Below are 284345 nucleotides of genomic sequence, written 5' to 3' on the forward strand. Positions count from 1 at the left end.
AAGCCCCATCTATCATAAGTAACTACATGATTATCTCTTCCAGACACTGATCAAATCCCAGTTTATGAGCAGTTTGCTTTTTACTGCTATTACACAAAATGAAAAGCTCTTCCAGAACCCTGCTGCTCTGACAACGATGAGTCTTCCTCCTCTCCAACCAAAACCTTTCCAGGACCAGTTTATACGTGTTTGTTCCTGCACTCAGTGTTGTCCTTAACTTGAATTGTTTTTCCTCTCCCTGGTATTTAGTCCCCTGATATATTTATAGAAAGATCATATCCTCTTTCAAACTTCATTTTGCTTGGAATAGTAATGTTAGAAATAGACTGACGAATTTACTGCAGTGGATAGGGACAGACAGACACACACACACAGAGGCTAGAGCACTCATTTTAAAAGAAATGCAGAAAATACAGATGAGTCAATCTTTAGTTAACAGTGCATTATTTCAATCATATCAGCAACACGTGTCAACTACAATAGAAAAGACAGATCAAGTTCAAAACTGATTTTCAGGGGGTTTTAGATCTAACGTCTATCCATCTATAGAAATACCAGAAAGCCTACCCAGAATTCCATAAAACTCTAGCCTAGGGACAGTACCAAAAGCCCACAATGAATATAATTTCTAAAAAAGAGAGCTGTGCAGACTCAAAAGTACATTTAAACAAAGACTAGTTTGGGTGGTAAATAATATTCAGAAAAAGAAAAAATAATCAAGTCTCTATTAAAAAAAAACCTAGAGGGAAAAGAGATTGAACATACTATTGTCTGTTTGGAGAAAATTTCTTTCACAAAAATATTTTCTAGCTTTGCTGCTCTGGCACATCAATCCTGAGCACTCTAACTTTTGACTTATAATGATATTCCTTGAGATACAGCTTCACCGAGGGAGGAATGGGAAGTGCATCGATACCATCATAAGTTGTACAGTTGCAAATGACCGTTCTACATATATGCTGGAGAGAGAAGGGAAAGGTCCTGTTCAGGGGAGTGGATAAAAGTGGTTCAAAGAACATACAGGAGCTTGGATCTTTGTAGTGTTCTAGGAGTCCCGTGATGTCAGGAGAATGGAAGACACAGGGATCATGAGCATCAAAGCTGAAGTTGTGATTCCACTGCTCTATCCGGGCGTGGAGGGAGCGACTGTAGCGGCGGAAGCTCACGGAGAACAAATAGTCCTCCTGGGCAGAGTCTCGCAACAGGAATGTTCCCTCTGGCTTCCCTTCCAGCAGCGCCTCAGCTGCATATTTATCCATGACTCCCCAGTAGCAGGGGTTGTTATTGATCTGGAGGAGGTCTGGCACTAGGCAGTGGACATAATCAATCTGGGTGTGGTATTTTGGGGGCGTTTCCATCCGTAGCAGCTCGTCATCCGTTTCCCACTTGGGCTTGTTTCGTTTCCGAGAGCTTGTGCACAGGGTTATGACCTCATCGTCGGAGTCCATGTCACTCTCATCTCTACTGCTCCTCGCCACCTTACCTGTCACCAGCTCGGGCCTCGGGTCACCCCGAGAGGAGCTGCTGTCAGTGAAGTCACAGGACTGGGAGGGAGAGTCCATCCCCCCATTGGCAATCTCCTCGTCTCGCAGCTGATCCTCCCTTTCCTCGTGCTGGGATAAATCAGCAATTATCCATTCTTCTGCCTTTGGACTTATAGGGGCCGTGTGCCTTTTGATCAGGTGCCAGCGGAAAGCCAGCTCTGAGCGTGGAGGGAAAGGACACTTATCCAGCATCAGCTCGCTGATATGGATCTTCCTTTTGGATGGCAGTCCGGAGGCGTGCCGGCTGCTGCAGTTCTTTATGGGAAAGCACTGACCCACAGCATCCTGCAGCTTCTGCTTCAGAGACCGCCCCAAAAACCTGTGGCCACAGGACCTGTCTAGATCCAGCTCGATGGACGAGCAGCTGTATTTCCTCTCTTGGCTCCTTAAATTAGTCCCCGACCTTCCTGCAGCATTTGCTGGTTCGGCATCAGGACAATGCTCACTTTTCTTGGACCAGGAGAGCTTCTTCCCACTCCAGACATATCCATCCTTTCTGTCTGCACTCCTGCTCCGGCTGCTTTTGGGCCTCACGTCTGCGTTTTTCGCGCTGCTGTCCTTGTTCTCTGCCATTGTGACAGCTTTGCTTCACGAGTTGCCAGGAAGCACGCACTGTGTTTCTTGTGGGGTTTTTCTACATAAGGAAGCTTCCTCGAGGCACTTTCTGGAAATATCTAAGGAAAAAGAAAACACAGCTCAGTTAACTGCTATGCACACTCACAATGCAACAGCAGGGCTGGTGGATACAGGACAACAGTGACAATTAATTGCTGACCACGTAAAAATCACGTGGTTGAGGTGAATTCAGTAGCACACCCCACAAATACCAGCCTGATCCCAGAAAAAACTCTCTTAACCCTTCCTTGGGAAAAGCATCCTCCAGAAAAAACTACCTTAACATATTTGTTGAGTTTTCATTCAGATTATGCAGCAGAGCAGAACGTTTTAGGCGTTGGCAACCTCATTGTGCCAGGGCCCATTTCAGAAGGAAACCCTTCCTGGGGCAGGTGATACTGCTTTAGCTGTTTATGGAGCAAATCCTGCATCTCTTCCAAATAACCTTTCAAGAAGGAACAAACCAGAACAGAAACAAGTAGGTCAGAGTACAAAGAGCTACTGTACCTAGATGATATGCCTGTTTGCTACTAATCCACAGGATGGGATGCCAGAGATCTTTTTCTTAACTGACACTTTTGGGTCACTTTCGGGATAAAAAAAAAAAAAAACACACCTAAATTTTATCAGTCACAGATTCTGTCAGTTTTCTGAAAGCTGTTTTCCTCTGCCTTTTCAAAGGAAGGGAGCTAGGAAATACTGAGGCCCTAAGGGATTGAAATATCTGGGGCTTTACATACTGAAAAGGATTAAAACAATCCAGCCCCTTACTAAAAGCAATTTTAAAAGGCTGTGAAAGATGGAACTGCTTATTACTCATTAGAGAAGGAAGTTTACATTATTAAAATCAGTGTTGCTTTGAGACCTACGGTTGCTGATTTCATTTTCTTTTGTTTCCAAAGTTATATTGAATTCTCAAATAGATAAGAGGTTTCCTTTTGACTGCTGCACTTTGAAAAAAAGATGAAAAAAATCCTCTTTTGATTACTCAGTTGAAAGTGGAGCAGGATTTTTTCAAGATACATAGATAGCAATATGATATGGATGCTGTACCCCCTGAGGCATGGCAGGATGTAGAAATATTTCCCATCACTTATCATAATCAGGATATTCTATAATTCTGTGATGCTTCTGCACCAAAATCATGCACAGCTCCTCTGTTGCACCGGGGCTTTTTTTTCAGCTGTGGGTTTTTCTGTGTTGTTTTGGGGTTTTGGACTTTTTTTACAACTAATTGACATGGTAAATACTAAGCAGGAAAAGAAAAGGGCATCCACTTCCTCTCTCCATTCAATCCATTCTCATCATCAGGATTAGCCAGCATGACACAACCTCTCTGCAGTCCCCCGGGGCTGCTCTGCGCAGGCTGAGTTCGAGCCTCTGCTTTCAGTAAAAGAACAAGACAGCCTTGCCAAAAGGCTCACATGCAATCTGTGGGCCAAATGCATCCCAGATGGAACTTTCACCCAGGAATTTTTCACATTGCATTCCTTATTTAAAACCCGCAGACCTGAGAGCTGTGGGGGAAAGGAAAAGGCAGGGGAAGGGAGGAGATGAAGAAATGTAGAAGGAAGGTAAGAGAGGTTCAATATTGGGAATATGCTGGAAAGAAAAATGGCATCAGAGCAATGCAGATGAATATCAAACCTCGCTGGTACCAAGAGGAATCACAGGAAAGGATCCATATTTCAGCAATTACAAATCAAAGAATAAACTAAAGATTAATTTTTCTTCTCTCAGGGTTTGGCAAATTGCTTTTCAGTGAAAGCATGGCGAGACACAATGAAGACAGGAGAAAGGAAACATGTGCATATGAGACTCAAAACATCTTTATTTAGACCAGGATTGGTTCATTGATTGCTTTTGGGACCTTGATATTTTTCATCCAGCAATACCTAGAGTGAAGCAGAGAATTTTCTCCACAATTCAAAAAAAAGAGAGAAAAAAAGCAATCTCATTTACCCTGGTGATAGCTTGAAGTCACTGAAGACAAAAAGTTTTTAGATTCATCCTGTAGTAAAACACATTAATTGTCTATATATGGGATTTTTAATTGGACAGAGAGATATCACTGAGGTTGCAAAGTCAAGTACTTAAAAATTAGGATGTGACAGTTTGTAATTGCTTTTGAAACCTTCAATTATCTCATTCTGCTCATCCAGCCCATATAAGGAATAAGAACATGCAGATTTTGGGCTTTTAATTAAAAACTGCAAAACATACAAAGCCCAGAAGTGCCTGTTATCTCCTAACTTCAGCCTTCCAACTGAAAGAAGCTTGGGTTTTATGGAATTTCTGTGCTGCTGTTGTATTGAGCTGTAAAGCCACCTTCCCCTTTGTACCTTTCTCCTGTCATGAATCATTAGTGGTACCTGAACCCTGAAAGAGAAGCTGGGGAAGCAGCATGTGATGCTGCAAAGCCACGCACCATTAGCCAGAGCTGCTTCCCTGGGGTTTGAAGGGCTGCTGGAGCCCAGGCGCCGCTTCTGCCACGTCAGAGCAGGAATTGCTAATCAGACAGAGCACTAGAGCTGTGAAAAGAGCAGGGAACAAATGAAGAAAAAAGGGATGTCATCCTACTAAAGCCAGGTTTGAACCTGAGCATGTGCTCTCCCCATGTGCTGTGGGAGAGCCGCCTCCCAAATCCCACTGTTTGGCATTACAGCCAGGGATCACACCTTCATACCCTTCTGGATCAGCGATTCACAGCCCCACCAATAAAATGGGGAGCAAAAATAATTAAAGTGTCAGGAAGAGAAAGGCATAAAGGGCAGGGAAGGCATTCAGTGCTCTATTATCACTTGGGGCCATCCATTTAAAGCAGCTCTTCCTTTCACGGCAGCATCCAAGGGAAATGCCACGTACCTCCATTAATGGCCAGAGAGCTGCTGGAAGAGCAGGACAGGAGGGCAAGGATAAAAGAGAAGGAACACAGAGTGTACTTTTCCCTAGAGGGGAAGGTTAAATGGAGGAGTCTAGCACTGTGCAGCTCACACACATCAGGTCTGAGCTCTTTTTTGGGAGAAATAATGAGGCCTGCAAAAGCCTCATCCTGCACGGGGGCACCTCAGGCATCTCCGATGATGGCAGATTTGAGAAAACCCTTCTGCTGGAAACCCTTTCCCCTAAGGAAACAGCAAAGATAAAAACACACATGGGGGGATGAGCAGAGTTCACTTTGGGCCACAGGACCCAGCTGGTAGTCCAAGGTTACCCAGCACTGTCACAGCTACAGTCCCTGAGGACAGGCAGAGAGCTGGGTGGCTTTTGCTGCTGGTTTTGTGCTCCCTCCTTCAGAAGTTCCTCTCTCTTGTCTGCAGACAAAGTGCTTTTTCTTTCAGCAGCTGATGCCTCTACCCTGAGACTTCAAGCCCAGACTAAAACCAATATCCAGTTGCTGTTTGGAGGGATAACAATACTCCCTCCTAGGCAGGGGTAGGCTGCAAGCCACAGCTGTGATAAGACAGCGACAGCCTCGCCATATGTCTAATCAATAATGCCAATACCATACATGTAGACAGCTCTTTTTTTTTCATTTATTCAATAAATACTTGAACACTGAACTGCTTTAACCAGATACTTCTGTCCTGAGCTGCTGGATCCTTGCCTCTAGCCCAACAGTCCTCTTCACCAGGCTGCTTCCCTTTCTGTATAAAGAAGGAGCAGATGGTGGGGGGTCTCCAGCCCAGCCTCCCCCTTGGAGTGGGATTGCTGCCAGTGTGGGCTCAGGGGAGCCTGGCCATGTCCTGAAAAGCTCCCAGGATGAAGGTGCCACCACCTCTCTGGTGCTCCCTCACTGCACAACCCTCCCAGTGCAGGAAGTACTTGGAAAGTTTTCTGTCCAAGCACACGAAGCGTTGCTGTATTGTTCCTCTAATTAAACAACAAAAGAAGGCTCACAAAGAACAATGAATCAATTTTGGAATTGTTATGGAAGTTGATTGTGTAGAGCCGATAAAATCTTGAGAGAGAAGAGCAAGCTGCAATAAACTGGAGTGCTTTTTCTTTCATAGCTTACATGAAAGTTATTTTAAAACAAAATCTCACTGGTCACAAGCTGCTTTCATTAATTTCTCCCAATTAGATTTTGGCCACAAGACCACATTTTAAAACCTGACCTTCCCAACCTACTAAGGATAACAATAAATCTCAATTCCTTTGTCTTAAATTATTTTTCTTCAGTTCTGGCTTTAATTTGATTTATGATACCATCTAAAAATACCTAAGCTTGACTCCAGAGGCCTTTACAGCAAATTAAAGCAATTATCACACATAGACACAAAAAAGAAAAAGACTTTCTAAAGGTACATTTGCAACCTAAATATTTCTTCCTTGGAAACACCTTTGATTTATCCCCAGAACTGTAGGAGGAGGGGGGGCCATGCCCAGCTAACCCCAGCACGGGGGATATTTTATTCACTCCCAGGAGGTGGAACTGAGCTGGCAGCAGGTGCCAGAGGTGAGGGCTGCTCCTATCTCCTGCCTTAATGAAGCTCTGCTCATTAAGTGTGGCAGGAGAAATGCAGGCAAAGCTCAGCGGCCTCTCCGGCACTAAATCAGTGAAAGCTTTATGGTCCATGACCAACACTCCGTGCTCCACCCAGAAACCGAGGGGAGAGCAGCAATTCCCGGCTCGCAGCCACTCACACCTAATAATCAAGGCAGCAGCAGCCCGAGTTCCCAACCGGATTTAAACTCGTATTAACTTTGCATTTGGTGCCTCGTCACCTCAGACAAAGCCACAGCGCCTGCAGTCCCTTGGACAAGTGACCACCCCTGAAAAAGCTCCCCCTGAAAAACCTCCCCCCATTTTTCCTCTGCTGTTCAAAGAGTGATCCCAGCAGGCAGCACCTCCAGACAACGAAATTCGTTGTTACATAGAAGCGAACGTAAAATGGCTTTCGTACTGCAAAACACTTTAAGTGCAGTTTCTATCGGAGACTCTGAAAATTAAAGTGATTAAGAAAAATAAACACATTTGACAGGCATTTGTCTCCATCCCAGGCAGCGGCTTGCAGCAGGAATAGCTTGGTCTTCCCACTCATCTGATAAGCAGTTCAGCTGCGAATCATTTCTCTAGAACACATTATCCTCGCCAGAAATCACGATTTACTGAAATATGTAGGATACACCCATGGAAAACATGTCTCTACACAGCTTCCACGAGGTTTAATAATGAAATCTGGCCATATTTCTATATTTTTTTTAAAGAAGTGTGCCTGCTTTGTAATCCTGTCACTTATTCATTCATGAAACTACCAGCAATGTGAGTGTTAGAGAGAAACACATTTCCAATATAAATAAATTACTCTGCTCACCCCAACAACCAACAACCCCGCTGCAGAGCAAAACTGAAGATAAAAGGGCTTTTCCTGGAAGCAATTTTTTCTTAGAAACAGGAATAAACTGGGCCAGATCATTAAAGCTACATAAAGGGAAAACAGATAACGCTGTTTTTCCCTCTTTATTTCAGGTATGTTCAATTCTAGCGTTTTTTTAATCCTTCAAGAGATTAGCCAGGACGCTTTCTTCCTATTTTTCAGCTAAAAAAAAAATATAGCTGAATGATTTTTGCAGTGCAATCACTACCTGCCTGACTACCACTGCTGTCAACTCCACCTCGCACAGGCATCAGGATGGCTGGAATTCCAGAGTAATTCCATAATGACCATAAGGATCTCCAAAGGGACAGGTCCTGCTGCGGCTGGGTGAGCACAGCCCCCGCTGTTATGGGGGTGCTGCCCAAGCGGGGCGGAGGGCAGAGGCTTTTCCCCTGTGCCTCTGGAGGAGCTGCCATTAGATCCATACAGATTTAAGGATAAGCCGGGAATGAATGTGCCCTGTTTGTGTTCGGGTACATACGTCGGGCACGGGGTTTTTCAGAGGGGAAGCACACAGACCGAACCCCCCGGTGACAGAGCGAAGACCTCGGACCGGATCCCCCCGCGGTGAGCGGAGACCCCGGGCTGAGCGCCCCCGGTGCCAGGAGACCCCCGAGCCCCCCCGGGCACTGACAGCGGCTCAGACCCCAGGGACAGCAGAGCCCGGGCCGAGCCTCCCCCGGTGACAAGGCTCAGCTCCTTGTCGAGTTACCCCGGTGACAGCAGAGCCTGGACCGAGTCCCCCCGGGGGACAGCGCTGACCCCGCTCCGAGCACCGCGGTGACAGAGGGCGGACCCCCGGCCACCCCCACCGGTGACCGAAGACCCGGTCCGAGCCTCCCGGGGACTGGCAGGGCGCAGCCCCGAGCCCCGCCGGTGACAGGAGACCCCGATTTCCCCAGCTCACCCCCGCCTGCCGCCCCTCAGCCCCGGCCCCAACTCACGGTGGTGCGGCGGGCGCTGCCCGCGGGGCCGGCGCTCTCTCTCTGTCCCCAGCCGGCTGCCGGCGCTCGGCGGGCTCGGCGCTGCCAGCCGCGGCCCCTCACCCGGCCGCCGCCGCCGCCATCCCCGCTGCCGGGGCCGCCCCGCGCCCGCCCCGGCCCCGCCCCGGCGCTGACGGCTCGGGCCCGGCCCAGCGAGGGCGGAGCGGCGGCGGCGGGCGCGGGAAGGCTCGAACGGGCGGCGGGGCCCGCGGTGAGCGGCGGGAGAGACGGGGACAGGGAGGGATGGCGGGGACAGCCCCACCGGGACTTTTCCGGAGCGGCGGCAGCCGCGGGGAACGGGGGTCCCTGCCGGGGTCCGCCGGGCGGCTCGTCCGGCCTGCCCTGGGACGGCCGAGGGAGAGGCCCCGGCGTGCCAGGCCCCTCCGGGCCTCGGTAACCCGGGCCCGCGTCCCCACGGTGTCCCCATCCTCACACCCCCTATCCCTGTGTCCCCATCCCCGCGGTGTCCCCATCCTCACACCCCCTATCCCTGTGTCCCCATCCCCGCGGTGTCCCCATCCCCACGGTGTCCCCATCTTCACGCTCCCTATCCCTGTGTCCCCATCCCTGCGGTGTCCCCATCCTCACACCCCCTATCCCTCTGTCCCCATCCCCACGTTGTCCCCATCTTCACGCTCCCTATCCCCATGTCCCCATCTCCCATCCCCGCGATATCCCCGTCCCTGAAATGTCACCCTCCCTACAGTGTCCCCATCTCCTACCCCGTGACCTCATCAGCGTGTCCCTCATCCCCGCAATATTCAATGTTCCCATCTCCTATCCCCAGGTCTTTTTCCCGATTCCCCCATCCCTGTGGCAACCCCTAACTCTGTGTTCCCATCACCTTGATCTCAGTGTCCCTACATCCCTATCATCCCTACAGTGTCCCCGTGACCTCATCAGTGTGTCCTCATCTCCCATCCCCGTGCCCTCATCCCTGTGATGTCACCATCCCTGCAGTGTCCCCTGCTCCCCTCCCAGCAATGTCCTCATCCCCACAGTGTCCTCATCTCCCATCCTGTGTCCCCATCCCCGCAGGTGGTTGAACGGGTGGGTGTCCCAGCAGCTCTCACCTTGTCCCCCCATCTGATGCTCTTCCCAAGTGTTTCCCTTTAACTGATGTTATTTCTCCTCTTTTTTCCTCTCCGTGAGCAGACAGGTGGGAGCAGAGATGCCATCAAAGCAGAAGCCAATGCGGTACGGGCACACCGAGGGACACACCGATGTCTGCTTCGATGACACCGGCAGGTAACAGCCCCGTTCCAGAGCCCAGAGAGGGCTGGGCTTGTTCCTGTCTGATGCTTTCCCAGCAGTTTGGTGTTAGGAAAAATTTCCTCTCTAAAAGAGTGGTCAGGCATTGGCACAGCTGCCAGGGCAGTGGTGGAGTCCCCATCCCTGGGGGGATTTAAAAGCTGTGTGGATGTGGCACTTGGGGACATGGATTGGTGGTGACCTCGGCAGTACTGGGGGAGTGATTGGACTCGATCTTAGAGGGCTTTTTCAATCTGAATGATTCTGTAAGTTTCTATATCAGCCACTGCTGTGTGAGATACTGGGATGGATTTATGGCCTGGCATGGTTCAAGAAATCCTTTGGGTTTTGCCTGTGCTGACAACTGGCTGTGTGCCATATTTAGGTGCTCTGATTTTAGAAGTGATTGATTTATAACTTAAATGTAAAGCATATATATATATATCCCCATGTGTACATATATATAGTAAGTATTATATATTTAAAAACTCTAGATGCACATTTTATGAGAGTGACTTCATATATTTTAGCAGAAATCAGTGTAGTGTGGGAGTAAATACGTTTATGTATGCACTAAGAAATTAAAAATATAGTTGAAGGAATGCAATATTGGGATTGCTATATTTTCATCTCTTCCTTGTGCTAGTTCTTGAATGTATAAATACAAACTATATATTTAGTATTACCTTTTTATAGACTAAAAAGTAAACTAAAAAAAAAACCCAAGCCCTCTCAAAACAATCCTAGAGGATCCATTTTATATATACTGGTTATGGTTAAAGTTCATATTATTTTATTCCTTTCTTAAGTTCATTACCATTGCAAAGACAGTTCATTAGAGATGGTCTGGTAACAATCCCTTGAAACCACAAAAAGCCTCATTAGGCCTTCCAACCAAATGCTTCAGAAAGGATGCAGATTCCTGGATGTTAACAAATCCTGTGTGTTTCCACAGCTGCATTGTGACTTGTGGCAGTGATGGAGATGTTAGGATTTGGGAAAACCTGGATGATGATGATCCAAAGTCCATTAATGTGGGAGAAAAGGCCTACTCATGTGCTCTAAAGGTAGGGTTGTTAACACAGCTCCTCACAGTCGTGGATCTTCCTCCAGATTCTGGATCTTCCTCCAGACTGTGGATCTGCCAGCTCAGGGATGCTGCCTCTGTGGGTAACAATAAACAGGAATTACCTCTGACAATTCATTCTACCCCATACACAGCTGTAAAGGAATGATAACTTACACTAACTTGTGTAATGCTTTGTTCACTCCTCTTCCTTCACATTCAGTCATATTAATTTCTGACTTTGATCTCCTTTCTTAGAAACAAACCCAGCAGATTAAGCTAATTATACAGTGAACTTTTTAGGCTGTTTCAGTGTTTTCTCACCATGTGAGTTGCAAGAATTTTCCCAGCATAGGATGTGATCATCAAGTATTAGGAAGAAAGCCAAGAGGTTGTTTTATGTGGGCCTGTGTTAAAGTCCAAGGAATTATAATCTGTATTAATCAAAACTTGCTTTCACAAAGTGAATAATGGTTTGGTAACACTTTTTTTAACAATTGGTTGATGTTTCACTCTCAAAATTGTTGTTTGGCCTAAAGATGCCTCTGACCTGGTGTCCCTGAAGTGAGGATTTATATAACAGAAAATAATTATTTTTACTAAGCACATTCATGAGAATGTGAGAATTGTGACATTGTTTCCTTCATGTCCAATTTTTTTTATATTACATTAATCATAGTGGGTCTAAAATATTGTCTTTGTGGCAATTTTAGAAGAGAAGACTTCCAGAAGTCTACATCACTTCTACAAGTGTTGTGTATTTAACCTGGCAGTGATAAAGAGAAATTTTAAGATAGTTTTTTAACTACTTGTGATTTAATAGAGAAGTATGAAAGAGGAAATAAATGAGTATTAACATATTTGTATTGCATTGTAAGAATCATCATTTGAAGTCTTATTCAGAATTACTGCCTTAATTGAATCCTCTTTCTTATGTCCTTTTTAATATACCTCATGTATCCCTCAATACCTGTAAAATCTATTTTCATCATTGATATTTAGGGTATTTTTCTGTAGATTTCCCTCACATTAATTATTGTTTCACAAACCAACCACATTTCTTGAATGGGTTCTCTTAGCAAATCAGTGGCAGAGCCAGAAATTGCTAAATCTGTTAAAGAAGAGATGAGGAAAAATCTTGGAAAAAATTGACAAAGGTGCTCCTAGTTTTGAGGGATGTTTTATTTTTAAGCAGTGGGAGACTTAAATGTCAGGAAATCCTTCTTCAAAAATTACCCATCATTAATGAAATGCCATGAGGGGCTGTTCTGAGATGTTGATGTAATCTAGATAATAAATCTAGTCTCTTATTTTTTTAGGTCATTCAGTACTGACTGCTGCTTCCTTTACCTTCAGGATTTTTACTATAATTTTATACACCTCAACAAAAAACCCCAACTGCAATACTGCCTCCTCCCAAAAAAATACACACAATAAAAAAGAAAAGAAGGCATTTCTTTATATTAATTCTAAAGTTTTATTGCTGTGTACAACTGAGGAATAGGGTTGTCACTCAGAGAGGTATTATTTTCCAAGAATGGGATAATTATTTTGTTTAGCACTTTATAAAATCTGGATTAATTTTTAGTAAGCATCTGCCTTCTGTTTTCTGCAAAGAACTGAGCTATAGTTCATGAACTTCTCATCTTCCCCTGGTGGAATTTAACTGAGAATTCCAGTCCAAGGGTGCCCTCTCCTGATGCTGCAGCAGATCTAAATATCATGCAAGTTAGTTTGGTTAAAGTGATTATTTATTAAAGTTACTATGGTTGTCTATTTTTTTGGGTGGAAAAAATATAAGTTAAAGAGTATTTCTTGTAGTACTCTTACTGTCAGACATTTTTGAAATGAATGAAGAATGAATAAATGAATGAAATTAATAAATAAATGAATAATTTGACAAAATATTTGGGACATCAGAGTAGGATTTTTGTCTCTGTGGCATAAATGTGTTTTCAGTGACAGATTTTGTGGCTGATTTTGTTGTCAGAATGGAAGGCTGATCACAGCAGTCTCCAACAACACTGTCCAGATCCACACATTTCCTGAGGGAGCTCCAGATGGGATCCTCACTCGTTTCACCATGCCTGTCAACCACGTCACCTTTAGTCCTGATGGCACCAAAGTTGCTGCTGGCTCCAGGTAATGTGTGAGGAAAAGCACTGAATCTGGAAATTTCCTCACAGGCTGGTTGTTACCCACGAGGTCATGAATCCACAAACCTCTGAGGGCTGGAAAATTCCTTCAGGGGGGTGGAGGGGAAGAAAGGAATGAAGAGGAGTTTAGGAAACAATGCTCTGGGAGATACTTGATCCACCACATAGTTTTATATGGGAGTCTGGTGTTGTGAAATAGTTTCTTTTCTTTAGGAGCCTTGAGTGTTTTCAGCTCTCAGTCTGAAGGACAAGTGTTCACCCTTGTGGGTGTCTCCTCTCAGAGAGGGTTTTGTCACTGGGAGCTGAGGATGATGTCCCAGCTGCTCAGGATCATGGAGCTGCAGATGAATGTGCACATCTAAAAGTTAGATTGGTTCTGATTTGTGTGAGAGCTTTGAGTCATTCTCTGGCATAAGCATCACTGATCTGCCAAATGATAACAGATGACACTTTCAAGACTTGCCTGAGGGGAATTTAATATGTAGTTTAGTTCTTTTCTTAGGGCAGCATGTGTGCTTTTACAGAACATACTCTAGTCTTTTAACAGAGGAAGCAAATAGCCAACAGGCAATGGGTTTTTTGTTTGGTTGGGTTTTTGGTTTTTTTTTTTTTTCATGTATTTAAGGCTCAGGTGATTCTTAATTGGATTTGGTGAACTCTTTGGGCAGTCACAGCTAATTCAAACTGCCTGCTTGCCTCTCTTCTGGAATTTTGCTCCACAGGGGAGATGGCAGAGATCAGCTTCCTGACTCCTCTAAGTGTGAATTGAACCAGAAAAGCATTTTAGATGAACGTGCTGGACTGTGAACTCTGGCAGCAGCTCCAGCAAAACTGGGAGGGAAGCTGGGCAGTAACCACTGTAATCTCCAAATCTGACAGGGATCATGGCTTTGGGCCCTCTGCCAGTGCTTGTTTCTGAGAGAACAGCTCTGCCCCAGGATCCAGCTTTGATTAGAGAGATTAGGCAGGCAGCAAACTCTTTGCTGTTTCTAAAACTTTTATAACCCCCCAGAACTCCTGCAGCCTGGCTGGGGCTCCCACATTTTTAGGAAAAAGAGCTCACAAGACTGTCAGGCCACCCCTCAGTGAGGTCTTTGTGTCATACTAAAGGAGAATGGTGAAAGCCATGAAATGTGGGAGTGCAGCTGAGAAGAATTGCTTTTATTTGTCCCAGATTTCTCCATTTTTACATGAAATCTTCAAACTTCAGTTGTATATAAATTTAACATCCAACTGGCTGCCAAAGTTCTCATGAAGTACATGAAAAAGGTTAAAAGTAATGGTTAACCCTATAGAATTAGGTCTTAAAATGAAATTTCTGAGGGTATTGCAATGAGGTTTCAGAGGGAGTGATACTGGAAGTTTATCACAGGAGCTCTTTGTCTTAGGAGTTAGGATTGATATTTTGATTAACCAGCAGCATTGGCTGCAATTTTGGAAGAAGGAATGAAACTGTTAAAATTCTCCTATTGTATCTGATACACTAAATAGTCTTAGAAATCCTGTTAAAAAATCACACAAAATAAACTACTTGCACCATTTTATTTTTAAAAGCCACTTGGCCAAATAATTCTATTAATGAATATTGGTCCCACTCAGTAGATAGTTCTTGTTAAATCATCAGCTCTCTGATATCTGAGCAGATATTTTTATTAGGTCATGTAGAATATTATATTGAAGAGATACATGGTCTGTGTGTGTGTAATATATTTTTCAAAAAACAACCATATTTTATGAATTTTGATATGAACAAAAATAATTTTCTGCTAAAACCAGTCTGGCCTGACTCCTATTGTAACAATCCTCAAGATTCTCATTTTCCATTACATCATATATTGTTGAGAGCTGTAGTTTCCCCAAAAGATATTTAATGCCCTATTTTTATTGCCATAAAACCATAGTTTGTCATTGTTAATAGCAATGTTAACAATTTTATGTCATTGTGATCTGCAGTGACTTCATGATCAAAGTTGTGGAGGTGACTGATAGCAGCAAGCAGAAAACATTCCGAGGACACGATGCTCCTGTTTTAAGCCTTTCTTTTGACCCCAAGGATGTTTACCTGGTAAAAATAAACTTTTCTTATTTGCTTTCTGCTTTGAATCTCATTTTCCTTGGGGGGGGAAAATTAGATTTTTTTTTTACCAAGAAAAACCAACCAATGGCTGGGCAGATGAGACAATTTCATTTCATCTGACCTTGCTGGTGATGGAGTCTGTCACAACTTGTTGCCTCCCAGGAGAACTCAGTCTTTGCTTTACTAATCAGTTACTGTCTGTGTTCTTCTGGAATCTAATTTAGAGGAGAAAAGGTGCCTCACTAAAGATATGTAATATTAATTTTGAGCCTCTTTTGCAAATAAATTGCTCACTTGAAGTGTGAGAGTTTGTAATTACAGCAGCTTGGAACTAAGTACAGCTCCAAGATGACAGCATTGGAAATTTTTAAATCTTAAAGTGGTTTAAATAGAGAGGTTTTCTTCTTAAAGCTGTCTGTGTATCCTGTGTGTGTGGCATTGGTTATAGGGATTTTTCAATTCTGTAGCATTAATTTCTCCATGTCTTTAATTATTAATTTGTTTACTCCATTCTCTCACCAAGGCCTCGGCGAGCTGTGATGGTTCTGTCAGAGTCTGGAGCATTGCAGATCAGGTAAAGGCTGCCCTTTCCACATGAAATCTTTCCTAAGCAATCCAGGATTTCACAGACAGCAAGAAGAGCTGGACTGAAATAACCCTCCTGGAGTAGGATTTTCCTTTTGGGGATGAAATCTAGCTACACTTCACAGAATACTTCTATCTGCTTCTGGGAGAAATTCCAAAACCTGATTATGAAATGTTGCCTGGGTAGCTGTGTTTTGTTCTTCCTGCCTGTGAAATCCCTGATTCCTTCTGTTCATCTCTCCTAATTGGCCAACACTGTAAGTGCCAAGGACAAAATGAGGATAGCAACTGACATCAGAATCCTCATTTCAGAATTTCAGCACTGAGGAATTTTGATTATAATAAACAATTTATTAACTGTAGTAAACACATTTAGCCTCTGCTCTTAGAACTCTAAGGAACTTAGGTGAAGGCTTTAATAAGGCAGTTCTGCATATGGATATGGAATTAGTTTTGCTAAATGCCACTGACTGGAATAAGAATCCTGTGGAATTATTCCTGTAAGTGCAGTTGAAAATATCCCCCCCACACTTGTGGCTTGCTACTTTTTTATGACACGAGCACAGTTGTGTGAAATCTCATGTTCCAGACTGACAGTGGCTGCCTTCTGGGGAAATTACATTGAGAATGTTCCAGGGTTGGGGCAGTTTGATGCATGAATCTAGGCTGGGATTTGAGATTACAGCCATTTATTCTTTCTACAGCTGGGACCATATTCAGGCTGTGCTGTGTCACCTTGCTGCAGTTTATCTGGGTTTGACAAATGCTTTTTGGCCACATTTCTCTATAATCTAAGAATAGATGGGCTCATTTGTTCTGTACTTGGTTAAAAATACATGTTCTGTGATCTTATTTCTGTTACAAGTAGTTTTATTGTCATTAAAATAGTTTCAGGGCTACATTGACAAATTATTTTTAAGGCAGTATGTACTACTGTATTTTTATGAAAGAGATTATTTCAGTTCAGATCTATTTATTCCTTTTGGTTTTTTTTTTTCCCTCACCAGTTTCCTTTAAGAATTTGTCCTAACCAGCAGATTTTTTCTTTGCTAAAAAGCTTATTTTTTTAAATTTTGTTTTCAGACATGCACAACAAGCTGGCTGCTGCTGCAGAAATGCAATGATGTGATAAATGCTAAATCAATCTGCAGGCTTGCCTGGCAACCTGGCACTGGCAAGGTAAGTGACATTCTTTTATCACATCTTAATCCTTCTTTTGCCTCTGGTAGAATTCAATCTGGGCAAGCCCAAATTGTACCTCCTAGGAGTAAAGAAAATATTTGGGGTGAAGTTCACTTTTAGGAAACATAAAAAGCTGGAAATGGCTCCTTGTTTAAGCTCCAGACTGAGTTTGGCAGGAGTTCAGCTGTCATCCCTAACCAGCATTAAACAGTCTTGGTGTGCTTGAATAGGAAGGAACATTGTACACGAGGGAAGTAATCAAATTGTTCACAACAGAGCATCACAGGAGTCCTGTCCTTCTCTGCTTTGAGTCAATTTTCCTCTAGTCAGTAAATATTTCCTCAGTAAGTTGCTCCCTTTCTTTTCACCTGAAGATCAGAGTTGCAGCCAGGTGGGGTCGGTGTCTTCTCCCAGGTCACAAACATCAGGACAAGAGGAAAGGGCCTCAGTTTGCATCAGGGGAGGTTTAGGTTGGATATTAGGGAAAATTTCCTCACCAAAAGGGTTGTCAGACATGGCACAGCTGCCCAGGGCAGTGGTGGAGTGCCCATCCCTGGAGGGATTGAAAAGCTGTGTGGATGTGGCACCTGGGGACAGGGGTTAGTGGTGAAGATGACACTGTCAGGTTAATGGTTGGACTTGATCACCTTAGAGGGTTTTTCCAACCTAAGTGGAAAAGATTCCATGATTCTTCAAAATCATGGTAAAGATTCCATGATTCTTCAAAATCCCTGGCTGCTATGACAGTGTTATGTATCAATTTTCCATGGAAGAGTGAATGTCACCCTCAGTACAAATTGTTTCAATATCCATATTGCAGAAAACCAAATACTTTCCATTTTTTAATTCTTCACACACACATGTATTCAAAATGTAAGCAGTTGTCTTGCTTCTCTTACAAAGCAAATTGTTGGAATCCTAACAAAAACAGATCCTAAAGAAATAACCAGCCAGTAAAATCAATGTAGTTTGATGGAAAATGAAATGAGCTAGTTTAGGAATCAGCTATTCAAATCAGATTAATTGAGAAATTGTAACCTGATCAAAAGGAGTTTGGGGAGGGAGGGTAAAGAATCACCTAAACCTTGTGCTCAGGGCATTGAAAACTTATGTGTGTGTGCATGTCATGTTTTGATAAATAAGAACCTATAACCTTATGGTGCAGTTTTCTGCCAGAAGGAAATTAAGATTACAGTAAAAACAGGCATGTTTTGCTCTGTTGCCTGTGGAAAGCATTAAAGAACCTTGTAATTTAAATTACTTCAGCTTGCTCTCTCAGTTGGCATGGCTGGGATGTTAGAAAGCTGTTAAATCCTGAGGCAGTCACATCTGTGAGGCTCCTGAATGAGGGAAATGTGCTGCTTGAGTGTTCTGTTTGACAGGTAACTTGTTCTAAATGGTGTAATATTTTTCCTTTGAGCAGCTGCTGGCAGTTCCTGTAGATAAAGTTGTTGAACTGTTCAGAAGAGAGACCTGGGATAGTCAATTTGATCTGTCAGATGCCTCCATCACACAGGTAGGTGCAGAAACCAGGGGCTTGTTAAATACTCTGTAATTTAAATGTTATTCTGCAAGAAGTTGCTTTCTGCACAGTACCTCTCCCTGGCCACCTTCTCTTGGTAATTATTTTTCACGTTTTCTGTTTAATTTCTGATCCTGTTGCTTTCTGTTGCAAAACAGGGCAGAGATGCTGAATGGTGTCAAACACCTCCATGTGATTCCTCTCCTTCATTTATAGTAACCCACCAGGTCTCTAAAGTCTCCTGGTGACTCACCCACTGCAGCTGAAGAGCATCTGTTTCCACAAATTGCTCTAAATACAGAGCTTTTTAGAGAAAATGTCAGGAGTATTATTTCTGTATGGAGCAGAGATGTCAGTTGTTCATTTTCTATTTTATTGAGCTAAAATTTAGTAGACCTGACTGTGCCACCTTCTTTCTTTTGGCCTCACTGTGTACTTGGGAATTTTTGGGTTGAAGAGCACCACCTTCTAGTGTTATTAAGATGCAGAACACACAGCCTTGGATTTTAATTTATGGGACTGTATGAAGTTCAAAATAAAGCAATGTTTAGTGCTGAGTTTGCAAAATACACTCTGCTTGTTTCTGCATGTCTAGAATTGGGTTTTGTTTGGCCTCATGGCACTGTTTAATGACAGAAGATGCATATTCTGAAACAAAAATAGGTGTGCTATCTTAAAGAGTGGTTTTTTTAAGCAACTCTTTTTATAATAGTTTTTAAAGAAAAAGAGTTACTTAACCCCATCCCATATACAGGAGGCTGAATATAGTCTGCTAAAGATGATTATTCATCTTTTTATTCCAGAATATCTGTTTGTTTTAAGCTCCAGAATAGGAATGCTGTGCATGCATTGGTTACTTTTTATTATAATTTGTTTTATATTTTTTCCTTAGCCCTTGAATGTTGTGGTCTGGTCTCCTTGTGGGCAGTTCCTGGCAGCTGGAAGTGTGGATGGGAATTTAGTGGTGTGGAATGTGGAAACCCAGCAGTGCATAGAGAGGTATTCAGTGTTGTTCCATAAATCCCCAAATTCATCTCTTTTTCTCAAAATAGAATTTTTTTGTCTTTTCTGTAAAACTTTTTTTGTGCAAATGTAGAACTCTGCCTCTTGAAAAACTCTGAGATTTTCAGGGTTTTCTGCTTTAACCTGTCAGGCACCTTAGGGAGGGACTTGAATGAGAATTTTGTTCAAATCCCAGAATCTTTCTTTTTGTGTATATCTGTTACTATTTTTGAAACTGATGATTGATTAAACAATAGCTTTGATAGAAACAAATTTTCCTCTCATCCCAGACCCCAGTAACAAGTTTTCTAGAGGGAAAGGGAAACATAGCTCAGTCAGTCAGCCATCCTCACCTGTAGGCCAAAAAGGACAGACTGGCAAACGCAATTTGGTTAATTAAAGCTCTTAAAAAACCCTAAATATCCCCTCAATTAAAATCAAAGGTATTATTCAATTAGGTAGAGAAGAAGAGAATTATCTGGATATTCTGTGTAAGAAACATGATTGTAACTCTCTATGTTAAGAATTATTGACAGATTATGTAAATAATTAATGGGATGATTTTTGTAAGCGTTAAGTGTGGAAAAGATAGAGGATTAATTTATCAGTTTATTCAAGAGAAACAAATAATGTTTTTTCTGTAACTGAATGGTTCTGGAATAAATAAGTGCTGAGGAGTTCCTTTGTCTTCTAAATGTGTATCAGGAAGCTGTTGTTTTAAGGATATGATTCTGATTGATTTTTAAACCTTAAATTATTTTCTTCATAGAAAAGGAAGACTTGCTCTATTTTTATAGCAGCTGTTTACTCTGAAGTTGGCCTATTAATTATCTTATTATGTGTAATATCACTTTCTTGTACTAAATAAAAATTACCTCTTTTTGCAATAACTCTTGGAGGGGAAGGCTCTGCCCTGAGGAGCTTACTAAAATCCATTATTTTCATGTTCTTTGTAGGATGAAGCATGAGAAAAAATACTCAATTTGTGGACTGGCATGGCACCCTAAATATAAGCAAATTGCTTACACAGACAATGAAGGAAATCTGGGGCTGTTGGAAAACATTGGTGATGTAGAGAAGCCAAATGACAAGGTGCTCAGTGCCAATGACTTCTTGAATTAATGTCATTATTTGGGTTATGTGGACCACTTTGTTTTGTGCTTTACAAGTTCCCTCTTGTGTGTTAATTTATTTCTTGAGCTGCATGTCCAAAGGAAGTTCTGTGCTGATGGCTAATCTGGTTGTAGGTTGCCAGTGCAGTGGCCAAAGACTACAACGATCTGTTTGATGGAGATGATGATGATTATTTAAATGGGGATGTGATTGAACCACCTTCTTCCCCAAAAACTGGAGATCATGAGGATGATGCTGATGACCTTATGCAGCCCCCAGGCCATGTGAGACGGGCAGTAATTGATGATGATGATGATAATTCACTAGGTACACAATGAACTGATTTTCCAGAGCTCTTTTACTGGGATGATCTTTTAGCATCCTCTACTCAGATATATTTTGCTTTGTTTTTCCAGAGAAATCTTGACTGTTTTAAAATTTTTAACCTGTATTCTATCATAATACTGTGTGTGAGATTTTTTTTTTTTTCTTCTAGATATTGGGTTGATAAAAGCTAGTTCTGGTCTTCTTGAGAAGGAGGATGATGGTGATGATCAGACTGGTGGCTTTTCAGCTTTGCCACCATCATCTACACAACAGCCTTTCTATGATGGGCCAATGCCAACCCCCAAGCAAAAGCCCTTCCAGTCTGGCTCCACTCCTGTGCATCTGATGCATCGATTCATGGTAAATTTGTGTGGTTGTTTAGATTTAGATGCTGGTTATTTAGATTTAAAGTATTAATTTTGTGTTTAATATTGTCCATTTCATGTCATGTTTTAATCTAGTCCAATAATTTTTAATACTTTACTGTGTGAAGCTAAATAATGGAAAGTAGCTTTGTTTTCATGCAAGGACTGCATAATGTTTTGGTTTACATTTCAGTTGCTTTAGAAATAAATACTTTGCTTTGAGATAAAATCAAGCTATGCAGTTTGTACCTGTGCTATTCAATTTCAAAATTCCTTTTAAGTCAGAACTATGGATATTTTTGTGCTGTTAAGACCTGTATGTTAATCATTCACTATTTCTTTCTATCTGCAAGTTCTTTACACTTAATTTGGTGGGGAGAAAGATGGCTGAGCAGTGAGGGTGAAACTACTTTCTGCCTAATTCAGCTGTTTTAGGAACCACAAGTCCTGATTTCACAGGTCTCCAATCTTTCTCCAACCTGCCACCCACTCTGGTTCCAGATAAAATAATTACAACAGGCTGGTTTAGGGCAGTGTATCTGGTGGATTTAGGACATTTGATTTGATGGGTTCCTTTGGCTTTGTGTGGTTCCTTCTGCCAGGTGTGGAATTCGGTTGGAATCATTCGCTGCTACAATGACGAGCAGGACAATGCCATAGACATCGAGTTCCACGACACCTCTGTGCACCATGCCACTCACCTCCCCAACTCCCTGGGCCACACCATGGCTGACCTGTCCACTGAAGCCATCCTGCTGGCCTGTGAGAGCACAGAGGAGCTTGCAAGGTAAGTCATGGTCTTGCTCTGCAAAACCCATAATAGGGAGCTGCTTTTATCTTGTTTCAGGTATTTCGGCTTTTGTTTTTGGCTTCTGTCGATTCTGAGCTTTTTGGGTTTTGATCATGCTTTTTATTTATGGGTGTCTTGGTTTGAAAAGACAGGTGTCTGCTAAGGAAGGCAGGAGCCTTCCTTGAAATGGAAAATGCAAACTCCCTCCCTCTGAATTATTATAATTTTGAAATCACAAAGGCTCTCACGTAAAGATATGGGAGCAGGAATAACAGTTCTTTACTAGGAAAACTAAAAATACAAATGCAATAGTACAAACAAACAAACAAACAAAAACAAACAAAAAAAACAAGCCAAAAATAAAAAATACACTGAGAGAGTCAGAAGAGGACCTGACCCCCCTGTGTGTCAGGGGGGTGGCACAGCCCCATCCCATGGGGGCTCAGCCCTCCTGCAGTGCCAGCTGTGGCTCTGCTGGAGCAGGGATCCTGCACAAGGGGGGAGTTTTCCTCTGCAGCTCCAGGGGCTGCTGGAGATGGGCCTGGGCTCCCTCTGGCCATGCAGGGCAGCAGAAGCTGCTCCTCTGGCAATGCACTGGGCAAAGGCTGCTGTGCTGTCCCAAAGCTCAGATTGGATCCAGGTAGGAATGCTTGGCTCCTCCCCTGGGCGGAGCATCTCCCCATGGGATGATGGGTTGGATCAGCCCTGCAGGGACACTCAGTGGCCATGGACAGCAGAGATCTCCTGCAGGGAGGATTGGCTGTGGAGAGATAAAGGAAAAACTGCCCCAAGAACAGCAGAGAACTGCCCCAGCTCTGACACATGGACATGGAATACACAACCAGCTAAACCTGAGACAATGGAACCACTCTAGAGGAAGATTTTTGCTTCCACCTACTTGGAGACTTCAAGAGTATTGAAAAATGTAATTTGTTTCTTAAGAATTTCTTCTTAATTCCTTTTTCAAGTGTATGTATACTGGAAACTTCACACAGTGCAGACTCAAAGGAAATTGTAAACATGAACAATAATTTTTCAGTCTGCTCAGACCAAAGATCAGTCATAAGGGTTCAGCTATTTCTTTTCACTCTGTTGCTAAGGAGATTTTTGGAGATACCCATAAGAATTTCAAGTGTGAAGAAGACAAGTTTATGAAACCACAGAAAACTACAGAAAGATTTAAGCAGCTGGGCCAGCTAAACTCTCTTCTTGCATTTAAGAACAATTTCAACAGTATTTTATTGTTGGTTTCTCTGGAAATATCTTGAAGAAAGAGCTTTTTTCTTATTTTCACATATACAGCCTTGTGATAAGTTGAAAAGCATCCTTTAAAAGTATTATCTGTTATCTGTTGTCTCATTTTGAAAGTGTCAGTGTTTTCCTCAGTGGAAATGGGTAACCTCTCAAAAGGCATGGTGTCTGTGGATTGGTCGTAGGCAGTTTTCAATTATTAAGAACTGAAGTTTCTAATATTTTTTCCCTTTGAAAGACAGCATAACATGACTGACTTCTAATGAGGGCTGACATTCAGGGTGCCAAGGAGGACATTTACCTACTTCCATCTAAAAAATCTCTTCTCAGACCTTTCAGCTCTCTCTGCTTCACACTTTAGAGACTTTAAAGCTACAGTGCTGGAGGTCAAGCTGGCTCCTCAGTAAGAGCAACACCTTTGCAAATGACCACCTGAAATTTGTAGTGCCACCTGTAGTTCCATCAAAGATCTCTGACAAAAATTAATTATACTGGTGTATTTTCAGATATTGTATGTACTTCATGTTGAGATGTTTGTTGGTTCTTTGTCTCTGCCTTAGCAAGCTCCACTGCATCCATTTTGGCTCCTGGGATGCCAACAAGGAGTGGACAGTGGATATGCCAAAGGATGAAGACATTGAGGCCATCTGTCTAGGTCAGGGCTGGGCTGCCTGTGCCACCAGTGCCCTGCTGGTCCGTGTGTTCACAGCTGGAGGAGTCCAGAAGGAGATCTTCAGTCTCCCAGGCCCAGTGGTGTCCATGGCAGGACATGGAGAGCAGCTGATGCTTGTTTATCACAGAGGTAGTTTTCTCTCTTTTGTCTTTTTTTGAACTGGGATTGTTTTCAATCTTCACCTCTCACTGGCTTCACACACTGGTTAATTTGTTTGTAATCACCAGAGAGTGTTTTCTTCTTCTTTTCTTCGTGGTGTTTGTCCTTTTCCTCTTCTGGTTGATGCTTTTACAAGCACATCCATCACAACCCACAGACCTGTGACTTCTGACAGCAGAGCCTGTGTTTGATATTGGGATGCTGAGATTAAACTCTGGGGAACGGGAGAATTTTGCAACAGTGAAATTAATAAATTAAATTTGGGTTTCAGATGTGCCAGAAGGAATTACTGCAGGAAATTAAGGAAGTTGTTGTTATGCACATCTTGTGTGTCCAAAATATCAAATAACTTGTGTGTCTGACAGTGCTATTCATGCATTAGAATTAATTTTTGATTCAAAACTAATTTAGCCAATTCTTCTGTTTTCTAACACAATCATTGAACAACTTCTTCCTAGGTACTGGGTTTGATGGGGACCAGTGCCTTGGGGTACAGCTGATGGAGCTAGGAATGAAGAAAAGACAAATTTTGCATGGAGACCCTGTTTCTCTGACAAGGAAATCCTATTTGGTGTGGGTTGGATTCTCTGCAGAAGGTATGAAACACCTGCATGAGAGAAATACTGACACTGCTGGGGGGATTACAGGAAAGCTGGAGAGAGACTTTGGACAAGACAGGGAGAAATGGCTTCAAACTTCCAGGGGTTTTGGGAAGGAATTCTTCCCTGTGAGAGTGGGCAGCCCTGGAACAGGGTGCCCAGAGCAGCTGGGGCTGCCCCTGGATCCCTGGAAGTGCCCAAGGCCAGGCTGGGTGGGGCTGGGAGCAGCCTGGAATGGTGGAAGGTGTCCCTGCCATGGCAGGGGGTGGAACAAGATGTTTTTTAACATCCCTTCCAACCCAAACCATCCTGTTATTTTATGGACAAGTTTGGCTAATTAATGCCCTTTCAGTAATGTAGATCTTAGGAATTGGACTTTTTCTTCCAATCTCCTCAACAACAAAATTCTGCTTTTCTATTCTTTCAATATATTTGTCAGAAATCTTTAATATTTTCCCATTCAAATGTTATCAGAACTTGTTCTCCTGATTGCTTTTCCTGCTCAAGAAGGAAAAGAATTTTTCTTTTTGAGTCTATTTTAACAGAGTCTATTTTCTTTTTCAAAAGAAATAGTCTGTTAATACACCATAAGAGCACCCCAACCCCCTAAAGTTGGTAGCTTGGGAGGACGTCTTATAATAAACATAAAAAGTAATTGTATAAGAGCTGATTTCCTTTGGGAATCTGCCCAAGCAGTACAAATAAATTCGATTTCTCCATAAAATGTTTTCATTTTGAACCTGTCAGTTGACCAGCAGTGGTGCTGGCTGACAGAAGGTGGCGCATCTCTCCGAGGAAACTGCCTTTGCCAAACTGATGGCTGCTGTGCTGGGGAGAGAGCATGTCTATCTGAAATATGTAAACCATCATTTCCCAGCTGTAGCCACCACTCCCACCTGGCTGGGCTGTAATTTGCTGCCTGTCAGAGGAAATTCTCTCCTTTGTCCCAAACAGGCACCCCCTGTTACGTGGATTCCGAGGGAATCGTGCGGATGCTGAACCGAGGGCTTGGCAACACCTGGATTCCAGTGTGCAACACCAGAGAGCATTGCAAAGGGAAATATGATCACTATTGGGTCGTTGGTATCCATGAAAATCCCCAGCAGCTCAGGTTAGATAATTCATGCTTTGTTTGTCTTGGTTTTCAATCCTAGAGAATCCTTTTCAATCCCTCTTTACAAAACTGCAAACTTCAGCTGGTGCTGAAACAGGTGCCTGGGAAATATTCACAGCAAATGGTAACTCCCCAAGTGGAATTCTGCATGGAGGATTCTTTATTAAACTGGCTTTGAGTAACTCAGTAGAGTTTTCTAATTTGTGACTGATGATTTGGCTCAGAGGTGTGTGTGCACTTTATTGACACATTCATAAAACTGCATTTTGCTAGAGAAACTTTCTGAAGTTAGGGTGGCTGTTAGAAATCTACTTCTGCTTTTGATGGCTTTGGTTGTTTTTTCTTTTTTTTTCCCAAGTTTTTGGGGTTCTTGGTATCTTTTCCCCCCCAAAATGTTTTCCCCTTTTTTGACTTTGAAAATAATCCAATCCTATAACTCATCTACATCATCAGACACAGATAAATCAGAGCTGTCTGTTATTACATTAATATTTAAACTGTGGCCTTGAAGAACAATTTTGGATGTGAAATTGCTCAAATATTTAGCTGAAAGCTAACCATTTCTTTATGAAATGTTATACTGGTGTGTCTACATAACTGTTTCTCTTTAGTGTGACATGTATGCTGGACATTTTGTTGTTAAGCTTTATTTGTAGCAGTTTTTATTCAGTGGTCTGTGTCCTTTTCCTACCAGGGCAGAACCCATCAGCTCACATATTTTACTGAAATTTAGACTCTTACTTTACTAATTACAGGCAATTGTAGAGTTTGGTGGGAGACTGAGTTTTATTTAAATTTATGTGGCATTCTTCATAATACTCTGCTTTTTTGGAATAAGGGAAATAATTTGATACCTCTGGTAAAATGTCACTTCCCTGCCTGTTTCTCCCTCCAAATCATTATGTTGGCCTCCAGAAAATTCACCTAAAATGTGCAGGTCACATCACATTGATAAGATGGTCAACTGTGAGTCTCTCATGCTGAGTTTTTCCTTCTACTCCAGGGAAGAGGGTGCTGCTCTCTGAATTGTTAAGAACATTTTACCCAAAGCCAGCAGCATAATGAAGATAAGGAGGGGGAGGGTTGTTGTAGAAACACCACATGCCTTAATTAAGAGATAGCCAGAACACTGATGCTTCCTGTTCTTTTTTTTTCAAGTCTCTGGAACAGCAGCTTAGAAACCCAGATGTTTTGGTCAATGCTGCATTGGTGCTGCAGGAAACACAGCTCTTCCCCAGTCAATGGTTTGCTTAAGTGATTGTTACCAGAAATTACTCCTTTAAATATAATGAAGCAATAAGTCTGTCCCTTCAGTTGTTCAGTGGTTTCTGATTTTAATGTATTGCATTTACTCTTTGTAGCAGCTGTTAGATCAAACATTCTGTGAGATCAAGATCAGAGTGTGTTATGTGCCACATTTGGAGTTTAAAGTGTGAACAAGAGCAGCGTGTGCCTTGCTGCTTTTTAACACTTTTCTTGCTTGCCATGTAAAGATAACCCTTTTTCATGCAATCTTACACATTGCTGTATTTAAGCCAGTCATTTAATTGCTACTTTCCAAAGGACAAATGCTCTTGAAGTATCTTGCTGCTTAGGAGCTGCTTTGGATGTGGAACATGTGCTGAGCGTGGCTGTGTTTTGGTTTTGTGCACAGGTGCATCCCCTGTAAAGGAGCCCGCTTCCCTCCCACCCTGCCACGACCTGCTGTAGCAATCCTGCCTTTTAAACTTCCCTATTGTCAAGTGGAAACAGAGAAGGGACAGATGGAGGTAAGGAATGGTGTGGAGTCCACAGCTGGGAGGCTCAGGTGTCCCTGGAGTGGGAATTAAACAAGAGGAACAGTGCAAACCCTGAGGAAAACACGTGGCCAAGGGGGTGATTTGGGTTCAGTGTTTTGTGGAGCTTCTCTGGTTTGGTTCACAGCTGCTCCTAGAAGAGCACAAAACAAAACTGGCAGAGTTGGTGCAATGTTGTATTTACACATGATTTGTTTCTGACCACTGAAGTCTTTCTCACTTTTGTTTTTTTAGTGGGTTGGGATACCAGATTTGGGGATTCCAATCAAGATGCCCTTGATTATGTCTGGGTTTTACTATGTTAGGCACAACAAAATTTCTGAAAGATGTACTAAGAATCCAAATTCATAATCACTGAAAACACAGGTCTTCTGGCTTGGCTTATTTAGAGGCTGGTTGGAGCAAGATGTGCCTGTGGACAGCTTCTAGAAAAAGAACTGGTTTTATTCTTCATCTTTTATTGGTTTAAGTATTTTTAATTTGTGATGCACAAAAGAGAAATGAACATAAAATTCTAGCCTCAGCCTTTGAACAGTTGAATGCTATTTGAAATGTACTCTCTTTGATAGAAGTGTAGATAAAAAGTTTCAATAGTAAACACACTGTCATTTTTAATGAATTCTCTTTCATTTGTTTAAGTGTTTTGTTTTTTATCTGATAGTTTGCCCTTCCTCCCTCTACCCAAAATAATGGGATGAGAATGCCAGGAACTGTTGATTTGGCTTGAGGGAATATGTGTAGGTAAATAAAAGTTATTCTAATACATCTGATGAAAACATACTGGTTTTGAATAAGTTTATAATCATTTTGAACAAGGCTAGCCTGGTCTAATAGCCATATTTGCATTATAGTTTTTATTTGTGTCTCTCAGGTAAACTCATAAGTTTACTGAGTTATTCTGGAACACTTCCAGCTTGCTGTGGGACAGCAGATAAAATAACTTGTTCTAGAATTGTCTATCCTGATAGTATGTTGGTGAACATGTAGGTTTCATCCTGCTGCAAGCCTGTAATAGAAATGGAATTCAAAATATATGGCAACTGTTTGGATCAGTTTGTGTAGGTGTGGTTGTTCTCCATCTTTTCCTTGGTAGCAATGACTTGAAGGAGAATTGTCTGCCCCTCACCCTCATTATCAGAGGAAAGGAATGTTTGAGAATAAGTGGATAAAATCCATTGTAAATTATTAGGCATTATGTTATGGACTGTTTTTTCCCCTCTGAATTCCAACACTCATCCTTCTCCCTTTTTTCAGGAGCAGTACTGGCGTTCTGTTTTATTTCACAGCCACATGGATTACTTGTCAAAAAACGGATATGAATTTGATGAAAATGCTAAAAATCAGGCAGTGAAAGAACAGCAGGAACTTCTAATGAAGCTGTTTGCTGTAAGTACAAATACATAACAGAAAGAATCCCTAAGATTTATCCCTGAGACTGGAGGTGCTAAGGGCCAGGTTGGACAGGGCTTGGAGCAACCTGGGATAGTGGAAGGTGTCCCTGCTCATGGCAGGGGGTGGAATGAGATGAGCTTTAAGGTTCCTTTAAACCCAAACCATTTTATAATTCTGTAATTTATTTGTAGATGGCATCTGATGTAAATGCTGATGTGATTCCTGTTATTAGGAGTCTGGCTGGTGATTGGCAATCCAGCTGGTTCAGACTCAGGTAGAAATTGGGCTGCAGTGTGAAGGGTGGGGGGAAGAAGGAAATAACAGAACTTTTCTTTGATCTGTAGCTCATGATCATTGGTGTCTTATCTTTATTCATTCACTCCCCCAAGCCCATGATATGCTGCTCCTGGAGTGTTGAGGGCTTGTGGAGTTGAGGTGTGTGACTCCCCACGCTCCTTCTCTTGCAGCTCTCCTGTAAGCTGGAGCGCGAGTCCCGCTGCGTGGAGCTGGCTGGGCTCATGACCCACAGCGTGCTGAATCTGGCCATCAAATACGCCTCCCGCTCCCGCAGGCTCAACCTGGCCCAGCTCCTCAGTGAGGTGGCTGTGGAAAAAGCCTCAGAGCTGGCAGCAGCACGGGAGGATGAGGAGGAGGAGGAGGAGGAGGATTTCCGAAAGCGCCCAAGCGCTGGGTAAGATGAATTTCCATAGCTAAAAACTGGGATGGGTTTTGCTGCTCTGTTAAGGCTTTGATGCATTTCTGTGGCCCACAGTTTGCAGGGTATTTGTGGGTGAAGGGACAGCTCGAGTTGCTCTGCTTGGAAATGATACTTGTGGAATGGCACATCCTTGTTGGTGTCCTGTGAGGGTTCATTGGTCCCAGGACACCAGCACAGAGGGAAATATCTCCCCTCCTCACCTCCCATGTGCTGTGTCCAGCAGCCTCAGAGCCAAAGCAGGCTCAATGCTAAGTTGCTCTGACTGGAATTTTCTCTTCCCACATTTCCCTACCTATGGTTGACTCCCACCTATTTTTTTTTCCCCTCTTTGTCTCTGTTTCTCAATCTCGATTCATTCCACACCTGTCTTAAAATCCTATCTTTCTCCACCCATCCCTTTTTTTCAATATCCCATCTCAGTTTATTTTATGTAGTCCTATTCCCTCCTAACTAATCCCAGCTCTTCAAAGCTATGGAACATGTTACAGGTTGGCTTTGCATTCTTTTTCTCTCTGTGCTATCAATCTTTCCTACCTACATCTGCTTTGTATAACATGATGAGGCAAAAGGTGTGTATTTGTGTTTTGGTAGTTTTTTTTTTAATTGTTATGGGGTTGCTTTTTAACACATTTAAATGTACAATAATAATAATATATATTTATATTAATTTATGTAATATTGTTGAAAGCAATGTCTCCCTATAGCAATTTTGTGTATGAAGTTTGAGACTTATTTAAGCAAAAGGAAGTGATAAGTGCCTGAACTTATCTGTAGCCTTTCCCTTATTCTTCTGTGTTAAACTGCACAGTCAAAACTAATTTCTAAATATTCTGGCTTGTTCTTCTGGATCCCGTGTGGAAGCTTTAATCCCATGTCTGCAACTTCAACCACTCTGAGGGCTAAAATCCATCACAAACACTATGTTGTTCCTAGTGCCAGAGTAATCTAATACTGATTGTTTTGGTTGAAAGAAATGGGCCTTTTGTTTATGTATATTATACAGATTTTGGTAATTGGCAGATTTTAGGAGGAAAATGCAAGAATTGTACATCCTACTATATTGGGAATTTAGAGAATAATCAGATTAAATGTTCAAACTTGATGCCTTCAGTATGAAATTATATATCCATGTTATATATACACACACATATATATTATAAATATCCATCCATACATATATATGCACACACATATATATGTATATATATAAAAATACATATATACAGTATATATGAGTATACTGTGTGTATATTCATGGGTGCAGAAAAAGTAACCTGATGATACTGGAGGTATATGTGTTTGTATGGAGATTAGAGAAAATCTTTAATATTTGCATTTATATTTGTTGCAAAGTGTTCTGGCAGTAAAGTTATGGAGTGGTTAATGAATCTTTAATCATCACAGTTTAATCAAGGTATAATGCACATAAATGCCAAATGTTATTGTCCTTATAGCCTAAATTAGGTAAATGAGCTTGCTATCTGTTGTTTCAGTTTTCCTTCTGACTTGGTGACCATTTCCTTTCTGCTGAATTCCTTCCTTTAGTTCCAGCAGCTCTGCCACCAAGTGGGGGCAGCTGCCAGGCAGGAATGTTCAGGAGGACCAAGAAGTGGAAGAAGAAGAAGAAACTGATGCCTGTGAGGAAGCAGAAGAAACCCCAGAAGTGCATAAAGAGAGTAAGAAAAATATATTCTCTGAATAGACTGGGAGTTGTCCAGAGAGCTTTTGCAGACTTAATAAGGAATTAAGTGGCTCCATATTCCAGCCTATTCCAGTGCCTGCAGTCACTGCAGAGAAACAAGTTCACTGTGTGTCATCTGCTGTGTCACAGCTGTGTGTGCTTTGTGCTCAGTATCCATTAGAGGGGCCCTGGGGGATTTTTTTCTGTTGCTTGATTTTATTCCTAAAGGACTGGCTCACCTTCTAATCAGTTACTTTGATTTCAGCTCCAGTCTTGCAGGAGGTAGATTGATAGATGAGTAGTTTGAGCACACTTTAAGAAATAAGCTTAAGGTTTAAGAAATAAATTTACAACTCTAAATCAAGGCAGAGGTGACAGATGGTTTTGTAAAAGTGTTTGTACTCTCTGATAATTTTACTGTAATCATGGAATCACAGAATGGTTTGGGTTGGAAGGGACGTTAAAGATCATCCAGTTGCAGCCCTGCTGCCAAGGGCAGGGACACCTCCCACTAGACCAGGTTGCTGAAGCCCCATCCTTCCTTACTTGTCTGTTTGGTTTGATTTTTAAAAAGAATTTATGCTACAGTATTTTATTGTATTTAAATATGTTCTCCTTTCCTTTTTCAGAAGAGCCAAATGGTTTCTCCAAAGGTGTCACTTCAGCAGAGGTGACTACTCCAAAGCCTGGTGAGTAAATAATTTATTCCAGGATAAAAGGATGACATCTTTGTCATTCTTCACAAATCTGCTCCTGTTTTTTATCCTTTATTCTCCCATTACTACTTAAATTTAGTGCATAACAGTGTTGTCAAATGGTAAATTCACAGAATCATGGGATGGCTTAGATGGAAGGGACCTTAAAGCTCACCTCATTCCACCCCCCTGCCCTGGACAGGGACACCTTCCACTATCCCAGGCTGCTCCAAGCCCTGTCCAACCTGGTCTGCTCACACAGATTGTGTTTAAGAGGTTCCCTATTCCTGTCCTCACCACCTAATGGTGTTCACAACACTGTTCTGATTGCCTCAGCTGTGCCAAATGCTGAATCAGGGCCTGCCTGGCTGTGCCATGAAGGCTTTCTTTGGGACAAGTGACAAATGAGAACAGTGATCAATGGGTTTGCTTCACTATCCACAGGCACATTTATTACTTGCAAGGCAGAGTGAGAAATCCTGAGCTAGAGCTGTGAGTGTGGGCAGGCAGGGGCAGAATGTGACCTCCAGCAACCTGCCAACCCTTGAGCAAGAATAATAGGAGTGGAAACGGATTTGGGAGTGGAGGAAGTACTGGGTCTTCCTCTGGGTTTGTATTTTAAGCTGTTGGTCCTGTGTGGCATTTCTGATAACTAAGAATAGTTGAGCATGTACAGCATAACCTTCACAGGGTTATTAAAGTGTCTTTCTACTCATCTAAAATGTGCACATTGCCTCAAAGATTTGGATATATGTGTGAGTGCACACATTTTTACATTCTTTTTCCTCTCCTCTGAAACAGCTCTGGTTGCATCCAGCAGCAGAGGACGAGTGAATCCATTTAAGGTAAGAATTTTGCAGCTTCGATTGTGATGCTCTGAAAACCACAACAGATTCTGTCTGGAGTTTCCAATATAATAGATACCTTGGAGGGGAACATGACAGAAAATAAATAAAACACTTATTTCTTTGTTTTGCTAGGTGTCATCCAGCAAAAAGGAGCCAGTGGTCCCCTCAGGAAATGTTTTAGACAATATGACCAAGTACTCAAAGAAAACGTCTTCATCTGGCAGTCGAGCTGCAGACAAGCAGAACCCTCCAGTTATAAAGCCTCTGACTCCCAAACCCAAGACCAAGCAGGTAATGTTTGTAGTCTTTCTTGCATCATTTCAGTGAGGAAAGAACAAAAAAATTGAATTTTACCAGCTTTTATCAAGTATGAAACCCTGTGAGTAAAGCAGCTTAGATGGCAGAATTCATTTAAGCATAGTGCAAAGATTATGACAGTACATAAAACAGCAGGAAAAAAATCAATTTTAGTAATTAGTTTCTGTACTGAGCCTTGTGCTTTTGTTTTAAATAATGTAAACATCTGCTGGGCTGAAATTGGATGGACTAGATACTCTATTAATGCAAGTGATTATTATGTCTTTAGGAAAGGCTTGGGGTTTCTTAGGCTACATGGTACATGTTGTCTAAGAGTGAGACGATTTTACTTTTTTCTTTCTTATTCTCCATTTCTGTAGGCTTCAGCAGCTTCCTTCTTCCAGCCTCGCACACCTGCAACTAATCCTGGTGAAAAAACAGTGGAAGAAAGAGAAGAAAAAGCAGGAAATGAGTCCCAAGCAGCCAAAGTCACTGCACAGGAAAACACTGAAAACAGAAGGTGAGAGACACTTGCATCTCAGTGCCATATTCCAATTTTGATAGAAATGCAAGTTCCAAAATCTGTTTTATTTCCTGGAGGTGTTGGACTTGCCAAAGAAATACAACATGAAGATCAAAGTTTAGCTCACAAGTTGTCACATTCATGAACCCACTTGAAAACTGTGGGAGGGAATAATAAATGAGCAGTTCAAAATATAATTTTGGGGCTGTAAGAAACAATTTTTGCCTTGATACTGCTTGTAATGACCTTTGATAAATGAAACTGTGCTGCTGTGACAGTCCCAAGCATAGGAAATAGTGGAAATTTCAACAGCTCTAGAAAATCACAAAGTCTCAAAGCTAAGGGTCTTATGTGAAAGATTAAAAGCTTTATTTTGGTGAGTTTTTTTTAAAGAGAAGGTCCACAAAATCTTCAGTCACCTGAGGAGCTCATATCTGCCTAGCTGAGGCTCTCATCTGTCCTGTTCCTGGGAAGCAGATGCATTTCCTAACAACCCCAATCCCCATGAAACCTGCATTATTACAATCATGTTTCATTTAGTCTTCATTTAGCTGAGGAAGATGAAGGTAATTATTACTCATTTGGACTGGCATTCTTTCAGTTAACCTTTACAGATGATGTTCTACAACAAGTGGCAAGGAGAGCTGTGAGAAATGAATGTGCCCTGTTTTTAGCTTGATGGGACCCTGTCAGAAAGGAAGAGAACCATTATGCTTTGTCTTTCTAAAAATGTTAATCTCCATATATATATATATATCACAGCTTTAATAAAAATGCTTGACTTAATCTTGCCTTGTCAGCATGTTCTCAGAGCATCCTGCAGTGGGAAAGAGGAAGCTGCTGCCCTGAGAGGTCTTCTGAGAGCAAAAATACCCACTTAGGTGCTGCTCAGAAACGTTGTTTTGAGAGGATGTGGTTTTCCTCTAATCTTCTTAACCAGACAATTTTTGTGTGCTTGCTTTAGACCAAAGACAGGTTTCCAGATGTGGCTAGAAGAGAACAGAGCAAACATTTTGACAGATAATCCTGATCTGAATGAAGCAGAAGTAATAAAAGAAGGAATGAGTCGATTTAGAATGCTGACATCAGAGGAAAGGATGGTAAGAAAACATTCTCTAATTCTGTGGGTTTGATAATTTTTTTTCTCTCCAGTGAAGCCCTGGGTTATTTTCTGTTAGGAATTTTTTCTGGAATCCATCTTTATGGATTTCAATTTTGAATTGTGCCATGATCTATGACATACAATTTATGAAAATATAAACTGAATTTTAAGCAATATCAAAAAGCAGCTTTTCCATAGTGAGGCTTGTGAGAGCAATGTAATCAATGAACAAATAACAAAAGGAATGAGTTCAAAGTCACATAGCCAGGCTTAATTCACTGGGGATTAAATTTGTTCTCATTTAACTTGTTGGGTCTTTTGGGTTTCTCATTTCTCCAGAAAGGCAATTAAGAGCTTCAATTTCATATACAGTCTCAAAGGAAGTCCAGTTTTGAAGGAGAATGTTGTTAGAAGAAAGGAAAGTGAGGAAATAGTTCCTTACTTAATCCCTATTAGTTCTTCACAGGAATTATTTCAGTAGCTGAAAATCAGAGTGATAATGTGTATAAAACAAAGTGGTGAGTTTTGTGACTAATTTGTAGTTTTCTGTTCTCCTTCAAAGGTGTGGACTGAGAAAGCAAGAGGAGGAAGGGTCAATGACTCAGCAGAAGACAAAAAGAGGAAGCGTCCCCCAGCTGAGGAAGATGAAGTGAAGAAGAGCCAGGAGCAGAAATCTGAGGACACAAATGTATCCAAAAAATCCAAGCCTTTAGATCCATCCACAAACAACAGATTGTCAGCTTTTGCCTTCAAGCAGAGCTAGATGAAGTGGTGCCTTCTCAGTGTCTGTGTTCTGAAAGAATTCATGGAAGAAATTCCTCTGTGTTGAGGGGTTGGCTGCCATGCTTGAAGAGCACTGGCAAAAAGAGTGCCTGGCTCCAAATAGTCTGTTAGAAAGTGGTTTATTATCAATTTTTGAGAGGAGTGTTGAATCCCCTCCCACAGTCTTTGACAAGTTCCTGCTCATGGGCCTGCTCCCTGGCAGCACACCCTGAGCAGAGCTGTGTGGCTGTGGCACCCTCTGTGCCTTCATACCAGTGATATTGGGTGCTAAATCAGATTAATCCTTCTGGAGAGGGTGAACTACATCCAAAATCTGCCCTGTGGTTTTAGAGAGGCAAAATAATGGCTTCCCTACCACCTCTGCTGCCTTGAGAGTAAAACACTCCAGGAAATGGGTGTGAGGGGGAGAAAGCTGAACACCAGCAACGTGTTCAGCTGCATCTTCAACACCTCTAGCATTGGCAGAGCCTGATATGGGCAGGGATAGAAAACCAGAGCAGAAACTGAGTTAGGAAGGTCAGGTGTGCAAAGCCAAACCATTCCAGACTGTGCAAAGGTGCTTTCCTAATTGCTGCCTCAGCAGGATCCAGAAACTGCTCAGAACCTGGGATGTTTCTAACATTTATGTCTGTAATGTTTGTCTCTTTAAATAAAATGGCTGTTTCTTTGTTTAAGGTGGTAGAGTCTTCTTTGCAGTTGTAATTAAATTAAACAGATTTCTACCAACCAGCCCTAAGGCAGTCAGTTGGTTTTACCCTGCTCTGGAGACAGAGCACTATGTCTAATAAATGTATTTGCAGCAAACTCAAAATTTGAAATGTTTTCTAAGATCAGTTAAAATAATGTAACTTTTTAGCACAACAGCTGAGACTCAAGACTTCTCAAAATCATTTTTTTGCACAGCCTTTCATTGTTTTCTTTTTTCCTTGCTCTTCATACTGGCACAGGGTGCCCAGGGCAGCTGGGGCTGCCCCTGAATCCCTGGCAGTGTCCAAGGCCAGGCTGGACAGGGCTTGGAGCAGCCTGGGACAGTGGAAGGTGTCCCTGCCCATGGAAGGGGATGGGAAATGGATGAGTTTAAGGTTTCTTCCCACCCAAACTACTGTGATTATTACTGAAAATACATCAGTGTTACTGAAAATACATCAGTTGGACTTGATGATCTTGAAGACCTTTTACAACCTTAACAATTCTTTGGTTCTATTAAAGGCAGGAGACTTTCAATTCAAAATACACTTTAAACCTTGAAATCTATGGATTGAAGATTGAATGAGATTTCACTACAAACCATTAATTTTTACCATAAGAAGTGTTTTATTAGACTATTTTAGCAATGGATGTAGGTAATTTTGGAGAAAACAAAAAGAAGAGGGTTGTGTTGTCAACCAGAGATGAGAAATGCAAACAGAAAATCCTGAAGACCTGACAACTTCAATACTTCTGTCATTCACAGTTCTTATCTATCAATTCACAATTTATTTGTTTAAGTTGATGGTAGACAGCAAGTAATATTTAACATAAATAATAATTTTTGCACTGACATAACGCAGGAAGCATTCTAATTTTTCTGCATTCTTTGGGAAGAAATTATTGTATCAGAGACTGGGATTTCTTTTTAGCTAGTAAAGCCTATTTGGGTGTAATGTGGAAAAAAATGGGATTGCAGTGGTAAGGAAAACATCCTGATGAAAAATCACTGGGCTTGGTGAACTGAAATGTTTTCTTTCTCCTAGACTTGGTTGTTCTGAGGATGACTTGAGCACCTTGAGTGTGGTGCAGGGAGATTTTCCAGGTAATTCTTGCCATCCATGTTTGGGCTGCCTGTCCAGAGCCCTCTGATGCTGGAAGTGGGCAGGGAAAACTTCCAAGGGATCTGGGGAGGCATCCACTGCTGCAAACAACATCCTACAGAGCATCCAAAGTCCTCTTGGCTCCCAGTGGAGGGGGGGAAACAGCCAAAATAAACTTCCAGGGGAGTTTTCTGGGAGCTGGATGTTTGCAATCCCACAGTTCTTCTGAACAAACACACCAAAGGTCAGTTTGAAAGGAGGCTCCTGGATTTAGGGGTGGTTTCATGGAAATCACTGGGAATATTGGGCACCATCCTGCAGGGCCCTGATTTCCAGGTGATTTTTTCTCCCTGCATGACAATTTTTGCAGTGCAACATTTGTGGGTTTCATCAGACCCAATGTCCCCAGCCCTGGGGTCACAGTCTGGATCTCAGGGCAGGGTAGAGCTGGCAGAGCTGCTTCCAACACCAGATTTGAAAACTTGCATCAGAGTTCTGTGACTGTGGGTAGAATAATGGAATTTTTAAGGTTGGAAAAGACTTCCAAGACCAACCATTGAGTCCAGCCATTCCCTCAGCACTGCCAAGGCCACCACTCACCCATGTCTCCAACATCCACATGGTTTTTAAATCTCTCCAGGCATGGGGACTCCACCCCTGCCCTGAGCAGCTGTTCCAGTGCCTGAGAACCCTTCCCATGAATATTTTTTTCCTAATTTCCAATCTAAACCCTCTGGTACAACTTGTGGCTGTTTCCTCCTGTCCCTGTTCCCTGGAGCAGAGCCTGATTCCCCCCCTGGCTGTGCCCTCCTGGCAGGAGCTGTGCAGAGCCACAAGGGCCCCCTGAGCCTCCTTTGCTCCAGGCTCAGCCCCTGCCCAGCTCCCTCAGCTGCTCCTCCCAGGACTTGTTCCTGGGTGATTTTAGGTCCATGGCCCTAAAACAAACCCCAAATGGGTTCTTGGGACCATGGCAGTGAATATTCCAGCTGCTTTACTGCTGGGAGGATCATCTCCCATGGGGCTGCTGTTCATTTTCCATCATCAGAGATGGGTTTTGCTCTATTACACAGCTCCAGGCAGGGCTACAAATACATCCTCCATCACCTGGAGCCTTCCAGGGAGCTGTGCTGAGCTGGCCAGGAACGGGGTGCACTCATCCAGCAACAGCAGGACAGGCAGAAGTATAAATCCTAATTCGAGTGGAAATGAAATGCCAGACCAAGAAACAGAAGATGTGGAATGGATTTTCAAGTGAAAACAGGTAAATCTCTACTACCTGGTTTTGATTTTTTTTGTTTGTGTTTTTTTGTTTGCTTGTTTTCAATTTTTTTTAACAACATTGCTAATTAAATTCAATAGAATTTCACTGAAGTCTTCAGAAATGTTTGTTTGTCCTGATTTTGCCACCTTTCTGCTGGAAAACCAGGAACTGTGCCAAGGAATCTGCCTGATAGGTTTTTTTCTTTGGCTGTGCTGAGAATCCCAGTGATTGGGTTTGATGTTTGCACTTGGTGATCTTAGAGGTCTTTTCCAAGCCAAATTATTCTGTGGCACAGGAGAGTCAGGATGGATCCATCACTGTTGGATTCTCAGGGTGGAGCTGGGCAAAGGAGAACCTGTATTTGGACAAGATTTCCCCTCTCAGAGGTCCTCTGGCTATGAGCTTCCTTCCAAAAAATGTAATTGTGCTGCTCATGGAGTGACCTGGTGGTCCTGGCTGGATAATCCAGGCAGGATGTGAGAGCTGCCTGTGAGGAAATTGGGTGCCTCAAGGAGCTCTTTGACAGAGAACAGCAGATCTGGCTTCTCCCTCTGCCTGGTTGTTGCACTGAACGTGCTCAGCTGAATGCTGCCAAACAAATTTAATAGTAAATAATTTACTTAAAGGCAGGCAAAACACAAATACCAACCCAGGCTGTGAAAAGAGCCACTTGATCCTGACTCAATTGGACACAAATGGCAGGGAAAATTTGCAGGAATAGTTTCAAGGCACGTGTTGCCAGGGAACAGTCTGGTCTCCAAATCACATTATCGATATCTTGGGGTAATAACAGTGAGGAGCAATTGAGGGGAGCCATGCAGGGACACGGCTGCTGCTCCCATTTGCTGGGCTGTGAGTCCACAGCCACCCTTGGTGATGGAATGGAAAGACCTAAAGACCATCCTGGCTGATGTCAGGTGCCTTCTGCTGGGAATAGATCCATGAGAGTCAGGAGACTTTTGTCATATGTCTGGTTTTACATTCACAAATATGAATTCACCTGCTACAGCCTCCCCAGCCCAGTCCTTCTGAAGTTTTCTAAGTTTTGGGGAGGACAGACCCATTGGCAAGAGACCCTGTGTCCTTGCTGTGTGAGGGCAAGGAAAGGAAACCTGGGGCAAAACTGCTGCCTCCACCTCCAGCCTCATCCCTAAAATGTGAGACCCCCACCAAGGAAGTTAAAGTGCAGATCCCATCTGCAGAAAACCCCTCAGACCCTGGGGATCCTCTGTCCTCAGGAGCAACAAATCCTCCTGTAACAAATTAGGATTTTAGGAGCCTGTAATCAATTCTGCTCGTTATTCTGGGTAATAGAATTAAACTGCTCGTGATTCACTCTTTCAACTGAATCACTGTGATTCCAGGGGCTGATAAATCTCAGGCTGTTTCCAGAGCAGAGGAAGGATGGCTGTAGGCTGGGATGTTGCCATCCATGGCCCCTGTGGGCTCAGCTATTATTCCAGGATCTCGCTGGGGCCACGTCCTGTTAACAGCAGGATTGATCTGCTCTGCTCCTTTGCTGCTTGAGCTGTTGCTGAGGTGCTGGGTGGGCACAGATGGATTCAGAGAGTGGAATTCATCATCTCTAACTTTAAGCTCTGAGCCCAGTCCTGAATGATCCCATTTTGTAGCCAAGAGAGGAAAAGCAGGTGTCTTCTGTGCATGATTCCTATTTATCCTGGCAGCTTTTTAGCAGCTGCTGGTGCACAGATTCCCCTTGAAACACCTTTTTGATGGATTCACCTGCCCCAGTGAGGACTGCCCAGGGTATTTCATCCTTAGCCTTGGCATGGAGAGGTTTCTTTTGGGAACTCCACTCTTCCAAACCTGAGGAGCACATTTCACACACAGGGAATGATGCTCCAGCCCTTCCCAGCTGGGTCCCACCAAAGCCATGAGGAAGCTCAACAGACTAAAGCAGGCCAAGGAGCAGGAGCCTGAACACAGACCTGCTCCATCCTCTCCCTTTTTGATATTTTCCCCGCATTCAAAGACAAGAGAGGCCTCTGAAGGGCTTTCCCATGGACCTTGGCCCCCAGCAGCATCCCCTGGCTCTCTCAGGGACCCCCAGTACCCTTCAGTGGCTTCACAGGGCCTTCACCACCTCTAAACCTTATTCTACATAATTCAAGTTACAGTATCAGGCTTTTTTGCAGTCCTTGTTCTGTTGATCTTTAAGAATTTCTTCTCTTTAAACTGTGAAAATGCTCTCCAAGCTCTAAGCAAGCAGAGGAGAGAAAACCAGGGCACATTCCCTCTAGGGGAGGGTCTGGAGCACAAGTCCTGTGAGGAGCAGCTGAGGGAGCTGGGCAGGGGCTGGAGAATCCCTGAGGGAGCTGGGCAGGGGCTGCAGAATCCCTGAGGGAGCTGGGCAGGGGCTGCAGAATCCCTGAGGGAGCCGGGCAGGGGCTGCAGAATCCCTGAGGAGCTGGGCAGGGGCTGCAGAATCCCTGAGGGAGCTGGGCAGGGGCTGCAGAATCCCTGAGGGAGCTGGGCAGGGGCTGCAGAATCCCTGAGGGAGCTGGGCAGGGGCTGCAGAATCCCTGAGGGAGCTGGGCAGGGGCTGCAGAATCCCTGAGGGAGCTGGGCAGGGGCTGCAGAATCCCTGAGGGAGCCGGGCAGGGGCTGCAGAATCCCTGAGGGAGCTGGGCAGGGGCTCAGCCTGGAGCAAAGGAGGCTCAGGGGCCCTTGTGGCTCTGCACAGCTCCTGCCAGGAGGGCACAGCCGGGGGGGTCGGGCTCTGCTCAGGGAACAGGGACAGGACAAGGGGAAACGGCCTCAGGCTGGGCCAGGGCAGGTTTGGATTGGATATTGGGGAAAATTTCTTCACTGAAAGAGTGGTCAGGTACTGGAATAGGCTTCCAATGGGAGTAGTGGAGTCACCATCCCTTGAAGTGGTCAAAAAGTGGATGTGGTACTTGGGGACGTGGCTTAGTGGTGGCCTTGCCTGTGCTGAGTTAATGGTTGGACTTGATGGTCTTAGAGATAATTTCCAACCTTAAATATTCATTGATTCTTCTGGTTTATAGTCTGTATTTCACTTTTTTTGGTATGTATTCAGAAATAGCAAAGAAAAACTTATTTGAGAAGGCTTAATGAGAATGTGGGGTGTAAGTAACAGGGAACTATCAATAAAATCTCATCATAACATACTTCAAAAACCCAGAAGTTTTAATGCTTCATCTTACCCAGCTGATGTGGGGTTGTGTTCCAAAGGGAGAGGACTCCATTGTGGCTGGAAACTGGGCTGTGTCCTTCCACATCCTGGTACAAATCCCAATTACCTGAACCTACCAATTCCATGTTGGCAAAGGTCATTAACAGAACTGCTGGCATCAGCTCCCGTGTGTGCAACCCCTGCTCAAACACCCTCAGAAAAAGTGATTTTCTGCACAGCCAGGCAGTGATCACACTGGTAAATAAGCTGGAAACTGCCCTTCTTGCCCCATGAATAGGAGAAAAATTACAACCAGCTCCCACAGCAGCTCAGCTCAGTCTGTTACAGAGTCGGGGTTGACTCCAGAGGGAGCTTATCTTCTTTCCCAAGGAAACAAAGAGAGCAGAGACTAGGGAGGGCCAAGATGCTTAGATGGCCTTTGCTAACCCCTTTTCTGTATGGCTGATTAGGTCTCAGTGGTTTGAAGCTCCTCAGGAGCATTTCCCAGCCCTCTGAACTGAGCCTGCTTGGCCGGGATCCAAAGGGAAGCGCGATCCTTCTGCCGAGGCCCACGGATGTTTTTAGTGAGGGAACTGGTCTGGTTCAAAGGGAGGATTTTGAACACCCTCAGAGGACTGGGAAATGAGCTGGGTGTCTGGGGAGGAGCAGGGATGCAGTTCAGGGCTGCAAACCCTTCTGGTGCAGCAGCTCCTGTTCCTGAGCAGAGCCCGGGGCAATAAAACCGAGTAAAGCCAGGCTGGCTGCAGGGCCCTGGATTTCACCTGAGTCATCCTGACTCTTCTGCTGAAACCTGTGATCAGAAACCAAATGATAAATGTGGAAATGTGGAGTGTGTTACAGCTGCTGGGATTTTTTTTCTTTTTTTTTTTCTTTTTCTCTTGCTTGTCTTAGTTAAATGCAGCGCTTGTGTCAGGAGGAGGAGGAGGAGGAAAGCCAGTGAGTCACACCCCACCCTCTGACAGCTCCTTCCCCTCCTTATCTCCCCAGCAATTTACCATTTCCTAGGCACAAGAGGGGGACAATTTGTCCCTGCTGCCTTAAGGACCAGTGGTGTGAAGAGAAGGGTTTGTGGCTCCTTTAGATCCTGGCCATTTATTTGACTGCAATCCAGAAAATATGAGTCCCCCTGCTCGTGCTTGGGTGATGGAGCATTCACCCTATGCTCAGCTGAGCCTTTAGACTCAGTTTCCAGCTCATAAAATCTCAGAATAGCTCCAGCTGGAGGGGACCTGTGTTCCAAAAATCTGCCCCAGCATTTATTTGTTCACCAACTCTTGAGCCCAAGCTGTGCTCTGTCTGCTGGGTTTGCCCCAGAAGTGGCCAGGAGGATGCAGGGTGCTCAAACCACCTTTTGGGGTGACACACCAATAAGTTCCCCACAGAAACTTCAAAATATTTGGTCTTGGTCATGAGAGTTAGAACATTTCCAGAATCCTGGGTGAGAATATGGGAACATTGGGACACGCCAGCCCTGCAGCAGGAAGGTGTCTGCAGAGACCAGGGGTTTGGAGGGGTGGAAGCCCAGCTGGGATCAGGGGGTGGGAATGGTCACTAAGGAGGCTCAGTCCGTGCCTGGGATCATTCTGGTGACTGCATCCCAACCCAGCTGCATCCCAACCAGGGGCCTCAGAATGGTGGTGGTGCCAGTCCAGCAGTGCCAGGGAGTGACTGGGCAGGATGTGCCAACACCACCCTGGTGGGAAAGGGACCAGCTCTAGGAGTTTGAGGGGACGGGGAGAACAGGAGAACATGGAGAATGATGCTGGGAGCTGCTGTGGAGGGCACAAACCTGCATCCCAGCAGGACCTGCCCCATCCATCCCCATTCCCTTACTGCTCACCCTGGGCTCCCCACAGCCCTCCCCCATGGTGGGGGATGGAAGGAGGCACCCTACAGCAGCTTGGGGCTGAATCCCCAGCTCCTCCTCAGCCCAGGGAATCCCCCATAACCCCAGCCCACACCTCAGCCTGGAGAACCCCAGTACCCCCAGCCTGGGGGATCTCCCTGTACCCTCCTCCCATGCCTTAGGGATTCCCACTGTACCCCCAGCCTGGGGGGTCCCCCTGTACCCCCATCACACATCTCAGCCTCGGGGCTGCCCCACATCCTCAGCCCCAGTGATGCCTCCATTCCCCCAGCACACCTCAGTCCTTGGGATTCCCTCCTGGAACCTCTGGACCTCCAGCCCAGCTCTCAGCCTGGGGATCCCTCTGGATCCTCCCATAGCCCCAGCCCAGGGTATTCCCCTGATGCTTGCACAGCTCATTCCGGAGGATGAGATCTTGGAGATCTCTATGGATACCTCCATATCTTGGAGATCTCTTGGGATGTGCCCACAGCCCAGACATCCCCATGTACCCTCAGCTCAGGGACCCCCTGCCCTCCCATCCTGGCCCTCAGCTCAGGGGGATCCCCTGTGACCCAGGAGCACCCCTGTATCCCCAGCACACCCCTCAGCCCAGGCATCCCCTGTGACCCAGGAGCACCCCTGTACCCCCAGCACACCCCTCAGCCCAGGCATCCCCTGTGACCCAGGAGCACCCCTGTACCCCCAGCACATCCCCCAGCCCAGAGATCCCCCCGGATCTCCCTGCACTCCCAGCCCCGGGGATCCCCTCGAATCCCCCGTACCCCCGGCCCACGCCTCAGCCCAGGGACCCCCCTGCACCCCCAGCCAGGCTCCCAGCACGGGGGGATCCCCTTGGATCCCTTGGGATTCCCCCAGCCCGGGGTACCCCCGCCACCCCAGCGCTCACCCCAGCCCGGGGGTCCCCTCGGATCTCCAGTCTCCCCACCCAGTTCTCAGCCCGGGGGTCCCCTCTGGATGCTCCCATAGCCCCAGCCCAGGGCATTCCCACCCTGTCCGCACAGCTCATCCCGGAGGATCCCGTATCTTGGAGATCTCTTGGGACACTCCCACAGCCCAGAGATCCCCCCCGTGCCCTCAGCCCGGGGACCCCCTCTGATCCAGGAGCCCCCCGTACCCCCAGCACACCCCTCAGCCCAGGGATCCCCCCGCACCCTCAGCCCCGAGACCCGCCCGGATCCCCCTGCACTCCCAGCCCCGGGGATCTCCTCGGATCCCCCGTAACCCCGGCCCACGCCTCAGCCCAGGGACCCCCCGCACCCCCAGACCGGCTCTCAGCTCGGGGGGATCCCCTCTGATCCAGGAGCACCCCCGTACCCCCAGCACACCCCTTAGCCCAGGGATCCCTCCGGATCCCCCCGCACTCCCAGCCCAGGGATCCCCCCGTGCCCTCAGCCCCGAGATCCGCCCGGATCCCCCTGCACCCCCAGCCCGGGGATCCCCTCCGGATCCCCCGCACTCCCGGGTATCCTCAGCCCCGGGGATCCCCTCGAAACCCCGGTACCCCCGGCCCGCGCCTCAGCCCAGGGACCCCTCCGCACCCCCAGCCAGGCTCCCAACCCCCTGGGATCCCCTCGGATCCTCCCAGCCCCGGGGTACCCCCTCCACCCCCGGCGCTTACCCCAGCCCGGGGGTCCCCTCGGATCTCCGCTATCCCCACCCAGTCCCCATCCCGGGGGATCCCCCCCTGTACCGCACCCCGGGCACCCCCTCCCCTCCGGCCAGCACGGCGGGCTCACGGCAGCGGCGGCGGCGACACCGACGGCGGCCAATGGGGGCGGCGCGGGCGGGATAAAAGACGCGGCGGCGGGGCCGGGACGGGCAGGGACGGCCCGGGGGCTGCACGGCTCGGGCACGGCTCGGGCACGGCTCGGGCCCGCTGCAGCGCTGCCCATGGAGGCGGCGCGGGGCTGGAACGGGTACGCGCGGCAGGAGCCGCCGCCCTCCCCGCCCGCGGCCGCGGAGAACCCGCGCGGGGCCCCGGGCACCGGGAGCGGCAGCGGGGAAGGGTGGCGGGGAGAGCGGCCCCGCAGCGAGGAGGACAACGAGCTGAGCCTGCCCGGCCTGGCCGCCGCCTACACCTCCATCCTGCGGGCGCTGGGCGAGGACCCGCAGCGGCAGGGGCTGCTCAAGACGCCCTGGAGGGCGGCCACGGCCATGCAGTTCTTCACCAAGGGCTACCAGGAGACCATCGCGGGTAGGGAGCGCTCCCGGGGCTGCGGGGATGGAGTTTGGAATTGATGAATTGATGGATTTCGTAAAACGTCGCTGTCCTGTCACCGCGTCACCCAGCTCGTTATCACCTGTATGTCTCGCTGTCCCCTCCCTCCTCAAATATCTCGGGGTTTTTTAAAATTAAACTCTGTGCAGGTAAAGTTTCCATTCTGTCGTAAGCCTCTCGTTTGGGTGAGCAGAGCAAGTGCTTTTGCTTTCTCTCTTGTGATGGAAACTTTTTCAGCCCCGGCGGAGGAACTTGTGGGTTGCCTCCCTCCTTCCTCCCTCCCCGGCCGAGCGAGGCTGTGCTCGGACAGGGTGGGAATCCGAACCAACCCAACCCAATCCAGGTTTGTCTCCATTAGCAGACAGAAGGGGGTTGAATTTGCTCAGGCAAAGTCCCGTTCTGCCGGTGCTTTAATCGAGTGATGTTTTTCAAAGGTGGGAATGAAACTTAAGGAAGCGAGGTGAGCAGAAAGGAAGAGGAAGGGAGATCCCTTCCCCATCTCAGGGTCCCAGCAGCAAGTGCAGGTGTGGAGAGGAACCCCAGGCTCACATCCCTGCCCCAGCTGAGTGTCTCTGCTTGCTGGGTGAGGGTGTGAGGAAAGGAACTGGCTGGGATATGTTCTCATCAATAAGCTCCAGTGCAGGGTAAATACTTGAAAATTTGCTTTTTTACATCACTTTTCTCAGCGTCTTGACTAAGGACTATACCCAGTACAAACAGTAAAAAGGAGCCTAGAGAGCTTGGGAATTCCCCTTTCTGCTCCTTCTTGCAGTAAAAGGCAAGTTCCTGTCAGTTCCTTTGCACCCTGTCAGGGATGCAGAGAGAGCCAGCAAGGATCTCTGAGTGTGGCTGAGGAAGGGCTGCTCCTGCCCTGCTCTCTGGAATCAGCCCTGGGGTGCTGAGCCTGCCCCAGGCTCCATCAGGATGCTGTAGCTGAAAGCAGAGGCTGAACTGTGCTATTGATGGCATCAGGGAGCTCCTGCTGGCACATCAGAGCCCTTTTCTAAGGGCACCGTGCTTCAGCTTAAAGGCTGGGGTTTGCGTTTAGTTTCTTTTTTATTTCTTTGCTGTTGGCTCTTTCAAAATCAGATTTCTACAACTTCCAGCATTCACTTACTCGTGGCCAGCTTAAACTCTTGTGCCACTGTTGTGTTCCATTTCTGCCCTGGAAGCTGTTCTGCCTTTCAGGTCAAGCCAGGTTTTTGGTTCACAGCTGGGAGCAGCTCTGGGCTGCAGTGGCCATCCTTGTTCCTCTCTTAGTCCTGTTGCACGGTGTGTTTGTGGTGAGGTTTCATCAGGTATCATCTTTTGTTTACTGGGATTAACTTTCCTCATTTTCCTGCTGTAAAGCACAGGAGGGTCTCTCAGCCATCCTGCCAGGCTCTAGCACAGGGAATATTTTCAGTGATAATTTGAGCATGAATTTCTGTGCTGAACCTGGATGAGGTTGCTGCCCTTCTTAAGTCCTCTCTTACCTTGCTGCCAGTTTTGTGTGCTCATGTTACCTGAAGTAATTTTAAGAACTTTTTTCTGCTCCGAGGTGGGTTCTCTGGGGTCTTCTAATCTCTCACATTCATTTAATTAAGCAGAGTAGTTCTGGATACTCCCCTCCTCTGATTATCATGGGAGAGAGCTGGGTTATGTCCAAGGATAGAAAATGTCATTGCTTGTGCTCTGCTCCTGGACTGCTTTTTTCTTTTAAGGAAATCATGTGAAGCTGTGACACCAACATTCCTTCCTCTGTCAGGTGGGGAATCCTTTTACTCTCCAGCTGCTCACCCCTTCTTGCAGGATGCTCAGCTTCCACTTTTCCCAGCCAAACAGGAGGAAGAGCTGCAGCTGAAGCACAAGCCCACAGCAGATAGCAAAGCAAGTGGTGGATGAAGAGTTTGTTAGGAGAATCAATATGAGTAAACTCTTTTTAGAGAGTTTTAAATACCTGATGAACCCTGGAGTCAACAACGACAGAATATTTGGGCACAAGAGTAGCTGTGGGACTGCTGCTGTTCCTGCTGCAGCATCCTGTGCTGTTCCTTGGTTATACTAATCCAGCTCTCTGCCTGGACCAGCAAATGAAAAAGAAAATGAACCAAAACCAGCCCAAACCCTTCCCAAAAACCTGACAAGAAGCAGCCCTGACCTCTTGTTTTCCCAGGCTTTTTTTGCAGCTTATTCAGCTCCTCCTGTGGAGCTGTCTGGGTGGGCAGAGGTTAAAGCAGGCATTTGCAGGGTGTGTTTTGAGGAGTGTTTCCATTTTATTCCTGCAACAGGCAGAAGATGAGGGGCTCTTACAATAGCTGCAAGTTCCATCCTCCCAAGAAATGTTCCTCAGGTAAAAGCTCTGTGGTGGTGGTTGTACAACCACATGGCCAGAGGCAGAGTGTGTGTGTTGCAACAGGTCCCTGCTGAGCTCACAGGGAGTGGAGGTGCTGCCAGAGTGTGCAGCCAGGAGGGAGTGACACAGCTGACCCAGGGCAGTGAATGTCAGAGCAGGGACAGGCTTTAAAATCAGCCCTGTGACCTCGTCTGCTGCAGCATCTGCCCTGGGGAGGGGGGAAGCAATTAATGTCTGATGGAGTTTTCATTTTCCATAAAGGAGCACAAAGGAAGATGTGATAGATACACACCCAAATTATAGAATTATGTTGGAGAAGCCCTCTAAGATCGAGTCCAACCATTTCCCCAGCACTGCCAAAGCCACCACTGACCCCTGTCCCTGAGTGCCACATCCACGTGGCTTTTACATCCCTCCAGGGAAGAGGACTCCACCTTTGCCCTGAGCAGCTGTGCCAATATCACACTTTCAGTGAAGAAATTTTCCCCAATATTCAATCTAAACCTCCCCTGGCACAACCTGTGGCCATTTCTCCTTGTCCTGTCCCTGTTCCCTGGAGCAGAGCCCAATTCCCCCTGGCTGTGCCCTCCTGGCAGGAGCTGTGCAGAGCCACAAGGGCCCCCTGAGCCTCCTTTGCTCCAGGCTGAGCCCCTGCCCAGCTCCCTCAGCCTCTCCTGGGGCTCCAGCCCCTTCCCCAGCTCTGTTCTCTCCTGAGAGTGTAAAGTTGCTGTGCCCTGCTGCCAGGTCTGTGTTTGGTGTGCTTGACTTTCACCTCCCTCTCTGCTATTGCAGGGGGTTGGACTGGATGGCCTTTGGGGATCCCTTCCAGCCCAAACCATTCCATGAGCTTTTTGGTTTCTGTGTGTCTGAAAACATAATAATAACTTGGAGCATGGTTCAATGTGCTGTCATTTGATCTCCTGTGCTGGGTGTTGTCACTTTGCTTCCATGACACCTGCTTGTATTGGTATGTTTGTATTTCCCAGAGCTTAACTTTGTAGTACTGTAGGGAAGATAACACCTGAATTCTGTCTCTCCATTCAGATTTGTGAGCAGCAGAGAAGCTGATTCTGCTTTCCAGCTTCTACTCTGTGTATTCCCTGCCTTGTTTTCAGCAGTGCAGACTGTTCCTGCCTTACCCTCCATTCATCTCTGCTATCTGTGTTCTGCAGCTGCTCAGGGTTGTGTGTCAGAGCCATTAGTAGAGTTTACTTGTTAAATATCTGTATCTGGCTCTTTCTGTTAATTCCAGATTGTCATTTATTAATCCTGGCTTTACCAAAGGCCTCAACCTCTTTCGTTGGCAGGATGTATTCAAATGTGCTGTTCCCACTTCTGTAGTACCAGTCATCACACTTGGCAAGAATGCCTCTAGTGATTTCAAACAAAATCCACCTGGGGACCAGATTAAAAATCCTGACAGCTCAGTGCAGACACTTGAGCACTGGTGTAGACTGGCAGCTGTTGCAACAGAAACCTCTCAATGTGTTGGTAAGGAAGGCAGAGCAGGAAAGTCCCCAAAAAAGTAACTCCCAATTTCATACAGTGTTTCTGTGCCATCATCCAAAAACATCTGTTTTTTTTCCAGGGTCAGATCTATCAGCTTCCTATTTCTGGGTGTAAATTGTATTTCAGAATAGCCCCCTTGGCTGGTGAGGGCTAACAGCAGGGCTGTGAGAGCCAGGTGCCTTCAGCTTTGTGAGAGCTGGTTCAGGCAGCTACCTGCCACACAAAGGTCAAACCTTGTCCCTCCTTTTACTAAAGGCTTCATGGCATGCTCAGAGGTGCTGTCTGAGGTCTAACAATAAATACTGCAAAGCACAAGTGTGTGCAAAGGCAGTAAATGAGTGTAAAATGAGAATGAGAATAAATGGAAATACAAGGTTGCAGACAGCACAAACTCAACTGAAGCTGAAGCTTTCAGACCCAAGCAACTGGTAAGTTACAGAAACAGTGTCAGTGATCCTGCCTTTGAAAGGTGGGTCACAAATGAGTGGGTTTGGATTGTGTAATCCTGCAGGAAACGTTAGGCCCAGGGCTGGGCCAGCTGCCTGCATCTGCAGGAGGAAGTTAAGTTAAGTTGTTCTCATCGGCCACAAAAACTCAAAGCAAAACTTGGTCACCAATCTGGGCTTGGTGATGGTGGGAGCTGCTGCCAGGGGGGTGTCCCAGCCTTTATTCATGTGAGCAGCTCTCAGGCATGTTGGCAGGTTCACCCATCCTTTCAGTGTGTTTAACAGGGAAGTGAAATTCAGAAATACTGGGAGGGGATGACTTTGCTTCCTGGACCTCTGTGGTTTGAAAGGCTGCGTGTTAGCTGCCTGCAAACCAAGTGACTCTGCTGGGCAGCTTTTATTTCAAAGCAATAAACTAGTTGGGTCATTTCCTCACTCAGCAGTTTATATGCTTTTCCTACACTGTGGGGTGAAAAAATTCAGCCTTAATAATCTTTTCTACTAGTCAGTGTGGATTTGGTTTTTTTTATAGAGGACAGCAACGGTGTAAGCTCCTAAATTTTTCCAGCCTGCTTGGTTTGCTGTGCTGAGGTGCTAAGCACTGCTGTGTCAAAACACACAGTGCCTTGAGCAAACAAGGCTGTTTGATCAGCAGCACTGCCCTTTGCTGGAGCTGGGGAGCTGCTGTGTTTTCCTGGAATCGAGGTGCTGCTGGCTCATCCATGAGGACATGGATGCAGCACTGGGATCTGGCAACAGCTGAAACCTCAGCACTGCTCTGCTCCAGCCAGGGCTTGCTTCTGGTAAACCAGGGGGTGGGAAATTCAGGGTTGTTCAGAGAGAGGATTTTTGGGGTTTCTTCAAACTCTGCCCCCACAGAAGGGAAACCTACCATGCTGGAACACACATTAAATGCAGTGAAACTTCTGGGAACTGGGACTTTCCTGGATCATCTCCCCTTCCTGTTAATGCTCAAGTAACACTAAGCTTGGTTGGGTTTTGTCAGGAATTTATTAAATATTGTGACCTCTTGGATCTGAGCTGTTGCCGGCTTCTGATCTTTCATGTTGCCCTTCTAAAGTGTTTTGTCTTTCATTTTTCCTTTGTTTCAGTTTCAGAAAGAAGTGTGGATGAGCACCTTCTGTCACATGGGACATTGAAATGGTTATTGAAAAATCCTGATACATTTTAATGAGCATCTCCATAATGCTGCTTTCCCTCTTATTAATAAACCTCCTGGCAGAGGACAACTTCTAGAACCTAATCTTGGCTTCATCTGTCTGCAGTAGCTGGTGTGTTATGAATAGACTCCAGTCTCACTACAACATGGAGGGTATCTCACAGGAAAATAAACAAATCTGTACAAATCACAGCCAGAATTGGCTGAACAGCAATAATGCTGCTCCTTTATCTTTGCTTCCATGAAATGTCCCTTGAATCACACGTCTGCTTCACCTCCCTTCTGGTAACTGAGGGATTGAGCTTTGCTTCTGAAGCAAATGTTCCTGTCTGAAGCTGAGAGTCTGTTTCCAGACTTTTGGTGATGAAATCTGAAATAGTAGCCAGAAACTTGTAAATTCTTTTGTGTCTAAGGTTTCTCCTGGCTCCTGCTAGGAAGGTGTGTTGTCACAAGTGTTCATTTCTCAGCATCATTTGAACCCTATTGCCTATTTAAACAGTCATGTGGCATCCCAGGCTGTGCCTCTTTCTAGAGCTCTTCAAGACTTCTTGAAGCAAATGACATACCCAGAGCCTCCTTTTCTTAGCAACCTGAAGTCATTCACTTTCTGCAGCAGTACAAGCCCTTTACATTAATGTTTTTATAGCCTGGGTCTCTTAATGCATAATAAATTCCTGGTGCCTTTTTAATACTCAAAGGCTGCAATAATTTTCTTGTTGCTTGTCTGGAGTCTTGTCCCTAACTACAGTTACCTGTAATGTCATCACATGAATAATGAAAAACGAAGTCAGGTTTAACTTTACATTTTACTGCTTTACCCAGCAGTAGCTGGGAGGTTTTTCCAGCAGTTCCCTTCCAGATTTCATCCTGACCCTGCAGTCTGCTGGTTTCCCTGCCACACATGCAGCTGCTAACTGGTGTCTCCTGCTGAAGGTCACATCTGTCCTCAGCTGGGCAGGAACTCTGAGAAAGACAACCAGAAATATCTGCCAGCATTCCCCAGCTGCTTCTGCCTTAAAGACCAGTGAGCCTGGGCCGGCTCCTGGCACTGCTGTTCTGGAGCACCCTCCAAACCATGACCTGCTCCTGGCTCATGTGAGCTCCCTGCCACTGCTTTGGGTGTAACTCTGTGTTCTGGAGGTGTCTGAGCTCAGACACTGCTTTAGTTGTCACAGACATCTTTTATGGAAAATCCTTTCCTTAGGATTTTTCCTCCTGAGAAGCTGAGAGGCCTCAGGAACAAAATGCAAACAATGGTTATCTGCTGCTGTGGAATGCAACAGGTGCATCTGGGATTGGGCTCATGTGGTTGTTTCTAATTAATGGCCAATCACAGTCCAGCTGGCTCAGACTCTCTGAGACACAAGCCTTTGTTATTCATTCCTTCTTTTTCTATTCTTAGCTGGCCTTCTGATGAAATCCTTTCTTCTATTCTTTTAGTATAGTTTTAGTATAATATATATCATGAAATAATAAATCAAGCCTTCTGAAACATGGAGTCAGATCCTCATCTCTTCCCTCATCCTTGGACCCCTGTGAACAGTCACATTAGTTTGTTTGAGGGGTGTGAATTGTCCCATAGGATGTGATCCTGCCTTGGCCTGAGCCCATTCCTGTGGCATTGCCACTGTGGAGAGCAAGGGACAGTGGGGACAGCCAGGACCTGTGAAATGGGGGCCAGGAGAACCTTGTGCCTCCTGTCCCTGCCAGGATGGGTGAGCTCCAGCAGCAGTGTCAGGGAGCTCCTGAGGCTGCCTTGATCCTGCTGGCACTGAGCAGCCTGCGCTTAAATCGGAGCTGTGAGGCAACTGAACACCACAGGGAAGTGCTTAAACCCCTGGTGAGAGCAGCCTGCATCACTTCATCCCAGCACAGTGAAAAAAGCAGCTCTGGAGTGCTGTGAGGCTGCTGCAGTGCTGCCATCCTTCCTCCCCTTCGCCCCCCGAGCCCATTCTGGGTGGGCTCTGCCTTCTCTGCTTGCCAGAGGTGCTTTTGCTTTCCCGTGTCACATTAAAGCCATGCAAATAGTTTCTATAGCAACAGGTATCTTTGCTGAGCTCTGACGCAGAATCCTGAAAGGTCTTTCTCATTCTGTCTTCATCCAGTTCTGATTTTTCATTTTATCAACTCTTTTTTGAAGATAAAGGGCAAATTAATTCTGCTCTGTTTCAGGAGTTAACTTGCAGCACAGGTGACTGCTTAGTTTCAACAGCCCACTGAAGTTTTTGCACCAGGAACTGAACTTTTGGCTGAAGGAAAATTCAGCTGGAATAATTTAGAGAGCACCCTGACTGTACAAACCATGAAGTCAAACTAGTGAAGCAGGCAGCATGGTCTGGTAGGTAGAGTGAAAGAAAAGGGAAAAGGGGCAAAAATTTGTGCCCAGCTTTTCTTCTGGCCTGGTTAGTCTGAGGTTATTTCCCCTTCTGTCCTTTCAGCTCTGTTAAATTTTCCAGAACATGTGCTGCAGCACACAGGCTGAGCTTTTATGAACCCTGTTTGATGCTATTGCAAATGGAAAAAAATAGAAAAAAATTCAAAAAACCTCTAAAAAACCTTAAAAAAACCAAATTTAGATGGTGTTGCCTCCCTGCACAAGGTGTTTGAGTCTGTGCCAGAGAAGTGTCTCCTGTGTGATCACTGCAAACAGCTGCTGCAGTGGGACACAGGGAGAAGCAGCTGTGAAAAGATGCTCTGCTCACTCTGCTTTTGTCAACTCAGGGCTTGGGCTCCAAAGGGGGAGCTCTAGGGATGGGCAGGCTTCAAGCTGTGCTGACTTTCAGGAAGAGAGCCTTGTGAAGTAGAGACTGGAGCAGAGTAGGGGTGGATGGCCACTCTAGACCGTGGTCATTGATGCAGGTGGTGGCCTTCAGCCTCACGCTTGCTTTTACCTTTGTGTCCTTGCATCACCTGGCACTTGTGGAGGAGTTTTTGGAGGGCCTAACACTGAGCTGGTTTCTTCCTTTGTGGGCCCTTCTTCTCAGGGAGTAGCTGGTGCTGACAAAATCAGCACATCTCACTGCAGGCACAGCTGCAGGTGTTGTCTGTGACCTGGCTGCTACTTGCTGCTAATATTAAATAAATAAATAAAAGAAAATAAATTTTAAAAAATGGCAAGACCACTATAAACAAGAAGCTTTAAGGTCCTCACAGCCCTGTGGCTGCAATTCTTGATGTGCAGATCTGTCTTCTTACCTCTAAAACTCCCCTGGTTGTGCTGGGGCAGTGCTCGCACTGCTGAGGCTGGGCTGTGGCATTGGAGGGGATGTGCAAGAAGGGTGGGTGCCCTTTGTGCTCCTGTTTGATTGCTCTGGCCCTGAGAAGGATGCAGGGTGCCTTTTGTTCCTGGAGTTGCCTGTGTGGTACTTCTGAGGTCACTAAAACTTCTCTTTGGCTGAGCTGTGTCCATGATACAACACAGCTGTGAGAGAAAGTTTGTGAGGGTCTACTAATATATATTTTATATGTTAATTAGTGTAAATCCATCCATATACACATGAGGGTATGAGGCTTCATGAGTGAAGTTCATTCTGTTGTAGCTCTGCTCTGTGTCACACACCAGGACTCTTAATGAGAATTGGGCCATTTCTGGCTGTTCTGAACAATCTGCTTTGCTCGTGCACTGACGTAAATCCATATCTGACATCAGGCTCTGATATGCTCCTGGTGAGGCTGGTGTGACCTGAGCTGGGGGTCCAATAACAGCAGCAGTCACTCTGGAGATGCTTCGTGGATCTGTTTGGATTTTGTTTTAATAACTCTGGCCACGGCAGCAGGTTTTGTGCAACCACTGTTTGCCTTTCTGCTGTGGAAATGGCACGGCTGCAGAGTGCTGCAGGAGGGAGCTCAGAACCCAGACTGCTGCTCTGCCTCCCCTTCCCTCTCCTGTGAGCCTGTTCAGATCCTGTTTTGGGTTCTCCCTTTGCCTGGCTGAATTCACAGTTACACAACTGCCTGATGCTGCCCGTGCAATCAAAACCCTCTCCAGCAGTGCTTGGTTTAAACCAGACCCAGAAATTCAAAGATCACAATCATGTACCTTCACAGAGCTGTTCCCTGGCCTTTTTCATGCCCCTATTCCTGCCCTCTGACCTGATCCAAACCCTTCTGGGATTCATCCTGGCTGCCTTGGAGCTTGCCAGCCCTTCTCAGGATGGATCCTGTGTCGCAGGCGGAGCGCCTGGCGCGCAGTTTCCAGGGTTACCTGTGCAGGGCTGATAGCAGGCAGGAAATTAAAATGCTCCATGATGATGATCCCTTATCGACAGCAGATGGTGGCCATTAGCTGGATGTGTGTGTCAGGGAAAGGCACCAAGGCAAGCAGAGCAGACATCACTGCTGGATTTGTGTCACCACCGCCGTTGGGTTTGTGTCACCATCACTAGGTTTGTGTCACCACTCCTGCTGGATTTGTGTCACCACCCCTGCAGGTGCCCCCTGGTGCATGCAGGGCAGTCCCTGAGTGCCCTGTTCTGGCTGTGGTGTGTGGGACTCTGCTTTCCTGGAAGTAGCTCCAAGGAGCCACTGTGGCTTCCAGCTGAACTTGTTTGCAGAGTTCCTTGTCCTTATTATCAGCCCTCCTGTACAGCTGGTTCTCTCCTGCAAGTTTCTCCTTCATACACAATTTTTCTCTCTTGTTCTTCAAAAGACCTGGTTTCTTGACTTGGGACTATTCTACTTTTAAGATCTCTGAGCATGGTCCAGGTGCCTACAATCTCTGTGGAGACTGATGTGCCAGGATTGTTTGGGGATTTGTCAAGGGACTGATGAAAGTGGGAAATCAACTGAGGATCCATTCTGCTGAGCTCTGAGATTAGCCAGGTGTCATTAATGTGTTCCTTTTCTTACTGAGCTGTCTCTTCTCCCTTCTGTCTCTGTGGGAGTTTCTGCACCTCACTCTTCTGCCAACTCTGAGCTGCAGAATTAGGCTGGAGTGTGGACGTGCCTGCCCATTTCAGATCAGGACAGCAAATCTCTCCCCAGATGTGTCTCTGACTTCTGTGTGTACCTGAACAGCTGCTGCCTGGTGTGCTGCAGGATGAAATTTGCATGCAAAGCCTTCTTGGAGACAATAATGATGCTGTTAAAGTGTTTGCAGGAGCCACTGTGGTGGTTTTTTAGGTTTTCCCTGACCTCGGGCCGGCTTTGCTTGGTGGAAGCACGGATGGAAGCCCACAGTGTCAGCTGTTAATTGCTCTTAAGATGTCAGTAATTCTGCAGAGACCAGACCTGTTCTAACCCATGCTCAAGCTATTAATTAAATAGAACACTCCAGGCTGACTTCTGGTGCAGCACGTAGGCAAGGTGACACCGGGGCAAATGTGGGATTGTACCCAAACCAAAACGTGCTTGTGATGTTACTCCTCACTTCCCTCCCACACCTTAACCCTAAAATCTATAACCCTGAGAGAGTTCTGCCTTTGCTACAAGCTTTCTCAGGCCCTGGCTGGAAGAGCCTGCCACGATTTTTGAGTTTATTTTTAATGCAAATGTTTGATTTCAGATGTCCTGAACGACGCCATCTTCGACGAAGACCATGATGAGATGGTAATTGTGAAGGACATAGACATGTTCTCATTGTGTGAGCATCACCTCGTTCCATTTGTTGGAAAGGTAACTCTCCCTCACAGAACAAATGTGGGAATGCACAATAAAAGACCTTAAGTACATGTAAAAGACCTTGCAGCTGTAGCTACAAAGCTTTTTAAGGCTGTAAGTACTTGCTGCTTACGGCTACAGTTCTAGAAGTTTAATCTTCAGAATACAAATAAGGAAGGCCTCCTTAATGTGAGGTTTTATTTGAATTTAAGCTCCTGAAATATAATGCTCAACCTTTCCTAGTCTAAGTAATCTAATGGTTTCTGACATTTCATATCAAAGCTCTTCTCCATGAAGCAGCAGCAAGCCTTGAGGGCAGACATCTCGATATTAAACCAGCTCACCCTGCACACTGGCTCTGTCATGGATTTAGCTCCTGGCTCAGAGCTATCCAGAGCACATCCATCTCTCTGAAACCCTCTGTGAGTGGAACAAACTCATTAGCAGCCCTGCCTTAATTATGTGAGCCAGGTCAGGGAGAGGGTGGCCAAAACTGGCTGTGCTTGACTGGGGACTCCTGTGAAAGGGGCTGGTGCTTCAGAGGGTGCTGGAATTGTATTCCCAACAACTTTAGAAAATAAAATTTCTCCAGTTAACCACTGCAGAGGTGATGAAGAGTTCTGAGTGGGAGCTGCACATCTCAGCCTCTTCAGTCCCCTATCAGCACAGAAGGATGGAGCTCAGCCTGAGCCATCTGTTACCATGAAGTGCTCACAGGTCCAAGAGCAGCACGTGCTTGTGTTGTCTATAAAATTCAATCAGTGCCACATATGTTCCAAGCAAATTGTCTCCCCATAATAAAATACATGAACAGAAACCAGCTGTTTATTTAGTTGAATCAGTTCAGGTTTGTCTGCTTTCTTTTCTTGCTGTTGGTGTTTTATACTGGAGAACAGGATAACCTCTTTTTCTGTGCAAGCTTTCTGTTGTGCCTGTTACTCTTGGTTGTGTGCACTGTGTATATTCTCCCCATTATTCCTGTGGCAATGTGTGCATTTTTTTTACATCCAGCTGTTAAGCCTATGTGGTTTGGAGAAATCTCCTCACAAACAACAACTGATCCAATAAAATGACTTGGTATGGCTCTGAATATTCAGAGTAACCATTGCCCTGCTGGGTGCCCCAAACAGGCTGCAAACCCTGACCTGTAGGTCTTGCACTTGCAGTTCTACCTCACAGGAAATTAAGAAATCTGCAAAAATATGGGGAACAGGATTCAAAGCTAATTTCTAAGTGGTGTCTCTCACTTTGTCTGAAATGTTTCATGTCTTTTCAGGTGTCAGTGGGTTGATTGCCTAACAGGAGGGGTAGGAATGAGCAAGTTAGCCAGGTAATCAGGTGCACTGTGGTACCTCCACTGCAGGTACAGCAGCACAGGATTCTGAGATGGGGCCTCCAGGCAAAGCCAGAATCCCCCACTGACACTCCCCTGCTCTAGCTTGGCTCATTTTCCAAGTCTCTGGTACAGTGGCACAAGGCCTGGTTTATAATCTGTTATAACTGTAAACCCACTGGAATTCAGTGGATTTCTAAAAACAAGGAGCTAAATGTCCTTCCCTCCATATCTGAGCACTTTTCTGCAAAACTTCTTCCAATTTGGTTCAAGTACATGTTCAGCAAATCCATATTTGAGCAGGATGGAAGCTGAGTTAATCACCAGTGATCTCTGATACTAAAACAAGAAAAACAATCAAATCAGGAAGTGCAGCCTGATTTTTGGTGGCAAAGTACTTCTTGCCACCAGAACTTCCACTGGAAGTAAAGCACAGTCCCTCTTCCTTCCTCTCCCTAAATCCATTTAAGGTCTTGGAAGAAAAGCATGTTTATTTTAGACAAATAGTGCTGTGCTGAGTACTAGAGACTGCCTTTGTACCCAAATGCAGCAGTGTTCTGTAGCATTCCTGAGACTTGGAACATCAGCCTTGACTCTTGAAGAGCTGTGACTTCTCTCCCCCTCAGAAAAACTCCCCTGTTCTTCACCAGGACCTCATGAGATGTTCCCAGCCTCAGCTCCACAATTCCCCAGGCTTGCATGGTGCCATGTTCCTCCCACATGCTGAGAGTTAATTCTGGGGCAAATGCACATCCCATTGTCTGTGCATGAGTTTCACCTGCCCTTGGGAGGGTGCTTTTGCTGCTGTTAATGGTTCTTCTCCCCTGTCCAGGTACACATTGGTTATCTCCCCAACAAACAAGTGCTTGGCCTCAGCAAGCTCGCTAGGTAAGTGTTCTAATGAAAATGATGCTAATTTGGAAAAAGTGTTCCAGGCTTGTGCTAGCTGTGCTAATCTTTTTAATCTCCTCTCCCTCTAAAGCTCAGCCCACTTTGTGTCCTGGATTTGGATTTAGATCAATCCTCAGCATTGTTTTATTTGTGTGGAGAGGACAGATAAGTCTTGGAGCTGTGTGTTAATTCTCACCAGCGGCTGCAGCAGAGCCCTGATGCTTTTGTAGGTTCCCCCAGAGCCCTGGGGTCTGCAGGGAGCTCTGAGGCAAAGAACAAGAGAATTTGGTTATGTTCTAAGGCAGGCCACAAAAATCAGTGGGAATTTCCAGCTCTCTTTACCACTTGGGTGTAAATTGACTAATAAGCACAAAAATCTGTAAATGAACACATTTTATGGATATAAATTAAATCTAAAGCTTTCATCTCTTGGCTGACTCTTCAGAAAAATTTGACATTTCTTTCTTTCACTGAACACTTGCTAAGAATGCTGTGGGGTAGATTTTATAGATAAAGTTCAGCCTAAGAAACAAAGCAATTGTGATATACTTGAGAAATCCATTTATTATGTAAAATAGCTTTTTTTCCTCAGCAAGTGCCCTTGGATCAGTTGTTGCACTGATTCTTGTTATTAAGTGACACTTTCTCATGCTGGTGAGGAAGAGGATGGTAGATCCCTTCAATAAGCAGATTATTTGAGATCAGAGTGGAAGGGCCATTTTTGGAGAAACAAATCTAAAGATTTGGCTGCAGCTCAGAAAGACCACATAGATTTTGCTTTCCCTGGTGGGTCTGTTAATCCTGCTGTGGTTGCAGTAACACTAATGAGAAATTAGCCCTGCAAATCTGCCTGCCTGCTGGGTTTTCTTAGCAGGTAAGAAATGTGTAGGATATGACAGCAAAATGTCCTAAAGTGAGCCAGATCTGCTCTGGGCTCTGCTTGCACAGCAGGGAGTTGGGTTTGGAAGGGGAAGGATCCTTGCAGGTCACATCTCACATCTCTGCAGTGTAAATTCACATTGCAGGGAGGCACCTCCCTGCCCCCAGCAGTGCTTTCAGGAGTGGGCTTTGCTCTGGTTGAAGGGCTGGACAGGTGTTTTACAATGTGTAGATTTTCTCCTGCATGTTGTTTTTTTGTGGCTGTAGGAGCTGCTGGAATTGCAGGCTGGGGTTCTGAGCTGTCAGACCTGCAGCTGCTGGGCAAAGTCCTCATCTCCTGTTGGCTCACCATGCTTGGGATGTGTGCGGCATCCCATGGCTGGTGTTGAGTTTTGGGTGGGTCTTTAGGTGCTGCAGGGCTGGGGGGTTTGTTTGGTGTTGTTGGATTTCTGAAGAGAATCCATTCCTCCTGAAGAGACTGTCCTGAGCACGGGGTTTCATTTCTGCAGGGCTCCCTCCAAGGCAGGGTCAAGGATCACATTTGAAATGTGCATCCACTGGTTTGTGCTTGCTCTGGTCTCTGTTTCTCTATTGACTGCAGCTGGAAAAAGGAGCTCAAAATGCTTTTCATGGATTTTTTTTTTTCATGCAAGTGGGACCATGATGCTGGAAAGATACAAATTTCCTCCTGTTTATCCTCAGAATGGAAACCTACAGCAATATGTGCAAGGCTTCCTGCACTGTGCTCAAAGCTCAAATCTTGCCTCTTTCTAAAGTGAGGGTGAAACTCCCATATACTGCAATAATGAAAAGATTAGATTCTTGTATAACAAAATGTTCTCCCTTTTGAGTGCTCCCCATGAAGAGGTTTGGGGGCCAAATTGTGCCTGTCTTTGGTGCCCTGTATAATGCAGCCAGTGTTCAAGCAAAGATTTGAGAGGCTGCTGGTGCTCTAGGCCTAATCTTTCATAATAGGATTAGTTTTATGTGGTGAGTTTCTGTAGTTGTGGATGACCTGTATTCAGTAAACAAACATCTTTCCCTGGGTTTTAAGCTCAGGCATGAAAATGCTCTTTCAAATAACTGTTTTTACATAAACACCTTGTTAGGACTTCTGTGCAATATGTGTTTCCTATCCATATGGTTATTCTAAATATTGTGTTGCTTTGTTTGATGCTGTAACACAACCATTTCATTGCTGGAGGGGAGTTTGTGCATTTAATTCTCTCTCAAAACCAGCAGGAGAGTCTCTCATTGTCAGGGATGATTCTTGTAAGTGATGCTTGAGGCTGCCAGCCAGTGTCTGGCTTGTGTCTGGTGTGACCAGACAGGTATCAAAGCTTGCTACAGCAACTCCTTTTTGTGGCCACTTGAAGTGCAATTAAGCATTTGAGGTTGGCATGAACAACCCCTGCAGTTACAGAGCAATTTTATGGATTTTTTAAAATGTGTGGATTCTAGAGCTCTCATTGAGTGTCACTTCCACTGCCACCAATGGCTTAAATTTGGAATTGTATTGGAGGGGACCATTAAGGTGATCCCTGCACTGAAATGTGAAGGATGGGGTGAGATATGAGTGGGTGGAGAGATTCTGTTTTAAATAAGACCAACTCTGTCTCATTGTTCTCAGCTAAATTTGTGGTCAAATGCAAAAATCCAAAACATTTCTTGCTCAATTCCAGCATTCTGGGCATCCGTTATCTGAAGTGACCTTAAGGCAGCATTTGGTCTAGTCTGAAGCATGGGAAATGTTCAGGAATTAGGGTGCAGGGAGACTTTGGATGTGAATTCCCTCACAGCTGTGTGATGCAGGTGGGTGGGGGATACAAGGAATTCCAAACCAGCAGAAAGAGACCAGAGGAGTGACTGGTTTGCCCTAAAATAGTCCCTGGAGCTGCAGGTGGGGGGAACCTATCACTCCACACAGTGATGTGCCAAGGGCAGTCTGAGATGCTCCTCACAGCCAAGGACTTACACAGGTCAGCACAGGGGTCTCTTTTGACAGCACCAAATTAATTGTGAAGATCAGTCAGTGGCCAGCTGGAAATAACTGTAATATTGTCTTTTTCTTTCTCCTTTAGGATCGTGGAAATATACAGTAGAAGATTACAAGGTAAACACAAAATCTGGTGTTTGTTTTGTGCTCTCCTCTCCTAGTCAGTGCAGGGAGCTGGTAACTGTAGATGTGGAGTTTAAGAGGGGAGAAAAACTCTTCTGGAAGAGGTTATGTTATTGTTCTTAGCCCCTGCATTCCCAGTGAAGGTAACTTCTGCCTAGGGAGCTAAATGGAGGCTGGAACTGATTCCAGGGATGAATGTGCTCCAGGTAGAGCTGCCAGGAATAGCTAAACCAGTTGGATGCTGCTGGGGATGAGCTCTCCTGCAGAGATTTGGAGAGATGCCTTCAGGAATCCTTGTCTGAGGCAATGGAGCAAGAGCTGCCTCCTGCTCCTGAGAAGGAGAGGAAGCTGCAGGGTCCAAACCTTGAGTTGGGCTGATCCTGCTGCCTTTGTCCTGTGGTTAAATTTGGCCTGGTCTTGGCAAGAGAAGTCTCAGTGACCACCAGGCTGGTGAATAGAGGGTGCTAGAGCTGCAGGAAGTAAAGCTTTGCAGGACAAAGCTCATTTTTGATCTCAGTTTCCTTTCCCTAAGAAGAGAAATTGGGCATGTGGAATAAATGGTGCAGCAGGAACGTTGGGAACAAACACATTAAAAACTGAAACAGAACAGAGAGGCAAGAAAATCCTCTTGCAAAATAGGAAATGGAGGAGCTGGTAGAACAAATTGTGGTTGGAGAGATGGAATGCAAAATGGCTCCAAAGACAAACAAGAAAATAAGAGGTCTGTTCCAGGATACAAATGGAAAAGAGGATGGATGGGGCTTGGAGCAACCTGGTCTGGTGGAAGGTGTCCTTGCCCACGGTGGGGGGTTTGGAATGAGATGAGCCTTAATGTCCCCTCCAACCCAAACCCTTCTGGGATTCTGGGAGCCTGATTTCCCTGTTGTTCCCTCAGTGCAGGAACGCCTTACCAAACAAATCGCAATTGCCATCACAGAGGCCTTACAGCCCGCCGGGGTCGGCGTCGTCGTGGAAGCCACGTGAGTGATCCCAGAGCTCCAGGGGGGGATCCAGGGTGGGATCCCAGGAGGTCCAGGGGTGGGATCCCAGATCTGTGTGATCCCAGGAGTTCCAGGGGTGGGATCCCAGGAGTTCCAGGGGTGGGATCCTGGCTCTGTGTGATCTCAGGTGTTCCATGGGTAGGATCCCAGGAGTTCCAGGGGTGGGATCCCAGCTCTGTGTGATCCCAGGTGTTCCATGGGTGGGATCCCAGGAGTTCCAGGGGTGGGATCCCAGGAGTTCCAGGGGTGGGATCCTGGCTCTGTGTGATCCCAGGAGTTCCAGGGGTAGGATCCCAGATCTGTGTGATCCCAGGTGTTCCATGGGTGGGATCCCAGGAGTTCCAGGGGTGGGATCCCAGGAGTTCCAGGGGTGGGATCCTGGCTCTGTGTGATCTCAGGTGTTCCATGGGTGGGATCTCAGGAGTTCCATGGGTGGGATCCCAGCTCTGTGTGATCCCAGGTGTCCCGTGAGTGGGATCCCAGGTGTTCCATGGGTGGGATCATGGCTTTGTGGGATCCCTGTGCTGCAGGGCTGGTGCGTGGTATCTCTGTGCTATGCTTGGTTATCAGTCAGAGGGATTAGTAATAACAATAACAATAACAATAACCCTATTAATATTAACATATTACTAGTAGTAATAAAAAAACCAATGATCCTGATGTGCTGGAGCCCACATTTAAAGTGGGCCCTGCCTGATCCTCTGTGGAGGTGTGGCAGGGAGGAGCTGTCCCCGCTGCACCAGGTCCATGCCCTGTGCTCCTCCTGCCTCCTGGAGCAGTGCAGAGCCTGGGACCAGCAGCAGGCGTGTCCTGTGATCAGAGTGCACCTTGGGAAGGTGGGATTTTCCTGGGATCAGAGGAGAGAAGGCAGAGCTCAGTGGCTGAGGATGTGACCCTTCCACAGCTGAGGTGCCGCAGATGCCAATTCTGCTTGTGGAGGTTTTGTGGCCTTCCCAGAACTGAATGTCACCGTGTAAGAGCCATCTCCCCCACTGGGATTCCCTTCCCCAGGAGTGTTCCTGGTGCCCTGACTCCTCTCTGCTCTCTCCTAGGCACATGTGCATGGTGATGCGTGGGGTGCAGAAAATGAACAGTAAAACTGTGACCAGCACCATGCTGGGCGTGTTCCGGGAGGATCCAAAGACCCGGGAGGAATTCCTGACCCTCATCAGGAGCTGAAACTGTGTCACCCTCTGGATGCACTCTGGATTGTCCTGTCCTGTGTCACTGTCTGTCCTTGTTCCCACGTCCCAGCTCTAAACTAAATCGTTGTGAATTGTTGTCATTGTCCTGGTGCAGTGAAAGGCTCCTGGTGGCACCTGGGGAAGGTGGGATGAGGGAGGCTCCTCCTGCATTTCCACTGATGCTGATGCCACAGAGTTACAAGCCACAAATAGGAGTTTGGAAATGTTTTTCCATCCATAATGCAGAATATCCAGCAGTTAGGAGAGAAGTGGGGTTCAGGAGTGAAGTGAATATGTTGTGTTTATTAGAATAAATGTGGAGCAGCACAGGAAACACCTGAAAGGATGTGGACTTTGTAGGGTTGGGATTGTCCTGAATTATTGGATCATGTTTTATTGCAAGTCCTGCAGTGGCTGTTTCAGTACCTGGATATGTGTGTTATACCTCTGAATTGTTACCTCTGGTGTGTTTTATATTCTTGCTAGTATTAATCTTCCTTTTCTGTGTATTTTGTTCTGTTTGTTTGAGAAATGTGTAAACTCCATTTTTCCTATCCTCTTAACAGGCAGGGAATTAACTTCTGAATTATTTGGGGCACAGCCCTGTCTCAGTACAAAGGGGTTTATGCACCTTTTTCTCTGTGCCTCAGAAGGTCTGACCACTTGAACTGTCAGTTTCTTACTGTTTTTAAGGAAACTTTAACAGAGGAGAGGAAAAAAAACCCTGCAGAGTCTGTCTGCAGAGTACTGAGGTATCCAAAGAGGTTTTTAATATTTATATCTTGAGCTTTCCATCTTGGATTTTCACGGGTTAGACTGAGTAGCTAAAATTAGTCTGACAATGTGAAAATTATGATTTGCAAGCATTCCAAGGTTTCCATTTCCAATGCTGGACCAAAGGTGAGCATGAAATCCTGAGCAAAGCACATGGTACCTCCCCTCCCTGCCCACAGGTTGGGTTACTTCAGGGCAGAGCAACCTGGGATGACAACAGCTCTCATTTCATAAGAGCAGCTGACAAAAGCATTTCCAGGACCACCAGGATGAATCAAACCACATTTCCCCCCCCCTTGCTGTGTATGTGGCAACCTCTGTAAGTGGCAGAATTGGTACAAAAAGTTTCAGTCCAGCTGGACTTGGCTGAACTTCTGCTTTGTTACCATTTTAATGGGTGTTTTGTAACTCTTAATTGGGAAAAGATGAGGAGCAAATGAAAACCACCCTCCTCACACTGAGCTTGCAAAACAGATGTCAGCCAGGGGGGTGGATGCCCACAGCTTCCCAGGGCTCTCTCTGCTTTGCTGGACATCAATCCAAGTGTCCCTGAAGCTCAGGGGCAGTTCCTGCTCTGCCCAGCTCCATCTCACCAAAATTCCTCCCTCCTGCTCCAGTTCCAAACAAAAGTAAAAATCATGTCTGGTCAGATTGGGCCTAAAGAGCTTTTTCAAGAACAAGCTCATGTGTTTAATTTCACTAATTTCACTTTGAGGACCTTCACAGCATCATAGGGAGAATCTTCTAGAGCGTCCTCTGCCCTGGGTTTGTAGGATTAGTGCTGTGACAGTGTTTGTCTCTGGTGTGAACAAGCTGTGCTGCACATTGCTAAGCCACACCAACTCCATGGCATTTGTTTTCCTGAAATTGCCAGTTTTCAGTTCAGTATGTTACAAATATCCAGCTGAAAAGCCTTAAATCTTTCTTGCCTGAGCTTGGCAGTGAACCTCTCCTTTTAGCTCGACTGGAAGGAGATTTTGGGGACCAAAGGGGCACACACCAATACACTTATTTCTCTTTCCTTGCTTCAGTTTGGGAATTAAGTCTCTGTAAAACACTCTCTTGGTCCTGAGGCACCAAAAAAGTTGTGTTTTAACCACTTATCTCTATTCAGGATAAAGTTCACGTTGCACCACCACTGTTCTTTATTTCCATGTGACCTGTAGTCCTTAAAACACAACTCTCTCTACTCGTGGCCTTGGATTTCGTTCCCATTTTTTGCTGTTGTCAATCTCAGTGGGTTTTTTGGGATGTCAGCATTGTTCAAACACAGGAGCTTTAACTACACCCCGTGTGTAAATATGTAAAGGATGTACAGCCCCTGTTGTACTGCTCACCAGTGCATTGTCTCTGAATCATTAAAGCAAAATGTTATCCTTTGGAGTGGGAGCATCCTTGGGGACCTGGAGGGGATGGTCCTGCACAGGGGAAGGGACAGAGCTCCCTCCCCTCATGTGGAGATGGTTTTCACCCATGGATGAGGTGCTGGGTTGCTCCTCTGGGTGCTGGGTGCTGTTATCCACAGGGGAGTCCCCAGCTGGTGACTGGGAAGCAAAAAAAACCTCCAGGATTTGTTGTCACCTTCTTCTCACTGCTGCTTGGAGCCAGGGGAATCCAGAGCAGATACACTGGAGCAGGGGTGGTGAGGGGCAGTGGCTGCTCCTGCCATTGAGCCTGGGGGGTCTCACAGTCTCCTTGCACCCTTTGTACCCTTCTTCAGCTGTCCTGGACCTCACACTGGCCTGAGGAAATTCCTGGCTCCTGACGTGAACAAATAAATCCCATCAGCATCTGTGACAAGGGACTGATGTTGGGTTGGGTTGTGTTGCCCATGGGTTGGGTTGGGTTGGGTTGCCCATGGGTGCAGGGTGGGCAGATTGGCTTAAAGCCATTCCTCCTGTCCTCCAGCCTCCCAGGAAGCAGATACTGCTGGGATTCAGGGCAAATAAAATAAAATAAAATAAAATAAAATAAAATAAAATAAAATAAAATAAAATAAAATAAAATAAAATAAAATAAAATAAAATAAAATAAAATAAAATAAAATAAAATGCATGGATCCCAGACTTGTGAGGAGCAGAGCAGCCCCAGTGCAAGGGAAGGGGTCCCAGGGTCTGTGTCCACTCTGGGGACCAGCAAAGGAGAAGGGAGGATGAATGAAGCCTCCTCCAGCCCTTTCTGTCCTTTTGATCCAAGCTGGTCTGAACTGTGTGGAAATAAATCTCCTGGGAAGCCCCAGGGGCATTGGCAAGGCCCATCCTTGTGGTGAGGCTGAGTTCTGCCTTTCCCACAGCTGTGCATGAAAGCTGCTGCTTGTGGTGGGAAATGCTCTGTTTGGGAAAACAGGCACTTCTGCAAGGAATTAGCTATTTTTATGGGTTTTTTAAGGTGTGGGATTGGGAAGGAACTTCACTGGTTTTGCCATCATGGGAAAGTCTGTTTTCATTGGGGTGAAAAAATATTTTACTTCTGATACTTTGCTTTATAGCTTAAAAAAACCCCAAAAACAAAACCACCAAAAAAAAAAAAAAAACCCAAACCTGAAACAAAAAGCTAAAACAGAAGGACCAAAAGCTGTTAAATAAGGGGACATCCTCCCAGCCCTGACCTGCCCCATTTCCCAGGACTTCACCTGATTTATCATGAGCTCCATTCCTTTCCTGATGCTCTCCAGTGCTATGTGTTGCTTATCAATTTTATTTTGTCAAGGGAAAATATCTGAGCAGGTTCTTTGAGGTCTTTTCCTCTCACTTTGTTTATTTTGGGTGTCTCCCATCACCTCCTGCCCCTGTGCTGTGGAGTGACCATTCCATAAATCCCTGTGCCACGTCCAGCCATGCCCTGGGCCCTTTGGCCCTCACCACCTGTGTTCCAGCTCCAGGTGCAGGTTTTTATCATGGAATCATGAAATTTGGGAGAGCCCCCTCTGGCCACTGAGCCCCACAGTTATCCCAGCACTGCCAAGCCCACCAGGATGCTTCAGTTCAGGCAATTCCTCCAGCTCTGGGCTCCAAATTAGGCTCTTTTTAGACAAAAATCTGCCTTCCAGCAACTGAGTGGCTGCAGGCAAGGGCTGGGATCATCCCAGAGGCTTCGTGCAGCCTCCACAACCTTCCACACCTTGGAGGTTCCTTAAAGAGCTCCAGCAGCTCCTCAGCTCCTGTTTCTGGAGTTGGGGAAGAGCCTGTAATGAACTGTACCCTTTGAGCCTTGGCTGAGCCCTCCTGGAATCATAACTTCTAGGAAAAGCTTTGCCTTCCAGTTGTTTTGGAAGTTACACTCATGATTTAGGAGTTGAAGGGGCATAAGACATTAAAGCTCTTGTTAATGAGTCTTGGCCTGGGAGGCACAGAAAATAAATCCCAGTATTCAAAGGAATATTGCTAAAATACACAAAGAATATAATCACAAGGCATTTATTTGTCATTTTTAACAAGTTTATGTTGTGCTTTTGGTGTTGGGGTGTTGCAGGGGTGGTTTTGGGAGGTGAATGTACCACCTTCCCTCTGTTTGCTCTTCTTCTCCACACCAGGATTGTGCCAGTGAAGCAAAGGTGAAAAACCCACACCAAGAGGGATCAACTCCACTGCAAAGGCCTGAAAATGATTTTAAAAGTGCCAAGGCAGAGCACAGGGGTGCTGCTTTGGCCTTGGATGTGTGGATGCCATGGAGGGAGCAGTTCCTGGGACCCTGGCCAGGTGTCTGTGCCTCAGCTCCCTCCTGCCCTGGCTGTGGGTGCCTCTGAGCCCTCTGAGCATCCCCAGGTGCCAGCACAGCTCCTCCCACAGCTGGCACCTCTACAGCTCCCTCGTCCTGGAGCAAGGCATGGAGCTGCTGGAGGGCTGCAGGAATGCCTGGAGGAGGTGGCAGTCACTAAGGTGCATCAATGTGGAGGGAAAAGGCAAAATTTCAGGATGCAGCCACTGGAGCAGGCTCCCCAAGGAAGTGGTCCCTGCAGCAATCCTGCCAGAGCTGAGGAAGGCTTCGGGCAATGTTCTCAGGCACAGGCTGGGGATGTTGGGGTGTCTGTGCAGGGCCAGGAGCTGGACTGGAGGGACCTTTATGGGTCCCTTCCAGCTCAGGACACTCTCTGCTGCTTTTTGGTGCTGTGTAGGGGCCAGCCCTTGGCTGTGGGCACAGCCCCAGTGCCAGCCCTGAGCTCGGGGGCTGCACCCCAGCTCTCCTGCACTGCCCTTCACCACAGGAGATCAGCTGGGGGGAAACGGGCCTGGTGATGGAGAAAGAAAGGATGGCAAAGGTTTTGTAGGGAAGCAGCAGTGGGAGGGAGGGAGGGGTCTGCAAAGGTGCTGGGTGATGCCCGAGGTCAGGGATGTCCCGGGGGCTGAGCTGGTCCCTGTGGTGTTTGAGGGGGTCCCCAGAACGAGGTGAGAGATGAGAATCTGACTCATGTTCTCAGAAGGCTGAATATAATATAATATAATATAATATAATATAATATAATATAATATAATATAATATAATATAATATAATACATTATAATAATATGTTTTATATATTAGACATAGAATTATATTATATATAATAGATAAAATATATATTTTATATAAATACATATAAATATATTTTATATATTTAGAATTATTTAATAATATATTAATATTATATAATATATTATTATAATAAATTATATATATTAGATATAAAAATATATATTATTATACTAGATAAAATATATATTAGATATAAAATACGTACAAATATATTTTATATATTTAAAATTATATAATCATATATTAATATAATTATAAATATATTATTATAATATATATTGATATAGAAACATACTATGTATATAATAGATAAAATATATATTATATATAAAATATATACAAATACATTTTATATAATATAATATAATATAATATAATATAATATATTATAATATATTATAATATAATATAATATAATATAATATAATATTATATTATATTATATTATATTATATTATATTATATTATATTATATTAAACTATACTAAAGAAACAGAAGGGATACATCCGAAGGCTTCGCAAGAACGATCATGAAAGCTCGTGACTGACTCCTCAGAGTCCAACACAGCTGATGGTGATTGGTCATTAATTAAAAACAATTCACATGGAACCAGTCAAAGAAGCACCTGTTGGTAAACGATCTCCAGACCACATTCCCACATTCCCAGGCAGTCAGATAATTCTTGTTTTCCTTCTTTTCTGAGGCCTCTCAGCTCCCAAGCACAAGCACTCCTGGCGAAGGGATTTTCCAGAGGGTGGCACTGACGGGTCCCGGCTCGCACAGTCTGTGGCTCCCCCTGCTGAGCCGGCCCCGAGCTCTGCTCTCTGCAGGAGCCGCAGGAGCTTCCCTGGGGCTGGAAAGGCGTTTTTGGGAAGCCCAGGGATCCCCCGAGTGCCAGAGTGGGGGCGTGGGGGTGCAAGAGGGGCAGCATCATCACCCTGCACTGCATCCCACTGCTGGGTGATGCTGCAAACAGCCCCCGTGCTGCCCCTGGACAGGGCTGGGGATGGAGCTGGTTTGTCCAAAAGCAGAGGCTACATGCCAGCATGAGAGATTTAAAAAAGGTATTATTATTATTACTTAAAATTAGCCCAAAAATATATTTTCTTTCGATAAGGGGGGATTTTGGCTGAGCTGGATCACATGTCCTCTAAGCAGGCTCTGTCAGTGGGGTGTTTCCATAAAGAGAAGAGGGAAAATCATAGAAATACCGAATGGTTTTGGTGCAAAAAAAAAAAGAGATAATCTTCTGCTGTGGACAGGGACACCATCCACTATCCCAGGTTATTCCAAGCTTTGAACACTTTTAACCTGGCTTTGAACACTTCCAGGGACAGAGCAACCTCAGGTTCTGGGGACAGCCTGTGTTATGGCCGCAGCACCTTCTGAGTAACAAATTCCTTCCTAACACCTCATTCAAATCTCTCCTCTTTTACTTTAAAACTGTTCTTTTAGTTTAAAGCTGTTCTGCTCCTGCAGGCACCTGCTCTGCCTGTGCTGGGCTCTGGGAGAAGCCCTGGGGAGCTCTGTGGGTGCCCAGGCTGATCCCATGCCAGGGCACCCATCCCTGCCCCAGGTGCCCATCCCAGGTGTGCATTCCTGCTCCCTTTGCTGACCCCAGCTAAAGCAGCTCCCTGCTGGTGGCAGAGGCCAGGCTGGCTGAGGTGGCCACTCTGCTGCCCTGGGCTGCCGGGAGCAGCTGGGAATTTGTGTATCCTGGGAGCATTCCTGGCTGGCAGCCAGGCCAGCAGCATCACCCTGCCTCTGGCACAGCCCACAGACGTGGGGAATTCATTATTCCCTGATCCCGAGGAGCTCTGCTGGAAAAGCCCTCTCCATCTTGCATAAAACCTTCCCTGGAGTGGGAAATCCCTTCCTGCTGGGTAGGTTGTTCCCTGGGATATTCCAGTCAGTGTTAAAAATGAGGAATTTGTACCCACAGCGGGAACCGGGTCAGGAGAAGGGACAGGAGCATCCCCTTGGAAGGAGCACTTGCCTGGCTCCAGGGCTGGGGCTGCTTCTCCACCACCTTTTGGAATAGGCAGACATGGAATAGGAGATCATGTTCACACATGTGGGGTTATCCAGCTCCTGCTGGGATTGTGAGAGCCCAGCAGCTGCTGGAACAGCTCCTGGCTCTGCCCCAGCTGGGCAGGGGCTGCAGGACCTGCCAGGCAGGAGAAGGGGATCAGATTTCCCTGGGCTGGACAGGGCTCGGGTGTGCTGGAATCCAGGTGCACGGGCAGGTAAAGCCTTTAGTGTCTGCAATAGATTCACCCAACAGATTCACCAAGCTTCTGCCAGCATGGAAATGTTTTTTGTTCTCCTCCTGCTTTTCCTTTTTTAGGACTTTTTCCTTTTGCCAGGCAGCAGGACCCACAGACTCTCCCTAACCTGTGACTGCCATGGACTTTCCTTGGAGCCTTTTTGGCCCCTCCAACTCCCCTTTTCCAACCCAGGTGTTTCTGCCTTTTCCTTTTTGTTTCCATTCTCTGTTAGTGCGACAGCCCTGTGCTGTGAGACCCAGACAGCAGCACAGGAGCCTGGAAAGGCAAATTGTTTGGAAGGAGATGGGTTTTTTTTTGGAATTTAAGTTTGTCTGAGCTGTGTAGGGAGGCCAATTCCCCACGAGTGCAGGGAGCCGTGGCCAGTGGGCTGTGGATGTGGATGGACAGGGAAATTCAGGTGGTACTGAGCACCATGGCAAATATTTCCCTTCTGGGGTGGCCTGGCCCAAGATGCTTGGGAGCATCCCAGATAGAAGGAGCTTGAGGACAAGGTTTTGGGGTCTTGGCACCATCAGCATTTGGAGAGCTCACTGGGAGCCTCATCCTAGGAGAAGCAGCAGATGAAGTGTTCAAACCACCTGAATGAACCCTGAATGTGTTTGCATATTCTGCTCCTCGTGGGGACCTGAGCCACCCAGGCTGTGGAGGGACATGAGCAGGGTTGAGACATCCAGGAGGTCTCTGGAGGGCATCCCTGGACCTGGATGCAGGAATGGCCAGGCTGATGAGGCAGAGAAGAGCCTGCAGGGCTGGCCTTAATCAGCCTGGAGATGTGGAGGCTCAGTTTGAGAAAACATGGAAAAACCAGGGGTAGAAGGTGCTGCCCTTGGCACTTCTCACAGCAGAGTATCCACGGGAAGTGGCAGCACCAGCTCTGAGCGTCCTTCCCTGCTTGATCCAGCCCCAGGAGGGTCTGAAATGTGCAGGTTTTAATCTCAGAAAGATCCCAGCCCTAAATTCCCACCCCAAAAGTCTCCACACACACACTGAGGCTCTGGGCCAAGCCTCCGTGTGCCTCTGCAGCCTCTGGGCTGTGCCAGCCCCAGTTCCTGCTGATTTCCAAGGAAAATCCTTCATCTAAACAGCTCCTGGGGCATGGGCATGGATGTCCCCAAAGGGACAGTGAGGCAGCTGTGTGGGGAATGCCAGGGATTTGGAAGCTCTGCCCCAGGCTTTAAATAAAGATCCCCAATCCCCTGTGGAACTGTGGAGGGCTCCTCCCCTCTTGCCCACGGGACGAACATCTATTGAATTCTGATTTTTTTTTTTTTTTGCCTGAAGGAGTCCGAAGCCGGCTGCCAAAAAGGGGATAAATAAGGAGGCGCCACACCCCAGTGTTACAAAACCTTGTATTAATCATCTCCCTTCACTTTCAATATAGAGCAGATATGAAATATAGCCATGGTTCCTAGTTACACGGGAGGAAATGAGTAATAAATACATGGGAGCAAGTGGAAATCACGAGGGTGTTTCACTGGGAACAACATTGGAAAACTGTACACTTGCAAAGACTGGCATCTCCAAACATTAGTATTTCTTTATATCGGGAAGCTTTTACATGTAACAAACATGCTATTGCCGTATATGACCAAAAAAAAAAAAAACCCAAAAAAAAGAAATTAAAATTTAAAAAATAGGCATTGCTCGGCAACATTAACTAGGCAAAAATAGTTCTTTTGTGCACTAACTTTGTACAGAAAAACCAGGACAAAAGGCATGCATGGACAAGGAGAGGCTGCCCGGGAACGGCATGCAACAGAAGAGAGGTCAAAGCTCTTTAAAGTCAGCTTACAATAGGCATAAATACATCAGGGTTATATATATTAATAAGGGAGGAAGTATTCTGTTTAACATTATTAACATTCCTGTTTTTTTAATGTATTTTTCTTTTTTTTTTTTCTTCCTATTCCTCCCAGAGGAATACACATTCACCTTTAAGTAAAGATAAAGGAATACAAAAAATAAAACTCACTTTGCAAACTCTGATGACTCGTATAAAATCAACTTTAGTGTTATCGTCGCTGTGTGCAAATTATAGACGTCTGCGGGACCCACCCACTTTCCACCAGGCACATTCCCAAAGCCAAACCCATGAGACATGGAGAAAGGTGACAACAGAAATCGCTCCCCTAAGTGCTGACCCAGCTTCCATCACAGTTTGGGATTTTCCTGCTGGATGCCGCCACCCTAAACCCCTTGGGGGGCTTTGCTGAGCTGAGCTCAACTCCAGCGCAGCCGAGCTCGGGGTGTCCCCGGGGATGGGGACACTGAGGGGACAGGGTTGTGTCCCCGGGGATGGGGACAGAGAAGGGACAGAGTTGTGCCCCCTGATATGGGGACACTGAAGGGACAGGGTTGTGTCCCCAGGGATGGGGACACTGAAGAAGGGACAGGGTTGTGTCCCCTGATATGGGGACACAGAAGGGACAGGGTTGTGTCCCCTGATATGGGGACACAGAAGGGACAGGGTTGTGTCTCCAGATCTGGGGGCACTGAAGGGACAGGGTTGTGTCCCCAGATATGGGGACACAGAAGGGACAGGGTTGTGTCCCCCGGGGATGGAGACACTGAAGAAGGGACAGGGTTGTGTCCCCCGGGGATGGGGACACTGAAGGGACAGGGTTGTGTCCCCGGGGATGGGGACACAGAAGGGACAGAGTTGTGTCCCCGGGGATGGGGACACTGAAGAAGGGACAGGGTTGTGTCCCCGGGGATGGGGACACTGAAGAAGGGACAGGGTTGTGTCCCCGCAGGTGTCGCATCCGCCGGGCCCAAGGGCACTTGTGTGTGCTGGGCTGGCCGGGGGAACAGCACCAGGAGAGGGTCCCGGCGGCGCTGGGGGGCAGCAGGAGGGGGGGATTTGCCCACCTGACCCCAGGACCCCGCAGTGGTGACATCTCCGACAGGACAGGGAGGGGACAGCAGCGGGGATACAAAAAGAAAGGCACTGCCGCTTTATTACTGAATATTTGACTTCACTCATGCAACTGTCGGAGGAGTTTTTGTTTTCTTTTTTTTTTCTTTCTATAAATAACTTTTATTTCTTTTAGGATTCAAGCTTTTTTTTTTTCCCCCTCCCTTTTAAGCTTCTTTCCCTGGAGCTCTGCCACCCGCACTTAGCACCGGCAGGCAGAGCCAGGCAGCACTTCCCGAACACAACTGAAGCCACTTTTTTGTTGTTTTTACTCAAAAAAAACAAAACAAGAAACAGCAAACACAACTAAGTCGTTATTAACCTCTAGACTGTCAATGGAAAATAAGCTTTTTTTCTTTTTTTTTTTAACATCAAAAGGATAAAACAATTGAATTATTTGGTGGTTGTTAATAACAGACATTATCATGGTTCCCAGCCACAGCAAGTTAATAGGTAAAATATCCAAAATAATCTCTCTGAACAATCAGAAAACCTCCGTGTCCATAGTCAGCGAAGGAATAAATAGAATTTCAGCTCTGTAAGTACACTGGAGTCTCCCTGAGGGAGGCCCTTGCCACGGTGGCTCTGCTCACACCTCACAAGCTGGGGCTGCTCGGGGGTGACCCAGGTCCCCAGCGCCGACCCCGCTTCGCCTTCACCTCCTCACACCTCTTCCCAACCTCCCTGGCCTTCAGGTTTTCCCTTCTCCACCCTCCCCATCACCCCCCTCCACCTCCTGTCTGCCGGGAAGCAGGACACCAAGGAACAGCAAACATAAAACATTGCATTTGGCACTTGGGTTTTTGTATACATATATATAGATATAGATATATTTCTCTTTTTTTAGAAAAACAACTTAAAAACGCTGCATGACAAAAGGATTCACACGTCTCCCAGCCCTGCCCATGCTCTGGTTCCCCCTGAGCCCTGCTCCCTCTGATCCTAGCACACAACGCTGCCCATGTCCTCCTCACAGCCATATTTTGGAAATATTGCTGCCACCCATCAGCTCAATTAATTGATTTTATATTTATTATTATTCCATTGGAGGACTTGGAGCAGCATTGGGACCGGGAGAAGCATCACTGCAGGTCAGAGCAGTGCTGGGTCAGATTTACCAATTTAACACCAAATTTAGCTCCTGTTATAAAAAGCAGCAGTGGGAGAGGGGCAGCCCAGCCCCTGCCAGCCCCACAGTTAATGCCAAGAAAACAAGGCTGTGAAGCTGCATTTTGGTGCCCTTTGTGACTTGGGTTTTATTTGGAGGCTCCTTCATCCATCATTGGCCATACTAGAAAAGCCCCTTACAGCTGGATTTGGGCAGGCTGGGCCAGATGTGTGGAGCCAGGATGCAGGAACTTCTCCCAGTGTCCCCAAATTCACAGACTCCCCCCAGGACCCTCCTCTGGGTGAGATGCCCCCGCTCCATCCTGCATCCCAATCCAACTGGGGCTCAGGGACAGGCACCCCCTGACCCTCCACTGCCCTGAGCTCAATGCTGCCTCCACACTGCAGATCTCTTGGCTAGACTGAAAGGAAATTTTGGGGTTATTTTACTGTTTCTGTTTCAATCTGGGCTCACTGGGTCAGCCCGCACCCGAAAGCGGCGAAACTCGAGAGATGGGACTGCCAGCTCTGAAGCCCCTGGCAGGGCAGGTGGATCCTCCCCAAAGGGTTTTTGGTCACACACACCCACGTGGTGCTCCGTGCTCCTTGGGATCCTCCTCCAGGAGCAGGGCTTGCCCACGGTGAACCCTCCATTGTCAGCACTCTCCTCCTCCTCCTCCTCCTCCATGTCCGCCCCAACCTCCCCATGCTGCTTCATCGTCGTCGCTGAGATTTTTTTTTTTTTTGCCATCTTTTCCCCCCCTTAGCATGGATGTAATAAATGACAACACAAATTCCAAGTCTAATGATATGTTCACAAGGACAATCTACACATTCACAAAATTAAAACAGGAGAGAGAGAGAGAGAGGAGAGGAGAGGAGAGAGGAGAAAGGATGCAAGCTATCGCTGAGGCTCCCTCAAGCCCCGACCTCGCCGCTGGACCCGCAGCAGTTGTTGTCCCGCCCAGCGTCCCCGTGGCGACGCCTTCTAGATCGTGGAGGTTCTGTCGACACCATCTGCAAGTGGGAAGGGAGAATTAGGAGCAGCCCCAGTGAGCACTGGTACCCCCCAAGCTGGGGATTTAGGGGATGGACCCCCCAGAGCACCCCCAACCCACAGCCCCTACAGTGAGGTAGTGCTGGGGCCACCCCCACCACCTCCCATCTCCCCAAGGGGTGCAGAAGGGTTTTGGGGTGTCAGTGCTCTGCTGGTCCCTCTGTGCCACCAACTGTCCCCACCCCACAGCAGCTTCCCCAGGTTGCTGTCCCAACATCAGTCCAGGCCTTCTGCCACAACTCCACAACCACTTTCCCAGGAGCAGAGGGGGTTTCTGGGCAGCCTGGACTCGTCACAAGGCAGGTGACAGTCTGGGACTCTCCTACAGCATGACAAGTTCATGTGTCCCTGACCAGGAGTCAGGGGACAGGGACAGAGCTGGTCGCAGGGGCTGCCTTGCCCACACTTCACCCAACCCTGCAACAGCTGCACCGCAGAGGATGCAAAGTTTTCCTCCATCTGAGGGTCGTGAGGACAAAAGCCCCCAGGCATCCTTCCTGTCTCCCCACAGCTCCTGTTCCCAGCACCCTGTGACAGCAGGGATGCATCCAGCCACAGCCCAACCCCAGGAGCGAGGGGTCCATGACCCACCCCAAAGCCTCACAACTGACCCCAGTACCAGCAGCCCCCTGTCCCCACCCCCAGGGGCAGAAATCAGCACCCAACAGCATTTCCAACCCTCCAGCCCTGATCCCACCCCCCATCCCCCATCCCAAACACCATCCCCAGGATGGAGAGTGGCAGGAGGCAGCTCCCAGAGTGGCTGTGGAACAGAGGATTCCCTGTTACCACTTGGGGCACCACAGCCGCCTCCCTCCTCGACACTAAAAACAAACAGGTTTGTTACGCCTTTTTTTTTTTGTTTTTTCTCCCCCGAAAGGTTTATTTTTTTAAGAGCTATTTATAGCACGACCGGTTTGGAGAGGCTCGGGGAATGCGACCTGGAAAAAATAACTTGGAGGAACAGTACCCTGCAGAGGAACAAGACAGCTAAGCCTCGGCTGGGCACGCGCCGGAGGAACGCTTCGGGTGACAGAAGTGTCCTTGTTTTCCCAGCCAGGGATGCTGCCAGGGCCCTGCTGCTTCCCACAGTCCTTGTTCTCCCGTTCCTCTCCCCAGGAAGGGCTGCTGCATCTGCAGGGAGCCTGGTGGCACTCGTCCTCTCCGAGGGCTCCTGTCCTCAGCCACGGGTCACAGTCCAGGGTTTCCACAGCAGACCCGAGCCGGTCACTGGGGACTCCGGGCGGCCGCGCTCGTCCCATCGCCGGGGCCATCCCTTGTGCCTGGGCCTCCATTGGACACCGGGAGCTTCTGGTGCCAGCTGGGGCTCTGTGCTGCACGGGCTCTCCACTGCTCTGCTGCTGCTGCCTTCCATCTTCCCCGCTTGGTTTTGCCCCGCTCCTCCTCCCTCCCCGTGCCCGTTATCTGCTGGCACCCCCGGCTGTGTGAGGACTGCCAGCACCAGGGCACGGTGCCCGGCACAGCCCCTGGCACAGCCCCTGGCACAGCCTGGCAGGGATTCACCCCTGGCCAGAGGAGGGATCCGGTGGCAGGAGGGCACAACGCTCCAAAGCCGTGACCCATCCGAGCGCGCTGGCGGCAGGGGCTTTGTCGAGAGCTAACGAGAGTAGCGAGCTAACACTAATTATCATTAGCAAGCTGAAGAGTGGCTAATTAGCACAGACTCCACTGGTGCTGGTGCGATCCCTGCATTCGGCTTTGCCCCCTGCCCCGGCCGCCTCGCCGAGAGAAGCCAAGGTTCCCATGGGAACACCCCCCGAGCATCCCTGCATCCAGCCCCGTGCTGCTCTCACAGCCACAGCCTGTCCCAGCTTTTGGGGGGCACGGGGCAGGGGCAGGTGCTGGGGGGCTCAGCGGAGGAGGCGTGGACGTGCTGGAAGAGCCCCAGGAGGAGGGAATGCTCACCGCTGAGTGCGTGCTCCGTCATGCTCAGGCACAGGGACTCCAGCCTGTTGTTGATGTCAGGTTCAGTCACCGGCACCTGGAACTCTGCAGGGACAAAGGGAATAAGGGATCCTGGTCAGGGATCTGGCAGGGACCCTGCCTGCCTGCTCTGTGTGGGAAAAACCATCTGAAAAATGCCCCAGGAGGGTCTGACAGGTCTCCCAGAAAAATCATCTTCAGCAAGAGGCACTCACAGAAGCAGTCATCACCCCCTGTTATCCGTAAAGGATGAATCTGAGGGGGTTCAGGAGCTGATGAGGGATGTAAGGGGCAGCTGGAGCAAGAGCATAACCCCACCCAGGGAGGGGGCAGCCCTGGTTATCTCCTGGGGATGGATGCTGTCCATGCTTGGACATGGGATGGCAGCACAGACCAGCACAGCCACTGTCTGGCTTCTCTGGGACCAGCTTGGCTCCCACTCAGCCTCCCACGTCATCACTGCCACATCCCTGGGAGGGTGAGCACAAAAAAGGGGACACACACATGAAGTTTGGAGCGTTCCAACACCCCTGTCCTAATCTAAACAGAAGCAAACTTTCCCCACCCTGCAGCAAAACCTGCAAATACAGCTTGTGCTACTGTGCTGGATGGCATCTCCCGCTTTCCACTGGCTCACAGGAACATGGGACGAGATCCAGGAGGGTTGAGGTCCCCCCACAGCCTGGCAAACAGTGGTTTGTGAGCCCAGCATCACATCATTGCTTATTTTCCTTGTGATTTAATCCACGTCTTTGGCTCCCAGATCCTCCTACGCCCTCATCCACCGCAGGCCGACATGAAGAGAAACCCATTTATTCTCCTCCAGCGCCTGAGAAATGTGCCCTTGTCCTGGTATTTAATCAATACCTGGGAACAGCTGCTGCTCCTGCTGAAGGGAACATTTGCTGCCCAAATGCTGCAGTTTAACACCACTGGCTGCCAGCCCAAAGCAGCAGGAGTGTAGGGATGAGGGAAAGCTCACTGGGGGATGGATTCCCTGTCCCGAGGTGTAAATGGTTGTGGGGTGTTGGTAGGAAAAGGCTCAAAGCTAAGGAAGGGATACACAAAGAGGCTTCCTCAGGGCCAGGATGCTCCAGGTCCAGGGTCCAAGGTCAGAGGGATCCTCCCTGAATCAGAGGATGCTCCTATACACAGGAGCACTTTGGCAGTGCTGGGGAAGGAAGCACTGACACAGCAGCATTTCCCTTCACACGCACTGTGGAAACCATTTCCCCTGAGTGCATGAAGGCAGTCCTTCCGCAGCGGGGCTGTGGCCATCCAGCAGGAAAAGGTGATGGATCAGCCACCACCTTCCCTCCTGACAGCAGCCCCTCAGAAATGAGCTAGGCAAGACACCAGCACTGTAACACAGAGTCAAGGTGGCACATCCAGGGTCAGAAATCCCTCAGTGATGTGTATGGTTATCCCAGGAATTCAGAGATACCCCAGTGGGAACACACTGTGTGCCATGTGCCTGTGGGGAGGCTCACCAGCACAGCTCCTCTCTCACCTCCCCTCACCTCACCTGGCTGTGGGTGAGTGGAAAAACCCCTGTGCTGCCTACCTGGCTGCTGAAACATCAGCATGGTCTGCGGGGACGTGTGGACCGGCAGCGAGCGCGTCCTCTGCACCGAGCTGTGGCTCCGGCTGGGCATGCTGTTACTGCCCCCAGGGTTGGCAAACCACAGGTTCTGTGGGGAGCAAACACAGGGGTGGGATGCAAAGCAAAGCCCTCTGTGCTGTGGGTTTATAGCCACTTTGGGCTTGTAGAATCACAGAATGGTTTGGGTTGGAAGAGATCTTACAGATAATCTTGTTCCAACCCCTTACCATGGGCAGGGACACCTTCCACTGTCCCAGGCTGCTCCAAGTCCTGTCCAGCCTGGCCTGGAACACTGCCAGGGATCCAGGGGCAGCCACAGCTTCTCTGGGCATCCTGTGCCAGGGCCTCACCACCCTCACAGGGAAGAATTCCTTCCCAGCATCTCATCAAAATCTCCCCTCTGCCAATTTAGAACGCTCCCCTTTCTCCTACCACAATCTGCTCTTGCCAAAATCCCCTCTCCCTGTTTTATAAGCCACTTTAAGGACTCAGCTTTTCCCCTTCTGTTGCTCCCACCTCCACATCCCACCGCACAGAGGGGAGCCCAACCCAAATGCCTGCAAACTGCTGGAAGAGTGGGAAAAAAACTGGGGATGATCTAGACAAGTCAGAGAAGGAAAAACGAAGGAAGCTCCCTCTTGGGACAGGGCTGGAAGAGCCAGGAATGTCAGGAAGGCCGACCAACCTGTCTGCCTTGCTTGAGGATGGCAGGGCTGGCAGCAGGGCTGCGCTGGGGGGTGCCCAGCAGCCCCGTGGGGCCCAGCAGCCCCAGCCGGGCCGTGGGGAGGTTGCGGGAGGGGATCTGGAACTGCCGGGGGTTCCTCCGGGCCAGCCCCGCCCCCGCGGAGCCGGCGGTCGGGAGCGAGTTGGACTGGCCAAAGCCTCGGCTGTGGAGAGAGACAGAGAGACAGAGAGCTGGGGGTGAGACACTGAGCCCTGACCCTGCCAAACCACTGAGGGTGAGACACTGAGCCCTGACCCTCCCAAACCACCGGGGGTGAGACACTGAGCCCTGACCCTGCCATCCCACTGAGGGTGAGACACTGAGCCCTGACCCTCCCAAACCACCGGGGGTGAGACACTGAGCCCTGACCCTCCCAAACCACCGGGGGTGAGACACTGAGCCCTGACCCTGCCATCCCACTGAGGGTGAGACACCGAGCCCTGACCCTCCCATCCTACCAGGGGTGAGACACTGACCCCTCCGAGGGGGTTCTGACCCTCCCACCCCACCTCAAGGTTGAGACACTGAGCCCTGGGAGGGGGTCCTGATCCTCCCACCCTACCAAGGTGAGACACTGAGCCTCTCTGGGAGGGGGTTCTGACCCTCCCATCCCATCAGGTGTGGGACACTGACCCCTGGAAGGGGGTCCTGACCCTCCCACCCCACTGAGGGTGAGACACTGAGCCCTGGCAGGGAGTCCTAATCCTCCCATCCCATCAGGTGTGGGACACTGATCCCTGGAAGGGGGTCCTGACCCTCCCACCCCACTGAGGGTGAGACACTGACCCCCTCTAAGGGGTCCTGACCCTCCCACCCCACCGAGGTGGTCCCTCCACCCTGCACAGGCAGTGGGAAGGAGGCAGTCTGGGTGTGCAGCATCCTCTCTTCTTCCCTTCTGCCGCTCGCCTTCCCACCCTCCTGCAGTTCTCAGATCCACACTGGTTTTCTTTAAAGCTTATTTTACTCCTGCAAAATGGGTCTGTTCTTAAATACAATCTAAAATAATCCAGGTAATGCCCCTGGAACTTGATTTCTTTGAGAATTCTCATGAGTGGATTCTCCAGTGTCTAATTTAAGTTCAGCTTTTGCTGTTGCATTTTCTTTCTCCCCTTCTAGGAGGTTTGTTTTTACAAATATGGTCACCTCTGAGACTTCTCAAGTTCTGTAAAATTTGGTTAGAATGACCTAATAAATCCAAGTTTTATTAAGAAGGGCTGAGCTAAAGGAGCTGAAATCTCATCCTGGAAGTTCCTATACTCCCAGTTATCTCCAAAACACCGTCTGTTTTGGGAATAAAAAACTTGCAACAAATCTGGCTTTGCAAAATGAAACAAAGGGGTGATGTTGTTAAAAGTGATTTAAAAATCTTTCTTTTGGCACAAACCCTATGCTTTCTAGGATCACCTGAAATGCAGCATCACCTTGGAAGCGAGCAAACATGGTGTTCCCAACACAGCCCTGCCTGGCTCTCTGACTGCAGCTCTGGCTCTGCAGAGCTTCCAGCCTTTTCTTCTGCCCTTTGACAGCTTTTGGAGGAAACTCCAGTGCTGATGCCATCACAAAGGGCAGCAGGGAAAGGGCCCAGTACTGGGGACACCCTGCACAGCTGGGAAGTGCTGGGTTTGGAGCCACGGAGGCAGGGTGGGATGGGAGGGAAAGGCAGCGACCACACACACCTGGGCACTGCCTGCTGTGCTCCCTTCCCAGCCAGCACCTGGGATTCCACTGCTGAAGCTTTTCCAACCCTTCCTCTTCCCTAAACACAGCTCTGAACCCAGCAGGACCCATCCCTCCCTCTGAGGGGATGTTCCCACCTGGAGTGCTCTTGCTCTGGCCACTGCATCCATCCCCCCCTGCCAAAATCACAGAAAAATGAGGTTGGAAGAGACATCTAAGATCATTGAGCCCAACCTGTGCCCTAACACCTCAACTGTAGCACCAAGTGCCATGTCCAGTCTTTTTTAAACACATCCAGAGATGGTGATTCCACCACCTCCCTGGGAAGAGCATTCCAGTACTTTATTATTCTTTCGGTGAAAAATTTCGTCCTAATATCCAACCTCTACCTTCCCTGACACAGCTTGAGGCTGTGTCCTCTGGTTCTGTCAGAGACCAACCCCACCTGTCTGCAGCCTCCCTTCAGGAAGGTGTAGAGAGCAATAAGGGCACCCCTGAGCCTCCTCTTCTCCAGCTCCTTCAAACATTCCTCACAGGGTTTGTGCTCCCAGCCCCTCTCCAGCCTCGTTGCCCCCTCTGGATGTGCTCCAGCCTCTCAACATCCTTCCCAAACTGAGGGGCCAGAGCTGGGCACAGCACTCAGGGTTTGGCCTCACCAGCACCAAGTACAGGGGCAGAATGACCTCCCTGTCCTGCTGGCCACACCATTCCTGATCCAGGCCAGGAGCCATTGGCCTTCTTGGCCACCAAGGCACACTGCTGGCTCATGTTCCCACTGCTGGCCCATGTTCCCACGTACCTCCTCTGCTGCCGATAGCCCGACAGCTCCAGGAGGGATTTCCGAGGGAAAGACCGGAAGAGTTTCTGCACCTGCTGTTTCCATGACAGCAGCCTCTTCTTCTGGATCTCTGTAAACGCCTGCCCAAAAAAAAAAACAGAGAGGAAAATAGGAAATGGATGAATATTCTTGTGGACAAAGCCAGCAGGGATGTGCATGTGGCAGTGTGGGTAAAGAAAAGCAGCTGGAGCAGGTGATGGGGTGAGTTGAGCCCCATCAGAAAGTCCCGGGGGAAACACTGGTCTTTCCTCAGGATTTACTCATCTCAGGTGGAGAAAATGCTGGCAGCATTCCCTGTGTCCCAGAGTGACAGCCCAGCTCTGCCTCAAGGCTGCCAACTCCTTTTGGCAGAGCGAGGCTTTGACGGTGGGTCCTGACGGGTGGTGACACTTGTCACCTGGATGTGGCTCTAGAAATGCTGCCAGGGTGAGCAAAGCTGGGGTTTGGAAAGCTGAGCTGCCCTGTGGCATCCTGCATTCTATCCTCCTTCTCAGGGCTGGGCAGAGCTTGGCTGTGATCCTGGCACTGACAGGCTCTGGGGAGGTCACCCAGGGTGAGTCTGTCACCCACCCAGGCTCCCTGCAAAGGTCACCCTGGCAGTGACAGACCTGGCAGTGACAGACCTGCTCCCGGAGCTCCAGGCAGGAGGCGTGGGTGACAGGGACACCCACGTGCCACCACTGCTAACTTTAGACACCCCAGGTCTCTGTTGGAGAGCAGCAGAAGTCTCCAGAGGACAATCTGGAGGCTAATTAGTGCCTGACTTGATTGCTCTGAACCACTCAGGAGGAGATGCTCTCTCCTGGCGCTGATTACGCCGGAGCCAGCGCAGAGGGTGGTCCTGGGACCTGGGTGGTTCTGCTGGGAAAAGTGCAGGCACTTTGGGAAAAGTTCCATGTCCTCCTGGCTTCGCTCTCTGGTCCTCAGCTTCCACAACTTCTGCTCCCATACAGGCAGGTGATGGAAGCGGCTTCTTCCAGGTGCTGCCAGAGCAGGTAGGAGACACTGCAGGACACCAGGGACACCGGCCATACCTCCCTGCCAGCAGGCAGGAGCGTGCCAGAGCCCTGTGGCACAGCCTGGGCCATCCCAAGCCATCACCCAGCCAAGGCAGATCCTCTGGAGCAGGAACAGATGGAAAATCCCTGTTGCAAAATCCCAAGAGCACGTGGTGCAAAACAGGAGGAGGCAACGCCGAGGGATCGCCGGGTCTGTCTGATGGGAACCACCTGCACGTTCATCCCAGGGCTCTTGCTTTCATCCAGCTGCTGATGGGACTGATTCTTGCTTTCATCCAGCTGCTGCTGGGACTGTCACGAGACAGATGAATTTCCCAGCTCCAGGCCTTGGCAATTAAAGCAGCGTGGGGGGAAGCAACATTTCCATGCACCACGTTGGAGCTACCGGCTGCTCCAAGCCTGCTCTGTCAGAATTACTATTAATACCCCCCAAAAATATTTGTGTTAGAAACCCAAAGGTTTACATAAACAGACACTTTGGAAACAGTTTCCAAGTGATGAGAACAACAGTTTTAGATGATCTGACACAACTCACCTCGTGGATTAGACATTTGTCTATGAGCTGTAAATAGGAACTTATATTCTCTTCATCGGGTCGGGAAACTAAAAGTTGTGTGCAGACTGGAAAAAAAAAGAACAAGAGAAGGGAAATGGGGATGGGGACACCAGGATGGGGCCCAGGAGGGGTCCCACAACCACCTTGGACATCCTGTTTCCCTTGTAACCACGAGTAGATTTTTCATCAGTGAGAAAAAACGCCCTTCCCCAATTCCTGCCATACCTTCCTATATTTAGGGCCAGATTTTGTTCTCTGTTATGATGGTGTAAATCCAGAGTAGCACCATTGGAGTCCCCAAATTAGACCTAAGCAACTCAGGGGCACAGGATTAATCCCTATTCATAGGCAGGAGAGCTCCTTCTCCCATGGCCAAATCTGCCCCCACTGCAGAGTGGTAAATTCCCACCTTCCCTGATGAATCTTAATCTCTTTTGGAATGAATGTCATTGAAGGAATTGGGAATGAGCTCACAGAGGAGTGAGCTTCTCCTGTTGTAAACCCCTGGCAGGGATGCCTGGGGGTCCAGGAGGACACCACATCTTGGCAGGGATTGTGCCACACTCTGCCATTTGTCACAGGAATAAAATGGGGCTGGAGCCCCACATGTGGCTGTTTCTGCAGGGAAGCAGCTGGGGACAAATTCTGCACCAGGTTCCTGTGTAGAGAAAATCTCAGCTATTTTAGAAAAAATCTCAGCTATTTTTTTGCAAAAAAGGTTGGAAATAGAGACGAGGCTGATATTTCTTTGTGGCACCCCAATGAGGTTCTTCCTGTTCCCAGTCTCCTGCAGATGAGAACCCCTTTCCTCTTCCCCAGGGAGATCTCCCTCCATGCAGCCAGCACTGACACCTCAGGAGCCACCAGCAAGGTTAGGGCACATCCAGGCTCACACAGATTTGCTCCAAGAACACTGAATATTGCACAGGAGGTCAGTCCCCACCTCAGCTTGCTCCTGTTACCTCCCAATGTGTCATCCCTGGTGCAAAGCTGCACACCCTGCACTCGACAGGGAATGGCACCGGAGTATTCTGGATGTCCTGCATCCAAACTGGGACATAAAAAGGAGCTTGGAGCCACTGATTTGCACTCCAAATGGCTCATGTCCAGCCCATGCACCACTGCTATCCTACTCCAAGCAGAATAAGTCCAAGGGATGCTGCTCAAAACACCTCTGGATCAGTGGGATGACCCCAGGGGTCTGGATGGGATGAGAGAGGACATCTTCCACTCCTGACCTTGGGAAAAGTTGTGATTTCTGCATCTGACCTGGAGCAGGGAGAGGATGCTTTCCACCTTGGACCTGGAGTTTGGAATGCATGCTGTCCACCTTGGACCTCAGGCAGGCAGCTTGAGCCATTGCTGCCCCTCCCCAAAATCCCAGCCCACCTGCCCTATCTTCTTACCTCTAACCCCAGCATGACAAAAGGACCTCAAAAAAACATCACCCCTCAGGCTGGGACCTGCAGGAGCTCAGGGAAAGGCAGGAAGGGAAAAACTCAGGGAAACTCCTTCTTAGTGATGAGACTGGGACCTGCAGGAGCTCAGGGAAAGGCGGGGAGGGAAAAGCTCAGGGAAACTCATCCCTGGTGAGGAGTCCGAGGAGAAATGGCAGCTGCTCACCTTTGCCCATCACTCGGGTGAACTGCCCGGGCAGGTCGCCCTCGGGCAAAGGGGCCCCTCCCGACTCGCCCTCGCATCCCGGCAGGTGGTGCTGCTGCATCCCGGCGGCCGCGGAGTCCTTGCAGTCCGAGCCTTGGCTGTCCCTGTCCGAGCCCAGCAGGGAGGAGGGGTGGCCGTGGTGCGAGTCCACCTCCCTGCTGTGCTCCTCCGTGCTCGAGTTCTGGGAGGAGTAGGCTTTGATGGGGGTGAGGATCATTTGGTGCAGCTCCTGCAGCGGGACACGCAAGTTGCCACCTTCCAGGATGTCCTGTGGATGGAAGAGAGAGAGAGGAGGTTTGTCTTTGCTGGGACAACAGCACCCCTCCTGAGACCCCCCGAGAATTCCCAGCTTTGCTCCTGCTTCAGGATCCTGCTGCATTCCACAGCCAACAGCCAGGTGTCATTCTCCAAGTCTTTTCTTTTTATCAGGGGAGTGCTGCAGGGACTGTGTCTGATTATCCATGGATGTGTTCAGAACTGAATCCCCAGAGATAAAAGTGCCCCCATCAACCACTGGGACCCAAACCCAACAACAATCCAGCTTCAATGTCTCCACATTTCCACCAGGGTAATGGCAAGTCCATGGAAGTGACTGAGCCTGGGAGATTTCGATGCCCAGAGCAGCAATAATATATTTTAAAATATCAAGTATTTTGTGTATTTTAAAAATTTATCACATCATTGAGTGCTGATAGCAAAAGGAGGCTTTGGCTTTTCCTAAGGAAAAGGAGCCCTTGGAGATCTGTCCCATTGTGCCAGTGAGCCTTGGAAGGAGTCAGACGTGGTTCTGACAAAGCAGATGGCAAAAATATATTTGTTGGTTCCCCAGCAATCCTACAATCCCAACATTTCAGCTCCATTTCACTGGAATTACATTAACATGGGCTCGTTTCCCATTTCCAGCACCACCTTCAAGCCTGGCTCCCATTAACTGCTCTGCCCCTAAACTGCTTGCCATGGCATCCTCATGCTCTGGGATCACCTCAGAGCCCAGGACCATGCTGGGATGCAGGAGGCTGTCCTGTGGCAGCTGTGGGGACATCCCTGTCCACCCTGGGATGGGCTGGGGGAGTGGATGCAGAGGGCACTGGGAGGGTTTCAAGGGCAGCAGGTGATTTGTGGTCAGACACAGAAAAGAACTGAAACTCCCACAGCAAAACCATTCAGAGATCCTGGGGCAGATCCACCCAGGAGGGAGAGAATTTGGGTGCACCCCAGCTTTGCTCCTGGTGTGGATCAAGAACTCCATTTCTATGGTCAGATCCTCGTCCCACTGATGGGAAATAAGTGCATTTTGTTTTTAATGTGGGAAATAAATGCATTTTGTTTTTAATGTGGCCTGGACCAGAACAGCTCACTGCAGGCTCCTGCACAGTCTGGCTCATGGGACACTGCTTGGAAAGAGGCAACTTTTGGAGTGAATCCTGATGTGCTGAAGGAAGGGACACTAAGTGGGCACATGGGATGTCTGCAAGCCCTGGAACAGTTGTTGATTCTAATTCCTGCTGCATTCCCAGCTCACTCTTGGACGTCTCAGCTCCATTTCTCACAAAGATCTGGTGTCAGTCTGCTGGGCACTATTTTTCTGGGAGAAAATACTGCCCTGCTAACTAACAGAGAGGGGTGGAGCAGCTCTTTCCAAGAAAGCAGCAGTATTTAGCAGCGAGACACTGCCCAAAAGCATCAAGTCCCACACATGCTCTTGTTTAGCAAGAACTGGATGGGAAGCCTGGAAAAGCAGAGATGTCTCCTCCCAGGGAAAGCAGCTCACAGGCAGCTCTGAGCCCCAGCAGAGCAGGACAGGGTCACAGTGCCACAGCCCAAACCCACCCCAGAGGGCTCCAAACCAGTCCCTGCCACTTCCCTCCTGTATTTTACAGCGTGCCTGGCTGGCTGTGCCAGCTGAGCTGGGCTCCAGCTCCTGCACAGCACCACTCAATCAATACCAGATTCCCAAATCCCAGTGGAGGAGTGGAGGAAGAGGCTGTGCAATAGCCTGGAAAACACAGGGCTGCAGCCAGCTCCATCCAGCTCTTGGATTTAATAGTTGTTATTATTAATAACGGAGGTAAATATGGCTTTATTAGCTCCTGCCATACTCTGAGCACAAGCCCATATTATAAATAAATAGTGAAGCAGCAAGTTAAGGAAAACACCAATAAATAGCAACACACCACAGAAGTATTTAAAAGCCCCTAGTGGGAGGCTCTGCAAGTTGCTGTTTGAAGATGGTGCAATTAAGTATAATATAATACAGCCATAATAAATAGGGAGAGCTTGGGTGAGCTGCTCCCAGCCAGGCTGTGGTGCTGCTACATCCCCAAAAGCCCTTCCTGCAGGGTTTAAGCTTTTGTTGCAGTGATAAAGAAGGTTCTGTTTATTCTCCTTGGAAATTCAAGTTGTTGTTCAGCACTGATGTGGGTGTTTGGTGTTTTATCCAAGGACAGGGTGCCCATATGATGTTTCAGGAATGACCAAGCCTTTCTGAGCACCCTGGGGCTGGCCAGGGCTACAGGGTACATCCATGCCAGCTGTGTGAGAGGCATTAGGACCCACTGTGCAAATACAGCTTTGAGCAATGTGGTCTAGTGGAAGGTGTCTCCCTACCATGGCAGAGGGCTGGGACTTTAAGGTCCCTGCCAGCCCAAACCTGTCACAGACATCTTTTATGAAAAATCCTTTCCTTAGGATTTTTCCTCCTGAGAAGCTGAGAGGCCTCAGGAACAAAATGTAACAATGGTTATCTGCTGCTGTGGAATGCAACAGGGGCATCTGGGATTGGTCTCATGTGGTTGTTTCCAATTAATGGCCAATCACAGTCAGCTGGCTCGGACTCTGTCTGAGACACAAGCCTTTGTTATCATCCCTTCTTTTCTATTCCTTGCTAGCCTTCTGATGAAATTCTTTCTTCTATTCTTTTAGTATAGTTAATAAAATATACATAATAAAATAATAAATCAGCCTTCTGAAACATGGAGTCAGATCCTCATCTCTTCCCTCATCCTTGGACCCCTGTGATCACTGTCACACAAACCATTCTGGAATTCTGTGAAATAAAATCTGCATCAGATCCCCACAATATGTTTAAGCAAAGAGTGCTTCACCCCAGAATTAATTCCTGGCTTCTTAAAAACACAAGAAATACAAAGATGGTTGTGATTACTTACCCCTTCTAGAGATTTGAGCAGGTTTTGTCTCTCTTTTAGCTTTTGGATACTGATGACTATTTTGTGTCTCGCGCCTTTGGTAACGTTCTGCAAAAACAGGACAAAACGTGATGGTAACACTTCCACAGGGCAGCTGGCCCAACCCAAACCCTTCCTCTCCCAAACAGAAAGGGCTGCTAGAAATTAATTACATTTTTGAGTGCAGGGATTTGTGGGGGACATGGAAAATCAACCACAGACTTGCTGAGGATAGAGATTTCCAGCTAGCCTGTCCCTCCCTGGTGCACCTCACACATGGAGAGCAATGGTGTTCCCATTCCTCTTTATCCCAAGGATAATGCAGAGGTGAACCTGAGAGCAGTGGGGGTTGCAACCAGATAATCTTTAAGGTCACTTCCAACCCCAATCAGCAATATTCTATGATTCTATAACATTTGCAAAGGCAGTCAGCCATCAAAGCCCCACTGCCTTTAAGGGAGTTGGCTACCACAAGCTGCACCCCTGAAACTCCTGAACTTAATCCCAGCTAGGCAAAAAAACCCCAAGCACAGCTCCCAGTGATTGGACTTCCATGCTGGGACTCCAGCAACAACAACACAGGGACAAGGTTTTTTTCAGGTACTATGCGAGATTTTTTCACTCCCCAAGACCCAATTTCCCTTTTTCTGCTTCCCAACCATGGGAAGACCCACAAAGGGGCTTTGGAAGCTGTCACCCCCAGGTGAGGTGGGACATACTTGTGCCTCGAGCTGGCATTCGGTGAGGGCCATCATCTCCTCGTAGGTCATCTGGGAGAAGAGGGCGGCGTACTTGTGCAGCCTGAGGCTCTTCAGCCAGGCTGGGACATCTGCAGCACAAAGGAAGGACAGGAGAGCTCCACTGAGTTCATGGAACGGCACAACCATGAGCAACAGCATCAGCACCAACACGAGGGGCATCCCAAGGGACACCTCACTGAGCTTCATGGACCTCTGGGAGGACACAGGGCTGTGGGTGTGGATGGGACAAGGAACCAGGACCTGGAGGAGGACACAGGGCTGGGGATGTGAGGAGGAACCAGCCCTGGATGAGGACACAGGGCTGTAGATGGGACAAGGAGCCAGCCCCTGGATGAGGAGGGGAACAACAACCCAACGTCCTCAGAAGCTGGGTTTCTGTAGGAAAGCCACTGGGATTTAGCCCATGGGGAGTGGCATTGTGCCACTGCACACCAAGCTCCTCACTGCTGTTTTCCCAGGAACATGGGAAGTGCTGCAGCTCACGGAGTGATTGAGCTCAGCACAAGCAAAGGGCTGTTTTGTGGATGGCAGACACTGATTTATGGCCTGAGGGATGGTGGCATTGCTGAAAATGGAACTGGATGCTTAAACAGAGCTAGAGAGATGGGTTTGGGATGGAAAAATGATGTGCCATCAAAGATGGCCCCACACCCTGCTTCAGAGGGTGACTTGGGACCTAAAATGCACTGACTGAAATGACTTCTTCTTTCCCAGTTGTTTCCTGCTGGGTAGCACCTCTATGCCCAGCTGGAGGGGTACCCAAAATTACATTTATCCTCCTGACTTCAACATGGTCTCACAGTCAGGAACCTGGGAGGGGAATCCTTTCTCTGTGACATTCAAAACCCCATGGACTCCACGATGAGGTGCTCTCCATGGACAAGGCAATGTGACAACAAGCAGCTATGCAGGGTTTTGCAGCTTTGGGGCTCTGTGGTGACACCCCACAAGGGAGGGGGGCCCTGCAGGTGTCTGTGCTGCAGCACAGCACTGGGCCTGAGACAAGGTTTTTAGTTTGTAAAGGCTTGAAATGCTTTGCCAAATTGAGACCTGCTTTATTCAGCACCTACAACCCCACAGGAGCTCTGCCACAGCTTTCCCAGCTGATGTGCTCTGCTCCCAGCAGTGCCTTGTCCACAGTCCTTGGCCCCTTCCCTACCAGTGGGACACTGGGGAGCTCATTCCCACTGCTGGGACATCCACCTCATGCGTCCACAAAGTCCCACACTGGTGAGCACCACCTGCAAGCCAAGGATTGTCCATGACCTCTTCCTGAACCAAGGTGGTCTCATCACTGGAAGGGACAGGGCAGGAGAGGCCTTAGTTTGGTTCCCAAGGCAATCCATCCATCTGCCAGAAGTCTCCTGCTGCCCAGGCTGATCCCAAACCCACCCTGCATCCAAGCAGAGGATGCAAACAATCCCAGCATGCTGCACCTTGCTCACACTCCCCAGATCCCAGACACACAGAAAGATTCACGTGTCAGTGAAATTCCTCAGGTGCTGCACAGGAGATCAACCCCACACCAAACATGGGGAAAAGCAATGACTGAGCACAGAAGGGCTGAAATTCAGAGTTTTCCAAAAGTTCTGACATGCAACAGTCCCAAAGTCTGCTACCAGCACCCTCTTAAACTGATTTCTGTTTAAAATAAATGAAAACCTCTCAGCAAAAAGCCCCATTTCCAGCACAGGCTCAAATTTCAACATCATTTTAACACAAAACCACACCATTCTAGTGACAGCACATCAAAAGTCTCCCTGATCCCACATCCCCACGGGACACCTGCCTTTGGCACACATCCATGCCAATGACCAAGCCCACAGGGATGCTTCCAGAAGAGAGACTCAACCTCACACAGACATTGAACCCTGCAGGAAACCCTTCTCCAACCTTTGCAGAAGCAGCTCCTTGCCTTTGCATCAGCCTGACTGGATCTTGCCTCAGTTTTGGGGAGAGTGATGGTCCCAGAGCCCCCCTGCCAGCAGAGATGGCAATCCTGGAAGCAGGTTGGGGAGAAGGAGCCACCCCAGGACAGACAGAGTGTGTTGTGTGTGGTGGAGTTTTCCCCCTTCCCACAAGGAAGAGGCAACCAGGAGGTGCAAGGACATCCAAGGTGATTTCCTGGTCCCTGGAAAGTCAAACTTCCCAGTGCTCTGCACGGATGGGTGAACCACCTGCCTGCAGAGCTACTCTTTAATCAGCAATTACCAGCAGCTAATTGCACAGTCATGGCACGGCTGTCAGGAAATTTAGAAGGAAAACAACTCACTCTGCAATATTTACACACAGGACACCTTGGATATACTTCCAACAGAAACTCCTGGCTCTACCCAGACCTGCCTTCTGGTGCTCCCCAAGCTCTGCCCCAGGAATCACAGAATCCTGGAATGGTTTGGGTTGGAAGGGACCTTAAAGATTATTTAATTCCAACCCCTGTCCATGAGCAGGCACATGGCAAGGGACAGACAGACAGACAGGCAGACTGGGATCTATGGAGAAACAAGTGTCCATATCTTCCCCTGGAGAAACCAAGAGCTAGGATAAAGCCAAAGGGCATTTTCCCTTCAGCATGAAGATAGATGGAAAGAAATGGGAGCATAAAGATAAACAGAAAGGAAAGAAATAGGTGACACTGGGGGAGATAAACTGGTGAGGCAGATGGGGACCTGTCATGACATTCCAGATCCCGTGGGTCTGGATCCTCCTGGATGCCCTGGAGGGTGTTAAAGAAGGAACCAGCTGAGCAGGAGCAGGGGGGACACGCAGCCACAAGAGTCTGCAGGCACTCAGGGAGACGTGGCTGCAGTTCAGGACTTGGCAGCAGGAGCAGCCAGCCTGGATGGAGAAGGAGGCAGCCCCATAAAAATGCAGCGAGCTGCGCGTTTGTTTCTGCAGGAACCAGAAACGGCACGATTGGAGTGCAGGGAACGGGCAGTCCTCTCCTCTCCTCTCCCTCTCCTCTCCTCTCCCTCTCCCTCTCCCTCTCCCTCTCCCCTCTCCTTTTTTTGATTTTTTTTTTCAGGAAAGCTGTGGGGATACAGTGGGTCATATGCAGCTCACAGAGCTTTGTTATTTGAGGACGATGAGCTACGCAGCCACAGGAATGCTGTCTGGAGGCAAACAAGCCTCTGCTCTGCTTCCAAGTCCAGTTTTGGGCAGCACACCTTCAATAAAACGAGGACTTTTTGGAAAAAATCCTGGCAGAGAGAAGCAGGAACAACCCCAAATTCAGAAAACATCATCTGGGCAGGCAGTGGAATGGTTCAGCTGAAGAAAACCCAGCTGAGGGGGGAGGACAGGGCAGGCAGATTCACCAGAGGTTGTGAACATCTGTTCTGCACGTCCCTGGACAGGGGGACAGAAGCCATTTGGCTGAGTCAGCAATGGGAGAATCGTTTGGGAATCTGGAAAGGGACAGCCCGAGGAAGGGTGGACAGACCCCAGCTGCACAGAGCAGCAAGGGGATGTGTTAATATGTGGGGGTTATTTAATTGATCATCATCAATCACAGGCTCTGGGTTTTGTGGATCTGGCCACACAGGTTGATTGCACAGCACTGGGAAGTTTCTCTCCACGCAGATCCCGGAGCTGCAGCTGTGGATCACAGGGAGCAAAGCTCCCCATGGTCTCTTCTCCAGCTCCTTCTGCAGAAACCTGGAGAAATGTAGTGTTGAACAGCTCCCCCCTAGAAACACTTGCTCCCAAAAAGTTCTCCCTGGCCAGACGGACTACACGACCTGACCTGCCTCTATTACATTCCCTAGAACCATGAGGGGTTTTTCATGCATTTATTTCATGCACATCAAAGCCATCCAGAGCCAAGCCAAATGCAGTCCCACATCACACAGATTTATCCACATCTCAATTTGTCTGTAATTAGACTAAAATCAGACCTTGTGACCGTTAAAAAATACAATTATTTCCCTATTCTGATACACCACTGGTTTGCACACAATCGAGCTGCTTTGCATTAATACAAATTGGAGTTGTTTAAATCAGTCTGAGAGCTGCAGGGTCATTTTCATTCTGTTCCCAGGAACACACAGTTTGTGTGTTTGCCCAGTTTTTAGCTGTTTATTCCTCCTCAGCCTGAAGTTTGCTCTGCATCTTTGACTGCAGCAAGTGGGGTTCATTTTCTGCCTTGTTTACCACCAGAACCACATATATTTATTGCCAAAATTCTCTGTGAAATGTAGGTATAACGGGAAAATCAACCGAAACACACAGGTTAAATTCACTGCAAACAAGTACCCCAAGCCAAAACTTCCCCCAGATACTTGGAGGGTATCAAACACTGCAATGGCAGATCACACGTGGCTTGCTAAGCTTGCTCTAAGCTATTTTTCACTGTCATAAAAATAAAAATAAAAAAAAAAAAAAAAAAAGAAAGAGAAAAAAGAGCACCACTCGCAGCCAAAAGCCACAGGCAATGGAAAAAATCCAGCTTTTTGCAAAGCTGGCAGCTCACAGGGTTTTGGGGCAAAACCAGCCCACTGGCACCCAAGTGCAAGACGTCAGATCAGGACCAGCTGCTACTTAAAAGAAAACCCAAGGCATTCCCCTAACCCTAAATCCCTAAGGTGGGGAGAAAAGGCTGGGAGGCCCTGTTTGGCTACGAGGATCCTCTCCCCAAAGCGAGCAGGGAGCAGGGGCAGCTCTTCCCCTCCTGCCTCTGGGTGCTGGGGGTGGGTGGGGGGGTCTGGTTTGTCACTCACCTTTCATCCCACTCCCTTCCTCCTGGAATGTGTTACGAGCAGAAGGCTGATCTTCTAAATGTTCACTCCCACCACTTCCCGAAGAGGCTACACTGCTTTGTGGAGACAGGGGGGCATGATCGGAAGGGATGCACTGGGGTCCTCTAGCTCGTAAGTCCTCATGAGACATCCATCCATGTCCTAGAGGTTGGTTTGGCACATTCATGGGTGGGGTAAGGGACACAGAGCGTTTCAAAGGGCTGTGGTGTGTCTGGCCTGAGAGAACTGAAAAAAAAAAAATAAAATCAAAGAGGTTATTCCCCCCTCGCGGCCCGGGATGCAGCAGAGTCCCCCGAAAAAAAAAAAAAAAGAAAAAAAAAATCAAATGAAATTATAAAATGTGTGGTGGTGGTTGGCCATGGTGCCTGGCTGATGATGGCTTTGCAGCACCCCTGAGCCCTACCCTGAGCTCTCAGCTTTGCCTCCTGGGAAGCAAAAAGGATGGGAGTACCTGTAAGGAGATGGGGTCACACCAGCTACGCTGGGCTGCTCAAGGGAAGGGGTTGTGTGGATTCCAGCTCTAGGGAAAAAACATCAGTTGAGCAGCTCTGGAGTGTAAAAATCCCCAGGATGGGGATGTCCCCACAGAGATCCAGGGGAAGCATCTCTGTCTCTCTCTTTGGGTTAGGACCTGGCTTGTGCCCTGAAGCAGGAGCACTTACACATCTCCCAAAATCGCTGCAAGGGTACTTCTCATCCACAGCAATGTCTCAGCCTTGTTGAGTCCTAAGGACCATAGGATGGTTTGCGTTGGAAGGGACCTTACAGACCTCATTCTAACTCCCTGCCATGAGCAGGGACACATTCCACCAGACCAGGCTGCTCCAAGCCCTGTCCAACCTGCCCTTAAACACTTCCAAGGGCTATCTCTGTTTCAAGTACTGAAAAAAGTATTAAAAGACTGTTCTGTTTGGTGAACAAAATTCAAATTCCATCACTGAGAGACACTAACCTACTGGTCTAAGCATAAACAAAGTGTATGTAATTTAATGTACAGATTTTGGATGCAAACCAGGGAAAATTTCCCTGCTCCAGGAATACCTGAGGGCAGAGGGATTAGAATGACCTTCCAGCCTACAAGAAACAGAAGCAAAAACTTTTCAATTTTTCTTTCCAAACCAAATTTTTAAACTGTACAAAACCTGGGGAAATTCATTGTTCTCATGGCTTTTCCATCTAAAGCACCAAAGCCCTAAAGCTCCTTAATCCCCTTTTTGCATTTACAAGCAGTTCACCAAAACCACTCAGACTCCTCTCCACGTTATTATTTAATATAAATGAGTCTTGGTGGAAAACCCCCAGCCAGGTGCACCATGCTGCAAAGGTTAAGCCAGGCTTAATTCCCAGCTCAGGCCTGGGGGAAAAACCACCATCAAAGCCATTTTGCTGACCAGGAGATGCATGAAAATGAGGCACTAGTGGGGTTACAAAAGGAGGGGAGAGAGAAACACCAGAGCACATTTGCATTTATTAACCACCTGCAATAAGCAGCTGGTACCACAGGCAGCTGCTGGATGAGGCCAAAAAACCTGTGGATTTCTGTAATGTTTAAATAATTCCTACTTCTGAAAGGGTTTTCTTGTGCCAACACGTAACAGTGACACCACGCTCTGCAGGGAAGTATTGGGGTGGCTTGTGGGGAAGAATTTATTCCCTTCCCTTTTAAAAACTATACAAACATCTTCCAGAAGTCTCTTGGCAGAAAAGGATGTCAATGAGATCCTGAGATTGCTTCCAGAGCAGCGTTATGCTTCCTAAAGCTCTGCTGTGATGCACCCCAATGGGGAAATAGATGGATTTCAGAAGGTCTTGGGCAAGTTTTTTCAGCTCTTGGCTTTGCAATTGTACCCCCAAAACAGCATCTGTAGATGTCACATCACCCTCTCAGGAGAAAAATATAGTTAGGATTTAAACCCCCCAAACAGAGGGGAAAAAATGGATACATTGGTTAAAATGCATCAGCAGGGCTGAGCATTGGCTCCACATCACCCAGAGCCCTTGTGTGCCTGCTGCCCCCAGCCATGGTCACTCTGCCATGGGGAGAGAATTCACCCTGAGTCTGTTGTAGGAAAAACTCTGGTTTGGGAAATATTTGTGCCCCTCAGATGAAGGAGAGATGCAGAGAAGGGGCAAGGAGGACTGAGGTTCATTGTCCCCTTTCAGGAGGCCAAGGGCTGCTCTGCTAATCCAGCTCCTACAGGGTGTGTGCAGACACTGGTACCCAGCAGTGCTTACACCACCCTGCACACAAGAGGGTATTTTAGGCATAAATCCAGCCCAGATTCCTTCACGAGCAGCAATACCCTGCAAACTGCTGCTCTTCCATCTTAATTTCATGTCCCCTAATTAGAAGCTGGTGTCGGCTGAAGGAGAAATAATGAACTCCAAAGGATGGTCAGGGACAATTAGAAACCATCCAGTGCACCAGACAAAAATCAGTTCCTCTTCTTGCCCTGACATAATGCAATGCTGGATCCAAGAGAACACCTTCTACCAAGCCAAATTTTTACTGAAGTGTGAGTCAGTTCCCACATCACCTGAGATGCAGCAGGGAAAATCCCTCTGCAAAGGATGCTGCCAGTCCCCAGCTCTCTGAAACCACCTGGGGACCAAACTGAGGTGATTTAAGGGCTCTTAACACTGGCCTAACTTTAGGGTCCGCTTTTTATTGGTGATAATGTGGTTTCTTGCAACCCCCCTCAGCCATTTCCATCAGCCCTAAAAATGCTGAGAATCCTGGGATGGCACCCCTCTTTTACTCTGTAATCCCCAGGGGATTAACAAATGCCCATATTTATTATATCTATTAATAATTTATTAATAATATTTATTAATAATTTTATTAATAATATTTATTAAGGTTGCTGCTTGTGGTCACGCCCTCAATTTCTTGAAATAAGAGGATGTAGCTAACTATTTCCAAAGCATCAGTTTATTGTAGGTCCTGACCTGCATTTGACCACTCTGTGTGCTGTTCTGGATGGTCCAAGGTGAATCCAGGGCTGCTCCTGGCTAAAATAAATGGTCCACGTGGGCTTTAATTTCAGCAGAAGAAAAGCAAGTGTGAGTTTATCACCTTACACTCATGCCTCCTCTTCTTTTACTACAAAAATATCAAGCTTAAATTTAAAAAGGAAATCTAAAATGTTATTCTGGGCCAAGATAAGCTCCCAGGAGGTGGGTGGGCACGGCTGCCTCTCTGAGTGCTGTGAGCTGGGCAAACAAAGAGGGGAAATCACCACTCCAAAGGGCATCCCACGCTGGCACAAGGATCCCCTACAGCCTTTAAGCATGCCCCACTTCTGGCTCAGAAGTGTTTTCCTGCCCTTTGGGTGCTGCAAGACTCTACACAGGCACTGCCTGGTCCAGCTCCCTCCAAGCTGGTGTGCAGTGGGACAGGGGCTGGAGCAGATCATGGTTTTCCCTGGAATCAGTGGGCTGGTGCTGCCTCTTTGCTCTGAGCAGCCAGGGTTGTGCTCAGCCCACACCAGACCAGGTTTCCTTGCAAGAAACCTCTCCATGATTTCCAGACTGGGATCAAGCTCAGGGTAATATTCCCAGGTTAAAAAAAAAAAAAAAAAGAAAAGCAGAGGATGGAGAAGGAGTGATGGCAACAAAGCTCCCCATGACTGCAGGCAGCTGCTGACCACGCTGGGAGCATCCCTGTGGCACCACCCCCTCCCCAGGCAAATCTGGATTTATCTCAGACCAAACCCTGGCTGGGCTGGCAGGCACCACAACACTCTTATAGAAACTCTGAGGCTGCAAGTGCTCTCACCCCATGAAGCCTTGGCTTTGGGATTTTTTCCCTCCCCCCTCTTTTCCCTTTTGAAGTGGTGCTGCCTATTTTGGGAGGCAAGGGCTGATTTCAAGAGGGTTTTTGTTCACTGAGGACCATGTGGAACAGCGTCAGACATTTGTGTTGTGGTTTCTCAGGGTTTTGGGCCAATTTTTTTTCAGCCTGAGAAGGGAAAAGCCACCCATTCCTGTGATTAGAGCTGAGAAATTGGGCTCTGCAGGCAGACCTTCCTCCACACAGTGTGGGACAGCTGACAAGGTGCTCACTCTCCCTCTCCCTTGGTGAAACCTGGCTTAGACTGCTGCAAAAGTCCTTGATAGGACACACATGTGAGAGCCTCCAGTGAGAACCAAACCCACCACTGGGAGGATTCAGAATGTCTCCAGCCCTCATCAAGCCCTTGATACCCAAAGGACCAGCAGTGGGTCCATAAATCAGGTTACAATTCCAAATAACATCTTCCCCACGCTTGCAGAAAGGAAAAAGCACTGCAAGGGGGAAAAAAAAAGAGGAAAAAGCACTGCAAGGTGCATACTGAACCCTTTGGGACCCTCTTCTGTTTGGTTTTTTTTTTTTAGTTTAAAAATGGCACTTCTTGGCTGCAAAGCTGTTTATGGTGAGTCCCCAGGCAGCATCTGATCACACACAGCTCCTTTCCTGGTCTGTTGGTACCTGGAACAGCAGCCTGACCCCAAAAAGTGGGGATGTTTTTAATCCACACAAGGTTTTGTGCAGCCTGGAAGCTCCCCCGTGGAGAGGGAACACTGAGCACCCCCCTCACAAAGCAAACCCCAAGTTCAACCCAGTCCTCCCCTCTGCCTCCTCCTTGCCATCCCAGTCACGACACATCCTCTCCTCCAGGAAGGCTTCCCCGTGCTGGCAGAGCAATGCCCAGGGCTTTTCCAGCTTTTCTTTGCCCAGAACCCTTGGAAAGAGCTGCCAGTGGGTCACACTGCCCAGCTGGCACCCAGCCTCCTTCCTGGGCACCTCATTCACCCTCTCCCCAGGCTGCCCCAGGCAGCTCCAGCACAGCCAGAGCAGAACCTGATGGAACATTTTTCAGCTCAACATCCCCTAACCCTTGGAGCCTCTTTTTGTGCCTTTTTTCCTTTAATCTCCCTGTGTTCTGTGGCTGTGACTTCTACACAAACTGTGTTTATAGGAGCTGGATAATCCATGTGCTGGCCTCTGAACCATGAGCTGATCTAACCCATGAAGGGGTGAAATTCAGGGTCCTAAATCCAAGAAGCCACTGGGGAAAAGGGAAATTGTGGAATTAGGAAATTAGTGGTGTTAACCCCTGCATGAGGATAAAACCCCATCCAAGCAGAGTGCTGCCTCAAGCAGGGAAGAAGCACAGCCTGCAGAAAAGATTGTCAAGCAAACCTTTTTAAAGAAATGGTGTTTTTAAACACAGTTTCCTGTTGAAGAAAGTGGACAGAGAAACAATAACCCGTTTGTTGCTGCTCCCTGCGAGCAGCGCATGCGAGGCTCAGCGGGGAAGGAACCCTCACAGGGGCTTTTGAAATTCCCTGCATGGCACAAACACACGTGGAGCTACTGTTTGGCTCCAGCAGGAACTGCTGTGGCTGTTATTTACTCATTTGTGTGGCAGCAGGAGTGGGGCTGCATCTAAAGATGTGTGAATTCAGCCCCTGGTGGCTCCGGCAATCCGACGGGATGCGCTTCTGGAAGGAAGCCCAGCTTGTCTCAGCAAGCAGCAGGAGCTCAGGAGATGCTTTCAGGCTCCTTCACAGAATTCTGGGATGGTTTGGGTTGGGAGAGACCTTAAAGAACATCCAGTTCCACCCCTGCCATGGACAGGGACACCTTCCACTATTCCAGGCTGCTCCAAGCCCCGTCCAACCTGGCCTGGAACATTTCCAGGGATGAGGCAGCCACAGCTTCTCTGGGCAACCTGTGCCAGGGCCTCACCACCCTCACAGCCAAGAATTTCTTCTTTAAATGAAACTAAATCTCCCCTCTCTTAATTTCAAATTAAAATTTATAACTTATTTAAAATAAGTTTTAAAACTTACTATAAATTTAAAACTTTCCCCCTTGTCCTATCACTATCAGCCCATCTAAGAAATCCCTTTCCTCTCTTCTTTATGAGCCCCTTCTAAGTTCTGACAGGTCCTTGCTTCCCACTAGAGCATCCAGAATGTGAATATAACCAGGATTTAACTGACAGACAAAAGAATGCATGGAATGGTGGCTCAGGGAGGTGGGAATGGGTGGGGATGGAGGATTAGGGATATGTTGCAAGGAGGTTCTGCCCTAAACCACGAGTCTCTTGGGGTAAACACAATGCCCCAATGTCCAGGCCAATAAATCCATTTTTTTCTTCTAAACCTATACACAAAGCACAGAAAATCACTGTTTGTCCCTGGGGAATCCTGGTCCATTAATATCAAATGCTGCTGTGCTGAACCAAGCCTCCCTAATTATCCCAGAAAATAGCTTTTGCTGTGGGCTCCTGGAAGGAATTCCTCCCCTGCTCACGAATGAAGCCAGATAAACAGCACTGGGATGCAGAAACTCTCCTTCCCAATGTCCTTTTCTACCCAAAAGGGATGTCCAAGAACATTTTCATTGCTCAAGCAGCAGCCACTGCCTCCATCCCTGGTCTGAGGAGCATCTCCCTGTTGAGATTTCCAACAGCATCAGCTTCCACCACACTCCAGATGGAGAGACCCCTCCACCACCTACAACCATTTCAGGAGGCCAGCCTGGAGGATGTGCATCCTTTACACAGCAATGTGCAACCTGGGGAAAACTGGGAGTGAGACACGATGGGCCCTAAACCAGTCAAGTGAAAGGGGTGAATGCCAAACCTCTGGAATTGCCCCAAGAAATTGGGATCCAACAATCCCCAGAGTCATTAAAAAGCTGTGGGGTGAGAGCAGGGAGTGTCTTTAGCAGTGACAAAACCCATGAGGACAATGAGTGTCTCGCGTGATGTGCATCCCACAGTCATCACCCAGACTGAAACACACCTGCAGCCTTTTCCATCCTTGCCAACTCATTCTGGATTTTCTCCTCCCTTATTTCTTTTTAGCCACTTTCACTCATTCAAAAAAAAAAAAAAAAAAGCCACCTACTCCCCCTCTCTTTTAGGCACCATGGCACAAATTTTGCAAGACAAATTCCTCAGTGTTTCAACCTTCCTGTGGCCTCCACCTCTTGGGAATTCACACACCCCATCCTGAGCACCTTCCCCTTCCATCTGGGCTGGCCATGCCTTATTCCTTCTCCTATTTCTCTTTCAAAAGCATCAAATCTTACCAGCTCCAGGAGAAAAGAGAAGCCTGCTGGGTCTCTGAGGCCACCAAGGGGCAAACACAGTATCCAGCTGCCACCATGAGAAGATGCAAAAGATGGTCAGGGTCAAATTGGATTTTGGGAAGAAATTCTTCCCTGTGAGGGTGGGCAGGCCCTGGCACAGGGTGCCCAGAGAAGCTGGGGTTGCCCTTGGATCCCTGGAAGTGTCCAAGGCCAGGCTGGACAGGGCTTGGAGCAGCCTGGGACAGTGGAAGGTGTCCCTGCCCATGGCAGAGAGTGGAACTGGATGTTCTTTAAGGTCCCTTCCAACACAAATCAGTCTGGGATTCTAAAATTCTCTGACTCCCAAATCCTGAGCCCTGCAATGCTCCCCAACAATCCCCAGCAGCAAGAGGACAACCAGGGCTGGTATCACAAACCAAGTATTAATTCTTTCCCATTACTGCTCCAAATTAGCTCAGCTCAGCTTTCCACCTCCTCTACATACCCACAGCAGATGCATCCTAAAAATCTGCCTTCATCATCCTCCAAAACATTCCTGATTGCTCAGATATTGCCTCTCACTGGAGTTATGGCACAGATCCCTGCGCCAGCTAACACGAGACCGCATTGCTCAGCAAACAGGGGGGACCATGGTTACAAGAAAACATCAAATCAGAACAACCAGCCTGAAATAAAATTGCATAACGGATGGGAACAGCAAAACTTGAGGGGAAAATAAAACAAAATTAAAAAAAAAACCCAAAAAAACAGCTTCAAGGCTGCCAAAACTGAGCCATTGATTACAGAGCATTTGATCCATTTGCATGCAGAGAGCTTTGCTTTGGAGCTGAGATGGAAACAGTCTTAATATAGCTGGAGAGAAAATATCCTCCTTGCACTCTCCTAACTGCACTTTGATAGGAAGCAGCCACAGAGCAGATGGTGCCTATATATAATCACCAGACCTATTATCCCAGCCTCTTTTAGTAATTTGAAGGATGTGATAACCACAAGGAGAGCAGCAAATATTCCCCCACTCCTCCCTCTCTCCCTTCCCCTGCTAATTAAAATATCAAAAAAAAAAAAAAAAGAAAAAAGAAAAAAAAAAAGAAAAAAAAAGGGGAGGAAGCTATAATTATGGTAACGAATAAAAGAATTTCCAAATGAAGTAAATAACTATTTTGTGCACTGCTCCTTTAAACCAGAAGTCAAAAGTTAATTAAATAGCAGCGTGTTACTGAGTCAGGAGAACACAGCAAGTCCCAGTGCAGTGGGGAAGGAGACTGGAGACACTCCAGATGATCCAAACCACAGCACTTCCATCCCTCCTCTGTGCCCTCCTGCCACTTGTCTGCAGATGCTGTGTGATGGTGGGGGGAAGGAGAGCTCATCTCTTTCCATCCTTCTGCTTGCCAAAGCCTGGGCCTGCACAGATTCAAAGGATGAGCAGCAGGAAGGGGAATCTCTCCAGGGGTTTCTTGCTGCATGAAGATGCTCAGGAAAACATCAGAAATGTGATTTTAGTGATGCTTTGAGAGAAAGCTGGGGAATGGTGGTGTTGGGATGAGGTCACGGAGAAGCAAGAAAGGTTTGGGGAGGGAATTACTCACAAGGCCCTTAACAGATGTGAGTTAACAGTGGAGGTGCTGAGGAACATCCCTGGCTCCCAGACAGGGCCCTCAGTCCCCTGCTGATGGCTCCAGGGGTGACACAAAGTGCAGAGAGGAACCCACAGGTGCTCATGGGGTGATGGCAAAAGCAAAGCTTCCCTTGGGAGAGCACCAAGCTCCCATGCACTGAGAGCTTGCTGTGCTCTGTGCCTGCATCCAACAGGCACCAGGACAGCTGGAAAAATCCACCCAGCTCTAGGAGGGTCCATCCATCACCCAAACCTGAGAGAGGACACTGCCCAGGGGTCTGAGAGAATTACTGGGGCTGTCTGACTGCTCCACAGCCCAGAGAGCATCAATCTGCTGCCCTGGCAGCTTCTGCACCACTTCCAGGTCAGAAGCAGCATTGATTTGTGACAGGAATCCCAGGGACTGTAGGACACACACAAAACCATTGCTGCTATTTCCTAACATCCACCCTGAGACATCCAGACTGCTGTAAGGAAAGGGGAGGTGGCATCAGAGCCACAAGATTCAATCTCCCCCCATCCCAATTTGCACATCCTACCCCTCCTGTCAAGGGACAAGCAACACAACAGCAAACCATGGCAGGCATTCCCTGCCCTGAGCAGTGATTGCTCTGGGATTTCACAAGCTGAGAGGGTGGGAACATCCCTGGGTGCTGCTGGAATAGAGATTCCCAAATGAGGTGGCCCCATTCCAGCCAGGAAGCTGCAGAGCTGCTCTGTGTGTGAATTTGGGAGCAGAGCTCTGAGAGCACAGAGGATGCACAGTTGGAAGGGACCCAAAAGGATCATTGAATCCAGGTCTTGGCCTTGCACAGGACATTCCAAGAATCCCATTCTGTGCCTGAGAGTGTTCAAATACTCCTTGAACTCTGTCAGTCCCATTTTCCTGGGAAGCCTATTCCAGTGCCCAGCCACCCTCTGAGGGAACAACCTTTTCCTCCAACCTAAACCTCCCCTGACACAGCTTCATGCTGTTTCCATGTGTGAGCATAAAGAAGGTCTGGAGGAAGGAACTGTGTGATCTCAGGGGATGCATGTGTGACATGCCCACTTTGGGGGCAGCCACGTGTCTGTGCCTGGCACCCAGTGCTCCCTCTCCTCCTCTCCATCCATGCAGACCAGCCCCGACCTCCTCCATGGCTTACCCAACCCAGGGCTTACCCAAACCCAGGGTTTGCAAGGGTTAAGGCAGCCCAGAGCACAGGGATTGCTGAAGTGCCTGGAAGCACCATTGGGTGTCACAAGGGCTGGTTTAGGAGCACTCACAGGTGTCTGTATCGACCACACATGGTTATGAGCCACCCTTGGCATCATCACCTGGTGCAAGTCACCACTGAGCCCAGCCTCAGGGTCTGCTCTCCTCTTTTGGAGACCCTTCTGCCTTTTGGTGACATCTCTGCCTCCAAGCACCGTGGCTGGTGAGGGGTCAAGCAGAGGCACAGCCACAAGATCTATCCTGCTGCCCATGTGAAACTCCACTTGCCAGAGCACACCAATGGGCAACGTGCTCCCTTCACTGCCTGCTCACCCTGCCTGGCAAGCAGGGATCCCTCACTTCTCCACACCCTGCTACAGCAGGACCAGCACACCCCAAAAGCTGTAGGCTGCACATATGCCCTGTGCTGTCACTTGTCCCCACACGAGAGCAGAGCAGGCACAGCACTGAGGGCCCTGCTCTGTCTCTGTGCTGTTACCTCAGGTAACATCAGCTCTGCCTTGCTAACCCCACCCCCACAGAGCCACCTGCATCCCCCCAGAGCTATCCACACCCTCCCTGAGCCACCCACATTCCCCCAGAGCCATCCACATCCTGCCAGAGGCACTGGAATCCCCCTTGAGCCACCCACATTCCCCAGGGCCACCTGCATGCCCTGAGAGCCAGCAGTTGATGGTAACAGACTTCTGCCCCATGGCTGCAAGGATGGGCATCCCTATGGGCAAAGCTGCCTGTGATCTGCAAGTTCCAGATGAACAAAACAGGAGAATCCCTCTTCCAGATATCCTGAGCTCAGTTCTTCGGTGGTTGATGGGTTACTCGAAGTCACCCTCCTGTGAAAATTTGTTTTTTGTTCCCTCCCAGTGCAGGTTATGATGTTTGGAAGACAAGAAATGGGCTGATGAGCTTGGGTGTGAGGCTGGGAACCCTGTGGGGATGACTGAAGGTGGGACCTCAGCATCACAAGGAGCTTTGTCACTCAGCCAAAGGCACAGTGAGAAAAGAGATCCTTTGGGAGCAAAGAAGTGAAGGGAATGTGCCACACAGGCTCAAAGGAGGATCCAAATGGGCAGGGGCAGCTAGCCTGAAGTTCAAAAGCTACAACAGGAAGGGACACTGGCTGTAAAACACACTCAGGAGCAGGGGCAGATCCTTCCCAGCACTGCTGACACCTCAAAAGGACACTGCTCTGGTTCCCCACCACCACTCCCATCTCCAGGGCTTGGTGGCCTCCAGGGTAAGGTGGGTGACCACCCATGTCACTGACTGAGTGATGCTCTGCAGAGCTGTGGGCTGTGTCTGCCAGGGACAAAGAGCTTTGAATTTATAGAGGGGACAGAAAATCTGTATCTGCTGTTCAGTGCTGTCCATCTTCTACAGATGGACTCAAGGATCTTAAAGGTCTTTCCCAATCTAAGTGATTCTATGCTGTTCTCACTCACAGTCCTGTCTGCTGCTGTATTGATGTACATGGATTTCAGCAAATAACTCTGCTCACACCTGCTCTCCTCATACAACAATTCTGATTTCAAGCTACAGGATTAGCAAGATTTTGTAGCACTGGGAACCTGACAAAGTGTGAGACTTGTGGAAGTGCTCTCTGCCCGTTGTGTGTGGCACTAGAGGGCATGAGCAAGACAACAAATGCCCTTGTCTGCCACCACTGAGAAGCTCAAGTGTAGTAAAGGCCAACGAGCTTTTCTCAGCCTATCAGCAAAAGAGAAGACAAGCAGACATGAGAGGTGTCCCCAGCTGGCAGGATGAGTGCCAGGGTGCCAAGTCTCAGCAAGGCCAACTGAGCAACAATTTTCTGAAGGCAATTCCAAAAGCTAATCCACCCCCAGCAAGAACAGGACATTTGTTTGCTTCACTGCTGTAACCTCACTAAGACATTTTCATTTTCTCATGACATGTTTTGCTAAGTCTGCATGGGAGGAAATGTGTTCCTCTGTGTGAGGCAAACACAAGGCTGAGGACACACAATTCCCTCCCTTCAGCTGTTGCTGAAATCTACACAGAGGACAACAACTTTGAAGGTGCCTAACAACCCAACACAGATCAGGGTGGTCCTGTGGGTTATAACATGCAGATATCCCATTACCAGCCCAGTTTGGGTACCAGCTATGGCAACAGGGCTGTCTGCAGTGGAAGGCAGAGAGCTGCTGCACAGCAGGTAGGGGAGCAAGAGTCAGGAAACCCACACTCTGTTCATGGCAAGAGCTTTCTTGGTGTGGTTTGTTCCCCCTCAATTCCCTGATGGCTCGGGGAGAGCTCCAGCACGTTCATCTGCCCTCTCACTGGGGATTCCACAACTGCAGCAAATGTTGGCAAAATCCTGCAGGCCATGTCACACACACACACATGTTCTGACACACAGCAGCTGCAGATCTGCCTCCAGGGCAGGACCACAGAAACATTGAATTGTTTGGGTTGGAAGGGACCTTAGAGATCATCCAGTACCATCCCTTGCCATGGGCAGGGGACACCTTCCACTATCCCAGGCTGCTTCAAGTCCTGCCCAATCTGGCCTTGGACACTTCCAGGGGCAGCTACAGCTTCTCTGGCCAACCAGTGCCTTGCCATCCTCACAGGGAAGAATTTCTTCCCAATATCCAGTTTAACCCTGCCCTCTGTCAGTCTGAACCTGGCCTGGGGTGCATGGAAGGAAGAGCTCTGATTTACTTCTCTTCAGCTCTAGGACAATCTGGAGATTTTTCTCTTTCAGGACAAGAAATCTGCACAGGTGAGTATTTCTCCTCCCTTGCTCTGCTTGCTCTCCTTCTCCTTGTGTACAAACACCACCAGTTTTCTGGCAGAGCCTCCCATGGGAAGGGTGCAGCAGGCCTGAGCACCAGCATCTTTCCCATTTCTGCAGGAGAGGAAGGGTGGCTCCAGACTGGCAAGAGCTTTGCTGCTCCCTCTCAGGGGAAGCCAGGCAGTGCAGTGACACTGGAACACCAAAGAGTGCACCATCCCTCCGGTGTGAACACAGTGCCAAGGATTCCTGCTCTCTGGGATATTCCCTGGCAAGGTCTCTGACTGTATCTGTGCCTCATTGACCTGTGACTTTATGGTCCAGATGAGACCAGTGTATCTGCAATCCTCCTCCTCAGCACAGCTAATGACAGACCCTCCTTTGCACAGATTTCCATCCAAGAGGGTGGAAAACACAGGGCTGAGCTGTGCTTCCATCTGACAGCAAATCCAGCTGTGCCATCAGTGCTGGGGTGGAGCCACTTCCAGGGGCAGGGAAGGGGCTGGAGCCCCACACAAGAAGCTCTTGGCAGCTTTGCAAACCAGCTGCCTTCCTCTGTCCTTTCAGAGTTTCCAGGCCGTGTCTCCATCACAAAGACGTTGTGCAAGCCCAACATTTTGCAACTGCTGCCTGACCTGGCCACAGAGGCAGGACTCCAGGCTTCACCCCATCCCCACGGGGAGCAGCTCCAGCTCCAGCTCCAGCCTCCTCCCTGCCTGTGCTCCCGAGCCCATGCCAGGGCTGTCTGTACTCCTGCAGTGCTAAAGCTTGGTTTAAAGCTGCATCTCAAGCTTTGCAGGAATTGCTGATGCAGTGGGTGGGAAGGAGCACATGAACATCACAGAATCCCAGAATGGTTTGGGATGGAAGGGACCTTAAAGCCCATCTGGTTCCACTCCCCTGCCATGGACCAGACACCTTCCATTAGACCAGACCGAAGACTCATCCAGCCTGGCCTTGAACACTTCCAAGGATGAGGCAGCCACAGCTTCTCTGGGCCAACTTCCATTGTCTGGGGTGAGTCCTGATCACTCCAGACCCAAATTCATCACTTAGAACACTGGCCCCACTCCTGGAGCAGCATTCCTGTGGTAAATCCAGAGTGACTCCTTCAGAACATTCCAGACTTGCCTCCTGAAACATCTCCTTAAGCCTTGACTAACCTCTGCTAACCCCAGTTATGGGAGAGCTGGAGATGAACCACTCCTGAACCAAATCTCAAAACTAGAGTCTAGGTCGAGTCAAAGTCAAGGACAGCACAAAGCAAAACATCACATGAGCTCCAGCCACCCATATTTCAGCCCTGTGCCATGACAGCATTAAATCTCACTGTGCCACAGCACCAGAAGAACATAGCTCAGGCAACATCACCACATCACTGCTCTGGGAAAGACTTTGCCCCGTTTTGGTGTCAGGAACAGGCAGTGGCGTTGCAGGGATGGGTCAGGGAAGGTTGAGCCCTGCAGGGTGTTGCTGGATTAAAGCCTCTGCACAGATAAACACCTCTGAGTAAGAGGGAGAACTTAAAACTAATAACAACACTAAAACCTAAACAAACACTAAGGAGTTGAGGGCTTTGCTTTGGAATAAAAGATTAATAAACATATCGATTGAGTCAAGGGGCTGGGACAAAGGCTGACAGCCGTGTTTATTTTTTAGCATCTATCTGTGGACTTACCAGGCTTTTGCCCAAGCCAAATATTGTGTTAAGGAAGTTTATGAACTGACACATGAAGTGTGGTTGGGTCACCTCCAGCTCAGCCCACGGCTGTCTGAGCATGGTGCCACCAAAATACGTCTGCAGGAGTTACAACAGCCTAACCCATGGGCCTGCACTATCGCTAGCAGAGGATGATGCAGCCAAGCAAGTGGCAGAGATTGAGGAGGAATTCAAGCAGAGGACTGGGTAAAGTGTAGGGCTGTTGGCAGACCCACAGGTGTTCCTGCCCCAGCTGCTGCTGAACACACTGAATTCTGAGAGAATTTAGGAGAAACCACAGCACTGCAGCAGCTCAGGCACTGCAGCAGTTCAGCTGTTGCCTCAGTTTTGGAATCTTGTGCCAACACCTGGGGACCGCAACGGGCAAGGGGTGGGTCAATGCTTCTGCTCAGAGCTAAATATGAGCACAGAAAGGCTCAAAAATCCACCAAGGGGTTTGTGGAAAGAGTCCTTCAAGACCTAACACTTGCAAGAGCTCCAGCCACTGTCAGTGATCAACCTGCTGCACCCACCACACCTCCCTGCTCCCAGATCCTGACATGAGGAGCCAGACCCCTTCCATGGTGTGCAAAGCCTCTGAACCACCAGGCATGCAAAAACCACATGGAAAACCCCCCCAAAAAAAAACCCTTGGAGAGCTTTAACAAACCAACTGCAAGTAGATTCATGGGGTTTTTCTCACCCTGCCTCCTTGTTAGACCTTCCCATGCAGCTCAGTCACCCTGGAACAGCTTCACAGCACAGGGTCTGGCTCTCAGAGAACTGCACATCACACAACCCCACAGCAGCAGGAGCTGGGGGCTTCACAGACAGGGGGCTGGATGGGAATGATGGTTTAGAGCCTGTGGAGAAGCTGAGAGCCTTCTGCTAAATCCCCACCTGCCTGCAAGGATGGACACAGGAGAGGCAGGGACCAGGGTGCTACAGCAATAAACCCAGAGCTGTGTTTTATAGTGCTGTTGATTTGAAACACCACTTAAAAAAAAAAAAAGCAATTCTTACAGGAGAGAGAAAAGCCCAGAAGCCTTAAATGACCATTTTAAAGCTTTTAGCTATTTAATTGTGGCTTTCCACACTCTAATAAAGAAACCAAGGCTGCTGCCACAAGAAGCCTCTCCTCCCCAAAGTGCTCTCGGCATCCCTGATTTCTAGGAGATGCTGATAAAGCATCTTGGAGAGATTTCTGAGTATCCCAGAGTGAAGGAGGACATGCAGCCCTGCAGGTGACATGGTGGCAGTCACCCAAAGGCGTGACAGCATGAGTCGGTGGGTAGGGGAGCTTCTGAACCCCACTGAACATCATCTTTTCAGTGTTGCATTCCTGCTGTCCCAAAGAAGGCTCACAGGGATCAATGGCTGCTTTGAACACCAGTTGTAGCTGCACTACAGCTTCACACAAAACCCAGTGCTGGACAGATCTCCAGTCATGGAGCTCTCCATGTGTCCAAGCCTTGGCTTGGGCTCTGCACCATCCATCAAAGCCTGGCAAGGTCTCCATGGGAGAAGAACCACCCAGCTCTCCTGGAAAACACTGAGGACTGTCCATTAAACTCCTCTGTCACCACCAGCCTCACACCTCTGCCCTGCAAATACAAGGGAACCTTTTCAGATACCCTGAAACTGGTGGATTCCAGCTCTGCTTCCAAAACTTTTGCCTGCACTCATGGTGCCAATCCCATTTCCTCTCAGTAAGTCCTCAGCACGCTTTTGGACTTGCCTCAAGGCCTCCAGCTCACTTTTGGACATGAAGCATCAGTTTCCTGCTTGCTTTAGGCACTCTTGAAACATGAACTGTAAATCTACATAAAGCTGCATGAAACACAAGGGGTTCCCTTCAGTAAGGCCCATTTTTCTACTCTAACTTTTTCTTACTCTTTGCTGTTTTCCCTCCTCTCCAGCTCCCAGGTGCCACAGACACATTTTATGAAAAATCCTTTCCTTAGGATTTTTTTTTCCTCCTCCCTGAGAAGCTGAGAGGCCTCAGGGACAAAATGTAACCAATGGTTATCTGCTGCTGGGAATGCAACAGGGGTCTGTGATTGGTCTCATGTGGTTGTTTCTAATTAATGGCCAATCACAGTCAGCTGGCTCTGACTCTCTGTCCGAGACACAAGCTTTTGTTATCATTCTTTCTTTTTCTACTCTTAGCTAGCCTTCTGATGAAATCCTTTCTTCTATTCTTTTAGTATAGTTTTAGTATAATATATATAATAAAATAATAAATCAAGCCTTCTGAAACATGGAGTCAGATCCTCATCTCTTCCCTCATCCCAAGACCCCTGTGAACACCAGCACACCCAGGTCTTTAAAACCCCATAATGCTGGAAGAAAAAAAAACCAACAAGGCAAGCAGGAAATAAAAAAACACAGGTGAGGAAAGGAAAAATAAAGAAAAAAAAAAAGAGTTTTCTATGGCCCAGATGAGTTCAGCCCCTGTGCTAACCAGGCCAAAGCAGCAATTCCTAGTGGGATGGGGGGGGGGGACTGTCCCCAGATCCTCCCGTGAGTACTCACTGGTGCTTGTGCTAGTGCCGATGGTGTTGATGGTGGTGGGGACGGAGGAGGAGGAGTAGAGGGGCAGGTGGCCGTTCTCACAGGCCAGGTTTTTGTCCTGCCAGCTGGAGGCGCTGACGCTGATGCCGGAGTCCCTGGAGTTCTGCCAGCCGTTGTTGAGTTTGTCGTCGGAGTTCTGTCTTTGGTGATAGTAGTGAGCCTGCCCGTAGTCCAGCGAGTCCGAGCGGCCCCGGCCCTGCCCGCCAAAGCCCCCCGACGACGACGACGACAACGACGACGACGTGCGGTCCTCCAGGTGGTTGAGCCACATGGCCAGGGCGCTCCTGTCCTCCAGGGAGGTGGCAGGGTGGATCAAGGCGTAGGACAGCAGCTGCCTGCTCTCCTCGATGTGCTGGTTGTGCTCAATGGAGTGCGCCAGGATTTTGGGCAAGAGTTTCATGTACTCGACTTTCGCCTCGATGTTGCCGGGCTTGAGTAAAGGCAGGTGGGTCAGCAAGAGGGAGATCACTTTGTCCTTGGATTCCTGTTGCCACTGGTTAATGATTCCTGTTGAAGGAATAAGGAGGGGGGGGAAAAAGGGAGATTAATGAGAAATTGATAAACAGAGGTAATAAAGAAATAACCGGGTCCTGACAGGGTAAATGAGACATGCCGAAGGGATTTGCACATGTGTGGTTGTCACAGACATGTTTTATGAAAAATCCTTTCCTTAGGATTTTTTCTCCTGAGAGGCCTCAGGAACAAAATGTAAACAATGATTATCTGCTGCTGTGGAATGAAACAGGTGCATCTTTGATTGGTCCATGTTGATTGTTTCTAATTAATAGCCAATCACAGTCAGCTGGCTTGGACTCTCTGAGAGTCAGGAGCTTTTGTTTTCATTCTTCTTCTTGCTTGCTTCTGATGAAATCCTTTCTTCTATTCTTTTAGTATAGTTTAAATATAATATATATCATAAAATAATAAATCAAGCCTTCTAAACATGGAGTCAACACTCTCATCTCTCCCCTGGTCCTGGGACCCCTGTGAACACCACCATATGTGGCAGCACAACATGATCATCTCCCTGGCAAGGGGGTCACTGTTGTATTGCACTAAATAGTTATCCAGACACGGATTCTTACAGGTCACCACCCTGTAAAACCACTGTCAGGGCAAAGCTTGCCAAACTGGATGCCAAAAGTTACCAAATGCCCCTGAAAATCACTGAAAAAAACAAACTACACCCAACTCTATGTGGGAAATGCATTTATAGCCATTTTCCAACTCTACTGCTGTCGCTCTTATTTTAATCAAAATCATGATTTGGCCCAAATTTTTCATACTGTTGCAGATTACAGAAAATACTACACAAAAGCACTCAGTGGGTAAAGCTAACCTTTCAAAAGAACTTGTCTGAAAAACTGAAAAGGTCAAGATTCAAAGGAGATAACACAGGAGAGAACCCCAGAGGAAACACAATCATCCATCCAGGGTGTTGGTGCATCCACCAGCCCCAAAGGAAAGGAGGGAAGCAGCCCCAGAGCTCCTGTTCCTCTGTTAGATCACAGCAAATAGGAGAGGTTTCAGAAGAAGAGGGGAAAAAAAGAAAAGAAAAGAAAAGAAAAGAAAAGAAAAGAAAAGAAAAGAAAAGAAAAGAAAAGAAAAGAAAAGAAAAGAAAAGAAAAGAAACCCAGGGGTTGGATTTAAATACGCAGAAGGAAAAGTCAGGGAATTACAAACTGGTCACTTAACTGGAACTCCTGGAAAACTGATGGAACAAATAATGAAACAACCTATTTGTAAGCACTTAGGAGATAACAAGATGATAAGTGACTGCCGACACCCATTTGTCAAGAGCAATTTGATTTCCTTCTGCGACAGAGCAACTGGCCTGTGAATAGCTGGAGGAACAGGCAGTGCTGTATATCTTGATATTCATTAGGTGCTGCTGCACATGGCTCCCTCAGCAGCACAGCAGAGAGAAACTGCTCTAATGTGGGCACACAACTCATCCGAAAAGCACATGGAGGGAGCTGGTGCTGCTGATTCACTGTGAGACTCAGAGGATGTGCTGGGCAAGGAGACCTGTCCTGGGCCTGGCACCACCCAGAATGTCACTGGTGATAAGGGTGATGTGATAAACGTGATCAGCATGCAGGTATTGTGCTAAGGGAAAGGAAAGCACTCCAAGAAACTGGACTAGAGGTCAAACAGTGCTGAGGATTCGAAGGGGTGGCATGAAGCTGGGTCAGGGAAGTTTAGGCTGGAGATCAGGAAAAGGTTCTTAGATTCTTCCCCCAGAGGGTGGTGGGGCACTGAGCAGGCTCCCCAGGGACTGGTGACAGCACCAGCCTGCCAGAGCTCCAGGACAATTTGGACAATGCTCTCAAGCACAGGATGGGATTGGAGTGTCCTGAGCAGGGTCAGGAGCTGGACTCGATGATCCTTGTGGGTCTCCTTCCAGCTCAGGACATTCTATGAGACTTGAAGAGATGTGAAAGAACATCTGCATGAAGCAGGTGCAAACATCTGCATGAAGCAGGTGCAAACATCTGCATGCAGGTGGGAACAAAGGGCTGTGCAGCACGAGGTGGGCAAGGGCCTGGCTTGGGAAGCACCACCTCAGTCAGACACCATTGAGGCACAGAAAATCTGCACCAGGCAGCCTGACCCTGGCTGAGAGGTGAACACTGGCATGGACAAGCTGCTCTCCACCTCTGCTGCTGCCCAGGGAAATGCTGGAGTCACCACCTCTGGAGGGATTTAGCAGCTGTGAGGATGTGGCCCTTGGGGACATGGGTCAGTGGTGGCCTTGGCAGTGCTGGGGGAATGGTTGAACTCAGTGATCTTGGAGGGTTTTTCCAACCTAAACAATTCTATGATTCTCTGACTTGAACTGCAGCAAAGATGAATGAGGTTGGACATGATGAAAGTGCCTCCTGTAAGCCCAGGACATTGTGAGATCTCCATCACCAGAGGTTTCTCTGAAGAGCTGATACAAACTCCAAGCACCTACCAAATCTACCCAGACCAGCCAACAGACACTCCCCAGCCCCAGGGCAGTCTCTCCTCCAGTGCTGACCAAATCCCTCTGCAAAGCCTTCAATTCTTCAGCCCTGTCTTAGGCTGTGCTACAGGAGCCACAACTGAGCTGTGTGCTGGAGAATGCTCCTCCCTCCTTGCTTTAAACACACTGCCCAAAGCTTCATCAGGTGAAATGTTGAAAAAATCCCCCGAAATTTTATGTTTTCCCTCCCTGTCTGCTGTCTTCAATCCATTCCACACAAGAAGCTGCTCTAAATCACTGATTATCCCTATAGCCTCTGTGTGGTTCTGAGTAGGGTAACTGAACCCACACCACTGAAATGCAGGTCTGGATCTCCATCTGTAGGATCATTCATCAGGTTTGCTCTTGGGAAGGCACAAGAGCAAATCAATGTCCAGCTCAGGATATCGTGTGACCCAGAAATTGGACTCTACAATCCATGTGGGTCCCCTCCATCTCAGGATATTCCATGATATTCCATGATTCTATGATTCTGCATGATCCATGCTGCCAGCCAGCAGCTAACCCAACCCTCCCACCATCTCTGACCCAGAAAAGGGCTGTTAGAGCAGCAACTTCTCCCAGTTAGGGCCAAACTCTGTCCCTCAGTTTCCTGACACGACTGTGGCGGTGAGCAGCACTCACCCCTCCACATTCACCCTCCCAGTTCCAAGGCATGCAACTGTTTTAATGGGAAGCCACTAGATGGCTTGCTGGAAACACTGGAGACTCTCCCTGGAACTTTCTGCACTGGTATTTACTTCTCCAGAGCTCCCCCTCCTCCTGAGCCAGCACAGCGTGCCCGAGCCATCCTGTGCCGAAAGGAGCAAGGGACACGACGTGGCACAGCTCTGGTGGAGAAGGAACTGCTGCATTGCAGCAGAGGGGACTTGGGGTGCTCTGGGTGTGCTCCTGTGCCCGTGGGAATGCTGTGAGGTTGTTTTGGTGCTAAAAAAATGGGATTTGGGAGAGCAACACTCAGCATAAGTGATGCTGTAAAGGATACACGAGTGTAGTGGGATTCAAGGCTCACCAGTGCATATCCATATTTTCCATATGCAGATGTCCCTGCTCCAGGCAAGGCTTCCTGTTGGGATGAATGTGATTTATCTGTCCCCTCTCTCTTAGTCAGCTGCCTGGTGAGTTGAAAACATGTTTTATTTTCTCCCATCCTCCTGCAGAGAGGGAATGTCACACCCCGATATTTTATCATCCTTCTCATGGTGGTTCAGCAGCACTTTCAGGCTGGCACAGCCAAACCCCAGCCTGGCACCAGCTGGGATTCTGTAGCAGCTCAGATAAACTGAGAAATCAAAGACCATTAAAAAAAAAGGCCTGCAATGCACTGCTCAAAGAAGTTGGTGCCACTTAAACACAGGAGGAAAATACACATAGAAAAAGCTGAGTCTGGTGTAAACTGGGTGCAGGAGAGGAGGAGGAGGAGGAGGGAGGCAGGTGGCCGTGGCTGGGCTCCTCCTCCTCACATGGGGGAGAGCTGAGCACGAAGGTCCCCACTGGGGAAACACAGGATGGCGCCAGAGCTGCTTCTTGGGAACTTTGCCTTGGACCTCCAAGAGATTCGGGGGTTTAAACCACAGCCCCAAAAAGATGGAGCACTGACACAGAAGCCTGTGGCTGATGAAGGGCTGGGTGCCCCAGCCCAGGCAGGAGCTGGTCTCCTTCTCAGGCAGCAGCAGGATGTGCACAATTAAACAAAAATGGAAAATAATTAGATCTGAAAGAGGTTTGGCTCTCTCTGAGATGGGGCAGAAGGTCAGGCTTAATCCTATCTGCCAGAAAATAGAGGGATCTGGAGAGGGCAGTGCAGGAGGGGGAAGCTGGCACTGCCTGTGGGCAGGGGGAGAGGGGCTGGCAACGCCCCAGAGCCCCCCTTCAGCCCCTCACCTGCTCCCATGCACTCCTGGCCATCTGGGATATCTCATCCTTTAGTGCCAGAACAAACACTCTGGGGCAGCTGAGACTGGGAATTGTTTGGGATCCCACATGCCAGGGTCCTGACACGATACCTGTGGTGGGTCACAGGCACTAATCTCATGACAGACTCATTCATTCTCCTGGATGCTGCTGCAGGGATGCCTGGTGCTTCCCATCATGAGGATTTCACTGCTCTGTGCAATGTCACTGGCAAATCCGAGCATAGAGAGAGCCCCAAAGTTAGAGCCCCCCCACCTTGCTGCCTAGAAATCCCCCAAAATCCCTGTCCTGCCCACTGCTGCCACTGAACTACCATCTCTTTTTGGAGATGAGGTAAGATAACAACTGACCAGCCCTGCACCGGGAAGGGATGGGAGCTGCTGGTACCCCTGAAGCAGAAAATCCCAGCTTTTATTATGGGACATTTTCTTGGATGAGAAGCTGAATGAAGGTGGGATGTGAAACTACCTTCTACTGAAGGATTACTTAACTGACAGGATTTTGCTGCTAGACAGCCCAGCTGATGCATGTGCAGCATGCCTGAGGATAAATCCAGCTCCAAATATAGCTGGGTCCTGCTTTCAAGACTGCAACCTGTGCTTGTGCTATGAATAGGACCAACACCATCCCCAAAACTGGGGCTTCTGGCTGGAAAATGAGGTGAAATTTGTAAATTTATTAATCCATTAAGGGATTTCTCTGCTTAATCACTGCTGGATCCCTGCAAACTGTTAATTTGTTAATTGCCACCATGTCCAGTGGTGATGGATCCACCCCTAATGCTGCACTGCAGGAGGGACCTTCCTGCCTTTACTCTGAGGGATGAGGGGGTTATTCCAACCACCAGCAAGGCTCATGGTTATGATGTCCTGGGAACAGTCACAGTTTTCCAAATGTAAAGCCAGACCAGATGGACAAAGGCAGGACAGACACAGTCCCTGCAAAAAACAACATGAGTAGCACACTGGTGCCTGCATTTACAAACCTCGAAGGGCCAAACTGCAGGGGTTTAATTCTAGTTTTGGTTTTTGTGAAGAGACCTGTGGGTCAGAAGATTCCAGTTTAAAAGCACCACCCCTGGTGAGAGGGATGGCCAAGAGCAGCTGTCAGCACAGGAGAAGAACGTGTGGGTCTCACCAGGTTTCTTGTCTTCAAGGAACAACAATGATGCCAAGTAACTCTCAAGCACTGAAAGAACCCAAAAAACAACCAAACCCATCCAAGACAAACCATCTCATTTTGAAAGCAGAAATTGGGTTCTCCTCCTGTTACTGTACACAACTTATTTCACAGTGAAACCCAAGCCAAGTGAAGTGTCCAGAGGAGGCCACGGAGCTGCTCCAAGGGCTGGAGCCAGGCTGGGAGAGCTGGGGGTGCTCACCTGGAGAGGAGAAGGCTCCAGGGAGAGCTCAGAGCCCCTGGCAGGGCCTGAAGGGGCTCCAGGAGAGCTGGAGAGGGACTGGGGACAAGGGATGGAGGGACAGGAGCCAGGGAATGGCTCCCAGTGCCAGAGGGCAGGGATGGGTGGGAGAATTGGGAATTCCTGGCTGGGAGGGTGGTGAGGCCCTGGCACAAGTGCCCAGAGAAGCTGTGCCTGTCCCTGGATCCCTGGCAGTGTCTAAGGCCAGGCTGGACAAGGTTTGGAGCAGCCTGGGATGGTTGAAGGTGTCCCTGCCCATGGCAGGAGGTTGGAATGAAGTGGTCTTCAAGGTCCCTTCCAATCCAAAGCATTCCAGGATTCCATGAATTTGCTGATTGTGATTTTGGTGAAATGAGAGAGATGAGTGATGTGTACCTTATGAAACAGACAACAGCTTATCCTGAGCAATTAGGACACCAATTTGAAGACTGGAAGTGTTTTTAAAACTGCCCAAGGATCTTCCAAGTAACAAAGAGGACATTCACACAGGAGGTTTGGTATCATTGCCCCTCAATGCCAAGTCAGTGCACTTAAGGGCTCCAGTTGTCAGCAAACTGCTCTTAAATTACTGTTTTATTATGCCCTTGTTTTCAGTTTTCCATAAAAAGTTCTCAAAAGCCCATTCAGATAATTTGCCCAAGCAAGAAATGACTAAGAGAGGGATTCATAGGATCATTAAGGTTGGAAAAGACCTCTAAGATCATTGAGTCCAACCATTAACCAGATGCTCAAATCTGAAAGGCACCCTCTAAGCACCTTCCCAGAAGGGCTGCAATGAATTGCACTCTCAGATGTATTTGGGGAGAAAAACCAGGAATTTTCACTAAAAGTTTAGGTTGGGATCCTTGATCTTGTAAAGTGACATACTGCAGCATCAGGGACTGGAGAGAGGAGCTGGGTGCTCCTAGATGGCAAGGAAGCTTTTCTGGGGATGGACAACACCAAGGTTTTCATGTCTTGGATGGCCAACAGCAAAAGAGAAATCCAAACCATGCTTAGGCAGCTGGCAAGTGCTTCCAGTGAGCCTGGAATCAGTGGCCACAGAGCAGGAGATGGCTATTTCTGGGTTTGCAGGAAGGTTTTTCAAGAGGCTTCCTCAGCAGCTCCCAGAAGAGGCTCCCATTGTTTGCCATTTCCTGGACTATGAACGTGAAACTGAATCTGGGTGATGAGCAGAGCTATGTGGAGGGCACCCACTTTTTATTGTCAGAGGCAGAAAAATCAGCACCTGGACTCATCCTGCTGTGCAAAGACCCAGCAGCACATCACCACTCACCAGCTTCTCCACACATCCATGGGAGATGCTGCACTTCCATCAAAATCCTCCAAATCTGCAAACGAGGTCATCTCCAGTCAGGATCTCACACCTATTCCAGCTCCCTGGATGCCTTCACCAGGGCAAAAGGGGTCAAGAAACCTGACCCTGCATATGAACACAGCCCAACACCTGAGCTTGGCCACAGCATCATCTCTCAGTGGATGACATCATCAGACAAACCTGAATTCTATGTCTAGTTGTTCCAGTTTCTCCCAAGCACTTCTGTTTGCCTTCATTTCCAGTTGAATTTATCTGGTTTTATGCTGGAATTCATCTGCTTCAGATTCTGAACTAGATGATCTTTAAGGTTCCTCCCAACCCAAACCATTCAGTGATTCTTTGAGCGGGGTGGAGAAACCACAGCCCACCTCACACAGGGCAGTTTGCTGCAAAGATAAAGCAGAGGAGCCAAAAAAATCAAGAGATTTCACCCACAAGTCCGAATTTGCACCAAGTGCATCAGCCAAGGGCAGGTTGCTGCCAGTCCCAGCCTTCCCACAACTGGGTTTACTGGTGTGTGAGGCGGTCCAGCTCCCCACCACCCATCACAGAAATCCACTCTCCAACAGTACTGCAGACACAAACCTCTGCCCTGGCTCCTGCTGCAGCAGCTCGATTGAAGGTGAAGCACAAAGTGTTTCCAGCTGAAGGGATTTAAATTATTATTTGCAGTAATTAGCACCTGCACGTTGACCCAGTCACAATACTTTGTTTGGGCAATTTTACATCATTCCCTTCGTAAATCAGCCTCACTCAAAAGGCCAACATGAAGGAAAACAAAGCGAGAATCCTGTTGGAAGCACTCTGTACCCCATCCAGAGCACATCAATACCTTCACTGTTAAATCTGGCAGCCTTCTCCCTCCACCAGAGGCCAAATAATCAGAATTTCAGCATGTTCCTCCTCGTTATTGTGACCGGCGCTAATTAAAAGGAAAAACATCTCAGTGATAAACGTTACTGCTGACCTGCCAAGTGCAGCAGGCAGAGAGGCAGTCATTGAAACACTGCTGAACCTGAATCCTGCTCCTCATCCCCCCAAGACTGATGCCAACACAGGGGAGAAGACACCCGTGATGCTTCCAAGCGCCTCCACATCCGTGAGGCTGCGGCATAAATCCCAACAAGGAACCCAAAAAACAACCAAACCCATCCAAGATAAACCATGGTCTCACCAGGTGACTTGTCCTCAAGGAAAAACAATAATGCCCAGTGCTCTCAAGCACTTCAAAGAACCCAAAAAACAACCAAACCCATCCAAGACAAAGACAAACCATTTCATTTTGAAAGCAGAAATTGGGTTCTCCTCCTGTTACTGTACACAACTTATTTCACAGTGAAACCCAAGCCAAGTGAAGTGTCCAGAGGAGGCCACGGAGATGCTCCAAGGGCTGGAGCCAGGCTGGGAGAGCTGGGAGTGCTCACCTGGAGAGGAGAAGGCTCCAGGAAGGGCTCAGAGCCTGCTCCAGGTCTGGATTTATGCCTGAGCCAGGGCTGACCTCAGAGGGGTGGGAGGACCTAATGCCAAACGTCTGGAGGCAGCAGGAGCCCCCAGAGGTGTCAAGCATGGCAGCACCCACGGCTGCTGGCACCTCCCAGGGCAGGCCAGCTCTGCATCCTGGGCACAGCTTCCTCACAGGTCACCAAAACTGCTCACCCCAGTGGATAATGTGGGATCTGACAGAGGAAAAGCCCATAAACCCCCGTGGGTGGCTTTTTGCTGTCACTCCCTTCCATTCAGGTCTAACAGGCCAGCTTGGGGAGGAATTGGGAATCGCTGGTGAAGCTCTTGCCTTGGAACAAGTCTTTGCTAGGAGCTGGGAACAGCCTGCAGAAAAGCCCTGGACACCAGGAGGGCATGGGGAGTGCTGTGTGTGGGATTCAGGGCTCTGCACTTCCCCTCCCACAGCACCCAATCCCACAGCTTTGAACCTCCAGCTCCAACACACTCAGTGCTACCCCAGCATCTTTGGTCTATAATGAGATATAAAAAGGCAACCACACAATTCCCCTTTCCCTGACTGGTCACTTTCCTTTCCTGGGCAGATTCAAGGGTGGACAACCTCTCTGAAGGACAGGTGGACCTTCTGTCTACCAGCACCCACAAGGAGAGGACAGACAGACATCACACAAGGCACATGCAGCCACATCCCACCTCACACCCTGGCTCTGTCTGAGCCCGATGGAAAATCTGCCAGTGATGCACAGCAACCTCTGGGTTCACATGGTGCTGGCTCCCCTCCGTGTTTCCAGCAGCTACATCACACTCTAAGAGGCTAAAAATACATTAGGAAAGTACTTAATGTTTCTTTTCCATCCGAGCTGCTGCAGAGCAGCTCCAAGGGGGAGGGGAGGTGAACAGACCAGAGCAAATGCAGGGAAGGGAGGCAAAAAAATGGAGCAATGGAGCAATGTGGGACAGCACATCCCACAAAAGGTGGTGGCCTGGGAAATCCCCACTGCAGGCAACACTTGGAAAAACAAAGCAAGAGCCACATAACCATGAAAAGCAAAGTGTTGCTGAATACAGAGAGGATTTAAGGCCAGGCTGGACAGGACTTGGAGCAACCTGGTCTAGTGGGAGGTGTCCCTGTCCATGGCAATGGTTGGAATGAGCTGATCTTTAAGGTGCCTTCCAGCCCACACCCATCTGTGATTCTGTGGTTCAGCACTGACAAGAGCACAGAATTCATGAAGGAGCATCTCCTCCATTCCTAATTACCAAGATTAAGGAGCTCCATGTAAATTAATTACACAATATTCCTTGTTAAACGCAGCAGTGAATATTTAACCACCAAACCCAATTATGTTCCAAAGAGATAATCTTCCTGCAATGGCTCCAACGTTCCCCTGTGTGCCACAGGTGAGTCCTTCACCACCCAGGGCCGAGGCAGGAGGGATGGGTTTGTCAGCACACCTGGGTGGCAAGAGGCACATGCGCTGCTGCTCTTCACTTTGGAAGAACAGCCAGTTCCAGGGAATTCTGGAATGGTTTGGGTTGGAAGGGACCTTCAAGACCACCCAGTTCCAACCCCCTGCTATGGGCAAGGACAGCTTCCACTAGACCAGGGTGCTCCAAACCCCATCCAACCTGGCCTTAGACACTTCAGGGATGGGGCAGCCACAGCTTCTCTGGGCAACTCTTTCAACAATTTCTCACAATTCTTCTTGGGACGTCAGGCAAGGGGCAGGTGACTGTATGACATGTAAGTTCTGGGGAAACAAAAGGCAAACAACCCCTTGCTCCTGTCTCCAAAACCCCTGTGTGGCATAAGACACCAGCCCTACTTGGCTTGTTGCCCTTTTAAAGGCAGCTCTCCTTGGGCAGAGAGCTCAGCTGTCACTGGCAGCTCCCCTCTCCATTATGCTCTCCAAAGCAACAGCAGCTCCATGAAGTGTTAGCAGGATTTGGGAATTTCAGCACTGAAGCCAGGCTCAAGGACAAGCCTCAATCAGATCTTCCCATCCTGTCACCCCAAACAGGCTGATGAAACCCCACCAGCAGACAGAGCACCCTCCACCCAATTTGTAAACTCCAAATGGGAGCAGAATACCCAATATTTTGGTCAGATGCAGAGCAAAGTGGAATATTTCTCACCAAAACATCCCTAAACTCCCACAGAGATCCAGAAGGACATAAAAGCCCAGCTCCACTGTGAGTAGAAATGAGTAAGATTTTCATATTTTTGCCACTATTTTCCCCCTCTGCCTCCTGAGCTTGCCAGAGCTCCAGTCATTAGGAGGCTGTTTGTACAAACCCAGAAGTGATGTATTTTTAGCACTGGAGAATTGCATGGCACGATCATTAAGGAGCTTCTGCAGACAGCAACAAGAGCAGGGATTTTTCCTTCTCTAAATTGGCTGCAGCCACTACAGTTTTCAGCCCAAAGCAGACTTTCAGGAAATTCAGGAGGAGAGGGAGCCTTTTTCCATGACATATTTAATACTGAGCTGAAGTACACTCGATTTTCACACTGTGCATCCGACGGGAGGTTTTATGGATTTGTTTTCTAGGCTGTACTGTTGCACACTTTTGCTACAGAGCATAATACCCTGTATTATCACAACACTCCCTAGCAACAGGACTTTAATTTAGTGCAGAGATTTCCAATGCTGAGAGCATTTCACTGACTCAGAGCAAAGATGACACGCTGGGAAACCTTATCAAAAGCCCCACGGGTGCCAAGGGAATCTACACCACATGAATGATGGCATTGGAGCTTCTCAACACAACGTGGCCAGTCCTGGCACAGAGAACACCTTGGGAAAGAGGAATTTGCTTCACTGATTTCACAATCCACAGTCCAGCCAGCGTGGAGTGATGTCTACACTGATGGCAGCAGTGCCAATGGGTGGGAGATAAGAGTGAAAATCCAGCAAGTGCTTGGACAGAGAAATGTGGGGAATGGTTCAGTGGCACAAATGAGAGCTCAGAGCCAGGGGGGACATCAAGCAGGACAAGGTGCCACCTCCTGCTTCTCACCCCAAGGTCAGGAGGAGGACAGATGCTTGGCAGACAAACCAACCAACCTCCTACAAAAGCTGTCCTGAAGAGTGAAGCCAACCTGACATTGGACAAGAATGCCCAGTGCCGGTTTCCCTTCACTCATGGAGCACCCAAGCCCCTGAGCATCACGGGCATCCTGCTCCCAAACTTCAGATGGGGAGGATGAACTTTGGGAAGCTCAGGAAAATAGTGCCAGGGTCCCACCTGACCACAGAGAGCATGCAAAGGTGCAACAGCCCCACCAGCACTGTGGACACTGTCAGGTGAGGTGCTGCTCCACCTCTGCCAGCCGGGGCAGAAGAGCAGGAGAAAGCAGGAGCACCATCCATGGGTGGGTTGAGAAGGCTCTCCTGGCAGAAATGACACCAAAACCATGTCCCTTGTGGAGAGCAGAGGGGAAATCACCAGCCCTTCTGCCTGCAATGAGCAGACAGGAATATCAGAGCAGCCGTGCCAGGTCTGATGGATGAAGATATCCCAGCGAGATCCTGGGTCAAGTGGCTTTTGTTGGCTCTGTGCAAAGCCAGCTGAGCTCAGCCGGCCCATGGCAATGGCATGGGTCAGCAAGGATTAAAAGCATAATTAAACAGGAGCTGCAGATTGCTTCCAGAAGCCCCACTCCTCCCTGGAGCCCGTGAGCTCAGCCACGGGAAAACGCTGCTGGTTCTGCTGCTTCTGGGACCTGGGGTACAGGTGGGAAATGAGTTCACTGCCTGCTTCCACTGACACCAGGGTTATATTGCTCACATGCCTCCACACGCCCTCAAATCCAGATTTTCAGTGGAATTTCCTAGGATGCAGGAAGCCAAGGAAATAAAAGATGCAATTTCTGTATCTCTTTTTTGAGCTTAATCCATAAAAACAACTGAATCTTCCTGACTTTCAGGCACAACCACAGGCATGGAGGAAATACTCCTCTGACTTCTTAATTTCAATTGCAAAGAGCCTTTTACCAAAAGCTTAATTGAAATGCAGATAAGTTCCTTCAAAGGCTAAAATAAATATATAAAAAATTATCTGAATGTCATAACGGTGTTGCCTAAAATGGATAAAGGATTTAGAAGGGGGAAAAATAATACTAAAAATAAGTTATGAAGGGTATGCAAGGTATTGATATACAGCACATGGTTTAAACTGTTAATCATTGAACAGATTCCAGTATAAAAATAAAGAGACTGAAGCTGCACATAATGGAGGAGTTGCTCTATTTATAAACTTCTCTGTGCAAAGGGCAGCAAGGGCCAGGATGAGCCAGCAGTGGAGGCAGAGGGACGCTGCTACAGAGCCCATACTTGAGGGAAAATAAACAAGGGGGTTTTCTTTTCTTTTTTTTTTTTTTTTTAATTTTAAAAACATTGTCAACAAAATCAAACCGAGTTGCCCAGGAGCCTGTGTGCCCCAGCCATGTGAGCAGCATTTCCAGCCCTGGCATGTGACAGCTCCCCCAATTTAGCCAGTAACTGACTCCCTCTGACCTGTAATAACACCGCTCCCAAATTAGAGCCCTCAATTTGACTTGGCTCTGGTCCTTCCCTCCCAGCAACATAAAGCAGCCTTTTTCCCCCCCTCTCCCCGAACATTCCTAATCCTGTCCTTTTGCACTGCCAACTCAAACTCCCATTTAGTCTTTTCCTATTTTTTCTGGGTGGGGAGGGGGGGGGTGGTTGTGGAGGGGGTGCAGGCAGCAAAGGGCAGGGAAAAAAAGACCGGTGGAAAAACACCAAGAGACAAAAACAACAACAAAATCAGACAAAAATTCCAAGTTGGTGACATTCAGCTGGAAAAGCTCAATGACTCACATGCAAATAAAATCTGCCTAAATTCACTGTTGCATGACGCAGGCCACTGGCTTCAGCATGAAAAGGGCCGGGATGAAATCATCCACAATTAAATGGATGGGAGCTTGGAAGGCTGCAAAAGCAGCAGCATCAGCGCTGCTCCCTGGGCTTAATAGGAAACACAAAGGAAGGAAGTTCAGTGGAGTGAGAACATCCCCCTTTTCCCCTCCTCCCCACTGACACCTCGCACCATCAGTCATCCCCAGCCCTCAGAGTGCCTCCTCCAGCACCACACGTCCACACTCAGCTCCAGCAAACTGCTCCCCAGCAGCCTGCTGCCAGATCTTAATGGGCTTTCCTGGAATACCAGCTCAAAAGTGAAATAAAAATAAATGTGGCTACGTAGCAAGGCAAGCCCCACCACCACCAGCGAGCAGCTTCTTCCAGAGATTTCTGTCCTGATCTTTGCACAATGGTCGGGAGATATTGGAGAGTTAACACTGAGAAACCCTGGTCCAAATCCAGTCCACCCCCCCAAATTTAAATCTGAGTACTCAGGTTTGCTCTTGCATTGCAACAGTGCTTTAAACCTTAGGAGTTCTGAAATACTGTCTGAAGTCACGTTATAGGAATGCACTCACAGGGAATGGGGTGCCAGGGTTTCCCCTCTGCCAGGATGAGCACCAGGCTCTGCATCCAACCCTCCGTGGGGCAGTGCCATGAACCAGGTCACTGCCCTCCTTCAAGCCCAGAGTAACAATGTGAGGGGGAAGAATAAACTGAAAAAGGTCATTTTAACCTGGATTGGGAGTCACAGCACAGTTTTCAAAAGGCTTTTGGTGCTCCAGCTAAGCAGGGAAAACAAAGCTGAGAACAAGAGCTGGCACCCTCCAAAGTGCTGCTCTGGGGGTCCCCTGGTGAGTGCTGTTCCTCTGATCTGCTCTGGTGAGATCCCACCTGGAGTCTGGCATCCAGCTCAGGGACCCCCAGCACAGGAAGGACATGGAGCTGCTGAAATGAGTCCAGAGGAGGCCACAGAGATCCTCTCAGGGCTGGAGCCCTCTGCTCTGGAGCCAGGCTGGGAGAGCTGGAGGTGCTCCAGGGGAGAAGAGAAGGCTCCAGTGAGACCTTAGAGCCTCTTCCAGTGCCTAAAGGGGCTCCAGGAGAGCTGGAGAGGGACTGGGGACAAGGGATGGAGGGACAGGACAATGGGGAACAACTTCCCACTGTCAGGAGCAGGGCTAGATGGGACATTGGGAAGGAATTCCTGCCTGTGAGGGTGGGCAGGGTGCCCAGAGAAGCTGTGGCTGCCCCTGGACCCCTGGAAGTGTCCAAGGTCAGGTTGGACAGGGCTGGAACAACCTGGTGATTGTATGATCCATCTGGGAAGCAGGAAGGACAGTACCCCAAGCTCCCAAGAGTGGCCACAACCAGCTGTGAGTCCATTGAGAGAGGCCATTGCACCTCACTTCAGCTACAAAGTGAATCCTCTCCCACAAGGAGAAATATGGTGATCACCTTCACATTAATTTGGAAACTGGGTGCTTCAACCTCTCTGGATTTGCCTTCAGGCTGGATGTGCCTGTCCCTGGGATTATCCCCAGAGCTGTGCTTTTGGAAGATTCCAGCCTGACCTGAAGGCTTCTCAGCACTGCTCACCCCAGTGGCTGCTGGAGCAGGGTGTGAACAGCTCCATAAAAGGGAACTGGGAGACTTGAGCCTCCTGCCAGTAAAGCCCACATTTGCTCTGGAGGAATCTGCACCTCCCTGGGAAAAAAAAAACCCAAAAACAACAAAAACAACAACCAAACAACAAACTATAAAAATAATATATTGAGGTCTACAAGTGGGGAAAGGCTGCAAGTGCCTGCAGGAGGACATCCGACTGTGCCTGGGCCATCTGGTCACCCACCCTGGGTGACACTGCCCTCCCTTCACCACCAGATGCTAATTCCTTTCATCCTGCCTGGCCCTCCACTGGTGTAATTTTAGGTCTGTGAATAGGACCATCTGCCTTTGAGATGCTCGTTTATTTTTGGCTGAGCCCTCCCTTTCACCACTCCCTCCTTAAAGGAAGTCCAAACCAGGCACTGTTGGGAACAGTGCTCCTTGTCTGCTCCTCTAATCACTAACCAGCTATCTAAGGATGTTCTGCACCACTGTCACTCGTCAAATTGGGGGTGTCATTATCTTCAAAGCACTTTGCAAACACTTTTTTCCTTCCTCCCCGTGTTGCCACCACAAAGTAGTAATTATTCACTTCTCTCTGAATGTAGTGGGCTTGGTCCAGCATCCTGGAGCTCGGCCAAGACGTGCTCAGCAAAATTCAACATGGCCAAAGTAAAGCTAAAACAAAGTGGTTCCTATCTTTGGATGCTGAGGACTGCTACCCTTGCTTCCTTTCCCACAGCAGACATGGAAATGGTAAAAATAAAAATAAATGCTGGAACCACAGCAGCCAATAGTGTAATTTCCACGTATTAAGCGATGTCTGGACAAAAAGGGAGTTTTGAGGAAAGTTCTGCTTTTATACACATCTAAGTGCTATGAATGAAAGTCATTGTCACAATTATGGAAAACAGTAATTAGCAAAATACTGCACAAAAATGCTGAAAGAAATGCTTCTGGCTGGGGTGACCATATGGGTGCTCCCAGCCAAAGCTGCACATGGATAAACCCTGAGAGCACAGCAAGGCCATGGCAACCCCACCATGGCAGGGGCTCAGCCCATCTCTTGGGATGGATGTTGGATCCATCTTCTGGGATAAATGGGCGTCCTCCTACATGGACTGCTTGGGAGAATGCAGGCAGGGTGAGCTAACAGGCTGAATCTGTGATCTACCAGCCACGAAATCCTTCCTTCTTTAATTTAAGAGTTTCACAAGTGTCTGAGACAGGTGGGAAGAACAGTTCCAGGTGAACCCTTCCAGAGCCAATCAGCTTAGTATAAATCCAAGTTGTGCAAAGCTTATGCAGCTCTACCAAAATTTGTTGTTTTTTTGTTTTTTTTAAAGATGAGGATGGTTGTGGTTCAGTCTGAGGTTTGAGCCAGTTCTCAGCTCTGTTATGAACCCACAGGAGCTACAGGACATGGAGCCTATTGCTGGAAATCAGTGTTAGACCCCAGAGAACATCAATACAGGGGAGCCCCCCTCACTGTGTGCACCCCAAAGGCTGAAGAAAAGATCCTGTTATGCTGCCAAGCCCCTCACAGGGAAAACATACCCAGGGCTTCAAAGAAGAAAATTTCTGTGCAAAGCCTGAGGTGTTAAAATCAAGCCCTGACTTTGGCTGGCCACAACTCTCTGCCCTGCAGGAGCCTGGGGAAACACCTGGTTGCTCATTGCTTCAAATTCTCTGCAGTAAATGAAAGAAAAAGTAACTTAATGGATCAGATCAGATCTCAGATTTGACAGGATTTCCTGCCTGGGTAAGAACTGACCCATTTTGCTTTGCCTTGAAGGTACCATGAACAGCAAACTCCGCGAGCTGGGCTGTGAAGTGGGGACAAGCAGCTTCACCCCCACGCTGGGGTGAATTCCCAGGAGGAATCAGGGGATGCAGACATCCCTCCCCTCCCTCCCCTCCCCTTTCTGCCGCTCACATCGCCCAGAGCAAAGCACTTGACCAAAGGTAGTGATGAGTCACTGCGAGGAGGAGACTTTCTAATTTCACCCGCTTTGATCCTGCCCTGAAGTGCCAACGTCAAAGAGGAGGGAGGGGAGAGCTGGGGCTGACTCAGGGAGGACAGGGAAAATCTCTGCATCTACAACTGAAACATTCAGAGCAAAGTGAAACTCCTCTTTTTTTAGGGAACCCCCATGAAAAAGCGACACAAAGAGCTGACTCTCCCCAGCTTGTACCGGAGCAGCAGCACTGGCTGACTCCCTGTGTCTTTCCCAGCTATACAAGCACTCATAAGGTTAAAATACATCTTTCCCTGTGGAATTCCCTGTGCTGCACTGCTGCCTGCAGCAGCTGGCTTGTCCTTCCTTTATTACCAGCCTCACATTTTGTTTCTCATGTACCCACGAAGTGCTGCAGGACCTCAAGACAAAGAGTGACTTTGTTCCTTCAGAATAAAACCACTGTTCGCCCAGTTTTTATTGATATTTCACAAAAACATCCTAGGAGCTGTAAAGATTCGTTTTGGGGGGGCTAAAATGATGTGGCCCAGGCACAGATTTTTTTTTTTCCGTGATCCTTTTCCACTGAGAACACATGAAATGGGTAAATGTGGACACTGAACTTAAAGGACAAAGAACACAGGTCCTGGCAATTACACATTCCCACTGCCTGGGTCCTCTCCCATAATTGCTGATGCCCACCAAAGACACCACAAATACGCTGAGGAACTCAACTCCTGTCCCAGCTCTGAGCAATAATGACTTTGACACTTGTTAGTGCTTGAAACATGAAAAGCTTTCCCAACTAATTCAAGTTTTCACTAAACCAAAATCATGCTCCTCCCCATGTCTGGCTAAAATGTCTGTTTTCAGCTATCAGAAAAGCCACAAGGAGAATTTGAGATTTCATTTTCTTGACCAAACTCAATAATATTTGGGAAGAAACTTCCAACAAAATGAAAATCTTGTATTTTTGTGCAGGCAGGGGAGGAATAGACCTCCCTGCAGAAGAAAATTCCCTTCCCTGCATCTTGTTTTCCTCTGAGGAGCAGCAACACATTGCAGTTACTCACAGGGAAGGATTCAACCTCCACAACTCCAAAGAGATGAGCAGCAGGAGTGACAGGATTTCTGGAAGCTGACGACCCCTCTCTCACCCTCCAGGCTACTGATTCCAGCTAATTGGAGCCTCAAGTGGCTCTGAGCCAACTGACAGCAACACAGCAATAAATGTGCAGAAATCCACTCAATTCTGAGAGATACACAACACTGGCTGGGGTCCAACAGCCTGATCCGTTGAGGGATGATAAAAATTAAAAGAATATTGTTAAGGGTATTGTTCAGCTGCCTTTTCAACACTGACAGGTTTGGGGAATCAGTCACCTCTATGGAAAGCCTGTCCCAGTGTTTTGACCACTGACTTGGTCACGAAATCACAGATTCACAGGTTTGGGTTGGAAGGGACATTAATGAACATCCACCCCTGCCATGGCAGGGACACTTCCACTGTCCCAGGCTGCTCCAAGCCCTGTCCAACCTGGCCTTGGGCACTGCCAGGGATCCAGGGGCAGCCCCAGCTGCTCTGGGCACCCTGTGCCAGGGCCTCCCACCCTCACTAGAAGGAAATTCTTCCTATTATTTAATCCAAACCTCTTCTACTTTAAAGCCATTCCTTCCTGTCCTTCCAACTGAAATATTCTATTCTATTCTATTCTATTCTATTCTATTCTATTCTATTCTATTCTATTCTATTCTATTCTATTCTATTCTATTCTATTCTATTCATCCTCATGCAATTCCATGCAGCTGGGCTCTGCTGCAGGCAAACCCTGCAGAAACACCTGACTGCTGAATACCTCCAGCAATTCAGAGCCTGTCTGGAGAGGTGCAAACTGCACCCATCCAACACAGAAGAGCCTGGGCAAGGCTTTTCCATGTCATGATGCAGCAACAGCATCATCCCACTCAACCTCTGTGGCAGGGGGAGGTTTACATCCCAGCTCCCCACAGGAAAAGTGAAGCTCCCAGCTCAAAAGGATTCCTGCAATTGCTCAGACACTCCAGGTTTCCAACTCTCTTTGTGTGGTGTGAAGGGAAAATTCAGGATTTGGGGTTTTACACAACTCTGAGTTATCCTCTGCCACCTCCACTTTCCCACTGTGTCTCCTCCTGGTATTTGGAAGGGAAATGGCTCAAGCAGAGGGGAATTGGGGGCTGCAGCTCTCTGGCAATCTGTACAAAACAGGCACTCACACAGGTAATGCTTGCAAAGCCTCTGCTCCTCTTCTGGGCCACTTCACAAGCAGTAACGCAGCAAGGGACTCGTTCAAGGCAGAAAATTGGGCACCAGGAACAAATTCCCTGCCCTGCCACCTTGCACATTGTGGAATATGCACACACAGACACAGGACAGCAACTGCAGCTCTCAGTGTGTGACAAGGAAAGCTGCAAAGTAAACACTGAGGGGTTCATATGGAAACACAGCAGGAAGGAGTGTGATTCCCAGAGAATAACACTTCTCCATCAGATGCTGACAATTGGTTCAGAGCATTAAAGTGTCCCAGCTTCAGCAGGACCAGCTCCCAGCAGCACAGGGAGGAGCTGGCAAAGGTGGTGAGAAGCCCTGGCTTCCCACTCACACCACAAACCCCTGGGAAAAACCTGGAAAACAGTTTTTGGGGAGAGATCAGAGATGCAGTAAATTCCTGCCTTGATAAAGCAACCAATGTGTGGCCATGCTCAGCTTTCAGGCCTTATAACAGGCACCACTGTTTGCAGAAGGAAGTTATTTTGGGGTGAAACCTGATCAGCTCCCAGGACAGCAGCACAAAGGCTGGGAGCAGCATCTCCCTGCTCTCCCTGGGGTGCAGCTGCCAGGGAGCTGCCTGAGCCTCAGGGCTGGCACTCCTGCTGTCCCTCTCCTGCCCCTCTGTGTCACACAGTGCCAGCCTGTGCCACTGACACCGACCTGGGTGGGATCAGGATGCTGAACACAAGGCAGAGTGAAGTAAAGTATAACAGAATAGAATTCATTTTCTCCCAGTATCCCAGAGGACTTTCACTCCCTGCATGACTTCCAAGTGTCTTTGCTCCTCCACCACACCAAGAGCTCAGCACAAGCAGTGGGGATTCCTCCTTGCTGGCAGAGATGGACAGATCCCACTGGAAAAGCCATGGAGCTGCAAGGCTGGAGCTTGCCAGCCTTCCCTTCATCCTCAGCCTGGCATTTCCTCTCTTTCAAGTGATTTTGACAGAATTTAAAGCTTCCTGCACCTTTAGGGGGTGTGGCAGGACACTTTGTTAGTGGCAGATGAGTGGCAAAGTCAGAGCTCTTCCAGCCCTGCTGTCCTCCTTGACATCAAGGTTGACATCTCCCACTGCTCCATATCCCAATGATTTTCTACTACACCAGGCAAATGAGAACTGGGTTTAAAAACCATCCCTGAACCCAAACCAGCCCAACTATCACTAGTGCCAGGAATGAGGCAGTGCAGAATCATCTCCATGTGACTCAGAGCTGCCTCCAGGTGGGTGACATCCAGGAGTTCCCCTGGATTGCTGGCCAAGGTGTCACCCACCACTGGTGTTTCACTGGAATTCACTGCTGGTGGGACTGGGAGCCTCCCTGCTCAAGTTAACACAGGTGCTCATCAGCCAAAATTGCTCCTGCAGCAACTCATGCCTTCCAGCCATGACCAAAAACCACCTACCCCAGGAGAAGAATGCAAAAGTAGCGTGGTTTGGGATTTGAGAGAGGAAAACAACATTCAAATGTTGGATGAAAACAAAACAACCTCTGAAAACACTGCTACTTTAATTTTGTTTGAGGCACTTTCTGGGTAAATCCATTGAATCAGAAGGACCCAAAGCCCCAGCAGCTGCTGTCTCCTGTGCAAAGCTTGCATTCAAGGAGGTTTTTCTTCCCCCCAGCTCTTAAAATAAAAAGTCTGTTTCTCCAGCCTGGCCAAACCACTCACCACACTGCAGTGCAAACCCACTCCCAGCTCTCCCAGTGCTGGGGATTACTGGGTTACAGACCCATGGCCTTACCATACAAACCCAGTTTCCTGGATACTTGCACCACAGCCTCTAAATTCTGTTGTGGTCTGGACTTCACAGGCTGCTGGTTTTAATATTTTTGGATGCTGGAAGCAAGGCAAGTTCCCTGCAAATCCCAGCCATTTTCTTAACCTTTTTTTGGTTTGGTTTTCCTTTTCCATGACGCTGTGGGAGAGACACAAGCCATGATGTGGCAGGACACAAAGGTGGCTCTGGACACAGCTGGGTCCTTCCATCCCTGACTCTCAGCAAGCAGTTTCTAACAGATGATGGAGCTGCCTGAAACCACAGCTGCTTCCAGCCTCTTTTCATGTAAAGACCAAGTGAAGGTACATTTCATTATGTAGATGTGTCTATTACCAATATAATTTATGGCTTGGCATTATTCAGGGAGATTAATGAAGTGTCCTTGCTTCTAAAGATAAAACATCTTTCCAAATCCTTCCCATAGATGTGCTGCTTGCTCAGCATTCCTGCATTATTCATTGGGAACATCAGAGCACTCTTGCAATGCCTTTCCACAGCAGTGCCCTCCAAAGTGGGCTGCTCCAGGTGGGATGAGGAGACCCAGACCCACCTCCTTTTCCTGACCAGGGCAGTTTAATAATATTTCAATAATCCTCTTTATTATTCAGATGAATGGGGCTGTGACTCCTGTACACCGTCTCTCCCCAGAAGTGTCCCAGCCTTGCACATTGGGGTTTATCTTCCAGCCTCCTCCTAAAGGATCATTTAGGTTTGAAAAGATCCTTAACATTCAGTCCTGCCATTAACCCAGCACTGACAAAGCCACCTTTAAACCCTGTCCTCAAGTGCCACATCCACACATCTTTCAAATCCCTCCAGGGATGGGGACTCCACCAAGGTCTTTTCCAATGTGGGACCTTTGCTCCAGTCTGATGCTGGGGACTCTCTGGGTATCTTGCCAGGCAATTTTCCCCAAAGTTCTCTGAGAAGCTGAGGCTGCTGACACGAGCAGTAGCATCTGATCAGCCAACGTGTGATGCTGAGTAAGGACATGTTTGTCATTTCTCCTTGGCCTGTTTCACAAGCTTTGTGGCTACTGTCATGCCCCAGGCACCTTCACAGTACGTGGGGTGAGGCCTTAAAGGGAAAGCAAAAAAACCCCCAAGCTCTGGGGAGGTGATTGCAGCTGGGTTCAGGGATCAAAGCTGTGGGCAGCAACTCCCAGGAAACTGCAACACCAACAAGCACCCAGACCTCATCCAACAGCCAAAAACAGGAAAGGAAACCTTACTGCACATTTGAATCAGAGCCTCAATCCTCTACACCCTGAAAACCATTTATCTTTTGATAGTGCTGTGCCCTTTGAGCTGATGTGGGGAGGCAGGACCCATCTGATTGATCACGATTTTAGGAATGGCCAAGCCAAGACCACCAGGTCAGTGCTCCCCTCTCAATGCAGAACACACAGATCCCTCCTGATCAGAGAGCTCTGGAGATCTGGAGCTGGGCAGAACACACAGATCCCTCCTGATCAGAGAGCTCTGGAGATCTGGAGCTGGGCAGAACACACAGATCCCATCCTGATCACAGAGCTCTGGAGATCTGGAGCTGGCCAATGCTGCCTTACATTGCCCAAAACCAGACTCTGGTTCAACACTGGCCACACTCACCACACCAAGAGAAACCCACCACCAACCCCACTCCATTCTCATCACCTGCACACTCAGAACTCCAGGAAACCCTCAGTGCTGGCAGAGGGCAGGCAGGGAAGAAGGCAGCAAATACCTCTGTCACTGTATGAAAACACAGATCCTCAGCAAACAGCACTCAGGAACTTGCTTTTGATCTCAGGTTTTGCCTGTAGCATCTCCTTGATGAAACCTGTATTCCATCAACAAATCCTAGCCCAGGGGATAAACTAGATAATCAAACATTTCAGCTTGCTGCTGAATTTCCCAAAATAAACAGCATGTTCATAGTATCAACCCAAACTTTGCTAATCCTCCCAGCTATCACCATCTCAGCCATGTGAACACTGGTGACCCCCATGGATCTTCATCATCCTCCCTGCTACACTGCAGCAAAACAAAAGCTGTGCTTCAGCCCAGACCTCCCTGATGCCAGATGTGCTATCACACAGGAGAGCAAGGCTGAATTTCACTCCCATGTTTTATTATGGGAGTGAAATTCAGAGCTCCCACAGAATTATTTCCAATTCAGGCAGGGGAGTGCAGCTCCCTCACTCTCCCATCCACAGCCCCAGGTGTCCTGCACACACCAGGGCTCCCAGGGACTTTCTCTGCTCTTGCAAGGGCAAGTTGGCTTCCAGAAAATGAGGGCTCAGTGCAAAGTGGTGGAAGGAGCATTATTTTTATACATCAGGGGAAATTTATTTGCAATAAGGGCACCCAAGCTCTGGACCAAGGAGGCAGGACAATCTTTTTCAGAGGACAAGTTTAAGAGCAGAGAAGACAAATGTGTCCAGACAGGCCCAACACCACCAGTGCAAAAAGAGAGAGGTCACCTCAATGCTTTTTCCAGGGGTCTATATAGGAGATATTTTCAGTACCTTTATAAACAATATAAAGATGAAAACACTCATTCAGAAAACTCAAAGTTAACCAGTTCAAGGGACATCTCCATCATCTGTTCTTCCTGAGGCTCCTGCACACATCAGCTGATGCTGCCCCTCCAAAGAAAGGAAGGGCTGTATCACAGAGTCACAGAAGGGCTTGGATTGGAAAAGATCTTGAGGATAATTTCATTCCAACCCCTGCCATGGCAGGGACACTTTCCACTAGCCCAGGTTGCTCCAAGCCCCGTCCAACCTGGCCTGAAGCAGGTCCAGGGATCCAGGGGCAGCCACAGCTTCTCTGGGCACCCTGTGCCAGGGCCTCCCCACCTTCACAGTCAAGATTTTATTCCCAAAACCCCATCTATCCCTGCCATCTGTCAGTGGGAAGCCATTCCCTGTGTCCTGTCACTCCATTCCTTGTCCAAGTCCCTCTGCAGCTCTCTTGGAGCTCCTTTAGGCATCGCAAGGGGCTCCAAGGTCTCCCTGGCACCTTCTCCAAGCTAAACAATCCCTGATCACCTTCCCATGGATCTTCTGCAAAGGTGAAGCTGAGCTCCACTCCACACAGAGATCCCCCTTGGCTGAGCTGGACTGTGACTCCAGCTCTGGCTCCAGCTCCCTCCTGCTCAGCAAGACCAGGGTAATTCCCACCTCCTGGGACACTTTCTCACCTCTGGCACATGGAGCCAGCTGGAAGTTTACAGTCAACAGGTTTCTCCCCCTTCTCTGCAGTTCAGCGAAATTGTTTTAAAGAGCTCTTGTCTAGAACAACACAGACAGCAATATTTACTTAAAAACAAACAAGTAGGACAAAAAAAGTGCTTTTCCTGAGCTTCTCAAGGCAGGAGGGTTTGACTGGAAGGGGCAGGGCTGGTGGGGAGGGGAGTCTTGCTCAACAGCTACAGTAGGTGATACCTCTGAGCACCTGAAGGGCTGGAAAAATAGCTTTAGAAAGCATTAGCTCCCACACTTTCATGTAATCAGATACAATGCTAGCCAACAAAATCCTGGGTTTAATAGCCAATCCAAGTTTTCCTTGGCTGGCAGACAAAATTTGCTTTCTGTTTTTTGACTCCAGCATAAGTCACTCTTGAGAAACAGATTTTGCCTGCATCATATTTTAAACAAGTCAATATGAATGTGATTTAGAGGAGCTAGAACTCAAAGGCTGGGGTGCTGGCTTTCCATTTCTTATTCCTGAGCAAATGTCCTACTCCTGTCTGTCTGTCTGTCTGGCAGATAGGAAGCCTGTCTAAGGCAGCAATGTGTGATCCCCCCAGTGATTTGTGAATGATTTTCCATCACTCTGAGCAGATTTATTCTGGATTATAGCCACTGTATTGACATGCTCATTGTATCTCACTGCCCTGGCCCTAAAGATCTCCATGTGTGCACAGGTAAAGAGAGCAGCTGCAGGTAAGACTCTGCATGGAGAAAAAAGGGTGTCCATCCCAGTGATTAAATGAATTCAATAAGAGGAATCAGGGCATACATGTATACATATACATATATATATACACATACATATATACATATATATATACATCTATATATACATCTATATATATATACATATATATATATATATATATACACATATACACATAATATTTTAGACTGTTACCTTTTTGGATAATTGGCCTATTCAAATTTGGGTACCAAGATCCTTTTGAGCTGGGAAAGCTGCACAATTTACATTCCTTTCAATAGCTGAAGGACCTGTTTTCCAGTTTTCTAAACCCACATGTGTACAGGAAATAGCTGACAACTTGTGACCTAAAGGTAAGTATTTTACAGAGTGTTGGTTGCCTAAGGCAGCAGTTGGTCTTGATGATCTTTAAGATCTTTTCTAACCTAAACTATGAATCTACAGGTATGTATTTGAATAAATACACTGGTTTTGCAAGAAAAGATTGTTCTGAAGACCAAGAGCAGGTATTGCACTGTATGGTTACACAACATCACTGCAGGATGCATTATTACAAATGGGATTTTTCTGTCTTCATTAAAAACCCAACAGGTTGCTAAGAGGCCTTTAAGGTTTTATTTCTAAACTTTCTTTAAACCAGCCATGCATGACCAGAGACAGGAACCCGTCAGTGAAGCCCACACCCCTGTGTGATTATCTATCCCAGGCAGGCAGGAGGGACAGGAGCACATCAGATACAGCAAACACATGACCACAGCTCTAAAAATACACCCTGGTATCACAAGGCCAGGAATAGCCCAGGAAGGGGGGATGGATGGAGCCATCCTGACAGGATTTTCTTTGTTTTATCTTTTCACACCTCCCAAAGGCTGCAACTTTGAAAGATTAACCCTGTGAGAGGAGTCTGCGTGCTTGGCTCCAACCATCACCCACATGGGGCAATCTCTAGGGAATGGCAATCCCTGGGGAATGATGGTGGTGCCAGCAGCACCAGGTGAGCCTGCTGCTGCCAGCACCAGCACTGGGACAGGCTCCTTGGGCATCACTGCTGTGTGCCTGTGGCACCTGGGGACAAGATTTAGTGGTGGCCTTGGCAGTGCTGAGGGAACGGTTGGACTTCATGGTCTTGGAGGTTTTTTCCAACCTAAATCATGATTAGTGATTTTATGATTTCTGTGATTTCTGTGATGATTTTATGATTTCTGTGACATTTTTTTACTCCGAGTGTCTTCCCTGGCTGAAGGGATCAAAACCCCTATTGGAAGCCCAGTTATTGATCTGCTTGGGAAAACAGTGAGACCTGCTTGGAATGCACACAGCTGAGTTCAGAGAGCCAAGAAAGGTCCCTCCAGGCTCTGCATAAAGGGAACTTCATAGGGAGGAAGTGAAGAGAGATCACAGCCACTGCCAGGTAACCTAAGGGCCTGCCAGGAGGCTGGAACATCCTGTCTTCCCCCTGAAAAGGGATTGGTATTTTCAGAATGTGCATTCTGAGACAAGGCTGGAGCCCAGGGAAGAAACACAGCAGGTCTGGGGAGAGACAGAGATATGAAAATAAACCCACCAAAAACCCGCACTATGAGACTATTCACAGATTCATCAATGCCAGGCTCAGGAGGGGCTGGACTGTGGTCATTTACTCTGACTGAATTAGAGGAGGAAAGAGAATTTGGGGAGCCCTGCACCCTGGCCTGCAGCATCTCCACCAGGGACCCTGTGGGAAGCTGACATTCCCAAATTAAACCCCATGCAGAGTTCACCCGAGTTGCCCATAAACTGCTGCAAGGGTTAATCACACCACAGGCTAAAAACCCAAACCCCATCTCCAGCCTGGACACCTCCAGCATCCATTTCCAGCCCTCTGAGTTTCCAAAACCAGCGACAGCCCTCCTCTGAGAGCACCCACGTGGGTATTTATACATGGATGGATCAATTCCTTGTGGCCTCCTGGATAAATGAAATGACTGAGTTTCCTTAATCATTCCCCTGAACACAGGCTGCCACAAGCATTTCTCCCAGAGCACTACCTGCTGACAGGGACTAACACAGATTTATCCCCTGGGCAGCACATCTTTTATTCACTGTGTTATCCCTGTCCAAAGAGACCTGGACCTCCCACATCTTTGGTAAAGGCCACATCTTACATCTTCCTCCAAGGAACAGCTGCTTAAGATGCAAACCAGACCAAGCAACTTTCCATTCAAATTCATCAGCATTTAAATGAGGGTGAGTAGCTGCTGTGCACAGCAGGGCTGGGACTCACAGGTCTAAGGGTAAGGGGAGGAATTATGATAAACAGCACCCATGGTATTGATCACAAACCCAGCAGGTCTGTCACTCTCCAGATTACTGTCTCTAGCAGCTGGTCCTCTCCTAACCTGCAGCCACATCTTTCCTAAGCCTGGGTTTGCTGCAGGGCGATTTATTACAAGATGTGGAAGGAAGAGCACTCCCATCCTTCCCTGCTGAGGGCATGACGATTAACAGAATCATTTAGGTTGGAAAAGCCCTCTAAGATTGAGGGCAACCATTCCCCTAGAATTCCCAAGCCCACCACTAACCCATGTCCCCGAGTGCCACATCCACGTGGCTTTTAGATCCCTCCAGGGACGGGGACTCCACCACTGCCATGGGCAGCTCATTCGAATGCTTGCCAGAAAAAGATGTTTGCAGAGAAATTCACAAAGAGAGGTGAAAACCTCACTCCCACCATGACACCCACGTGGCAAATTCAATTTATCTCCTCTCCTTTGATGGAGGGTTTTGCATAGCCCCTCGTGGCCTCCACGAGCACCCCCACATCTCCTCCCCATCCCAGCTCCCTGTTTTGTCCTGCCCAGTGAGTGAGGTTTTGCCACCCATGCAAAACCACCACAACCCTTCAGCTGTGACCCAAGGGATGGATGCAGCACCAGAACAGTTTAGGGCACGTCCTGCCAGCACAGGGAGTTAGGGAATTAGGGAGAAGTCCAAAGCAGCAGCTACAACCAGGCTGTGCAGGGACTTGTGAGGAACTGAACGCCGCCATCCACAGGCGAGCGAGGAGACGGGGATGAAACAGGGCTGGGCTCCTTCTACCCCCCCTCCTTCTCCTTCAAGTGCCTGAAAATAGAACATTTTGTAATGGCAAAAGAAGTAAAAGAAGCAGAACTGGGTCAATCAGCAAACGGGCTGATTTAAGAGAGAAATCGCGGCGTTCGTAATGGGCTAAAAACGGCGCTGCTGCGTTGCCGAGAAAGAATATAATTAAGAGGCTTTTTAAAGCGGCGCTTCCCCACCCCAGCCACAGAAATCACAGCTCACACTACCAGGATTGCTTCCACCTCATGGAGCAGGAATGCGCTGGCGTGCCGCAAGCTGGCCCAAGAATGCGGAGTTTCCGTGGGCCGGGAGAAGATCCCGGACGGACGGACGGACGGACGGCAGCGGTTCCTGGCATTCCTTGGCGGGTACATCACTGCTGTCCAGTTATACAGCACAGCCACAGAAATCAGGCTGGGGTACATCACTGCTGTCCAGTTATACAGCACAGCCATGGAAATCAGGCTGGGGTACATCACTGCTGTCCAGTTATACAGCACAGCCACAGAAATCAGGCTGGGGTACATCACTGCTGTCCAGTTATACAGCACAGCCACAGAAATCAGGCTGGGGTACATCACTGCTGTCCAGTTATACAGCACAGCCACAGAAATCGGGCATGGAGGAGAGCTGATGTTTTCATTCTTTTGGTATTTAAGGAGGGGGGCTGGGAGAGCTGGGGTAGCCCAGTGGGTAAGGGAATGAAAATGAGGATTAAATAAATGGATGGGTGATGGGGTATCGCTCATTGGAGGCTCTTCCCAGGAATGGCCTGGGAGGACCTACAATGAGTACTTCTATAAGGAACACACTTTTCAACAGCATTCATTCAAGAATGAGCTTCTTGGAAGAATACCCTGCCCTAATTAGGTACAGATGGCCCAATTCGAACAGGCAGCAGGCGTGGAACTGCCAAGGGGAGATCTGTGACCCTGCACTACCCAAAGGGTCATGACAGCAAACTCTGCCTCCCCTTGGACCCCAAACTGATGCCTCAAAGCAGAACGGGACTTTCCTGGATTCTCCCAGAGATGTACAATAGAGCCATAGAATTATTCAGGTTGGAAAAGACTTTTAAGATCATCAATTCCAACCACAAACACAGTCCAGCATAATGCTGTGCCCCTCAAAGTTTGCTGGAGACAAAGGGCAGAGAACTTGACTACAGATCCCGTAGCTCTGGAAACCCAAACAGCTGGGGTGAAGCCACTGCTCCACGTCCAAGGACACAGTCACACTTTGGGAGCACCTCTGGGGACATCCCCACCCACCCTGCCCTGCCAGAGAGGAGCAAAGTGGATGAGTCAGTCCTAGAAAGCTCATTCCTTCAACTTCTGCTCCTTGCTCTAATTAATCTTTGGGACAATGAGATCAGCAGCCCTTCCTTTAATCTTGCCCAAGCCAAATTGCATGTGGTACCATCCACCTTGGGGTGGTCACCCAGAGCTGGTGCTCCCCTTTCCTACAGGAACCTCCTTCCCCATCCTCCCATCTGTCCCAAACACAAAACCACTTGGGATCAAGGAAAGCTCCACATCAGCTGGAGGTGACGAGGAGAGAGAGGGGTCAGAGGAAAAGCCAAAAAAGAGAAGCAGAAAGAGCTGTTCCTGTTGAGAAACCCCAATTAGCCCAGTTTGAGCTATTCCACCTCCCTCTAAACATCCAACGAGGAGCCGGCGCATTGGGCGTGCCAAGCCCCAGCAGCTCCTGCTGGAAAATTTTGGCTGGTGCCTCCCCCTCCCTCCCTCCACACAAACCCTCTCTTGCAGGCACGCACAGGGAAAGGGAGGGAGAGCAGAGCAAAAACCACAAGCAAATGTTCTGGTGCAGTATTTCCCCTCATCAGACCGTCACACTCAAGATTCAAATCGTGTTTAAGGAATTAAAAAAAAAAAAAACTAAAAAAAAAAAGCCCTTCCCCAGTGCTGGAGGCAGCTCCAGTGGGACACGCTGCTCTGGCTCACCAGTGCAAACACAGATCTTTCCACAAGAGCTTAAACAAACTGGAAAATAATTAAACATTACTGAGAAATTTTGTATTTTTTTAATATGGAAAAAATAATCGCGGTAGACGATATACGCTGGGAAACCTCCAAGAGTTTGACCTTTAACTGAGCAGCTAGGACAGTCAGACAAGTATGCCTGAGGATTGCATATACATGCAAAGAAGCTCCAGAGGGTTTTCCAAAACTTTCACAAACAAGCCATGCATCTCTTAAAAAAAAAAAAAAGAAAAAAAAAAAGACAAAAAAGAAATGTTTTGTTCTCCATTTGCCTGTTGGAGGATGCCTAAGTCCGTGTTACACGTGATATTACCCAACCCTACACTGCACTCTGGGAGATTTTATTTCACGTGGACTCTCAGCTGAATAGGAGGAATGAGCCCTCTCTCCTGATTTCAAAAGGAAAAAAGAAAAGGAACGTGAAGAGTTAGATTCCTCATTACTCCAAGGAGTCTTTACATTGCTCTGACAATGAAAAAGAGTGTGGGGAAGTGTGCAGAAGAAACCCATTCATCTTCTGAGGGTCCTTCAGTCAGCCAAAATAAGATGTTTCAGCTAAAACACAAAAATCCTTATAACAAAGAGACAACCAAACCTGTTTTGTTTGCAGAATAATGCAGGGGACTCAAACCTTATCTCTGGAAAACCAGGATCAGAGGTAACCAACCTGATGTGGCTGTTTCCATCCTGCCTCCCCTACAGTGGCTGGAGCTGCACAATGTTTCCAGCGCTTTGGAAAAATAGTTTCAGGTTCTGCTGCCTCTATCTTGGCACCAAAACCAAGTTTCCATTAGTGAAAGGCTGAGGGATGATTTCACTTCAGAGCTGAAATGGGGAAACCAGCAAAATGAGTAAGATGTGGCTAAATGTATGCTGGGGTCTTTGACATAGGCCTGTGCTGAAAAATGGGGGTTTATCCACATTTTTAAGGGTACAAAATACCAGAAACACAAATGGGAGATAATTTTAAAGAGGATTTCTGAGGTATGTGCCAGCTAATGCACCAGCATCAGAGATCATCAGGGATGGTGTGGGACATCCAGAATGGAGGATACACCCCCAGGAGGGTGCAGGGGTGCCCCAGGATGGGCAGAGCTATGGGGAGCAAGGGATCCAGCCCAGGAAAACACCCTGGGATCCAGGAGGGTCTCCCCAGGCAGCAGAGGTGCAGGAATGCAGCAGGCAGGGAAGCTGACCTCCAGCTCGCTGCCAACGAGCGCCGAGGTTATTCACGTCCAAACAAATAATTCTGCTATAAATAACACGGCTGCTCCGACTTCCTGAGCAAAACCCTTCTCCTCTGGAGCTCCCGGAGGTGGAAGGAAATGGCATCAGCTTGGGAGCTCATGGCAGGAGGAGGAACTCCACAGAATTCATGGGAGGAGATCGTGGAGTGGCTCCTCCACACGCTGTTCCCGTCCCTCTGTGTGCCACACATGTGACACACACACAGCTGCCACACAGAGCAGCCCACAGATAAAAAACTTGTTGTCCTTCTTTCCTGACCCCTTCCTGCTTTTTATGCCACAAGAAGAAGGTTTGCAGCTCAGGCCATCAAGTGACAGCTCCTCACTTATGTTAAAGATGCATCTTTTGGGCACCACTCCTGTGGCTGAGCACAGCAAAGGCACCTTGGAGTCCAAAAGCACCAAGGCACATCCTTGGCCAGCAGCCAGGACATGCTGCCAGCATTCCCAAGCAGGAAGGATGCAACAGGGACTCAGGCCAGGCATGCAACAGAGGGTGGGAAAGGTGCAGGTCCTTTTCCTGGGTCCTCTTGGTTTTGGAGCATCTCGGTCCCTCTTGCTGCTGGGCTGCCTGAAGGAGCCTCCCACAGGCCTGGCTGTGAAAACAGCAGAGGTTGGGTGCACCTGAGCCCTGCCCCGAGGGAGCTGTTCCCAAAAACCTCCTCCTTCCTGAGCCAGAGCCATCTGTCTAGACTGAGGACATTCCTCAGCCCTCCTTCAGCCCAGTGCCTGGTATGAGCTGTGTCCTCACTTGTCAAGGGCAGGATCCATGGTGAAATCCCCCAGGGCAGAATCCTCATCCTCCCAGGAAAGCCAACAACGCCTCAAGAGGTGTTTTGGGCGCCTGTTTTGGCACCTGAATTCCCTGGACCAGGAAGGATTCAGTAGAATGCTCAGGCACCTCCTCCAGCCCCAGGAGCTCTTCGTGGAGAGGCAGCACCTGGCAAGACACCTTGGAAAGCCAAAGCCTGTCTAGGTGTCCAAGAGGATCCTTGCTAGGGTGGAAACACCCCTGGAAGTGCTCAAGGCTAGGCTGGATGGGGGCTTTGAGTGACATGGTCTAGTGGAAATTGTCCCTGCCCATGGCAGGGGGTGGGGTGAGATGGTCTTTAGGGTCCCTTCCAAGCCAAACCAGTCTGTGATTCCATGGAACCAAGCCCCAAGAGCAAAGGATGGATCCTGCACCACCACCCAGCCTGAAGGCACTGCTGCAGCTGGAGATGCCAGGAAAAGTGAGACAGGGCATCTCCAGACATCCAGAGCTTCAGAGAAAAACACACCAGATCTTCTCTAAGAGGTCTGACCCATATTGTCTTCTCTGCAGCCAGGAGAAAACCAGCCCAGGTGATATTTCAAAGCAGAAAGGCAAATCAGGTTCTTTTCCCTTCTGCTTTTAAGAAAAACCATACATCACAGACACACAAAAGCCTGAGTGCTTCCTCCCCATGCAGCTATTCTGTAACTACAACTGCCCACTGGCTCCCAAACCTTTCAGCACTTGAGTCCCACTGACTTGCAATAGGTTGCAGACATGAAGTTATTTAAAGCACTTTTAAAATATTAATTGACATTTGCCTTACAGAGGGGAAAAAAAAAGGGAAGAGACAGAGATAGGAACCCCAGGGATCCAGACGATCCAATTTCAGGCACCTAATTAAAATTAAATTTCAATTAATTTCCAATTACTTTAGTTTAAACTTATTTTGTATTTATACTTCTTTCTTTTTTTTTTTTTGCTAGTTGCCTAAAAATGAATCTGTCCCTTTGGTTGCTTTTCAATTAAATATCATCTTGATACACAAATTAATGTTTTTATTTGGTAACTCTGAGGTTATTCAAAAATCCCTACACATTTGATTCAAGGACTTCAGGAGAACTTGACAGACATTCCCCACCTCCCTTTTTCACTACAGTAGGAATGATGAATCATTATATTTACTACAGGCTCATTTTCTGCAGCAACGAGCTAAACTTTGCTCAAGTGGAAACTGAAGAGTGAAATGAGAAGGTGGCTTCAGCACTGCAGAATATTTATGGAGAAGAAAAAGGGCATCAAAGTTTATTTTGCTTTAAAATTATTATTATTATTATTATTATTATTATTATTATTATTATTATTATTATTATTATTATTTATTATCTTATGGTTGCTCTCAACTTTAGCAGCAACAGATTTTTCCCCAGCCTGGGGTGGTCCCTGTCCTTGTCTCAGCCCCAATGACTTTCTCTGCTTTTAAGGGACCAGCCATGGAACAGAACTGATCAATTCAACCCAAAAGGAGGAAAACTTAGCACTTGAATAACCTCTTTACAGATACTTTGCTATAATCTCCCTCCCCCAAGAGCCTGACTCAAACACTCTGGCAGCAAACAAGCAGCACTTGAATATTTAATATGAAGCACAGCAACTCATCGTGGTATGTTTTTATACTAACACAGGTTGTCATCATGTGAAGTCTCATTTTCATTCTTCCCTTACAAAAAAAAAATGCTTTAAACAATAGAGATTTCTTAATTTTGATTTATTTAATCTGCCCTGTTCTGTGTTTACATCCTACACTTTGCCTGAGTTTCCCAGCATTTTGCAAAGGCTGGGAGCTGCTGCAGAGAAAGCGGATGGCTGATGCTGTGATAAATACCTGCAGGCTCTCTGCCACCACTAATGAGAGAAAATATGTATAGAAGTAGGAAAAAAAAGCTCTCCAAAAGTTGGAGTTACAGTGCTCATCTCTGGAAGGATTCCCACTCATTTTTGGAAGCATGCATGCCAGGGGGGAAAAAAAAGAATCCAACAAAACCTGTGGGCGTCTGAAGCCACCTCAGCTTTGAGAGACTGAAGATCTGGTTTAAAATTGGCAAAAACATCCTTCTGCAGAAAGACAAATGGCAGACAGGCGCGATTCAGTGCTGCCTGGGAGAAAACCTGGACCAGGAATATTTGCAGGGAAACTGAGAGAGAGAGAAGGGGCAAGAAGTGCCCCAGAATGCTCTGCACAGGATTCCTTCCACTTTGCAATTGGAAATAATTTTTTTCCCATTAAGACATCACTGACACATCATGTATTTCTCCTCTGCCTCTTTCCCCCCCTCCAAAAAAAACCCTAACAGAGCACTGGTTTACATCAGAGCTGCTGCTGTTGAGAACAGGGAGTTCCTGGTCCCTTGAAGATCTGACGTTCATCCCTGCACTTGAGTGGAGCCACTCTGGGGTCACAGTGACAGATGCAGTTGTAGAAAAAACCCCAGAATATCCAATAAACAACACAAAGTGACTCCACCATGCCAGTCCATTCCTTATTGCCCCGGGCTGAGCTCTGTGCTGCTGCACCAGGCTGGAGCCCAGGGCTCCTGCTGGAGCTGAGCCAGGCTCACAGGGAGCTGCAGGAGCCAGGGCAGAGCATCAGTGACTTACCCAGGAGCAGGCAGGGGCACTGGAGGCTGCTGACAGCCAATAAAACACCCACACTGAGCCCAAAACAGGAGCACCCACCTCAGGCAATGAATGGTGTCTCCACACCCTCCCTGGGCACAGCTGAGTGACACTATCAGCTCCAGCATCGCTTACACACACTTTGGAATTGCCTCTACCTTCAGTGCAAGAAGCTGAAAGATTCCTGGAACCAGCACATGCCACAAAATCCTGCATTTCATAGCCCCAAGGGCTTTTCAACTCCTGGGACACCTTGACAGCCAAAACCAGGCTCCTGGTTTAGGGCACAGCCAGTTCCCCCCATCAGCACAGCGACCACGCTGCTGTAAATGATCACAAAAGGGGAGAAAACCCAACTATCCCATGCAGCAAAAATGGGTCTAAAAACCAATGGAATAGTCAAGAAGTTACCAGTGGGCTTTTCAACCCCTGGGACACCTTGACAGCCAAAACCAGGCTCCTGATCCCTCTCCTTTAGGGCAGAGCCAGTTCCTCCCATCAGCACAGTGACCACCCTGCTGTAAATGATCAAAAAAGGGAAGGGAAAAAAAACCCAACCATCCCATGCAGCAAAAATGGGTCTAAAAACCAATGGAATAGTCAAGAAGTTACCACTCCCTTCAGATCACTCATGCACAGCCTGAGAAATAATGTCAGCAAAACTGCAAAGCAAATGCAGGTTTTTGTTTTTAAGCTGTGCAAGCAGCAGTTCTTAAAAAAAAAAAAAATCAGCTTTTCTCCAGTTTTGTTTCCCTCTTGAAATCTGTCAGTTTGAATCATTTTTCCGGATCAGGAAAGTGCTTTATGATCCTCCATCCCCAAACCCAACAGCTTTGCTCGTAACGCCTTTAGAAAGGAAGGAAAAAAAAAATTCTTTCTGTTCTTTTTCTCCATCCTCAAAGAGGCTGGTTGGATTCCTGATGCTCCAGCATATTTCTGTCTTTTACCACACTTCAAGGCTATTTTTTCCCTGCCAAAATATGCAAGGAAAAGCAACACAAGCCCTGCAGCTTTGGGGGAAGGGCCAGCCCTGCAGCTCTTATTATCTTTGGATGGGAAAAGGGAGACAGACAGAGACACTGTTGATGCCTCAGATATTTCTAGATCCTACCACTGCCCTACCAAGGAAGTCTGAAACACAAAATGCCATTGGAAACATCATGGGCCATTAAAAAAAAACACTCTAAGAGTCTAATTTGCTTATTATCAGCATCTGGAGTCTCTTGGATGTAAGCAGCTTGAACATTGTGCTTTTCACACAGCTCACGTGCTGCTCTACAGAATTTAAACCAGCACCAAACCTTCACTTGGGGGTTCACATCCTCCTAAACACATCTCTGGTGACAAACATTTTATGGACTTGAACATTTCCTTGTGCTTGGGATGTGGCCTAACATCCAGCTGTGCATCCAGCCATGGTAGGAGCAAGCCAGGGCAAGGTTTGGGGTTTGTGCTCCTCTCTCATGGTTCACAATTTGGCCCACAATTTTGTGACCAAGCAGATAAAGGCTTGGCATTGACCAGTTCACAGCTGTGTGATGGTTTGGGAACACAAAGCTCAGAACTCTTTATTTTGTGGGATCAGTCCCATCCCCACTCTGCCTCAACCCTGACCAACAAAGGCAGAATTGCCAAGTGCATCAACTCACAGCACCATGGCTGTGATGATCCACCATCCCCAAACACACAGTTCAGCACTGTGGATGCACTTCTACAAAGATACATTTAAAATGGGGGTGATATTAATTTCTCTGCTGAAAAGTCAGACAGAGAGCAAGCACAGCTTCAAAGATTTATTTAATTCCCCCAGAACAAGACACAAAGTCCTTAAGTCTGTTTTCCATTAGAAAAGAAGTAGCCCAAAGAGATTCCCATTGTTCTCCTGCTTTCTGGGGTCAGTTTCCCAAACTTACATCTCAGCAGAGTGGGTCTGGATGGAACTCAAGGAAGTCCCCAAAAATGCTGGGCTTTTGGGACATGAGAGTTTATAAAGCATCACTTTTAGGCCTTGTTACTGAGAGGATTTCCCACATATCCCCTTGCAATGATCCCAGCACAAACTCCCTGTCAGGCTGAGGATGTGGCATCCTGTAGATCACAAGTTAAGGGACACAGCAAGCCCTTGGGAATGGCAGCAGCTGGACAAGGCACACACAGCCCACCTTCAGCTCCCCAATTTCAGCACCCAGTGGCCCAGAGACTCAGGACACAGAGCAGGTAAATACAGTCAGAGAATCCTGGAATGGTTTGAGTTGGAAGGGACCTGATGCTTTCTCATTCCACCCCTGCCATGGCAGGGACACCTTCCACTGCCCCAGGCTGCTCCAAGCCCTGTCCAGCCTGGCCTTGGGCACTGCCAGGGATCCAGGGGCAGCCACAGCTGCTCTGGGCACCCTGTGCCAGGGCCTGCCCACCCTCACAGCCAGGAATTCCTTCCCAATCTCCCATCCATCCCTGCCCTCCGGCATTGGAAGTCATTCCCCCTTGTCCTGTCACTCCAGGCCCTTTTCCAAAGTCCCTCTCCAGCTCTCCTGGAGCCCCTTTAGGCTCTGGAAGAGGCTCCAAGGTCTCCCTGGAATCTTCTTCAGGCTGAACAGTCCTAAACCTCTGTCCTTCCTAACAGGAGGTGTTCTCCAGCCCTTTTATCATCTTCCTGGCCCTAAAACAACACCAGCTCCATGCTGCTCACATCCCTGGGGAACCCCCAGCCACCAGCCCCATGCAGCAGAACCAAAGGAAAGCTGTCAGGTTTTCATCCACAGCTCCACAAAACAACGGGCATCTGTTCACCAACTCCACCACGACACAAACCCAGACTTTACAGAGTTTATCCAGAGCAATTCTTTCCAGCTCAGGAAAACCAAGGCTCCCTGGCTGAGGGACAGGCCCTGCTGCTCTGGGCATGTTGGCTGTCCTGCAGCCTGCCCTGAGCAGCTGTGCAGGTGGCAAAAATGCTCTTTTTAAAAATCCTTTCGAGCAGCATCTCACTGAGCTGGTCCCACAGGAGGAGCTCTGGAGACCACACATGGGTCTGACAGGAACAGGACTTGCTGTGCTGATGGTCTGGGAATTCCCTCCCACCCCTTTCACAGATGTTCTTCCCAACACTTCTGCTGATGGCAACGACACCTCCGTGTTCACACGAACATATGGCTGTACCAGCACTGCTTTAATTGTTCCTGCAAGGTGCTTTAAGGACAGGCTGGACCACAAGGGGATCATTACAAACCTTTTCATGAAAAAATAGCCTCTAGGGTTTATTTTTTTTCCCCCTGCAGAGCCTGACCATCCCTGCAGTGTCTGGGTATGAGCCTTGGAGCCGTGGTCCAGGTGCCTGGCTTGAGGACACAAGCTGTCCCCTGCTTCCCTGGGAATCCAGCTGGAAAAGGTCCAGAGAGCTCTAATTAACCAAACTGCTCCTTTACCTTTACAGAGCTGCCTTTCCCAAGGGCTCCACTGGAGATGGGGGAGAGATGCTGTGCCCTGTGAGGACAGATGGATGCAGAGCTGTCAGCTCACACAGGTGCCACTGTCAACCAGCCCCTCCAATGGTTTTATGGCCAGCAGGACAAAAAGGAGAGTTGAGAACACAGAAGTTCACTGAGACAGGAGCAAGTTTACCAATCTGACAACCATACCAGGAAAGGGTTTGCCAAAGGATGCTCCTGCCTCCCAGGCTCACAACACTTCTTCTTCCTCAGATCACTTCTTCTTTCCTCAGAGGCAAGTCTCATTATTTATAATCCCAGCTCTTCTCAAAATAAGGTTTTACTATATGAAAGAAAAAAAATAATTAAAAAGCACTAGGAAAAAGGACCCTCCAAGTGAAAGGGGAGTAGGGAGTCCAGGTAAGACTCTCCTCCAGAAGGAAACAATCCAGCTACAGAGCCATGAACAGTTTAAGTGAACAGGAGAGAACATGGATAACAGGGAACACGTGGGCCAGAGAAAAGGGTGTCTATGGCTAGAAATAAATTTTAAAAAGGAAAAGGCAGGAGAATGGCACCAAAAAAGAAACTCCACCAGGAGTGATGCAGAGCTGCCTTTCAGCGCTCCAGCCCTTGTGTTTTCTGGCCTTATTTGTGAAACACAAATAATCCAGCCTTCTCCGTAAGCAGCCAGATCCGGTGGAATTACACGTCTGAAAACTCTCAGTAAACAGAGGCAAAGCTGTGGAAACACAGCTTAAGGCAATGTGCATTAACAAGGGGGCCTTTATCACTCAACCTGGCACAGGAAAGCCACTGGCCCTGGCTGGAGTCCGTGCAACTGGTGTGTTCTCCATGGGGATACCCCCAGCTCCTGATCCTCCCTCCTGGCGATGCAGATGGGACCCACTGGAAACAGGCAGGGAGAGGGGATGCTGCTACCCATCACTGTCCCTTCACTGGGCTGGAGAAGGGATGGTGAGGGCAAAACATGGAGGAAGCACCCTCCCACGCAGTGCTGAGCATCTGCCTTCACCTCTGGATAAATCCCTGCAGTGACACTGACATGCACCAGGTTAGGCATGGGAGAGAGGATTTCCAGCCATGGGAGCACATCACCCACTGGAAAGAGCAGCAGGCAAGAGCTGACCCCACTTCAGGGAGCTGATGGGAAATGCCAAAATCAAATCCAGCTCACCCAGAAAGCAGGAGCTCAGCTACAGGAATGAGGGAGAGCAATTGTCTGGCCAGAGCAGAGATCAGCATGCTCCCTTCTGGCTGGAGGATCTAAGGATACAAAAGTATTTTCCAGACCAAAAACATACACATTTATTTTCAAGGATCTCCTGTTAAGGAGAGCCCTGTTCCTACAGGAACAAATTCCCAGCTCTGCCAAAAAGCTGTTCCAAGCCTTTTGCAAGGAAACCTCAGGGCAGAGGGGTCTGCAGAGCATCTCCCCCTTTATCCACATCTGCATGGGTGAGGCAAATGCTCCCTGCATGCAGGATGAATGGGGGACTCACAGTTTTTGGCCAAGATGGCCATGTCAGGCACCCCCCAAAGCAGAAATCCTACTCTCATCTCTCCCTCCTTTACTCACATGAAGGGTAGCAAAGCCACTGCAGCCTCCTGCTTCTGCAGTGTGCTCAAAATAAATTATTATAGTCAGTCCAAATAAATTACTGTGCTCAGCTCTGACACCTCAGGTCTTGTTTCCAAGCTATTCTTGACCAAAAAGAAAATAACTCAGAAAAATTCAGGTGGAGCTTTATTGATTTTTTTTTCTAACCAAATAAACTTTCCTTCTACTTAAACCTGCCTGATGACAGGAAGGGAGTCAGGGCTCCTGATGAAGAGCTGCAATTCTCTCTGACAGTCAGATAAGGAAAAATAAAGAGTCTTCAAATGCATTTTCTGAGCAGGGACGTGTAATGTGTGACCACAGAACCCCAGGGTGGTTTGGGTTGGAAGGGACCTTAATGATCACCTCATTCCAGCCCCTGCCATGGCAGGGACACCTTCCACTGTCCCAGGCTGCTCCAAGCCCTGTCCAGCCTGGCCTTGGGCACTTCCAGGGATCCAGGGGCAGCCACAGCTGCTCTGGGCACCCTGTGCCAGGGCCTCACCACCCTCAGAGCAAAGAATTTCTTCCTAAAATCTCACTGAAACCTGCCTTGGCAGTTTAAAATGATTGGATGGTTTAGTCCATGATACAGGACTCTGATACAGAAGGATGGGAAAGGCAAGGCTTTGCTTTGAAAGCTGGAGACTGAATATTCTTCCTACATTTACCCCTCCAGCTGTACAGGTGCCTTTTGAAGCCACACTGAAAGACACCAGCACATTTCTCCATGCAGGTTAAGAGGCACCATCCCAGTGCTGTGCAGCACTGTGCCCACACCACACTTTGTGCTTACTGCAGCATTTTCCATCCAAAGCCCTCGGAGTGAATCCACTCAGCCTCCCAGTTCCTCTTAGAGAGGGAGGAGAGGAGCAAGAAACAAACCTGGGCTAAAGATGAAACCATCCCACCAGGATGGATCCATCCCACCAGGATTGCCTTCAGCACACACCCTACATATTTTCCAATTTCTTTCCCCCAGACCTGCAGAGAAATGTGTTTGCAACAGGGAGCACACAAAAGGTCAAGCATCAAGTCAGATGCTGATGCTCTGACTTCAGCCTGTGCCTGCCCAGGCAGGAGCTGTGTGCTGTCCTAGCCCATACCAATGTGATTTTTGAGCCCAGATCAGGTTTTAGCAATGAATGCAAGTACAGGACAAGGTTGGGTATCTGGGATGCAGAGATGTGGGTCACAGATCTTGAGACCTTGCAAGAGCTGCTCTCACCACTTTTTCTCTTCCCCAGTATCAGAATATCTCCCCCCAGGTCCTGCAATTCCTGATGACTTGACTCAGAAGCAGGAGCAGGGATGTCACAGGTGAGGTGGAAATACACAGGGCAGCAGATGTGGTGGGAGGAGGAGCAAGAGGAGCAGCTCCAGTCACTGCAGATGCCCTGTCCAATTCCTGCCCCAGGGCACAGCCATTTATCCTGTGCCTGCAGGAGCCAGCTCCTAAATTTAAAACAGCCAGAGAGCAGCTTTGAAACAACAGCCAAGCCTCTGGGATATGTGTGTGTGCTTCTCTCACAGTCCTGGACATGGGGAGCAGCTCTGGCACCCACCAGACAGTGCCTACATTCCCCTTTTGCTGCTGAAACCAGGACAGCAGCAGCTCCAAGAGGTTTGGATTAGGGGCATCAGTTCCTAGTCTGGGATATGAGGGATCCCACAATCAGCAAAGGGTCCCCTTGGAGCCATCCCACAGCAAGCCTGGGTGGGCAGGCACCCTCTCAGACACCCAAAATTCCCATTCATCCCACTTCCAGACTGGAACTGTGCAACAGTTCAGCTTGGGAAAGACTTGAGACCCAACACTGGCACAGCCACCACTGAATTGTGTCCTCACATGCCACATCTGCACGTCCCTGGAATACTTCCAGAGATGGAAGCTGGAATTCAACCACCCCCCCTGTCTGCACAAGGTCTGATGCTCTCCTGAAGGGTCTCCAAAAGACTCCAGGTCAGAGCCAGAGGGGATCCCTCAGCTGAGGAAGAGGAGGGAGAGGTGGGGTCCACCTGTCAGAAAAATCCCTTGACTGAGGCTGAGGCACCCTGGTCCTCTGGAATGTCAGTGGGGAACCTTCCACAGGAATCTTGGCTGGCACAGGGACCAATAAGAAGAAGAAATAAATGCACAGAAGAAAGAAATAAATGTACAGAATGGGCGGTGCACTGGGAAAAAAGAACCCAAGAATCTCAGAATGGTTTGAGTTGGAAGGGACCATAAAGACCACCTCCAATTCTTTCTTTCTCTACACCAGGTTGCTCCAAGTCTGAGCTCCAGCTGTTATTTGAGACAGAAAATCCTTCCTCTCTCATGGCAACATAATAAAATGAGATATTTCTGTGGCTTCTACCTTGATGGGAAAATGGCCAGAGCTGAGAAGTGAGTGGCCACAACGAGCCCTGAGTGAGCCCTGGCAATGCTCCACTGCCTGGCTCTGGCACTAGGAACACAACACTGTCCTTCAGCCCCAAGTAGGATTTCCTCTCCTTTTCCATCTTCTTTTCCAGACATCACCAACCACAGGAACATCTGAGAGGAAGCCAGATTTATTTTTTTTTTTTGTTAAAAAGCTGGGTTTTTTTCCGAAACCAGTTGGAATATTGCACAGCCCAATTCATCCTCTATTTGATACTTAAGAGGAAACCAAAATCCTTTGGACAGAGAGAGGAGAACTGCAGCAGCTCCAGGCCCAACTGTCCAGTTCCATCCCACAACCCTGAAGGTTTTTCCTAAAACCACAAACCCTTTTTGCTCAGGAGTGAGGATGCACAGCCCATGCCACCATAGCCCTAATTTCCCTGAACACACCCCTAATGTGATTTAGTGTTTCCACCCTGCCAAAAGCACCTAAAGCCTGAGAGAAGAGGGGCTGCAGCATCCCTGCTCCCTCCCTGGCCTGCAGGACACAGCAGGTCCCTGGTCCTCTGGTCCCTGTGTAGGCTGACAGGGAAGAAAGGAAAATCCACAGTTACCAAATCTCCCTCCTAAACAAGCAGAGAGATGTAGGATGGAAGAAGCTGTGCCCAGGCTGGGTGCACAGGAACCCCACAAGATGTCAAAAAGATGATTTGGGACCCACCCACAAGTCAGCCTCAGGAGAACACAACAAGAAGCAGCAGTGCTAAGAAAGGAGGGAAAACCACTGCACACATTCCCCAGTTTTACAAGCTTTTCCCAACTGCTAAAATAAAAAAAAACCTGAGCAAATTTAGCAAAACATGTCAACAAGTTCTATGTTATAGCCCAGACACACGTGTTCTCCTCAATAAGTTACATTTTTAGAAACCTTCTTTTACAAAACCTGTTGGTGTTTGTGGGCCTTTTGTTTTCTTTTCTAGTTCCAAGTACTCACAAGCATCCTGGAGACTTTAAAAAAAACCAAAAAAAGGCCATTTTTAGACTTGCATGTGCAGAGAAGACTAGGAGAGTGTCACCATGTGTCTGAGATGTTAAATCCTCCAAAACCATATGCTGATGATTGCTCTAACAAAAGAGACTGCAATGATAAAAGGAAGCCTTATGTTCAAGTACCCGTTAGTCGTGCAAGATTAGAAATTACCTCACAACCCAATCTTTATAAAAAGGCTTTAAAAGCACAGGATTTCTCCTTAATATGAAAGCAATGAACTGATAGCTACTCATTATTGAATTACTCATTCAGATTTTACAGCAGCACAAAGTACAAAGCTTCTCATCTTCTGTGTCCTCTTGACAAACTACAGGGGGAAGGACAAGAGGCAAATATTTCCCATGGGATTCACTCCCAGAATCACAGAAGGGTTGGAAAAGGCCTCTGAGATCACTGAGCCCCACCTGTGACTGTCACCACCTTCTCAAGCAGGCCACAGCACTGGGTGCCACATCCAGTCATGATGGGAATGAACACACATGAACACTTCCAAGGGTGGTGAACAGCTCCAGGGATGTTGAGAACCTCCAGGGATGGGTTCCACAGGAACCTGGGCTGCTCTGCTGAATGTGAGGGCAAGGATTTCCTGGCTGACCAATACAGCATATCCCCAGGGCAGGAGAAGCTTAATTATGGAAAAATGGGCCACATATTAAACAAAGTGCCAAAACTAGTGCTGATCAAACACAAAGGAGTGGGTGGACACCTCCATGGCCAGCCAGACAAACCATCCCCTGAAATAGCTCCTTCCCAGCCTCCTCCTCCTCCTCCCAAACCTGGCTTCAGTTTCATCTCCAGCTGTTCCCTCACAAATTGCTCCTCCTTAAATAGTCTCCATTCCTCTTTCCTAGGGGAGGATTTACCCCACAGGATGACAGCAGGCTGAACTACCAGGAGAAAACTAAAATAGACTTTCACAAAGATTAACGTCCCACTAGCAGCTGTATTACAGTGAAATGCAACCACCTGGAGGGTTAATAAATAGACAGATGGATTAATACAGAGCCTGAAATTTATAAATAGACTGAACACTTCATTTCTGCAGCAAATTCCCCAGGAAGGAGGAAGGTGGGAGCACCCACAAAATAAGGAATACACCATCCAGGCAGAACAGCTGTGCACACCATGAATTATCAGGAAGAAATTCCTCTGTGTGAGGGTGGGGAGGCAGAGGGTGCCCAGGGAAGCTGTGGCTGCCCCTGGATCTCTGGCAGTGTTCCAGGCCAGGCTGGATGGGGCTTGGAGCAACCTGGGATAGTGGAAGGTGTCCCTGCCCATGGCAGGGGGTGGGAATGAGATGATTTTTCAGGTCAGTTCCACCAAACCATTCCTGTAATTCTCCATCTGCAGCATCAGCGCTGGAGGAGTGTGAGGATACAGAAACAGGAAGGAGCTAACAATGTTCTTGCCATTTACCACCCAATGCACAAAATTAGAGATAATAAAGCAAAACAAATCTGAGATGCATTTTTGGGGCAGAAGGGACCGGAAGGTAGATGCTTCAATACCCTAAACAAGTGTCATTGTACACATCCAAGGTCTTCCCAAGCAGTTTCTGTAGAGGTGGCTGCTGCAGTCTGGCTGTCTGCAAGCAAGTGATGCAGATCAAGCACTCAGCAGCACTGCAAAACCAACTATAAACACACCTGCCACCTGAACCTGGGAAATAGGAAAGAAAACTGACCTGGATATTGAGATTACTCTTGGAAAGACCTACTGTCCCTTCCCATCCACCCGAAGTAACAGCAACGTGCTGCAGTGCAAGAGGGGAATTGTGTCTATAAAGTCAAGCTACAAGAATGAGTTTGTGCTCAAGTTGTGGTTCACCACCACAAAGCCCCATCCCAGGAGCAGCAGAGTGCTCAGTGCAGGATCAGATACAGTTATCTCCACAGGCTGCTCTGTTATCTGCTTGCACACACAGTTCCTCCATAGGATATGTGGTGGTGGGATGTGATAAATGGCAAAGCCATCCTGGGCAAGGTGAAGGGATTGCATCTATAGAACACCAGCCTCGTGTGACAGAGCAAACACACAGTGGGAAAAGCAGCTGGTGACATGAGGGGAAAAAAGAGGGGGAAAAAGCCCAATTCCTTGAGAGGATTTATTTTTAAATGATGGTTGCTCAAGCCTGCTCAGGGATTCAGTACATCAGGAGCAGCTCCAGTGCATGAGGAGGGATGGTGACTCAGCAGGTAAAAGCTGTCAAAAACACATCCAAAATTCAAATTATAAAATAAAAATCAGGAGGAAAAGCTATAAATACCTCAAGCAGTTTTGCTTTGTGCACTGGTTGGATGCCAGGGGAACCCCATTCCCATGCCCAGCACCCATGGGGGTTCCCCCCTCCAAAGGCAGAGCCACTGATGGGATCCCCAACTCCAGGAACCACTTTGGGATCTGTGTCTGCCCCAAATACAACATGCCATGGGATCCCATCACCACTGAATTTCAGATGGGATGCTAAAGACAGCCTTGCACCCCAAGGCACACCCTACACTCCAGCCTTCACTGCATGTTGCTCCAGAGAGGACAGGAGTGAGACTTCTTAATGCACATTCAGACAAAAATACTTCTTTTTTTACACTGCCTTCTTTTTTTTTTTTTTAAGTTTTAAATAAAAGTCAAAAAGCCCAGCCAACATGAAAGGCTGGATAAACACTCCTCCTTTCCCCAGCAGAAATTACAAAAATGCCTTTGAATTTGTTTTGGCAAGAAACAATGTTTTTTATGAAAGAGCTTCATTGAAAAGTCACAATTTGGAATGTATTCATCTATTCTACATTTTTAAAAAAAGTTTTAATTACCACTTTAGGGGTATTTTGACATAGTTTATGGTTTGTTAGATTGTGCTGGGTGCTACAAATGCCAAACACACCTTTTGGAAGTGCCTTATTATTGTATTAATGCAAAACGTTGGGTTTGTGCTGCCGAGACTCGTGTCGGCAAATGAAAAATAATAAATTAATTCCATTTGGAGAAAACGCTGCCATTTATAACCCAGCAATTAAGAACAGATTTAATTTTAGATATTGCTGCACCCTTCAGCTTAGCAAGTTATTCAGTACCAACACTGGTACTATCAGTGTATGCTCAGTTCTTTAAAAAACAGACCCAGGCCAATTTCTCACCCCTTAAATTAGCGATGCTAGACATGAAAAGTTAATGCAGCTTTCCTCTCTCCTCAAAGTTGCAACATATGGATTCTGTTGGGGGAAAGAAAGAAAAAAAAAAGGCAGCACATGCTGGGATTTCTACTATAACAGGCCAAATTTTATCAATCAGGGGCACGTAAGGAGTTAACAAAAAACCCCAAACCTCAGTTGGAGCGAGGCAGTGTTTGCAAACCAGGGGGTGCAGATATTTTGAGGGAGATGAAAACAGCCCAAATCCTGGCTCTGGAGAGATTCCCCAGAGCCCCATGTCCCTGCCCAGGGCCAGGCAGTGCTGCAGCAGGTAGGGGATGGAGAGAGGAAAACCCTTTTTGTGTGGCTGTGGCTGTGCCAGCGGGAAGGTGATGCCCAGGGAGGGCTGGGCTGCGGGCAGGGCTCCAGCTGGCACCGAGGGCAGGGCAGGCTGCTGGCTGCATCCCACACAGCAACACCCAGAGGGACCATCCCTGCATCCCTGGCACCGATGGGACAAGCCCAGGACTCCCTGCGAGCCAAAAGGCTGGCAGGAAATGGGACCTCAGTGTCCTGGGTGGCTCCCAGCACAAAACACTCACTGCCACCACCATGCAAACAGACTGTGGCCAAGGGAAGGGAAATGGGAGCAAGGACATGGGAACTCCCCTTCCCCCATGTGTCCCAGCTCCCAGGCACCTCCAGCAGCAGCAGGAGACCACAATGTATGGAAAGAAGGGACACACACGGGCTGTGGCAGCAGTCCAGGCTTGGAAAGCAGAATTAACACATGTGGGAAGGGACAAGGAGGGAAGCAGCTCTCTGATGATGGCAGTGGGGCCCGGGGCATCCCCTGCAGCACTGAGGTGACACAGTGACGCCTCTTTGCTGCTGTCACAGCAGCACAGCTGCCAGGACACGCTGGGGGATCCCCAAGGGTGGCCTGACCAAAGCCAGGTGTGGTTTTGTCACATCAATGCTGTGGGCTTGCTGCAGGAAAAGCAGGAGAATGCTTTGGGCTCCTTGATACACAGGAGGCCAGAACAGGCAGCACACCCAGAGCTGTGTGAAAATGGCCACGTTTGGGGTTTTTGACATCAAGATGATGAAGATAACAGTCACCACAGTAAGTCTTAATAGTGTAACAAAAAGATTTTGTGAAACACTAAGGGGAGCCCCCCAGAATCCCAGCACCAAACTGGGACAGAGCAGCAGAGCTCAGAGAAAATCTCTCTGCACCCTTGGGACCCTGCCATGGGTAAACCCAGCTAAACCAAGTGATAAACACTCAAAACCCCCAGAGGGGTTTGCCAGCCCCCAAAAGATCCAAGGACACCTTCATCACACCTTGACCTGCCACAAGCCCTCTTGGGGCACATGTGAAAGCAAGCAAAACTAAATTAAACCTTGGCTTTTATAGGGCTCCCCCTTCTCCTTGGACAAAAAAAAAATGAAAAAGAAAAAATCCCCAAGCACATATTTTTATTTATCAAGATTCCAGCAGTCTCTTTTCCTGCTACATCCCTCTCAAAGGCTGCACTGAGGAGGATTGCTGCACTAATTGTAAGTCTCTGGAGAAACAGGCTTTCCTCTGCTTTCACACTGGAATTAGTTACGCTCAGCCTGACCTTGCATTATTTTTAAGCTCTGCAACATTAAAAGAAAATTAAGAGAGACTTGTTAAATCCCTTAAAAGGTAAAACAACCCTATTGCTCCAGGTTTACACACACAAAAAAACTCAAACCCAAACCAAAAACGAGCTCTTAAATCACAACTACCCCTTTAATGTGGTAGGATTTAGTCTTACATTTTAAATTCATTCATTTCTCGTTCACTCAAACAATCACACCAGCTTTAATGAGCTCTCCCTATGAAAACTCCAACTACAAAGGATCACATTTGCTCTTGTTCCAGAGCTCCACACACCTCGAAAGGAAATCCTAAAGCATCCTGTGCTTCTTAGCAGCCAGATTACCAGCTTTTAATCCTCTCTGCCAGATGTATTTTTAATCTTTTTGCGTGTAATAAAGCAAATTAGTGTAATTGTATGGGTAAACTGAATCAAAATAGGCACATAAGATTAAAAAACCCCCTGAATTTGGTTATGTTTTGCAGATCTGGCAACTGACAGAGCTGGGAGCTGAATCAGCCCTGCAGGCACTGGCAGAGGGAGAAGCTGCTGCAGGGTGAGCGAGGAGCTCCATCAGCCCTTGGCCACAAATCATGGGCTTGTTTTTCCTCTGGGTCCCATGCAGGGACCACACCAGCTCCTGGATGAGCAATCACAGCATGGTTGGTGTTGGAAGGGACCTTAAAAACCATCCAGATCCACCCCATGCCAAGAGCAGAGACACCTTCCACTATCCCAGGGAGCTCCAAGCCCTATCCAGGCTGCTCATCCCTCCAAACTGACACTGCTCTGGCTGTCTCAGGCCATCCCTGTAACTCATTACCTGGGCTCTTTGCTATCAGCAGGTTAAATGGGATATTGGGAATAAATTCTTGGCTGTGAGGGTGGTGAGGCCTCGGCACAGGTTTCCCACAGAAGCTGTGGATGCCTTTCAGTACCTTCTCACAGAAGCCACCCTGCTACCAAAACCTTGCCAAGGCAAACCCCACACAGTCCAGGGCGATGGATCCTCCAGCCAGGGAGGATTTTGCTGGAGTTCAGCTGGGCTGGACCCCAGCTATCACACACTGAGGTTTCTGACTGCTCAGGGCAGAGGCAGGAGACACCAACTACTCCCCCTTTAAAACCACAAACCAACTGAACATCAATGCTGACATCCAGCCTGGCTTCAGGAGGGATTTAAAGAACTTGGGCTTCTTCATTCCCTAATCCCACACCATTCCCCACTACCAACCAGGACTGATTCCTAACAATGCAAAAGCATCTGCGCACATTTTTGTAATTATTTTAGACCCAGCAGAGAGCAGCCTCCCCTTTCTGTAGGGTTAATCTAAAGAACAGTTGCCAAAATGCTGAGAACACAGAGGAACAATAGCTCCTCTGATGAAATTCCTCCACTCCATAGAGAAACCAGTATCCTCCAGCTGCTGTGGCTTGTCCAGAGAGATCTCCGAGTGTTTACCGGCTCCCATAAATAACAGGGGGAAAAAAATAATATTACAAACTCAAAGATTCAAGTGCAGCTTGCAAAAAAATGACTGCAGAGCCCTGCCATCTAAGCACAGCACAAGTTTTATTAATGCAACATTTGCTTTGTGTGAAATATAAACCCAGGACATCAGTGGAGGGAGTGCAATGTTGGCCACCTGTCCCGGGAGCAGAGACTCGCTAAACTTATCAGCACAGAGACCACTTCCAGCAGCTCCATCCCTTTAAATCCTCATTCTCAGGAATCTCTGATCAGTCATTTATAAAAGCTGGGAAGCCAGGCTGGACAGCTGAATTACAGCAGCTATTATCCACATATGCCTGAATACCAGCAGACACCTTTATTTATAAAGGCTCTCCGGCTGACCGAGATTTGACATCGGCTACAAAAAGCACTCAGCATCCAACTGGCTGCTCCAGAAGAATGTGAGGAGAGGTTGGCAAGCAGGGGCTAAGCAGACACCTTTGCACAGCTTCCCTGCTGCTGCCATGACTCCTAACCCAGCAGGTTTAAGTAATTGATTTCCTGAGCAGACACACAAAGTTGCACACCTTTGCCTCTTCTGCTGTGCATTCAAATGCATTGTTTTCCCCTCATCTCTAATTCTAAAATATTTGGAGTATTTTATCAGGCCTATCCTCTCTCTTTTTAGGGTCTCTGCATTTTCCAGGATGCTGTTTGGTTTTTGTTCAGCTTTGGGCTCATCCCCACACCTGTGAGCTATGAGCTCATTTTCCATGAAAATTTGGAACCTTGTCAGGTAATACAAGTGCAAGGAGATGAGAAGGAAGAAGGTGATAAAAAAAAATCCCAGTTGCTCTTGGCAGATTTTCTTTAGCTCTAACAGTCTCACTAACAACCCCTGATAGCAGAAAGTGACCAAAGTGTGAATTCTGCTTTAAACTGACAGAATTCCCAGGAGCAGCACATGCACACACAGCCCAGGGGGCTCAGCTGGGCCAGGGAAGGCTCCAAGTACCCATCACACTCCTGATCTACTGCATTAACCTGAAACAGGAGCTGGCACCTCTGCCAGGACACAGAGATTGAGTCCAGTTCCCAACAGGGCTCCAAGGGCTGCCCTGACCCTGCCAGCACAGCCACTGCAAAGAAGGGATTTCCTTGCCTCATTCCTCATTTCTTAAGCAAGGAGCATTGAAAGCATCCCCCTCTGACCTCCAAAAGCATCCTTGTTCAGCTGGAGAAGAGAAGGCTCCAGGGAGACCTCAGAGATCTTCCAGTGCCTACAAAAGTTATGAGAGAGCTGGAGAGGGGCTTTGGATCCCTTCACAAGGGATGAAGTGACAGGACAAGGAGCAATGGCTTCCCACTGCCAGAGGGCAGGGATGGATGGGATTTTGGGAAGGAATTCCTGGCTGGGAGGGTGGGCAGGCCCTGGCACGGGGTGCCCAGAGAAGCTGTGGCTGCCCCTGGATCCCTGGAAGTGACCAAGGCCAGGTTGGACAGGGCTTGGAGCAGCTTGGGACAGTGAAAGGTGTCCCTGCCCATGGAAAGGGGGTGGAACTGGATGAGCTTTAAGGTCCCTTCCAGCCCAAACCATTCTGGAAGTCTGTGATCCTTCCTGTGATCCTTCCTGTGATCCTTCCTGCTCCCAGCAGCCATCCCTCCCTCCCAGCCAGACCCCCAGCACCAGACTGAGCCTCAGCACAACTCCCCAGCTGAAGTTCCCTACAGATGATGGAAATTAGAGATCTGAGAGCAGCAGGAGCAGCCAAGTGACCTCAGGCATCCCTCACAGCACAACCTGGAGCTCTGGGGAGGTTTCCCCAAGGAGCTGCTGGATGGGATCCCTGTGGTGCCACCCTCAAGCCCCCAGCAGCAGTGCCAGGAAGGAGCTGTGTGCTGTCCCTGCACTGCAGAGTAAGTTGTTATGGTTACTGAAGGGTTTGTTGGGCTTTTTTTCCTCCTCTTCTAAAAAGAATTCTTATCAGTTTAACATAATACCACCAGTCAATAACAATTCTTATCTTAAAAGGTCACTCAGGTAGTTATAACTCAACATTTCATCTATGTTTGCATTATCTGGAGGGAAACAGCCAGGGGACTTTGCATTTTTTTTAATAATCCACTTCTTTGCAAGTGTAAGATTTTTAGAAAAACCCAACCCAGAACCAAGCTGACCCTGTAGCAACTTGAGCACGCTGGGGAACAGTCAGCAAAAAGGTAGAAAAATCACATTGATGTTTGCTGCATGAGAAACAAGAGGAACATCCCAACAGGAAAATGTATGGGCATAGACTGCAGCTGCTGCAGAAACACACATGTTCTGCCTGCAAATGTCAGATCAGCCAAGTTTCACCACAATAAAAGTTGTGGGTTTTTCCCTCCACATTTCTCTCCCCAATTTCTTCCTTCTTCAATTCCCACTGCTGATGGGGGACAGAGAAAAGGGGACAACAGGAAAAACCCAGTGACAAGGAGAACTGATCTGTGATGTTCAGGGTTAAAAACACAGGAAAAAAAAATTTAAAAATGCAGCAGCATGGAAAGTGGGTTTTAAGATGCTTCTGGCTAAACCTGGTTAAACCCTGTTTTATCCACCCACTCAATTTCTTCTTATAACAACAATTAAAACTCCAAACACAGAACATGCCCATTCCCCACCAGGCAACAGCACAGCCAAGGAGCAGGAGAAATAACTGGTTAAAAGAAAGGCAGGTTTGTGGCTTGCCTGAAACAAGTTGTATTAAAAAAAAAAAAAAAAAGGCAATCTGGAATTAATTATTTGTGAGGATCAGTAACAGAGGAGAAGCTTTTTGAAGCACCCCACGCTTCTAAAGCAGGGCAGCCTTGGTTGAGAGCAAAGAGTGGAGCAGAGCTGCTGAATCCTGCAGAGGACAGTCACAATATTAACATTATTTTAAGTAAAATAACATCTCCAGGCATGATAGCTCAACAACCTGGGCCCCATCCAGCTCCTGCAAGTAACAGGGAAGGTTTGCAGGGGTGGTGGAAGGAGCTGGCTCAGCCCTTGGTGCAACAGAGCTACCACAGTTATCATCCATCTGTGTTTCCCACCTTGGACAGTCCCTTGTACACAACATAAAATGACCCTGGATTTGTGGTAGCACCTTTCTCTGCCCCGTGGATTATTCTGACAGAATACAAGAAAGTGTTTGCACTGCAGCTCAAGCACTGCAAACACCCTGAGAGGTCTGCAAGGGCAGCAGCCAGGGTTAATGGCAGAGAAATACATGGTTTGCACCCTGGGTTCAACTCAGAGAGCAGAAATCAACAGGCAACCCCAGCAGGCTCCAGACAGGAGTGCTGAGCCCAGGAAGCCTCAGCTGAGGGGCTGCAGCACACACCTGCACAGAGCCCAGCACAGAAACCAGGCTGAGATCCAGACACCTTCACCAAAACCCCTGATGCAGCCAGGCCATGGAGTCACTGTGTGTAAATACATCCATAAAACTCCACACTGAACAATAAAACCCACACTGGCACGATGGGTGAGCCTGTGCTGGAAAATCCTTCACTTACAGCTCCTCCTGCTTCAGCCAGGTGTGTTTGTCTCCTGCATGGAGAGCCAGGAGAAGTCCATGCACTTCCAAACACAGCCAGCTCCTGCCAGGTACAGAATAAAGCACTGTCTCGAGCTGCACCAAGAGAAATACAGGTTGGATATCAGGAAAAAGTCTTTTACAGAAAGAGTGATAAAGTTCTGGAATGGCTGCCCAGGGAGGTGGTGGAGTCCCCATGCCTGGGTGTGTTTAACAAAGCCTGGATGTGGCACTGGGGGCCAGGGTTGAGTTGAGCTGTTGGGGCTGGGTTGGACTGGATGATCTTGAAGGTCTCTCCCAACCCAGTGATTCTGGGAATTCTGTGAAACTGAGTTTCTGTCTCTGCAGTTGCCCACTCCCCCTGAGCAGGCTCATTTTCTGCTCAGCATCCAGAACCAGAGCAAACCAAGTTTCAGGGCTGTCCTGCTATGGATGAGACCATCCCATGGTCTGCTCCATCAGAGAAAATCCAGCTTGCAACCCCCCTGTGCCAGAAACACAACTCCCTCTGCCCACAAAACCCCTTCCAAAGAACAGCCAGCAGCACCTTCTCCACCAGAGAATCCCAGCCTTGTTTTGATGAGATCCTGCCCTTCCACTCAAAGCATCTGCTGCGGAAGAGGAAGCTGGGAACGGATCTGCTCACTCCAACCTCAACTTTATTTGTAATTACTGGGCCAAGATGGAAAGCCACTGCCTTGGCTGTTTGCCATTGCCCAACTCGCACTCAGCAATGACCTCTGCAAATCTCTGTGTCTCTTCCTAGGACCAGAGCACTGGGAAGATAAACACACCATTTTTGAAGGGAAAAGGGATGAACACGCAAGCCTGGGGTTCCCTTGCATCAGACCTGCAGCCTCTTTTAGATCCCTCAGCAGCTCTTACGTAACCAGGAGTTAGTAAAATAGTAATGGTCTTGTTTGTTTGGTGAAAATAGGAAATACAAAGGGCACATGCACGCTCAGAGGCAGATTTGCACAAACACACAGTTCACGTGAGGGCTCATCCCACCACCCTTGGGGCCCTTCTGCAGGCAAAAAGGGCTTCAAACACAGCGACCTGTGCTTGGTGTGGGCTCCTGCACTCAGCTGGCACCGTGCAAGGAGTGAGGAGGAAACTGGGGCCATCAGGTGGGAGCCCCAAAACACAGCACTGCAGTACAGCAGCTTCTCCCCTCTCTGATGAGCCCATCCCAGGGTTGGGGGGCACTGGCAGTGCCAGGGGTGCCCTTTCCCCCAGCAGTTATCTGTGGTAACACTAGACACGAGCTCGACGCCGGAGCGCTGAAGCACTGACGGATGCATCCTAAAATAAAGCTGGAGCTCACACTAATTACTATTTCAGTTAAACTGATTGCAAACATCACTCCCAGCTCAGTGAGAAGTGGCTTTCACAGGCCACAGATGAAACCAAGGTGGTCTTTTTTGATGGAGCATGAGAAAAAGAAAGGGCAAAGCTTGAGAAATTGTAGGGAGGTGGGAATTTCCACTGTGATCCACAACCTTCAACTGCTTCAGGGGAACTCTGTGGGAAAATTCAGCTGACTGGAGCATCAGCTGCTTTAAAATCAACTGGCCTAATTGCAAATGTGTAATTGGTGAAATGGGCAGGCAGCTTTGCTCAGATTTTGAGGTCTAACACGCCAAAGGATGGAACTGTGCAGAGGATCATCCAGCAGCAGCAGCGCGAGCTGCGAGCAGAGCGCTTTCCCCACTCATCCATTTAATCTCGTTTGCAGATAAGTGTATTCACAAACTAGATTATTTTAATTGATGGCTCTACAGCTGGTTCCTATTCAGCTCTTGATCTAAAGCTGTCCTCGACCTCTCCCATCAATCTATATCCTGATAGTGATGCTCTGTGTGCTTCTTCTCCTTCACCAACATCCTCCCTGCACCCACTCTGGTAGGAGAGAAAGAGCTCCAGCTCTGCTGCTTTTCCAAGCACAAATACAAGATATCTGCACAGAAGGAATCCAGGAACAAGCTGGTCCAAGCAGAGAATTCCAGCTCAGGTCTGTGATGATGCAGGAAACGCTTCCCTGCCTCCTTCATGTGCACTTCAACAGTGGGATTTTTCCCAACTGAAGTCAGTGAGGAAATTAACCCTGGCATTAACCCTGGCATCAGACCCCTCCCTGAACTACCTGAGGAAATGGTTAAAAGGACACAAAGTATGGAAAGGTCTCTGGGAAAAAGCAGCTCACCCATGAGCAATCCTCTTGCACCACACCATGCTCCAGGCAGCAAAACAGGCTGTTACCATTAGTTAACTTTTTCATTCCCATTACTGCCTAAAAATTACCACCCTGGCAAGCTCTGCCACCCCCCATCCAAAACACCGGGCCCTCATTAGCTCTGCCAATGGAGGAGACTTTGTCATTCATGCTGACAAAATTCTGGGAGCAGGCACAGGAGTATCTCCTTACTCCTCTTACTGCAAGGGACTCATGCCAGGAACAACAAGGGAGAGGTTTTAAACAAATAGGAGAAAATACAGAAGAGCAAAGTGCAAGCCCAGAAGAGTCTCCTGTAGGTCCCAGCACTGGGGTGAGGGGGACAGCAAAGGGGAACCTTTGTAATGCCACACCACAGACCTTCCTGCAGCCTGCAGTGCTTCCCACAGCCACTCTGGAAAGCATCCCTAAACATAAAAATAGCTTTGAATCACAAGAGAACACTGGGTGTGTAGCCTGGCTCAAAGCCCCTGGCTAACAGCACTCTGTACTTCTGTACCCCTACCCTTAGTATTTCCCAAAAGTCCCAGCACTGATAGCTTTTAGCACTCAAGTTTGCAAACAAAACCTGGGAAAGATGTGTGGCAGCAGGTCAAAAGCAAGTGTCAGCTCAGCAGATCTGAGGCTTGCCCAGGTCACCCAGAGAAGCTGGGGCTGTCCCATCCCTGGAAGTGTTCAAGGCCAGGCTGGATGAACTCTGAGCTGTCCCTCGCTGAGGGGTTTCAACAAGATGAGCTTTCAGGTCCCTTCCAACCTTTCTGTGATTCTGTGATCTTTCCATTTAGGAGTCCCAGCTCCTAATTTTAATGAGCAGAGCCAGCAGGGCTGCTCACATCCCTCTCCAGGAAGAGAAGTGTGTGGAATGACCACACAATGCCAATGTCCAGCCCTGCACTTAGAACTCCCCATCACATCCAGTAAGCACAGGCTAAGCTGCTCACCCCCTCCTCCTCCTCCAGGGCTCCTCCAGTCCCACTGTGTGACAGCCCAGCAATGCCCTCACACAGCCCAAGGACATTTAAACCACAGCTCAGCATTGCAATGCAACTGTAAGCCAAGAATTTTTATTTTGTTTTTAAATGGGAAACACCCTCAAACTGGGCACTGGATGATTTGCCATCAGTGGGGGTCACTGGGGATGAACTACAAAATTTGCACAGTGCAGGGGTAGCAGCTTCCTGATGGGCTGGGAGACTGTGGCTGGGGTGGCAGCAACAGATGCAGGGCTGGAGCCACAGGGAGCTAAGGATATAAGCAGCAAGGTCTGCAGGAATATGTAATGCCTTTTAATAGACCAGCTGGTACAGTTGGGAAAAAACCCACAAGCACACAAGCCCTCCTTTGAGCTGGTGCACCTTCATGCCTGGCCATTTTTCCAGCTGCATCACTTGCTCTATTAAAAGACATTACAGCTCCCTGCAACCCTTGTCTCTTCCTTTGGCCAGTCCTTCCCAGGATGAGCAATCTAGGTCATCCTGATGATACCTGTGATACCTGACAGCCTGCTGAAATGAAATAAAGATTTTGGCCCTAACACATGGAGCAGTGAATGTCCTGTGCACAGGCCAGAGAAAGTGTGTTGTCCTTTAAAGCCAAGGGCTTAAAGCTGTCACTGCTTCCATCAGTGCACGTGGCTGTTTGGACACCTGGAGGACCTCCAGGAGTCTTTGGGCACTTGTGTCAACCTTGCAGGAATGAGGAAGCCAGGGCTGGTGGGGTGGGATGTGGGACTGCTTTGGGAACAAACCACAGAGGGACGCTGGAGTGGATGAAAGCAGATTCTGCCCTCTGTGACCATGTTTCATGGACACAGCCCTCACACCTCCTCACTGGGTCTGCAGCCCACAGAGCAGCCAAACCCAGCAGCCCTGGGTGCCCCAGGAGCAGCACAGGTCCCATTCCCACCCCACTCCTGCCTGACCTTTCCTGGAAGCTCAGAGGAGGTCGCTGTGACCTGACAGCTCCGAGCAGCTGGGACTGAAGCTGCCCAGCAAGGCCAGGCTGGAAGGAAGGAAGGAAGGAAGTTATAGCAGGCTTTTAAATAGTGCTATGCAATACCTGAAACTTCTATTTCTGTGCACAGATAATATGGTTTCCATATTCTCCTCCTTCTCAGCAGACCAAGCCACTCACACTCCAGTTGAATTAGCAACAACCATCACATTCTTCACCAGTTTAAACCATTAAAGCTCAGTGAAGCCACTGTGTAGGACAATCCCAAGCTGTAAACTTCACCCTATGAAGAATGTATAGATGTCCTTCCATGTTTGCTTCCCACTCCTATTTTCCCTTTATAAGCAAGCAATGGATTGCAGGTGGTCTTGCAGCCCCTGCACACCAATGCAGCTTCCCAACAAGGTTACATCCACCCCTTCAGGCTTAGGCAGGGAACCATGGAACCAGGAGGATCCTCAGGGCTTCCTGAGGTTCATACACAGCTGTACCCAGCAGAGCCACGTGGGGTTTGCAGTACTGGTGAGGACAGCTTGGCTGTCATTATGAAAATACCCTCACACTTGGAAAAAAAACAAACCAACAAACCACCAAGACAGAACTCCTCCAAACTAAATATCTTTGCTTCTCCGTGGCAATTAACCAGTTAAAAAATTTTCTTCCTTGAGTTCTCCCATCACATTTGCCATTCATCAGACCTCTCATCTTGAGTCTACCAGGCAAGAAACAACCTGGACACCTTTGCTGAAATGGGTTTTCCTCCACACCTGGTGCACACACCTGAGGGCTCTGAGCCCAGCACCACCAGTCAGGGAGGATCTCTGAGCTCTGGTGTCCCTTTGGGACCCTCCTGATCTCTGCTGTTGGTGGTAACAGTTCCAAGGATGGTGACCATCCACCGTGGACCACAGCAGGGCTGCCACCTCCTCCTAAGCACCATCACCTGGGAGTAACATTCCAGTTTTCCCATCTCCCCACAGAGCTGGGACAAGCAACAGGTCCTGCATGTACAAAACAACTCAAGTTCTCCCAGTGTAATTCCAACACCTGCTCCAGGACATTAGCCCAGCAGTTCCATTGAGCTGGTGACACCCCTTCCCAGACAGTGGATTTCATGGAAAGGGAACATCCCCTGCTCTACAGCCCCAACCAGGGATGACAATGGGACACCTACAAGCAGGAAGCCACTATTTCCAAGTCAGCAAACACCAGAAAAATGTACCAGGAGCCACCTCAGGCCCTAGCCTGGGAAAGAATCGAGCCCAAATTAGTAATGCAAACACCAGGATTCAAAGAGTAACAAGTAATGCAAGGTTTGATGACAACGCTGCTGTTCAGGACTTGGTGTGATTCCATTGCCAGGGAAGAGACGAGTGCCAGACTGCCAAACAGGCGTGGAACAGGAGTGATTTAAGGAATACAGGTGGTTTTAGGAAAGCAGCACCAACACAGGAGACTAAAAGCTATTTCCTAACCGAGCCTGGTTACAAATCTCAGCTCAGCTTCCTTGCACTACAACAGGAGTGCCAGGATGCACGGATCCATCCATCCCATGGGAAAGCCATACAGAGGGGATGCTCAGTGAGAAAGAGGAACTCAGTGGATCCAGGTTTTGGCATTGGAGTTACAAATGCCCTGGAGGAAGAGATCATTTTTGGAAGGCAGGCCAGGGAGAGCTCAGGCAGCTCCACCAACGCAGCAAGGGCCAGGCAGGGGCTGGGTGCCAAGCCCTGCACGCAGGAGAAATCCTCGCGCCAAGCAAGGTCACCGGGATTACAGGGGCAAGCAGGGATTGCTCGCACGAGTGGAGATGGGAAGGGCCCAACCCTGGTCTGCACCCAGCCTTACACTGAGAAAATGCCACCACACAGGCGGCCCTACGTGACTCTGTGTCCAGGGCCACTTCAGAGCCCTGCTTTCCTTCACAATTTGCCTTTCCTGATGGCAGGAGGCAAATCCCCCCCCTCCAATTCCCCGGCCAGCTGAGGGGACACAGCTACTGCCAAACCCATAGCGGGAATGAAAAGCTGAGATGCTGATAAAAAAAAAATAAAATTAAAAATATATTGCTCACACCAACTCGCAGAGGGAATCACAGCAAAGCTGTGCTGAAGCTGGCACGGGAAGCTGCAGATTTATCCAGGAGCAGCCGAGTTTGGAGAATGTGTTCCCTCCCGGCCCCCCCCGGGGCCTCCCCACCCAAAGGGATGGATGAGGTTCATCCCTTCAGCTGTTTATAAAAGCAGCAGCATTGCGCCCAGACGCACTCGGCAGCATTCCTCCCTGTCATTCCTGCGAGCTATATAAGGGAACGGCCAATTCCAGCCTCGCTCCCCCGTAGCCAGCCCCGATCCCTCTGCGCCGGAGCAGCTCCAGGCTCGGTTTCCTGCAGAAGGACTTAAATCCGTCCTCGGTGGAACACGGCGCTGCGCTGGACCTTGTCATCAAATGGCAGCGCAGGCAGCTGCCAAATCCTGCCGGCTCGGTGCTCTAATAGGGAACAGCTGGAGAAGGACCCTGCATTCCTCCCGCCCCGTCCACACCGGGGGCTCTGTTCGGGATCCGGCCGCAGGATTTCCATCCATCCATCCATCACGGAACGCAGCCGGCCGCTCCCCGGCACTGCTCTGCCACGCACAGCCCAACACCCGAGAGCTTCCAGCCCCCTGCGATTTCGGTGCTTGGGAATGGGGGGGTTTGCTTTGATTTTTTTTTTATGGGATTTTTTTGGTTTGGGATTTTTTTTTTTTTTTTGAGAGGTGTTGGAGAAACAGAACTGCGCAACTAAATGATATTTCACCTTCCCTGCTGGCCCTCCGTGTTACAAAAACTCTACTTTAAGCAACTTGCATCCCTGTGTACATCCGCGCTTAGGAACGCACACATCTGTAACACACCCCCCATAAATAAATACGGGAACACACGGCGCAATTCGCACGGCGCCCGTGCCATTCCCATCCTGCCCCAACTCCCATTTACTTTGGAGGAGTTGAGCAACTTGGAATGGCAAATAAATAAAAGAAAAATACACTCTCGGTAGCCACGCACATTTGCTGTCCTGCACCCTGCACGCTCAGTAACATGAAAACAGTCCACTCATATTTTCTCAGAGCTCTGCTGAAACACAAGGGGGTATTCAGAGCCGCAGGAAAAAAATGCGTCCAAACAGGATCTGAATGATGAAATAGGAATTGCCACATTTAACAGGAAAAAAAAAAAAATAGGATAACCCAGTTGCCCAGAGCTTTATACAATAACAGTTCGTCTGAGGTAGCGATGGGCTGCTTCTGCATGTTGCAGAGAGCAAAGCAAGCCACGTTGCCCAAAAGAAGCCTAGAAAATCCAGACTCTACGTGACCTGACTTACTTATTTCACAGGAAACTGCATGGAAGGAGGAAGGGGGGGCACGGGGGGGAAAGGAAAAAAAAAAACCCACCAATCATTCATGCTACCGTAGTTACACCACGCCATGGAGCGGAGTAGTTTGCTGTGAAAAACCAAACTGAAATAAGCCAAACCCCGTTTGGAAAATAAAACGCGAGCAGAGAACCGAGTTGGAGGAGCCCCCCGGCTCCCAAACCGCACCCGTTTCTCGGGTGTATTTTTTTTTTTTTTTTAAATTTCGACGGCATTAGAGCACCGCCCGAGAAGGCTCGCCGCCACTCACCGGGGTTGTTGGCCTCCCCTTCGAGGATGTGGAGCTCGGTGCAGTCTGCCAGGGAATGCTCGAGGCAGAGCTGGAGGAAGCGAGCCTGGGTCCGGCTGACGCGTTTGAGCAGGGAGAGCAGCGCAACAGTCTGCTCGCACTCGTTCCAGCCCTTGAACCACCCGGCCAGCACGCCAACCTGGTCTCGGAACATCATGGTGAGCCGGAGGGACAGCTCTGCGGGGAGAGAATAAATAACCGGGACAGCCTCCCTGCCCCGGCGCCGCTGCCGCCACCGTGCTCGGGTCAGGGGTATTAAAAATAAAAATAATAATAATAATAATGATTAAAAAAAGAAAAAAAAAATTTCTCCTTTGCGACGCGAAGGGCGGGTTTGGTTTCTGGACGCGGCTCTCGGCCTGGGCTGGGTTTTGCTCCCTCTCTTCTGGCTCCGGTGCAGCGCTGGATTCCTGGAGGGAGGGAGCGAGGGAGGGAAGGAGGGAGGTGGTGGGGCCGAAAAAAAAAAAAATAAAAAAAGCCAAAAAAAGGAAAATCCCAGCGTCAGGGCTGCAGCCAGCGAGGGGAACGACCTCCTCCCGGCGGGGGCTTCACACCTGGAACAGAGAGAGAGAGAGGAGGGGGCGTCAGGGGGGCTGCGGGAGGACGAGGAGGATGGAGAGGAAGGCTCCCACTCAGCCCGCTGCCTTCCTCCCACTCTTCCCCCACCGTCACCGCGATCCCCCCACATCCAGCACCGCCATTTGGGATGGGGGGGGGGGAAGCACCCAGCACAATCCCACCCCCCCCCCCCCCCCCCCCCACTGCAGCACAGTTCCCCCCCCTCCCCAAAAGTTCTCCCCCGCACACACACTCCGTATAAAAACACACTCACCTGACTCATAGCGGCCCCGGCGATCGGGGGAGGAGGGGGCGGCGCGGCGCTTTAAGGTGGCCGTGCCATGTCCATGGGATGAAGGGGGGGGAAATGAGGGAAGGAGGCGGGAAAAGGGAAAAGGGAAAGAGGGGAAGGGGGGGGGGGCGCGCGCGCGCTCCGCGGCGCGAGACTGAGCCCGGCCGCGCGCCGGGCCCCCGCTCCCCCATGTCGCTCATTTGCATACGGGTGACGTCATAGGAGGGTGGGCGGGGCCGAGGCGCGCGGCGGAGGGGGGAGCCCGAGGGGGACGCGCGTCCCCCGTGTGTCCCCTCTGTGTCCCCCCCCCCCCCAGCTCTGCCACTCCCCTCGGGAATTTTGGGCGCTCCTCCTGCCCGGGGAATGCTGGAAAACACACTCCGGATCCCCTCCCTCCCTCCCTGCCTCCCCGCGCCGCGGCCGAGCTCCCGCTGGAGGAAACCACCCTCTAGTGGGCTGCGGGGTAATGGCAGCGGGGGTGTTCTGGGGGGAAAAAGCGCCGCTTTGAGATCTGGTAAATGTGGCCTCGTCCCCTAATGGTAATTTTTAAAACTTTTTTTTTTTTCATAGTTTTGCATATTAGATATACTTGTTAGATATGCACGGATTTAACCCCATCAAGTGCCAAGTGTGCAGGGACAGGATTTGTGTATCATTTCCTGTGCAGATTTTATTTCCCTTTCCCATTTCTCATTTATTTACTTTCGTTTTTTCTTTTTTCTTTTTTAATTCTTCCTTTATTTCCATCCCATTTCAAGGGGTGAGTGAGCTAGGTATATACAAGAAGGGAAATGGGGGAGAAAAAACCCTAAGCACAAGTGTTTGCAAGGAGGCATCCAACACTGAACATAATCGAACATTTTATAAAGCAAAAATAAAGGTGTAAAGTGCTTTTATCTGTGGGCTTTTCATTTGTGGGAGTATCTGTCAGTTTTAAGCCATTTCTTCTTGTCTTGTCACTCCAGGCTGTTGTCCAAAGTGTGTCTCCAGCTCTCTCAGAGCCCCTTTAGGAGTCCCAAAATACCTGATCCAAGCTCAGGAACAAGTGACACTGGTACCTCTGCCCAGGGCAGTGTTGGAGTCCCCACCCCTGGAGGGATTTAAAAGATGTATGGATGTGGCACTTAGGGACAGGGGTCAGTGGTGGCCTTGGCAATTCTGGGGGGAATGGTTGCCTTCAATCTTAGAGGGCTTTTCCAACCTTAACAATTCTGTGATTCCATGATTCTGCCTTTGCAGCATCTCCCAGTCCTCATCACTTTGAAGACAGGGAAGCTCAGAATTGGGAGACATGGCCAGGTGTCAGGACATGGTCTGGGAGGGAGAAACGATGGAATCATGGCAAAGGGGGCGACTGAACCCCTCCACCAGTGAGCCACAGAATTACAGATCTTAAAGCTCATTTCATTCCAAACCACTTACTATGGGCAGGGACACCTTCCATTGTCCCAGGCTGCTCCAAGCCCTGTCCAACCTGGCCTTGGACACTTGCAGGGATCCAAGGGCAGTCACAGCTGCTCTGGACACCCTGTGCCAGGGCCTGCCCACCCTCCCAGGGAAGAATTTCTTCCCAGTATCCCATCTGACCCTGCCCTCTGGCAGTGGAACCTATTCCCCCTTGTCCTGTCCCTCCAGGCCCTTCTCCCAAGTTCCTCTTGGAGCTGCTTTAGAAATCCATCCCCTACAGGTGGCTGTGTGCTCTGGTGGGGGCTGGAAAAAGGAACAGTCCATGTTTGTGCTTCCTTTGGTTGCTTTTAAAGCTACATGTGTCTGAATCTGCCCCTTTTGGGGGGAAAATAGTAGTGGGGAACCAAAGGCCACCCAAAATCACCAGGAACACCTGGTCCCATGTGCTGGAGCATCAATCCCACTTCAGGATGACAAGATGAGGATGACCAGGTAGACATCAAGTGCAAATGGTCCATCTCACCACACCTGGAGTTTGCTTTTAGCTCTCAGCCTGTCTGGTGACTAATTAAACAAACAGGACTTCCCTGCCAACAGACCCCGGCCATCTGCCTCATCCTCCAGCTCCATCCCAATCCATGCTCCACCAAGGAGCCCCTTTCCCCTCAGAGAAGTGCTGGGAGCCCTCCTGCAGTCGGGGTGTGCTCTGGGATGGCCGTGGAGCCGTCAGGATGCGCCGTCTGCCGCGCCGGGTGCGCGTCTGGCGCGGGAGCACCAGGAGCTCCGGGTGGGAACGCTCACACCCCGCTGATTCAAGGGTTGCCAAGCTGGCTGTGCCAAGAACGCCTCCCAGGTTTTGCATTTTGCATGTCTAAAGTGGGAATAGCAGTGATGGGAAGGATATTTAGGGCTGAAGCAGTAAATGCATCCCGCTGTGAGGCGGGGAAGGGCGGTGGGAATGGTGTCCCCCCACACCAGCAAGCTGTGGAGCAAAAAAGGACCAAAGCCACAGTTTCTATCCTGTGCTCCAGAAGATACCAAGACCGTGCTTACTAATTAATCCAAAAATAATCCCCCACCATTTAGGACCCCACAGTTCCTGTTCCCCAGAGTGTCCCAAGGAGGCAGCTGTGGAGGAGTGAGACCCTGACGTAACAGCACACGCCTGATGTTTGGAGGTTTCTATGGTAATTAAAAAACAGATCTGTGACCCGTGGAAGAAATTCCTTGCTGCATTCCGTGCTCTGCAGGGCGGGTGCCCGTGCAGATCCGTGTGATGGAAGGATCCTCAAGCTGGCTGGGAGCAAATCTCCTTCCCTGACTGCAGTGGGGGCACTCAGCAACACCCCCGTGGCCACCTCTCTTCCCTGCAGATGGAGAATCCAGAGTGCAGACCACGTGTCCTGGGAGCACAGACACCCCAGGCAGAACACAAGGCAGATTGAGCGGAGAAGCAGGGTAATTCTCTTTTATATGGTAATTCCTGTGGGACCTTGGGGTCTCTGCAGATCCAGCTGGAGCATTTCTGCAGGGCTGCAAGTGCCTGGGTGGGAAGCAGAGGCTTTCCCTGTTAGTGGGGCTGTGCATTGTCTGTGTTGTTGTGGGCTGGGGTGGGTCACGGAATCACGGAATATCCTGAGCTGGAAGGGACCCACAGGATCATCCAGTCCAACTCCTGGCCCTGCACAGACACCCCAACAATCCCACCCTGCGCCTGAGGGCGTTGTCCAAATGCTCCTGGAGCTCTGGCAGCCTTGGGGCTGTGACCATTCCATGAGAAGCCTGTTCAGTGCCCCACCAGCCTATGGGGGAAGAACTTTTCCTGATATCCAACCTAAACCTGCCCTGACAGCTCCAGCCATTCCCTGTCACTGCCACTGAGGGCAGAGATCGAAGCTGCACCCTCCATGAGGTCTCCCTTCAGCCCCCTCTTCTGCAGGGTCAGTACAGCAACATTTGGATTTGTGTTTACCATTTCAGAGGGAAAACAAGAGGCCTGTGGTTATATTAACCAAGCAGGTGGTCTAAGCAAATTAGTGAATCGTGATGATTCCCGAGTTCAAAGGAAGCAGTTGCTCATCTCTGTGGAAGCTATCTGATAACATATTTAGCTGAAGAAAGGATGAGTGTATCCACCAGCACACAATGGCCCAGATTTCCTAGCTCATTAAACCCAAATATTAGTGGAAATACCATGGTAAGCAGGCTGAGATAATTAAACACAATATCACTTCCATTTGTTCCTAAACACAGTGTGGGAATTGGCCACTGGGATGGCATCATTTCTCTTACCTTGGGTGCTGAAGTAGAGCTGTAAAATTCACAGAGAAAAACACCCTTCAAAAAGCAAACTCACACCAAAAAGAAATAGAATAAAGTTAAAAATAAAAAGTAAACAATAAAACCTATGTGGATCTGTATTTCCAAACTGGATGAGGCAGACATTAAAAAAATCAGACTCCTTGAAGGATTTTGGTTGGCAGGGACCTTAAAGACCATCTTCCAGCCTTAACATGACCTTCCACATGGATCAGCTCCCAGTGTGGATGTACAACCACTGCTTCTTAAGCCCTGTTAGTAGAAAATGAAGTGTTGCACAGGCCAAATCCTGGTGACAGCAGCGCAGGCTGACTCCTTTGATGCTGGAGGCAGGGATCACTGGGTGATGGAGGATGAGGGCTGGTAGGAAAAGGACATTTAACCCTCTGGCTTGAGCTGCAACTGCAGATCTGACAGGGAAAGAGGAGTGGCAGCATCTGGGTGCAAACACCTGGGAAAGGAGCACTGGGAAATACTGGTTAGCATGGAAGGGCTGCTGACATTGTATTTGTTCAGCCATTGTCAAGGGGGTGCTGTGAGAAGATCCCATGTCCTCCCTGAAATGCTGGGAGTGCACGGACATCGCCTCTCCAGCAGCGTCAGCTCCGCCCTGCACGCTGGATGAGCTGGCTCACAGGGACCCCAGGGACACAGAGCCAACAAAATAAATCAGCTTAACTAATGGTGCTCAAAAAACCACCCCTGGCAAATGTATCACAGGCTGCTCTCGTGCCTGGAGATGCCAACAGAAGCAGTAATGAAGAGGAGCTGAGGGAGAAGGGGATGCAAAAAGGGTTGTGAAGGATTTCCCGTAAGTTTCACTGGGCTCTGCCAGTTTCAAACAACCCCTCGAATCTAAACATTGCAACATCTGATCAAGAGCAAGTGAATATTTGCAGAATGTGCCTTTGCAGGACTGAGATCTGCGTGTGTGTTGGCCTTCAGGGCAGCCTGGTTATCGGTGCTGGATTGTGGGGCACACCAGACATGTCCCATTCCATCCTTTCCAGCCACTGGCACGGGCATGGAGAACAGCTCCACTCACACCTGGCATGGGTCTGCACCCCTGAGTAGCTCTGGGCCCCTCTTCATGCACACCAACACCCCTAAATGCCTGCAGCACAATAACTCCCTGCATGGCTGTATCTCATAGCCAGCCTCATGTTTACCTACAACACTTGGATTTTTCCAACCATTTCCAGCCAGCACTGAGAGCAGCTTGTTATAGGACTTGGAGCTGACTGAGGCTGTGTTGCAAGCAGATGGCCCTGATGAAACAAGACACTGATCCCCAAGGAGGCACCGTGCAACGGAGCTGCTCGACTCCCCGGCTCCAAGGCTGCCTTGGAAATGTGCATTAGCACGCAGCATCGAGGAAATTGCTTCCCTAACCACCTCTCTCAAGAAACTCTCTTTGGAAGCCTGGTTCCAGCCTGAGACATGTGTCAGCAGCACTGACACTGTGGCAGTTTTCCTCGTTAGTTATTAATAATGGAGCAGCTGACAAAATTAGGGTAATTTAAGAATATCATTAAAGGAGAGAGGAGGAGTTTCCAGGCTGGGTGAGGGTTTAGATGTAGTCAGGATGCTGGGGTGGAGGAAAACCTCAGTGCTCACACTTGGTGAAATGGAAGGGGATCCAAATGTGGAAGATAAACAGGCGGGAAAACAGCCCTCATTGATCCTCCTGCTCCTGGCTCCAAACAATTTCAGTAAAATCCAGGGAAGTGCCATCTAGGGCTGGATGGACTAACAAGCATGTGTGGGCACAGCTGGAACAGATGTCAATGGAGATGATCCACTGAGACCTCTGAGGGCTGTTCTGCATCTTACCCAAGCCTTCCTAATGACAGAGTGTTGAATGCTGTGAAATTTGATGGAGACTTTTTCATTAAGAAGTTGGTGCCGAAAGGGAAAACTGGAGCTGGCAGACTCATTCACACATTTTTATCTCTGGGAAGACACTTAGAGATTGAAAGACTGGGAAAGTTGCAGTCATTCTTTAATGGGAATTCACCAGGCCTTAGCAAATAGTCCTTTTTGGTCCTATAGCAAAATGTAAAGGTAAATTCTTTCAAGTGTCATTCAAGCTGTCTCAGTAGAAGAAGATTTGGATGATATTTCAGCCACTCCAGCCAGGGTTTGGTACTGAGCACCTGGGAGGAGAAAGGCAGCAGCTGGGTCACCAACCTTGTCTCATGTATGGCAGCATCTGGTGAATGAAAATCTCTGCTTTTCAAGCTGTGCTGTGCCATAAATCACTGCCCTGCTCTTACTTGGATCAATGGAATGCGCTGCCCACAGAGCTCTGCTCACCCTGGCAAGCAGAGACCACGCCATGTCTGACCCCCTCAGGGCTCCTCACTTGCCATAATCATCCCCAGCCTTGCTGCCAGCAAGATCCCACCTCAGGCTCCCTCCAAGCTGCTGCTTTTTGATCTGGCAGTCTTTCCCTACAGGGAAAATCCTTGAAATTGAGGACCCTCAGGAACTGGAGTGAAGAAACCAAATGTGGTGTCTGTGCTGCACGTGAGCAGGGAAGACACAACATCTGTATCTCACACTTCTGCTGGCAGGAGGCTGATGCCTGATAACCCCTGGTAGAGCTCTGTTCTGCCTCCAAACTCAACAGCATCTGCAGAGTTACAGGGAAAAAAAGAAGAGGGTAACTATCAAAATAATTCACAAGTTAGCAATCCTCCCTTCCAGCCTGCTTGTCAAAGTATTGTTCATGAGGAGCTGATAGACACTGGAATAAAGAGCATGTGGAGAGAGAGAAGTGATGCATTAGACCTCTCACCAGTCCCCTGACTGCAGCTACTACTGAGAAATCTGCCAGGAAATATTAGATGTGAAGTGGCTATGCAATGGGAGAGCAAAAATTATTAGGAACTGCCAAAACCCCTCAGCTGATGAAGACAAAAAGCTGGAGGAAGCATTTAAAACCTAGAAAAGCTTTTTAAGTACAAATCTTCTGCTGATTAAAGGTCGCTGCAAACTGAGGATAGAAAACACAGGTAGCAACTAATTGTCCTGATAATTACTGCTGGTCCCACAGAAGCAGTTCTGGGATTCACTCGAAACACAGGAGGATCCAGGTAGTGCAGGTGTTTTCTAAAGAATGGAAATCAGAGAATCCCAGAATGGTTTGGGTTGGAAGAGACCTTAAAAATCAACTCATTCCAACCCCCTGCCATGGGCAGGGACACCTTCCATGTGAGCAGGTTGCTCCAAGTTCCACCCAGTTTGGCCTTGAACACTTCCAGAGGTGTGACAGAAATGCAAATCCCCACGTCACAACTGTGACAAACATCCCAGTGTTGCCCTTTCCGTGTCTGAGGACTGCATGTGCAGGGAGAAGGAACAAAATGAGTTTTTTGGGTTTCCCAAGCCTGATGAAGGCTCAGTAACCTCAGCGTGAATTTATAATGTCATTGATCTCCAAAATTCTGTATGAGAAACACAAAGACTCCTCACTTTGGACATCAGACTCTGCTGATGGATTCATTTAGTGTCTACATATAGTATTTTGACTCTTTTAAATCATTCCCATTATGAGATGGGATAATTAAGGCAGGACCTCTCCAGCTCAGCTGCAGCAGCATCCACACAAAGGTGCCTTTATGTTGGTGTTGCACATTCCCAGGAATTTATGGAACCCAACCAGTGTCAGGCCCTTTTTACAGCTATATCCACACTGCACTACAAGCTCTTGTCTCTCTACACACATTGCTCACACAGAGTGAGTAAAAGCAACACAGAAATAATTTGCAGAGCTGCCCCAAGTGACTCTGAAGTGCTCAGCAGACACTTTCTGGCCCCCTCCGTGGTTTTGGGAGCTGTTGTGGCAGATCCTGAAAAACCTGGGACTCTCTAGTGCTCAGCTGTGGCCTCATAGCTGTGCTCAGGTTTGCACCTGCATCCTTGTGTGCCATCAGAAATGGTGGTAATACCAAACTTACCCAGAAATAAACCCCTAATCCAATTTTCTCTTTTTTTCTGCCCAGCATATTCCAGCAAGGCAACACCAAACCTTTCCACCAGAGGACTTCTGCTGTAGCAGATGGAATTCAGCTATCCCTGGCATTAATTACATCAGCTCCACACGCACAGGACACCAGGGACAGCCTCTGCAGGGGCTGCACGTCCGCTGCAGTGACAGAGGCCAGTCCTTGTTTACTCTGGATGTGAGGACAGCTGAGCAAGTGGTGACTGGTGCCTGCAGAGACCTCCAGTGACAGATGCCAGCCCCAGACCCCCCCTCACCTGGCAGAGTTTCCTCAGGGCACAGGGAGCCCCAGCAAGGTGAAAATCAGCAGGAGAAACTCACCCAATTCCTGTCTGCTGTTACCACACTTGAAGTTTGATGGTAGCATGTAAATGAGGCATTTAAATCAGATTCATCTGATTTAAATGCCTCATTTAAAACAGAAGCTCATCTTAAAGCTGAACAAAACATATACCTGGGCAGCCTGTGGACAGTCTCACCACCCTTGCAGTGAAGACATTTTCCCTGATATCCAATGTAAACCTCCCCTGCTGCAACTTGAGGCTGTTTCCTCTTGTCCTACTCCTTGTTTCCTGGGAGAAGAGCCAACCCTCACCTGGCTGCACCCTCCTGTCAGGGAGCTGTACAGCAGCCACCTGAGCTGATGTGGATTTTCCCTACAACAATTTTCCCCTCTACTTAGGAGGCAGATAAGGAGGAAGGAAGATCCTAACATAGCAACTTTCCCCATAGAAGGAAGATGCCCATGTTACAGTCCATTGGCACTTGGAAAGACACCTTGGGACATCCCTAAATAGCACCACTTTGTCTGATCAACACATTTGGAAGCTTCAGCTCTGATCAGGGTTGATGAATCAAAGCAAACCAACCTCTTCTGCAGCAAAAACCATTATGAATCTGAAACACCCCAGTGATGCTTAAAAGAACCAAGTCCTACTGCCAGAAGTTTTCCAATGTTCCTTGATGTCACCAAAACCATAAACATCATCTCTAATGAGCAGAAAAGGAATTTTATATCACCTCTATTACAACAGGGTGACAGAGCAGAACAGCCTCTGTCAATACACTGTGTTTTTGTGGGTCACAGGAAGGTTTTATTTCTCTCTTACAGCCTTGAATCCCTGCTTTGAGACAACCAAGGGACACACTGGGCATCTTTAAAGCTGCTCCTTTTCCTTCTCACCTAATCTGTATTTTGGCATGGCTTCTCAGAAGAAGGGCAAATGTAATGAGGCAGCTACTGTACTTTTTATAACTCTCATCAGGTCTTTCATTTGGGCCAGCAAGGAAGCTTGTTAGAGCAGAGAAAGCAACTAAGCATCTCTGGAAAATGCTATTAAAAGAGCAAGTAACAAATGAAAAGCTGGGACAGACTTAATGGTAAATACATGGCCTGGCAGATCAGCACAGCTACATCCTGCTTGCCATTATTATTTAATACTGGCATCGATTGAAAGATGAAGCAGACCAGGCAACTCTCTGTGGGGTTGCTTGAACACCATTTCATGTGAGATTAAATAGGCCCACAGGTTTGGGTCACCCTGTTTGATGGGAGATTTTAATGAATTGATTAAATATCGGTGACTACTGCGGTGGAGCAGTAAACAACACCTCCTTCATGATCTCCGTGGGCAAACAAGTGCCTGCTAATTATCAGTGCCCAGCTCCAGGCTGGAACAGCACAGCATTACCCTGCTCCTCTGCAATAACAAACTGCCCAGCCACTGTCCCACATGCTGGGTGAGCTGCTGCTGTGGAAGCTGCTGCTGCCATGGATCAGGCACGGCTCCATCCCCACAGACACCTCAGGGTGTCATTCCTGGTTGATACACAGTGCAAACAGCAGCCTGGTTTGTCCACAAGTTTATCCCCAAGTTGTCGCTGGCCAGGATGGTCACTTTAGGCAGAGCAGATAAATTATCTTACAACCAGGCTGCTGATCACTGGCTGGAAATCTGTGGCTACAGGCATCAATTCTCCACTCCCATCTGTCCTTACAACTAACCATTACTCTTCCCAACAGCACCACCTAAATCTTTTCCTCAGAGGTAATTGCCAGGAGTTCAGAAGCAGGGTCACAACAAACAATGTAAAAAAGAAGGATGGAAAGGTGAACTTGGAATACCTTTGAGTGGGGGAAGATTCCTTCCCTGGTTTGGAGGTGTGCAGCACCTTGGATGTACCCTGGATCTGCAGGAGAGCAGGGCTGAGGATCATGGAGCACAGCTTTCCCTGCCTCAGCCTGAGCAGCTGTCCTGGAACTGGATGTGGAGAAAAGCTGCAAGGGAACAAAAAGGAGGACAGAAAGCAGCTACTCCCCATTTCTACAGGTTCTAAGGAGCATTTTCCCTTATATGAGCAGTTGTGAGACTCAGCCCATTTGTCCTTTCTCAACAGGCATTTTTATTGCTTTTGACAGCACACCACTGGAATGAAAGGAAATAATTTTCTGCTATTCTTTAGCTTCTTCCTTTGTTAGAGCAGGTACATTTCCTGGGACTATTGATAAGGGTAACTGGTTAACTTGTTACTGATCATCCAAGCTGACCATGCAAGTGAAAAGAGTTGGAAATCCCTCAAAGCACCACAAAGCTGCCACCACTCTGGAGAGTGATTAACCAACATTTGCATGGAGAACAAGTTCTTACAGGCACTGCCAACAAGACTGAAAGTCTGTGTCACGAGATGTCATCGCGGGGGCTCAGGCTCGAAAGTGTCATCAACATGCAGTTCAAGAGTCATCAACAAAAACCTTTCCAAAGGGCTTTGGCTGAAGGCCCTCACACACAAATCCTTCAAACCAGCCAGAAACAGTGTCCTGAGCCCCACCTTCAACCCCCCAGCTCCCAACCTTCAGCTACAAAATAAACACACACAGAGTTAATGATGAAGAATATTTACTTTCCTTCATATGGTACATTCTGTAAAGTGCTAAGTTCCTAAATTATACCGAGTTAAAATTATATACAGCTATAGTATTTTAAACACAATAAATATAGAATGAGCCTTGGGCAACTGCACTTGCAAGTTTTATTCTTTTTTTAGTAGACAGCCTAAATTTAGTAGTCAAAATAGCCTCCAATAGTGCTCCAAGAAAATCTAGGAAGCAGTTATAAATAAATTCACATCCTTCAGAGCTATCCTACGCACTTCTCCTGTCCACATTGCACGGGGAAGCAGCGCTCCTGTGAGCATATGGAGCGAGGAAAAATAAGGAAGCTGAAAATTACCCAACAAAAAAAAAGCAAAATCCTACAAGTTAACACTACATATCCTCCCATAAATAGTCTGGCTTCCACATTTAATCTTAGTGCACATAACCCAGGTCTTTTATTTTTAACTCCTGTTAAAAAACTCTTCCAGGAAGAACATCTTGCAAGACACGGGTCGATTCATCCTCATCTTGCTCCTTTTTGCTGCAAAGTGGAAAAGACTCCTGCACGAACTGCCTGCACATTGGGCACTGCTGGAAATACCTGATGCAGCCATCACACAGGCACGTGTGTCTGCAGGGCAGGAGGACCCAGTTCACAGGGCCATTCTGGCACACCACACAGTCTTTGCTGTTTTCTTCCTGCAATTCTGCTTCATCTCCAGCCAGCCCAGCCTTTTCCAGCAGCCCTCTGTCAGTGCTGCTCTCACCAGGGAAGGTATCACTGCAGGAGGGTGCAGGACTATTTGCAGACATGAAGAGTTGCTAAAATACACATAAACACAAATATTTGGGAGTGAACAAACTCTTCCCCAATCTCTGCACACGCACAGGTGCAGTGGAAGTTCTACTGGATCCATTCACTGGTCAAACAGTGCCAGACTCTGTGTGGGTCCTGGCAGCTGCCTGGCCTCCAGTTAAAGGCATTTCAGAAACATGAAATTACATAAAACAGTGGGAAAATATTAAAGAGAAGTCCTCAGACCTTGGTTGTATCAAATCAATGTCATGCATGAAATTTAACAGAAGTGCTCAGGTTTTGAGCAGTTTGGGTTTGTTTCTGGTCCATCAGTCTCTGTGCCTAGAGGGATCCTCTATCTGTTCCTACCAAAATTATACCCACCATCCTGTCAAATCTGCTGCACTCAACCCGTTCTGCTCATGCTCATATTCCAATCCCCTACTCCTTTTTTTGTCTTATTTTACGTGAAGTGCAAATTCTTCTGGGCATGATTCCTAAGCATAGTGCAAGAAAAAGGAATTTTTAAAAAGTAAGTTTCTTCTGAGGCTTTCCTGATTAAAAGAGAATTTTGAAGAAAGGAAATAACAATTCTGGAAAGAAGCATTCAACAGTGATTCTTTTCCTACTGCTTTACTAAGTGGACACTAGGACTCCTAGATTAGAAGCAGTTCATCTCCCTGGGAAATCTTGAATATTTTAATGGAAAATATTTCTGTACAGTAAGTTCCTGTGGCACTACTTAACTGATAAAATAATTTAAACTACCATCCAGTTCTTTGCATGACAATAGAAGTCTTGTACTAATTTAGGCTCCTGAAAGCCTACACAAGCTAAAGTTAACACTGTCATACACATGAAACCAGACTCTGTGCGTGGCTTACCTTCAGGTCATGGTATTGACCTTGAGCCAGGAGGAGATACTGATACAAAATTCGGCAGGAGAGTCTGTAGCTTTCATCAGGAACGTGAATTACAGCCACCATTGCAATCTACAAACAGACAAAAATTCTATGTTTAATAACCTTATCACTCAGGCTGAGGGAATTGGGGGTGTTCACTCCAGAGAAGAGAAAGTTCCAGGGAAACCTCACAGCCCCCTCCAGGGCCTAAAGCGGCTCCAGGAGAGCTGGAGAGGGACTGGGGACAAGGGATGGAGGGACAGGACACAGGGAATAGGTTCCCACTGCCAGAGGACAGGGTTAGATGGGATTTTGGGAAGGAACTCCTGGCTGTGAGGGTGGTGAAGCCCTGGCACAGGGAGCCCAGAGCAGCTGTGGCTGCCCCTGGATCCCTGGAAGTGTCCAAGGCCAGGCTGGACGGGGCTTGGAGCACCCTGGGACAGTGAAAGGTGTCCCTGCCCAAGGCAGGGGATGGGAAATATGATCTTTAAGGTGCCTTCCAACCCATATTATTCCCTGATTCTCTGTTTTGCTTTGGTACAGCTCCTGACCTGCTTAATTCTTTAGACAATCAGGAATTCAACAATGTTGACTTGAAGCACTGATTAAAAAAAAAAAAATTATAGTGGACAAGGGATAAACAGGATGTGGCACAAGAGAGCCCTGGGTGCTCCTTCAGCTTCCCACCCTGCTTCCCCACGGAGCTCTTCTGTGGCCAGTTTATAGCAGAGCCCTGCTCTGGCTGCTCCCACCTCATGGAATTACACCCCAAACTGCAAAGGCACCTGAGCAGTCTTCTCCACTTTCTCCCCCTTCCCTCAGAAACACACAGACTGCAGTTTTCAGACTCCAAAAACCACTAAGAAGTGATTGGCTTGTAATCTGAGCAGGCAAAAGACAAATTTCACTGGAAAGGATTCTGAACCCCCACGGGCTGACTTCAGATAATTCCTCTGGAAATACAAGCACTCCAAGCTTGCATGCTGTGCCTAACAACCCCCACCCTGCCCAAATTACGTAATAGCCTCTAAAAAGCTGGGAAAAAAGAAAGTGAAATTCAATATTATTGTAGTTCCCAGAAGCTGTCAAAAAGAGAAATGAAATATAGAAGCTGTTTTGCTTTAAAAAGAAATTTAAAGGCAAATTAGACTTGCACTTCAAAATCCACACATGGCTAATTAAATACAGAGTTCAAATGTGTACGTACCTACACATATGGATTTATAAGAACTGATTTCACTATTCCTTGGCAAAAGGGTCTTTTTTTTCTAAATCACAGTGCCTGAGATCTAAGCTTCCACTTTAGCCATGACACTCTTCCAGTAATTTCTGTACATTTTATATATGGTCATGCTAATTTTCTGGATCTGGAGGAAAATGATGGCACAAAACCAACTAGGGATGATCTTGCCACAAAACCAGTTTGGATAAAAATCAGATGACCCCCCCCCCCCAGGAAAGAATCACTAAAACACCATCCACAGTGATGGACACCCACACAGACCCCCCCAAACATAATTCAAAATGGTAATATCACACTGGCAAAGATCCATTTCCACATACCATTTCTGTTTTACAAGTTTGTTTCAACAAACCAGACGCAATTCTGACATTTGTCTGGCAAGGAGTTCAGGTGGAGTTACTCCTGACTGGATTTACAGATGTGTTCCTTTCCTCCAAAACCAGAGGAAAAATACCTCCACCACTCTCCTTCCACCCCTTTCTTCTATGTTAAGGCTCAAAAGAGAGCTGTTACAAATTCATGCCCATGCTAATGTCAAATACATTCAAATACTACATTTAGAGTCTCTATAAAAATGTATTAAAACATCTCAAGTGGGGACAGGAGGGAGGAGGGCAGTCCTAAAGTCAGGTGACAAGAAGCCAAGGACAGCCATCACTGGAAAGGGGACAGATTTCTCAGGTACTGCTGTGATTACAGCTTGCAGCTGAATGCATGGAAAAGTGTTCAGTGGATTTAGGCAATTTGCTTCTGAATTCAGTTGTGCTACTGTTCAAGGAGATAATGCAAGCAGATTATCAATCCAATGAAAAGATGGGAGATAAAAGTGTGTCTCAAATCATTCAGAGTTCACCAATTTAGAGTTTAGAAAGGGTATTGAACAGCATGTGGCAAGGCTGAAGCTGCTTTAATAGCAAGAGATTAGCAGGAGACCCTTTTTGAGGAGCTGAGTGTCTCCCATCAGCCTCGAGCCAGACTTTCACCCCTTCCTGGAAGTGTCCTGGAGTTGGCTCCTGTGAGACACAACCATGACACAGACCTGGGGCAGAAAGGTAATTTCTAGGTTTCTAATAGCCAAGTCAGCAATCAGCTCCATATCTGTGCCAGACACTTATTAAAAAAACCCTCCTGCCTTGCCAACAGAATCCAAGAATCTGTTTAAGTGCAAGAGCTCCACCACATGCCCGTGTGATCCCAGAAATCAGAGTAACAGGTTGCTAAACTGCCCCAACCCTCATTCCTCAGGGACATTGGCAGGCTGAAGCTTTGGGGAAATCACAAGCATCTTTTAAATGCTGTAGTGAATAAGTAAAGAGTAAGCAATGTTTCCCCATTGCCTCTTCAAAGACTGAGATTTGGAAGTTAAAGCCTTGAACTGCTTTATTTAAGAAAATAAGAAAGTGAGCGACCAAATTCTAGGGAACAGGAAAGTGAAGCTGCTTTTTTCAAGCCTCTCTCCTGAAACATTCAGACCTTAAACACAGTGGCCCTGAAATATACTCTGATATTACTTACAATATCATATATTTCTCTGTCTTCTTCATCTGCTAACGTCAGCAATGCTACCAAGGGATAGCGAGCTCTAGGCACAGGGCCAAAATCCACAACTTGAGCATCTTCTGGTAACTGACAATATTTCTCTGCCTTGTCATTTTTTTTAATGCTTTGCCTGTGTCAAGGAAAACAATCAGTGGCTGCAATTGCAGACAAACATGATGTTTGCATAAAGAGTATTTCTCATCGTGTTTGTTCATAAATGCATTGTGCCAAAATCTGCAGCGCATTTACCATCCTCAATGCTCCCCGTGCCAAAAAAATCAACATATTTTGTCAAAACAATTCAAAAAAAGGATACAAGTACTGCTGTTTGTAGAGGTATTCGTTGTAGAGAGCATCCTCTAATGCCTGAGGAGTCTTTATTCTGAAGCAGTAGACGTGTTTCTGCAGCGCTTCGTGGAGTTTCTGGACATTGCAGCCCCAGTAGCAGGTAAGGACACAGTCCTCCAGGCAGTCAGGTGTCAGTGTTACACCCCCTTGGAGAAAGAGGAGAGGGATTTCATTAACTCACCACCTGCAGCAATCCTGGAATTGCTAAGTCTAGATGCTTGAAGAGCTACAGGCAGAAAACACCTTCAGTGTCACAGATTTTTATCACAGAACCATAAAATCATAGAATGGTTTGGGTTGGAAGGGACCTTAAACCTCACCTTGTTCTACCCCCTGCCATGTCAGGGACACCTTCCACCATCCCAGGCTGCTCCAAGCCCTGTCCAACCTGGCCTGGAACACTTCCAGGGATCCAGGGGCAGCCACAGCTGCTCTGGGCACCCTGTGCCAGGGCCTGCCCACCCTCCCAGCAGGGAATTCCTTCCCAATCTCCCATCCATCCCTGCCCTCTGGCAGTGGAAGCCATTCCCTGTGTCCTGTCCCTCCATCCCCTTGTCCCAAGTCCCTCTCTGTGCAACCTGTGCCTGGGTTTCACCACCCTCACAGGGAAGGATTTCCTCCCACTATCCCATCTATCCCTGCCCTCTGCCAGTGGGGAGCCATTCCTCCTTGTCCTGTCCCTCCAGGCCCTTGTAAAAGTCTCTTCTAGGCTCCCTTCAGGTACTGAAAGGCTGCAGTTGGGCCGCCCCTAAAATGCTAAACATTATAAAATAACAAAAATTATTTATCATTATAAACAAATCTTCTGACAATTTAGATTCAGCTTAGTGTTTATGGAAGTCAGTGGGTGTGAGGAGATAAAATGGCTGATTAAGCTCACAAAAATATCACATGCATTTTATGAACGGTAAATTTTAACTTCTGGTAACACTTTAGACACTCATTGGCAGATCCAAGAGCACAACCTCAGCCCAAAGTCCATTCCCTCCTGAGATAATGGCAGTAATTAGATCACTCATCTACAAAACTCTGTGCTCTCAAAGAATAAGGCTCTGGATCATGCAGAGGGAGGAGTAAAAGGGCCTCTATGCTCCCCATTCTTTTTTCAAAAACCTGTCAACTTCTAAACACTTCCTGCACAAACAGGAGCAGGAGTGCTCAAAGCTCCTGAAAAATCCCATTTACCTGAATTGTTGGATTTGTTGTTTTGGGGGGGTTATGTTGAGGGAGGGGGGGAAATCTGCTGCAGCCCCTCCTCATGCATTGGAAGGCCCCACATCCGTGTGGGTGGAAGATACTCAGCCTTGCTCACTGCTGCCCAGTGATGCAGAAGGCCATGAATTCCACTTCCTCTCTGGGTGATTTCAGGAATGATAGGGGTGGCTTGAACTCTGATCCAAACAGATATTTAAATGCAGTTTCCATTGGAGAACAGATAGAAAAAAGAGAGTGATGATTTATTTATCTATTTATTAAAAATAGTGCACTTCCAAACACTGCTGAAGATCTGGGCTTAGATTTAAGTGGGTGGCACATATTCCATAATGAATTCTGTACAATTCTACAATTCCATGAAATTTATAGAAACGCCCACAGTGGTTGGTAATTTGCAAATGTTTTAGTTACTTAAAGATCTGTAATAGCAGGAAGTGTTCCATTAATGAGAATTAAAATGTACCTTCATATCCAAACATTTCACTTTTAAAAACACCACATTTATAAACTGTGTAAAAGCTTATTTCTGTTGTAATGGAAGTGTATTTCTGAGAAATTATGATAGAGAAAAAGGATGAGAGCAAAAAGATGATCTTTAAGGTCCCTTCCAACCCAAACCATCCTATGATTCTAGGCAGAAAATGGAAAGTACCAAGTTCAGGAATGAAAATTGACAAAAACCATGTAAGAAATCCACTGACTTGTTACTGAAGCTGCAGCAGGATTATGGATCTCCAACCCAAAAGGATTTTTCACTTGTCTCATCCGTTTTTTCAGTACCCTTGTGCTGGATTCTGTCTCTTCTGAGTTCCTCAGAATAACAGGAACACCCAAACCAAACCTAGGAGACACAAAACAAGAACGAGTGGGTTCAGTGTTAGTGTTGACACATTTGACTTTTTTTTTGGTCAGCTCTAAATAGCAAATAGCAGAACAAAAAGAGGTAGCTTGGCTTTCCAGAATATCTGCTAGGATGCATGGATAATAGATCCTGCCATTTGGACTTCAGCTTTTTGTCAGAAGGCAGGAGTCTGCACAGTGATGCAAGGAATCTTTAAAGGGGGAATATTTTACTCTGGATTTCCACAAAGGGAATAAAATGAATGAGAGTTGTCGGTGCCCTCTAGTGGTAAAGGGCTAGGCCAGAATTCCCTCCCATCGGAGTCCCGCAGAACCGAGCACCATTCCGGCCTCCTCCCGTGACCAGGGACACTTTGCACCAGCCCAGGCTGCTTCAAGCCCCATCCAACGGGGCCTTGAACAATTCCAGGGATGGGGCAGCCACAGCTTCTCTGGGCTGTCTGTGCCCTGCCCTCATCACCATCACAGCCAAGGATTCCTTCCCAATATCCAACTCAAGCTGCTCTCTGTCCGTTTAAAGCCATTCCTTTCATGGAAACATTTGCGTTTGTTCAGTGGCATCATCGAAGGCTCTTGGCCATCGTTGATTTGAGCACAGCTCAAATCAGCTCTCTCTGCCACAACTGAGGGAAAACACCCACAGTGACATCCCTGGGGCTGTTGGGGAGGGAATATCCCAGTTAAACATCTCACAAAGAAGCCAGAGGCAGCAGCTGTTTCTCTTCTTCAATACCCAAACCTTAACAGAGCCCCTCTCTGCAGCCCTGTTTTATACCAGAATCTGCCTGATTGTGGCAGAAAATCCCCGTTCCTTGGAAATTTTCTTCACTGAATGAAAGCAACAGGATTATCCTCATGAAAAGCAGCAAGATAAAAGAGCCTCTGGCACAGTTTTAGCAGCAGCTGAAGGCATGGAGGCCTTTCTGTTCCACAGTCAGGTGTGGTTTTCTGTAAATTTGAAGTGTAGGAAGTGTAGGAATGATACAGTTTTTATTTTATGATCTAACAGTCCAGATCATTAGCTGGTAGAGGAGAACATTCATTTCTTCAGAGCAGTGCTAGCTTAGAAAAAGCAGGAATTTCCAAGGGTTTAGTTGATGAATGAATGTTTCTGCAGAACCAACAGGTGCTGAGCCTTCAGCTCCACCTCACAGGAGCGTTCCCCTCCAGCTAAAAATACAATGCCCAGGTAATCAGGTGATGTAAATTCCACTTCACCCCTGTGCCCAGGGCACCTGTGGGACTGGCTCTGGAAGCTGCCTGTGCATTAACCTACTTGGCCTGTGAGCAGAGCCACAGGTATGCAGAGCTGACACAGGAACAGACACTCCTCCCATCACTGCAAGGCCTGACAAATGAGAACATGAACATTCCTCAACAGCTGGTGTTTTTCAAGCTGACTGACACCAACACAAACACATCATTAAAGAAATGAATGCTGAAAATTACGGGGGAGCCCAAATGCCACTGCAGCAATAGATCAGGTATGCTGTGCTCCGGTGACAACATTTGCATTTACAGTGCTCTGTGTGGCAAATGAAGGATTTGAGTTGTTTTCCTGAGCAAGTTCAGGAGCACCTGAGCTGTAACTGCAGCTGCAGGCACGGGAAAATCCCTTGGAGGCTCCTGGTCATGGCCATGGCACAGGAGAATTCCAAGGGAGCTGCAAATACCTCTGAGCAGTTGCCCACACATTCACCTGCTGCTATGTGCTGAGCTCCTGGCTACCACTCCTCCTTCATTAACAGGCCCTTAATACTCCAGTTTGAAGAAAAAAATGCATTTATTTCCATAAACTGCAATAACACCTAGTGCAGGTGCAACTGGAATCTCTGATCCTGGAAAAACAAAAAGCCTTTGGACAGTCCTCTGTACACCCCGTACCCAAAAGTCACCAGTGCATACATGTTAGGATCTTGTAGCACACATCTATTTCAGACCTTCTCGAGCAGAGGATTGCCAGAATTTACGACAAGTAGATAAATAATGATTAAATTTGCAAAAGGAGCAGTGGTTAGGGATAGACATGATGAAGGTTCATCTAAATCATGGCTTAGTATGATCATTTTTTTAAAGATACCTTTATCACCAGCACTTTGCAGATATTAATGTGGAACCAATGAGAGGAAGTTCAACAACTCCAGTTTTATTGTCACCACAAGCCACACGAGTCTGCTGTAGCCACAATTTCTACATGAAAGATTTTGATTGCCAATCAATGCACTGCTCCTGGCAAGTTCCAGTATTTACATTTACAGCCACTCCTGAGGGTTAGGGACATTAAAGGAGCTGCTTCTGAAAAAGGCAACAGTGGCATTTCTGCGTCATCCTCTCAAACACAATCAGAATCCCTTTCACTCCCCATCCCTCGAGACACTTCAGGAGATCAGCTCACAGATTCACAGAATCCTTCAGGTTGGAAAAGACCCTGGCTGCACCCAGGGAGCTGTGCAGAGTCAGAAGGTCCCCCTGAGCCTCCTTTTCTCCAGGCTGAGCCCCTCCAGCTCCCTCAGCTGCTCCTGGCGCTCCAGACCCTTCCCCAGCTCTGCCCCCTTGCCTCGATTCACACATAGCTCAGTACACACAAACGCATTGTTTGCCAATATTATGAATGATATTACAAAAAGTATTAAGAAAACATTTCGGTATTACTAAAAGAGAAACGAGCTTAACAGAAATACGTATAATTTCTTTTAAAAATTATTTTTATTGCTCGTTTAGAAGCCTAGGAGCGTTTGGGTTGGAAGAGACCGTTCCAAGCCCCTACAGTGGGCCTGGCCTTGCTCCCCCTCAGCACAGCCCAGGCCCCCTCGGCCGAGCCCCACCGGCCCCCGAGCACTGACCAGCCGAGGACGAGCGCGCTGGTGACGAGGAAGCAGACGGACACCAGGGCGATGTAAAACAGCGGCGAATACTCGTACAGCGTAACCAGGAACACGGCAGCCATCGGGCTGGCCGCGCCGCCCTCAGCCTGCGACTGAAGCTGCTGCCCTCAGCGTGCCAGGGACGGGGTGGAGCCATGGCGGCACCGAGTGAAGGCGCTGCCCTCAGCATGCCAGGGACGGGGTGGAGCCATGGCGGCACCGAGTGAAGGCGCTGCCCTCAGCCTGCCAGGGACGGGGTGGAGCCATGGCGGCACCGAGTGAAGCTGCTGCCCTCAGCCTGCCAGGGACGGGGTGGAGCCATGGCGGCTCTGAGTGAAGCTGCTGCCCTCAGCATGCCAGGGACGGGGTGGAGCCATGGCGGCACCGAGTGAAGCTGCTGCCCTCAGCATGCCAGGGACGGGGTGGGGCCATGGCGGCACCGAGTGAAGGCGCTGCCCTCAGCCTGCCAGGGACCGGGTGGAGCCATGGCGGCTCTGAGTGAAGCTGCTGCCCTCAGCCTGCCAGGGACGGGGTGGAGCCATGGCGGCACCGAGTGAAGGCGCTGCCCTCAATGTGCCAGGGACCCGGTGGAGCCATGGCGGCACCGAGTGAAGGCGCTGCCCTCGGCAGATGTGCGGCTCGCCTCGGCCAGCCCAAAGAGCATCCTGCACACCTTGCTGTTCATTCAAATCAGCCTGGTAATTTTCTTCTTGATCATTTTCATGGTCCTCCACATCTCCTTCAAGTCTTTGCACGTCCTCTTGAACCGAAGCCTTCTCTGCTCCATTTCCATCCTGCGCCTTCTGGCCTCTTCTTCAGCTCTCCTGGCTGCTTCTTGCTGCTTCATGGCCGCCCTTCTGCGCCTGAGCCACAGGAACAAAGGCAGGAGGAGCAGCTCAGCAGCAGCCCAGTAGGGCCCCTGCTGCATGGCTGCCGAGGGCAGGGGTCCCCAGGCAGGCTCGGGTGGCTCTGGCGGAGCCTGCTCCAGGTCCTGTTCGCTCAGCTCTGCATCCTCATGCGAACCAATCACCACGGGCCGTGGGAAGTAGAAGAGGAGCAGCACAGTCAGGGCAAGGACTGATTTGAACACCATGGTCTGTCTGCAGGAGGAGAGAGACAAGGGTTTCAGTGGGGCTACCAAGGGAGCTTGTGGGGGCTGAAGTGAGGCCCGGAGGCGCAGGGATGTGAGGGCGGGAAGCAGAGGGCCCCGGGCAGCTGGCAGGCAGCAGGGCCTGTCCCAGTGGGCCAGCAGCAGCCCCGTGCCCTGGCCAAGGCGCCGGCCCCAGGGGGCTGGCCCTGGATGCACGGGGACAATGCAGGACCGGCTGCGGCGCTGGTGCCCCAGCCCTGGCCCAGCCCAGCCCCGCCACGTGCGCACTCACCGCTTGCCCAGGCTGTGCTGGGCCAGCGTTACCTGTGGGGGCCTTTTATAGTGGCCCCCATTGTGACACGCTGCCCCTGATGTCACAGGGGCCAGAGGCATCGCAGCCGGGCCAGCCCCAACATGGGTCCCCAGCCCAGATCAGGGGCTCCCAGTGGGCCCAGCCATGAAAGCCCCAGCACCCAGCAAGTGCAGCCCCTCTGGGAGGGAATGGGCCCCAGGGGCTCCCTTCAGAAAGCAAGCAGAAGCCCCTCTTGCTGACCTCCTGTCAATAGGGAAAACAATATAACCACTAATGTTGAATATGTTGCATAATATCAACTATGAAAGCACCAGAGGTGCTTTTCTCACGGTGCTTTCTGAGTAAGATTCAGGGGGGCTTGCTCATTTTTTTCTTGCTTGACTATTCCTGGATCCAGCCCCTCCAAGACCTCTGTGAAACCTTCCCATTATGAGACAAAAGAGATAAGGAACTTTAGCCAAACCACCTCCTGCCTCCTTCAGATCAAGAAGCAGTAGAGGAGCAGCTCTGGCAGATAATTTGTGTTGCTTTGCACAAGAGTTGAACCCCTGTGTTATTAGGGAATGCTTGCTCCTGTTGTGCCAGAATGTTCGAGCAGGGGTGAGAATCTGGTGTCAAAGTGCATTTATGTGCTCCATGTTGCACAGGACACCTGTGTGCAGGAATACCGAAAAATTCCATCAGAAGGGATCTGCTGTGGCAAGGACCCCTCTGGTTTTCTCCTCCATGGAGCAGTTTGCATGCAGAATGTGGGCCAATATTACCTCAGCATTGTCCTCCTCATCCTTGGTTTCCTCTTGCAGTGCCTCAGTCCCTGCGTTCTGTCAGGGGCCCTGGGCAGGTGGGATATTCCCAGAGGAGAGGGGCCTGCTGTGTCCCCATTCCCCCTGTCCCTTATGTGCCTGTGTTCAGGAGGGCACAGAGAGGATGGGGACTCCTGCCTGCCCCGTGTCCTGTCTGCCTGTCGGGCCTGTCCCAGGGCAGCGGGGCTGTGATTCCTGTGCTGTGTCCCCCTGTCCCTGCTGGCCCTGCTGTCCCTGCTGTCATGGCCTACTGCAGCGTTCCACACCCTACACAGGAGCCATGGTGTCTCCTGAGCTCTGCAGGGACCTAAGTGACAGTCGGAGTGGTGGCACTCCTGGTTCTCTTGCATTTGGCATCCCGCAGAGCAGAGGCTGGATCACAGCACCAAAGGACCAGCTGCGGCAGGGGAGGAAAGGAGCCTCTGCATGGCCCAGGGGTGCTGTGGTGCCCCTCTGTCAGGAATTCCCCACAGCTGACACCTGAGTCCAACATGGACACTCACAGACACAGCGTTTGTTCAGGCATTGCCTTTATTGCATCTTTGCACTGACTGCAGCTCCCAGAGGGAAGTCACTCTCCCAAGACAGGAGGGCAGTCAGTGTCATCTTCAAATCACAATAACATATTTTAAATATTGAAAATAACAAATTCTGATTATAGTCAATCTTATCTAAGCAACTACTTTATATACTGTTATATATTAACATTAATAAAAGTTGAGTATTTTAATCATGAAGATTATGTAAATTTCACTGCTTAAGATAAAAATATAGCATACCTAAATTTTGTTAATTAATATAATTCATACTAATTTTGATGAATGATAGTAATTATATAATATAAAGAATAAGTGCCATTACTTAATTATTACTTATTATTACCATATTAATCTAGAATTAGTCTACATTAAAGTTATTAAAACTTTGAAAAATATTTTTAAATAAAATATTTTAAATATTTTAAATATTTCTAAACTATTTAACAATTTGAATCAATTTCGAGGCATTTGGCCGGATCTTCCTTCAAATGGCTCCGTCCTTGAGAAAATGCAAAGCTTCTGCATGGAAAAGTGGAAAGAGAGACACTAATATAAATGCAGTTACTATAGATACAGAGAAGAGATAGAGGGAAGAGGGGCAGGGAGTGTCATGAGCCCTGAGCCTGTGCCCCAGCGCAGGGCTCTGCTGGGCGGCAAGTGCAGCTCTGTGCGCTGGCTGCTCACAAAGATGTGCGGCTCGCCTTGGCCAGCCCAAAGGAAGCTTTCCTTCACACAGGCCACTGCCTGTGGTCTTCCAAAAGCCTGCCCTGCCTACCTTCAGCATCTTGTTTGTATCTCTATTCATTTGAATCAGCCTGGCCATTTGCTTTTCCAGTTCTTTGAGGGTCCGGCGCATTTGCTCCATTTCTTTGTTTCTCTTTTTGAGGAGCCGCCTTCTCTGCTCGATTTTCACCTTCCTCCTTCTGGCCTGTTCTTCAGCTCTCTGGGCCGCTGCTCTCTGCCTCGCGGCTGCCCTTCTGCGCCGGAGCCACCACCCCAAAGGCAGGAGCAGTGCCTGAGCAATTTGCCAGATCTGGGGCAGGTACTGGAAGGCAGCCAGGAGCCGGGATCCCCAGCCAGGCTCAGGTGGTTCTGGGGGGGCCGGTTTCATCTCCTCCACATGCGTTGCCGCCGCTTGGGGCGTGGCGTCCTGGGTCGAGAACGGCTCGGTGGCAGCACCTTTGCCACACGGACCAAGCACACCAATGTGCTTGATGGTAAAATGGCCTTTGTTAATGGTTGAACCGGGTCATTTATAACAGGGGTTAACAGTAAAAGGTAACAGTAAAAGGGGAGGGGTTCTGCCTGACCGTAACATCGCGATATCTTAACCTCCCACATTTCCCCCCCCCTTTTATGACTAGTTAAAAACATAGAAAATGCAAAGGTTAAAACTGACAACTGGGAAACGTGTAACTGGTAAAATGTACTGAACTTGAACAATGCAACACAACCACAGCAAACTTGTCTTAACTGTAGTGTTTAACAAACAAAAAGTTAACTATTTCTAACTGGTTTTTAATAAACAATGCTAACTTGTTTAAAATATAAGGTCCAAGATCGATAATAGGGCCTAATAAGGTGGAACCAAGGGCAATCAGTCATGGGGGCTGACTGAACCATGACTTAGGATATCTTTGCAGGACTTCCTCAGATTTTTGGCTGATAATTGTTAACACAGTTGACGATTTGAAATCATACATTTACCACAGCACCGAACTATCCTCCCAGAGTCTGCGACAGCTGACCTTAAAACAAGAGAGATGTGGAGAGCTCATGTCCAGATTCACGTTTCTCCAAAACTCCCTTTGAACCTTTTGACGCAGAAAAACTCTGGGCTGATTGGTGATCATTCCATTCAAGTAGAGGCAGAACCTGGCCAGAGTTCGAACTCTACTTGATGGATACCACTTAAAACAAGACTTTCAAAAACAACATTTATGTGAACCATGACTGATAACATTTTGTTGAGCTTTTTCCCCCAGTCCTTCTCTGCGCCAGCCTCTCCTTTAGTTTGGTCACTGAGTTTTTCACGACCCTGGTATGGTCTGCCATCGGGCTGCTTGATGATTCGTCGCAGCCTTTAGGAAGCGGGGTATACGGGCCCGTGGGGTGTCTGAGGATTCAGTCCTGCAAAACCAAGCTTTACAAATTTCATTAGTTTTTGCCCTGAAGGTCCAGTTTTATCGACTTTAAGCGGGCACCATTTAATTTTACTATTTTTCCTGACAGCTGTGTACCCTCACCCTGTGAGTACTAGCCTCCAACCCGTTTCCCATTTCCCTAACTCATTTTTGATCATGACTTGTGGGCCTTCCTCTAGTGCCCGGGTGGCCCAGTGCCTCTGGGCAGGACTTTTTGTTTCGTCTCCCCTGGGGAACTGATTTAAAGCCAGCAGGACGGTTGCCACGATGCGCGCTTGGTCTTTTGGTAGGATGGAATTGGTAAAACCTTTCTGTTTTCTTTCTTTATGCCCCACTACCTATGAATTTTAAAAATGACATTTGTGAGGGACTCCATTTTCTCCTTCACCGGCCCTTGGCGCGAGACTTCCTCCTTTGCCGGCCCTTGGCACGAGCTTTCCTCCTTCGCTGGTCCTCAGCGCGAGACTTTCCCCTCTCACCGGTCCTCTGGGAGCATCCTCCCCGCCGGAGACAGTCCCGCTACTCTGGCTGCCATTCACTCGCCCAGGAGATTCCCGCTTCCCGAATCGTCCTGGGTTTTGGTGCCACTTGTGGCCGCCACTTGGGGCGTGGCATCCCGGGTCGAGGATGGCTTGGCGGCAGCACCTTTGCCACACGGACCAAGCACACGCACTCACCAATGTGGTGGATGGTGAAATGGCCTTTATTAACGGTTTCACGGGGTCATTTATAACAGGGGTCAACGGTAAAAGGTAACAGTAAAAGGGGAGGGGTTCTGCCTGAGCGTAACATCGCGATATCTTAACCTCCCACATACATGGTGTGGCACATCCCCATGAAATCTGTTCACCACGGATTGTGGGAACGGGAAGATGAGCAGCACAGTCAGAGCCAGGACGAGTCTGTTCGCCATGGTCTGCAGGAGGAGAGAGACAAGGGTTTCAGTGGGGCTACCAAGGGAGCTTGTGGGGGCTGAAGTGAGGCCCGGAGGCGCAGGGATGTGAGAGCGGGAAGCAGAGGGCCCCAGGCAGCTGGCAGGCAGCAGGGCCTGTCCCAGTGCGCCAGCAGCAGCCCCGTGCTAGGTACTGGCAGCAGCCCCGCCAAGGTACTGGCCCCAGGGGCTGGCCCTGGATGCATGGGGACAATGCAGGCCCGGGTTTGGTGCTTGTGGCCCGGCCCTGGCCCAGCCCAGCCCCGCCACGTGTGCACTCACCGCTTGCCCAGGCTGTGCTGGGCCAGCGTTACCTGTGGGGGCCTTTTCCAGCTGCCCCCATTGTCACACGCTGCCCCTGATGTCACAGGGGCCAGAGGCATCACAGCTGGGCCAGCCCCTGACATGGGTCCCCAGCCCAGCTCAGGGGCTTCCAGTGGGCCCAACAATGAAAGCCCCAGCACCCAGCAAGTGCAGCCCCTCTGGGAGGGAATGGGCCCCAGGGGCTCCCTTCAGAAAGCAGACAGAAACACCCCCAAGCTCTTGTCAAGGAGAAACAAACATCAGCAATCCTGCTGATTATAATCAATAATATTATCTATAAAAACACCAGAGATTCTGTTGGGATGGCACTGGTTTTTATATAACTGGAGTGGGTGAGGGTGGCTCTGTTTTTACTGCTCAACTCTTCCCAAATCCAGCTCCTCTAAGTCCTCTTGCAAATCTTCCCATTATCAGACACCTGCAGGCAGCAATTTCCCAGTGGGTAATTCCCTCTGCCAGCAGAGAGTCTCCTGCATGTCCAACAAGTTCAGGTTCACAGTGCCAAGGCCCTGGGCAGTGTCTGGGATGAAGAGACTCTTTGTTGTGTCCCCAGTGAACACATGGAGGTCACAACAGCAGTGCCTCTTGCCTGTTCCCTGCCCACCCAGACCTTCCAGCCCAGGTGAAACGCCCAGCATGGCCGTTGAGTACAAAGGGATTGCAGAGCAAAAAGCATCTGTGTAGCCACAATGGTCTTCAGCAGCTGCTGCACTGGGAGGCCACTGAGAGGAGGCCACTGCTGCTCTTGTCAGAGCACTGCTGTGCAGGGATGTCCCTTGCCCTGCTGTGTCCCATATCTGCCCATCTTTTTGCCTGTGGTCTGAGGTCAGGTGGATGCCATCTGCTCCCAATCCAGCTGTTCCTTGATAGATGCACAGACAGGGAATCCAAAACTTTGAGTATCCCCTGAGTAGGCAGGCATCCAATCGTTCAGTTCGTGTTCTCCTTCCCGAAGCCTTCTCCGCTCGATTCCCATCCTGCACCTCAAAACTTCTTTTCCAGCTCTGCATGCTGCTGCTCTCTGGCTCATGGCTGCTCCCCTGCGCCTGAACCACAGCCCCAAAGGCAGGAGCAGCAGTTCAGCAGCAGCCCAGAAGGGACTGCCCCAAGGCAGCTGCGAGCTGAGCTCTCCAGCCAGGGTCAATTGGCTCATGGGTGCCCTGCTCTAGGTCCTTGCCATGCTGCTGCCACACAACCTCATCCAATCTTTATATATGATTTCTGCCTAATATTGCAAAACTATATATATAACACAAATTTTACATATATACATTTTATATGTTTATATAAAAACTTTACATGTATAATGAAACTGGCTAAAGACAAGTATAGATAGAGGTAATTTATATACAGTTCATATGTACACTATAGTCAAGCAGCACAGCAGCCATCAGACAGCCCTGTGCCTCAGCATCTCTTTCAAGGGCTGCAGAACAGGAGCTGATTGAACCCATGTCACAGCCCAGTGTAATCTTGGATGGCCTCAGTGTGGGCACCTGGATCATGCACCAGGTGCCGGAAATGCCTTGGTGGTTCAACCACTCCAAAGCCTGCCCACAAGCCAATCTCCACAGGAAGCCTCTTGTTGTCTACAACTAAGTGCTCAAGGTCTGTCTTCTCCAGGCAGTGGTGCAGGTGCTCCAAGATATCCAGGAAATCCCTCCTGAGCCACCGTGGCAGGGGTGTTCAGGAGGAGCATCACAACCATCTTTAAGGTGTAGGTGGAAAAGCCTACGCCCACCAGGATGCGGGTGAGGAGCTCCTGCACTGGCAGTGCCAGCTGCGCTGCTGGGGCTGCCCTGCCATGTGCCTGAAGAACTCAGTCTCTGCCACAGCGTTGTCTCAGGACACATTGAGCTTGGCATGTGTCAGAAACTGAAATGTTATATTTGCTGATTTAAACTTCACTAGCCATTTGCTTCTGCATGACTTTCATTGTCCTCAATATTTCCTTTATATCTTTGAATCACTCCTTTAAGTGAAGCCTTCTCCGCTCGATTCCCATCTTGTGCCTTCTTGCCTCTGCTACAGCTCTGTGTGTGCTGCTGCTGTCTGCTTCATGGCTGCTCCCCTGTGCCTGAACCACAGCCCCAAAGGCAGGAGCAGCAGTTCAGCAGCAGCCCAGAAGGGACTGCCCCAAGGCAGCTGCGAGCTGAGCTCTCCAGCCAGGGTCAATTGGCTCATGGCTGCCCTGCTCCAGGTCCTCGCCATGCTGCTGCCACACAACCTCATCCAATCTCTATATATGATTTCTGCCTAATATTGCAAAACTATATCTATATTACAGAAATATTTACAGGTATACATATTTTATATCTACATAAAAAAACTTTATATATATAATGAAGCTGGTTAAAGATAGATACAGGTAATTTATATACAGTTCATATGTACACTATAGTCAGGCATCTCAGCTGCCATCAGACAGCCCTGTGCCTCAGCATCTCTTTCAAGGGCTGCAGAACAGGAGTTGTTTTTGAACCCATGTCGCAGACCAGAGTAAACATGGATGGCCTCAGTGTGGGCATCTGGATCATGCACTAGGTGCCGGAAATGCCTTGGTGGTTCAACCACTCCAAAGTCTGGCCCCAAGCTGATCTCCACAGGAAGCCTCTTGTTGCCTACAACTAAGTGCTCAAGGTCTGTCTTCTCCAGGCAGCGGTGCAGGTGCTCCAAGATATCCAGCAGGAAATCCCTCCTGAGCCACCGTGGCAGGGGTGTTCAGGAGGAGCATCACAACCATCTTTAAGGTGTAGGTGGAAAAGCCTACGCCCACCAGGATGCGGGTGAGGAGCTCCTGCACTGGCAGTGCCAGCTGCGCTGCTGGGGCTGCCCTGCCTTGTGCCTGAAGAACTCAGTCTCTGCCACAGCATTATCTCAGGACACATTGAGCTTGGCATGTGTCAGAAACTGAAATGTTATATTTGCTGATTTAAACTTCACTGGCGATCAGTCATGGGGGCTGACTGAACCATGATTTTGGATATCTTCGCAGGATCTCCTCAGTTTTTTGGTTGACATCACAGCACCGAATTATCCTCCCAGAGTCTCTGACCCGTTTGACCTTAAAACTAGAGAGATTTGGAGAGCTCATGTCTGGACTCATGTTCTCTCCAAAACGCCCTTTGAACCTTTTGATGCAGGAAAAACTCCGGGTTGATTGGTGATCATTCCATTCAAGTAGAGGCAGAACCTGGCCAGAGTTCGAACTCTACTTGATGGATACCACTTAAAACAAGACTTTCAAAAACAACATTATGTGAACCGTGACTGATAACATTTTTGTTGAGCTTTTTCCCCCAGTCCTTCTCTGCGCCAGCCTCTCCTTTAGTTTGGTCACTGAGTATTTCACGACCCTGGTATGGTCTGCCATCGGGCTGCTTGATGATTCGTCGCAGCCTTTAGGAAGATACGGGCCACGGGGGCGTCTGAGGATTCAGTCCTGCAAAACCAAGCTTTACAAATTTCATTAGTTTTTGCCCTGAAGGTCCGGTTTTATCGACTTAAGCGGGCACCATTTAATTTTACTATTTTTCCTAATGGCTGCATACCCTCACCCTGTGAGTACTAGCCTCCAACCCGTTTCCCATTTCCCTAACTCATTTTTGATCATGACTTGTGGGCCTTCCTCTAGTGCCCGGGTGGCCCAGTGCCTCTGGGCAGGACTTTTTGTTTCGTCTCCCCTGGGGAACTGATTTAAAGCCAGCAGGGCGGTTGCCAGGATGCGCGCTTGGTCTTTTGGTAGGATGGAATTGGTAAAACCTTCTGTTTTCGCCAGCACCTCCAGTTTAGTTTTTAGGGTTTGGTTAGCCCGTTCCACAATAGCCTGTCCGGTGCTATTATATGGGATGCTGTGGACTAAAGTTATACCCCATCTTGATGCGAACATTTGGACTGATTTTGAAGTGAAACTCGAGCCATTATCTGTCTTGATTTGCGTCAGGATACCAAGCCATGCCATGGCCATTAACCAATGCTGGATAGTTGCTTTGGAGTCGGTCCTTCGGTGTTGCGTGGCCACGATTACTCCACTGTAGGTGTCCACTGTTACTGCAAGCCATGCTCGGGGTTTCAGTAGCTGGCATAATGTAAAATCTGCTTGCCATATTTTGGCTGCCTTGAGGCCCCTGGGATTGATGCTGCTGGACCACAGTGGTGATTTTTGGCAGTAGGGGCATGAGGCGATGACGTGCTTTGCATCAGCGGCTGAGATTCTGCATTTCTTTGCGAGCGCTTTGGCCCCGATATGTAGGGATTCGTGTAGTTGACGGGCTTCTCTTAGGGTCCACAGCCCTTTTGCGGCGGCGTCTGCCTTGTTGTTGCTGATCTGAAAGAACCCCTTAACTGGACTGTGGCTGTTGATATGGATGATAGACACGGTGCCCTTTCACGAACAGAGTGCTTCTTTCAGCATCGTCGCCACTGTGGACACTGCCACGCCGGGTCCAGCCATGGCTAGACAGAGCTTGGCCACGAATATAGAGTCTGTCACGATGTTAAGGTGTTCCTCCGGGAACAGTCCACATGCTAGTGCCACGGCGGCTGCTTCGAGTTGCTGGACCGAAAGCGCAGGATCTGTTGTTTTAATACAACGCCGCCGCTCTCCTGACTGCCATACTACCGCTGCAGTGGAGGTTAACGAAGATGTGTCGGTGAAGACTGTGGGTTCTTCTCATGGCTGGTCAATCATCTTAGATGGTAGGTCGATGTCAACAACCACAAGCAACTGCGTCCAAGGGGGTTTCGCTGCGTAACAAATTTCTCCCCCGAATCCAGTGAAGGCTATGGCCAGGTACTCTGACGTTATTGATGACTGTGCGGAAAGCTGTGTGCGGAAGGGCAGACATATTCTGGTGGGTTCAGTGCCCAGATGTCTCAGGGCGAGTTTTCTGCCTTTCATAATGAGGCTACCAAGGCACTCAACTCCTGGGGAAAAGCCGCGCGATGGTTTTCCCAAGACCACCCATTGTATTGGTTGGGCTTTATCAGGGGGTCCTTGGGCTAGCGCTCCTACTCCCCCTTTCTTCGTAAGGTGGACATACAAATCGACCGGTGCGTTCGAGTCCCATCTGGTGAGCGTGCTCATTGACATCTGATGTTCGATAAAGTCAAGCGAGCTCACTGCCTCTGGTGTCAGCACCTTTTGCTCCCATGGGTTCTTCCCTTTTAGGAGGTCGCTTAGGGGATCCATGACCTCGGGAGGGATCAGGAAGATGTTACAGAGCCATTGTAGGGATCCCACCAGCTGCTGCATGTTGTGGAGCGTCCTGATGTTTCGGCGGATTTTTATTTGGGGAGGGGTTATATAGGAGTCTGAGATCCCACCCCTAAAAAGTTCACGCATGGTCCCCTTTTTATCTTTGCACGGGCAATTTTAAACCCATTTGCTTTTAAGGTCTCTGAGATCGCAGACACTAGCCAGTCTACCTGGCTCGTCGATGGTGCGGCGATCAGGATGTCATCCATGTATTGGATAATGGTCGCGGTGGGATCATTCTGTCAGACTGGCGCTAGTGCTCAGTCCACTGCGATTTGGCAAATGGCGGGGGAGTTGACCATTCCCTGAGGCAATACCTGCCACTGGAAGCGCAGGTTGGGCCGCTGGCTGTTCGGGAAGGTGACTGAAAAGGCAAACCACTCTTTGTCCTCGTCATGCAGGGGGATGGAAAGGAAGCAGTCTTTGATGTCGAGCACTGCACAGGGTTGTCCTCTTGGCACCATGGAATTTATTGGCAACAAAGTTTGCACAGGGCCGATTGGCTGGATTTTTTTGTTCACCTCCCGTAGGTCGTGTAGGAGATGGAAGCCTTCACCAGATTGTTTGGGTATGACGAAGATCGGAGTATTCCATGGGCTTGTGGAGGGTTCAATGTGGTTTTGCTGTAGCTCCTGGGTAATTAATTTGAGAAGGGCAGTCATTCGAGGCTTGGACAAGGGCCACTGCTCGACCCACACTGGGTCTAGTGATTTCCATCTCAATTTGATGGGCAGTTGTGGGTGTGTAGCAGTGGCCCTTAGAATAAATTTGTCATTCTAACCTCCAGCAAGGTCAGGGCATCCCTCCCTAGCAAGGGTGGACATTCGGACATCACATACGGGGAGAAGGTGATGGCTCTCCCTTGTCCCCTCTCCATGCAAAGCGTTAGCGCAATAAGCTGGGTGCTTTTTCAGGTGTGAGACAGTCCTCCAACCCCGCCTACCATGGGGGCTTCCAACTTCCACTGTGAAGGCCAGTGTACATCTGGAATGACGGTGACATCTGATCCTGTACCAACCCGAAAAGGGATACAGATAGCAGGGCCATCAGAGTTGTTATAGAGGCGGCAGACAGCCCACACTATTAGTGGGTGTCTGCCCACCTTCACAGCGAAGGCCACCCACGGGTCTCGCTCCCATGCCTTCATGGCCAGGGCCACCCAGGGGCCTTGTCCCCAGGGAGCCATTCTTGGTATTCCTGGGGTGTGGATGGACTGGTCTGGGCCGTTGGCTGGGCTGTGAAGTTGACAGTGGAAGGGGGCAGTGGGTGCGGGAGTTCCGTGACCCACTGACAATTGGCACAACCGGGCCACTTCATGTTCCAGGTGGGAGGGGGCTGAGTGTGGCCCGGGTGCCCCCTCCCCATCCCGTTTCCCTGATCCTTGGGTTTGCACTCCCTAGAGAAATGCCCCCTCCTTCCACATGTCCAGCATGGCCCCCTAAGCCCCGTCTGGCGTGGGGGAACGGCTGTCGGTGGGTATCCTGACTGAGGGCAGTTTACTGCGATATGCCCTGCCTGGCCACACTTAAAGCATGCCATTACGTTAGTTATAGCAGTGTGGATAGCTGCCTGAATTGGGGCCAGATGCTCCTCTTTAACGACATGCCTAATCACGTCTGCTATGGTAGCCCCGGGTGGTAGCGACCGCAAGATGTCCTTTGTAGCAGTATTACACTGCTGGCGCAAGCACTCCGCTAGCACAGGGCCCTTTGCTTCTGATGGTAGAGCGGCGGAATCAATTGCTGCCTGGAGGCGGTCCACAAACTGCGTGAAACCTTCGCTCTGGCTCTGCTTTATGGTAGACCATGGCGATGGGCGATGGTCTGGTGATCACCTTAGATGCAGAGCGAATCGCCTCTCTGGCAGCACAGGTTGTTGTCACTACCTTGTGGGCTCGAAGGCCCTCAGCCTGCGCCTAGGGAGTGATCATAATTGGGTCTGTGCCCATTAAGCGTTGCAAGCTGGAACCATTTAGTGGATGGTGTGTCCTGGTCACCAAGGCCAGCTGCCTTGCACTGTTGTCCTCCCACTCTTGTTTGAATACAATCATTCCTGCCCCATCAAAAATTAATCTGCACGTCTGCTTGATATCAAATGGGAGCATGTCATCCCCTCCAAAAACACTGTCGATGAGAGTAGAGACCATCGCTGAATTAATCCCCCTGTCTGCAATCGCTTTGACAATTGCCTGTACATCCTTGGGGTTCACAGGTGTATAGGTTCTTTGATTTCCGCCTGGCCCCCTCACCTGGACAGGAAACGCTAGCTTGGCTGAACGGGCCCACTCGGCACACGCTATTTTTATTCTCCTCCAGTCCATAAGAGGAGCTTGCTCTTTTCCTAGTTTCCCCTTGGCCCAAGCAGGAGGATTGTGATGGCTACCCTTGCGTGCTCCCACTCCCTCTTAGCCCAAATCAGAATCATCAGAATAAGAGTCGGGATCAGGAATGGACCACTTGTGGAACTACTCGTCCCAGCTCGAGTCTGACTCGGTCCCGGAACTCGACTGGCTGGGGACTTCTGGGCTCCAAGACCTTTTTGTCAGGCTCCGACCCTGCCCCTTTGTCTTAGCCCTGTGCCCTCCCTCCCTCTAGGCTCGCCCTGCCTCCTGCTGGGGGAGGCCAGTGCCCTGTGATGAGATTTCCAACGCGTATTCCGAGCAGCGTCAGCTCCCCCTCCGTGTCCTTTCCTTCCTTTTTGCCCACGCGTGTCTGCGCTGTCCTGGAGACCTTCTCCGTCTCTGCCGATCGTGCTTGCATCCGCAACCCCCCCCCTTCGGGGGCGCGCCACCCCGTGGCGCATAAGGCAGAGGCCCTGCCCAAACTGCCTCGGAGTCCGAATCAATGGCGGGGCTCCGCGCCTCTGAGCTAACGACCGCACCCCGCGCCTCTTGACTAACGGCCGCGCTCTGCGCCTCTGAATTAACGGACGCGTTCTGCGCCTCCTCTAGCAGTCCATCCCAAAATGGCCGCTTTTTCCCCATAGTCAGGGTGCCTGGGCTCGGGAGGCGCAAAGAGTGCTCCTGCAGCTGCAAATCCCCACACTCAGCAGACCCACGATTGTCCGCACCCTGCTGGGGCCCCTCCTGCAAGCAGTCCTGGGTGGCCACTTTCCCCGCTCCTGCTGAACTTGCTAAACCTTTTCAGAGCCTGCATGACCCTGCCCCATAATTTTAGATTTCGCCCCAAGCCTGAGGACATAGCCTCCTCCGCTAGGGCCCCAGTACAATCATCCCACACTTCGGGTGAAGAATACCCTCCAGCTGCCCGATTACCCCAATGCGCAGGAGCCTTGACACCGCGAGGATAAAGTCTCCCGGCTCGCAAGCTATGCCCCACTGTCCGTGAATTTTAAAAATGACCTTGGCAAGGGGCTCCATACTCTCCTTCACTGGTTTTCGACGCGAGACCTCCTCTTTTGCCGGCTGCAGTGCGAGAATTCCTCCTTTGCCGATTCCCAGCGCGAGACTTCCTCTTTCACCGCCCCTGGTGTGAGCCTTCCTCTTTCATCAGTCCTAGGCACGAGCCTTCCTCTTTCACCCGCTCCTCGTGCGAGCCTTCCTACTTCACCAATTCTCAGCGCAAGACTTTCCCCTCTCACCGGTCCTCTGGGAGCGTCCTCCCCGCCGGAGACAGTCCCGCTGCTCCAGCTGCCATTCACTCGCCCAGGAGATTCCCGCTTCCCGGATCGTTCCTGGGTTTTCAGCACCACTTGTTGCCGCCGCTTGGGGCGTGGCGTCCTGGGTCGAGGATGGGTCGGTGGCAGCACCTTTGCCACACAGACCAAGCACATGCACTCACCAATGTGGTGGATGGTGAAATGGCCTTTATTAACGGTTTCACGGGGTCATTTATAACAGGGGTCAACGGTAAAGGTAACAGTAAAAGGGGAGGGGTTCTGCCTGACCGTAACATTGTGATATCTTGAGCATAACATCGCGATATCTTCCCACATTAGCCTTCTGTAAATATCCTTTCTCTATTCTTTAGTATAGTTTTAGTATAGTATTCTTTAATATAAGTACCTAAAATAATAATTTAGCCTTCTAAGAACATGGAGTCAGAGTCTCAATTCCTCCTTCGTCCTGGCGACCCAGCAAATACCACACCTGTGCCTTAAGTCCCTGGGTTCAGGTGGGCACAGAGAGGATGGGGACTCGTGCCTGCCCCCCATCCTGTCTGTCTGTCAGGCCTGTCCCAGGGCAGCTGGGCTGTGATTCCAGTCCCCTGTCCCCTCAGCCCTGCTAGCCCCCAGCCCTGCTCCCTGGGCAGAGCCTCTATGCCTCTGGAGGAAATTGGCCCTTGTCACTCCTGGGCTCTTGGCAGAGGTGCTGGCTCCTGGCAGTACACTCGGGCTCCAGGTGCCCTTTCAGGTCTGTAGAGCACCAGGAGGGTTGATGCAGTTGTGTGCTTGCACAGAGAGCTCTTGGAGCCACAATGGTGGCACTTGGGGCAGGATTCAGCTTTGCCACCCTGCCGGAGGCTGGAGAGCTCAGTGTGTCTCAGTGTTGTCCCCGGCAGCTGCCAGTCATAGCTGCAGTGGCAGTGGCTGTGAGGTGACCCAAAGCCATGTTCCTGGAAGCACATGGCTGTGCTTTGCTTCCTCCATGTGCTGGAATGTGGGTTAGCTGGGCTGTTGGCAAGGAATTGCTGCCTGTGAGGGCTGTGAGGCCCCGCCACAGGCTGCCCTGAAAAGCTGAGGCTGCCCCATCCCCTGCAAGTGTTCAAAGCCATGTTAGCGGGAATTTGGGGCATCTTGGCCTAGTGGAAGGTGTTCCAGAGCACTGGGCTAAGAACTGGATAATCTTTGGGGTGCATTCCAATGCAAACCAGACTGTGATTCTGTGATTAGGTGGGATACCAGGAAAAGGTTCTTCCCCAGAGGATGGTCAGGCACTGAACAGGCTCCTGAGGGAACGGTCATGGCCTCAAGGCTGACAGACCTCAATGTGCCCTCAGGCACAGCGTGGGATTTTTGGGTTTTCCTGTGCAGGGCCAGGAGTTGGGCTTGATGATCCCTTTGGGTCCCTTCCACCTCAGGACATTCTGTGATTTTGTGTGAGGCTCCAATAGCTGCTCAGCAATCTTGCACTTCTGTGGTGTTTGCTGAAGCCCTTGGTGAAAATCTGCAGTTTTATCTTATAAATTTGGTGTTTAAATCATTAGTGTAAGTCACTAGAAGTTGTGTCTGAGATGTGAAGGCTGCATCTGTCCTTTCATTCTGAGGAAAGCAATTATATTCTTAAATCCGTTATGGAATCCCTTAAAGTGCATTTTTCTCTGCTTTAACAGCATCTAAAAATGTGAGCGGCATGGAAAAGGCTAAATATTCACCCCAGCATCAGGAGAGCTTCATATCAAAGTCCATTATAGACAAGCAGCGTGTGCCTAGCTCTGGCTGCTCCTATTTGTGCCTTGCGTTGCTTGAGACCCCGCATGACTTCCTGAACTAAATTCCACTTCTACACACAAGCACAGCAAGCACAACAACTTCTAATTCATGTCACGCTTCAATTCCAGGGTTTAAACCTTCGGTCCTTGCCCTTTTTAAGGCACATTAAGAGCTGGAAAGCCGAGCCCACCCCGTCCCGTCCCGCTTCCCCCAGATCCCCTCAGAGCGAAATGGCGCCTGAGGGCGAGCCCGCGAGTTGCCATGGCAACAGTGAGGGGGCGTGGCCCGGGCTGCACAGCAACGGGGGAGGCGTGGCGCTGCTGGATCACGTGATCCCGCGTTTTCCCGCCCTCGGCGGCCTTGAACCTCCCCGCTGCCCGTAGGCGCGTGACACCGCCCCGCCCATCCCGCGGGAGCGCTGCTGGTTTGTCGGAGGGCGAGGTACGGGGCGGGGCTTACGCCGCGCAGGCGCGGTGAGGTGGGGGGCGCAACCCAGTGAGGAGGAGGAGGCGGCGGTGGCGGCGCGCGAGCGGCTGCGGTTGGTGCGCGCGCCAAGATGGTGAGGGGGGAGCGCGCGCCGCTCCCTCAGGGGGGACCCGGGGGATCGTGAGGGGAGGGAGGGGGGGTTCGGCCGGGAAGGGGTTCACCCCTGAAATGGTGCATAGTTAGCTGATTCAGAAAGATTCGATAGGGAAATGATAGAATAATCAACAGGAAAACGCGTGATCTGACCTCTGAGGAACTGATTATGTGTCTGTGAAACGACTTATGGCTTGGTCGCACCTGGTTGTTGGTTGTCTTGTAATGATTCGAGCTAATTCACTGAAGAACGTCTGATTGTTGCTCATTGAAGTCATTCACCCGAGTGGTGAATTTGAACTTGAGCTGTGATTGCTGGTTGGAACAGACCAAGGGAAACAAGGACTGGTGGATGAATGCTCTGGGGTACTTTGCATTAATATTGGTTAATGGGTAAAGTAATGGCTGTGGAGAAAGGAAGAGTCATGCATGCTGCTTTTAGTAAAGGTTTGGGGAGCTGAACCCTCCTGTGGAAGGAGCAGTTGCAAAGCCAATTTGATCAAATCTTGGGCTGTTTTGCTGTGTGCCTCTCTGGTGAGAGCCGTGCTTGAGGCACTTTGGGAGATCCACGTTTACTTGTCAGTCTGAGGGGAGGGGGGGTGTCCCCAGGGCGATCCGCACAGGAGGGTCCGGGGAGCAGCAGCAGCAGCAGCAGCACCTCTCGGTGGTGCTGGCAGGTGTGCCCGTGCCTGTGCAGCAATCCTGCCTCGCCTTTCTTCAGTTTTTGTTAAGCCAAGCGTTGGTGAGCCGGCTTAGCCCCGGTAAACAGGCTGAATCTGATGTTACCAAGTGTTTTCCTTCAGATCCCCTCAGGGATTTGCGTTCGTGTGGCTGCACAGGTGTGAGCAGGAGCATGGCTTGTCTGCTGGGACAAGCTGGTGAGCCCAGAGGACTGGGAGAAAAGCTTCCTTCACAAAAGAGTATTTTATATAAAGTATAACCTCAGCTTTGAAATGCAGCCTTGAGTCCTGTTGGGTTTTTAAATTGAGACCTCCTGGGTGAGTGAGAGTGGGTGTAAGTGACATTTTATATGAAATACAAGTTCAGCTATGGAATGCAGCCCTGAATTCTGTTATGTTTTAAAGTGTTTTTTAGGGTCTTTTTCCCTGTATGAGTGAGACTGGATAGTAGAGGTATTTCACAAAATCCAGAACGAGTTAGGTTGGAAAAGACCTTTTAAATCATTGAGTTCAACCTGTTTGGGTCAGAGGACTCACTTGCTGATCAGAGGGAGCCAAGGGTGATCTTCGATGTTTAGGGGAAACAAGCAAAATCAGGGACACTGTACAGGCAGTGCCTGAGCTCTGCTGTCACAGCAGAGCCTGATTTCCTCTCCAGCTGTCCAGAGGAAGCACAGGGATGAAACTTTGTGCCAGAATTTGATCAAGGTGGAAACCTTTTTAGGAGCAACAACAAACGTGGGGTATTGGACGTGGGGAAGCAGAGCCACCCGTCTGCTTTTTGGGGGAAATCTCACAATGTTGAACACGAGAAGACAGAACTGGGAGCTTAAGTAGTGACACTGTGGTTTAAAAGCAGTGATTTGTCTCAATGCAAGAGCTTTTGATTGGTAATCTTACACATTTTTTTATCTGAGGAATTTTTTTTAAGGAAACCTTGAAATACAGTTACTTTGGTACAAAGTTCTTGATGCCTTGGGAGTTCATAAATAGAGTTTGAGCTGCAGATTTTAAGTAACTTCTTTATCAAGCTGGCATGAACCCCTTGGAGATGGAGGTTTTGTGTATAAAATGTTGCTCAGGAAATGGCAGTGGTTGGCTTGGTGCAGTTCAGAAATTGCTTGTGTAAGGGAAGATAACCTGCATGGCTGCTTGTGAAACAATAATTTCCTTCCTCATCTTCAGTGGGATGACTAATATGTTACTTGAGCATCTCTGAGAGCTTGGTGTGCACAGGGAGAAATGGCTGCATGTTTGTGGGTTAAAATGTCTGAAACTCTTTCTGTGTGTGTGAATCTCAATATTTTTGTGGGTAAAAATAAACTAGGACAATGTTGTTCATAAATACCAATAGTAGCTCTTACTAGGTTAAATGCTTAAATTACTTGATTCCATTTGCTGTTGCTCTAAAGGACTCCCTTATTTCAGGGCTTGGAAAATGAAGTGTAAAATTTTGTTTGTAAGTGTAGAAGTATAAAATCAACTTCTGAAGTGTAAAGTTGACTTCTAAGAGCTCTGAGAATAATCCCACTTCAGGAGTAGTTAATAAATACTCTTAGTTAACTGTGTGGCTTTGAAGAGGGAAATTAAAACAGATAAATGTTCTGTTAATGTGGTTTTTTAAAAAAACCGATTTCCTTTCACCCACATTTTTTCTGGTTTATGTGATGCTCTGAAGCTTTGGAGAAGCTGCATGCAGGCCCTCTTCAGTATTTATGCACAGATGTGGGTGACACAGGGATTTTTTTGGTCCGTTTCACTTTGTGGAAGGATTTATCTCTCCCTCCCCTGTGCCATTTCCTTTTTGCAGAGTGAATCTCTGGTGGTTTGTGATGTTGCCGAAGACCTGGTGGAGAAACTGAGAAAATTCCGATTTCGCAAAGAGACCAACAATGCTGCCATTATAAGTAAGTTCCAAACGTGCCTGACAAAAATTGTCAGAACATCCTCTCTCCTCTTTTCCCTGTGTAAGATTGCTGCTGTATCAGGTAAACATGAGCCAGGGGAGTGTTTGTTCTCTGGGCTGCAGCACTTTCAATCCTGCCTGTAATTTTAACAATAAAACAGTGCTGTTCTTAGGATTCAAGTCTCCATCTGCTTTTAGCAGAGTATTTATATTTAATTATGGCTCAGAGTCTACCACTGTTTGTAAAATGATTTTGGGAAGTCATGGGATACACTGAAGAAGAAAAACAGAATCACAAGGACTGTAATTGTTGAGTGCTAAAAAGCTTCATGCATCCATTGTGTAAATCGATTGAAAAAAACATTGATCTGTGTTTTATTTTGATTTATAGTGAAAATCGACAAGGATAAGCAGTTGGTGGTGCTGGATGAGGAGCATGAGGTTTGTTAAATGAATTGTAAATAAGAGTATCTTCAGCCTGCAATATATTGTTGTCTCTAAGGTACTGCCTTAGTTTCAAATTGTTATCAAACTCTTAATCTAATTTGGGTCATGAGCTTATTTAAATGCATGGTCACTCTGCATGTAAAGCACAGCACCATTAATAGTGAAACTATGCAGAAGCAATTGAGTTGACTAATTAATTGCACCAGAAAAAAAGTTAATTTTAAAGCTGTTTTAATGATGTAAAAAGCATCTTTGGCACCTGCTGGCTTTTTGAAGAGATTTCTGCTGTGTTTCCACGTAGATCTGCGCATTTGTCTCTGAGCTGGTCTGCCATCAATTAGAAGCAGGATTGCTAATCCCCTGCAGACTCTAAATTTGATGGGTGGCATAATAAGGTCAGCCCAGTGTGTGGTGTTTCTTAACGGTCCATAGGGCAAAATTAAATCCTTCCCAGGGATTTGAGCATTAACCTGAGCTCTTGTTCCCTAGAATGTAGATGTCAATGTAACACTCAGATGTAATGAGGAATCTTTTTTGTTTGCTGAAGGAGGAAGGACTCAAATCTTCAAACTTTTGATTTATGTAGCTGATTTTAACTTACTTTATAGTGTGTGCTTACTTATTTAGTACTAGGGTTGGCAAAGCATGGTAACTGCCAGCATAGCCAACTAAAGCCAAAAATGTTTGCTCAGCTTATTATGCCTAAAATAGGGGTGATTATTCATGCTAACATTAATTCTGTGTTTAGTCATAGGAGTCTATTGGCACACAAATCTTCCTGAACTGCTGTAGTAATTTGGGAGGTCCTTATCAGTTCACCTGTAGATCAACATTTGCCCTACAGGTGTTTCAGTGTCCCTTACCCTGCTTTAACTGTCCAGTGTGAGGTACTTGCTCAAATATTGCTTGTGTTTAATGTCACCAGGGTATTTCTCCTGATGAGCTAAAGGATGAGCTGCCTGAGAGACAACCTCGATATCCTTCCCATGCTGCTGCCATTTGGACTTACTCACTCCTGGAAGCTGTTCAAAGTGTTGGACTTCACCTTTTTAGGCCAATAATTGCTGTAGTGTGATCTTGCTGATCCTTCATTTGTGAAATAACCCAGGGATCAGTTCTCAGGCTGCACTGAACTGTTGTACCACTTGCTGAAACAATGACTCATTTAAGCCTTTCCTGACATTTGATTTCCTTTTACACTATATAATGTTTGGGGAAGTAAAGCAAAGCCACGTTTTACATTACCAGTGGCTGGTAATGTAAAGAAGTGAGTAAAATGTACCAGTCAGTGGCTACTTCTAAATATAGGGTACTGCCTGTGTCACTCTGGATGTGTTTTGGTACTTTCTCAGGATGTGGCTGTTGTTGTTTTGCTGCAGTTACTGATTCTGGAATTGCTGTGGGCATGTGATCCAGGGAGGAATCCCTGTTTTGAAAAAAGAACAAAAGAGGGTGAAGTAAATTAACTAGTGAAATAAAAGGGGCACTTAAGTTACATGTGAGGAAAATACCTGCCCTATTAGCCTCAAGAGCTGGCTGGCACCATTCCCTGTGCTGTTCTGAATCTTGCCTTTCATGCCTACAGTGCAGTGGGAGGCTGTAAAACAGAAGTTCTGGCTAAAGCTGCAGTTCAAATTGAGCAGAACACCTGAAACAACGAAGTTCTTGGTCAGCAAAGAAAGAATTTGGCTTTCATTAAAAGCCAAAACCACACTGGTGGGTGTGGGAAGGCTTTTTACAAAGTTGGAAGAGGAATATTTGTGATGAGAGGGTGATTTTTAGCTCTGATGTGAAACATTACTACAGAGACAGCCCTCACACTGAGGCAGGGCCAGTTCTGAAAGTCAGATGTGGAAGTGAAAACAAAACAGTGAGGTTTTTATTGCCAAATTAAAACATCATCTAAAATGCAACACTGACTTCTGCCTGCATCAGGCTCTGATAACTGAGGATAATATCCTACTAAAATAATTGATTTTTTTTTAGTTTCTTTAACCTCAGAAAAAACATTTATTGTGTATAGCTACAAGTACCAGCATGAAGATGGAAGAGTTTCCTATCCATTGTGCTTTATCTTCTCCAGTCCAGTTGGTGAGTGAACTCTGTAGCTACTGTGTGTTGTAAATTTGGGAATATTCTCTTCTAGGGAAGATAAAACTGAGTACTTAGTGCTCTCAAGGAGGTTTTCCTGCCTTTGAGGTTCACATTTAGGGCACTTCAGATGTCTGATAGAAGAGATTCTCTCTTTCCCACTTCTGAAGGCTGAGCTGGAGTGTTGGTTTCCTGCTTAGCTGGCCAGAAGGTGTGTCTGCCTAAATGTGCCTGTTGTCAGTGTGCTCAGCAGCCCTCTGAAGGGCAGGGCCTGGAGCGCTCTGCATCCACTTATGGAGGTTTAATCTAATTTAACCTGGTTACTCCTCAGATCTTGGGGAATCCTCAAAACATGGCCCTGTAAGGCTCAGGGAGTGAGCACAGAGAGGGCTGGAGGACACTGCCTGTGTTCCTGGGTGATTCTGCTCTGCTGTCTCTTGCTAGTCAGACATAAGTGACTGGGAGGAGGAAATTCCTCTCATCTCACAAGGACATGGGAACCCATTTCTTTCTGAGGATCTTGGAATCCTCTTCCTTTCATTCTACCCATGAAAGGAACAGCACTTTAGGAGGGTTAGGATGAGATTTGACAGGAGTTTTTTGGGGAGCCTGGGTGTAATGGGCAGCAGTAGAGGATGCTGTGAGGGGACAGTCTAAAGGGCTGTCACAGCTTTGGGGGAAAAGGAGGAAGAGAGGGCTCCCTAACTCAGATCTGAGCATGTGAAAGTGCTGGGGGAACTGTTCCAGGAGAAACAGACTAATCCTGGATCATCCCAGGTTTGTAAAGAGCAGTTGAGAGCATCCTCTGCTTGTGTCACAGCAGCCCTCAACATCAACTTACCTGCACAGGGCACTGTGTCATTTTAATAGAAGCCAAATAACCTGGGTCTTGGTTTGGGCTTACAGAGCTGAATTGCTCCTGGGCTTCCATCTGTGTTCTGAACTGTAGTGGTGTATCTTGCTGGTATTACTGGATTATCCTTGTTATCCCCTGGGAGAAGATAAACTGATTGCATTGTTTTACCCTTCATTTCTCAGAGCTAGAGTAACTAGGTATATAAAAGAGTTTAGCAACTACTGAGCATATTCTTCTGTAGCTACCTGAGAATCTTCCTGTGACTATCTTTAGCTTTCAGTTTGGAATTCTTAAAAACCCCCAAACTTATTTTTGAACTGTTGCAGTCAAAATAATTTTTTAAAATCTCCTTTTTTTTTTTCCCATAACTTCAGGATGTAAGCCTGAGCAGCAGATGATGTATGCTGGAAGCAAGAATAAGCTTGTACAGACAGCTGAACTCACTAAGGTATAACTGGCTTTTGACTTAACTCCCCCTTCACTGCAGGTTGTTGTTTTGTGTCTTGCTTGAACCAATGGCAAGAGGGGTTTTGTGAGAGTTTGTGATTACAGTGAACAGTGTCTGGTTTAGGAGAGCTGAAGGAGGAGTAAGTGTGGAGATTTCTGTACCTTAAAACACCAGGAGGAACAGTGTTCTCTAAAACAAAAATATCCCTCAGTAGGATGGACATCTTTGCTGTGGGGGAGGAATTTACTGATGGGAAGAATAGACTGAAGCCTCAGTGTCGTGTAGATCAGTTTAGCTGGTTCCTGGGGCTGCATGCCTGCAGAACAGCCTGCAGAGTAAGTAACATGTGCCAAGGGATGAACAATTTCTTCCTGTGTTGGATTCTTCCAGTACTGACACCAGAAGAAATCACTGCATTCACTAGGTCTGGCTGTGTGTATATTTTAGAAAAGAAATGTCACCTGTTTTTCATTTTGGAGATCTTTGAAATTTTTGCCTAATTGGCACCTAGACTCCTTTTTGCCTCAAGCAGTAAAGCTTAATAGAGTCAGTAGCTGCTTCAGGTTTTTCATACCATGTGAAATGACTTCAGCACTCCCCATAGCACTGTTCCCTTCAGGTCTTCTTATCCTGAGTCCTTTTGAGTTGGAAGGGACCTTAATGTTCATTCCTTCAAACACCTCCCACTAGACCAGGGTGCTCCAAGCTCTGTCCAGCTTTTGCCTCTTCCAGCTGTACCTTGTAAGAGAAGATGCCTCTGTTCTCAATTAGACCTCAGGTTGACAGTAGTCAATAGGAAGGCAGCAGAAGATGGCAGAAACAATCAGCACAGCCCCAAGAAATCTTTTTTTAGATCTGTTGAGACTGCATCTTGGAGGCCTGATAACTGTGATAGAAAGGAGGAAGACAGTTTTCAGTAAGCAAGAAGAAGGGACTGGTGAGAAGAAGGGGAAAGCCTGGGAAGTAGCTCAGTTGGAGTTCCTATCACTTCTGAAATGGGAGAAATTCAGCCTGAATGGCTTTTGAATGCAAGTCCAGGACTGGGTTCATTCATCTTTCCTGAAGGCAGAGAACACAGGCTGTCTCCAGTTGGGATTGCCTGCTTGCTCTTCAAATGTACTTTATTCTTGCCACTTGCTGAGCTGTGTTTCATTTTAACTCCTGCTGTGACTTCCTCCTGGTGTGATTTTTGCTCATGACTCAGCTGAGTTCTCTCGTCAGTCTCCAGTGACTTGCATATTAGCTTGGTTCCTGTTAAGCTGTTCTGTTCTTGTAACACTGATTTTTGGGGTTTCTCCATTTTGAAGGCCTGTGAATTTGTAAAATTACCTGACTTTTGTCTTTGGGCATCTCATGGACTCCAGTAATCAATCATAATTAACATTGTTTCTCTTCAGGCTATTAAAAACAAAACCCAAACCCTAACCAGTTACTTGCCCACATGGAATGTAAAGAGTATATTGGTGTTTTGGACCTTGTTTTCTGCTTAAAGTCTTCATTAAAGACTTCTCAAAGCTTTGGGTTAGTAGTTTTTAGATTGTTTTGGGGGTTTTGCCCAGAGAAGCTGTGGCTGCTCCATCCCTGGAAGTGCCCAAGGCCAGGTTGGATGGGGCTTGGAACAACCTGGGATAGTGGAAGGTGCCCCTGTCCCATGGCAGGGGGTTGGAACTAGATGGTCTTTAAGGCCCCTTCCAACCCAAACCATTCTGTGCTTTTAGGATTTTGTTGGGTTTTTTTCCCAAGTTTTCTATTTTGAGATATTTTACAGGTAAAACAATATGCTACTGGCTACTATGAATTTATTTCAGTTGAAAGAAAAAATAACTGTGTGTTGCACTGAGTAAAATTGCTGAACTTCGGGCTTAAATCAACCCAGATATTAAATTATTTGTATTCTTCAAAATACCATCTTGCTGAGATAATGCATGTGAGATGGGGCCACTTCAGGGTTATTTTGAAATGTAGCACATGTGCTTTTCTCATATTCTTAAGGGATAAGAGTAAAGCCTAGAAATAGCATTACAAGATTCTTGTTCATGTTAGTGATGTTTTTTGCCACTCAGTCTTGTGTGTTTTCCTCTGATCTGATGCTTTCAAGAAAGCACCTGAAAATTGTAGGTTGGTGAGTGGTTTATTGCAGCTCAGACAATGTGTGTGGAAAGGTGCTGCTTGCATTGTGTGTTGTCCCTTCCAGCCCCATCCCTCAGGAATTGATGCAATGCCATTTTGTTTAGGTATTCGAAATCAGAAATACAGAAGACCTAACTGAAGAATGGCTGCGTGAGAAACTGGGCTTTTTCCACTAAGGAAAACCTCTAAGTATTTATGTACCATCCTGGTGATACTGGAACCAGACATGAGTACTTACATCCAAGCAATGCACTGTATTCACAGCTGTCTCCTGCAGTATCTCTCTTGTGCAGAGTTTGTGCAAAGAATAGCAGGTCTGTCTCCTTGAAGTAACAAATCTTTGCAGGTGTTTCCTTATTTGTACCTGCTAAAAGGGAATACTCCTCTGCAGGGACTCCTTTTGCACTCCTGTGACTAATATTTCTGTAACTAAAATAGTTCAGTTCTGGATTTATAACCGTGTACAAACATCATTTGGAAGCTGACGCTAACTTTTTCTGAGCTACAAATGCATCCTTACGACACACATTAGCCATTTATATGCAGAATTTATGTACTGTCACTTACCAGAGTAATTTTTGACTTAATGTCTTCTCAATTTTGAAGCATTTGTTGGAAGCTCCCTGGAAGCATTTGTTTGGTATTAAAAAGTCAAAATCCTTGTACTGCAAATCCATCCATTTATCTTTCCATCCAGTCCATGTGAACTGTCTCAAATTCTTGGAACTAATTTTTGTCATTCCAGTAATTCCTCAGTTGCCTGAGTCAATCTTCCTAAATTTCAGGGCAAAGCTTTGACTGTCCAGTTCTCATGCTAATACAGTCTCACAGGAACTAGCTGATAACTAAGGGCTGAACTACAACTCTGGTTCCTCTTGTACCAGATTTCTTCTTGCATCTCTGTTCTGACACTGTTGAGAAGTTTACCTCTGCTCATTTCCTGTTATCTGAACACCTGGTGATACTGTGTGCCTTTCATTTGTTAGCTTTAAAAGGACTTGAGAATTTTACACTGCCACTTCTTACAAATTTGGTAAAAACTTTGTTAAAGAATCCAAGTAATATTTGTTCCTAGTGCCTCGTGCTTCAGTTGACATCTGTTAAAACAAAAAGCCAACCTCATTTTCTTGAAATTCCAATCATCTGCTCCATTTGTAGGAGTCAAGAGGTTAAAGCTTTTCATGATAATGAACGATTTATATCTCTTTTGTTATAAAAGTTGGCCACACGTAGCTTTTGAGTACTTTAATTACAACCTCTAACTTTCTTAATGGCTTTTTGGTCAAAATTACATTCCAGATGAAGCTTTTGCATAAGTGATCATTTGATTTTCATCTACTTAACGGTTCATCTCTTTGAAACAGCAAATCTAATGTGAAAATAGTATTTAACTTTTATAAATGACCAGTCTTTTTACAGGTCTGTTTTATATTGAATAGAGTAGTTGTCTGATGTGGGCCACGTTCAGCACGTGCTGTGGCAGGAGGAGCACTCACGGCACAGTCTCTCCCTATCTTGCCCGTGAGTGTTTGTGGTGCTTCTGAACAAGTGTCTGCGTAAGAGCAGCTTCCTGTTGATAACACACCTTAAAATACAGCTGCCCCAACCAATCTGCTCGCTGGGAAGGAATGCAGTGTTAAATTTGGAGGCCAGTATTTCATGCTGTGAAACCTTTGCTGAAAGTGGGGTTATTTTTTCATTTGTCAACGTAGGTTGTGTTAGTGGTAAAACGCTAACTCCTTCAAGATCACAAGGAATTCATTTGCAAAGGTTTTCAGTGTTGGTAAATCTCTTCCTAGTTTGATGTTATTGCTCATTTATTTGTATATAAATCTGACTTGAGAGGAGCTTTTCAAAATACATGTTGGAATGATCCAATTAAATCGATCTTTTGGTGCGGGAAAGAAGTGCTTGTAATTCAATTTCTGTGTTAACGTACTGAACTGGAAAAACAATTTCATTTCCCTGGATGAAAAAATGTTGATTATGAAACTGTTGCTTGATCATTCTGTACTGCAGATCAATAAAAACCATGTCTTTTGTGACAAACATTGTATAAATAAGACTTTGGCTTAAAGGGTAGTGTCATTCCAAGCATCAGTCTGGGAACAGCAGGAATCTCTTTTGAGGTTTTTTGGGGATTGTACTAAAGGTGAGGCATGTCAAAGTACAGTGTGGGCGAGTGGGAAGCTGCTGCTTGGAATGTTCAGCTTGATTTGCAGTGGGGAAAAACTGGATTAATCATGTCTGTTGTACTTTGTACACTGGTGGGCTGCCAGCAGCCAACTGCTGCCTGCACAGGTCTGCACAAAAATAACTGTACAAGAGGCCTGTATCAGGAGGGAAGGGAGGAGCTGCTGCATGAAATGATGAAATTTGACCTTTCATCTCTGGATTGCTCTCCCTTCTGCCAAGAAAACATTATTCCTTACAGCTGAATCTTCAGCTGAGTTCTTCCACTTCACATGTTCTCGTGCCTCACTTAAGCACTTTCTGCCTTGGGTGCTGCCCCTCCAGCCTTGCAGGGAGCAAACGGATCCTCGTGAGAGTGCTAAAGCCCAGTTTCTCCTGGAAGGTGCTGTTGATGCTGCTCAGCCCACCAGTATTGCTCCTCAGCCAGCCCTGCCTGGCAGCTGTTCCTGCTTCCCTGGCTGAGCTGTGGAAGCAGCTGCAGGTTCTGGGAAGATGAGTGTGCAGAGGGTGTTTGCTGTTCCAGCCTTGTTTGTGTTCTCTTTGGTCTTAATGCAGTGTTTTGACACAACTGGCTGCTGCTAATTGTCCTGGGCTCTTGAGATGCAGGTAGTGCTAACACTTGATTAAACAAAGACATCATTATGTCCAGGTCTTTCCTGCACAAATAATCCTTGTTTTCATAACATCTTTCCCCACCTTATCTGTAGAACTGTGTGTTCTGTGCTGCTGCCCCCTTAGGCTCAGTGGGAGGCAGATGAGTCCATGTTCAGGCCAGTACGTTCCTGCTGGGCTTTGCTGGTGAGTTGCCCATCTGTAATCACACATTTCTCTTGAATTTTCAGACCTCTAAAGAGACATCTAAAAGACAGCATAAATTAGCCTAGGGGAGCCTTTGTAGCTAAAGGTCTGAGAGTCAGCATTTTCCATTGGGAGCTCAGGAGTTAGTAAGTTGGCCATAAAATCCTCAGTCTGGAGTTAAAGGTCTCTCCAAGGGAGACTTCTGCCACAATTAATCAGGTTTGCTTTAAATATTGACTAGATGGCTGGGATACAGCTCTTATAATCCTGTTCACTGATGGTAAGCTGAATTAAAGCATGAGTTTGCATGTCAGCCCATGAACTAGACTTGTAGTGTTTTGAATATTTTTAACAAAAAATGTAAATGCTGGTATTTGATGGTTTAAGTGTATTTCTAATATCATGAATACCTATCTGATCTATTAAAGGAGGCAATAATGCAGGTGTGGACACCTTTTCACTTCTCCAAAGGAGCATCTTGGCATTTGTACCAGGATTCCATTTTTGTATCTTTAACTGTACAATAGCTGGTCCAGAAACGACGTTAAACTGATGACAGGTCTGACTCAAACAGGCAGAAGCAAGAGAATTCAATTCCTTACTTCAGAGCATTCCAAAAATAAACATCATGAACATTGTTTTTCTACATACATGTAGTGCCTGTGAAGTGGAGCTGTGGTGGGACATGAGAAGGGGCTCAGTGAAACTCTTGTGTTTGTTCTGTGGTCCAGACTTGTCTTAAAAGGTGTGAGAGGTTCACGGCCAGATTTGAGAATTTGGCAGTTCCATGAAAATACCAGTAACCAGTACAACTTCCATATGCTGTTTAGTCTCTGCTACTTCACATTGCATGTTTACTTTAAACCAAATCTTTTTTTTTGCTAAGCATGGTGCTTGTATTGGTTTAAATAAAATGTTTCATTAAGAGGTTGTGTTGGCCTGTTTTAATTGCAAAGTGGTCACTGTGTGACAGGGAAAATCTGGTGATGCTTGATATGACCTTCCTCCTTTTCTCAGCTTCCTGGAGTTTGTCTTGGACTTGTAAGGTGTCTTCAGTCTCAACTGCTCCCTCATTTGCTGTTGTACATAAAATTCCTGTTTCCATCTGCTGTGATGGGGAGGAGAGGAGCTGTTGGAATAGTGCAGGGAACTGCTGTGCTCTGCTGCTTTGCACCTTTGTGTCACAGACCTCCCACTGCCTCCAGATGAGGTGCAAGGCAGCGTGGGGCTAGTGGGGCTCGGTGTCAGCCTGGAATGTCACATAAACTTCCCTGTTCCACCTCTCCCCCAAGGCTCCTGGCAGAACCTGGAGCTGTGGAATACAATAAAGAGTGCAGGTGCCCCCTGAACAGTGTCAGAGTAGCTGTCAAGGAAACCAAAGCTTGAAGGAGACAGAGGAACTTAGTGTTTCTTACCTTCTCACAGACATTGGCTCATCTCTTTCCTGCTCAAGAGACCACTGCATTAATTTGATTTAAGTCCTTTTCTGCATTCTTGCTGTTTCATCCTGTTGTGATCTTTGGAGACTTTGATTCCTTTATTGTTGAAAAAACTGCCAAGTATAACCCAGGAATTCACTTCAGTACCTCAGACATAGATTGTTTCTGTGAACACCAAGGAACAGCATTAATAGGCCACTGATTAGACATGACAGAAATAAACCCCTTTGCTCCCAGGTGAGAGAACTCTGTGAAGGAGAAAATGCACAGCTGCTTCAGCACATCTGGATCCTGAAGGCATCTGTCACTGAAAGGCAAAATCTATTGCCAAAAGCTTGGGGAAGAAAAAGCTGCTAAGGGAGAAGAATGGTTTTCCAGTAAAGGAAAAAAAAAAAAGGGAATAAATGGCTCTCCTATGGGAGGAGAGGTCACCTGTGGGGTCCTGTGGCATTCTCTGCTTGTCACTGAGTGTACTTCACTAGGAAATGGGCAATAGTTCATTGATACTGCCACATCACAGGCCATAAAAACAAGAGCAGAGTAAAGAGAATTGCCAGGAGATCAGGGATATGAAGTGAAGGGCAGCTGCTTCCATTCAGGAAAGGACATTGGCTTCTCATAATTCTGATGAAAAGGTCAATTGAGTGGTGATTAAAGTCAAAGCAAAGGTGGGAGTAGGGATCAAAATGGGAAACCTGCAGAGCAGGAGCAGCCTGCAGTGTACCTGCAGCCTGAGCATCTCACAGTGGTGCTTTCCCTTCCAGGGCTGTGGAGACAGCTTGCCCAGGGCTGGGAGTTTGCTAAGGAGATCTGTGGCTTGGCAGGGTGTATGGGAACAATACAGAGAAGAGCAAAAATGTAATTTGTTCTGGAGGAGCTGGAAGAAGAATCACAGGATGGTTTGGGTTGGAAGGGACCTTAAATCCCATCCAGTTCCACCCCTGCCATGGGCAGGGACACCTTCCACCATCCCAGGGTGCTTCAGGCCCTGTCCAGCCTGGCCTTGGGCACTGCCAGGGATGGAAGCTGGGGCAGCTGCTGTCTGTGTGTGACAGTGTGTGAGTCTGCCTGTGCCTGCTGTTCATTGACTGGAATACAAGCTGGCTCTCCCAGGCTCCTCACAGTGAAGTTCCTGCAGTTTCCTGTTTAGGTGTGGATGAGGGTGGGAAGCCAGGCACCGGCAGTGAGATTCTGACAGTGCCATTGAGAGGCAGAACTGACATGGGGCAGCCTTGAGAGGGAGGGCTGGTGGGGCTGTGGGAAGGACATGAGGCACTCTGTGGGTCTGAGAGTGGCTGGAATTTGCTCAGCTGCACTCCTGTATGGTGGCAGGGCTGAGGATTTAAGGTGGGCCTCACCCCTTGGAACAAAACTGAAGATGTGACAGGTGGGTGATTCCCTGCACTTGTTAGTTGGCACAGTTGTGTCAGCTGCAGTTTTGGTGATGTACTACAAGGTCTAAGGAAATTAAGCTCAGCTTCCTGTGGGAAAGCCTGCGCAGAGGGACTTATAAATGTTGGAGGTGTTGGATTTGGCTTCTATGTGTGTAACTCCAGTTTGGTTCCATCCTCTGCAGGGCTTCCCTTAGGGTAGGTAACTGCTTCTCTGCCAGCAAAGGCAGAGCTGTGGAGAAGATGTCATTTGTTCCCACCTCCTCCAGAAGGAAACTGAGCCCAGGGAATTGGTCCTGTGTGCTGAGCTGGCCTCGAGGCTGGTCTGGGAACACAGTTTAAATGATAACTGCTGGGGAAGAGAGAGTTTTTCTGGGATCTGAGAGGCAGCCCTGGTGTTCTTGAAGAGCAGCCTTGAACTGCCAGACATGCAGACACATGGGTTCCTACAGTACAGCAGGGAAAAGGACTTGTAGTTCTCAAAATATGTGTCTGGGATCAACCTCTTGTGGAATTGGCATCCTCTCTCTGGGCTGCAGAGTAAGGGAGTGCACTGGCTTGGTTTGTGCTGTGTTCAAGTCATTGGAAATGTCAATTCCAGCATTGTTTTAATAAATACAGTTCTGAAGTACAAAGACCCCTGGCTTTAGCTTTTAACTTTTCAAATTAATACACATTTGTATCTGGTTTCTATATTGAAAGGTCGAGCATAAGGCTAAGCAATTGCATACCTCAAGTTTTCTATTTTCATTTTGTGGGAAGCTGCAAAGGGTGAAATACTGAAATGAATATTCTCTGTAGGTGGTTAGGACAGTGCTGGCATGTCATCAACCTGTTGGAGTGAGTCCTCAGGAAGCCACCAAGTTGATCAGAGGAATAGAGCATCTCTGCTGTGAGGAAAGACTGAGAGACTTGGGATTGTTCAGCCTGGTGAAGAGAAAGCTTCCAGCACCTGAAGGGACCCTACAAGAAAGATGGAGAGAGAATATTTACAACAGCCTGGAGTACCAGGACAAGGGGGAATGGCTTCAAACTGAAAGAGTAGGTTTAGATTGAATATCTGGAAAACGTTTTGACTGTGAGGGTGGTGAGGCACTGGCACAGATTATCCAGAGAAGCTGTGAATGTCCCATCCTTGGAAGTGTTTAAAGCCAGGTTGGACAGGGCTTGGAGCAACCTGGGATAGTGGAAGGTGTCCCTGCCTAGGGCGGGGGGATTGGAACCACTTGATCTTTAAGGCCCCTTCCAACCCAGACCATTCTGGGATTCCATGGTTCTGAGCTCACATCAGTGTAAACTTGGGCACTGTTCCCCTCCCAGGTCTTGCAGGCTTTTTTCCATGTCTGCTGTTCTTTGGGTGCTGTTGGATGCTGTGATCCTGTGTGGATAGGAGGCTGCCTGATGCAGTGTGTGTGTGCCGCATCCCGTGCAGCCTCGCCGTGCTCTGTGTAACCTCCCTGTCTTTTCTCCAGCCATGGAGCCAAGGGGATGATGTCGATGCCTTTGCATAGATGTGTTAATCAGAGTGGCCCATTGTGTCCCCGCATGGGGGGATCGTCTCCTCTGGACTGGACTGTCCTGTCGTGTTTCATTCCTGCAGGGACTGCAAACATGCTCTGGGTTAACCCTGTTCACCTCTGGAGCAACCTGAGGTGTCTCCTACAGAACTGATGGAGCTGGGCTGAAACTCCCCTGACAGCTCTCACAGCTCCTCAGCAGGGGACAGAGGGGAGACAGCAGCAATTATCATCCAGAGGGACTCTGAATGCAGAACAGACGTAAACACTGCGAGAACAGCACGTCTGTCTGTCTTTCACGGCAAATTTACTCCTGTGACAGGGAAGTCCTGTCCAGGCTGTTTGAAAGGCACACACTGTCACCCCCATTCCTGCTGTTCCATGCCATGAGCCTCATGAATGCAGCTTCTCTTCCCTCTCCTGGAGCCCTCCTGGCTCAGCAATTAATATAATGCACCCTTGAAATCCCTGTGCTAAACAGCAGCTGGTGTTGTCACCTCATTTCTGTGGAAAATGGGAAGACAGCAGAAGAAAATGGGGCAGAAAACATTCAGTTGAAAGGGAAAGGGGCACCAGCCATCCTGTACTTTTGCTGAGTGTTAGAGCATGGAAGCAGAGCCAAAATCAAGGGTCATTGCCCCTGTGGAGCTGAAGAAGGAACAAGAGAGATCTAACATTTGTTCAAAATAATGTCTAATTTTAAGTATCCACTGTTGGAAAATGCTGCTGGATAATTGGGAGGAGAACGTGCCTGCCTTGCTCACAACTGCAGTCTGCCTGGCCATCTGCTCTGCCAGCAACAAATCCTGGATTGATCTGTGAGTGTGATTAATTCAGCGAGGACGACAGGATCAAGGGATCAGCCAGAGACAATATTTATACCCTACCTCCAACTGTGAATGTGCAATTGTTTGCTTCAGGAGTACAAAACAAATTGTATAGCTGTATTACTGGCAGAATAGAAAAATAGAAGCATCCACTCAAGAGCCCTTCTTTCCTTGGATGGCCCCATTCCAAGGTCTGTAAGTACCGTTTAATACAAGCCAGTTCCCTGTCTGGGAGGTGAACAAAGCTGTTCTCATCTGCAGAGAACTTTTGCATCTTTACTGCTGCTGCCTCATTCCTGTGGTTTAGTCCTAAAACCTTGGAGGTACTGGCTCCGTGCCCTCATGCACAGGGGCTGTGGATGTGGAGTGTGAGTCAGCCACTCCACCCAGCTCCCCGTGCCTGAGGTTACTGGTGGAAGCTGCAGCCAGAGCAGAGCTGGACTTTAAATATCAAGAACAACCAGTGGGGTGGATTTCTAGCACTGGTACAGCTTTGAGCTGATTTGGTAATACGGATGTAGCTGGAGAGATCAAAAGCAAGATTTGTGAAGGAATTTAGATGTGGATGGAGGCTTTTGAAATCCTATTTAGTGTGATTTAAGTGTATAAATACACATTGGGCCTGAAGGTGCCATACTCAGGGCCACAAGGGATGTGTGTGGGAGAACAGAAAGACCAAAGTCAGAGCCCTCCACAGCTTATTTTTTCTGATACAAAGCTGAAGTGGTGTCTATCTTGCCTCCTTTTGGGCAGAAACAATAAGGATGTTAATCCCTGTGAGTGTTCAGGCCAGGCTGGATGGGACTTGGAGCACCTGGTCTAGTGGAGAGTGTCCCTGCCCATGGCAGGGGGTGGAACTGGACGATTTTAAGGTTCCTTCCAACCCAAGCCATTCTGGCATTCCAAGAGCTAAGGACTAAGGGTGACATTTTTGGAGCCACCACTACTACAGCTAGGCTAATGCAGAATGTTTTGGAAAATCCCCTCTGTTGTTGATGAGCAGCCAAATCCTGAAATGCATTATAATTTATTTTTTTTTTAAATACAGCTCTTGGTCTCTTTTCCTGTCCACACACTGTTATCATGCTCAGAATTGTGTGGAAAGCCATTAACAGGAGCTCTACCCAGCATGAGAAAAACAAACCCTGTTATTTATGAGGACAGGTTGAGTATTCAGTATTTAGCCTATTAAATGGAAACTGTTGCCATCTGACCATGAATGTTGGAGGGATTGAGGCCACGAGTGGATTCTGTAATGAGTCCTGGTGAGATGCCTGGCAGCACTCGTGTTCTGAAATTGGGTTTTAAATGTGTTTCTCTTGAGACTGGCTTTCATGTGCAATGGAATTTATCATGTTAATTTGTTTATGTGAGCGCTACTAAATGGAAGAGCCTAAGCAGGGATTCTGGAGGTGAGTTAATTAGTGCAATAGGAAAGGGTATTTGCCAGTGAGGAAGGGGCACTGGCAAATGCAGGGATCTGTTTACCCTGCTGATGAAAGACTGAACTGATGTCTGTTAGTGGATAAAGGGGGTAAGTGGGTGAGGAGTTCTGTGCTCTGGCTGCTCCTGATGTGCATTTACAGGGGTGCAGGAAGGTCATCTTGGCTGGATTCTCTTAGAGATACTCAGAGAGTCTCTGCTAAATTCACAGAAGCACAGGATGGTTTGGGTTGGGAGGCACCTTAAACTCACCTCATTCCATCCCCTGCCATGGGCAGGGACACCTTCCACTGTCCCAGGCTGCTCCAAGCCCTGTCCAACCTGGCCTGGAACACTTCCAGGGATCCAGGGGCAGCCACAGCTTCTCTGTGCCAGGGCCTCACCACCCTCACAGGGAAGAATTTCTTCCCAATATCCCATCCAACCCTGCCCTCTATCAATTTGAAGCTGTTCCTCCTTGTCCTATCACTCCATGCCTGTATAAAAAGTCCCTCCCCCTCCTTTTTATGAGCCCCTTAAATTGTCGATATATACTCAGTTTTTCCTCTCCTGAAAACCCAGTAAGTAAAGTCTATTAAACTCAGTGGGATTTTTATTACCAAGTTCAATAGTATTAGATTCCTCCTTGATATCTGTAATTGAAATGACAATTTTTAATGTTGAAGGATGTGGTTAACCTGTGCATAATTCAGAGAAATTGCTCCAAAATCTTTCCTCACAGTTCTCTGCCAAAATCTTCCTCATGAACAGCCTGTAACACACTGAATTATGACTGATTATACGGCTGTTTTCCAATAAGGACAAGTACTTGAGAGGGATTTAAGATGAAGGGAACAGACACTGACATTTTCCCTGGGGATTCCAATCAGGATTAAACTCAGTGTGTCCAGACTAACGGGAAAGTGCATTAAGAGCTGTGGGCCATCTCCAGAGCTCCTCTGTGGCTTCCTGGCATTGTTTTCAAAGTTTAATCAGAGAAGATACTCAGTCATTGTTTGATTGGAGATACCAAATGGATGTGAAATAAGAATTGATTAGACCATTTTCTACAGAATTTACTTTCCATTTCCTTTAGTGTTATCTTTAAAAAAAAATAAAATCTATGATAAAGAAATCCTTCAGTGCAGAAATCTTTGTTGTGCAAGATTACAGCTGCCTTCCTCTTTTCCTGACAGGATAATTGCAGTTGACTTGTATGCCAGCACCCGAGGGAATAAAACACTGCATTCCTCGAGGCAGAACCAGGATTAATTGCAAATGCAAGTATGTGGCTGACACACCTTTTTACTTCTGAGACTGCACATCCCTGTTGCACAACATTTTCATGTACAAGAAATCATCAAATACAGAAGTATCTACCTTGAATGGATCAAACTGCAGAGGAAAACCTGCATTCCCCAGCCCCAAGGTATAACAGGATCTCTGCACACATCCTGTTTCTCTACCTCCCACAGCTCTTGTGAGGCAAACTGGCTTTGGGTGGCTTTGGAAAAACCTGCACCAGGGTGTTTTCCAGCACAGTCCATTCCAATGTCTGTGGGAATAAGTGTGCCTGTGCAGCTCAAGGGTATTCCAAATAAGACATAAACAATTTGCAAATAAATAAGGCTAAAGAAGCATCAAGTGATATAAGGAAAGCTGTTATTGCAGAGGGTTTGCAGAAATTGTTGTTTCTGGCTCCTCAGGAGTTGAGGGATGAGGAATGGTTGGAAGGTGGCTGTGATGCACTGCCAGGGCCTCTCTTCCTAACCATCCTGTCATACTGAGCTGGAAGGAAACCACAACAGGCTCAGCCCTTCCTGATGTTCTCACTGCCCAGTGGTCTTCTTGTCTGTCCTTCTTGCAAGGCAATGGGAAGGCTCGTGGGACAGAGCTGGGAATGGCTCAGAGCAGCTGCCTGGGCTGCAGTACCCACCCCACACTCTCCTGGCCTTGTGTTCTCTCACCTTCTTATTAATCTCAGAGTCACAGAATCACAGACTGGTTTGGGTTGGGAGTCCTCAAACCCCATCTTGTTCCATCCCCCTGCCACAGGTAGGGACACCTTCCACTAGAACAGGTTTTTCAGGGCTCATCTTCACTAAAATTTATTTTAAAATCTTTTCTGGGTTTCACATTAAAGTTTCATGGGTCATAATGACGCCACAGTGCTTTTATTGGGAGTAGTTTGTGGATGAGATGAGTGATTTTATACAGAAACATCAACTTTATCTTTGCAACAGCTGATTTCCTAAAGACAGCTCATTTGCTACAGCTTTTCCTGTATTTTGGTGGAGGAAATAAAGTTTCTGCTCATCTCTCATTGTGACACTCCATTAATTGTGTATAAAGCTTTCCAGCAGATAACACCGGAAAATATTATTTAGTTTGGCAGGTGTTGGTTTTATGGAAATCATCCCTCACTCTGCTCCAGAGGAAATGATTGCAGCAATGTCACCCCAGCTTGCCTTTACTGCAAGGTGTCACTGCTTAAACTGAAACAACTTTTACATGACCTTTGGAAAGGAGAGTGGGGTGATCTTCTCCTCAAACTGTTTTCTCATCTTGCTGTTTCCTTTGGACAGGCTCCAATTTGTATTGATTTGGGATTGTATGAGCAATCCTCCCTTCCCCAGGGCTCTCACAGCACAGCCTTCTCCAGCATTTCTTCCTTAATTTGCCATCTCCCTTTTCTCCAGATGCAGCTTGTGCTGAGCAGGGAATTTTACATGATCAGGTAGGGATGGGACTCAGGGGAATCGATGTAAACTAAAAGAAGGAAGATTTAGATGAGGTATTAGGAAGAAATTCTTCCCTTTGAGGGTGGTGAGGCCCTGGCATGACTTCACAGAAAAGCTGTGGCTGCCCCATCCCTGAAGTGTTCAAGGCCAGCTTGGACTGGTCTGGTGGAAGGTGTACCTGCCCATGGCACTGGGTTGAAAATTGATGGTTTTTAAATGCCCTTTCAACAGAAACTCCTGGAAAAGCTGTCAGTCCATGGCCTGGACAGGTTACCCTAGGCTGGGTTAAGAACTGGCTGGATGGCTGGGCCCAAACAGTAGTGGGGAATGATGCTGCACACTGGTGGTGCCCCCAGGGATCAGTGTAGGGCCCAGTCGTGTTTAATATCTTTATTGATGATCTGACTGAGGGGATTGAGTCCACCATTAGCAAATTTGCAGACAATGCCAAACTGTGTGGGAGTATGGATCTGCTGGAGGGCAGGAAGGCCCTGGAGAAGGACCTGGACAGGCTGGATCAATGGACTGAAACCAAGAGTCCAAGGTTGAGTAAGACCAAGAGTCTGGTCCTGCACTTGGGCCACAACAATCCCATGGAGCGTTCCAGGCTGGGGCAGAGGGTCTGGAAAGTAGGAAAGGACCTGGGGGTGCTGTTTGACAGTGGCTGGACACCAGCCCAGGTTTGGCCAGGTGGGCAAGAGGTCGGTGGCCCTTGGCCCGTGGCAGCAATAGTGTGGCAGCAGGACCAGGGCAGTGACTGTCCCCTGTGCTGGGCGCTGCTGAGGCCACCACAAGCTGTGCCCAGTTCTGGACTCCTCAGTTCAGGATGGACATTGAGGGGCTGGAGCGTGTCCAGAGAAGGGAATGGAGCTGGGGAAGGGTCTGGAGCACCAGGAGAGGCTGAGGGAGCTGGGCAGGGGCTCAGCCTGGAGAAGAGGAGGCTCGGGGGGACCCTGTGGCTCTGCAGAACTCCTGACAGGAGGGGACAGCCAGGGGGTCAGGCTCTGCTCCCAGGGACAGGACAAGGGGAAATGGCCTCAGAAAACCTCAGGGGAGGTTTGGATTGGATATTATGATAAAATTGTCCACGGAAACGTGGTCAGTCATTGGGAAAAGGCTGCCCAAGGAGGTCTGGAGTCCCCATCCCTTGAGGTGTTCAAGGAATGACTGGAAATGACACTCGGTGCTCTAGTGTGTTGACAGTCACAGGAGTCATTGAAGTCAAAGATCTTGTAGGTTTTTCTAAACTAGATTCTATGATTCCATAATTCTACGCCAACCCTCTCTCACACCGCGCTCCGCAAAGCGCGATCGCACTCCCTCCTCCCACACTTTAAGGTGAAAAACTCGGTTTTTGTTCCATCCCCTCACACCCCCCCTCACGAAATGGCGGCTGCGGGCGGGGCCGGCAGGGGGCGCTGCGGGCGCGGCCATGGCGGCTGCGCGGCGGCTGCTGAGGCGCCCGGCAGCCCCCGCGCGGCCCCGCCGCCATGGCCTTCACGTTCGCCGCCTTCTGCTATATGTTGGCGCTGCTGCTCACGGCCGCCCTCATCTTCTTCGCCATCTGGCATGTGAGTACGGGCACCGTGGAGGGGGGGGACCGCCCGGGGAAGGGCCCCGGAGAGCCCCCAGGGCGTCCCCGGACAGCCGCCGAGGGAGCGGGGAAACCGCATCCGGAACCGCCCTAGGAGCGGGAATCGGCCTCTCTGCGGATAAAATGGGTTTTTTGGACGGGCATGAGTGGCAGGACAAGGGGCAGTGGCTTCCCTCTGACAGAAGGCAGGAACAGATGGGAGATTGGGAAGGAATTCTCTGTGAGGGTGGTGAAGCCCTGGCACAGGGTGCCCACAGAAGCTGTGGCTGCTCCTGGATCCCTGGAAGTGCCCAAGGCCAGGCTGGATGGGGCTGGGAGCAGCCTGGGATAGTGGAAGGTGTCCCCGGCCTTGGCAGGGTTTGGAATTGGATCTTTCAGGTCCTTTCCAGCCGAAACCATTCCATGATTCTGTGATTTGCTCCTCGAGGCTGGCACTGGGAGAGCAGCCAACAGGACCCTGCCTGAGATGAGCTGCTTGAGGGAGGATGTGATGCTTAGCAGGATATTTATGGTGTAAAACTGCCTTTTGTACTTCATGCTGCATCTTTGTCTTTATTTTTATGTCAAGAAAAACACCGGTGTACTTTTTTTTTTTTTTTTTTAATGGATACACCTTTAGGAGGTATAACCTGCTCTATGTGATCCTGCTTTGGCAGGAAAGTTGGACTGGATGGTCTCCAGAGGTCCCTTCCAGTCCTAAGAGTTCTGTGATTCTGGGATGTATGTGGACTCAGCATTTACTTTGACAATGAGGAAAAATATCTGTTGGCTTTTAAACATGCTCTTGCTTTTTCTGGATTAAGGTCCCCCATGCCAGATTCCTGCTGGCCACCAAGAGAGTCCTGGGTGAGGTTGGGGTCTGCACAGTGAGTGGGGCTGAAAACTGATGAAGGGGATGTAGGAAATTCATTGCAGATGGGAAGATAAAAAGTTGGGGAGTAGTCAAAGGCTTTTGAATATCTGATGAAACTACTGCTTTTGTATTTGTAAAACCTGTTCCACATCTGTCTTACCTGTGAGTTGTTGGCAGAACTTAGGTGAAATGTTACTGAGAACAAAGGTAGCAGCTCTGTGCCAAAATGCTACTTTTAATGGATAAAACACAAAATTGCTCCTGGGGAATCAAAACTGTTTCATTTTTTTTCCCTCTAGATTATAGCATTTGATGAACTGAAGACTGATTACAAGAACCCCATAGACCAGTGTAATACACTCAATCCTGTAAGTAGCACACCAAACATTTTGTTTTGCTGAATAAATACATGTAAAATGCTTATTTTTAGTGTTATCTTGATGCAATCAGCCTGGGCAATAGAATTGCATCTGGGTTGAGAAGCCCTCGCTGTCGGTAGAAGTTGTAGGGAAATTCTTTGATTCTTTAGTTTCAAGTTGAATATTCTGACTGTTATTAATCTGATGGTGATCTTGTCAGCTGTCATACTAACATTCTTTCAATCTGCTTTCCACATTTTCGGCACAAAGACAGTTGAAAAGGTCAAAAAGATTAAAAGAGTCAAAATTGCATTAAAGGTGTGTACTGCTTTTCAGTTTCATGTTTTTGAACTTCCCTTTCATTTTGTTAGGAACATCTGTAATACTATTTAGCTGTTTTGTTTAGTCTGCCTGTTCATCTGCTCGTTATTTGTTCGTTGGGGTTTATAACAACCTCATGGATTTCCATATTTTGTGCCAAACCAATTCTGCTTGCTTACCCAGCAACTTGGGGAAAACTGTTACATGCCTGTTAGGTGTCAGAAAATAACTTCAGGCAGAACTAAATTGTGTTTTTTCAAGTCAGATTTACTGAATTCAGATTAGAGGAGAATACTTGCGGGTTTTTTAAAGCATTGACCAAGTCAGTTCTGATCTTTTTTTGAGGATTTGGGTGAGTGGAAGGTGATAGGTGCTATCCTCACTTCTCTGTCTGTGTTCCAGGATCAGGGGTGTGTCCCAGTGTCCTCTCTGGGATTCAACTCAGACACTCCTTGGCTTAGGAAAAGAATTTGAGGCAAACTGTTTGCCTGCATCTCTGACAGGCCAGCAGCATCAGGGAGGCTTGTTAAAGAACACAGAGCTTGATCCTGCAGCATTTTATGGCTTTTCCTTTGTGTGTGCCCAGGCTGAGGGAGGATGCAGGGGCAGCACAGCAGTGTGGCCTGACCTGTAGCTTTAGTGTGTTTTAAGTAAAATACACCAGAAAAAATAAATTTGCTGTAATTGGGGGTGGAGGAGGGGGCAGAGAGTGTGTTATATGTACAGCACACGAATTAAAGTGATTATTTCAGTGTGAGGAGGGGAGGAGGAGAGGAGGTTTGCTGCTAGGAGAGCTGTGCATCTAACAGTTTCCCTTGCTTGGTCTGTTCCAGTCATCTCTGCTGCAGTGTGGGAGAGGCCAACTCTCATTACATCGATGCATTATGACCTTACTGCAACCTTTGTAGTGTAAAAATGTGCATGTTTAACTGAATATTAACCTTCTGCTGCCCCCTGTGCATGGAGTGTCCTTTACATGGCAGCTTTGCTACTGAAAGTCTGAAATAATCTCATATTTGCTGTTCCTGTGGAAGCAGGCTAGTCCCCAAAAGTGAAGGTCAGGCTCTTGAGGGGTACATGATGCTGGACAAACACATGGCTGTGTTGTTTTCCTGTACAAAGAACCAAAGATCTTGGTAGGAATTGAGGCACCTCAGTGGAAAGATTAGCCTAAAATAGTAACTCCTGAGTACACTGCTGATTCCTTCTCTTCCCTGCTCCTGTTATAGTCGTGTCTTTTCTCAGCAACCAGATCCATCCTCCCTCACTTCTGTGATAAATATGGTAGGATCTGATGTAATTCATTTTTCTTTAGGACAGGCAGGGAGGATCAAGTGGGGGAGATTAGAAAGAGGCAGAGATCCTGGTGTGGGAGTAGGGTATAATAAACAAGAGAAAAGGAAAACATATATTGAGATATGTAGGTAAATAAATACAGATTTTTCAGGCCTGGTGAATCTGTCTGAGCAGACTGCCAAATGCATCGTGTGTTGGACAGGGTGATGGTTCTGCTATAAATAATTCCATGTGTAAATGGTAAGTATGCAAAGAAGGATCTGGATGAAAATATTTACTTGAAACATTTTGTGTACAACAGCTGAATTTTGGTGGTGTTGATGCAAGTGTGCTTTGTATGATATTCTTCATTTAGAGAACTAGAATGTCAGCAAAGTAGGTGGTGAGTGTGTTTGTTGGTAGCTTTTAGGTTTCTAGGAAGATATTCTGGGGTTTTAAAAGAAGAAAAAAAATTGGAAACCACTGAAACTTTGATGTTATCATCCCGTGCAATGTTAATGATACTGCACAAAAACAGGGCAGAGTGTGTTGTGCGTGTACATGCACACACACATTGACAGTTTAAACCTTTGGGTAAAAATGGGGTGTTTTCCATGAGGAGTTTTACAGGGCTGAGCAGAGAAGGCAAAAGCTTTACAGATCTTCTGCTTCTGCTTGGAGCCAGGCTGGGAGAGCTGGGGGTGCTCCCCTGGAGAGGAGAAGGCTCCAGGGAGAGCTCAGAGCCCCTGGCAGGGCCTGAAGGGGCTCCAGGAGAGCTGGAGAGGGACTGGGGACAAGGGATGGAGGGACAGGAGCACAGGGAATGGCTCCCAGTGCCAGAGGGCAGGGATGGATGGGAGATTGGGAAGGAATTCTTCATAATGAGAGTGCTGAGGCCCTGGCACAGGGTGCCCAGAGCAGCTGTGGCTGCCTCTGGATCCCTGGAGGTGTCCAAGGCCAGGCTGGACAGGGCTTGGAGCAGCCTGGAATAGTGCAAGGTGTGGAACTGGATGGGCTTTCAGGTCCCTCCCAGCCCAAACCAGTTTGATTTGTATGATTCCTTCTGAAGCCAGTAATAAAGCAGTAAATAGCAACACCTTGGGGTGACTTGTATAAAATTTAACTGCTGTGTTGGGTGTGAGATTCCGCAGCTCTTTGCATGCGTTTACTCTCTGTACCTCTCCATGTTGTTCCTATTAACAACACTAATCTCTGCAGCATTCCATGCTTCCTGTGACTCCATGGTACCTGGTACTGAGCTCTGTGGGCTTCTGCTGGAAGCATGATGCTGTAAAGCATGCACAGTGGGAAGCTGTGAGGGAGAAGTGTCTGTGCAGAGCAGCTCCTCTGTGCAGACCTGTGTGTGCCACCACGTCACTGCTGGTTTGGTTGGGTAAAGCTCTGCCTGGGGTGTTACATTTTGGGAATAATTCAACTTTGGAAAGTTCTGGATCTGTAAAACAGGAAAACACAAACATCTTTTTGCCTATGAACCATTCTGCAGAGCATGTTTCCTACTGATATTTCTCTGTTGCATGAGCAGAAATATCTCAGTGACCTCTTCTAAGTGTCACGCATAAAGCGTGGAATCTGTTAATTTGATAGAAGCAATAAAAAAATATTGATCTGACCATTAAATCTTATAAATAAATTTTTCTCCTTGGTTCATGAGTAGCATGTGAAAACAGCAAGGCACATAGTGCTGGCTGCTGCTTTCACGTTCCACAGCCTTGTTCTTGTTAGTGTTGGTTTTAAATAATACTTTTAAGCAATTTTGTGCCTCCAAAGTAGCTGAAATGCCACGTTTTGCTCTGTGCAATCGAAACTTCTAACTCACCTTTTTCTTTTCCAGCTTGTACTTCCAGAGTACCTCATCCATGCATTCTTCTGTGTCATGTTTCTCTGTGCAGCAGAGTGGCTCACACTGGGTCTCAATATGCCCTTGTTGGCTTATCATATTTGGAGGTAATTTTGGCAAGTCTGTTATGCTCAGTGAATTGTTACTCATTCTCCTGTTGCTGTCTTCTGTCCAGTGTTCTGTGTCTTGGGAAAACCCAGATGCTTTCTGGGAAAGTTCAGGTCATGGCTGTACAATAAGAGCCATCACCTGGCTTTTGTGGGTGATTTTTATTCTCTTGTGCTGTGTGAGAATTGAGTTGTGTGTGTTCAAGTCAATGACGTGCCAGAGGTGCACGGAGACAATTCCCAGTGTGGAATGCCAGTTGAATAGCAATTCCAATTTCCTCTGCCATTCCTTAAGACATGGGAATTGAATTGCTTCTGTGTACAGGGTGTTACTGGTGTCTCGGCTGTGGCATTCCCTGGTGGGTGGGGGCAGGACTCAGGTTTCCTGTGGCTGTCACCCCACACCTGCCTGTGCCTCGTTCCAGGTACATGAGCAGACCCGTGATGAGCGGCCCGGGGCTCTACGATCCCACGACCATCATGAATGCAGATATTTTAGCCTATTGCCAGAAAGAAGGATGGTGCAAATTAGCATTCTACCTTCTATCTTTTTTTTACTACCTATATGGGTAAGTTTTCCTCTTCAGGCTGAAGCTTTGGCTCAGGGCAGAGAGAAATACTGTCCATAGGAATATGATCCTTCTCATGCTGGAAGGGAGCCTGTGAGAGCTGGACAGGGACTTGGCACCAGGGTGTGTAGTGATAGGACACGTGGGAATGGCTTCCCAATGCCTGAGGGCAGGGATGCATGGGATATTGGGAAGGAATTGTTCCCTGGGAGGGTGGGGAGGCCTTGGCACTGGTTGCCCAGAGAAGCTGGGGGTACCCCTGGATCACTGGAAGTGTTCCAGGCCAGGTTGGAGGGGACTTGGAGCACCCTGGCCTAGCCAAAGGTCTCCCAGCCCATTGCAGGGGTTGGAGTGAGATGATCTAGAAAGTCCTTCCAACTCAAAACATGCTGGGAATCTGTATGGTCATCTACAGTGCCAGCTTTCCTGCAAAAGAATCCACATTCACCCCTGATTCTGCTTTAAAACACAAATCCTAATTTGGTCAGAATGACTATTTTGAATCTCTGTTCCATAACTGTAGACTAAAAAGCTCCAAACTTTTCTTCTGTTAAGCACAATACAATAAATCCCAGGGTATTTTAATTTAAAAGCTGAAACATCGTTTTCAGAGGAAAGTGTGTGATGTAAATGTGGTTTTGTTGAAGTCAAAAGTAGAAGAGTCATTTTGTCAGATCTTCAGTCACAATCCATGTATCTCACATGGACTTGTTCCTTATAATAGACCCTGTTAGAATTAAATGTGTAACACTAATCAAAATGATGCATCTTAATATTTTTTTTTCTTCTGCAGCATGATTTATGTTCTGGTGAGCTCTTAAGAAGACATTCAGCAAGCTTTGTTCCAGTTAAGTGCATGCAAAAGCCACAAAAAACATGGATTCTTTACAACAAGAACCTCTGACCAAGATTAAATCCGGAACCTGATGTTCACAATTGAGTTAGAAAACAATGACTCCCCTATTTTTAAAATATTTCCACATTTTATACTTGTGGAAAGACTGTTTTCTTATATTTTACTGGGACGCTGAAATTAATGAATTATGTGTAAATTAATATAAAGATGACTGGGGTTTGAAAAGTTTTGACTTTGCACTCCATAAGGAACAGCCATAACCTTCAAGTAGGTGTTGGTTACTACTAGCCTTAGTACTCTAGGGATTTGCTGTAGGATGGGCTTTGTAGTGGCTCACTTGGACTTGTGTATCCCACTCCTGACTCTAAACCAGCTCTAGCTCCAAGGGCTTGGGAACAACTGGAATGCTCTAAGTTTTGCCCATAGGTGATGTTGGTCTTAGGATATTCATTCATGGACACAAAAGCAAAAATAGTTCTACTTTGGTTTATTTTTTTGTTTTTTATTATCTGGTTAATCTTCCCCTGTATGTGCATCCATAGGTCCACAGCCTTCTGTGTCTTCTCTAAACATTAACCCTGCTTTAATCTCGAGCCTGTGCCATTGTGGTAGGAGAAGCTGAATTGTCCATGAAGGAATGAATTTAAATGTGTTTTTTTTAATGTCTGTGCTGATTAATAAGTGGACAAACCTCCAAAGTTTATCAAGTCCAATGATGAAAACACTCTTGGGTTTAGGAATAGTAAATACTACAGACTTTTTCAAAGCAGAAGGTGAGATTGTGAAACTGCCCCGCTGTTCCTTAGTGCAATAAATGATAATAAAAAACAAATCTCAAATTCAGCAACATTTTTAATGTGGTGCCTTTTGTTTTGTTTATAAATTCAACAGATCCTCACTGTGTTCATCAGTTGTTTTACAGTGGATTATTGCATTCCCTTTAAAAATAGATCACAGAATTGAATTACCTCTGGAAAAGGGAAGCTCTGAGTTCCTGCTTTTTTTCCTGAAGTTAAATAGCAGATGAGGCAGGGGCAGATGTTTCAGATAAATATTGCATTGTAAATTGTGACTGTGAACAGCTGCTTAATTTACAAGTATTAATTAGGGATCTTTTTCATTTATCTGTGCTGGAGAACAATGCAGAGTTTCCCCATTCTAGTAAAATTTTTTTTTGCATAAACTGTGTATTTGTTCACTTTGGGTCTCTTGGGTATTAGGGGCAGTAAAAATTGTATGAGTGGCTGCACTGGGTTCCACCAGAAATCCAGATACTCCAACACTGCTGTGTTGGGCAGTGGCAATGGCTGAGGAAAGGAATATGAAACAGGGCAGGTATTGAGTATCTGCTTGAAGGGTGAGAAATTTGGAAATTTCTGTGTTGCAGATGTCCTGAGTGGGCTTTGGCATTTTAAAAAGCTCTGAATGGCTTTTGTGCCATGAGTTTAGCTGCTTTTAGAGCACTTTTGTAGCCTGGTCTGGAAGATCACAGAATCCCAGAGCAGTTTGTGTTGGAAGGGACATTAAATTCAATCCCATCCCATTCCAGCCCCTGCCATGGCAGGGACACCTTCCTGTATCCCAGGCTGCTCCAAGCCCTGTCCAGCCTGGCCTTGGACACTCCAGGGATGGAGCAGCCACAGCTGCTCTGGGCAATCCTGGCAGTGGAATTGCTGTGTGTAAAACCCAGGCATTTAACAGGTTCTGCCAGACTCCACTTAGTGACCCTACACTCTCATCTTTCAGGATGTGCTGAAAATGTCCCCCTTTGCACCTTATTTGTGCTGGGTGTGAGTGAACAGACTTTACTCATGTCACCTGTCACAGGGGCTGAGTCTCTTTGTTCTCTGGTTGGAAGTCCCTCCACAGCTTTGGGACTGCCCTTTTTCCTCCACAGCCTTCCCCTTTTCTAGGCTCTTATCACACAAAGTTTGGGTTCCCAGGGCATGGAGAGTGGTAGTTTCTAGTTTTTATAAATATATGGGGTATAAGAGAATTCAGGCTGTGATAACTTCAATTTCTCTTTCCTAAGTAATAATAGTCCTGACAGTTTATTGCTTTGTACATAAAATTGTTTTTCTCACATTTCCTTCCATTGATTGAGCATTTCCCATGCCCCTACTGCTCAAGCCTTCAGCATTCCATGATTGTTTTTTTCCTTGTGCAACCATAATTTTTAGCTTTTTGTGGAAGAATTTTTGAAAGGCTTTTTTGGAAACTCATGAATATTGTTCCTATTGGATCATTTTTATTTTTCTGCTGCTTGACTCTTCCGAAGATGTAAGAGATGACTTCAGCCTATGGAAGCAAAGCTCATTAAAACTTTCTTATGTTTGTATATTTATAAATCCATTATGGAAACAAGACTGGCTGTTTGTAGCCCCTGGCTCTCCTCAACCTTCTAAACAAATCTCTTGTTCCCTTGGCCAAATTCCACACTGGAATAAACAATGCAGGCCTGACTGAGCCCAACTGCCAGCTGCTTCTGCAGCCCCTCCAGCTGCAAGGGCCCAGCAATATTTACCCAAGTGTTTGCACCGTCCTGCTGCTGAGCAGCTTTAACTGGATGTGTGGGGTGCAGATGAATATTCCCAGCTGCCCAGGGGTGTGGATAACACCAGCCCTGTCCAGCAACATCAGCCTCCTGGCCCAGGAGTGTTGGAGTAGCCCTTGTGTGATGCCTTGCTGGAGTACCAGGCCTTTGGCATTCAAAACGTGGACCTCATCATTGGTTTTGGAGTTCTAGGAGGCAAAAGATTATGGAGAAGATAAAGAACATTTCTCTCGCCCTCAGCAAGCTTCCTGCTGACTCATGTGATAAATATTTAATATCTGAAAACCATTAGCTGCAAGGATTAAGTACTGAAGCTCATTTGGGGCAGGGTATTTGCTGTAAATTATTCTATGCTGTGGAAACGGGAAAAGTTCCTGTTTGCCATAAGAGTGGGGAAGGGAATCGCAGTAAACACTAATTAATCTGCAGAAATCACCTTTCTGCTCAAAGTTCAAAGATAAATTCTGAAGTTCACAAAGCAGGGACTTATTCAACTCCAGCCCCCTGCTGTTGTGTGGAGTCTCATCCCAACTTCTGACTTGAGATGGTCCTGAACTTTAGCAAAATCCTGAACTTGAGCAAAAGCCAGGAGCTGTTTCATCATGCTTTTATGAATGGATATAGTGAAACAGGAGGGCTGGGGCCTGTTAGAGGACTGTTCTGAGCTCCTCTCCCAGCCCACAGCTGATTGTTTGTTTACTCTCAGTGGTGGCAGCAGGCAGAAGGGCTGTGCCAGCTCACCCACGCAGCTGCAGCAGTGTCTTCCTGCCACAGTCACCTACAGCCCCCCTGCTGGGTGTGTCACAGATTTGTGGTACAACACCTCCTGCTCTTGGAATGAGGAGACTCCTTCCCAAATAGCCCTCAACACATGGAGCAGAGCCTGTGACATTTTAGAACGAGTTGTTAAAAGCTCAGAAGGGGTGAGAGCTCCAGCTTGCCTTGACTTTGCTTTACAGCAGAGCTGATGGTGTGAGGCTGTTTTAAACAGCTCCAGAGATGGAACTTCTATCCAGCTTCATTCTCCCAGCAGAACAGCAATGGACACAAACACACTTGTACATGTATTTTTCAGGCAGTGAGTATTAAAATCACCAAAGAGGGGAAGATGCCACATGTTCTCTAGGATTTCCTTCCCCATCCCAGTACTTTACACACGGATTTGGAAGGCAGCAGCTGTGTCACACAGGCAGTAGCACTGAGGAAAGGTCAGCAGAGAAGTGTCTTGTCCAGGAGTTTTCCACACAGGCACAGACCCCATGGCAGGATCAGCTACCGCGACGCCGATCTCAGCACCGGGTCCTTTGTGGCCAGGTGAGCAGCCAGGTTCTCCCGGAAGTCATGGAGGAAATTGTACTGCTGGAAATGCACAACCAGGCCTGCAGTGAGTGCTCTGTGCTTTAGCAAGAGGCACCACCTGTGTTAAAAAGCTGTTTGATAGCCCTGGATGAAAACTGCACCCTCTGGTCCATTTGTTCTTTGTGTGCTTACTCCACATCCTCTGGGATTTTTCACTGTCAGATTCCATGGATGTTGACCTGGATCCTGTAGTTCCCCATAATGGCCACAGGTGATGCATTACCCCAAGGTAATGCAAAATGTGGTCCTCAGAGGTGGGAGTTGTCAGAATTCAAAGCTGCTTTATTTGGAATCGTGGACTCATTTAGGTTGGAAAATCTCTCTAAGGTCTTTGAGTGCAACCATTCCCGCAGCACTCTAAGGCCACCACTACCCCACATCCCTAAGTGCATTCACATGGCTTTTTAATCCCTCCAGGGATGGGGACTCCACCCCTGCCATGGGCAGCTGTGCCAGGGCTGGACAACCCTTTCAGTGAAGAAATTTCCTCTATTATCCAACTCAAACCTTTTCTGGCACAACTTGAGGCCTTTTCCTCTTGGGAGAAGCTGTTTCTTGAAAGCAGGAAACAGCTCAAACCCCAGAGAGCAGCTGTTGGAAAGGCAAAGGTATCTCTGGGAACTGAAGGAGGGGACTGCCTGAGCTCTCACTGGTGTTTGGACCTGTGTATTACCTGCTGCAGCCCCATTACCTTGATGGTCTGTATGGCCCCTGATCCTCTCAGGTTCCTGAGGCTCTCTATCACCTGCTGAGGTGCCAGGGTGTCTGAAAGCTGGAGCAGGAGACAGGCAGCTACTGCAAGGGAAAGTGTTTACACCTGAGTGCTGCTGAGCACCTCTGACTGCACACAGCCACTGATTTGTCCCATGAAAACCATCCTGGCAAACCTATCCAGGCCCCTGAGCTCTTGGATCTCTTGCAGAATCGTATCTCTGGGTACTGGCCCATCTCCCTGCTGCTCCTGCCTAAGCCTATGGGCTTCAGAAATAGGTGAAAACCCTCCCACTATGTCCCCCCTGCCCTCCCAGCAGCATCTGGGATACAATTCCTAGGCTTTTCAGGAATGAGTGCCAGTACACCCAGTAAATTCCCCTTTGTGTCTTCTGGCCATATTCCCACCCCTTCCTTCTGGGAACACACAGTAACTAACACTCCTGAAAGCTTTAAGGGGCAACACTGGGGTGAATCAGATGCAGAGGAATTGGTTCATGTCCTTTCTATTAACCAGGCTGCTCCTGGTAGTGGCAGTTTGGATTGCAGCCACAGAGAAGCTTCCAGCAGAATTTGGCTCTGTGGGTTTGTGGGATGGAGACAAATGCTTACCAAGACATGAGCGTCCAAGGCCACCATAACAGCTGGAAGAAAAGAAAACATCTGGTTGGAACAAGCTGTAGCAAACTGCAGCACCCAGGGACCCTCCAACACATAAAGAGATGGACACAGTTCTTGCCTTAATACAATCAAGAGGAGCAGTGGTACAAAAGAAGTCAGAACAAGAATTTAAACGTATTTTCTATATTCTATTTCTATACCTACAGGGATATAGCCTATTTATTCTCCAGACCTTCTGTATCTTTCCATGGAAACTTCCTATTTAAAGTTCCCCTTCATTCCTGCTAATAGTCTCAAAGGCACAGGAGGACAGGAAACAGTAGGAGGATGGACAATTTCAAATTTCTTTAAATCCTACTCCAGATTAAGGGTTTGAGGACAGATGTGAGAACAGCAGGAAGACCAAGGACTCAGTGGATTTCTGTACAGGAAGGTGTCAGTGGGATCATTCAGGGAACATGGAATTTGGAAAGCTCTTCCCTTCTCTTCTGAGCTCAGCTAAATAAATTCCTTTAAACTCATTCATGGAAATCAGGAGTGAATTTTGCACTGCTGGAACCCACTGAGTCCCTGATAAATAGTCCAGAGAAATGTTATAGAATTATAGAGTGGTTTGGGTTAGAAGGGACCTTAGAGTCACTTCATTCCACCCCCTGCCATGGGCAGGGACACCCTCCACTGGATCAGGTTGTTCCAAGCCCCATCCCTGGCCTGGAACACTTCCAGGGATGGGGCAGTCACAGCCTCTGACAAAAGAGTGTTTTAGCTCCCAACTCATTCTGTACACCTGATATCCAGGTAGGCTGGGAGCAAGGAGCCCTGTGCCTGCCACTCAAAACACACTTTAAAACTCTTGCTGGACAGAGCAAGGGGAAATGGGACATTCTAATCTTGAAACAGGACATTCTGATCTTCTGAAAGGAAGAATTCCCTCCAAACAGGAGAGAGGAGGAACAAGCAGACTTCACAGCATGATCTAACCCTAAAGATTGCAACTGCCTTTTCACACCATCCTATTTCCCCTGCTCATACACCTGGAGAGAAGCTGGCATCCTTTACAGGAAGGTGGGGTGATGGGGAGGCAGAACCTACTGTATCATTGTTTTCTGCTTATTTTCCAGGCAGGTTCTGAGCTCTTCCAGGATCTTGCAGCAGGTGGCAATGTCAGGAGCATTCCCATCAGGAATGGGGTGGTGGTGCACACACATCCCGTGCTGTTGGTAGGTGTCAATCAGGTTTGGCACTCGGTATTTTGAGAGCTCTCCTCTGGTACAAAGCACAAAAACATCCTGGATCCCACAGCTCTTTAGTTCTCCTGCCAATGGATTAAGACACTTGCAGATAAACAAAAGCCAATCAAGCTTAAGGATAAGCAGATAAGGACCTTGGTCCTGATCTCTTGTTTAATCTTTGGGGCTAAGGCAGTAGGAGTGAGCAATTTTGGTTTGAGCACTCTTTCTTCCACTGAGCCTCCCCCACATTTCCCTTCAGCTAATCCAGGAGAGGAATTTTCTCAGTTCAGAGGGAATCCTGAGAGAATCTCACTGGAGAACACAGCAGCACTCAGGACAGCCTGTTATCCACTTAAGGACGTTTCTGTCCCCTCTCCAGTTAAAATCACAGAATCCCAGGATGGTTTGGGTTGGAAAGGACCTCAAAGCCCATCTCATTCCACCCCTGCCATGGCAGGAACACCTTCCACTGTCCCAGGCTGCTCCAAGCCCTGTCCAGCCTGGCCTTGGACACTGCCAGGGATCCAGGGGCAGCCACAGCTTCTCTGTGCCAGGGCCTCCCCAGCCTCACAGCCAGGAGTTCCTTCCTAAGCTTGACTTGCCCAGACACTGAGGGGATTTGCTGTTGGTCTCTGCTCTTTAGTGCTTACAGCTGAATACTCAGCAGAAATCTTTACATGATTCCATCTCTTCTATCCCAATTTCACCTTTTCTCTGGGAAAAAGGAAGACTACAAGTTTGTAATTCATCTTGATCCCAGCTGCTCTGAAGATGCCTCAGGGGTACTGTGCAGCCCCTGCCTGGAAATATCCTGACTATTTATTCCATAGTCATGGAATATTCATGGAATTGCCCTTGGCACAAAGAACACTCACCTATATCTTTCTGAAGATTTCTTCTGATATCCTTAAACCTGCAACCTGAAACAAGTTATGAACAATAATTACCACTGCAGGTAAGTGATATTTATGGGAGGGCTGCTGCAGCAGAACAGAGCACAGGCAGCCTCCCCCCAAAATCAAAGCAAGGAACAAAGCCACACCCTGAATAAAACATAGTTCTTGTTTTTGCAAGTAGATCCCTGGTGCAGAAGACAGTTTAAACACCATTATCTGCTTAATACTGTAATGCAATAGGATTAATGAAAGAAATCTGCCCAAGGTTTTAAGGTGCTTTATATTTTCCAGATAAAAAGTTTTGGATATTTTAAATCAGGGTACAGCATAAAATCCCCCCACCAAACACAAAAAAAATCATCCAACAAATAAAAGGGCTGAATAAAGATCACTTAAGAGTTGAATGGAGATTCACCATGGCAGCAGTTCTGGTAATTAAAAATGCAGACAAAGTTTATATGTTTACTTTTTTGACTTAAAAACCACAATCTTGCATTAAGATATTCTCTAGATTAGCTTTGGTGTTTCCAAAACACTTATTCCAGGGGTAGATTACAAAAGAAGTCACCCACAACACAGAAATTTGGGGTACAAGGTATTACCCCTCTTCAGCTCTCAAATATGCCTGCAAATTTCAGTGAATGCTTCTTACCTGGAAGGGAACATAATCCCAGGAACTCTGAAGAGTAGAGAGGAGACAAAGACAACCTATTGGAAAATAAAAAGTAAAATAAATAAAAATCAGAAGGGAAGATTTCAATTTTTCAAATGTATAAATGTCTTTAGAGGGGGTGTCAAGAGGGTGGGACTTTTTCACCAGTGTCTGGTGGGACAATGAGACAAACAGGAACAAAATGAAACACGGGAAGTGAATATGAGGAAAAATGTTACTTTGAGGGTGACAAAAGCTTTGGGTTGGAGGGGACCTTAAAGATCATCTTGTTCCAATCCCCTGCCGTGGGCAGGGACAATTTCCACGATCCCAGGTTGCTCCAAGCCCTGTCCAAGCTGGCCTGGAACACTTCCAGGGATGGGGCAGCCACAGCTTCTCTGTGCCAGGAGCTCCTCACCCTGTAAAAACAGAGGCCTGGAACGGGCTGCCAGAGAAGTTGTGAAGTTTTAAATGGAAACATTTTAAACCCACCTGGATGCGATCCTTGGCTCCTGCTGTGGGTGAGCCCTTGGGCAGGGCGGTTGGACCAGCCCCAGAGGCCCCTTCCAACCCCAACCACATCCTCCGACACTTCCCCAGCACCACCCCCAGCCCGGAAGGTCACCAGAGCCCGGCTCGGGTTTTCCTTGCGAAGGGAACACCCTCTTGTTTCTCAGGATAGCGATTTAATACAATTTCCTCAGAGAAAGGACCCCGCGGGTGCCGCCTTACCAGGAGATGTGGAGCGGGCTTGGGTCCTCATCGGCGGACTCATCGTCTGAGGAGACGAAGCCGTCGGCTGGCGCCGCAGCGGGCTGCGGGGAGAGCGGGGGGCTCATCGTGGGGCCGGGACCCTCGGCGGCACCGGGATCCCGATCCCGATCCCGATCCCGATCCCGATCCCGATCCTGATCCCTCAGCGGTTTCACCATGGCGCCGCTCCCCGCCGCCGCCCGTTCAAGTTGGCCCCGCCCACCGGCCCATTGCCCAATGGGAAGCTGCGGCTCAGCGTGTGCGTGGAAAGCCGAGCAGACCTTCCCCCCGACTTCATGAAAGGAGCGCTCTGATTGGTGATCAGCGAGGAGGGCGGGGTTCAATATGCAAATATAAGCGATGATCCCCGCGCTGATTGGGCGAGGCGGGAAGGGACGGTCTCGAGCGCTGGGCTCCGTGAGGGCTCCGTGAGGGCTCCGTGAGGGCTCCGTGAGGGCTCCGTGAGGGCTCCGTGAGGGCTCCGTGAGGGCTCCGTGAGGGCTCCGTGAGGGCTCCGTGAGGGCTCCGTGAGGGCTCCGTGAGGGCTCCGTGAGGGCTCCGTGAGGGCTCCGTGAGGGCTCCGTGAGGGCTCCGTGAGGGCTCCGTGAGGGCTCCGTGAGGGCTCCGGGCGGATCCCCCGCCCCTAATTAAATTTTAAATTCCTCTTGAGGGTGTGTTCCTAGTTATCCTGTTCTGGTAATCGTAGTGGTTCTTAACAGTGATAGAGCAAAGGGGAATGAATTCACAAAGATATATGGCAGGGTTAGATGGGATATTAGCGAGAAAACTCTCCCTTGTGAGGGTGGTGAGGCCCTGACTCCGATTCCCCAGAGAATCTATGGCTGCCCCCTGCCTGGCAATGCTCTAAGATCGGCTTGGAACAACCTGGTCTAGTGGAAGGTGCCTGCTGATGGCAGAAGGTGGAACTGGATGAGCTTTAAATTCCCTTTCAACCCAAAACATTCTGTGATTCAGTGATAAAATGGAGAAGGATGTGAGTCTTTGCTCACAGAATATGCGAGAGCAGGGATGATCTCGAGCAGGTGCCTTGTGGAGGTTTTGGGTGGTCAATTCCATATGCAGAGACCATAGGACTTTCCAATAGTAAAAAATGAGCCATTTTTGCACTTTTAAGCTGTGAACTTGAAGTAAAGTATTCTTATCTTGATACTGCTTTCAATTGAGCTGTAAAAATACTTTTTTGAGGCTCTTGCATGGAGTTATCTGAACATAACTAGCAGGAAGGATCACTCCAGGGAGGAAAAAATATTCTTGGCTCCCTCTTTTTAAGAGCTGGGCTGCTGCCTATGCTTAGGGAATTCCAGTAGATCTTTTTTTTCAGAATTTCTGGTTTATTCTGTGAGTAACTCTGGCCATTAATCAAGAAGAAGAAATGCATCAATTACCAGTGTGGGATTTTGTTTATTAAAATTGTATTAAGGCATTTCTACAGCCTGTGTTTAGACACACATAGAGCTATGCTGCAAAGGATCCAGGCACAGACAGTGAGTTTTGGCATTAATTTTGAGGGTAATGCCACGGAGGCTTCCAAAGATGTTCCAAGTCAAAGGAATGGCTGGCCACAAGTGGTTTGAGCTTGGTAGGACTCCCAGTAGGACCAGTGCAAGATTTCCAGGTGTGGAGATTTTAAATTTTAGTCCTACGTGGTAACTTTGGTTCCACAGCTGGAAGTTTTATTGAAACATGCCTGAGAAGGATTGTAGGAGCAAATTGCTTGAAAGGGCAGGATTTGGGATGGGTTCAGGGAATGAAGAAACAGATGATGAGAGGATCACGGAGAAGACGAGTTTATTAAAACTCAGAATATGATAGCAGAGGTACAAAAATTACATTACTTAGCATAATGGGGAATTAAAACAATCCAGATGTTGCAAACCATGATGAACTATGGGAAGAAATACCTCCTAAGGATTGAGGCAGCGTGAGGACAGGCAGTCACTGTAGCTGCAAACATGATTTTAATAACTCAGGAAAGGCACAAAGGAGCAGGTATGTTGTTTGCTTTTGTTTTAACTGTGGTCCCATTAGATATCATGTGCAACACTTGTACTCTGATCAAAATGTGAAATTTGCTGTATTTTTTCCCCCCGTTATTGATTTTTTTCCTATTCAGGAGAAAGTTATTGCAGACTTGAAGTCTGGGGATTGCAGCTTTATGGAAGCAGCAGTGTGAGGCTGACAAATAAATATGAAAAGAGCAACAATGGTAATTGTTGGCTCCTGGTCACTCTTTGAAAAGGTCAGAAGAATTCCCAGGAATTTGGGTGCCTTCATGTAGTGGAAATCAAAATGGTATTGCACAGAAAGTGGTGATAATGGCTGTGGCAGAAATAAATAGGGCTAGTAGGTGTGAAATTTGAACTAGATCTAGGAAAAAGATTGGGAAAAAGCACCCCAAATCCTGCCTTGGGGAAGTCCTGTGAGTTTCCTTATTACCCTTGTCATCTTCCAGAATTAAATTACAAATATTGTGTTTATTGGCTGATTGCCTATCAGAGTGGTCTGCTTATTTCTTAAATTGAGCTGTTGCCCAGCACATCAAATTGTTTGTTGTCTATTTTGTAGGAAAGGTTAGTTTTCTGCCAAAAAGTGCCTTTTTGACATCTAAAAAGGAGAGCATCAACATCAAGGCTTTACATTCTGGAAGTCTTTATCAGTTGATGGACTGAGGGCCTGTGAAGTGGATAAAAGACATAGGTTGAAATTTATAATTTGGACGATTTAGTTGGTGAAAGGTATGATTTAATCAGAATTTTAATTGAGCTTTTAGATAATTGGCTGGGCCAGGAACTGCAGGTGCATGTTCCTCTGGGTACACATGGCTGTTGTCTGCCTGCACCAATCAAAGTGAGGAGCTTTATATCCCAAGCTCAGAACTTTTCACACCAGTAAAGTGTTGAAATTCCACACAAGTACAGCCAAGCCTAACCTGGTTTTGCTGTCCCTGGGTCACAGGAAGAGCTCTCATCTCTGGGGACAGTGGAGTGCTGCACACAAGTGACATCTTCTATCTGCCATTCAGCACTCGGGTTTCATGGGCAAAATAAATAATTGATTTACATCAGGTAAAAGCTTGGAGTGACCGTGAGTGTGTGGCAGAGAGAGCCAGGGGAGTGGTGTGAAACAAGGAGGGGAGGAGATTGAAGCTACATCCTCTTAGGTAAAGATAAACCTTGAATAAACAAGCTCTATAGATGTGATCTTTCCCTGCAAGGAGATATAAAATCAGATCTGAAATGTCCAAATCATCAAAATAATTTGAAGCATGTTGATAACTGATAACTCCAAACAATCACCTGTGATGCCAAAGACCTGTCACTTCTCATTTCATATCTCACTTTCTGGAAGTTTTAGCAAGCCTGATAATTCACGTGTGTCCCAGATCTCTTTGGGAGCCCTCCACCAGTCATAGCACCACAACATCCCACAAAGAATCATTTTACTTTTCCAGGTTGTTGTTTATGGAGGGTGAAAAACAATAGGTGGAACAGATCCCTGGAAGTGTCCAAGGCCAGGCTGGACGGGGCTTGGAGCACCCTGGGGTGGTGGAAGGTGTCCCTGCTGTGGCAGGAGTTGGGATGAGATGGGCTTTAAGGTCCCTTCCAGCCCAAATCACTCTCTGCGATCCTCACTCATTTTCCTCTCTCCTAAACAGTAGAGGGCGATCTTGTATTAAAAATTTAAGTTTTACCCCCATCGAAGCCTTTCCCCTACGATTTGTTGCCAAAAGAATGAAGGTTTTTATCTCCAGAAACATACGGGATCGGATGTCTGTATTATTCTGTGTAAATGTTATCTCTGTTAGAGATACTCGCAGTAACTATCAGGTTTTACACCACACAGCAACGTTGCTCCATAGTAAGTGAGAATTACTGAAGCAAAACCTTTATGGTACTAATGGAGCAAATAATGGAATTCACTGTGCAAGAACACTATAAAAGTCTGGTGTGTTGAGTAATATTCAAGAAGTCTTTTGAAATTATTTTTTTTTTCGTTTAAGAAAACAATTATCTGGTTCAGTATGTTACATGAAGGATGAGGAAACAACATGCTAAATGTATTTTGTGTTTATTTCAGTCTGGGAAGTGTCTGCCCTTCGTCTGCTGCCTGACTGCGAACGGAGGTGCTGAACCAGTCTCCAGTGCTCGGGTGGGGAGCCCTGTTTGCACAGACTGTGAGTGTGGCCAGTCTGCCTGAGCTAAAGCTCAAAGATTACTGCTTCAGTGACTCAAATGCAAGAGATATGAAGCACGTGACTGGCTAAAGAAGTGATATTGTATTCTTTGGTGAGTTAGAGGTTTTGAGCTGTTTTTTAACAATTTATTTTGTGTGACAGCTTGTATCTCTGACATGTCACCTGGAGTGCTAAAGCATTTGGTCCCCGTGAAGGAGAATCACTGAACTATTGCAGATGGCCTGGCTTGATAAACTTCTTTGTCAATTAATCTGTTGCAAATGCTCTCGGTCTTCTGAATGGGTTTTCCTCTCGCAGGCCTGTGATAGTTCCCTATGGCTCCGGGATGGAACAATCCTGGGCAGTAAAGAGATTGAGATAATGACAGTCCATGGTGACAGCAGGGCTGGCAGAGCCAGCCCGGGGGAAGAAAGACACATACTTGCCAATAGAAATACCTCCATCCTTTGGGAATTGTGGCTTGGGAATCAAAGCTGACCTCATAGACAAGAATGATGGAGAACAAGCTTTTGATTTATGGCTGGATGAAGCTCAAAGTCTGCCCTTCTGATCCTTCTTTACAACACACCTTTTGTATTTTATATGAGCTCTTTCACTTTATTCTCAGAATGTTATCTCCTGGGGTATCGTTTTTAAGTCTTTCAGTGTTGTAATAGTTCACTCATCTCCTTCATAGTAGTTAGCTTTTGTTTTTAATGAAGCTAAAATCCCCTTTTAGTACCACAAGTAAACTGTCATTTATATTTAACATGACTGATCAGCTGCTTTGCTTTTTTATTCTTTTTTTCTTTTTCTTTTTCTGAGTTTCATGAGAGCTAAACCCATATTTACCTTCTAGACCACAGCTAGGGAATTCCATTTGCATTCACTGGTGCTTTGGTTGCCTCAAGTACTTACATGCACTTGAATGTGAAAAAAAATTTGCATTTTTGGTACTGGAATTTATGGGTCAGATCCTTGGTAAATGTTGAGCTCTGCTGAGTTTAATGAAGCTGTGCTGCTTTTCACCACCCATCTCTAATGAAGGCACCCACTATAGTGATTGTAACACCATGTCCCTCTCCTGGGAATTCTGCTACCTGCTCATTTTGCCTTAGAGGCTTTAAGCAAAATTGTGAATTCTCTGAAAGTTTTAAAAATGTGAATCTGGGTCTAAATCTTCTGAGCTTGTTCTTGTCCAATCATCCATTGTCCCTGTTTTCCAAATCTTTGCTGTGCCCTCTGTGACAAACCATAGAAAGGGCATAAAAAGCATTTATGTGCCTTTTATAGATGGGAAGGACTGTGACAGCACAAGATCAAGTGCAGCTCTCTGCAAAGGAACGTTCTGTGCATCAGCTCTGTGGTATCTGTGTTTGGGGTGTTTGTATTTCCATATATCTGTCAGTCTGTCTGTCATCTGCCTCCCTGTCCCCCTGCCTTCTGTGGCTGTTGATAAATACCCTCCGTTGGTGATTAAAGGAAGTGACCTCACCGGTTTGTCTTTGCAACCACAAAGGTTTGGTTGTAACGTGACATTCCATCCTATTACTCTGGTTTACACCAAATTCAACAGCTTGTGGCCTGCAGATACTCAGGATAAAGAGCAGAAAGAGACTGACCTTGACAACCTCATTTCTCATTCCTTTCTTGTTATAGGTAATATAGCTGAAAATGTGGTTTTAATTATAGTACTAATGAAAACTGAAAATCCAGACAGACACTTGACAAACTCTGGTACGCTTTATATTACATTTGTGCTAACTACAAAGTATCCAGCTGGGTGTAACATTATATCTCTTTTCCTTGAGCATCCGCCTGACTTAAGCTGTATAATTAATGTGTACTTTGGCTGCAGGTCAGCTTACAGTTGGTTTTTTAGAATTTTTACATTTTTTAAGATGTTGTAATGAAACGAATATGTTTATTACCTCTGTGCCTGCATTCCCCAGAGGGATTTAATACCTGTGGAGGAGCACTGGCTGGGAGAACTTGAATAAAATGCCTCTGCCAGCTGAGCCTGATGCATCAGAAGCCTGCTTTCAAAAGTGGGTGTAAGAAACAGAATCAAAGAATGTCATGTCCACAGATGTGTTTAACTTTGATTCACCTCCTTTGCATGGTTTGTTGATTTTAAGTTACGACACCAATACACAATTGCCCGAAGTAGAATTTGTGAAGGGATTTATTTCTTTTCTTTTTTCTTTGGAAAGAATTTTGTTTTCAGGACTCACCAATGAGAAACTGATGTTCTCAGCTAGAGCCAGAAACACTAAAAGCAGGTTCCCTGCCAAGCTCCACCAGTGCACCTTCATCCTGACCTGTCTTAACTCTGCTATTCCAGTCAGGCATCTGACTGCACCAGCATGTGCATGTAATCCTGTTAAATAAAATCCCTGTTTTCATGATATGGACAAATGCTCTCTTGGGACAGGACTGAAATTAGCTTTGAAGGAATTTTATTCTGATGCAAGGCAAAGCTGAAATTGAGTTACAAATGATAAAAATCTGAGTACTTCCATTATGCTGCTGTTCTCAAGGACCTGCTGCGGAAACCAAAATTTTTCTTAACAAAAGTATTAGTGTGTTTCTCTTGCCAAACTTCCAAAAAACATTTCTGACATAAAAGGAAATAGCTGCAACACAACCACACTCACAGCAGGGACCACAAGGTGTTACTTGTAGAAATGAATGCATAATGATTTTCAAATGAACTTTTCTGGCATGTTCCTGTGGCCGGTAATGTGGTTTGATGTTTGTGTGAGTGCACAAAGCTCATATCTCCAAAACCTATCTGCAGCTGTGCTCTAAACTTGTTTGGGGATACAGATCATCTGAGGCAAGTTTGATTTTTCTCTAACAGCCTCAAATTGTTTCTGCTTTCTGCCAAACGTGGATGTGAAAAAAAAAAGCTTCTTATGAAAAATTATTCATGAGCAGCTTTGCTAATGTTTAAGTGAGTTTTGAAAGACAAACTGAGTCCAACTGGTCAAAAGGTCTCCCCAAAAGGCTGTAGCAACAGGTGACTGTTTTTAAAAACTGCTTTTCTAAAAAGGATTGCTGGGTAGAGTCCCTTAAAGGCTGTAACTTGTTCTGGAAGAAATCTTGGAAGACATAATGCTAAAGAGATAGACTTCCTTTGTTCAGAGGAGGGTAGGGATTTTGGAGTTAGCCATCTTCTACATTTCTGTTTCAAAAAGACTGAGAAGCTTTGCACGGGCTCAGGCTCTGTCAGACTAAGAGCACAGTCAGCCACAGCCTCTGTTCCAAGGGCCTGTGGTCTGCAGAGCCACCATGGGCAAATCCCAGCCCCAGCTTCTCCCACAGCTCCACTGGTTTGCACAGGGTCTGCTGAGTGCCCATTTGGCACCAGGGAGATACACTGGCAGCAATTAAAGGCATTTCCCATCTCAAAGAGGAAATAACACCTGGTCTCCAGTTAGCAAACAGCTAAAACGTGAATTAAGCCAGATGTGCTGAGCTCTTGGTATTGACACACATGGCAGTGCAGCCTTTAAAGTGTCCCTCCTGTGGCCCCTAGTTATACTGAGCTCTTATTTCCCTCCTATAAACATCATGGAGAATGATTAAGCAACAGAACCCCATTTATGTCCCACATTATGCCAAGAAAAGTTCATGGCTGTGTTGTTTGTCGACTGACAGTGTAATGGGTGGATAATGTTATAACACTTACTTGTTATTCCATAGATTGTGCTAAACAGACTTACAGGACAGAAGAGTTTGATGTTTAAAATTGTGCATTATTATTATTTGGCTTATTTTCTCCCTGTGTTAGTTTGGAGTCTCTTTCTCCTTCACCTTAACCACTCTACTGATTAGTCCCATTAAGCCCAGTGGAATTACTACCATGAGTAATGCTCTCTTAGGTAACACTGGCTAGGGAGGGAGGTACTGCTTTCTTAGCCTTTCCCCCAAGCAGTCAGTGCCTGTAAGTGATAAATCCTCATCAGTGGGTGTGTTAAGTGGTTCTGGTGTGGAAAGAAGCAGGAGCTGAATTTCCTGGATGGAAATATTGTCCATTGCTCCAATGAAGTCTTCAGTCACAAGTGTTCTGCATTTGTAGATTATCAGCCCAGGATAAAGCTGTTCTGGAAACATGGGGAAAAGTGTTAAATTTTCTGATTTACCCACTCATACATAACAGTATTTTGGTATTATGCTTGTCACATGCTATGTGTGGTTTGGATTAATTGTGGTTTTTTAAAAGGTGCAAATAGAAGAAGGAGGGTCAGCATGACAATACCTTTCAGTTTAAATGTTGGTTTGTTGACATTGACAAGGTGTTTGTTCATGGAATTTGCTGGGGCAGTTTCTCAGATGGAGCAGTGTTTACCATTTAACATTTCCAAGAAAGGGCTGGAGGAAAGTTGAGTTTTCTTTGATGGGAACAATATCAGAAAACAAATGTGTCTGGAGTAAAACCAAAAATCTACATTCTGTACCTGTGCCATAGCTGTCTAGGAAATGAGGCATACCTATGCATGTTCCTGGGTGTTTTGTGTTTAAATCTCTGACTTATTTGAGCTTGCAGATCTGTGGAAGTAGATTCAAAATCTGCTGCTGTTGGTTTGTTGTTTGATAATTTCCTGTCCTTCAGGGGCACTGTCTGTGTGCATGCACTGTCCTGGGCCTGTGCACACGTGTGTGTGCTCAGCTGAAGTGGGGATGCTGGGGCTGCTCACTGGCAGATGCACTCTGTTGCTCCATCCCCTGACAGCAGCTTCACTCTCAAATAACACCCTGCAAAGCTTTATCTGCAGATACCATCAGCTACTCACAGATGGACTCACAGACTGGAGGCAGGATGCAGTTCCAGGTAAATTGGAAAGCACAGTTTGGGCAGCCAAACAGCTCCTTTTGACCACACAACTGAAGGGGATTAAAAATTGGAATTACCGCAGAACTGGATTTACCCCAAAGTTCCTAGCACTGGCTGCATATTCCACAGTACAGAGAAAAACATTAGAGGGAAAATGCCTGAGGAGTTTACAGGCTAGATTACTAAGTGTAGTATTTTATACCAAATGCCATATTAACTTGAACCTAGAATTTTCTCTTGATCCAATTTGTGCAGATTGTTCTCTCCTAATTTGCAATAATTAATAATCATACAGTACTTGAGAGAGGATCATGTGAAGAAGGGCACAGAGCACATTCAGTTCTAGAGCTGTAACTTCAGAGGACAGAAACATAATGTTCCTTAAATAGAGCCCTGGTCAAGAAAACATATATATACATACATTATATATGTGTGTACATACACACAAACACACATTCACAGATGTACTTTGTTTCTGAAGTGGCCCTTTTATGTTTTGGAGCTGGAAGATAACAAGGTTATTAAAACAGTAATGCTGGAAGCATAGTCATGAATAACGGATCTAAGGAGAGGATTTGTCACTAAACACTAACCATGGTTCTAATCAGTTTATAGAAAGCTTTAGAACCAATTCAACCTTTTTAAAATTAGAGAAAAGAGGATCTATAAAGTAATAATCTTCTCTGTGTGAGACCTAGATGACATAAATGGTGAGATCCATTCCTTCAGCTGGGAAGTGCAGTGTATATCCAGCATGGCAGCAATATATTCCTGATGTATTTCTGATACTTGGAATTATGCTACATGTGGTGGTCCTGAGTTGTGTGTGGAATAGTTGTGATACAGCCCATGGGCTGGTTTGTACCTTGGATGCAGAGTTTTTATGATGGCCAATACTCTGAAACTCGTTCAGGCAATAAATTTACTTGCCTTTGAGTTTACAAGGCAATAAACAGTTGAGGCCTTTGACCTCAACATTTACCAAATACATTTGCAGCAGTTGTGTTTATTGACAACTATTTATAGGGAAGTATTTTATATGGAATTTCACATGTGAAAGAGAACAGCTTAATTTTGCAGCTTTTATTCTTTCTGATTTCCATCTTCACTTCCTGTCTCCTTGACTTACTTTAATAGCTGAAGTTGCAGGTTAATGATGCAGAATACTCAGCTATTGATAAAACAGTTAATTCAAAGCTTTGTGACAGATTTTAAATTTTCCTCTATTTGTGTTTTGGATGACTGAGAAGGAGGTATCTGTGTGCTACATCTTGCAAGGCGTTACATAAGTTTATTTTAAATTCTCTTAATTATCTCAATAGCTATTTACTAACTTGAAAACATTTCCCATGGTTAAATGGGAGACTGTCAGGCCTGAAATAACTGGAAAGCAGAAAGGTAACAGGACTTTCATCCCTCCCTGAGACTGTCAGCTGAGCTCAGACCAGATACACCTGAGTAACTGTTCCCAAAACAACCCTGGCTTTTGGAGTTGTCACTTTTTAAATTTCATTGGCTCTGGCCCAAATCCTTGAGTTAATGTTTAATTTCAGGCCCAAAGCATGAGACTTCAGTGTGACTGCTCATAGGCTTAAAGATAAGGACATGCTCAAGTTCCTTGCTGGAAAACAGCCAGCATGCTTTTTATCTCACAGCATCATGCCTGTAAGATACTCATTTCAATCTGGAGAACCCTGATTGCCTGAGTTCTTCCAGAAAAAGAATTTCAGATCCTGTGCAATTGCAGCCATTCATACCTAAATAGCTCACCAGATTCCTGCCCCCTGGAAGTTGTTTTATGCCAATTTGCAGCAGTTCAGGATTTACTGCAGAATTTTGCTCAGGAATTCTTTGTGCCTTTGTGTAATTTGACTTTTTTCCTTACTGCTGAGGTTTTTAACATTAGTATCTTCAAGCCAAGTGCAGCAACATTTTGAAATCTATTAGAAAATCTTATTTAACCAGATGGTCAGACTCTCAGGTGGGTTGCACAAAATATGTTTAGAAAGCAGTGTCTTAAGCTTCAATAAATCACCATAAATGGGTCCACAGTAGATTGTCATCCAATGTTGATTTTCATTCATGTGACATAAAAAAAATGGGCTGATTCTCTGGAGTGGGTCTGTCCACACAGGAAGAAGTTAATAAACAAGATATTTTATGTATTTGGTGTGTTGAGTGTTTAAAGGGGTAAGAAATACAATTTATCAGTGCAGTCTCAGCTTGCTTTGTGAATTATGTTTACAGCCCATATCCCAGATTCACACCCTGGAGATCTGTGGAAATAATAGGAAATGTCACTGGCTCACATTGAGGTGGTGACAAGTTGGAGTTCTAGGGTAGGACAGCACTTTCTTGGCACCTCCATGTCAGCTTGATGAGGTGGCAGTGACACTGGGCTGGAGCTGAACTCCTCTGATAGGACAGTGTGGGGAAAGCCCTTTGCTCCATGGGGCTGGGTTTTGGATGAGCCCCAGAACCCTCTGAAGGAAATCCCACGCGGGGGTGCCTGGAAGCTGCCTCAGTGTGGAGGTTTGGCTGGCCTTGCTGGGAATGCAGAGCACGAATAGGGGCCCTCGGTCCTTAGGGATGGAGGTGTGGAGCTTTGTTAAATATGAGTCAAAGAAATAAAAAAGCATGGAGGGGACAGGGGGCATGAGCAGCATGTGCCAGTGTGAAGGGCAGCTCCAGACCTGTCAGCACAACTGTGAGGAGCAAGCCCAGAGCCTGGATGCTGTTCCTGCTGCTCAAAGCCTCTTCCACACATCACTGCTGGGGCCTTCAGTGTAAATTCTGCCCTACATGTGGCCAGGGGTGACCTTATTCCTGCCTAGAGTAGTGAACATGAGGAAAAGGAAGAATCTTGTGCTTACTTGAGCTGACTTATACATTAAAACCAAATTAATTTGATTTAATTTCAGTCAATTTAAAAGTGGGGAAGCACTTTGTACAACTTAATGGTTTACATGTTTACATCTGCCTTCACTGTCCACATGTGCCTCAGCCATCATCCTCCACAAAAATGCTCATTTCTAAAAAGATAATTTCTATTTTATTTATAAGAAATAAATATATTAATTTTAAAATAATTAATTCTTACTTCTCATTGGCTTAGCTTAAATTCACTCCTTTATCTGCTTTGTTTTCCTTTGCATTTAAAACAGATTTCCTTTTTTCCTTTGCACATATCTGACCTAAAGCATTAGGCTTTCACCTCCTGGGTGGAGGAGTCATACTTGAGAAGAGCCTTTGGAGGCCAGTGAAAAGAAATCCCCACAAATAAAGCCAGAGAGCCTGCAGGAATTACAGCATCATTCCTAGATCCCACTGGCTGCCCTCTGGGATCATTCTATGCTTCTGTGAAAGAAGTCACAAAGGTGCTGTTCTTTGTGGTCCACAAGGATTTACTCAGAAAAACAACAATAAGGAAACTTAAAATGCATCAGAGTATTTGTGATCAGAATTTGCTGTTGACTCTTTTCTGATAAAACATGTAGATTTTGGGGTTTTGTGTTGAAAATATCTACATTTGTGGAAATTTTTGACTAAATCACAAAAGACGTTTTATGCTGAAAATTATTTTTTTTATATTCTTAGGATTTTATTGGTTGAAATTCATTATTTTCTACTGGAAATTTGTCAGAAATATCTACCTTTCCTCGACATTTTCAGCAAGGGGAAAACCACTATTTTGTCATCTTTAATAAACTTCCAATATTTTCCTGCTATTCAGTACTTTTCAGCTTTTATATTTTCATTATCACCCAAAACTTAGAGGATGAGGGAAGAGCTAGGTACTCAAATAGCTGGAAAAGAACAGGAAAAAAGCACTCTTGAGATTTCCTTTGGGAAGCTTCCCTTGCTGAGTGGAGTTGAATCCCAGCTGCCAGGAATGTCATTGGTGCTCCAGAGAAACTGCAGCCCTGGAAGGTGCCCAGAGGGAAGAACCTTTCTGGGAGTGCCTGCAGCTCTCAGGATCCTGGCAGCCTGTGAACAGCACCCCTGTGCCATGGGGTTGACACTGATATTCCTTCTTTTCCAGGCCAGCTGGCCACCAGGAGTCACTGCAAGGTCTAACATACCTTTGCCTACTAATCTGTATTACTTGTCCTTAAAATCAAGGAACCTTATTCCTACTTTTTTATTTTAAATCTCAATTGGTATCCCCAGGAGAACTGAGATGCTTTGAGTGCATATTGCACTGATCTCTGTTACAACTTTTTAACTGTTTTTGATTAGCAACTCCTCTCAATCTACTATAAATGCTTTCATGAAAAAGACACTGTGTAAATCAAACAAACAAATAACCCACAAGCAAACCAAAGGTTTGTCCATTCTCATTGTGAGCCCAAGTAGGATTTGGTCAAACACCTGAAATCTGGCATGAAAGTTGTTCTGATATCAAATGGAGATCTTCTGGCATCCCTATACATTTTTTTCCCAAATCTGGCCAAGCTCTATGGCTCTCAAAAGATTTTAGTTCACAGATGTTTAGTAGAGGCTTTTAGGGTTTGGCAGCCAAATTCTCTCAAGTTTTCATTTCATAATTCTTTTTCTTTGCTTCTAGTGCTGTCTCTCAAGTACATGCTCAGGATAAATGGTAGGAAGAAGCACTTGATGGGAATTCCAATGGAGAAAATGGGAGGGAAGTAGGAAGTAGAGGTATCAGGAAACAACAGTTTATCTGAGTGGAAGCTGTTAATTCTGTTCTCCAATATCTGTTGTGAAGACAAACTTTTTATCCAGTGTGATGTACTTGGATGTTTTGTCAAAAGAACCCTAGGAATGCCTGTGAGGAAATGGATAATTCCATATTAAATGTGGAGTTTAAGGGCCATGTACAGGATAAAACCTGGGGCTGGATGTAGAATGGAAGAATAGAAAGAAGTTGAATAACAGTTTTGAAATCAGTGAGCATCTCTACAGACAGCTCTCTCCTGGACAGCCCTAATTCTTTCCTCACAACAAATGAAGTGGTGGGTTGGTGGAAAAGAGTTGTGCATGATCATGCAATGGACACCTGACTCAAAAAAAGGCTGAATGAAGTTGGTGGCATTTCCTAACTTTTGGATTCTTGGCATTGCATTGTCATTGCTATTTTTATTTTAAGAGAATGTTTGGATGCCATAAGTAAAAGCAATGCTTTCAAAGCCTGTATTCCATCCTTAGCTCCAGATTCCCAATCACTGTCTGAATTAGCCTAGAGGGGCTTGTTTGTCAGACTTGCAGTCAGTGACAAATTGCTCACAGCAGCATTTTAGAAAACAAACCTCATGCCAAGTTTACAAACGATCCTCCAAGAGCTTGGGATAGTCACTTCCACACTCAGAAGACATTTCCATGCAGAACTCAGGAGGTGAGATGTACAGCAACATAGCTGGGATGTCCGTGTGGATTTGAGTGGCTTTCTTCTGGAAACTGCATTTGGATTTAATGCTTGAAATCTTATGAAAGACCACATCCCATTTCCCTTGTAGTAAAAGGGCCCAGTCCCTTTGTCAGTGTAGAGGGAGCACTAATGAGGGTCCTGGCTCAGGCTGCCATCTGTAAAAGAGTTAAGCATATTCTGATCGTTGTTATATCATTAAGGGCATACTTAACCCCACCGACTTAATGAGGAACATACAGCCTTCAAGGTAATCACATACATAAGTGCTCTGCTGAAAAGGGATTGATTTAAACCTGATACAACTCTGTAACTCATCCTGTTCACCAAGCACCCCTTCAAATTCCTTGCTTAACTACAGGGTGGGTGTACACCTTGTGGACATGGCTTTGAGCAGCAGCAATGTGGAATTGAACTGCTTCTCCCAGAGCTCTAGTAGCAAAATATGGCTGAAAAACACCTGCAGAGGTTCTTGATCACAAATGTGCTCAGCTGTGATCCACAGGCGGCAGCAGTGCTCATCCAGAGGATTAAACCAGTTTGCAACCTGCTCCTTCTTTTCAGGTAGCAACTCAGGAGCACACAAAGTGTGCAGTGTTGGCTGCCAGAGTTGTTTGGATAGTGAAAACCCAAGATCAGGATTCCTGTTTTCCTTGTGGGGTTCCTGGACTTGCATTCCATGAGGTGCATGCTGCCAGATGTGAGCTCCAGGGAAGAGTATCAGCAAGGTGTAGGTACCATCTCTGGGGCTGTTCCTCTGGCTTGCAGTCTGCATCTTCCCAACTCTTCCTCTAAAAACAAGGCAACAACTGGGGACAAGCTCATCAAACAGATCCAGCACACATTTGTGACTTCTTTTTGGTTGTTTTTTTTTTTTTTTCCACCAAGGGAATGCTGTGATTCTTAGAGGCTTTTCTGCATGCATGGAAAACTGAGAGACTCCAAGAAGTGCCATTCCTGCTATTTGTGCACCCCAAATCTTATAGGGGAAGGTCAGGAAAAATGATCCATCCAGCCAGAAAGTCTGAATACTATTCACCTAGTTTGCTTCCTTGCCATGATGGGACTGGCTTTACCTACTTTTTCCTGTCAGTTTTGTGTTTATATAAGTTTTTTGTGTAATTTAAAGTAATTATTGTCCTTTTTAAATAGTGTCTCAGAACAAAGGTATGAAATTTTCCTCCTGTCTGTTAATCCAAGGGCAGCAGCACAGTGTTACTGTGTGTGTGTGCTGTATCACAAGGCAGAGACACATTTGGCCAGCAGACTGTGAATCCTCACGGGAAGTGGCACAAGGGTTTTCCAAACCTCAGAATTTTATGTTGAGAATAATTGTCTGGAAGGTAATAGTCCCCCAGAATGGACTAATAGCCTGTCAGGTTTCACATTTCCTTGAGTCACTTTTGAATTCATAAAACATTCTGAAATACTCTGATCCAAATTTGGTGCTCAAAAATGTCAGCTGCATGTGGGATGAGGCTTTTCACTCCAGGTTTTATCTGAGGAGGATTCCTGTTTACCTTTCTCCTTTGGATTGCTGGAGACAGCCAGGTGAGTCAGTTTGTGTTTACTGTCAGTAGAAACTCTGTGAAAGCCCTAATGAGGCTGCTGGTGCTGTAAGTGTCCAGCTGCTAAAATACAGATGTTGTCCAACTAAACTGGATTGATCCAGATCCAGAATGGTATTTCCCTGGCAAGGTTTAGCATTCTTAATGCAAAGTGAACCCTCCTAGCAGGGCCTCTTATACTGTAGGGTTTGTATTTTAATGAGGTAGATATTTAATCAATTTTAGGGTATACTGGTATCTGCCTTTTGCACATGTTTCAAATAACAATGAAATTTATCCGCAGATGAAGTAATTGAGGCATAGCCTGATTTCAGAAGGGTGCACAGCCCTTTCTGCAGTGTAATTCTAAGAGATTGGGGATCAATCAAAATGTTTTAAAATTAAGAGTTTTCTGCAGCTGGGACACTCCCAAGTTGAGCTACTTTGGTTTCAGTTTATAGCTCAACTTTTTTTCTCCAAGTCAAATGGTTTATTGTACCCAGGATTTTTTAACTGTCACATCTGAAAATGAAAAGTATTTTTAAAAACCCTGATATCCTGTAGAGATCTAAACCCATATTGAGCTGTGTGACCCAAACATACCCTGAACTTTAATGGCAAGAAGTTTAAAATTGAAATCCAGGTCCACATTTCACATGAGTTCCTATCCTTGTATGTCAGAATTTGAACACCATATTCAGCTAAAATACCTTGGAATTTGCCTTTGCTTAACTGCTCTCACATGAGTTACAGCTCTGGCAATTGTTTATTGCCTCCAAGTATGATTTTGGTGACTGTTTAGAAAATAACTCTTATCTTTGTGGTGGTTCATATCACACCATTTGGTTTATATTTTATCTGTAAAGGTTGAAATATTTGAAATCCAGATATGGATTGTTGGGCCAGAACCATGGCCGGATTTTCACAGGGTTACTTTACAAATCCTCTTACTTTTGTAATGCATTTTCAAACTTTCTCTGTATTACAGCTTTCCTCTGAGCTCTGGTTTCTGATACATTTTCTTGTAGTAACACCACAATTTTTGGACTGGGAACTGTTCATTCTGGGAATAAAACAGGACAACTTTCCCCATCAAGGTCTCATCCAAGACCCATGGAGTACAATGGAGGTATCTCATTGCTTAGCAAGGCTTTATATGTGGTTGGAGAACAGAATAATCAAGTCATCAAGAGTAAAAATTAAGACTAAAAATTAAAACAAATTGCATTTAACTGTAGTTAAACAGTTCATTTAACTGTGTCTCACAGTGATGTAGGTGGTTTATCTGCTGGATTCTGAACTTTGTAGTTGACAATTTTTTTGGAATCTTTCTGCTAACAAAGAGTCTTATCTGACAGAATGTCAAATCTTAAATGCATTGCTCAAATATCCCTAGGTGTGTTTCATGAGAGAATTCCAGGGGGGTTGTTACAGGATTGGGTCCTGTAGTATGGATCCTATCACACACATACAAATGAAACTATATTGAAAGAACTACATTGAACAGGAAAGCATAGTTTAGTTTTAATGCTATTTTCAATGATTTGGAACAAAACACTTCAAATGTTTCAGTGGTTTTTTGCAAGTTTTTACATGGTTTTGTACTAAAATTTTCTTTCCCATTTGAAAGAATTTACCTGGCATCCTTCTTATTAATTCAAACTGCTTTGAAACTGTTTCAGTAGGAAAATCTTAAAATAAGCCATGTGCCATATTTTTCAGAATTCCATCTCTTTCAGAGCACATTGATGAGTGGAATCATTAGATGGAGAATGCACATTTTCAAAATTCCTTCAAAAAGTGTTTGTTTGAGGATGATGTGTGCAATTCAGAGATAAATTATAAATTACATCTTTAGATCTTGATTAGCAGCAAGCATAAATATCAGGTTCTGTAATGGGACATGGCAGCTGGCAGCTAGCATGACACTCAGTACTTATCACTGTTTCTTTCTCTCCCTGGAGTTATTATTTATTTAGTTTTTCTCCCTCATCTGCCTCTTACTGGGCCCACAATGTCCCACACAGGTTACACCAAGAGCAGGTGGGAGCCAGGCTGCCCTGGGGGCTCAGATTCCCTCCCTCTCCCCGTGGTGCTCCTGCACCCTCTCCTGCCTGCTCACAACAGGATTATTTTTTTGAGCCCTTCTGTGCTGCTAAGGTAGTAAAGAGTTGAAATTGGGGTCACTCCTCTCTGGATACATTCACTAAACCTTCCAGTTCCTGATGCATTGGTGGTTGTAGTTTAGAAGGACTTTCCATGAGCAAAATTCTCTCATAGAATATTATTTGCAGGGTAAATTATGGTGTAGTTAAAGTGGAGAAAAACTCAAGCAAACCACAGCAAATTATTTAGCAAAATAAATATTTAGAAAAGTGATCTCAATTGTTCCTTTTTGTGAAGCATTCATGGAGTTATGTGGAGAAGGTGAAAACACATTGTGAAATCTCTTCAACTTTAAAAAGGAAGGGAAGTTTTAAAGAGAACTTTTCCTCATGTGAAATATCTGACAGCAGCTATTAATCCCATGCATGGGGAACACAAGGGTTGGAGATGCAGTGTTTAGAACAGAAGATTCTCTGTGTTTTGTCTTTTCTATCAATCAATGGAAATAGAAGTTTGTGGTTAGAATATGGCTTTAAGTGCATAGATAAGAGCCCAAGTAAATACTAGCACTCCTCCATTCCTGAGGGAAGTTGGTGGCCTGCCCATATAATTTGCTGATAAAGTCCCATCTGTTAAAACAAAGTCCTGCAGCACAAGTAATAAATTTCAGGCAAAGACCATGAGAGGTTATATTTGCATGACAGTCTTTGCTGAGCTTTACTTTAAACCAGAAAAAGCATGTGAAACTGAAATAAAGATTATAATATTGGCTTTAAGTTAGCTTTACACTTTTGGAGGGCAAATGAGAAATCCTGCCCCGCTTTATCTCCCTGGTAAACAGTGTGGCATGATAAACTGTGAGGAGAATAAAGTCATAAGGAAAACTCTGCTTCACAAATGACATACGTAGAAAAACAGCAGATGTCTGATGAAGTAAAGACCCAACTTATTGCCAAGTCTTTGGAAAACAAAATTAATTTCCTTTCGTCTTTGATAATGATGATGTAATGTAGTTAATAGGAAGAGCCTGCCATGCTCATGGAGTTATTAAAGAAGAAATGTTAGACATGCAGCAGGTCAGAAATATGGGTTTACTTACCAGGGCCTTTTCCATGAGAGCATTTATAGATGTGGAGGAAAAAGGATGATAGTAATGTAGATGTTTCTTTATGTCTTATTTGAAGCATAAGATTCATGTAATGAAACAAAACTTGTGAATGTCCTCTTAAGAAGTTCAGGATTCTAGTGATCTGTGCAAAGAAGAAAATTATTTTTGTTAGGCAGCTTTTCCTGTTGAGATATTACTGCAAGGAAATATATTTTTGAGAATGGAATAAAAAAATAAATTATCTACCCTCTGATTTTCCCTGATAAGAGTTAAACCAAGTAAAGATTGTGGCTGAGTGGACATAGTATTGGCTTATTTAATGTGTTGAAAATATCTCATCAACCATAGCAACAAAATAGATTTGATTTTAACAAAACAGTGTAGGAAATAGATGTGATTGTTTATTTGCAATATCCTTTTTTAGTCGCTAGATGTCCCTGCCTGCTGGGAGGAACCAGGGCTGAGGTACCTGGGGAGCGAAACAGGTGAAGCTCAAACCAAGGCTGGGCAGAGTCCTTGCGGGTGTGGAATCATGGATCATTTAGGCTGGAAAAGCCCTCTAAAATCATCGAGTCCAGCTATTAACCCAGCATGTCCAAGGTCACCACTAACCCATGTCCCCAGATGTAGGGAGCTCTCCTGTTTAGGGATATTTTTGATCTTTGTGTGCACTTAAATGGTAGGAGAGGTAGTGCTGGAATGTATTTTTACTGGAGATACAGGATGAAAATTAGATTTGTTCATGAAAACTTTTGAGGAGCTACTTACTGGAATGGTTGAAGCAATCAAGCTTGGTTTGGCACAGCCTTGGTGACTCAGTCTCCTCCCCAGTGATTAAAAAATACAAAATGCTTTTACTGTAACCATAAAGGTGCTAGTTAAAATTGGAGTTTAATTGCTAAGACATGAGAATAACTACAATGCACATACATACATATACAGGCATGTGTGTGTGTGTGTATATATTTGAGAGATAGATACATGCACCCTGCCATCATTGGGGCTGATGTTTGTTTTAACAATGTCCATGACAACAATCTCAACAATAAAGTTTCATATCATACAGCAGATTTTACATTGTGTGACATGACTACAAGTAGTCTCTAATTAACTGGAAAGCTAATGTTGAAGAAGATTTGCATCTATTTCTGAAATTTCTCCCTTTCAGTACAAAAGGCACACATTTTGATGAATGTGACTGCTGAACTCCACCCTGGTGTGAACAGACATGGTGCTGGAGTCTCATTCTCATGCAGGTTGTGGAATTGGCTTTTGTCTTTCCAGTAACAACCCGTTTGCTGCAGATGGAAGCCAGGACTCACTTTGTGGAAGGTCAGCTCCAAGGAGAGCTGGGACAGATGTTGTTCCCTTGTCAGGACAGCTTTGGACTTTAAATATTTGACAGTTGAGTGCAGATCACAAGTACAGAAAGCAGAGCAAAACACTGCAGAAGTGATTGTGGTTTCCAATTAACAAGTGAAAAATAGTGCCAGAGTTGAGTGTAAAATACCTAACATAACTCTCCAGAGAAAAAGCACATGTGACTGAAACAGTTCCCTTCAGCTGAAACGTGGGCATGGGGACTGCTAAACAGCTTTTATTGTAGACTTTTATTTTTTGCATATATGGCTAAAAGTTTATGGGCATTTATTTAGGCTTTAGTCTGCCCTATTCCTGATTTGACTTGCCACAGGTTGTTGTAAAAATAAAATTATTTGGGTTTTTTGAATACCTAGAAAATTGTTATGGTTATTAAAGCACACACAGGCTGATAGACTGCATGTTTATTAAGCTTGGATACTTGTCCCTTTGGAGCCCACCTGCCAGTGAATATTTTGCTCCAAAAGAGTCAGTTAAAGTTCAACAAGTTAATTTTGTAGTGGGTAAGTCATGCAGAGATGAGACCTGCAAAAATGCCATCAAAATGTTGAGAGCAATCATAATTTGCTTCACTAAGCAGAGTTTCAGCAGTGAATTTTATTGATGTTGCAGACTCAAGGAAGTATCTTGTCCTGGAAAGCTGCTTTCCTGCCCATGGATTTCCCTATCCTTTTAGGAAATGAAAATCTGAAGGTTCTTTGTCACGTACCTGACGAGTTCAAACCACTCTGTCCACCCACCTCCCCTCCCACAAATACTTTGTGGGTAAATGAATTCCAAAGAATAATTTCTATTTTGCTGTATTTGTTTTGATTAGGGGACCCAGGGTTATCCAGCTGAACAAGGGCTCTTAAAATAAAATGGATCCTTTGAAATTCTTGCATTTAGTACATATTTGGTCTAATTTCAGCTGGATAACTAATTTTTTTATTGTGCTAATGGGCTGTTATGCATATGTGGAAGCCATTTAATGTATGCCCTAGGTGGAAACAGACTCATATTTCATCTCTGAATATTTAACACTTAAAAAGGCAACCACCTGCTTTTAAACTTATTCCAACGTATTTGAATGGCCTTTACTGCTCATTGTGAACACCAAGATTGTTTTTGATGTCCTATATGAAACAAATAACCAAACCAATTGAAGCACTAAAAAAAAAAAATCTAGCCTCTCTATTTTAATCTAGCCTCTCTATTTTTCACTAATTCAAACCACTTTATATTATTATAAATCACTTAGAAGGAGTTCTGTAACTTTAAAAGCCAAGGCTGCACGTAGTGAAAGTTTGTCCTTCTCACCATGACACAGTGAAACCACAGAGTGTGGAGTGGGGTGAGGGCAGGTGCTGAGCTCTGCCTGTTCCCTTCAGCCCTCACCAAAGCTGTCTGGAGCATTCCTCTTGAAACCTCAAACCAGGAGAAACAATTCCCTGCATCTGTTCCACTTTGCCCCCAAATTTTGTCATGGCTCATGAACCTGCATCTGGGGAGGATGAAATTGGCAGGGAGGCAATGCAAATGTGGCTGGAAGCCATGTACTTACTCTTCACTTTGGAGCTGGCTGCTCAGGACTTCAAACAGCTTGAGCAGTCTAATTTACTGGATTGGCATGGCTGAGGAACAGGATTAGGTTGGAGTGGTGGTTTATGTGGGGGAAGTGGTACCTTAATTCAGCATTTCCTGTTCCTCTTGGTTTTGCTGTTTGATTTTGATGATGACTGTACAGGACAAGAACATGATTAATACCATATTATCAAGCTCTGAGATGCCAACCTTCTTCAGGCAGTGCCAGCAAGGCTGGGGATTACTGAGCTAAGTTTTCCTTCTGGGAATAGTCATCCACGTGCCATTCCCTAGTGCAGTCAGCTGCCAGGTTAACACTGTTGGCTGCTTCAGTGCTTTGCTTCTGGTGATTATTTGCAAAAACCAAACACTTCTTTCCAGTTTCAAAGCATGGCAGTGCATGGATTGTGTAACTGTGGGAAGGAAAAGGAGGGAGGACTGCCTTTGCTTTGCTGTTTATTGGATGGGTTGAGCAGTGCATTTTTCCTATGGAAAGGAAGGTTTAAGATGGGCTTGGATAGGAAGGTGAAAGTGCTTGTGGTTGGCTTGGATACAGCAGAAAATGTTCTAGCTCTGTTTCAGGACAATAATCCTCATTTTAATATCAGCTGTGGCAGCATCCTTGAGACAGGATCTGTGGAGGTGGCAGCATAGGTTTCTGGACCAGTTTTCTTTAGACCATTTGGTCCTTTAAAAATGAGGATGAGAACTTCCTTCCAGTTCAGAACTCCCTTTACATCCTTCCAGAACATAAAGCAGACTTATGAAAGAGCTGGAGAGGTACTTTGGACAAGGGCCTGGAGTGACAGAACAAGGGGGGAATGGCTTCCTATTCACAGAAGGCAGGGTTAGATGAAATACTGGGAAGGAATTGTTCCCTGTGAGGGTGGTGAGGCCCTGGCACAGGTTGCACAGGGAAGCTGTGGCTGCCCCTGGATCCCTGGAAGTGCCCAAAGTCAGGTTGGGTGGGGCTTGGAGCAGCCTGGGATAGAGGAAGGTGTCCTTGCCCGTGGCAGAAGTTTGGAACAAGATGGTATTTAAGGTCCCTTCCAACCCAGACCAGTCTGTGATTCCATGAATTTAAGACAGTATTTTGTGGATAGCTGGTGTGATAGCAAGGAAACAACCTGCCCACATTGGCTGTGGGAAAGAAGTTGTGCTACAGCCCTCGGTACCATCTGGAGGTTCTTTGTTGCCAAGGCTGCAAGTCCAAGTGGGCTACAATGCCATGGCCAGCTGGGAAGTGAGGAGAGCATTTATCTCTGAGGCTGGGTCATCACATGGGTGTACCACAGCCTTTTGGCTTATCAGAGATGGTACAAAGTGCTGCTCACAGATGTTGCTGTGAGAGAGCTCAGTATCAATAAGGAGAAAGAAACCTTCCAGGACAGATTCTCCTGATGATCCATGAGCATGTGTCCTCACTCTGAAGGAACTGCAACGCTCCTTGGAGCCTTTTCCTCTAGCCACAAGCCTAACCTCTGTCCTGCTGAGCCTTAGCTCTGGCCAGCTCCTGCTCTTCCACGTGCTAATCTTGGCGAGACCCTGGGACAACGGAGTGTCTGTTGTGTTATCCTGGGCTGTAAACAATAGGCAGAGCCACGTGTCCTCTCCAGGCTCTGTAATCCAAACAGTGGCGTGAGCACTGAGCACTGCTGGGAGCAGCTTTGTGGAGTGCTCGGCATGCAAGGGGGACAAAGGGTGCTCGGCCTGCCAAATATCCCGAGCACAGACCAGGCTCAGACACGTGTGTTGGACAAAAGCAGAGCAATAGTGGCAGAAGGATCAGTAAAGCAGCTTGAGTAGTTACAGCCACTGCTTTTCCTTCTTTTGATGCAGAGAAGAGAGAAGAATTTTTGTAGGAGAATGGTTCCCCGTTGGGGGAGCTGGTGGATGTCAGGAAAGGATGATAGTAGGGAGGGACGGTCAGAGTCATTGATGATGTTAGCAGAAAAAGACTGCTCTTTTGTTCAAACTTCCTCTCTTTGTGTAAAACTCAGGATTTTTGTGAAGAAATTAATTTCTGTGATCTCAGAGTTTGCTCTCCACTTCTGGACTTAACCAGGGCTTTTGTGAAGCAGATGAGTTGTTTCAACTCCTGGGTCATATTGAGCCTTTTTACCCTTAAAATGAAAAAGATTAAAATCTGGTTTTTGTACAGCAGAGGTTACTAAAACAAGGAGAAAACTTGCTTCTTTTCCTGGGTTTTGAAAGAAATCTGATATGTAATATTGAGGAATTTATTTCACCGCTGTGCCTTTCTTTAACCATCTGTAAAATGGGAGTGATACTGGCTCTGTTATGTCAGGTGTCTTAGGACAAACGAGCCAGGGAACAAGCCAGATGCTGATTGTATTGGAGGATCTTTCAAAGCCCTGAATCTGACTGCACATGGATCTGTCATTTTCCTTTGCTCCCAGTGTCAACCCTGTGCAGAATAATTTGAAGAAGTTCTGGGCTGTGAGGGAGTTGAGGCCCTGGCACAGGTTGCCCAGAGAAGCTGTGGCTGCCCCATCCCTGGAGGTGTTCAAGACCATGTTGGATGCAACCTGGTGTAGTGAAAGGTGACCCTGCCTGTGGCAGGAGCTTGGAATGTAATGAACTTTAAAGTTCTGTCCAATGCAAATCGTTCTGGGATTCTATGAATCTGAAATTCTGTTTTCGTAAGATGAAATCTGAAATTCTGTTTTCTTAAGTATGTACTTCATTGTAAACTTCCAGTCATGGGCTAAATATGGATTCACCAGTAAGAGTTTTTTTCTTGGAAGTGTTAAGAATACACAGATTTTATAGCTTTAGCTGCCACTTATTTTAAACAAATAATCCCTGTCTGTAACAGTGAACAAATTATTTTGAGCAGCATGACACTTTGCATATTTTCAGTAGATTCATCTTCCCAGAGAAGACAGAGCTTGAGCTTTTGAAGCAAGAGCATGCAAAGTGTGCTTGTACTCTTTAACAGTCCTCCTGTGCCCTGGTTTCATGCCCAATTATCACCTTCCTCTTTCTTTTGTGGGTCACGAGGAAAGCTCAAAGCAATCCTCAGGCTGGGCACTGGAAGTGTGTGGGATCAGCAAGCAGTGCCTTGCTCTCCTGTGGACGCAGCATGGAGCAAAACAGGTGAACTGGTGTCTGCTACTTGCCTTTGCTTGCTGGCGGGATTCCTCACAAACCTGTGTCCAGCAAGAGTTAATGAGATTCCATATTGAGTTAGATGTGGTGCATAGATCACACAAGACAGAGATCACACATATTGTCCTTTGCTGCTTCCTCTGCTGTGTCTTCCTCTGCATAGGAGAGAGCCCTTAGTGATGTGCTGCTAATGCTGTGTGTGTGTTACACAGGCTCTTGGTGCAGGAATGCTGACACAAACAAAAAGGAGATAACTTGGAAATTCTATTGCTCCATTTATGTTATTATTGTAGTTAATGGTCTGTCAGCATTTCCATTATAAATCCCTATTTTCAGGGTTTTATAACTCAGCCGTAAAAATTCTCTCCAGGCTGAATTTGGCATGTGTGTTTTCAGCCTGAGAGCACATGTGTTGTTTTTTTTTAACAAGTTTTTTTTTTAAAAAAAATAGAACTGCATTCACAATTTTTAAGATATAGAATTGCCAGAAAAAAACCCCACCAACAAAAAATAGGTGATTGGTTGCAGATGCTTTCTTTGCACTCATATAACTCAAAAATTGCTGAGTTATTTCAGCTGTAATTGTGGGTATGTGTAAGGTTAAAATGGTGGATTTAGTACTATTCCTTTCTTTCTGGTGTTGGTATTTGACAAGCAAATAGAAAACAGACCCCGATACTGTACACAGCATGTCTGAGCTGACCCGGGTGTAAGCTGACCTCCCAAACCTGCCCCTGCTCCCCTCACCAAGGCCACGTTTGCTCCAGTGTCAGCCAGGGTGGGGATGCTGCAAGAGGAGAGTGAGGACCCCAGTTTAGATCCTGCTGGGTTTCTTTGCCTTTCCTCCATCCATTCCAAGAGGAATGTGCTGGTCTGTGGCTCAGAATCCAGAATCTCCCTCAGCCAGGTGGTGTTAGGAATAAAGAGCTACAATAGACACATGTTCCACACTCTGAGGCCCAGCTTGGTCCATCTTGTTTACAGAGGGCCTGCCCTGCGTCTGAAATCACCCCGGAGAAGTTTACACAAAGATGAGTGTAAACCACATGTTTTACACTGAAGCATCTCAAAAGAAAAGAAACAAGAGGAAAGACCAAAAGATTATGTCTGAATTCTTTGCTGTCTGCACACACAGATTTTCCTTCTGTTCTCTCCACAGTACCTGTGGCTCTTCACTTGTGTTTATTCACCACGGCTGGAACAGCACCCAGAAATATTTCATTTTAGAATCTCCAGTTTTTCTAAGTACCCAAATGAATTGATTACCTCAAGAACTGACTCCAAGAGCAGGCTGCAGTAGAGTCCATAGATTTTTAATTTCTCTTGCATGTAGGGTGCTTTCTGCGTAACATTTTACTGTGCATAAAACCATCTCATGTCTTCCCAAGAATGAACAGTTCCTTTCATGCTAAGAGAAAGTGTGTAATACTTGTAGCAAATCCATGCCATAGTGATTCCTGCCATTACTGTACTTTGGCACTGTAAAACCAGTGGTGTCTATAAAAGTGTGTTAAATAATGATTATGGAAATTTATAATCTGCTTTTTTTTTTGCTTTTTTTTATCTTATCAGATAAATCTTTTTGTAAGTATTCAATTCTTTACATTTTTGCTATCCATATTGAATTTTCTCTGTGATGTTTTTAACATCCTGTGATATATAACATCCCATCATATCTTAAACATTCCTTTACATCAGTATGAAAGGTCATGTACTTGGACTGTTTTTCATTTCACGAACATCTGGGCTTATGAGATTAACAGAACAGTATAGCATTGCCTTCTTTTTGGTCTCTTTTATTAATAACTTGTGAATAACACTTGTCTTCTACCATGTGGATTATACTTCTGTTGGGGCAATTTCCTCACTGTAGTAATGGCTGCTATTTAACCCCTTACTCACAACTGCTGCTGCTACCAGCTCAGATGTGTTTCTTTTTATGTTCAGCTGTATAGTCCTGTATGTTTCCATTGGGTGGGAACAGGTCATTTCCCTAAACACAGGCATCTCTCACCATTTCCACACCAGGAATCCCACCTGGGCTCCAGCTGTCACTCTGGAGAGGACCTGGGGCTCCTCTAGCTCCTCTGGTGTCTCCCCCATCCTGTGCAGATGTCCCTGAGGCTGAAGGTGTGTTCAGTGGCACTGGGTGCCTGTGTTTATGTCAAAAAACTTAATTTTATATCTGTGGTGTTCACAGGGAGGAATTGGGGTCCTCCAACAGTGCAATGGGATGGCCACATGATTTAATGGTGAGGGACTTTAGACAAGGGCCTGGAGTGACAGGACAAGAGGGGAATGGCTTCCTAGTGACAGAAGGCAGGATTAGATGAGATATTGGGAAGGAATTCCTGGCTGTGAGGGTGGGCAGGCCCTGGCACAGGGTGCCCAGCAGCTGTGGCTGCCCCTGGATCCCTGGAAGTGTCCAAGGCCAGGTTGGACAGGGCTTGGAGCAGCCTGGGACAGGGGAAGGTGTCCCTGCCATGGCAGGGAGTGGAACTGGATGTTCTTTAAGGTTGTTTCCTACCCAAACCAAGCTGTGATCCCGTGATTTCTCATTACCAAACCGTGAAACAGGAATGAGAGTAATTTAAAATGGGTGAAGTAAAGGCTTTACCTGATTGTATGGTGGTTTCATATTCTGCAAAGAACACACAGCCAGTCATATGGGACATGAGAGGTGATCTGAAATCATCTAAAAGGCCATAAGTAGCTTTTCTGTGCATAGAATCACAATATAGTTTTGTTTGGAAGGGGCCATAAAGACCATCTCATCATTAATTAAATCTTTTATTGGAGTTTAATTGTCAGAAGTGTGGAGGAATTGGTTCTGCACCTGAAAACAGAAAAACATTTAATCTGGAGACCACCAGTCTTTAATCCTTTATTTCTTTTTTATTTTTTTTTCTGTGTATTTATTTTGTGTTTTGCGGCTATTTTCTATCTCCCATAGCAATTCCATGAGGTTTGGCCACAAGATGGCATCTGATTTCATAACCTTCTTTTAAAATATCACTTTTTTTTTTTTTCTGCCTTGATGGAGTAATGCCCAGTTTTCCTGCAGCAAATTATAACCTAGTTTCCTTCTGCCTTAGGGAAAGCCTTCAGGGGAAAATGCAGTAGGATTTTCCATGGCATTCTTGGTTGGAACCACCAGCAGAGATGAGGGGTGACAGTTGCTGTGAATCCTCTGCTCAGTAACCCCAATCCTCCACCCTTCCAGAGTGTAACTGCTGCCTCTGTCAATGATTGTTGCACGGTAAATGAGAACTGACACAAAACCTTCAGCTCATTTCATTTGTGAAATGATCCAGAGACCCTCAAAGCTGTTGAACAAACTCTCACTGACATAGAGGAAACTTTGCCTGAGCCCCTGCTTACAGAAAAACATCTTAATTTTTTTTAAATTCTAACTAAGCTGCCCAAAGTTAGGGGTTATGTGTTTCTTCTTTTCTGCTTTAGAACATCTCCCATGACCCTGCATTTGGGGAATGAGGAACAAACAGATTTGAAGGATGAACAGACAATACAGCCAGTTTGCTTCTGAGCAAACTGGGAATTCTGCCTCTGCAGTGGCAGGAGAAATGGGTAACTGGGATTTATCAAGGGATCAGACCTAGAGCAAATTTCAAGAGCTGGCTCCTGGAATGGGAGTTGGATTAAGCAAAGGGAGATGTAAATTATGCAAAAATTATTCAAATGGGTTTAGCTTAACTGTGAAAACCAGTGATTCAAGGCAGCTAAACACAATTTAGATAATATTCTGTTTGGAAACTACTGGATGATGTGAAAGAGGCCATTTTACCTTTTGCTAAGGAACTTCAGCAAATAAAAAGATTGTAAATTGCTCTGGAATATTTTATCACTGCTGACCTTCCAATGACTTAGAGAAGGCAAAAAGTGAGAACCATAAAGTTCTTGGTGACTTTTGCAAGTGTTTATTTGTTGCAGCCCTGGCTCAGAAGCTCCACACCCCTTGGATTGCTGGAAGCTGGTGGGGTTCAGACTGAGCTGTGCTGTATTTGGCCTGGGTCCTCCATTCACAGAATCCCAGAATGGTTTGGGTTGGAAGGGACCTTAAAGCCCATCTCACTCCAGCCCCTGCTGTGCACAGGGACACCTTCCATTAGACCAGTAATTCAGAGCCTGATCTTGAACACTTCAGGGATGGGCAGTCCACAACCTCTCTGAGCACATTCTTCCTTCAATATCTGCTGCTGTCTCCCCTCTTCCCTTCCAGGGACAAGGGTGAGCTCAGTAGATTTTGGATCTGACATAGTGGGCAGTTTCTGTGCTCTTCCTTGAGCTACTTTGGCCTTAATCCTAGTTGATGTCTATGATGCTGTTTTGGGGTTTGGAAACAAAGATTTCCATTTAGAGCCACACAGTCCATATCCTCTCCACTGGACAGCCACAGAAACATTTCTGCTCTGTTTTACAACAGATGATTGAAATAGGAACTGTAGCACCTGTGTCCTTGGCTGATCAAACCAAGCAATACTAGAAGGTGCCAAATGCACTTTAATTTTTTAAAATAACAACTCAGTAGGATTGTTCTGATCCAGCTGGAGAGAGAAACTTCAGGAACATTGCAGAACCAAGTGTCCTCCACAGCCCACCAGGAAGGACTGTAAGGACTCTTCACAAATTACAGACTACAAAATAAGAAGTTCTCTGCTGGGCTGGGAGAGCATGGAGGAATTTCAGAGATGGGTGGAACTACCCAGGGAATGGGGGACTGTAGGTAATGGTTTGTCCTCATGGTTGCTGCTGAACTGATAAATCAAGAAAAAAGGGAGATTTATCTATGCAGTCTGGTAACCCTGTATAAAGTGTAGGGAAAAAAAAGGTAAATGAATCATAGAATCATAGAATTGTTAAGGTTGGAAAAACCTTTAAGGTCATCAAGTCCAACCTTCAACTCAGCACCACCACCATGTTCACCACTGAACTATTTACTCAAAGTGCTCACAAAAGAGAGGTGAGCACCAGGCAAAGTGATAATGCCTGAAGCAGTGAAAAGGATTTTTAAACAAGAAGTTTGGTAAAGAGTGGAACAATTAATCATGGTCCCTGTGCTGGTGTGTGCCACTGGATTTTCTGAATGAAGTGTTTGGGGCAGAGCTAACGCCTCTTTGCCCTGTGGATTCCTGGTGCCTGGTGAGGGCTGAACTTGTCCCACAGGTTTTTCTCAGTGGTGGGACAGTGCCAAGCTCTTGTAGAAGAGGTACCTTCTTTTAAAACATTGAGTGTCTTTAATTTCCCTGAAACCTCTTCCTCTCAGTCCAGGCACTAATGACTGAAATGTGCAAGTGAGGATGTTTGTGGAGAGGACAGACTCTGTATGATCAGAAAGCTGAGCTAAACCCTCTTTTTTAAAATGACATTTTAATACAGGCTCTGTTAACTTTATTAAATGTCTCTGCTGATACTTACCCTGCCATCTTAGAGACTTTTCTTTATTTCTACTGCATTCCACAAAAGCAAGGAAGGGTTGATGTCTTATTTTTCACTGGAACCACTGGAACAGAGAAATTTTAACTGAGATGACAAAGCTATTTAAGTGTGTAATTCTGAGCAGTAACTTAAGGCTCTGTAAAAGTAGTCCCCTGAAGGATCTGGATCCAAACAATTTGCTCAAGATCACATTGAAATTGTAATCAGAGTGTGAGGCCTGACTTCCCTGCCCCTGGACACCCTTTTCTTGCTGGAGACAGATACTGCCCTGCTCAGCAGGTGGGGTGGGAAGGATGTTGGAGCCAACCTGCTGCAGCTGCTCTCCTGCCCTTCTGCCTTGTCACAGCCACCCCAGCTGTCCCAGCAAGGTCCTTGTGGCTGTCCCATGCCAGGCTAATGGAGCAGGACTATTTTAAAGGGTGTAAGTAGCAGACCTTTGCTAATTCTGCCTGTTATCCAGTGCTTCCATGAGCAATTTTCCTAGGAAGCTGACAGGACTGAAGGCTGTCCCATTTTCCACAGGTATTGCTGGGTCCAGGAGAGGATGTTTGCAGAGTCTGTAACTTTGCACATTTCCATTCTGCCTGAGCCTCCCTTCAGCTCTCTGCGGTTGAGAAGTCAAGAAAAAGCTGCTGTTGGCAGAATTCACTCCTGTGCTGAGATTTGGCCTGAGGAGCTCAAGGGTGTGTTTGGGTGAGGTTTGCTTCAGGTAATTATTTGCCTCTTGGTGCACTTGGTGGTACCAAAGCTCTGTGTGAATGTGAAAGAGTGGATTTTCAAAGAGTCTAGAGAATATTCCAGCTAACAATTTATTTTTAAAAGAACTGACTCTCTTAGTGAGAGGAGCTGTCTTTGTTTGGCATGGAGGAGTTTCAAACTCTTCCACTCCAGGTCTTAAGGAAAGAGATGACTGCAACACTGAGGAGCTAAGGACAGCTATCCACTGACACCTCCATTTTCAGCTTTCCACATCTGGTTAAGTGCATTATGGCATTTGTGCTTTTACATATGAATCATTAGCTCTTGGCTGTGGCCTGTAGGAAAAAGAGACAGCAATTTTCATGTGCCTGTCCATATTCTTATATAGAAAGGGGATAATGTTTTTCTAAAATACACTGTGTGAATGCTGTTACTTCTCTCATCCAAGTATCTCCAAGGTCTCTTCAAATTGTAATCAAACCAGCTGTATGATGAGACAATTCAAAGAATAAGGAGAAATATCATATCTGCTTCTATTTCTTTTATGAATCCAGAGAGAAACACATATTCCTTTCCTGCTAAGCAATGGGAAATTCCTGTTTTATTCGGATGTACTTGAAATGTGAAGTGGGACTACTGTTTATCCATACTCTTGTTTTTCTGCTAATGTGCTCAAAATGGGGTTTACTTAGAAAATGTGCTTTCTTCAGCAGAACTGGAGTCTTCATCTAAACAGCCTTTCCCAATCTAAGCAGGATAGTAAGTGGAAACGGAGGTTATTCCTCTATTAATCTCCCGTGTGGCTCAGTAAAAGCTCTGGCAACTTCTTGTGTGACTTTCCTGTGTCAAATGGGAAAAATTTTATACTTTCTACTCCTCACTTCTGTACTTCAGTCCCAAGCCCAAATTTCCTTTGCTGTCTGCTGCCACCTTTGCTCCCTTTGAAGCACCATCATGAAACCTGGGGAGATTTGAGCTGCATTTTGTGCTTTGTTGTCTCACCTGCTCCAGTTCTGACAGCTTGGAACTGGTGAGCAAAGCAGAGCAGCAGCCTTCTGGAAAGGCTCAGACTTGGGAAACCTCTGGTAGCTCCTTGGCAAAGCCACAGATCCCCGGTGTCTGAGTGACTTCCAGGCACTCCTAAGGTTCTCTGAGAGTGCTCCAGTGATCCTGGTTGGCTGCCCAACAGGCTCAGTGTGACAGCAACACTTTCTGCCATCTCTCCTTGATCCACAAAACCACCCCAAAACAGCTGCTGCAGAAAACTCTAGCTTTTTTTTTTTCTGTAGCTTTTATGAAGACAGAGCAAATCTTACCTTTATAAGGAAAAGAGGCTTTTTGGGTGTCAGAGAGGAGTTTAAAATGTGGGATAAAACTGTGTCTCAGTTATGAGTCTATTCAAGGGATGGGAACACTGGCTCTATTTCTAGAAGGAGCATTTTCCACTGAACCTGTGATTCCATAGCAGTTTAAGCCAAAATAAATCAGTGTGCTGTGGTCTAGTGCTACCCCTAACCTCCACTTGCACATTCCCACTCCCATCTCCTTCCCTCTCTGCTCTGAGCCTGCAGCTGTGCATGGGGCAGGGCTGCTCCCTACATGCAGGGGGGTTTGCAGGGTGCCAGGAGGGCAGGGCAGAGGTGCTGTGTTTCTGTAACACCCAAAAGCTAAGTCACCACCTGGCCAAAAATTCTGGGAACTTGTGGCCTGCCTTAATCAAATCCACATGTCCAAACAGGAAGCCACTCAGTGCTGTTCTGCAGTTCCATGGGCAGCCTGGGATGGAGAGTGGGGAAGATGCTGTGGAGTATTTTTCCTAGTTCTCCCACTAATGTATGCTCTTTCTGACCTTTGGCAAAACAATTTAATTTGCAGATGTCTAAACTGTACAAAGGGGCTATCAATACATTTCATCCCATAGGAAACTTGTTCAGTGACACTCTGAGAGCCAAGACATCTGAGATCCCTGGACAGAAAGTGCTTCTGTATTGCTATAATTATGATTTTGTTCGTTATTGCATGTTTGTAAACATGGGGCAAGAAGTCTGAGAAAATACCATGAATCAAGGAAAAATGTCCAAAGGAAATATATTTTTGGACATTGCTTTCACTCTGGAGTTTGTAAATATTAAAGTCCATATTAGAAAAATTATTTTTATGCACTCTGTTGTCACTGACACTGCTGGAAAAACAGAGTGACACCTTGTCCCCATGTAAAAATATTGAGATCAAAATAAAAAATGGCTTATAATTATTTCCACCTTGATTCTTCAGAGGAAAAAAAAAGAATGTTACAGGGAACCCAGAGCATTACCCTGTCTGGGCTGTGCTGCACGGGGCTAATTCAAAGCTGAATCACAGAATCATGGAATGATTTGGATTGGAAGGGACATTAAAGATCATCTTCTTCTAACCCAAGACCCTCAAGATCCAGCAGAGAAGAATAAAGTAAGGGGAGCTCAGCCAAGCACCTCTGCTGGTCCCAGCTGTTGGAGCTTATCAGAGTCTAAACTCAAGTCTGGGCTTTGTGACCCTCATGAGAAAGGTAGAACAGGTTACCAAGAATGGAAACACTCAGAAAAATGGTTTTGCTTCCTGTTTAAATGTTTCTGCTCTGCACATGTGCAGCCAGGGTGTTTCCATGGGCAGCACTGCTGGAAGTCTGCTTCCT

The 284345-nt window shown here is 47.3% G+C and overlaps 8 protein-coding genes across 14 annotated transcripts; 4 read left to right on the plus strand and 4 right to left on the minus strand.

Annotated features, from left to right (window-relative positions):
• Positions 1–377: 377 nt before the first annotated feature.
• Positions 378–8603, minus strand: SOCS4 (suppressor of cytokine signaling 4). Of its 2 annotated transcripts, none has more exons than XM_036385080.2 (2): positions 8485–8603; positions 378–2218 (listed from the first exon to the last, which is right to left on the minus strand). In XM_036385080.2, the coding sequence occupies exon 2, from the start codon at positions 2115–2117 to the stop codon at positions 807–809; it is 1311 nt and encodes a 436-aa protein (XP_036240973.1). In that variant the 5' UTR covers positions 2118–2218; positions 8485–8603; the 3' UTR covers positions 378–806. The 2 variants fall into 2 exon arrangements, with proteins under 2 accessions (XP_036240973.1, XP_036240974.1); XM_036385081.2 differs by lacking the exon at positions 8485–8603 and adding an exon at positions 2438–2519.
• A 1091-nt stretch (positions 8604–9694) lies between these two features.
• Positions 9695–36264, plus strand: WDHD1 (WD repeat and HMG-box DNA binding protein 1). Its single transcript, XM_036385019.1, has 25 exons — positions 9695–9771; positions 10730–10841; positions 12831–12982; positions 14950–15061; positions 15597–15647; positions 16742–16837; positions 18264–18356; positions 19255–19361; positions 20321–20456; positions 20612–20804; positions 20974–21164; positions 21772–21956; positions 23771–24012; positions 24501–24638; positions 25596–25752; positions 27410–27524; positions 28806–28937; positions 29411–29634; positions 31207–31337; positions 31972–32031; positions 32839–32882; positions 33018–33176; positions 33563–33702; positions 34670–34805; positions 35370–36264. The coding sequence occupies exons 1-25, from the start codon at positions 9695–9697 to the stop codon at positions 35568–35570; spliced, it is 3384 nt and encodes a 1127-aa protein (XP_036240912.1). The 3' UTR covers positions 35571–36264.
• A 9315-nt stretch (positions 36265–45579) lies between these two features.
• Positions 45580–66537, plus strand: GCH1 (GTP cyclohydrolase 1). The gene is made up of 6 exons (XM_036385173.2): positions 45580–45883; positions 56881–56990; positions 59141–59196; positions 62160–62191; positions 63093–63177; positions 64251–66537. The coding sequence occupies exons 1-6, from the start codon at positions 45580–45582 to the stop codon at positions 64375–64377; spliced, it is 714 nt and encodes a 237-aa protein (XP_036241066.1). The 3' UTR covers positions 64378–66537.
• A 6755-nt stretch (positions 66538–73292) lies between these two features.
• Positions 73293–175236, minus strand: SAMD4A (sterile alpha motif domain containing 4A). Of its 5 annotated transcripts, none has more exons than XR_004980281.2 (13): positions 175039–175235; positions 174168–174760; positions 112672–113217; positions 95723–95986; positions 90963–91072; positions 90226–90312; positions 87020–87326; positions 85376–85461; positions 83783–83901; positions 81268–81469; positions 80544–80670; positions 78006–79045; positions 73293–76995 (listed from the first exon to the last, which is right to left on the minus strand). XR_004980281.2 is itself a non-coding variant. In XM_036383703.2 (13 exons), exons 2-13 carry the CDS (start codon positions 174361–174363, stop codon positions 76967–76969), a joined length of 2157 nt encoding a protein of 718 aa, XP_036239596.1. In that variant the 5' UTR covers positions 174364–174760; positions 175039–175234; the 3' UTR covers positions 73293–76966. The 5 variants fall into 5 exon arrangements, 4 of the variants coding, with proteins under 4 accessions (XP_036239596.1, XP_036239597.1, XP_054371079.1 ...); XM_036383703.2 differs by having other exon boundaries at positions 78962–79045; positions 175039–175234; XM_036383704.2 differs by lacking the exon at positions 95723–95986 and having other exon boundaries at positions 78962–79045.
• A 10435-nt stretch (positions 175237–185671) lies between these two features.
• CGRRF1 (cell growth regulator with ring finger domain 1) lies at positions 185672–195600 on the minus strand. The gene is made up of 6 exons (XM_036384915.2): positions 195414–195600; positions 192411–192550; positions 190463–190640; positions 190123–190270; positions 187347–187454; positions 185672–186488 (listed from the first exon to the last, which is right to left on the minus strand). Exons 1-6 carry the CDS (start codon positions 195515–195517, stop codon positions 186138–186140), a joined length of 1029 nt encoding a protein of 342 aa, XP_036240808.1. The 5' UTR covers positions 195518–195600; the 3' UTR covers positions 185672–186137.
• A 17127-nt stretch (positions 195601–212727) lies between these two features.
• On the plus strand, positions 212728–225279 carry GMFB (glia maturation factor beta). Its single transcript, XM_036384185.2, has 7 exons — positions 212728–212785; positions 215296–215392; positions 215783–215832; positions 216764–216813; positions 217847–217929; positions 219160–219233; positions 221468–225279. Exons 1-7 carry the CDS (start codon positions 212783–212785, stop codon positions 221537–221539), a joined length of 429 nt encoding a protein of 142 aa, XP_036240078.1. The 5' UTR covers positions 212728–212782; the 3' UTR covers positions 221540–225279.
• Positions 225280–235135: 9856 nt separating this feature from the next.
• On the plus strand, positions 235136–242332 carry CNIH1 (cornichon family AMPA receptor auxiliary protein 1). 2 transcript variants are annotated; one of them, XM_036384698.2, is made up of 6 exons: positions 235136–235262; positions 236438–236506; positions 236768–236815; positions 239946–240058; positions 240484–240627; positions 241421–242332. In XM_036384698.2, exons 1-6 carry the CDS (start codon positions 235182–235184, stop codon positions 241446–241448), a joined length of 483 nt encoding a protein of 160 aa, XP_036240591.1. In that variant the 5' UTR covers positions 235136–235181; the 3' UTR covers positions 241449–242332. The 2 variants fall into 2 exon arrangements, with proteins under 2 accessions (XP_036240591.1, XP_036240592.1); XM_036384699.2 differs by lacking the exon at positions 236768–236815.
• Positions 242333–245070: 2738 nt separating this feature from the next.
• Positions 245071–250440, minus strand: CDKN3 (cyclin dependent kinase inhibitor 3). The gene is made up of 7 exons (XM_036384645.2): positions 250241–250440; positions 249509–249564; positions 248836–248880; positions 247821–248043; positions 246720–246751; positions 246088–246191; positions 245071–245396 (listed from the first exon to the last, which is right to left on the minus strand). Exons 1-7 carry the CDS (start codon positions 250438–250440, stop codon positions 245310–245312), a joined length of 747 nt encoding a protein of 248 aa, XP_036240538.2. The 3' UTR covers positions 245071–245309.
• Between the last annotated feature and the right edge of the window lie 33905 nt (positions 250441–284345).

The sequence above is a fragment of the Molothrus ater genome, chromosome 6 (assembly GCF_012460135.2).
Source record: "Molothrus ater isolate BHLD 08-10-18 breed brown headed cowbird chromosome 6, BPBGC_Mater_1.1, whole genome shotgun sequence".
Classification (NCBI taxonomy): domain Eukaryota; kingdom Metazoa; phylum Chordata; class Aves; order Passeriformes; family Icteridae; genus Molothrus; species Molothrus ater.

Bases quoted from the DNA above. Each gene is read 5' to 3' on its own strand.
- SOCS4 (XM_036385080.2), bottom strand. From the start codon at position 2,117: ATGGCAGAGAACAAGGACAGCAGCGCGAAAAACGCAGACGTGAGGCCC.
- WDHD1 (XM_036385019.1), top strand. From the start codon at position 9,695: ATGCCATCAAAGCAGAAGCCAATGCGGTACGGGCACACCGAGGGACAC. The intron at 19,362-20,320 runs GTATTCAGTGTT...TGTTCTTTGTAG, and splicing joins ACCCAGCAGTGCATAGAGAG to GATGAAGCATGAGAAAAAAT. The intron at 33,177-33,562 runs GTAATGTTTGTA...CCATTTCTGTAG, and splicing joins CCAAACCCAAGACCAAGCAG to GCTTCAGCAGCTTCCTTCTT.
- GCH1 (XM_036385173.2), top strand. From the start codon at position 45,580: ATGGAGGCGGCGCGGGGCTGGAACGGGTACGCGCGGCAGGAGCCGCCG. The intron at 45,884-56,880 runs GTAGGGAGCGCT...GTTTGATTTCAG, and splicing joins CTACCAGGAGACCATCGCGG to ATGTCCTGAACGACGCCATC. The intron at 56,991-59,140 runs GTAACTCTCCCT...TCCCCTGTCCAG, and splicing joins TCGTTCCATTTGTTGGAAAG to GTACACATTGGTTATCTCCC.
- SAMD4A (XM_036383702.2), bottom strand. From the start codon at position 174,363: ATGATGTTCCGAGACCAGGTTGGCGTGCTGGCCGGGTGGTTCAAGGGC. The intron at 85,462-87,019 runs GTGAGCAGCTGC...TTTTTTTTCCAG, and splicing joins CACCCGAGTGATGGGCAAAG to TCTGCACACAACTTTTAGTT. The intron at 83,902-85,375 runs GTGAGTTGTGTC...TTTTTTGGGCAG, and splicing joins ACAAATGTCTAATCCACGAG to GCGTTTACAGAGATCCAGAA.
- CGRRF1 (XM_036384915.2), bottom strand. From the start codon at position 195,517: ATGGCTGCCGTGTTCCTGGTTACGCTGTACGAGTATTCGCCGCTGTTT. The intron at 192,551-195,413 runs GTCAGTGCTCGG...TGTGTCTCCTAG, and splicing joins AGCGCGCTCGTCCTCGGCTG to GTTTGGTTTGGGTGTTCCTG. The intron at 187,455-190,122 runs GTAAGTAATATC...GTCTGTTTGTAG, and splicing joins ACAGAGAAATATATGATATT to ATTGCAATGGTGGCTGTAAT.
- GMFB (XM_036384185.2), top strand. The intron at 215,833-216,763 runs GTTTGTTAAATG...TAATGTCACCAG, and splicing joins TGCTGGATGAGGAGCATGAG to GGTATTTCTCCTGATGAGCT. The intron at 217,930-219,159 runs GTGAGTGAACTC...CCATAACTTCAG, and splicing joins TATCTTCTCCAGTCCAGTTG to GATGTAAGCCTGAGCAGCAG.
- CNIH1 (XM_036384698.2), top strand. From the start codon at position 235,182: ATGGCCTTCACGTTCGCCGCCTTCTGCTATATGTTGGCGCTGCTGCTC. The intron at 235,263-236,437 runs GTGAGTACGGGC...TTTTCCCTCTAG, and splicing joins TCTTCTTCGCCATCTGGCAT to ATTATAGCATTTGATGAACT. The intron at 236,816-239,945 runs GTGTGTACTGCT...TTTCTTTTCCAG, and splicing joins GAGTCAAAATTGCATTAAAG to CTTGTACTTCCAGAGTACCT.
- CDKN3 (XM_036384645.2), bottom strand. From the start codon at position 250,440: ATGGTGAAACCGCTGAGGGATCAGGATCGGGATCGGGATCGGGATCGG. The intron at 246,192-246,719 runs GTAAGCATTTGT...TTTCCCTTGCAG, and splicing joins CCTTGGACGCTCATGTCTTG to TAGCTGCCTGTCTCCTGCTC. The intron at 245,397-246,087 runs GTAATGGGGCTG...GTGCATTTCCAG, and splicing joins GGGCCATACAGACCATCAAG to CAGTACAATTTCCTCCATGA.